Here is a 218126-nt window from a genome sequence, read left to right as displayed (position 1 = left end):
GAGAGCCAGACCTGAAAGGATCAGGGTATTTGTGGACATATACAGAGGATACATGAATTTATATGACCTCATCAACAAAAAAGCCTTATACAGACTTTATCACAACTTTGATAAGAGAGTTTTTCCATTTGTTGGAAGCCAGTCTCCTTTGAGAATTGTACCAGTCAAGCCCACTGTCTCAGTACCACCACACATCTACTGAAACAGTGGTGAACAGTATGTCACTGTCAGACTGTTCACATGTAGCTGTTCTGTCTGAACAAGGGGGGTGTGGGAGGGGGGTTGTCCAAAAGCTCAATAGATTACTTTTGAATTTTATCGATGCTCAGTTCATGTTAGCAATCAACAAAAAATATACACAAACTATCATGCCTTTATAGTTTCTTTATTCAGCTCTGGTAGAATGATAGGGAAATTTTTTTTAGTCTTCTTTAGAGATAATTTTTACCTCCTTTGTGTATGTAATACAGTACCGAATGAACATATGAAGTTAAGACAATAGACAATACTACTTTTGTTAACACCATAAACACACATTTTATTTGAACAACATAGCTCATGCTAAGTGGCCTAGGCTCTGCTGTTAAAATAACCTCGAGTGAAGTGGCTTGATATGTTTTTTTTCAGGAATTGGGCTTTTTATGACTTGATAAATACATGTATTTTTCTTTGTCAATCTTCTTTTTAGGCCTCTCCTGCTCTGCTCTGTGTTGTTTAATATTGAGGGCGTTCGTTTAAACTAAAGGAGAGAAGTGCTCACTGGATGGAGACATTAAGGAGGATTTTCATTTGGAAGAAATAAAGTTTGTTTACTGGCATCTTTTTATGTAATGGTTTACACACTTTTACTATTTGGAAGAAAGTAATGCCATGAGTTTTTCATTCATTTTGCAAAAAATGGCTTTAATAATATGCATTCGGAAAGTATTCAGACCCCTTCACGTCTTCCACATTTTGTTACGTTACAGCCTTATTCTAAAATTGAACCAATAAATGTTTTCCTCAATTTTTGCTAATTTATTAAAAATAAAAAACAGAAATACCTTATTTACATAAGTATTTAGACCCTTTGCTATGAGACTCGAAATTGAGCTCAGGCCCATCCTGTTTCCATTGATCATCCTTGAGATGTTTCTACAACTTGATTGGAGACCACCTGTGGTAAATTCAATTGATTGAACATGATTTGGAAAGGCACACACCTGTCTATATAAGGTCCCACAGTTGACAGTGCATGTCAGAGCAAAAACCAAGCCTTGAGGTCAAAGAAATTGTCCGTAGAGCTCTGAGACAGGATTGTGACGAGGCACAGATCTGAGGAAGGGTGCCAAAAAATGTCTGCAGCATTGAAGGACCCCAAGAACACAGTGGCCTCCATCATACTTAAATGGAAGAAGTTTGAAACCACCAAGACTCTTCCTAGAGCTGGCCGCCCGGCCAAACTGAACAATCGGGGGAGAAGGGCCTTGGTCAGGGAGGTGCCCAAGAACCCGGTGGTCACTCTGACAGAGCTCCAGAGTTCCTCTGTGGAGATGGGAGAAACTTCCAGAAGGACAGCCATCTCTGCAGCACTCCACCAATCAGGCCTTTATGGTAGAGTGGCCAGACGGAAGCCACTCCTCAGTAAATGGCACATGGCAGCCCGCTTGGAGTTTGCCAAAAGGCATCTAAAGACTCTCAGACCATGAGAAACAAGATTCTCTGGTCTGATGAAACCAAGATTGAACTCTTTGGCATGAATGCCAAGCGTCACGTCTGGAGGAAACATGGCACCATCCCTACGGCGAAGCATGGTGGTGGCAGCATCATGCTGTGGGGATATTTTTCAGCTGCAGGGAATGGGAGACTAGTCAGGATCGAGGGAAAGGTGAACGGAGCAAAGTACAGAGAGATCCTTGATGAAAACCTGCTCCAGAGCACTCAGGACCTCAGACTGTGTGCTCAGAATGTTCATGACCCTAAGCACACAGACAAGACAACGCAGGAGTGGGTTCATGACAAGTCTCTGAAAGTCCTTGAGTGGCCCAGCCAGAGCCCAGACTTGAACCCAATCGAATATCTCTGGAGACCTGAAAATAGCTGTACAGCGATAATCCCCATCCAACCTGACAGAGCTTGAGAGGATATGCAGAGAAGAATGGGAGAAACTCCCCAAATACAGGTGTGCCAAGCTTATAACATCATATCCAAGAAGAATCTATGCTGTAATCGGTGCCAAAGGTGCTTCAACAAAGTACTGAGTAAAGGGTCTGAATACTTATGTAAATGTTATATTTCAGCTTTTTATTGTCTAAAATGTCTAAAAACCTGTTTTTGTTTTGTCATTATGGGGTATTGTGTGTAGATCGATGAGGGGAAAAAAGCTATTTAATCCATTTTAGAATAAGGCTGTAAGGTAACAAAATGTGGAAAAAGTCAAGGGGTCTGAATGAGTGCACTTACATTTACAAGAATACTATGCATACAATAACAGAGATGGTAAAACAACCTAGAAATAAGCTTTATTTTCATACAGGGCCATAGGCCTACCAACCATTCTTATGTACTGTATGCCTGTATTGCTCAACACCACAATGCTATCATACCGTAGGATTCAACACTGTACATCGTCACTGTAATATTAAATAGTCATTGACTCACTGCAAGCATACACTTTTTCAAGTCTCAGAGCAGGAGGAGAACAGTTTTGCCTTTTTGTTTTAGATCATAATAATGAATAAGATTATGGACAGGGGGGACCTGATCCTAGATCTCCCCTGTCTCTACAGTACAGCTGAAGCAGTATACTCTGATAAGTCCTTGCCAGAAAGAAATACATAATAGGATCCAACACTCCACTCACACAGGTTAGTGCGGAAGTGACTCGATTGGCTAGTGCCAGAGCCTTAATGGACGCAGTTTCATTTTACATTTACATTTTAGTCATTTAGCAGACGCTCTTATCCAGAGCGACTTACAGTTAGTGAGTGCATACATTATTTTTTTTCATACCCCCGTGGGAATCGAACCCGCAACCCTGGCGTTGCAAACGCCATGCTCTACCAACTGAGCTACATCCATGCCGGCCATTCCCTCCCCTACCCTAGACGACGCTGGGCCAATTGTGCGCCGCCCCATGGGTCTCCCGGTCACGGCCGGCTACGACAGAGCCTGGATTCGAACCAGGATCTCTAGTGGCACAGTTAGCACTGCGATGCAGTGCCTTAGACCACTGCGCCACTCACTGTGGCTATGAATGTATCTCTCAATGTAGATGGAACGGTTCACAATGTAGATGGAACGGTTCCGTGCTGCTGTGCTGTTTGTTGCTACTTGGCTACCTGCCAAACTATTCACGTTTTACTTTTAATAAACGTTTAATCAATCTCTGTGTTCAACAAATTTACCAACTTTTTAGTTTTGTCCTCACTCATCTTTTTTCGTTAAACTTTTTCACCCCGGACGTTTTATCCCGAGACAGAAGAGTCATTTTCCTGTGCGTTTTAGCTGCCAACTTTACCTTATTTTCCTTTTTTCCATCGCAACTTTTTTCCCTTATTCAACTTTTTCACTCCGGACGCTTTATCTGGACATGGTTCGTCAACATCTTCAACAGCCGAAGCTAAGTAGTAACATTAACATGATGTCTTCTAATTGCAGTCGCTGTACTCATAATATACAGGAGAACGATCGCCTTACGGCGAGAATAGCTGTGCTACAAGCCCAGCTTCAGACGCAATCGTTAGGCAAGGGTAATTTCAGTGTAGGAAAGGAAGAAACAGCGTCTGTGCCACCAGTAAGTACAGACAGTAACGTTAGTATAAATCCCCCCGCACAGTCCCCGCAGCCGGACAACTTTCTCATGGCTTCTGGAGGGAAATACTGTTGGAATGCTCAACCGGTGTCGCTCATTCAGCCGACAGAAACCTTCAACCGGTTTTCCCCATTATGTAGCGAGTCGGAGTCTGAGTCTGAGTCTTCTCTTGTCTCTACTCCTCCCGTTACGGGGTCTGAGACGCCGAAGGCTCCCACCATTAGCTCTGACAAATTGAAAACCCTAGTCATTGGCGACTCCATTACCCGCAGTATTAGACTTAAAACGAATCACCCAGCGATCATACACTGTTTACCAGGGGGCAGGGCTACCGACGTTAAGGCTAATCTAAAGATGGTGCTGGCTAAAGCTAAAACTGGCGAGTGTAGAGAGTATAGAGATATTGTTATCCACGTCGGCACCAACGATGTTAGGATGAAACAGTCAGAGGTCACCAAGTGCAACATAGCTTCAGCGTGTAAATCAGCTAGAAAGATGTGTCGGCATCGAGTAATTGTCTCTGGCCCCCTCCCAGTTAGGGGAAGTGACGAGCTCTACAGCAGAGTCTCAGCACTCAATCGCTGGTTGAAAACTGTTTTCTGCCCCTCCCAAAAGATAACATTTGTGGATAATTGGCCCTCTTTCTGGGACTCACCCACAAACAGGACCAAGCCTGACCTGCTGAGGAGTGACGGACTCCATCCTAGCTGGAGGGGTGCTCTCCTCTTATCTACCAACATAGATAGGGCTCTAACTCCTCTAGCCCCACAGTGAAATAGGGTGCAGGCCAGGCAGCAGGCTGTTAGCCAACCTGCCAGCTTAGTGGAGTCTGCCAATAGCACAGTCAGTGTAGTCAGCTCAGCCATACCCATTGAGACTGTGTCTGTGCCTCGACCTAGGTTGGGCAAAACTAAACATGGCGGTGTTCACCCTAGCAATCTTATTAGGATAAAGACCTCCTCCATTCCTGCCATTATTGAAAGAGATCGTGATACCTCACATCTCAAAATAGGGTTACTTAATGTTAGATCCCTCACTTCAAAGGCAGTCATAGTCAATGAACTAATCACTGATCATAATCTTGATGTGATTGGCCTGACTGAAACATGGCTTAAGCCTGATGAATTTGCTGTGTTAAATGAGGCCTCACCTCCTGGTTACACTAGTGACCATATTCCCCGTGCATCCCGCAAAGGCGGAGGTGTTGCTAACATTTACGATAGCAAATTTCAATTTACAAAAAAAAAATGGCGTTTTCATCTTTTGAGCTTCTAGTCATGAAATCTATGCAGCCTACTCAATCACTTTTTATAGCTACTGTTTACAGGCCTCCTGGGCCATATACAGCGTTCCTCTCTGAGTTTCCTGAATTCCTATCAGACCTTGTAGTCATAGCAGATCATATTCTAATTTTTGGTGATTTTAATATTCACATGGAGAAGTCCACAGACCCACTCCAAAAGTCTTTCGGAGCCATCATCGACTCAGTGGGTTTTGTCCAACATGTCTCTGGACCTACTCACTGCCACAGTCATACTCTGGACCTAGTTTTGTCCCATGGAATAAATGTTGTAGATCTTAATGTTTTTCCACAAAATCCTGGACTATCGGACCACCATTTTATTACGTTTGCAATCGCAACAAATAATCTGCTCAGACCCCAACCAAGGAGCATCAAAAGTCGTGCTATAAATTCTCAGACAACACAAAAATTCCTTGATGCCCTTCCAGACTCCTTCTGCCTACCCAAGGACGTCAGAGGACAAAAATCAGTTAACCACTTAACTGAGGAACTCAATTTAACCTTGCGCAATATCCTAGATGCAGTTGCACCCCTAAAAACGAAAAACATTTGTCATAAGAAACTAGCTCCCTGGTATACAGAAAATACCCGAGCTTTGAAGCAAGCTTCCAGGAAATTGGAACGGAAATGGCGCCACACCAAACTGGAAGTCTTCCGACTAGCTTGGAAAGACAGTACCGTGCAGTACCGAAGAGCCCTCACTGCTGCTCGATCATCCTACTTTTCCAACTTAATCGAGGAAAATAAGAATAATCCAAAATTTCTTTTTGATACTGTTGCAAAGCTAACTAAAAAGCAGCATTCCCCAAGAGAGGATGGCTTTCACTTCAGCAGTAATAAATTCATGAACTTCTTTGAGGAAAAGATCATGACCATTAGAAAGCAAATTACGGACTCCTCTTTGAATCTGCGTATTCCTCCAGGGCTTAGCTGTCCTGGATCTGCACAGCTCTGCGAGGGCCTGGGATCGGGAGAGACACTTAAGTGTTTTAGTACTATATCTCTTGACACAATGATGAAAATAATCATGGCCTCTAAACCTTCAAGCTGCATACTGGATCCTATTCCTACTAAACTGCTGAAGGAGCTGCTTCCTGTGCTTGGCCCTCCTATGTTGAACATAATAAACAGCTCTCTATCCACCGGATGTGTACCAAACTCACTAAAAGTGGCAGTGATAAAGCCTCTCTTGAAAAAGCCAAACCTTGACCCGGAAAATATAAAAAACTATCGGCCTATATCGAATCTTCCATTCCTCTCAAAAATTTTAGAAAAAGCTGTTGCGCAGCAACTCACTGCCTTTCTGAAGACAAACAATGTATACGAAATGCTTCAGTCTGGTTTTAGACCCCATCATAGCACTGAGACTGCACTTGTGAAGGTGGTAAATGACCTTTTAATGGCGTCAGACCGAGGCTCTGCATCTGTCCTCGTGCTACTAGACCTTAGTGCTGCCTTTGACACCATCGATCACCACATTCTTTTGGAGAGACTGGAAACCCAAATTGGTCTACACGGACAAGTTCTGGCCTGGTTTAGATCTTACCTGTCGGAAAGATATCAGTTTGTCTCTGTGAATGGTCTGTCCTCCGACAAATCAACTGTACATTTCGGTGTTCCTCAAGGTTCCGTTTTAGGACCACTATTGTTTTCACTATATATTTTACCTCTTGGGGATGTTATTCGAAAACATAATGTTAACTTTCACTGCTATGCGGATGACACACAGCTGTACATTTCAATGAAACATGGTGAAGCCCCAAAATTGCCCTCGCTAGAAGCCTGTGTTTCAGACATAAGGAAGTGGATGGCTGAAAACTTTTTACTTTTAAACTCGGACAAAACAGAGATGCTTGTTCTAGGTCCCAAGAAACAAAGAGATCTTCTGTTAAATCTGACAATTCATCTTGATGGTTGTAAAGTCGTCTCAAATAAAACTGTGAAGGACCTCGGCGTTACTCTTGACCCTGATCTCTCTTTTGACGAACATATCAAGACTGTTTCAAGGACAGCTTTTTTCCATCTACGTAACATTGCAAAAATCAGAAATTTTCTGTCCAAAAATGATGCAGAAAAATTAATCCATGCATTTGTTACTTCTAGGTTAGACTACTGCAATGCTCTATTTTCCGGCTACCCGGATAAAGCACTAAATAAACTTCAGTTAGTGCTAAATACGGCTGCTAGAATCCTGACTAGAACCAAGAAATTTGATCATATTACTCCAGTGCTAGCTTCCCTACACTGGCTTCCTGTTAAGGCAAGGGCTGATTTCAAGGTTTTACTGTTAACCTATAAAGCGTTACATGGGCTTGCTCCTACCTATCTTTCCGAGTTGGTCCTGCCGTACATACCAATACGTACGCTACGGTCACAAGACGCAGGCCTCCTAATTGTCCCTAGAATTTCTAAGCAAACAGCGGGAGGCAGGGCTTTCTCCTATAGATCTCCATTTTTATGGAACAGTCTGCCTACCCATGTGAGAGACGCAGACTCGGTCTCAACCTTTAAGTCTTTACTGAAGACTTATCTCTTCAGTAGGTCATATGATTGAGTGTAGTCTGGCCCAGGAGTGTGAAGGTGAACGGAAAGGCTCTGGAGCAACGAACAGCCCTTGCTGTCTCTGCCGGGCCGGTTCCCCTCTCCACTGGGGTTCTCTGCCTCTAACCCTGTTGCAGGGGCTGAGTCACTGGCTTGCTGGTGCTCTTTCATGCCGTCCCTGGGAGGGGTGCGTCACTTGAGTGGGTTGAGTTACTGACGTGATCTTCCTGTCTGGGTTGGCGCCCCCCCTTGGTTTGTGCTGTGGTGGAGACCTCTGTGGGCTATACTCGGCCTTGTCTCAGGATTGTAAGTTGGTGGTTGAGGATATCCCTCTAGTGGTGCGGGGGCTGTGCTTTGGCAGAGTGGGTGGGGTTATATCCTTCCTGTTTGGCCCTGTCCGGGGGTTTCTTCGGATGGGGCCACAGTGTCTCCGGACCGCTCCTGTCTCAGCCTCCAGTATTTATGCTGCAGTAGTTTATGTGTCGGGGGGCTGGGGTTAGTTGGTTATACCTGGAGTACTTCTCCTGTCTTATCCAGTGTCCTGTGTGAATTTAAGTATGCTCTCTCTAATTCTCTCGTTCTCTCTTTCTCTCTGAGAACCTGAGCCCTAGGACCCTACGTCAGGACTACCGGGCATGATGACACCTTGCTGTCCCCAGTCCGCCTGGCCTTGCTGCTATTCCAGTTTCAACTGTTCTGCCTGCGGTTACGAAACCCCTACCTGTCCCAGACCTGCTGTTTTCAACTCTTAATGATCGGCTATGAAAAGCCAACTGAGAGACCTGAGCCCTAGGACCATACGTCGGGACTACCGGCCGTGGTGACTCCTTGCTGTCCCCAGTCCGCCTGGCCTTGCTGCTATTCCAGTTTCAACTGTTCTGCCTGCGGTTATGGAACCCCTACCTGTCCCAGACCTGCTGTTTTCAACTCTTAATGATCGGCTATGAAAAGTCAACTGAGATTTATTCCTGATTATTATTTGACCATGCTTGTCACTTATGAACATTTTTGAACATCTTGGCATGGTTCTGTTATAATCTTCACCCGGCACAGCCAGAAGAGGACTGGCCACCCCTCATAGCCTGGTTCCTCTCTAGGTTTCTTCCTAGGTTTTCGCCTTTCTAGGGAGTTTTTCCTAGCCACCGTGCTTCTACACCTGCATTACTAGCTGTTTGGGGTTTTAGGCTGGGTTTCTGTACAGCACTTCGAGATATTAGCTGATGTAAGAAGGGCTATATAAAATAAAATTGATTGAAAATTGATTGATAGGGCACAAAAGCAACCAGGAAGTTCACCATGATGAGTATGATCATCCTGATAGCCTTGTCTCCAACTGGTCCCTCCTGTTGCTTGACGCCCCTCAGTTTCAATAGAGTATATAGGAAATCACCATGGTGACCAGAGGAATAGTAAACGCCACCACGGTTGACACCAATGCTTTGGGAGAAGTATTTTCCAAGTACAGCTGGTTACACATGACCACAGTCGTGTTGTCGACCTGAATGGTCATCGTTTGGTCTTTGGAGAATAGCAAGGGAGTCATAGACACAGTCACTGTGACCCACAGGATGACCACGACTGCTCTGGCGTGTGTGATCTTCCTCATTGACTTTGACTTAAGCGGTAGGACCAGGGCCAAGAGGCGGTCCAGGCTGATGCAGGTCATGAAGTAGAGACTGCAGTACATGTTGAGGTAGAATAGAAATCCCACCAGGCGACAGGGGACCTCTCCAAAGGGCCAGTGGCTGTCAGAGAAGTGGTAGACCATCCGCATGGGCAGGATCAGCACATAGGAGACGTCTGCTATGGCCAGGTGCCTCAGGAAGAGTTTGGAGGGCGAGGTGACAGCCTGACGACAGAACACTCACAATGCCAAGGTGTTGCCAGGCACAGCAACCACGAATACCAGTATGTAAAAGCTAGCAAGCAGGACGTTCTCATGGTGGGAACCTTTGGCGTGAAAGCCATGTCTCTCCTCGTCAGTGTAGTTCATAATCATGCAGTGGATTCTTAGCCTATAGGACATAACAAAGACAAGACACTGTAGTCTACAGAGATGTGAGATTGAGAGAGGGCTACTAGTGAGTTGTGAATGGCTCTGTTGTTACACATCACTGTGGTTTTATTTGTGGAGTCTACATCATTTCAGCACACATACCTACGGTCTGGAGGATTTGAACAGAATAACCCAAGGCTGTTTCCCAAATGGCATCCTATTCCCTATGTAGTGCACTACTTCTGACCAGAGCCCTATTGGGAATAGGGTGCCATTTGGGAATCACGCTAAGTGATTTCTACAGCATCAGTAAGATGACCTCAGAGGTAGATGTGGTGGTTCTTAGGAACAAGGAAATGCCAAATATTGTTTTCCTGTAGCCTACACAGATCAGGGGGGTTTCTGCAAAGAACTAAGTGAGAAGGAACTGATCCAAATGATGGCTATTGTTAGTAATGGTAGCCCATAAATGAAAGTGAACAGTCATTTATCAAGTATTGTACTCTATAAATACCTCTACACAAAAAATAAAGGTGCAAGTTGGAACCAAATAAGGTTATTGAGAGCAATGCCATAAGGGAACTATTTTAGGGATGCTGAAGAACCATAAATGGGTTGGTTCTTTGAAGAACCATACAATTCAAAACCCGGAATGTTTCAGCCATCCAGGACCGGAATTGAATAGCCCTGCTGTAGAGTTTTAAAGCTTATTTGCATCTTTCCCAAGGTGCCGTTTGAGTAAATTTTTGAGTTACCAGTACCACCAATGTCTGTTTGCTAGTGACAGTGACATGGTTGTTGCATTCATACATTATCAATCCTGTGGATTTCACCAAGTGAGATCCTATGTGGAAATGTTGCCATTAAAATTAAATTATTTAAGACAATACATCATTCAATTACCTGAAACCCATAGTTATGAGGCTACATCAGGGCTGCAAGTCACTTTATGCTGGCTTGCAAAGTGATGTGTAATGCCTATTGAAATCCACCCGCAAACTGCATTCAGAATGACTGCCAGGGTTGGGAAGACTAAGATATGAGAATACCTTAAACATCTAAACTTGAACAAGCATTTCAGTAATGGGTGCAATAAGTCCTCAATAAAATATTGGAATAGTTTAGAAAAATGTATGTTACTTATAGTTGAGTAGCATAAGATTAATTAATCAACATAAATATTGAAACAAACAATTCTAAACCTTCAATAGAGCATGCTGGGAAAAATGATAATGATGGGCGTGGTTTTGGTTCAACTCTGGTTATTAACACTGGGTTTCTTTTACACCACTGAGGGGTAGTTTAAACCTTTACAGTGTTAATTTAATTCCTGAATCAACACAAGAAATGTTACACTGATTTCCCAGTTAATTTAAATCAATTGAACTGCAATCTGCAGTTCCAACAATAACAAAGTGTGAACCCCGTCACTAATTTGGTAAACAGCTGAGGGCTGGAGAAATGTAACCACTCTCAAATTCATAGACAGAGCTATGGATGCAAGGATTGACCATCCATGAGATCAAAATGATAATTTTAACAATGTTTTGAGGCTATACAGTGTTGGTTTACAATTACATTGTTTACAAAACGTATATTGTGGGTTCTTGATAGGTTAAGACAGTTGAACTAAGCTCCTGAGGTATTTATAAGTTATATTCTTCAAGAATCACTGGGTATATAATTAATTTAAAAGTCCAAAACATGTATGCATCAACTGCAGACTGTCCCTTTAAATTTGAAATTTAAATCAAATTAACTTAAACTTTCATTTAATAAATTATCTGAGTGAGAGTAAAGAATCAACTTGAATAGTAAATAACCACTTCTAATACAGTACTTACCAGTAGGCCCTTAGCCTTCAAGGAGTAATTCTGGAAATTTATTTTCAATTAATTACAGACACGTTACAGTGGTGGTGGTTGCAGACTGGGATAAGAGTAGTTCTGTTGTTCCTACTCTTAGAGATGTATTCTCACAGGTTAACTTCCTCTTACACCGTTTTCACACCCTCAAAGCAATGGTCACTTTCCAGACAGACCACATTGCATTGCATCAACCAATGGTTGCGTGCCACTTCATTGACTGTGTAGTCAAGCATCCGATTGCTATATCATATGACGTGGTTAACTGATATGATAAACACCTTTCCAGGGGTTTTGAGATCTGCAACTTAGTCAGCCTGGAATGCAGCCATTATGTGGCCTGGACACTCACTGACATCTCCTGGTTAGTAAATGTAATGAACCAGTTAATACAGAGTGACATGCTGCTTGGTATGTGGTTGGAACTTTGTACAGAGTTGAGAGCAGAACAGGAGAGGAACTAAACGTGACTAGAACTTAAATGCATTACAAGCATGCAGACCTTTATTGTTTTTATTCCAACACAATTCTTTCTTTACCACATTGTTTTTATGTAGTATGGTTTAAAGCTTTACAAAAATGAGAGCGAACAAAATATTTACAAAATCTATCTGCGCAAACATAATTATTCTTTAACATGATCACTCTCCTAAAGTATCTTAAAGGCATGCATACAAATAAACTTTGGTATGTTAACAAAACTACTAAAGTTCTTATTAGAAGCAGTTATGTACACTTGGTAGAACAGTTGGTGAATTTCTTTTGTTTTTAGTAATGTATACATTTAGACATCGATAAACATTAACTTAAGAAACATAGACCTCCAGTCAAGCTATTGAAGGTAAAGACTTCAGCCATCACACCTTGAGTGTATGTGTAGAGTTTCCACTTGGTATGTCATGATTACAGTAATACAGTCAGGAGATTACATTACAACAACTTTGGCAAATAGGCACAATACCTACAGAAATAACTGTTATTCCTCATAAACCTCCTAAAATCAGTTATCTCCTAAAAATACATTGGCAGTGCATGGATAACTATATGAGAAAATGTTCTTAGCAAAATAGAAGTCAATGCAATTCCACTTTAAACGTCTGTATACTTACAGTATACATTCATAAACGGCATTTACAAGGGCTATGCTGAATGGGAGCATAAGAAATAGTGTAAGATGAAGATATACTATGATTCTCCAGTCTCTGGTTTTCAAAAATAAAACACCTTTCTTACATGGTAATAGTGATTGTACATCAACTCAATTTTCTTAGATAGTCAGAAAAATATCTTTTTTTCATCTCTTTAAAATCATTTACTCAGTACTCTAATATACCTTTTTAAAAATCCAGGATCCAAGTTCAAAGCATCAGCCAAGGGAAAATGCAACTTAAAACGAAGTCAAAGCATCAGTGTGAGAATGCCAGTGCCAAATCAAATTGAAATATGAATGGTTGGGGAAGTGCATCCATTACCCTTTTTACAACAAAATACAAACCAATAAACAACAGAACAAATCTAGCACCTAAAAGAGAGAGAGAGAGAAAGAGAGTAGTAACCCAAATGGGGCAACTGTACGGGGGCTAAGTGGAGTCCTTGGCTGCTGTGGTGGTTGGGATGCAGGATTTGCCGCTGCTGCCGTTCTGGGGCCTGTAGCTGGTGAAGCTGGGGGTGTGTATGGTGCGGATGCTCTTCACACCCGGGCCCAACGGGGTGGGCGACAGAGGGGAGGGGGAGGAGGAAGAGAAGGAAGAGGAGGAGGAGGGTGCTCGGCCGTTTTGAGTCTGCGAGGAGAACGAGAGAGTTTTACCTGTGTGAGAGGGCGTGGGGAGTTTGAGGGAGGAACCGTTAGAGAGGGAGGGGATGTGGGAGGAGGTGGGGAGGGCCGAGCCAGGGTGGCGGGGGGCGTAAGGGGATGGGATGGAGGACTTGGTGGTGTGGAGGGGGGGAGAGGAGGAGTTGGAAGAGGAGGAAAGGTTAATAGGGTTAGTAGCATCTGAGTTTGTAGCAGACTGGGAGGAGCTGCCTTTACCAGAGCTAGGATAAAAAGCAGGAATTTTAGAGGCAGGTATAGTAGGGGAAGTAGTTTTATGATCCCCTCCCGCTCTTTTAGCACTTCCATTAGCCTGCAAACAGAGATGCCAAAACAAAGACTGGTTGTCAAAATGGGAACTGGTTATTAAAGTAACAAAAAAAAACAAAAAAAAGGCAAGACAACATTGACTTAACTAAAGTTCTAGACAAGAAACAATCACAGAAACAAACATATTGCTACTAAGAGAACTAAAAGACACACAAAAAGGCTCAAACTAGCTACAGTGTCTATTTTGACTGGGTTACTTGAGGTAACTGAGAAACACACTGTTAATAAAAAAGGAGAAAGAAAAGATTGAAAGGAGGGATGAAGGAAGGAGGTTTGAGATGTGGGAGGGGGCACTGCTTGGTGATGCCTGTGTGTTAAGATTGATTGTCAAGCTTTCTGAGAGGAGGGAAAAACCAGAGATGCATATTGGTTGGGGAGGAAGGTGGAGTATGTTAGATAAAAGAGGGGATCTTTTTGAGGGTGGGAAAGATAAAAGTGGATATCTGGAAAAGTAGGGGTGAATATTCCACTGACTGGTACAGCAAGTGCAAGGGGGAGAGATGGGTGGTAGAAGAGCATCCTTCAGAGAAGGGCCGGAGGTAGCCTGGTGGAACCAGCCTGATTCCTGCATTCACCATTCTGTTGAAGTGAAATATATTGGTGAACGCAGCGATCAGGCTAGCTCCAGCAGGCTAGGAGGGAGGGGTATTAAAGTGTGGTTTAGTAGCTGTGCATTGTGAAAATAAAGGAGCGTATCAGGTAGGCTTTTTGGGTTTAGTAGAGGTGCATTGTGGGTAGGAGGGAGTGTGGCTAATCAGAAATATCGGTTTAGTAAAGCCTCCTGAGGTTGTTTGGCATCACTGTTTAGGAACTCAGCTGTGATGGAAACTGGGGATGTGATGGAGAACTCAGTCGATGACAGGATGCATGTGGACTTTTTTTCTTTCTCTTTTCTTTTCTTTTCTCTTTTTTATTTTTTCTCGTCACCAACATAGCAAAAGCTGCCATGAGCAGTGTGGACCATGCAGAAGCATTCGGTGATGTTATAAGGGTAACAGGCAAGAGTCAAACATGCCTTTCAGTCAGAGCAGATTGAGAGAAAACAGAAACAGAAACCAAAATGGCCACCTCAATCCCATTTAAACAAAACACGAACTCTCACAGCTTTGGTTGTTTTGATATTTTTTTCCCTTAACACAGGCCTCTTGTTTTCTATACCCTATGTTTACTATACAAGTTTGTTCCCTCTAGTCCCTTTGGTCCCTGGTAAGGCCCTATAGTAAAACTACCTGTCGGAACTGCCTCTGAGCGCTGTCCTGTAGCTTTTGCTGTTTTCCTGCTTTGTCAGTAGGAGTCCCTGGCGACTGCCTGGACTTCGCAGACATGGGCACTGGCATCCGACTAGTAGGGGAAGCGACACTGGTTGCGTTCTGCAAGAGGATCCAAACGAAACAAAACAAGAAAGAAAATAAAAGAAAGAAAAAAACAACACCATATTGGAGGTATGACAAACTGATAGAAGCAAGGCAATGACAGGTCAAAAACCTGTTCGTTCAAGATTACCACTAACCGTTAACACCAGTAAGAGCACATGCACCGCCTGTACTGTAGTAGCCTATACCAAAACGTACAACCCTACAGTAAATGCAGTCCAAGAACAACCGATTCAAGAAACCAAAAGTGTAATCAACATTGAGTATCATTGTGTGAATAAAAGTCTGCCACTTGCTGAAACCCCGGTTAGAGTTTGAGCAGCCAATTGAAGGAGAGATACGAGAGACAGAGGACGGGACCCATTGAAAATGCCACTCCCCAATCATGTTGGACCATGATTACTTAGAGGGAGAAAGCAACAGAGAAGGGCTCCGTCATTTCCAAAACACCTGGGAAGTGATTAATGAGTGGTTGGTTGGTAAACCCAGTGGTTAGGATGGAGTTAAGGGAGGGAGGGAGGAGTAAAAAGGGACCCAAAGCCTCCAGAGGGACAAGAGCTTAGAAAGAGACCTGTTGGCTGGGGGTGATTGTGGCGGTGGGGATGGCGGCTGGCCTGGGGAGGAGCTGAGGTTTGGTCTTCTTCCTCAGAGAGGAGGCCTTAATGGGCTGGGGGACCTTGGGGAGTGAACTCTTAGAAGGGAGTGATGAGGACCTCTTCAGGCCTCCACTCTCCCCACTCGAGACACACCCAGCCTGGGGATCCACGCTGGTTGCACTCCTCACTGGTTCCTCCTGGTGGGGCCTTGTGGGGCCCATCTCACTGATGGTGGTCTCTAGCTGCTTGATGGTCTGCTCCAGGCTGTCCAGGGTCTTGTAGGTGCTCTTCCGGATCTCGTCCGTCCTGCCTTGGGAATCTGAATGCTCCCGCCTTACTACAGCTGGAGCCTGGGCCTTGGGTGACGTGTCTGTTGGAGGAGCAGATGGTTTGGAGTGGCTTTTGATCTCAAACCTCTTGGCCTCCTTGTGCTGTCGGACCGTGCCGTCCGACTCCTCCTCGTCCTCGTACACGACCACCTGCAGCGTCTTCTTGCCTGTCTTGGTGCCTGTGCGGATGGCCTGCGACAGAGCGGCCAGCTGCTTCTTGGGAAACTTTAACTTGAACTTCTTCTTCCCGTCTGGCTTGCTGTCGCAGGACGACTCGGCGAGCTCCAAAGACGAGGAGGAAGAGTGCGACAAGCTACTACTGGAAGAGCTAAGAGCGCCGCTGGGGGCCTTGACGGCCGTGGGACCAGCCGCCCTCTCTCCTACCTGCAGTCCGCCGCTGCTCCACCATGTCTCCTCCGTCTCCTCATCCTCCTCCTCGATGCGCTCTGCGGCCAGCATGCGCTCCAGCTCCTCCTCGCACTCGAACACCGTGGACAGGCGCTTGTAGGCCGAGCGGATGTCCATTGGCTCGTCAAAGATGATGATGACCGGCTTCTTGTTGTTGAAGCTGTCGTCCTGCGACCCCACCAAGCTGCTGCCGTCGCCGCCCGGAGTGGTGTGGGTCATCTCCCGGTTCCCAGGTCCCCCGCCCACGGTCACGGTCTGGATGCCCCGTTTGGCATTGACCAGCTCCTGGTATTCCCCACAGGACAGGGCCTGGACCTTAGTGTTGGTGATCATGAAGGCGATGTTGTCTGGGGGCGGAGGGGCTTCCTCAGCAGGGAGGTCAGGGCTCAGAAAGGCCTCCTCTTCCACCTCTTCATACTTGGGTCTGGGCTGATCTCTGGGCTGATCGGTGGCCTCACTAAGGGCCTTCTCTGGGGGAGACACCACTGCCTTAGGAGCCTCTCTTATGGTGATTGGTGGAGGGATTTTAGGCAATGCAGCAGGCAACACAACACTCTTACTAAGTGAAATGCTGGACTCCTGGACGACTGAGGAGACTGAGGACTCAAGCCTCTTGACTGTGCTTATCTGAGGCTTATCTACAGTGTTGGCCGATGGGCTTTCCAGAACCCCTTTTACCACTCCTGGGCTGGTCTTCAATGACTCTGAGCTCACCACCTGTTTCTGAGGCAGAGGGCTGGGACAATTCAAGAAAAGAGGCTTGGGAGATATTGGTGGCCCTAACTGCTGGGGTTTCGGTTGTGGCCGCTGTGGCTGCTGGCTTGGGGAATTGTCATTAGCATTCACATTTGACACCTGTGAGGGGGACAGTGTTGGGTTGTCTCTGCATTCAGGAGCCTCCTCCACTGGGTCCAGGGGTGGCGGCTGGTCTTTGGACATCTGCCCAGTTACATAGTATATGACCTGCAAATGGCAAAGGAAGGACGAGAGAGTCCATGTTAAAAACTACAAAACTACAAAACTACAACACATAACAAGCCTATCAATAAGGGAAAAGATACCATGACATGTAAGGCATGCGTTTGGCCCATATAACCATACAACATGACTTCGTAAGGCCCATATAACCATACAACATGCCTTCATAAGGCCCATATAACCATACAACAAGACATTTGTAAACATTTAAAGGCATGTTTGGAACTTTGGATGTGAAGATTAATGTTAGCGTAGTAGTAGTAAATGCCCTGAGTAGCGTAGTAAATGCCCTGAGATTTTGACTATGAAGTTTTAGGGGTGAAAATATGGTATTCGTACCCCTGGGCTCTGACGAAGAGAGGTGGTGTTCCCGTTTTCATCCACGTTGGGATCTTTGTCCTCATGAGTGTTCTCCGAGCTCTGCTAGGACAGTTTGTGAAGGCACAGCATTATTGTGCAATTGCACTCTATGGGTGCACTCTAACATGGATTCTCTCTACTATGCAACTGCACTCTGTTGCCCAACAAAGCATTGGGCAAAAACCCTCCTATAAGGCATCTTTTGATTGCGTTTCAAGATACGTGCTTATAACATATTAGATACCTTATAGGATAATACATGCAGGCACAAGTGAATTGTTATGGAACGTAGTTGATAAGGTATTGGATTATGTAAAAACCTTTAAGGGGACAATCTGGGATTCAAACAACAACAAAGCAGTCTATATATCATTGATTTAAAAGTCCAAAAATTGATGTACCAATCCCAAATTGCCCCTTTTACTAAGGAATTAGTTACCAAACTAATATTCTAATCTGGGGTATAGATTGACACCCATTATACTCACAGACTAGCTAATGTTCAGTGCATCACGTTTTTATATATTCTCAACTTTCTTGTTGGTGTTCCAAGAATGTTTTATCAATCATTCCCATGTGGTGAGTGGAATGCAATGTTATATGACTGAAAATGTGTATGTAGGAATAACATGACAAATGCATTGCTGATGTGTGAGCTGAACATTGGGTTTTCCAGGAAAATATTATATCTGACCCACAGAATAACTGGATCTCTCATACAATGTACAATATCTTGTGTGACATGGTTTCTGAGCGAGTTAGAGAGGAGCATGAGATAAAGCGTGCATCCCAATTGGCACCCTATTCCCTTTGTAGTGCACTACATACACTCCCGATAGGAGAACCCTTTTTGGTTCCAGGTAGAACCCTTTTTGGTTCCAGGTAGAACTCTTTTGGGTTCCATGTAGAACCCTCCGGGAAAAGGGTTCTACAGTACATGGAACCAAATAGGGTTCTACCTGGAACCAAAAATAGTTATTTAAATGGTTCTCCTAACGGGACAGCCGAAGAACCCTTTTAGGTTCTAGAAAGCACCTTATTTTCTAAGAGTGTACTTTTCAACAGGGCCAACAGGGCTCTGGTCAAAGTAGTTCACTATATAGGTAATAGGGTGTCATTTGGGACGCAACCACTGTAGTGCCCTGTGTGACTGTGATCATAGAAAAACAAATGTTCTCCTGTGGACAACAACCACATTAGGCATATGTTTGGGTATTCAATTGAATTAGAAGATAGAGTTAAAGTTATATAGAGATTCAGAGAAATAGTAAGGTATCATTCCCAAGAAATAAGTCAAGTAAAGAAAGTGGTCACAGTGACCTAAAGTAAACCAAGTCTGCAAAAACAAGTCTGTGACCTAGGTAACAAGTAATACAACCTTGTTCCCCTCAATAGCCAATCAAAGTACTTTCTTATAGTAATAATAATAATATAATATGCCATTTAGCAGACGCTTTTATCCAAAGCGACTTACAGTCATGCGTGCATACATTTTTGTGTGTGGGTGGTCCCGGGGATCGAACCCACTACCTTGGCGTTACAAGCGCCGTGCTCTACCAGCTGAGCTACAGAGCAAAGTCTATAAGCAAATGACTATTTGAATAAAGGGCAGTTATTCCAAAGAAACAGACAAGACCATTCGATTAGGTCTGGATTCAAGATAAAGGATTAGTTTATTGATTGGTTCAATCAAGACAAACATAATGCAATCAAATATCAGTAGCAACAAGACACCATTAATTTGTTGGATACACACAATACACTTTTCCAGACATTTTCTGCAGACTTAATCAGAGAAAAACAAGTCCAAGCCATGAGTTCCATTGAAATCAAAAAGGGAAAAAGAGAATAAGTCAGAATCAGAAGGGATTTTGGGTAGTGGAGTTGTTACAGTACAGATCTCTTCACTGAGGCAGAAGCAGGGAGGTGTGAAAGGCACAGAGGAGGTTAAGGTACAGCCATCGATCGTTAGCTGGCGTCACGCAGTTGGCAGAAGCAGGCAGTTAGGCGGACGGCTAAACGGCTAAACGGCACCACGTCCTTTACCTTTTTCTCTTTGAAGGGCAATAAGGCCCCGGGTCTTAGCTCTCTGATCTGGGGCTCAACTCGAGTAGGGTGTGTCTCTAGCACACTACTTCTCACCTCTACATCCTTAACTGTGCACTTCTGGAACACCTGGGGAGTGAAGATATGTAAGGGGATTAGGGTTTAGGGCCCTGAGGGTTAGAGCCTACCTATACTGTACCTACCATATGTGAGGTGATAGTTTATTAGAAACACCTACAGTAGTTGATACTACTCGTATACTATCAACCTAGTGCTGTGGTGGCCGAATGGTTCAACTTTCTAGGGGTAAGAGCATGGCTAATTCTGGTTTTGTAAAGGACTGCGTCCATCCTCTGCCAAGTGACGGTAGCCCAACCACCAGGAAAGGAAGGGATAGAGGACCCACTCCCACAGTGAAGGAGAGATACAACCGTCATTAGTCTGGATGTGGATGTGTTTCCCGGTGGCTCTATGTGATCGATATATTATGGTATAGTATAGTATAGTATGAAGTATGTGTGTGGTGGTAAATGTACAGCAGCTGTTGGATGTATGCGTCTCACCTGGAGCTCTGCCATGATTTTGTCTCCCTCCTCCTCCTCCTCTTCGTGGATGGCTGAGGCAGCAACGGGGGGAGGGGTGGAGGGCTTGGTCTCTGGGGGGACCTTGGTGGGTTTGCGCTGGGCAGCTGGGACTGGGACCTCAGCCTCCTCTCCCTCCTGGTTTAGATGGGAATGGAAGAGCAGGTTAATGCATTTAATATGACTCAAATACTAGCATCACTATTTTTTACCACAAGAGTCAGATCAACAGATCAACATGGCCATTCCAAGGTATATAAATGATATTGCCTTCAAATTGCTTGATAAACTGGCCTTAAACTTCATCCCCTCTCCCCATGTCGTTTATAGATCAGGTCTGGACCACACAACTAGAAGCCATGTCTGTGGTTTACAACTAGCTCTGGTCCAGAACGTTACGTGTGGCTTGCTGATGCTGAAGGCTCAGTGTTAGCAAGCCGCACGTAATGCCCTGGACCAGAGCTAGTTGACCGCTGACTAGCCTATAGCTAGACTACATTGCAGACTGACCTGTTCTGAGGCAGACTCCTTCCTGCAGGTGTAGACCACCTCTCCAGACCGAGTGGTGGTCATTCCAGAGCTGGAGGTGGGAAAGATCTTTCTGGGCGGGGGAGGGGGAGGTGACTTGTTGGCCTTCTCCAAGCTGACTTTGCCCACTTTGTCTGAAGGGGTGGTGGGCTTGGTGGTGGTGGTGGTAGGCTTCTCTAGCACCGGCTTGGGGAGTTTCTCAGGACCAGCAGGCTTGGCTATGGCTGGTTTCTCTGAGCTGGGCTCAGGCTGAGCCTCTTCTGTAATAGACAAACACACACATAAGGTCAAAAATAAGTGCTGAAATTATGTTCTTGCTTACAAAAAGATGTCCAAAAGTAGTTTTATATTAGTGGAATATGTTGAGTGTGTCAGGTAGCTTTATAAAAGACCCATTCCTACCTAGGGTTGGCTCCACAGGCTTGGGGGAATCCACTTGGTCCTCCAGGGCAGCAGGGGCCACTGTAGAGGCCTCCCCCTCGCTCGACACCTCCAGACAGGGGATGCCCTTCATCATGTTGGCCTGGGCCTCATTCAGGATCCTCTCAAACTTCCTCCCATCATAGTGGCCCATGTTCTGCCTCCGCTCCTCCCACTCCTTCTCTGCCGCCTGTGGAGGGCGAGAGAGAGAGAGGATTGAGAGAGAGGGTGACAGAGAGAGAGAGAGAGAGAGAGAGAGAGAGAGAGAGAGAGAGAGAGAGAGAGAGAGAGAGAGAGAGAGAGAGAGAGAGAGAGAGAGAGAGAGAGAGAGAGAGAGAGAGAGCAGTGGAGGGAAGAGAAACAGACAGTGCCTTCAATAACCCTTAGGGGAAATCTGATATGAGATGTCATAGATCATAGACTGAGGACTGGAGAGCACTATGACTTCCATAGGGCTTACCTCTATAGACATGGCCCTGTTTTTGCTCTTTCTGCTCATCTCCTCGATGAAGTGGTCCCCTGTCCCATTGCTGCCGTTATTGACCAGAGCCTGGGTTGGCAGCTCTTGGTTGACAGCAGCAGTAGCAGCAGCAGGGGTCTTCTTCTGCTGAGCAGGGCTTCCCCCCTGGCTGGAGGGGTTGGAGTTGGAGGCCGAGGCAGTGCCTGTGGAGCCCTTGGCTGAGCTGGGGGAGTCCCGGCCCTGGCTGTGGGTGGGGGTTGTCGGGGAACTGGGCTGGACCAGCAGGGCTGCAGACTGCTGGGACTGCTGAATGTGGACCGGAGCGCTCTGGACATGGTGGATGACCATGAGGGAGGAGGGCATGACGACCTCGGACCTGAGGGAGGAGCTCTGGGGCTCGGGCAGGGCCGAGGGGGAGGCTGGAGGCTCCGCTGGGGGGTCGGTGGTGGCTGGGCTGCTCTCTACTGGGGTTGTAGCACATCTTTAGGGCAGAGAGGGCAGGATAAACGTAATATTAGGGTTGCAAAATTCAGGTTAATTTACCAAAATTCTCAGGATTTTGTGTCCCCTCCTAGAATATTCCAACCAGGATTTTAGAAAAATTCCAAGTGGATTTTTTCTCCAGAATTTGGGGAAAGTTTGGGAAAGTATACTGAACACAAACAGCCAAACACCAGTTAATCCAAACTGCAACAATTGGTATCCCACTAAGGTAAAACTTACCTATGATGACAAATGCCATGCTGCCATGAATGAACGCTTAAAATCTCCTAACCTCATTACACAGAACAGTACATATAGAACTTTGGAGTTTGATAGAACTATTCTACTGCCATGGCTTGTGTAGCCTGAAAATACTATAAACTTGTGTAGCCTGAAAATACAAATAAATATTTGGCCCAAATCCAACACCAACGGGAGCGTAATCATCTCTGACGTGCGGGGAGAGAAGCGCACTGAGGGGACGAGGTAATGTAGATGAGTTTGGCCGCGTGGTGCAGTGTGGTGCGCCCTGGGTAAAAGTGATGATGACCCATCACTCCATGGCTTCCGGCCACCGAGTATTTATTTATTTTCACTTGAATTCACTTTATTTACTTTTATCTTTATTTGATTGTTCTGTTTTCATCCAAAGTCTCTGGCTACATTCAGATTCTCTACCCTTCTTTTCGAAGTGTACACTCCTCCTCATGGATTTAAAAAGAATGGACTGGTGTGACGAATATGATGAAGAAAACTCCCCCCAGCCATGCTTGCACCAGTACAATGCTTTTAAATGCATGAGCGGGAGTGAACAAGTGCACACTTCAGGTGAAGGGTAGAGAATCGGAACGCCCCCCTACCTCCCTCCCTCCCTCCGTCCCTCCCTGGTTCCTGTACCTCCTCAGGCCGCTGAGTGTCTCTGTGAGGCTTTTGACTCTCTTCAGCATGCTGTCCAGTTTGTGGGGCTCCTCCTTGAGGAACTTAACCGCCTCCACCTCCACCCTCAGCACTGAACGCATCCTGGTCTGCAGTGCCGGGAACTCCCCTGAGAAAACATGTTAAAAAATATATACTTGAAAAATCATTTAAAAACATTATCCACCACCCTTCATTGGAGGGCAACTTTATTAATCTGCTGCATTAGCAGAACACAACTGCTATTCAACATCATTTTTTAAGCATATTTTTTCAGAGGACATAAAACCTTTTTCTAGTTGTAGCATTGTTATTCAGTTAAAAATTATATTATCTTACTTATTACTTTACCTGTAACTGAAAACCATAGCACATGGAAACCTATGGAATCCATGTCAATGCACATAATCTAAGATATTGTATGTGTATTTTTAAAGTAGGCTACACTGTACTGCAGTATTACCTTTGAGTCCTGCCAGAGATTCTCCCACTCTCCTGAGGCTAACAGCCCCCTCCTCCACATGCTTCAGTGTCACAGCTCTGTGAGCTCCCGCTGAGCTGGTCTCCCTCTTCAGAGTGTCCACATAATGCTCCAGTTCCCTACACACACACACAGAGAGAGAGAGAGAGAGAGAGAGAGAGAGAGAGAGAGAGAGAGAGAGAGAGAGAGAGAGAGAGAGGACATTCAAAACACCACTCCTAATTGGTATATCACTCCTCACCTCTCCACTATGCTAGCTGATGTGTGGTGAGGTTTGTGGCACAACTGGTTGCAGTGCATCACCCAAGTGGGTGCCACACATTGGTAGTCTCCCGAGTGGCGCAGTGGTCTAAGGCACTGCATCGCAGTGCTAGCTGTGCCACTAGAGATCCTGGTTTGAATCCAGGCTCTGCTGTAGCTGGCCGCAACCGGGAGACCAATGGGGCGGCGCCCAATTGGCCCAGCGTTGTCCAGGGTAGGGGAGGGAATGGCCAGCAGGGAGGTAGCTTAGTTGGTAGAGCATGGTGTTTGCAACGCCAGGGTTGTGGGTTCGATTCCCACGGGGGGCCAGTATGAAAATAAAAAAGAATAATGTATGCACTAACTGTAAGTCGCTCTGGATAAGAGCGTCTGCTAAATGACGGAAATGTAAATGGATGAGCCGAGTTTCCCTCTTACTATGTAAGCGCTTTGAGCATCTGGAAAAGCCAGATCAATCATTATCCTAATTTCATCTCCACAGCTACCAAATGAAATATGATGGCACCATCAAATACCTGACACACTGGTGATGCTAACAGATCACTATAATAGACTTGAGATTGTGTGCTTGAAGTGTCACCTGAAACATTGACTACACACCAACACTAGAGGGCAGACTATACTCATTTAACCTTATTGGCACACAGCAAGCTCTAGCCTGAGCTAACTGAATGACAACTGAAAGGTGACAGGGCATGAATCTAAAAAACAGATAAAATCAAACAATGTTCATATTCTAAAAACCATCTGGGCTGTAGGGTAGTCGGCCCTTCAACCTTAATGACCAAAGTTGCCTTTCTCAGTCAGACCACACTGCACTTCCTCTATGTGAGTCCGCTCTGACTGGATTGGGTTACTTCCCAAAACCTCAACTGTGTACACATGGAATCTGGGCTTATTTGTGTGACCACTTCCTTACATAGGATCCCTATAGTTTTGATAACACTGTACTCTGTATTCTGAGCAGTCAACTCCAAGGGGAAATGTGCTGGGTAGATGATAGCATTGTGTGCCGTTCTGAACTTCATGAGGACAAAACATTTAGATTCTTTGGGACTAGATTCCCTTGAGAAGAGTACGTTTTTTTGTACAGCTGCTCTCAAAAGGGAGTTCCTCTTATGTGAAGGCCTCTTGATGATGACTATGTGAAAATTCAACAGAAGAGCCGGCGGGTAAAAAGCATCTCTTTCTTCTTAAAAGAACTATACAGGACTTTAGAAAGTAATGTCTATAATGTGAGTCTATGAAATGTTGCTGCATTAAATCCACTTCTAAAGATGGCTAGACAAACATGCAAGATATCCCAGGGATCATCTATTTGAGGAGGCTTAATGGGCACTCAACTCTCTCTCATCTTTCTCTATTGCTCAAGGGTAGTAGGATCACTGGCTGAGTGCTGACAGCTGGTTCAGATCTAGGCTCCTTGGCAGGCTCATGATGACTGGTGATCAGAACTGACTGGAAATAAATAGGAATGACCAGGGACGGACTGGGACCAGAAATACCCCCCCCCCCCCCCCCCCCCTCACACACACACACACACACACACACAATGGGCCACCCAAACAGGACAATTTCCCCCCTTGAGGCCCCCTTTATTAGCCAAACAATGATCATTCTATACAAAATCCCCACTTGAGACCGGCCCAGTGGGCTAAAAATGGACCAGCACATCTGGCTTTTGCCCGAACCGCCCTATGGCGTAGACCTTTGGATTTAAAGGGCCTTGCTACAGTAGTGCTAACAATGATAAACAGTCCTATTTGAACCTTGGTCGTTTGTCGCCTCATTTCTTCCCAAAGTCCCAGACTCACACTCTCCCAGGTCATGTTAAATTGGGTTTTCTCTCCGGAGAAGAAGGCTGTGATTTTTCACGCCACACCCCCCCCTCAGCCAAACAGAGCTCATTACCCAGCCTTATTTAAAACACTACTGCAGGCCTTTGCTGAGTAAGACCTGGCAAAGCACCAAGGAAAACACTGAGCTGAATCCAGCGCCCAACGCCCTGCGCATGTCTCATTCCCCAGAAGACCAATGTTCAGGCAATGCTCCTATTGTGATGTATATCAGGGTATATGTTTACCACTGTCTACCCAGGCAGCATTGTCCTTGCCTGTTAAACATCAACATTAAAAAGGATTAAATGAATGTTCCCAATTGGCAAGCCGTGATGAGTGAATTAAATTAAGAGTATGCTGTGAATAATTGCCTGCCTAGGCTGTCTGGTCTTATTGTTCAGTGACTGCTGGGCTCCAATGAGAGACAGACATGGCATGCCTATTCAAACCTGTTGGCAATTTGGAGGGTGTGTACTTGCAGTTGCCAATAACACCTGGGTCATATTCACTACACTGTAAAACCCGTAACTTGTTTTTACGGTAACTTACTGGCAACTAGTTACCTGTAAGTTACTGTAAAAAAAAAAAAAAAACAGTATGTTACTGTAAATTTCAAAGAAACTTTGCTTTAACATTACATTACTGTAAAGAATAGTCCAAATCTCAAGTAAGGTTGACTCCTAAGTAATCAGAATACAGCAGCATACTGTCCCTTACATCAATAATCCCTTAGTCCAGCTCTAAAAATACAGTCACTTTTGTATATTTACCCGATTTTCACTGCAACCAGTACCCGGGACAATTTTTAAAGTGTAATGGAAAAACCCTCTGATTGGAACAGTGTAATGAAGAACCATACAAATGGTTATACAAAGGGTTATTCAAATAACCGATATAAAAAGGTTCTCCACATCCAAAAAAAGGGTTCCCCTACAGCAGTGGTTCTCATCCTGATCCTGGGGACCCAAAGTGGTGCACATTTTCGTTTTTGCCTTAGCACTACACACCTGATTCAAATCATCAAAGCTTGATGATGAGTTGATACTTTGAATTAGCTGTAAAGTGCTTGGGCAAAACACAAATTCAAACCCCTTTGGGTTCTACAGCGACAACATGAAATGTTTTGTACTAACAAGCACTTTTTTTTGATGACTATACAATCTGCACTACTTAATATAACCCAGGACAAATTCTAAAGCTGTCATGTGGTAGTCAGGAAATGGGGTTCTAGTGGATGGAATGGTTGTTGTGTTGTTGTTGTAGCCCCTCCCTCTCCCTCTTACCCTAGCTGGTTGAACACCCTCTCCTCCAGGCCCAGGTACTTGTGTCTGTCCTCCTCCACCAGGGCTCTCTGTCTCTGAATCGGGTCTTCCAGACGTTTCATGGCCTCCACCAGCTTTACGCTGATCTCCTGCTCAGCCCGCTTCAGCTGCACACGTAGAGCCTCTTGGTTCTGGAGCTAGGTAACACACACACACACACATACACACACACACACACACATGAATATACACACACATGCATGAACACGTACACACACACACACACACACACACACACACACACAAGCATGAATATCTCAAGGAGCGAACACCATTCTTTGATTGTATCTGGTGGCATAATTCCCTTCCATTGATTCATGAGAAAGAAAGAGTTCTGTTTCTTAACCAATCCAGATAGAGGGGGTGGAACGGTAGCTGATAGAAAGTAGTTGAATGGCTGAAAAGCAATGATTTACAGCTGATATCAAATTGATAGCCAATAACAGTAGATAGGGGCTCCGGAGTGAAGTTTCCCCAAGGTACAGATCTAGGATCAGCTTCCCCTATCCCAATCCTAACCTTTTCCATTAGTGGGGAAAATGCAAAACGGATCCAAGATCAGCATCTAGGAGAAACTTAATCCCACTCCTGGATAGGGCATCAGGGGTGTTACCTGCAGCTGTCTCATCTGATGGAGCTGCAGCCGAAGGTCAGAGACATTCTTCTTGAACTGGAACAGGTTGGCCTGAAAGGGGGCAGAGCCTGGTAGTGCAGGGGTGGAGCCAATCTCAGAGGGGGGCGCGGCACTTTTGGGTGCTAGGATAGGGGAACCTCCTGAATGAAATCAAATCAAATAACCACATTTAAAACCCCTACAAGCTAGTCAGTTCTACAACGGTGTAAACAAAACTCCAAAGAAAACAGAGTTGGATAGACAGCTCACTTTCCATAAAGATGAGCCCTCTATCCAACTTTATGAAAACTGATTTAGAACAATGGAATCAAAACAATAACGGGTATGTGAAAATGCATCTAAATCCATATCATTGAATTATTCATAATGTAGGCTATGCTGTATGCATCTACAAGTACACAAATCTCTTCCACAATGTGACGGAAACTTGAGCAACACTGCAGATTTTGGAGGAAGCAGGCAATATACTACTCCCTCATTAACTGCAAAGGAAATACCACACAGTCAAAAGTGCACAGGCACGTAAAAAGTTAACATGTCATTGCTCTCCTCCTCTGCAATTGAATGGAGGGAGTCATGGAGTAATGTTTTCTCTCCTTTTCACCTTCTGCTTTATGTCTGTCTATGTCCTAAAAACCACCCTATTCCCTATGTAGTGCACTACTTTTGACCAGGGCCCATAGGGAAGCAGGTAATACATAGGGGCCCTGGTCAAAGGTAGTGCACTATATAGGGAATAGGGTGTCATTTGAAATGTAGCCTCTGTGATTCATTGGCCTGGCTAGAGCTCGCCTCACACGTCTCCGAACACATTCCCGACGCCCGCGTTGGTTCCTGATTTAATATTTAGAATGTTTAGTAATAAGGGCCTGTGGTGTCTGCCCACAGTTGCCGACCGCCAACCTCACCATGTCTGCATCCCAAATGGCAGCCTATTCCCTATGTAGTGCATTACTTTTGACCAGGAACTATTGGGCTCTGGTAAAAAAAAGAGTGCATTGTATTGGGAATAGAGAGTCATTTGGGACACAGACCATTTCAATCACTGTGAGGAATGGGAGACAGGAGACGGATTCGACCGCCGTCGAAAACAACCGCCAGACGTCATGTCCTCTGACCTTGGAGACTGTCAGACTGACAAGAGAATGACTTTAAACATGCTATGCCCTCTGCAGCCTGCATTGACAGTAACTCAAGTTGAATTAAATTAAGCTGTTCCTCACATTCAAAGTGTAGTAGTATGACCTTTGAACACTGACAGATCAGATGTCGAAGATGTGGGAGTGGCACTTTAAGTTCCATTGCTGCGTTGTAAGCCACTAAAGTCCCTTAGCGAAAGTGAAAAAGTCCCTGTCCAGTGTCAGATCAATGAAAAGAGTGGAATGTTCTGAGTGAATGAGAGAGCGAGAGAGAGCGAGAGAGAGCGAGAGAGCGAGAGAGCGAGAGAGAGAGAGAGCGAGAGAGCGAGAGAGAGAGAGAGAGAGAGAGAGAGAGAGAGAGAGAGAGAGAGAGAGCACTCTAAGCTCCCTCCAAACAGAGTTGATCTGCATCCCAAATGTTACCCTATTCCCTATATAGTGCAGTACTTCTGACATGGCCCATCAAAAGTAGTGCACTATAAAGGGAATAGGGTGCCATTTGGGATACAACCATAGTACAGCCCTGCTTTTGGGCTAAAGAACACACTGCTATTGTCACTGTGTAATCCCCCTCCAACATTCACCACAGTCCTCTCAAAGTGGATGACAGCGGCATAGACCTGAAGTGCAGGTTCGGAAGAGAGCAGTTCCTGTGTTTCACTGTCTGCGTACCAAATGGCACCGTATCCCCTTTATAGTGCACTACTTTTGACCAGGCCTCTGGTCAAAAGTAGGGCACTATATAGGGAATAGGGTGCCATTTAGAATGCATGCACTGTTTGGAGACAGAGCATGTTTTTGTGATGGAGATTATGAAGTAACAACAGGGCCGTCTTTGAAGAATCAAGAGAAATATGTAAATTCTTCATGTATTTGAAGCGGGGGAACGATAAACGAAGGGAAATCCTGTGAGACATGAACAGTCTTTTTGATGTTGTAGAGATTTAAATTCACTCACACACAACGTGACAGCAGATTGTATCAGCGTGGAGTAAGAAGAAAAAGAAGAAGAAGTGTATCGCTAAGATGTGAGGAACTGGTTCAGCAGCCGACACATAAATACCGCTCTGTTTTCGTTCCGCCACCCTCGAGATTGCATTTCTTTTATCGAACCCACATCTGCTGACCGTTAGCTAGACGAGATTGAATCATCTTGGCGGGGATCAAGAAATAATACATCTCTCTTGTTTTTCAGCAGCACATATTAGGTTTGTTGCTTTTGTATGAGAAGAGAGGATTTGAGGGGAATATCAGTTGGCGCAGAATAAAGTAGCCTGACTGACTGACTGACACACATTAACATGAGAGACTTGTCTGTGGAATGCATCATGGGGGAAACATGGATATGCAACAGAAAACTGTATCGTGAAGTAGATCATGGGTACATCCCAAATGGCACCCTATTCCCTATATAGTGCACCATTTTTTACCAGGCCCCATAGGGAAACCCACGGGGGGGGGGGGGGGGCTCTAGTCAAAAGTAGTGCACTATTTAGGGAATAGGGCACCACATAGGGATGCAGATCATGATGTGATACATGCAGAAGGGTAATAGTGGTCCTGACCTGAACTGTGTGCACTATGAACCGGAGACGCTTGTCTTGATGTCTTCATGGGTCGTTCGCTACACACACACACACACACACACACACACACACACACACACACACACACACACACAGAGACAGACACACAGACAGGAAAGGGGAGAAAGAGACATTACGACCCATTAATTACGGTATAAGAGACTGAATACAAAACCTTGGGCACTGTCCTTGAGTTAGGGTTCATACATATTAGTAAAAGCATTATAGACGTACAGACAGCCATACAGTATGGTTGGACAGACTGACATAGACGGACAGGTTAACATGATGGCTGTTAGGAGCAGTCTGTTCCCATAGTAAGTCATTCCCATTTTCATTCCAGTCATCGTGCTTTCATTGATATTGTTAATTGTAAACTCAAGCAAACACAGTTAGCACAAGATCTCCACAGAGTAGGTTGAAATGCAAAGGTAAACTTCAGCCAGATCAACCAATAGAGGCAGCCATTTTGGAGAATAAATTGAGATAATATCAGACCCCTTGTCCACCCTATTTCCCCCTGACAATGTTCCGTTTACCTAAACTGGATCAGATGGCTAAAAGTGAGAGCTAGTTTATCTGCTATTGTCTTTTTCCACTTTGGCTGGGGCAGCCTGGGCTTATCTCGGAGAACTCAATGTCCCAAGCTGCCTCACTTCTTCATCTTCTCGCTTACCTGAGAGCCTCGTTGGTGCCACTAGTGTTTGGGGACTTTAAAAGTGCATGCTGAACAAGACCAGTCAAGCTGGCAATCTGTTGCTCCATAGCCTTCATTCGCTCTCTGCAGGAAACATCAGAAAATCAAGCTTTTAAAAATGGGGCATACTAGGAGGTGGCATTATGACATTTAAGTTAGAAGTACTTTTTAAGTTAGGAGTTACTTCCTAAATACTACCTGCATTGTTTCCATGCTAGATTTTGTTGCTTAGAGATCAAATTAGCGATATAAAATAAAAAACATAAGGAGTAAGTCATGTACTGGATATTGAGAATAGAAGTATAATTTATTTTCTATCTTAGAACATTTTATGAATACTTTTATAAATACTTAATTGATTTGTCAAATAGATGGGTTTCTGCTATATAAACAACAGTTAAATACACATTTAAAGCAATATCTGGCCAAAAGTAAGAGTTCCAAGCTGTCAAACTACCGTGAAGTGGTAGGTAGGAAGGTAGTGAAGGCTCCATTCAGGCAAAAATAAACTTTATATCCCAGCTTACATGGTCTAATAAATTCAACCACTTCAGAATGGCTGTTTTGCCCTCCCGGAGTCTGCCTGGAATAGTCTAGAAAAACAAGAGTGGGCTAGTCTGAATTTCTGAAAACAAGACAGGGCTGTCTAGTAGATTTAGCCCAGAGGTTGAGATGAGTTGAGATGAGTTGGACCTTAGTGGGCACATTGTGGATAAAACAATAGACTGTGTCACTGGTGGCTGGCGCCTGGACGAGAAAGAGGAGACAAACTCATCAATTCTCATATTACTCTGGCCGGACCGGCAATGTGAAGAAAACCAAGCACAGGGGGTGAATAGGGATCCTTAGGCTTGGTGATTGCTTGGTGACCAGTGAGGCTCAGACATAGAGGAGCACTGTCTTTTCACGTCATCACATATCTAATGGCTTGTGAGGGGAGGGGAAGGGAGCTGGATGGGGCTAGATGAGGACAAGAGAAATGACTGTGATCCAGATCGTGCTGTATACTGCGCCCAGACATTGTACTGTAGAGAAACAGACACTTAGCTATGTCTCCCAGGGCACTGAAATGCAAAGCCTAAGATATAAAAGTTTATTGTACCTATATAGCCATTATAGAGCACCGTGCCTATACGGAATGGTCTGTAAGTACAACTCATGCTTGAAGGCCACTCCGTAGTTATAGAGTATAAAGTAAGTGAACGAAACTACCCTGTTTTGGGGTTACGTGCCTTGCTCAAGTGAACATTGACAGATTTTTCACCTAGTCAGCTTGGGGATTCAAACCAGTGACCTTTTGGTTACTGGCCCAACGCTCTTAACCACAAGGCTAGCTGCCTATGCGGGCCCTGGTCAAAAGTAGTGCACTATAAACGGAATAGGGTACCATTTGGGACACAGCCATGGTGTTTGTGCCATGCAGGTGGTCCTAATGATCTGTTCCCCCTGAATCGGCTCTCAGAAAGCCCAGGTCTTATCCAACCAACCTGGTCAATATTTGCTTTGGTTTTCCTGAGCAGTACACACATAGCCCCCTCACCCCCATAGCCATCCGGTCTAACGCATTCCAATCAAAACACATATGACTGTATGGCTGGAGTATGTCCCTCATGCCCTCTCCTGTGTTTGTGTGTTCTGTCCTTCAGTGAAACAGAACAAGCCAAGTTGAAATAGCCGCAGAAATGACTGCCGGAGTGCAGGGCTAATAGTCGATCTACACGGGCATGCAGACAGAGAGTTATTGATATACAGTCTGAATAGGAGGCTTGAAGTGCTATTCCATTACTGCAGTGGCTTGGTTTACAGTGTCAACTATGTAGCACTGAGTAAACCAACTCTCTTCAACTTCTCACTCCAAGGTTTTAGGATTAGGAATAAGCTATTCATATAAATAGAGCTGGTCACACACACAACCCTAATTGATCTAGATAAAAGACAATAAGAATATTCATAACCATAATAGTGTTATAGCCCACTGTGCTAAATGTGATGACCTTGACAGGGCGGACCAGACACGCAGTGTGTGTGTGTGTGTGTGTGTGTGTGACAGGGGAGATGTCTCTGCCCTGCAGTGGTGATGAGGAGAAACAGTCTGAGCTAAGATTAAAACAGAGCAGCCCACGGTTACTGTTAGGGTGGTGCAAGGATGCAGTGTTAGTTAATCTATGCCCTCATGCAGTATCATACCCTTTCACTGAGCCCCCACCCCACCAGTCCCACCTCAGGTCCCCCGGGTTGGCTTACCGTGTCTGGGGATCGTTGGCTGGCGGGATAGGGCCATGACCCTGGATGTCCGGGACAACTGGAGACGCCACGTTGCTTCTGCTTTTCACCACTTCATCCTTCCTGAAGGAATGGCGAACGGGCGAGGAGCACTCCAGGGGAATGCCGCTGGGAGGGGGCGGCGCCCCGTGGATGTCAATCATCCTCACCTCTGCCATCCTGTGGGGTGAGGGGGGTGGGGTCTTGGAGCCCAGCGTAGGCAGCTGGCTGTCTCCGTACTTCCTGGACTTCTGGCGGTAGAGTGAAGGCTGCTCCATGGCCTCGGTGGGGCTGTGCCCGCTGTAGGCACTCGTGGAGCGGATGGAGGCGCGGTGGTATCCGGCCAGGCTGCCGTGGTCCACCATGTCCCCAGGAGGAGGGTGCCCTCCATGGGCAGGACCGTGGCCCATCCTACCCTCGTTGAGGAGCAAGTATGGGTCAGTGTACAGCCCCTCTCCGCCCCTCACCAGGCTGGGACTCATAGCACCCAGGTCCTCGTCGGGCTTGACGTCCCGCCTCTCCAGGATGGCGCTGGGGCAGGGGGACACGGATCGCGCGGGAGGGGTGGCGTTGGCGATGCGCTCCCGGGGCATGGTGGCATTGCCGGGCATGGATCCCAGGCGCGGGCCGTAGGGGATCCGTGAGGGTGAGGGGGGCATGGAATGGGCCGTGGGTGGGGACAGGGAGCCCTGCATGGGGTGGTGTGGAGGGGGGCCCATGGAGAGCTGTCGCATTGGGGGGTGCTGGCCATCTCTGCTGGCGTACATCACCTCTCTGTGCATCTGGAGGAAGAGTGAAACAAAAAACACCAAATCATGTTATTACTACGTTACACTTACGTTAGTTGACCATGTTTACCAAACATAGTCGAGTGTCACAGCCCTCAGGCAGTCAGCCATGACACCTCCCTCTGCGCGTCTAGGAGCTAGAGCTCTGGTTTGTTGTATACCCTGCATCTCTGGAGAGAGGTCACCCCCAAACACACCATGGCTGCATCCCAAATGGCAATCTATTCCCTATGTAGTTCACTAGGGCTCTGGTCAAAAGTAGTGGAATAAATAGAGAATAGGTTGCCATTTGGGATGCAAACCATTACGCTCTAACCCAGCCAGGACGGTTGGTTTTCAACCACGTTTAGAGAAAAATAATGTCACATTAGCACATTCTCAGAGTGAGAAATCAGTTGACCTTAAGTTCTGTTAAGGCCACAGGGATTTTTTCCCCCCTATCAATATTTTACTAACATTTCACAGCCTATACCCTCAGGCTTCTAAAATAAGATTTGACATGAAAACCAGTTTTTTGGATACGATTTTTTGATATTTAAAAAAATCCCTTGAATAAGCAGGATATTCGCATTAACTTTAAAGCTAGGTGCTTACCTTGAGGGTTTATTTTAAGGTTCATGCAAGCTTGTGAGCTCAATTGCCACAGGTTGCTGATAACAGTGTGCCTTTTTAAAACAGCCAACGTAAAAAACACTGAGAGAGAAGGATTTCAACTTTGTGCCTATAGGCAGGAAAGAAGTAGCTGGTGAATTAGCAACAGGTGCCGTCGTCGTCTGGCACAACCTTTTTAAACAGGCAGCTGGGACTGCATTGAACCACCCATGAAGGACCCCAGAGTACCTGTGGACTGAAACTATGAAATTCACTTCATTCAACTACAGCTGGGTTAAAGGAGAGGCATGACTGGAGCAGATATATGGATTTAAAAGTCAAACGTGGAGGGCAGAGAGTATGCAGAGATATTTATACGCAGGAATGCATGGTTAACTCACTGTCAGGTTGTGAGAGTGAGTTCATTTCTTCCGGATGCACTACTACTGCTGTGGTTCAGTGGTTTTTGTGGCCAGCCACCTGCTTTGGTGGAAGCTAACGTCAATGTAATTATCTAATCTGACTCAACAAAATGCTTCTTCATAATTTACGTGACTCCTTAATCTGCTACAGTAGCCTGGGGTTACTGTAGCTTGAAAGCAGTCTCCCACTGTACTGTACATACTATTTGTCAACGGCGCAACTTTCACTGGGGACGGGGGGGGGGGGGACCTGTCCCCCCACATTCTGAAATTGCATTTTTGTCCCCCCCAGTTTTATCATAGGAATGTGATACAAAACGAGGCAACGGTGTGCTTTAGGACCATGCAGACGCCTACGAGCGGTCGGGTAGGCTGTTTGGACTGTATGTCCCCCCCACTTCTAAAACCAAAGTTGCGCCCCCGCTATTTGTATACAGGCATCCAAGTGTTCACAACTACCTGTTGAGTGTGTCAATACTGGCAATCCCAATATTATGCTCTCAGAAGTCATGTTTTTTTACACATGGCCGAAATGGTGGCTATTGGAGCTGTTTTGTATACAGTGCTTTCTTCGACTTGGCTACTATTGTGATCTCTGTCGACGTGTTTTGTTGTTCGTACTTGAATAATTCACTTTCATCCCCCTGTTCTCGTTGATTAAATATGAATCCCATCATTTAGATGATTTCATATGGTGACTGTTTGATTCCCCACTTATGACTACAAAGAAGTCTCTGAAGTCAGACAGTTCAAATTTGCCCCTGCCAAGGTGGTAGTCATTGTATAAGAGAGAGATATTGCCCATAAACCGTCATCATAACAATGAAAATCCCTATTAGCTCATCCAAGGACTGCAGTGGAGACCAATACAGATACAATAAGTCTCACTACTTCTCAATCAGAACTCCTGATTCATGTGGGTGTGTATCTGGCCTGGTGCAGGACTCTAATAGCCTGATGTAGTACTCATATGAAACTGGATTGAGCAGACTTTATGAGACCCTCCTAGACATACTGTCCTTCTAATGAGAACCTTAAGGAGGCAGTGGAAAGAGAGAGGTCTCTGAGCCAAAAGTCCACATGAGCCAAACTCAAACCAAATGTTCCCCATTTCACTGCATGTTCTCCTCACATCTTCAGATGTATTTATTTATTTATTAAAAGGCAATGTTTTATATGTCTGCGGACAAACCTGGACCTCCTGCCTTATAACGTCATGATATTGAAAATGCAATGTGGTCTTTCAAGAGGATGAAAGGAATGCATAGATCAGGTACACCATCTGTTTATGATTCACAAACAGCATAGAACAGCTGTGCTTGACTTCATACAACTACTTGGTGCTTTTCCTTTGTCAGGATGTGTATGCAGTACTATTTCCACCTTGCAATTATCCTATCAAACCAAAACAGTTTTAACATTGAGCATTCCATAAGAGACGTGTGAAAATATTTGACTTCGACAGTGAGTGTTTGAACTCAGTCGCTTGTGCTTTCCAATTTTCTCTATTACATGTTGTTCAATAGCCTTTGAATAGAAGATTCATATTTATAGAAAGTGTGTTTTCACTTATCAACCAATGAGTGAGTTTGTCTTTGTTGGCTGTGGATCCAGCCCAGTCTGAGTTTTTGTTCAGCGATACAGGCTTTTCACCTCTCACACACATCAGCTGTCACACCCTCCCCATTGCTGTTCACTTTTAGAAAGAACCATTCAGCAAACACTTAATCATTTCTGAAAGATAAAAACATGATGGTATTTTATAGAGTATATATTACTTAATGCATGCTCATTGACACTCTTTAGAATACCCCCTTCTAGATTTAGATTTGTTTTTTTCACAAGGCCTTCTTTTGAGGGGCCTAGTTTTACTCTAATACAATGGCCTGCAAGTCAAATTATGCTGGTTTGCAAAGTGATGTGTAATTCCTAATGGAATCCAGCCAGAGTGGGGATATTCAACATTTGGAATTTTTATTCACACGCAACCTGCATTCAGAATGACTGCCAGGGTTGGGAACACTAAGATATGAGACTACATTAAACATCTAAACTGGAACAACCATTTCAGTAACGGGTGCAATAAGTCCAAGTAACAGCAATAGTTTAGAAAAATGTATATTATTTATATTTGAGAAGCATAAGATTAATTAATGAATCAATGTACATGCAAAAACATAGATATTGAAACAAACAATTCTAAAAATCAACCTCCAATAGAGCCTGCTGGGAAATATGATAATGATGGGCGTGGTTTTGTTTCAACTCTGGTTATTAACACCAACACTGGGGTTCTTTTACACCATTGAGTGTTAATTTAACTCTTTACTGAGCAATCGGGGGAGAAGGGCCTTGGTCAGGGAGGTGACCAAGAACCCGATGGTCACTCTGACAGAGCTCTAGAGTTCCTCTGTGGAGATTGGAGAACCTTCCAGAAGGACAAACATCTCTGCAGCACTCCACCAATCAGGCCTTTATGGTAGAGTGGCCAGATGGAAGCCACTCCTCAGTCACAGGCACATGACAGCCCGCTTGGAGTTTGCCAAAAGGCACCTAAAGGACTCTCAGACCATGAGAAAGAAGATTCTCTGGTCTGATGAAACCAAGATTGAACTATTTCGCCTGAATGCCAAGCGTCACGTCTGGAGGAAACCTGGCACCATCCCTACGGTGAAGCATGGTGGTGGAAGCATCATGCTGTGGGGATGTTTTTCAGCGGCAGGGACTGGGAGACTAGTCAGGATCGAGGCAAAGATGAACGGAGCAAAGTACAGAGAGATCCTTGATGAAAACCTGCTCCAGAACGCTCAAGACCTCAGACTGGGGTGAAGGTTCACCTTCCAACAGGACAACGACTCTAAGCACACAGCCAAGACAACGCAGGGATGACTTCAGGACAAGTCTCTGAATGTCCTTGAGTGGCCCAGCCAGAGCCCAGACTTGAACCCGATCGAACATCTCTGGAGAGACCTGAAAATAGCTGTGCAGCGACGCTCCCCATCCAACCTGACAGAGCTTGAGAGGATCTGCAGAGAGGAATGGGAGAAAGTCCCCAAATACAGGTGTGCCAAGCTTGTAGCGTCAAGCTTCTACCCAAGAAGACTTGATGCTGTAATCGCTGCCAAAGGTGCTTTAACAAAGTACTAAGCAAAGGGTCTGAATACTTATGTCAATGTGATATTTTTGTTTTTTAGCAAATTAGCAAAATTATCTAAAAAACTGTTTTTGCTTTTTTATTATGGGGTATTGTGTGTAGATTGATGAGGGGAAAAAACAATTTTAGAATAAGGCTGTATCATAACAAAATGTGGAAAAAGTCAAGGTGTCTGAATACTTTCCTGTATATTAAGTAATTTTAATTTTAATTATTTTAATTTTTTATCCAACCACAGCAGCCTGCTCTCAATGTTCAAAAATAATTTAGCCACAGATGATCAATTGTTAAAAAAAAATTACTGTGGATTAAGTTTTATCACAAGCACATACAGGTATCAGGTATATGCCAAAATAACACCAACATAAAGTGTCTTAATAGGGCATTGGGCCACCACGAGGTACCAGAACAGCTTCAATGCTCATTGGCATATATTCTACAAGTGGACTTAAACCATGCCAGGAAAATGCACACCACACCATAACATATACAGTTGAAGTCGGAAGTTTACATACACCTTAGCCAAATACATTTAAACTTTTTCACAATTCCTGACATTTAATCCCAGTAAAAATACCCTGTCTTAGGTCAGTTAGGATCACCACTTTATTTTAAGAATGTGAAATGTCAGAATAATAGTGGAGATAATTATTTATTTCAGCTTTTATTTCTTTCATCACATTCCCAGTGGGTCAGAAGTGTACATACACTCAATTAGTATTTGCTAGCATTGCCTTTAAATTGTTTAACTTGGGTCAAACGTTTCGGGTAGCCTTCCACAAGCTTCCCACAATAAGTTGGGTACATTTTGGCCCATTCCTCCTGACAGAGCTGGTGTAACTGAGTCAGGTTTGTAGGCCTCCTTGCTCGCACACGCTTTTTCAGTTCTGCCCACAAATGTTCTATATGATTGAGGTCAGGGCTTTGTGATGGCCACTCCAATACCTTGACTTTGTTGTCCTTAAGCCATTTTGCCACAACTTTGGAAGTATGCTTGGGGTCATTCTCCATTTGGAAGACCCATTTGCAACCAAGCTTTAACTTCCTGACTGATGTCTTGAGATGTTGCTTCAATATATCCACATAATTTTCCTTCCTCATGATGCCATCTATTTTGTGAAGTGCACCAGTCCCTCCTGCAGCAAAGCACCCCCACAGCATGATGCTGCCACCCCCGTGCTTCACGGTTGGGATGGTGTTCTTTGGCTTGCAAGCTACCCCCTTTTTCCTCCAAACATAATGATGGTCATTATGGCCAAACAGTTCTATTTTTGTTTCATCAGACCAGAGGACATTTCTCCAAAAAGTACGATCTTTGTCCCCATGTGCAGTTGCAAACTGTAGTCTGGCTTTTTTATGGCGGTTTTGGAGCAGTGGCTTCTTCCTTGCTGAGCGGCCTTTCAGGTTATGTCGATATGGAACTCGTTTTACTGTGGATATAGATACTTTTGTACCTGTTTCCTCCAGCATCTATACAAGGTCCTTTGCTGTTGTTCTGGGATTGATTACATACATCTCTAGGAGACAGAACGCGTCTCCCTCCTGAGCGGTATGATGGCTGCGTGGTCCCATGGTGTTTATACTTGCGTACTATTGTTTGTACAGATGAACGTGGTACCTTCAGGCGTTTGGAAATTGCTCCCAAGGATGAACCAGACTTGTGGAGGTCTACAATTGTTTTCTGAGGTCTTGGCTGATTTCTTTTGATTTTCCCATGAAGTCAAGCAAAGAGGCACTGAGTTTGAAGGTAGGCCTTGAAATACATCCACAGGTACACCTCCAATTGACTCAAATTATGTCAATTAGCCTATCAGAAGCTTCTAAAGCCATGACATAATTTTCTGGAATTTTCCAAGCTGTTTAAAGGCACAGTCAACTTAGTGTATGTAAACTTCTGACCCACAGTGAATTATAAGTGAAATAATCTGTCTGTAAACAATTGTTGGAAAAATTACTTGTGTCATGCACAAAGTAGATGTCCTAACTGACTTGCCAAAACTATAGTTTGTTAACAAGAAATTTGTGGAGTGGTTGAAAAACGAGTTTGACTCCAACCTAAGTGTATGTAAACTTCCGACTTCAACTGTACTTTGTATCCCTCATTTACTCAAGTGTTTCCTTTATTTTGGCAGTTACTGGTATGCCTACAGTCGGGAAGGCCGCAGTTTGGGAAGCATGCGTTCCATATATACAACTTGTTGCGTTGTGGCCATAGACATATAATCCATAGAAGGGTTTGTATAACCGCTTACCATGGCAATTTGACTGTTAAACTCATGGGTACACTAGCAATGGATGCCAGTCCTGACTTGAATGGGAACTGCCATCTATGGATTATATTTATTTGGTTGGTTGCGGCTGTCGGTTTGCATTTTACAGATTTCAAAATACAATCACGGGAAAACCGTACAGTTTGGAAAGCAAACGCCTACTGCTGAAAAGAGAAGACTAATCTGTCTGTAGAACCGATATACATTTTTTTTCCCTCAACAACTCCCAATTCTTTGCTAACAACATCTCTATTTTTCAAAGTACCTCATCTTGAGATAAGCTATTGGCACGACGAGCGCATCAGCCATCACCGTGAGTAGCCTATGGCTTAATCTTCATCAGAGTGCCACTGGAAATAGTATTTTGTAGCCTACTTTAGCCTATGAAATACTGCATATTTCCTCCTAATATTGTACAATCTGTGTGTCGCGTCATTGGCCTGAGCTACTGTTTGAATTCAAGACCAGATTGATCTCAGTTTGTCAGTCAGAGTAGCCAATAATTTTGGTCATTTGTGTAGTATAAAAAAAATATTCAGATGTCTTCTGTCATGTAAATAACGTAGAATTGCATGAAATTCGTTTTTTTAAAGGATGATTTTTTTCTGGACCTATAAAAAATAAAATAACCCCGGGCCTATGATTTCTTAATCGGCCATGTTTACAGTGGTCATTTAACTCTTGAACCAACACTAGAAATGTTACACAGAAAAATCAACACTAGTTAACACTGGCCAATTTGCTGTGTGCTATGAAAGGGACACATCAGCAGGTTTCCATACATTTCAAGAACCTGTTAGAATTCTGAAGAACCGTAGATGCCACGTCAAGAACCCCACACTTAACTCAAAGGTTCTTTATCGGGCGAGAGTTCTCCAAGGAACCTTAAGAGCTGAGGAAGAACCATTTAAGAACCTTTATTTTTTCAGTGTAGATAGATGACCCTACGCAGTGTTTTGCTGCTTTCGGACTCCGAACATTACAAACAACACCGAGTATTTTTAGCCTAGAATAAAACAGTGATGCATAAATAGGCTACTTGACTGTCAGGCATATGTGGCTTATGTTTACTGCAAATTATGTGTTTTATTCCATCACCTCTGTTACAATTCCCTGATGTAAATGAAACAGCCTGACTGGATGCAAGCCTACTGATTAACTGTTGTACACACACACTGCGGAAACTGTCACCGTATGAGCATGGCTACCGCTAACTTATTTAACCCCACTCATATATTTAACCCCCAAAACATTGGGAAACAATCTGTTAGAGGGAAATAAAACTAATGGAGACCAATAGCATACATTATTATTCACTGACTTTACTGTGGATAGACAGCATCAATGCAGTGTGTGTGTGTATGTGTCTGATACTTTATTTAGAGAAGACAGTACACTGCTTAGCCCTACTGAGACGTGCAGCAATGTTCTTCCACTCCCATCAAACACTGTGTTTGAACAGGTGCAGCACTTATTTGATCATCGTTCTGTATTTGCCCTTTTCCTAGTATGCCAGGGTTTGCTTTCACAATGAAGAGAAACTGCTAACGAGTGGAGGCATCAGAAAGGCTCTTCTGTCTCGAACATGTTCTAGAAAAACATCTGTACTCTCAGCTTCACATCTGTCAGGAATAAAGCCACTGTTTACCTTGCCTGTGTGTGTGTGTTTGTATGTGTATGTGTGTGTGCGCTTCAGTATTAAAATGTATGACTTTGCCCAGTCTGTATTTAAAGGGCACCCTGCCATAAGCTAATGGCTCAACGGCATTGAAACAACAGATCATTCATACAGGTTTACAGTCATTATATTGTATATAATGGTAAAAAATTGGCATGGATCAATGTTGAATGAATTTGATTAATTTGTCAAATTCAACCAGAAAGTATTTGCACACCAGCCACTACAAATATCCACTTTAGTTTTCAGAATACTACAGTGCATTCGGAAAGTATTCAGACCCCTTGACTCTTTCCACATGTTGTTACGTTACAGCCTTATTCTAAAATTGATTAAATCGTTTTTTTCCCTCATCAATCTACAGACAATACTCGATAATGACATAGCAAAAACAGGTTGCAAATTTATCAAAAAAATAAAACGAAAATAATATATTTACATAAGTATTCAGACCCTTTAAAATCAAATCACATTTTATTGGCCACATGCGCCGAATACAACAGGTGCAGACATTACAGTGAAATGCTTACTTACAGCCCTTAACCAACAGTGCATTTTTTTTTTGTTGAAAAAAGTAAAATAAAACAACAACAAAAAAGTGTTGAGAAAAAAAGAGCAGAAGTAAAATAAAATAACAGTAGGGAGGCTATATATACAGGGGGGTACCGGTGCAGAGTCAATGTGCGGGGGCACCGGCTAGTTGAGGTAGTTGAAGTAATATGCACATGTGGGTAGAGTTAAAGTGACTATGCATAAATAATTAACAGAATAGCAGCAGCGTAAAAATATGGGGTGGGGGTGGGGAGGCAGTGCAAATAGTACGGGTAGCCATGATTAGCTGTTCAGGAGTCTTATGGCTTGGGGGTAGAAGCTGTTGAGAAGTCTTTTGGACCTAGACTTGGCACTCAGGTACCGCTTGCCGTGTGGTAGCAGAGAGAACAGTCTATGACTAGGGTGGCTGGAGTCTTTGACAATTTTGAGGACCTTCCTCTGACACCGCCTGGTATAGAGGTCCTGGATGGCAGGATGCTTGGCCCCAGTGATGTACTGGGCCGTACGCACTACCCTCTGTAGTGCCTTGCGGTCGGAGGCCGAGCAGTTGCCATACCAGGCGGTGATGCAACCAGTCAAGATGCTCTCAATGGTGCAGCTGTAGAATATTTGGAGGATCTGAGGACCCATGCCAAATCTTTTCAGTCTCCTGAGGGGGAATAGGCTTTGTTGTGACCTCTTCACGACGACTTGGTGTGTTTGGACCATGATAGATTGTTGGTGATGTGGACTCCAAGGAACTTGAAGCTCTCAACCTGTTCCACTACAGCCCCGTCGATGAGAATGGGGGCGTGCTCAGTCCTCTTTTTTTCCCTGTAGTCCACAATCATCTCCTTTGTCTTGGTCATGTTGAGGGAGAGGTTGTTATCCTGGCACCACACGGCCAGGTCTCTGACCTCCTCCCTATAGGCTGTCTCATTGTTGTCGGTGATCAGGCCTACCACTGTTGTGTCGTCGGCAAACTTAATGATGGTGTTGGAGTCGTGCCTGGCCATGCAGTCATGGGTGAACAGGGAGTACAGGAGGGGACTGAGCACGCACCCCTGAGGGGCCCCTGTGTTGAGGATCAGTGTGGCAGATGTGTTGTTACCTACCCTTACCACCTGGGGGCGGCCCGTCAGGAAGTCCAGGATCCAGTTGCAGAGGGAGGTGTTTAGTCCCAGGATCCTTAGCTTAGTGATGAGCTTTGAGGGCACTATGGTGTTGAATTCTGAGCTGTAGGCAATGAATAGCATTCTGTTGGGGCGGTATGCAAATTGGAGTGGGTCTAGGGTTTCTGGGATAATGGTGTTGATGTGGGGCGGCAGGTAGCTTAGTGGTTAAGAGCGTTGTGCCAGTAACCGAAAGGTCGCTGGTTCTAATCCCCGAGCCAACTAGGTGAAAAATCTGTCGATGTGCCCTTGAGCAAGGCACTTAACCCTAATTGCTCCTGTAAGTCGCTCTGGATAAGAGCGTCTGCTAAATAATGTAAATGTGAACCATGACCAGCCTTTCAAAGTACTTCATGGCTACAGACGTCAGTGCTACGGGTCGGTAGTCATTTAGGCAGGTTATCTTAGAGTCCTTGGGCACGGGGACTATGGTGGTCTGCTTGAAACATGTTGGTATTACAGACTCAGTCAGGGACATGTTGAAAATGTCAGTGAAGACACTTGCCAGTTGGTCAGCACATGCTCGGAGTACACGTCCTGGTAATCCGTCTGGCCCTGCGGCCTTGTGAATGTTGACCTGCTTAAAAGTCTTACAAACATTGGCTACGGAGAGCGTGATCACATAGTCATCCGGAACAGCTGGTGCTCTCATGCATGCTTCAGTGTTGCTTGCCTCGTAGCGAGCATAGAAGTGGTTTAGCTCGTCTGGAAGTCTTGTGTCACTGGGCAGCTCGCGGCTGTGCTTCCCTTTGTAGTCTGTAAAAGTTTTCAAGCCCTGCCACATCCAACGAGCGTCAGAGCCGGTGTAGTACGATTCAATCTTAGTCCTGTATTGACTCTTTGCCTGTTTGATGGTTTATCTGAGGGCATAGCGGGATTTCTTATAAGTGTCCGGGTAAGAGTCCCGCTCCTTGAAAGTGGCAGCTCTACCCTTTAGCTCAGTGCGGATGTTGCCTGTAATCCATGGCTTCTGGTTGGGGTATGTACGTACGGTCACTGTGGGGATGACATCATCGATGCACTTATTGATGAAGCCAGTGACGGATGTGGTGTACTCCTCAATGCTATCTGAAGAATCCCGGAACATGTTCTAGTCTGTGCTAGCAAAACAGTCCTGTAGCTTAGCATCTGCGTCTTCTGACCACTTTTTTATTAACCGTGTCACTGGTGCTTCCTGCTTTAGTTTTTGCTTATAAGCAGGAATCAGGAGGATAGAGTTATGGTCAGATTTGCCAAATGGAGGGCGAGGGAGAGCTTTGTATGCGGCTCTGTGTGTGGAGTAAAGGTGGTCTTGTCACGCTCTGGCTCCGGGACTCTGTATGTTGAGCCAGGGTGTGTTCGTTCTGTGTGGGTTGTTTCTAGGTTGGGTGTTCTAGGTTGTTGTTTTCTGTGTTGGCCTAAGTGACTCCCAATCAGAGGCAACGAGTGTCAGCTGTTTGCTGGTTGTCTCTGATTGGGAGCCATACTTAACTGTCTGTGTTTCACTTTGTGTTTGTGGGTTTTTGTTCCGTGTCGGTATGTTTAACCGTGGACTTCACGAATCGTGTTTTGTTTGTTACTTTAATTTAATAAAGTCATGTTTGGTTCACACGCTGCGCCTTGGTCTACTTCGCTACAAGACGATCGTGACAGAAAAACCCACCATACAACGACCAAGCAGCGTGTCCAGGAACACACGCAGGAGGTGACTCTGGTGGATGTCCTCCTCGGTTGGGGGCAGATTACCGAGGAGGAGGCCGTCCGGTACCGGAGGGCAATGAAGGGGGAGACCCAGGCAGGAGAGGAGCAGCGGCGTCAGCAGTGCCATCGTCGGACGGACGAGAGGCACCCCCAATAATTTTTTAGGGGGGGGCACACGGCATGGGCGACTGGGCAGCAGGAGGCTGCCACAGGGCGAAATAGGAGAAGAGGAGAGAAGGCCACCGGGTTTTGGGGGCCAGAAGGCAGGTTGGCGGAGCCTGGATGGAGAGCAGAGCCAACTCCCCGTACTCAGGCATGGCAGCATGAGACTGGGCAGGTTCCGCGGTATGCGGAGCTGCGCACTGTGCCACGAGTGTGCCGGCTCAGCGCTCGGGGCCTCCAGTGCCTCTCCTCGGTCCCGGATATCCTGCGCCAGTATCACGTGCTGTTATGCCAGTACGGGTACACAGCCCTGTACGTCCTGTGCGGATGCCTCACACAGAGTGTGTGAAGGTAGGCATTCAGCCAGGACGGGTTGTGGCAGCTCTTCACTCCAGGTCTCCTATCCGTCTCCATAGCCCAGTCCGGCCTGTTCCTGCTCCACGCACCAAGCCTACGGTGTGCGTCGCCAGCCCTGCCCGGCCTGTCCCTGCTCCACGCACCAAGCCTACGGTGTGCGTCGACAGCCCTGCCCGGCCTGTTCCTGCTCCACGCACCAAGCCTACGGTGTGCGTCGCCAGCCCTGTCCGGCCTGTCCCTGCTCCACGCACCAAGCCTACGGTGTGCGTCGACAGCCCTGCCCGGCCTGTTCCTGCTCCACGCACCAAGCCTACGGTGTGTGTCGCCAGCCCTGCCCGGCCTGTCCCTGCTCCACGCACCAAGCCTACGGTGTGCGTCGACAGCCCTGCCCGGCCTGTTCCTGCTCCACGCACCAAGCCTACGGTGTGCGTCGCCAGCCCTGTCCGGCCTGTCCCTGCTCCACGCACCAAGCCTACGGTGTGCGTCGACAGCCCTGCCCGGCCTGTTCCTGCTCCACGCACCAAGCCTACGGTGTGCGTCGCCAGCCCTGTCCGGCCTGTCCCTGCTCCACGCACCAAGCCTACGGTGTGCGTCGTCAGCCTGGTCCAGCCCGTTCCTGCCACTCGCACCAAGCCAGGGGTGCGAGTCGTCAGCCTGGTCCAGCCCGTTCCTGCCACTCACACCAAGCCAGGGGTGCGAGTCGTCAGCCTGGTTCAGCCCGTTCCTGCTACTCGCACCAAGCCCGGGGTGCGAGTCGTCAGCCTGGTAAGACCGGTCAGCTGCTCCACAACGGAGCGTAAGCAATCCGCTCCGTCAATGTCCAGTCCAGATCCAGCCGGCGGGGTCAGACCGGACCAGGGGCGCTATGGGGGGTTGATTGGAGGGTGGTGGGCAAGGCCGGAGCCAGAACCGCCGCCGAGGAGGTATGCCCACCCAGCCCTCCCTTGTTTAGCCCTTATTGAGGCGCGGTCGCAGTCCGCGCCTTTAGGGGGGGGTACTGTCACGCTCTGGCTCCGGGACTCTGTATGTTGAGCCAGGGTGTGTTCGTTCTGTGTGGGTTGTTTCTAGGTTGGGTGTTCTAGGTTGTTGTTTTCTGTGTTGGCCTAAGTGACTCCCAATCAGAGGCAACGAGTGTCAGCTGTTTGCTGGTTGTCTCTGATTGGGAGCCATACTTAACTGTCTGTGTTTCACTTTGTGTTTGTGGGTTTTTGTTCCGTGTCGGTATGTTTAACCGTGGACTTCACGAATCGTGTTTTGTTTGTTACTTTAATTTAATAAAGTCATGTTTGGTTCACACGCTGCGCCTTGGTCTACTTCGCTACAAGACGATCGTGACAGGTCTAGAGTTTTTTTTCCTCTGGTTGCACATTTAACATGCTTGTAGAAATTAGGTAGAATGGATTTAAGTTTCCCTGCATTAAAGTCCCCGGCCACTAGGAGCGCTGCCTCTGGATTTGCGTTTTCCTGTTCAGTTATGGCCTTATACAGCTCATTCAGTGCAATCTTAATGCCAGTATTGGTTTGTGGTGGTAAATAGACAGCTATGAAAAATATAGATGAAAACTCTCTTGGTAAATAGTGTGGTCTACAGCTTATCATAAGATATTCTACCTCAGGCGAGCAAAACCTAGAGACTTCCTTAGTATTTGATTTTGTGCACCAGCTGTTGTCTTGCCGGAGTCAGCCGTTCTATCCTGCCGATGTAGCGTATAGCCCGCTAGCTGTATGTTGTCCATGTCGGCGTTCAGCCACGACTCGGTGAAACATAAGATATTACAGTTTTTAATGTCCCGTTTGTAGGATAACCGTAATCTTAGGTCATCCAATTTATTCTCAAATGATTGAACATTGGCTAATAGGATTGATGGAAGAGGCAGTTTACTCGCTCGCCGTCGGATCCTTACAAGGCACCCCGACCTACGTCCACGATATCTCCATCTCTTTCTCATGTGAATGACGGGGATTTGGGCCTTGTCGGGTGTCTGTAGGATATCCTTCGCGTCCGACTTGTTGAAAAAAAAATCTTTGTCCAATACGAGGTGAGTAATCGCTGTCCTGATATCCAGAAGCTCTTTTTGGTTATAAGAGACGATGGCAGAAACATTATGTACAGAATAAATTACAAATAACGCAGAAAAACACACATAATAGTACAATTGGGTAGAGGGCTGTAAAACGGCAGCCATCTTCTCCGGCGCAGTACTTTGTTGAAGCACCTTTGGCAGCGATTACAGCCTCGAGTCTTCTTGGGTATGACGCTACAAGCTTGGCACACCTGTATTTTGGGAGTTTCTCCCATTCTTCTCTGCAGATCCTCTCAAGCTCTGTCAGGTTGGATGGGGAGCGTCGCTGCACAGCTATTTTCAGGTCTCTCCAGAGATGTTCGATCGGGTTCAAGTCCGGGCTCTGGCTGGGCCACTCAAGGACATTCAGAGACTTGTGCTTAGGGTCGCTTAGGGTCGTTGTCCTTTTGGAAGGTGAACCTTCGCCCCAGTGGGAGGTCCTGAGCGCTCTGGAGCAAGTTTTCATCAAGGATCTCTCTGTACTTTGCTCTGTTCATCTTTCCCTCGATCCTGACTAGTCTCCCAGTCCCTGCCACTGAAAAACATCCCCACAGCATGATGCTGCCACGACCATGCTTCACCATAGGGATGGTGCCAGGTTTCCTCCGGATGTGACGCAGGCCAAAGAGTTCAATCTTGGTTTTATCAGACCAGAGAATCTTGTTTCTCAAGGTCTGAGAGTCCTTTAGGTGCCTTTTGGCAAACTCCAAGCGGGCTGTCATGTGCCTTTGACTGAGGAGTGGCTTCCGTCTGGCCACTCTACCATAAAGGCCTGATTGGTGGAGTGCCGCAGAGATGGTTGTCCTTCTGGAAGGTTCTCCCATCTCCACAGAGGAACTCTGGAGCTCTGTCAGAGTGACCATCGGGTTCTTGGTTACCTCCCTGACCAAGGCCCTTCTCCCCGGATGCTTAGTATGGCCGGGCAGCAAGCTCTAGGAAGAGTCTTGGGGGTTCCAAACTTCTTCCATTTAGGAAAGATGGAGGCCTCCGTGTTCTAGGGGACCTTCAATGCTGCAGACATTTTTTGGTACCCTTCCCCAGATCTGTGCCTCAACACAATCCTGTCTCAGAGCTCTATCGACAATTCCTTCGACCTCATGGCTTGGTTTTTGCTCTGACATGCACTGTCAACTGTGGGATCTTATATAGACAGGTGTGTGCCTTTCCAAATCACGTCCAATCAATTGAATTTACCACAGGTGGACTCCAATCAAGTTGTAGAAACATCTCAAGGATGATCAATGGAAACAGGATGCACCTGAGCTCAATTTAGAACCTCATAGCAAAGGGTCTGAATACTTATGTAAATAAGGTTGTTTTTTATTTGTAATACATTTGCAAAAAGTATGGGGTATTATGTGTAGATTGATGAGGGAAAACATTTATTTAATCCATTTTAGAATAAAGCTGTAACGTAACAAAATCGTCACACCCTGATTTTGTAGTTTATTTTGATACATTGATCTTTATGGCATTTTGTAATTGTATTTTGTAATTTTTGCCCATCCCTGGATGAGATCAAAGTCCATAGCCTAACTCATATGTTCTGTGTTAAAGGGACAATCTAGGATTCAAACAACATCACAGTGGTCACCGCCTTTTAAAGAGACAGGCGACTTCAACTCAATCGCACACCAGTGCCTAGGCCAGAACAAATATACTCAAACCTGTGCGCATGTGTGTGTGCAACCTGTGTGTGAGTGTGTGTGTGTGAGTGTGTGTGTGTGTAAGACAATGTCCATAGGTCTCTTGGAGTAGTCCAGTAGTCTAGTAGTCTAGAGAGACAGACAGTGTGTGAATTGCTCCTGAGGGTTAAACAATGACAGAACTGATAAGACAGTTCATGAGAACTGGGTTGCGTAATGTTACGTATTCATGCAGTGTGTGTGTTCACTTTTTATAACACTGCTCATAAAATATGTCTACTCCCTGTTAAACAGTCAACAGTAGTGCGATCAATAGTTATTTCTTGAGTTTTCTGCAGTAGTTGTTTTAGAAATAGTGGCTTCTCCTTTGTGTCCTATATGTTCCAGTCATTTCAGTAAAATACTTTACAGTGTATGCATACATAGGTAATAGAGGCAGACTGAAGCACAGTTTCATAAATAAGAATCAATCAAAAGTAGTCCCTAGACCTAACACTCAATGCTACTTTACTCTACTACTAAAGAAAAACACTACAGAATCTGACAACACACTCCACCTCCCATAAAGCAAAGCTGCCGTCTCCCAACAAAGACGCAATGCATTATGCTGGGGCTCATTGAAAGGGTTATTGTGATTGTAATAACTGCAATAATACTCCTGTCTGTGTCCCAAATGGCACCCTATTCCCTATATAGTGCACTTCTTTCAACCAGGACCCGATAGGGGTCTTGGCAAAAGTAGTGCACTACACAGGGAATGCGGGCCATATTCTGCATGGCAATCCACATGGACACTCCTCTTGGCTAGATAGATAAAGCATCCAAGAGGATTAAGGAGGACAGGGGTCAGTTGATCAGAAAGGATTTGGGGAAGAACACACGAGGAATGAGGTCTTTGCGCGTTAGTTCCGTTACATCAGCAGGAAACCAACATGCGGAGAGCAGGCGACAGCCTTGTGGGAGATTAGCAGGAGATTGGAGAAGAATGGACAAGGAAAAGCCCCGTGAATGTAGTTCAATTCTTTTCGGAGAGCTGCGCTAAAGCACACACAAGGCTCCCTCGATCCCCCCGAAATTAGGCACAGAGAACAGAAGACCCCCCATAAACAGATTACGGAAGACGGGGGGAGGTTGGGGGTCATTCCTCTACCCAGATGCTGAGAAGGAGGGATGATAGGTAGGGTAGGAGAGAAGAGGGTAGAGGAGGATAGGAGGAGAGGAAGAGGTAGGGCCCCCATAGACTGTGTTATTTATACATTAGACTGACTAGACTGGCCTATACTGGAGCTGTCTCCGTGGGAATGGCTGGCATGTTGCCCATAATAATACCCATCATAAATACTGTACCTTTTTTACAAAAGCACCACAGCAGGTATGGACTTAGAATTAGACTCTTTATCTTCCTTTGCTCAGACAGGAATTAAAGATGTACTATGCAGAAATCGCTCCGCCATTTCCTGGTTGCCAAAATTCTAATAGTTGGCCTAATTTCAGTTTATGTGACAAAACAAGCAAGTACAGTGTAGAGAATCATTGTGCCATCTAAACCGCTGTGAAATATATTTTCCATTAAAAAAAGATTGTATTTTCAGCTGTTTGAAGCTGGTGTCAAAAAAAACGAAAGTAAAGTACTCACCCTGGCATCCCCGTTGGTGGGTCTTGGGCCGTGACTGAAGGCTTGTGCGGGGTCCTTGTGGTACACCTTCAGGCAGGAGTGATCCACGATATTCCTGTAGTGAAAAACATCCAAAGTTTGATGAGGAGCCCAGATTATATCACTATCGGACAGCGGTCTGTCTCCACTAGCCCTGGGACTCCTATACCGAGACATTGGTGTGTAATCTGACAAGGCTATGTCATACACAGTACGTGGTCTGGTGTACTGACTGTACACTGGCTGAGACATCACGGTGCTGTGTCAAAAAGTCTCCAATAAGCCCAAAAGTTGTCCAGTAGTGTTAGGGTGAATAGTTTTCCTCTTTTAAATAAATTTCCTTTATAAAGCCCCTAAGTAAAGATCTCTCTGTCTAGATGTGTTCTGAGTCAGCTAGTACTCCTGTGCTATACTGTACCAGTCTGCGAGGAACGAACATGTGACAACTTTTACAGCCCTGATAAAAAAGATGACGGCTAGTCACAAAGTCAACATCCCACCACCACAAGAACAATACAGAAAGAGAACACTTGCTTTTTCCATTAGAGCCTTCAAAATGGAGTATAATTGCCCAGTGTGCTGAAAGCTTGTGCTCTACCGAAATTCAAATATACTATAATCCAATATAGTCACTAAACAGCTTCTGTATGCATTGTCAAATCATTCCCTGGGTAATCCATATACAGTGCATTCGGAAAGTATTCAGACCCCTTGACTTTTCCCACATTTTGTTACGTTACAGCCTTATTCTAAAATTGATTAAAATGTTTTTTTCCCCTCATCAATCTACACACGATACCCCATAATGACATAGCAAAAACAGGTTTTTACACATTTTAGCAAATTTATTTAAAAAAGAAAGAAACTGAAATATTACATTTATTTAAGTATTCAGACCCTTTACTCAGTACTTTGTTGAAGCACCTTTGGCAGCGATTACAGCCTCTTCTTGGGTATGATGCTACAAGCTTGGCACACCTGTATTTGGGGAGTTTCTCCCATTCTTCTTTGCAGATCCTCTCAAGCTCTGTCAAGTTGGATGGGGAGTGTCGCTGCAGAGCTATTTTCAGGTCTCTCCAGAGATGTTCGATCGGGTTCAAGTCCATGCTCTGGCTGGGCCACACAAGGACATGCAGAGACTTGTCCCGAAGCCACTCCTGCGTTGTCTTGGCTGTGTGCTTAGGGTTGTTGTCCTGTTGGAAGGTGAACTTTCGCCTCAGTCTGAGGTCCTGAGCACTCTGGAGCAGGTTTTCATCAAGGATCTCTCTGTACTAGGCTCCGTTCATCTTTCCCTTACATTTTACATTTACATTTTAGTCATTTAGCAGACGCTCTTATCCAGAGCGACTTACAGGAGCAATTAGGGTTAAGTGCCTTGCTCAAGGGCACATCGACAGATTTTTCAACTAGTCAGCTCGGGGATTAGAACCAGCGACCTTTCGGTTACTGGCACAATGCTCTTAACCACTAAGCTACTTGCCGCCCCTTGATCCTGACTAGTCTCCCTGTAGCTGAAAAACATCCCCACAGCATGATGCTTCCACCACCATGCTTCATTTTAGGGATGGTGCCAGGTTTCCTCCAGACGTGATGCTTGGCATTCAGGCCAAATATTTCAATCTTGGTTTCATCAGACCAGAGAATCTTGTTTCTCATGGTCTGAGAGTCCTTTAGGTGGATTTTGGCAAACTCCAAGCTGGCTGTCATGTGCCTTTTACTGAGGAGTGGCTTCTTTCTGGCCACTCTACCTTAAAGGCCTGATTGGTGGAGTGCTGCAGAGATGGAACCTTCTGGAAGGTTCTCCCATCTCCACAGAGGAACCCTGGAGCTTTGTCAGTGTGACCATCGGGTTCTTGGTCACCTCCCTGACCAAGGGCCTTCTCCCCCGGTTGCTCAGTTTGGCCGGGCAGCCAGTTCTAGAAAGAGTCATGGTGGTTCCAAACTTCTTCCATTTAAGAATGATGGAGGCCTCTGTGTTCTTGGGGACCTTCAATGCTGCAGAAATTTGTTGGCACCCTTCCCCAGATCTGTGCCTCGACACAATCCTGTCTCGGAGCTCTACGGACAATTCCTTCGACCTCATGGCTTGGTTTTTGCTCTGACATGCACTGTCAACTGTGGGACCTTATATAGACAGGTGTGTGCCTTTCCAAATCATGTCCAATCAATTGAATTTACCACAGGTGGACTCCAATCAAGTTGTAGAAACATCTCAAGGAAGATCAATGGAAACAGGATGCACCTGAGCTCAATTTCGAGTCTCATAGCAAAGGGTCTGAATACTTATGTAAATAAGGTATTTCTGTTTTTAATTTTTTAATACATTTGCAAAAGTTTTTCAAAAACAGTTTTTGCTTTGTCATTATGGGGTATTGTGTGTAGATTGATGAGGAAACATTTTTATTTAATCAATTTTAGAATAAGGCTGTAATGTAACAAAATGTGGAAAAAGTCAAGGGGTCTGAATACTTTCCCAATGCACTGTATGTATGGTTGGATTTTATGAAGTGTTGTCTCCCATAAACACACCCATAGTACCAGGAAGTGGGTGATTGGTGACATGACTGTGTGTGGGGATGACTGTGAGGACAAGAAACCCTGGTCAGTGTTGTCTTATTAGTCATACCCCGGTGAACAACTGAAAAGAGCAGAGACAGTGGGGACAACTTACGCAACAGAACCTCACTGGTGTTTGTTTTTCTCTGTGTGTTAAAAGAAAGGCAGGCTAATGCTAATGCTACATGTGCCTGTGCAAATAGACACTTATAATGCGTCCCAAATGGCACCCTTATTCCCTATTTAGTGCAGTACTTTTGACCAGTGTTCCCTTGTGCCCTGGTCAAATGTAGTGCACCAAATAGAGAATATGGACCATTTGGAACGCAGACCAAGTGTCTCTTTGCACAGGCACATGTTTCTGCACAGAGAAGACAGCCATACTGTGGCCACCATTGCTACAGCTCTCTCGCACACTTTAAATCTGTGGCTCTGGAAGAAACAAGACTGTTTATGGGTTCTTGTCCAATCCTTTTGTCCTGTCAACTGAGCAGGAAGGAAACGTTTAAAAACACATGAAGTCACCCACAATAGAACCTTCCACTTTCCGTCACGTGGGACAACATTTGAGAAAGTAGAGATTCTGATACTGTGCTTACGACCCAAATGGCACCCTATTTTCTATGTAGTGCATTTTATGTAGTGCACTAGATAAGGATTAGTGTGTCATTTGGGACTCAGACACTGTGTTGTTTGGGTTTGTTTTGGTGTTGGTGGAACTAAAGCTTCCACGACAGTAGGGCTCCACATCCTGAGGCCTTTCATCCACACAGCTATTGGGTTGACTGGGAAGTTCAGAGGGTCACTTCCTGTGTTGAGTAAGTTGAGCTCATTAGACAGGAAGAGCCTAAGGAGGGGAGAGAGGAAGGCTGCTGGGTAACCCTGAGGACCTTACAGGGGTGAGACTGAGACATAAGGAAGCAAACCCCAAATGACCTTCTCTAGCTAACCCAGTGTGGGAAAATAGAGACGAAACACACACACGCAGTGTACACACACACACACACCTGACGTCAGTAAGCTCGTAGTACATGTTCCTCATGTCATCTTTGACGTAGACGGCCACACTGGGAGACTCCAGCATCTTCATGGTGAGCTGCTGGGGGAAGGCACTCACAAACAGAGCCCTGATGGTGTCTCCACTGGTGATCTCATTGGGCATCCGGATCTGCTTGGTCTCGTCTCCATACTGCAGGTACAGCACACCTGGGAAGCAGGGAGGGAGGAGAGAGGGTTACCAAAAAGATAATGATTGGTTGATGATGATCGGGTGGCTGTTAACCATGTACAGGAACACGACATTAGTGTTATGGGCCATGATCAAAAGTAGTGGACTATATAGTGAATAGGGTGCCATTTGGGACGCATACTTTGTGTACTGTGGGCCACATGAGTTGTATGCAGTCTGACATACAGCACTATCTTTAGTGTATTTACATTGAGTAAAATACCAGATGTTTCCAGTAGCATAATACAAGATCCTACAGACTCCTTTAAAGAGAGAGACGATTAATCCAGGAATTAAGTGCTGAGCCACTCTATGGTAAATACATCTATGGCTCTATAACTAATACTAGGGCTTCCTTGTAACAACTTAACAAAGTCAGTTTGTGAACTAACACGCTCTTTCCCTGGTGTACTGTTACAGTGGCTTGCGAAAGTATTCACCCCCCTTGGCATTTTTCCTATTTTGTTGCCTTACAAGCTGGAATTAAAATTGATTTTTTGGGGGTTTGTATAATTTGATTTACACAACTTGCCTACCACTTTGAAGATGCAAAATATTTTTTCTTGTGAAACAAACAAGAAATAAGAAAAAAAAAAAAAAACTTGAGCATGCATAACTATTCACCCCCCCAAAGTCAATACTTTGTAGAGCCACCTTTTGCAGCAATTACAGCTGCAAGTCTCTTGTGGTATGTCTCTATAAGCTTGGCACATCTAGCCTCTGGGATTTTTTCCCATTCTTCAAGGCAAAACTGCTCTAGCTCCTTCAAGTTGGATGGGTTCCGCTGGTGTACAGCAATCTTTAAGTCATACCACAGATTCTCAATTGGATTGAGGTCTGGGCTTAGACTAGGCCATTCCAAGACATTTAAATGTCCCCTTAAACCACTCGAGTGTTGCTTTAGCAGTATGCTTAGGGTCATTGTCCTGCTGGAAGGTGAACCTCTGTCACAGTCTCAAATCTCTGGAAGACTGAAACAGGTTTCCCTCAAGAATTTCCCTGTATTTTGAGCATTCCATCATTCCTTCAATTCTGACCAGTTTCCCAGTCCCGTCCGATGAAAAACATCCCCACAGCATGATGCTGCCACCACCATGCTTCACTGTGGGGATGGTGTTCTCGGGGTGATGAGAGGCCTTGGGTTTGCGCCAGACATAGCATTTTTTTTGCGGCCAAAAAGCTCAATTTTAGTCTCATCTGACCAGAGTACCTTATTCCATATGTTTGGGGAGTGTCCAACATGCCTTTTGGCAAACACCAAACGTGTTTGCTTATTTTTTTTCTTTAAGCAATGGCTTTTTTCTGGCCACTCTTCTGTAAAGCCCAGCTCTGTGGAGTGTACGGCTTAAAGTGGTCCTATGGACAGATACTGCAGATGATCCTAATACGACGTGCGTTATTTGATGACTGGTCGTGCGTCGCAAATGGAACACTATTATTCCCTTTATAGTGCACTACTTTTGGGCCTATAGGGAATAGGTTGCCATTTGGGACACACATTGGGCTTCATATTCTATTTCACATGCAGTATTTGTAACATTCCCTAAAAACCAAACTTTATTAGCTCCGGAGACTTTGGACAGCTCAATTCTAAGATGGAGTCGGATTGCAGGACTGTATGTGGTTGTTGATTGTCTGGTTTCACTCACTAAATCAGAACCAAATGGCGTGGCTGCACAGCAAATGGACAGAGCAGTTCAGACTTTGGCTGCATCACAAATGGCACCCTAGTAACTAAATTTGAGCTAGGTTGCTATAGCAGGAAAGTAATCCTGCAGCAACAGGAAATGTACATTATTGTGTGGATTATAATTAATTGACATTTCTGTAGGGGTTGATACATTTTCCGTAAGGGAAAATCAACTATGGAATTTCAAAGGGGAAATTACAAACTGACATTTTCTGCATTGCAGGAAAGTTCTCCTGCAACAGGGTGATCAAATTAAGATCATACATCTGTATTCCCAATATAGGGCACTACTCTTGAGCAGAGCCCTATGGACTCTGGTGAAAAGTAGTGCACTACATAGGGAATGAGGTGCCATTTGGGACGTATACTTAGTTTCTAGAGCTTGCAAGGCTTTACGACAGTCAGATCCTATTCAACACTCTACTCTAATGTTTTTCCAAATGGAACCAAATCACCTTAAATTACGATAATTTCAAATGCAGAATAATAAAGAGAGTTATTTAAATTTCCTCGTTTCTACAATCTAAAATGCAGTACAGCAATAAATAAATATCAAAAAGTTCTCCCAAAACAACTACTACAATACTGTAGTATAAGCATAATGTAGCACTACTATACATTTACATTTTTTTACATTTACATTTTTTGTCATTTAGCAGACACTCTTATCCAGAGCAATTAGGGTTAAGTGCCTTGCTTAAGGGCACATAGACAGATTTTTTCACCTAGTCGGCTCGGGGATTAGAACCAGCGACCTTTCGGTTACTGGCACAATGCTCTTACCCACTAAGCTACCTGCCGCCATACATAACACTATGCTGTAAGTAACATCGAGAGAATACAGAAACTCACTTGAATTAGTAAATCCTACTGTAGATGTCAGCTGCTGTAGCTCCAATGTTGTGTTAAGAAATCCTCTGACTACTTCCACTGGTACAGGGCTCTTACGGAAGACCAGACGTCTCTGGGGACACGACTGTGTGTATGTGTGTGTGGGAGGCTACGGGGTGAAGTTTTCCCTAGGTTCAGATCTAGGATCAGTTTACCCTCGCCCAATTCTACATTTAACCATTAATGGGGAAAAAGCCTACCTTGCCCAAGATCAGTGTTTAGGGGCAACTTTCACCCTACTCCGTATGGGAGGGCCACCAGTGGAATGCTGGGTAATGTGCCCTCTTTTCTCCACCCCTTCATCACCCAATAACCCCCGCTGCTAGCATAACGCTTTCTCCTGCTGTGTCTGCAAATGTCTGCATTTCAACCTAAGCAAGAGGCCTCTTTTGGCACAGAGCAGCATGCGAAATGACTTGTAAATGTAAACTACACATTCAGAGGCACTCAAAATAAATGAAATTACAATTACTCAACCTAAAGTCACTTCAAACTAAGATATGTGCTTACATTTTTAAATACCATTTTAAGAAGCAAAATCCTGAGAGGCTCAGAGGTTGACTACATGTTGTGATTGTGAGAGTTCTAGCGCTCTCTCGGTTTAGGTCAGCAACGTTAAATGACTGGTTCTTAGAAGAACCAGCGTAACATTACTACAGCTATGCGGCAGTGTATTAATGCAACTATTTCCACACAACTGAAGGCTTTGTCATACTGAAGTGCCCTCTGCCTTGATAGCAAACACCATTTCTAATCCTGTCAATACCCATACGAAAAAAAATACATTTCAATATATTTAACGTCACGTAAAAGGATTTGCTAAAATGCATGTATTGCCTTAAAATGTATTCCAGAGATGCATGTACATACATTTGCATCTTTGCTCAAGTGCATATGTAATGCCTGACAATATTCCAGAAATGCATGGCTATGACATCTACAGGGGGGCCAAAGTGATTCTTCATTCGGCTAATACTCTTTACGTATTGATCAATGGAGATAATTTTGGGGGACATCGGCCCTCCAACTGGTAATTACTAGTTAAATCAGCCATGAATCTCCTTGTGACAGGGAATGGAAGCTTGTCATGTGCAACAGGGAGGGGCAATTGAATGCAAGATTCACAAAACATTGTTACTTGTTAAAACATTTCTAGCCTGTCTATCTATTGGTAACAGGGTTGATGTGTTATGCTTGACCAGAAAATGGCCAAAAAGAGTAGAACCAGCTCATGCTTTTACACTATGATTTGACTATTAGATGTTCAATGTTTCTTTTCAAATAAGTATTTAAAAAGGAATAGCTTCACCATATTAAAAACGAGAGTTCAGTTCACGTAACAGGGTTGACCTTAAAATGAGGGACAGACGTAAATGAATCACTAATCACATGAAATAAATCATAATCTTAAAAAATAACTTTGTCAATGCAACGAAATAACAAGGGCTTTGCAAGGATGGTGAAAACTTTGAGTATTTGTTGGGGTTAGTGGGTTAAAATCTTCCTAGAAGTCACAGAGGATGCACGGAGGGACAAAATGCAGAATATTTCCACTTTAGCAAGTCTTTATTCATATTGAAAGTCAGATGTATTGAATTCTCCATGTGGTCTACATTAAAGGGCACATCATTTCATATAACAGGCTTTTAAAATTCAAAACTGGTGCATAATTTCTACTTAACATATCAAAGGGACGCAAAAGGCACTCATTTCCTGGAACGACCCAGTACACGTTAAGTTCTGCCCGTTGGACGTTGGTTGCAACGCTCTTGTCAAGTTTGTTTGTTTATTTGTCATACGCACATGAAAGACATGGAGTCACTACATGAACGATAATGTATCATGTTTGTAGTCATTTTTGTAGTCATTTAAATGCATGTTAGTGCTTTTGGTATGCTTTGGTATGTGTCAAGTACAATAAAAATGCATTTTGACCAAATATATTGTAGCGGCGGCAGCGTTTTAGAAGACTTGGAGACTACTTGTTGGGGTGTGGCTTTGTCGTAGTGCTTTTTGGCCTCCCATGAGACAGATTGTCATGCCAGTTAATGTGTTATGTTGTGTTCTGGGATGAAAGGTTAGCCTTGTATACTGCCAGTGCTGCAGTCTTAATTGGACTGACGTAAGTGAATGTGATACAAAAGAGCCTACTGAAGTGTAATTGTTAAGACAGTCACTATTATGTTACAATATGATTTGGTGAATTATTTTTATTTTCTTATAAATACATTTAAATGCAGTTTGTAATATATTTACAAACATTTCTGAATATATTGATAAATACATGTGAAAATATGTTCTAAAATACATTCTTTAAATGTATTTCAGAATGTATTTTGAAATACATTAAATTTCAGCCATGGGTGGGCCTAGGAGGGCCCACTTGAGACCAAGGCCCACCCACTGGGGAGCCAGACCAAGCCAATCAGAATGAGTTTTTCCACACAAAAGGGCTTTATTACAGACAGAAATACTCCTCAGTTTCATCAGCTGTCCAGGTGGCTAGTTTCAGACGATCCCGTGGGTGAAGAAGCCAGATGTTGAGGTCCTGGGTTTGCATGGTTACACGTGGTCTGCAGTTGTGAGGCCGGTTGGACGTACTACCAAATTCTCTAAAACGACGTTGGAGGCAGCTTATTGTAGAGAAATGAACATTAAATTCTCTGGCAACAGCTCTGGTGGACATTCCTGCAGTCAGCATCCCAATTGCATGCTCCTTCAAAACTTGAGACATCTGTGGCATTGTGTTGTGTGACAAAACTGCACATTTTAGAGTGGCCTTTTATTGTCCCCAGCACAAGGTCCACCTGTGTAATGATCATGCTGTTTAATTAGCTTCTTGACATGCCACACCTGTCAGGTGGATGGATTATCTTGGCAAAAGAGAAATGCTCACTAACAGGGATGTAAACAAATTTGTGCACAAACTTAGAGAGAAATACGCTTTTTGTGCTTATGGAACATTTCTGGAATCTTTTATTTTACCTCATGAAACCAACACTTTACATGTTGCATTTATATTTTTATTCAGTATAGAACCATACATAATATTTCCCAGCATGCTCTATTGCAGGGAGATTTTCTGAATAGTTTATTTTACTGTAATATGTGTTTTTACATGATTGGTTGATTAATTTGATGCTACGCAAAGATAAATAACATTCAGTTTGCTAAACTAATCCAATCTATTAGTAATTGGATTTATTGTACCCAGATGGTGGTTCCAGTTTAGAGGATTGAGGTAGTCTCAATATTCCATATTCCCTACCCTGGCTGAATGCAGGTTGTGGGTGATTAAGAATTCCACTTGTTGGCTATCCTGACGCTGGCTGGATTCCAAAATAAATTAAACATTACTTTGCAAGCCAGCATAATCTGACTGGCAGGCCTGACTTGGCCTGTAAACCAGGAGATTCCTAACACCACTATGTTAGGGTATAATTATGCACTCAAATATATGTAATGAATTGTCATAAATAATTTAATTTTAAAGGCTAATAAGGCTGGTGGAACTGTTCATATAGATTTCTAGGAAGAACCGTCCAAAGATAAAAGGTTTCTCGTAGACGGTTCTATGAAGAACCTTTTGATGATAAACTGGTTCTTGGTAGAACCCTACATAGAGTTCTAGGTAGAACCATATACAGGGGGCTCTTTGAAGAACCCTACATAGAAGGTTCTAGATAGAACCTAGCAACAAAAAGGGTTCCCCTATGGGCAGAAACTGAAGAACCCTGTTATGGTTCTATTTAGCACCTTTTTTTCTAAGAGTGTAGCAAGGGGGGAAGAGCCTCCATAGCAACCATTTTTGTTTGCCATAACAACCTGCAACGCTCTGGAGCTATCAACCAGAACTTTGGTAGTTTTGCTTTAAATGGTAGATAATACGAATAGAACTAATGACCAGAGAACGCCTAAAATTGCACTTGACAACCAGTGTTAGTGAATGTAGCATCACCTTTTGATTAAAAATTGATGGTTTGGGAAAGAATCTTGCTTTTTAATGCTGGTAACCTGTTGTATAAAAGCAATAATATACTCGAGTCTATGTGTTTTGAAATTTTTATCATGGCTGTGATGGTCTATGCCACTGGGTTTCGCCTCGTGGCTATGACCACAGCTCCTGTTGCTGCTGGAGTGAAACATGTGCTTTTATAAGCCCAATCATTACACAACAATTCAAGTGGATAGGCAACAGTAGGCAGGCTTCAGCGTGTCACACTTTACAATTTGAGCTGGAGGCAGTAACCAATGCATTTTGAAAACATTCTTAATTGCGTGAAACCTGAATATTTTACTTCATATTATGAAGTACTCTAGCCAAAAGCCTTTTCTTTAAACGTGGAGGCAATCATTTTATTTCTGTCACATGAAACCGCTCACATGTGAGGTGCGCTTTTGACAATGGTGTTTTCCTGCTAATTGCATTATGGAACGAACATTTGCGCGTAGTCTACTGCCGTGTGCGCATTGCTCCACTTATAATGTGAAGAAATTATAGTTTATTAACATTTTAAGCTAAACGTACTGGGCCTGGTTCCCCAAAAACAACTTTAAGGCTAAGTTCATTGTTAGAACCTTCATAGCAGCATCGTTAAATCTCAGAGCTGTTTCGCAAAACCATCGTTATTAACGTTGCACTTGAAAATTCTCGTAATCTAACGCCTGCCTCAGACCACCTGTAGAACAGCTAAGTGTGTCATGAGATGCTTTTTTGGCCATTTCATACACAGAAGATCACCACTAAACATAGAATCACATGGTTTATCCGTCTCTCTGTGACCACCAAATTGACTACAAATACAATGTTGTCAATGTCTTTGTAATTGATACAAACAAACAACGTATATTCAAATGAAAACCGAGATGACTGCATTAAAATATAAACAGTAGGCTATAGGCCTATTTCAATCATATTGAATATTTAATGTTCAATCAATTGAGTTGTATTTTGCTACTTGTAGGCTGCTGTCTGTAATTTGTCTCAATATATTTAATGATGTGTAGCCTAACATGTGCTCAATGATGTGCCAAATCTGTGATTTTGTGCATTTTTATTGGGTAAGCATTAGAAGAATAAGCCGCCTCAATATTTTCAGCCGTAGGTGGTAATATCTCTCTAGGAGCTGATCCGTCGTCAGTATTGTGAAATAATTTAAATTTTAAGGAACTATTTTAATGGAGAAAGCTGATCCGAGAGCAGCGCTCCCTTTCTTTTCGATCAGCATCGACACATGCTGCAACGACCCGCTTATCTGAGTGGTGTTTTGGGAAATGCATGTTACATCTTCGGCCGCTGTTAGAAAGATGCATCGTTAAAACCCTTGTAAGCCTAAATTCCATCGCTATCGGGAAACCGGGCCCTGATCTGTGGCATCAGCCTCATTGCTTTTGAACGTTTTTTATTAAGTACTTGTATGAATTTGTGATCTATCTTCCCACAACTGTCCCAGAGTCTGTTTGGAATAGGCAATTTCTTTCTAGCACTGAATGACAAGCTGACCAATAGAATAGGTAAACTTTCGTACTATGGGGGATAGTAGATTGACATAGGCTAGTGATTTTGCTGTTCGTTACTCGTCTTGTCTACTGAGGAAAATATAAAATAATCTTCAAAGTGCACATCGGAATTCGGCAAGAAGGACGCACCCTGTTGCATCCTCGGGTTGTATGTTCTGTTAAAATGAGTTACCATAATCTAAATGTGAATTCTGTCATTCTGAGCACCGTGGGTGGACACCCTAATCAGGTTAAGCACCCTATACATATGGGTCTGGTAAATTTCTCAAATGTCTGGTAAATTAAAATGCTGCCGGTCAAATGTCCGGAAACCCTGGTGTATGTGTAGTAAGTGTGTGTGTGTATTTTTTTAGCCAGGCTGGGTTGTGCAAGCTGTGTCTGTCCGTGTGTGTGTGAGAAGCAGTCCTTGGTGTAGTTGTGGTTAATTGCATCATAAGAGCATCAAACACAGTGTGGTTATGTTGTGGTCCCCTACCTAGCGAGCGGTCCCTGGTCTGGTTGGTGGAACGCACTACGGGCAGGCTGGCGCGGGAGCGGCTGCCTCTGGTGAAGGTGGTGGGGGCATCAGCCTCTGACATGGTGTCCAGAGACTCCAGGGAGGCCAGGGAGAGGTGCTCAGCCTGCTCCCCTACACTGGAGCTGCTGAGGCCGTGTTTAGGGCTTCTGCTCTGGAGAGGAGAAGAGGAGAAAGAGGTTCAGCAAGAGGGGTCACGATACACAGGGAAAGTTCCAGTAACTTTCCCAAAATGTCCCCCCAAAAATGAATTCTGGGAATTTTGAGAAGGTTACTGGAATTTTGCAACCCTACATAGAAAACGTACACAAACTGAAACACAATTTCCCTAAGCTATGTGCCAGTGTCACGTGCAGGGATCAAACCCACCACAACAAAGCCATCTGAACCACACACTAGTGTTAATGCTTTTAAGTGTTTTTTAAGAGAAAGAGACGATTTTTAACTACAATGTTAACACAGTGAAAAACCCAGTGCCATTGTGTGACTTAACATTCTAGTCATGCATTCCAGTGTATTTGGGTGTCAATTGTTTGCGTCAATGCAGATTGCAGACACACAGACAGACACTGCCTGTTATAGGTTATGTCACACAAGCACACACACACAGCATGATTTTCCATGTCGCAGTTGCTAAAAAAGGAAGAGGGGGGCAGTCATTTGGTTGTGCTGGGTATCCCCCTCGGCCCATTGACTAATGTGGAGCGGGCAGTGATTTTGGCAGGAGTATACAGATAAGGTGAGGTGAGGCAGACAAGACACACCCTGCTATATTTCACACAAGCACACACACTATGATTTTCCATGTCGCAGTTGCAGAAAAAATGGTCCCTAGGCCTTATCACATAATATAATGTGTTTCTCTTTTGACAAGCTTCACACAACTTGAGAAGTGAAGGGTTAACACACACACACTACCATGCTTTTCTCGCTTGTGGTGTAGGTAGTTGCAGCCCCAAAATCGACATAGTAGAAAAAATACAAATAATAATATTTTTTCGTTAGGTCAGACATATTTTTCAAGCTTTGCACAACAACCAGTGGAAAAGGTGCAGTGAGGCTGATTAAAGCCACTAATGAGTTCACCAGGCAGGCAGTCCTGTGGGCCTGGCAGAGTGTTAAAGGCTGTGGAGCCCATTGAGAAGCCTGGTGGTACTGTAAGGTTATCTGTGCCAGGGTGACAGCGTGACTAACATGGAGAGGTCAGCACACAGAGAGCCCTTTATCAAGCTAATGGCTCTGAGGACACACCCAGGTGCACACACAATGACCATTTTGACATAAATAGCTTCTCCTTTTCAGTTTATTGAGAAGTCATTGAAAATAGATGCCCTTTTTTCAATCATTGAATTGGAATTTCAGTTTACTCCCTGAATTGACTGCCTTCAATTCGAATTGAGCCCAACCCTGACAGACAGGTTAGTTGGGATGCAGACAGAGTCACACGCCCAGGCATGATGCAGATAAGATAAAAGGCAGACTAACTGTGTGGGGAAATTGGATTTTCAGCAAGTACCTCTGAATGTCAAGCTCAGAACGGAGAGAAGACAACATGCCCTGTAAGGACTGATGAGAGAGAGAGAGAGAGAGAGAGAGAGAGAGAGAGAGAGAGGACGCAGGGAAGTGGGGAAAGGGAGAGGTGTGACAGTTGGTCATCAAACATATCAAGAAACACAGCAGCAATGTGAACAGAACTGTGTGAGATCATGTTTCGGAGTGAGATTATACTGTACTGTACCACATCTGCTTTCCAATAGATCCAACATACACTATAGTCTACTAATCCTTTGCTATAAATAGCTGTATGATTGTTTCTACAGTCATCACCATCCACACAATTGCCCTCATTATTATCCAGACTAGCTCTGTGCTGAGTCATCTCGTATGACATCGTTGAGTGGATGAGACACGTCACCTTCAGTGTCACCACCACAGGAGTGACCTGTCACCTGATATAGCAGCAGCATCCTCTGGGCATACCTGGGATGCATCCCAAATGGCAGCCTATTCCCATAGGGCCCTGGTCAAAAGTAGTGCACTATATAGGGAATAGGCTGCCATTTGGGACGCAGACCTGATGACCGAGCACTACAACTCTATTAGAATATGCTTACTCAATGTGTAGTAAGTAAAAAAGGTACGGTCCTTTATATGCATGGCCCATGATGAGACAGTCACATGGAGGGTCAAGTTCAGTTGATGTGTCATCCGAAACCAAGGAGCATGCTCAGTAATTTGAACGGAATTTGAATGATTTATGAGTGAAAAGTAATTATTTATGAGTGTGCCCAATTATGTTGAGGTAGATACAGTACCAGGCTACTCTGAAAACCTGGCAGTGTTACATACATTTTGTCACGTGGTAGAATACATACTGAGCAAGGTGGAGAGAGATGCTTGAGACCATTGAGTTATTCAGTGTGATTGTATTACGTGGACAAAATGTCAGATAGACCTACCACCTCCCTGCGGATAGTGGTAATAAAGTTTACCCATCAACACCAAATGATGAGGTGTCTCTCGGATGAGCTTAGCAAGTTATCCCTTTTCTCTTTCACACACATACAGACACACACACACCCTCCCTCTCTCTGGCAGGCACTCCATTTGGCACCCCTCTATCACAGAAAAGCCACTTCCTGTCCCAGCTGAAACCTCTTCCTGTCGTGGCCTAGACGTGAAAACCACAGTTTAACCTCTGATTACAACCGCCAACCTGCTGTTAGACACATCGACCACACGTCGATCCGGCCACGGCTGGGAGGAGAGACCTAAATTCCACATCTCACCCTGTGTGGTTTAGTTAGCTATGACAGTCAATGGAAACCATAGAGCACCTACTATTTCTGCACGGAGTAGTCTATCATATCATTCTTTGTAGGTCACCTACAACAGACGTGATGAGTGTTAACATGTGGTACTGAGAAGTGAACCAGTTTCATACAGTTACAGCAAAAGTGATTACAAAATAGCTTGAAGGACTTCAATACAAAATATGATAATGATTATGACCTTCGGGAACAAATTAATCAAACACCTTCAGTCTGAATATTATGACTTTATCAAGGTCATTCAATATCATTCTTTAACATTATACTATGTACTATTCCATGAGAACATGTTCTGTTTTCACCTGACTTCAAAGTCTTTACAGATGACTGAATTCTGAGTCATATGGTATAATAAAAGCTCTGGTGTGCCTTTCAGTTGCAGTTTCTCCATTGTTCTCGTTTTATTTCCAAAATGATTTCCAGAGGCGGTGTCCATTGGGTGTTTGATGTCTGATGTTTTGTTATACTCAATGACATCGAATACGTCCCTTCAAATTCCTTTATTACTCTAGTTTTTATTTAGCAAACGTAATATTAGAGTCGCATTTTACTCTGTGTGTGTCTGTGTAACAGTGTTGCTTCCGTCCCTCTCCTCGCTCTGACCTGGGCTTGAACCAGGGACCCTCTCAACAACTGCCTCCCATGAAGCGTCGTTACCTATCGCTCCGCAAAAGCTGCAGCCCTTGCAAAGGAAACGACTACTTCAAGATCTCAGAGCGAGTGACGTCGCCGACTGAAGCGCTACTAGCACACACCGCTAACTACCTAGCCATTTCACACCGGTTACATGTGCATGTGTGTGTTTGTGTGTTTACTGTCTTTCGTACCTTGAAAGATTTTCACAACTGTCAAATCAGGTTACTTTTGCATACAATTTAGGTACATTTTCTGGATTCACAAACGATCAGATATTCCACAAAAATGGATGGATGAAAAGCAAAGAAATACGAAAAGATTCCATAACATTGTCTAAACATCATTATGATTGTGGTGTCTTGGTTTCAGACAGACGATCAGAGGTATAGTACAGCGCTGAGACGTGGTGATTAAATTGAATTATGATAGTTAGAAATAATCACTGCTTCTATCAAAGACCTGCTGTGGTAGACATAGAACACTTTATGGAAAATATAGCCATGGCTGCCAGGAGGATGGGCTGATTTCTGCAAAACAGAAGCAACTTCACAAGTAATCTTTTCTAGTCTTTGTTTAAGACCGCTTCAAGCTTCAGGTTGTGTAGAGCACAACAGAAATATAAATATGTTTGTCTATCTTGTCAAGGAATTGTTCCCTATTCCTCATTTAAGAGTTAAATAAGAATCAAAGACTATTTACTCTGTCTAGTCAGCATCTAGGTCTTTCTCTCGCCAAACTTCTCCTCTCTTTTCAGACATTGAAGAGTGTGGACTTCAGACAGGAAGCAAAAGCTCAACATGGTTTAGCCCCACACTGGTGATGTCAGCAAGCCTTTAAACTTAAGATGCTAATTGTGTTGGCTCCCTGAGGAGAGGAGGCGAGAGAGAGAGAGAGAGAGAGAGAGAGAGAGAGAGAGAGAGAGAGAGAGAGAGAGAGAGATAGGACCATCCCTCAGCCCAATGTAATTAACTGGCCTGATCTGTATGAGTATCACACATCTGGAGTCCCTTAACCATGTACACTCTGTCTGTGTACTGTACTTCTACATGCTGCTAACCCTGTACATCATGGGAAGACAGCAAGACACACTGTCTAACCCCTCTCTCTTACTCTAACCCTACCTGTACATCTGTGTGTTAACCCTGTCCAATCTGAGGTGCCACTCTGTTAACAGGACGTCTACGTAGCCCAGCAACAAAACAATAGACGTTCAGCTGGATATGGTAAGCCACTTTATGGTCCAAAATTGGGGTCCTGAGTTTTTGCTGAATACCTGACGAGGAAGAATGCAAGATCTGTTAGACACTGTATGGTTCACAACCAAACACACATGGCATTGGTTTACTACTCTAAAGACTGTGGTTTGAATTCCCAGATCATCTCAGCGATGGCTCCATTGTGCTCAGTGCATTCAGTATCCTTGTGTCTGTCTGTGGGTCTCCAACTCTTTACGGTCTTTTGTATCATCCAGGCTATGTGTGCACTACTTTTGACCAGAGCCCAATAGGCACTATGTTGGGAATAGGGTGCCATTTGGGACACATCCCCAGTGTTAATGACATTATACACTAGTATCCCCTTGTCGTCCATTCCCATTCATTACGGCTGTGTCCCCCTCCCTAACCCCTCCCCTACTACATTCCACCTCTAATCCCCCTCCCTCCAAATCCTCACATGACCTTCTACAGACAGACTGCCTGGCCTGGCTAATTGGTTCGTTAAAAAGGGGTCGACTTTACAGTATCAACAATCAAAGCTAATCACGCGTTCTATGGAGAAGGGCTATAGTCTGTGGATTCTAGGCGGTTTGCACTGTGGTTGCACATTACGGCATATCAAACTAATATTACATATGCTTTTATTAGGTAATAACTGTAGGTAATAACTGTAGTCAAAAGAGACATATCAGACTGATACTGTAACATACACATGACGGTATATCAGACACATTACGGTATATCAGACACATTACGGTATATCAGACACATGACGGTATTTCAGACACATTACGGTATATCAGACACATTACGGTATATCAACCACATTACGGTATATCAACCACATTACGGTATATCAGACATATTATGGTATATCAACCACATTACGGTATATCAGACACATTACGGTATATCAGACACATTACGGTATATCAGACACATTACGGTATATCAGACACATTACGGTATATCAGACACATTACGGTATATCAACCACATTACGGTATATCAACCACATTACGGTATATCAGACACATTACGGTATATCAACCACATTACGGTATATCAGACACATTACGGTATATCAACCACATTATGGTATATCAACCACATTACGGTATATCAACCACATTACGGTATATCAACCACATTACGGTATATCAAATTCATATGCGCTGTCGTCAATAAATGTATTATTGTTATGTGATTGCTGTATATAAAAGTACCATGTATGTAAAATGTATATGTAGCAGAAAAGCTATAAAAACATCAGAGGGAGGGGTGGGGGTTGTGGATGGGTTAATAAAAAATACAAAAAAATAATATATATATTTTTTAATGACATAATAACTGTAGCAGGAGTTGCAGTCAAAGCAGATATAGCACACACAGTAGACACATTCAGAGGTAGGGTAGCTACTTTGTTTAGCCTATCATTGTACAGTCATATAAGATCCAGAGTCTGGAAAGAGATAGTGGCAACATTCAAAGGGGGTTAGCTGTGAAATCCCTCTAACCAGAGATGGACTGCGTCCCACATGGCATCCTATTCCCTAAGTAGTGCACTACTTTTGGGCAAAAGGGAATAGGGTGCCAGTTGGGACGCAGCGATAGGCCATATGAGACCACATGACAACAGGTCCATTGACCTTCCCACAACCTACGTTAATCTGTTTCAGCAACTTTGACATATGCATAACTGATTTGGCCCAGCCATTCGATTACATTCACTCAGGCAGACCTAAATCAGACTCACACACAGACCTCTGTGTGCCTGCACTGAGAGAGCCTATACAAAACATATTAGCCTGAGCACACAAACATAGACGGTTCGCCGACAACAAACTCAGACTACTGTACTTTCGCTAGCCAAACATGCTCCGAGCGATACAAATGGAAGGTTGGAGATTTACAGAATGTTGACATTCTGAAAGTCCACATATTACAATGCCCTATGTGGCAATCCATACAATGTCGCTCAGAGGCTACTGTTCATCCAACCAACTTACTACAAATACTGAATCCATATTTTCTCAATCTCAACCTATGCATAAGAGACATATGTGACTAAACATCATAGCCACAATCCTGATCATAAGCAGAATTAAATACATTTTAAATATTTCCCTTCTAGTTTGAAGACATTTAATAGAATATAAGATATTTACAGTGAATTACCAGCACAGCGAGTATCTCCCTCCTGCAGAGCTTCCCATATCCTAGTCTAGTGGAAACTCCCCTGGTCTTCTGAACACACACACACACACACACACACACACACACACACACACACACACACACACACACACACACACACACACACACACACACACACACACACACACTCTCACACACACACATCCTGCTGTTATTCCAGCCCCACTGTTCTCCCCCAGAGTGGATGGAAGGATGGTGGTGACTTCCACCCCAGGCTGCCCAGGATAAACTCACATGGAAGTTCTATCACCATCACAGTGTCAGGGGAGAGCAGTCAAGGGAAGTGGTTGTGTGTAGAACCAGGACACACAGTGGATCACACACACAAGGGTGCGCAACCACATACGCATGTGCACGCACACACACACACACACTAATCAAAATCAACACACATTTTCTTCAATCTCTAAGTCATCCAGTGAAAAAAATAACTCTTTGTGCACTGACACAAGATTTATCTGGGAGCAGTAATCGATTTACAAGTTTGACAGTGTGTGTCAGATAAAATGAACACCTCTGAAATGTCCCCAATCCCCTTTGGTATTTACAGCCTTCCATCTCACAAGGGCCGGAAGAAGACAGAAAGATGACAACGGTCCCCAGAACAGATAAGACCTAAGCCTGCTAGGCTAACCCTCACTGGTAATACTGACAACTTAATCAGTGTCACCGAGAAACAGACTAGCCATAGGGCAGTTCGAGAAAATGCCAGATGGGCCAGTCCATCTTTAGCCAAGTGGGACAGTCAAAATAGTTTTTTTTTTGTTGCACAGAATAATTATTATTTGGGTAATAATGGGGGCCTCAAGGAAGAAATGGCCTGGCCGATTTCTGGTCCCAGTCCGCCCCTGGTCTCTCCTCTGGCAGCATGGGACAGAGACCCTAAAAACCACTCAAACTGTCTCTCTCTTCACCATAGTTGTACAACTAAATTGCTAGTATGTCTCTAAATAGCAAGTAAAGTTGCATTACCTTAAGGAAAAAGAAATCACATGAAGTTTCACATGTGAAAACATATGGTTTTGGAACACTTCACATGTGATTATATTTCACATGAAGTTTCACATGTGGATATTTTTCACGGGATCTCACAGGCGATGCCCTGCAAACAAAAATGAGTCCTTAGGATATCATCAACTTACATATTTGACATACATGATTACATTGTGTAGGTTTATTAATACAGTCATTATTATTCAACCCGTCCTCACATGGGATTTGAACTCACAACCTCTTGGTTCACAGCATTCCAATATTCCTGCTACACCACCATTTATGTGTCAATAACTGACTTCACCTGTATCCCTACACTTTGGACTTCAAAGTAAATCTCTTAAAAAATACACTCAAGAAAAACTATTATATTTATCATATTAATTCAGGAGTAACATTAAAACAGAATAATATGTCCCACCAACATTAGACAACTATACAGAAAATCCCTCAAATTGCTGATAATTGTATTAATGATGCAACAATAGTCAGATTAACTGATAACTAAAATAGAAGTGCAGATGGAAGTATTTTGCTAAGTGCAGAGATGTACTATAGGCAATGAATCTGTAGGGGACTTCTGAGAATTCTACAGACTTTGTGGCCCAAGGTTGCAAGATCAAATCCCAGGTGGGGTCATACTGAAAAATCTGCTGATCATGTCAAATGTAATCATATTGGTTAAAGATGTTTACAATATTTTAGCTGAACAGCATACCATTTATCTTCAAACCCCCATACCATTTCATTACTTCCCATAAATTAAAAAAACACGGGAAATGTGCAGTTTCACATGTGAAAATCGCACGTTGAGCTGACATTTTCACATGTGAAAACATAAGAGACATGTGAGGTCAGTTGTTCGCATGTTAAATTTAGAGTTCACATATCACCACCTTTTCACATGTGAGGAGAATAACATGTTTTCACCTCAAATGTGAATTGCACATGAAAATCTAATTTGCATTTTCACATGTGAAAAACATTCACATGTGAAAATAAAATGTGCAGTTTCATGGTATCACATGTTGAAATGTTGCATCGCCATGTTGTCACATTTATTTCACATGAGATCATATTATCACATGTTGCTTTAACTTCACATGAGATCACATGTGAAACACGTGTGATCACGTGAAATTCATGTGGTTTTTCCGTAAGGGTTATATTGCACGGCATTTAAGTTACAGGTGATTACGTTGGAAAGGCTGGAAAAAGGTTGGAAATAATATGAGGTTGTTAGTCATGGAATACGGTGCACGCTGCAGGGTGATTTTACTGGTTCTGTTTTGTACTGGTGCCAGTAACTGTCGTGCAACTTTGGGATTGAGCAAGCTAGAGTTTAACAGGTCTGGGCTACCCAGATCTTAGCAGATCATTTACGCATTACTGTACTTTCCACGCACCCATGCACGCATGCACACACACGCACACACACACACACTCACAGACAAACACACACGCACACACACGCACACACAGACGAACACACCTACACACTGCCACTTGAACGCACACACAGACAAAGTATTTGTTGACAGCGCTCTGGCATCACGTCCTGTCCAGACTTGCTCTTTAATGTCATAACATTAGTACTCAGAGTATGATTTATTCCTTCTGACGCTTCCGGCTTTCCCGTAATAACAGCTCTGCTGGGTTTCATTCTAAGGGGATCCACACCCACACACCCACACACCCAGACACACAGAGAACACACTCTCCTCCAGATAGTTTGTCCTGGCCAGTATAACCGTCAGGTCTGATTTGCGCCTCTCTGGGTGTATCTGATAAATGTGAAGATGGGAATATGGCTCAGAGCCTGTGGTCAGAAGTTCTAAAATAAAATAAAAAATAGGTCTGTTTGTTCTCTCAGGTCACACACGCACACACAGACACACACAAACTTTGTCCATATTATCTACATGTAGAGATGGGCAGTATTTCTGTTACATGTATTTGAAATATGTATTTAAATACTTATTTAATGTAATATGGACCCTGTGTGCTTTGTAATTGTTAATTTTTACATTTTGGTCATTTAGAAGACCCTCGTATCGAGAGTGACTTACAGTCAGTGAATTCAACTAAAGTATATAAACAACAACATATCAGTCATAGCAAGTACACCGTTTTTCTGTTACTAAGAATGTTGTTGTTGTGAAGGCGTGTAATTGCAAATGTATTTCGAACAATGAAAAAAATATATGTTTATACATTGGTCTTTAGAGTATTTTGTAATTGTAACAAGATAGTATCTTTGCCCATCTCATCAACAAGATAGTATCTTTGCCCATCTCTGTCTACATACATGAAAGACAGCAGAGCAAAGAAAGGGGAGACGGTGACAAGAAATGTGAGATACCACCTGGTTACTTAAGTAATATCTGATTAAATACTAACTTGCCAGCCATGCCTAATATGACAAGTCTTCTTGGCACCACATTCTCTCATACTTAAGTTAACGCCTTATCTGAGAATAAGTCACACAGCCGCAAATGGCACCCTATTCCCTATATAGTGCACTACTTTTGACCAGGGCCCAAAGGTCAAAAGTAGTGCACTATAAAGGGAATAGGGTGCCATTTGGGTCAGAGGCGAGGTGTAGTTTCTTCAGACTGAGGAAGCGTTGCAGGTCCCTGATCCCCATTATAAAAGTGCTATACGTGTCTAATAAATGCTCACTGGGGACCACTCACACCCCTTTACTCTAACCACACCAAATTATCCTCTATCTCCCAGAGGAGAGGTAGAGGGAGGGGTGGGCGGGCGGGCGGGCAACACAGCGGCACGAACACACACAAACACACACACGCGGCAGTACGAACACACACACACATTCGCACAAACACACCCTTAGTCACAGACTGAACTTTTAATTAGATCTGACATTACATAAGCAAATGTTCATCACTCTTTCATGTGAGCTTGTATCTGCTGTAATCCCAGCATGCACACACACGCACACACACTCGGACGCACTTCCCAGACCCATGCACACACACTCACATCAACACATACACGTACATCAACACACAAGGTTCAGCCAATCTTATCGGAGCTGGATTTGTTTGATTGACCCATGCAAATAGGGAAAACATTGCTCCTTTCAACTCTACATTTGCCTTTCATCATCCATCCCTTCCTATCGCTCTCCTCCATCTGTTCCTGTCTTGTTTGACCTTTACGTGTATGCTGTCCTCCTCACGCACCATTGACCCCAGCATTGGCTTCTCTTTGACATCTTGGATGTGCACTAAGTTATATCAGATACTACACCACACTACACTCACCACTCCAGCCCACACACACACACACACACACACAACTGCTGATTTTACAGTACACTAAACTCATGACTCTAGCTCGTTCACACATACACGTCTGCTGAGACAGAACCTGTTATCGACAGACAGATCCTCTCCAGTGACAACTGATACTGATTCTGGTGCTCAGTCAGTATCCAAAACATGACTCATTCATCCATATGAGATTGGGAAAGAAATATGAACTCAAACACAGTGTAAACAAATAACACTGTTGCGCAATAGGCTACGATTCCTGAAAATAAGTTATGGATTACGTTAAAAAAGACCAAGCTGCTGGGTCAAACAATGAGTTTCAGGCCACTGTGTTAGGATAAAACTAGGCCTCAAAATAAGGCCTTATGAGATATATTTGACATAGTTTTTTGTAACTTTCATGAAAGAAAAAATAATAATCGAAAACCAGATGTTTTAGGCTTAGTTATAGTGAAACGCGTCAATTTTGGTCTTCATTTTGACAGTTAGTTGCAAAGGTGATATATTTGGGTATTTTAGTAGTAAATCTAGCTCTTTTGCCACTAGTGGTTCAACTCTACCATTGAAAGTGCGATGTAGAGGCACCTTAAGAAGGTGTCTCTACCAGTGGAGGCTCCTCAGAGTAGGAAGGGGAGGACCATCCTCCTCAGTGAATTTCATAAAATTATCCTTTTTAGATAAAACTATACTAAATATATTCACATCAACAAATAATTGATTAAACACACAGTTTTGCAATAAAGGTCTACAGTAGCCTCAATAGGGTAGCACCATGGTGTAGCCGGAGGACAGCTCGTTAACTTCCTCCTCTGGGTACATTGACTTCAATACAAAACCTAGGAGGCTGGTGGTTCTCACCCCCTTCCATAGACTTACACAGTAATTATGACAACTTCTGGAGGACGTCCCCCAACCTATCAGAGCTCTTGCAGCATGAACTGACATGTTGTCCACCCAATCAAAGGATCAGAGAATGAATCTAGTACTGAAAGTGCATAAAATGTGGTGAGTAGTTGACTCAAAGAGAGAGAAAGACAATAGTTGAACAGTTTTGAACAAATTCATTTCTTCAAAAATGAAGGTGAAGCAAGAGAGCGAGAGAGATAACTATATTTCGTATTTTTTACACTTTCACTTTCACTTACTTAGCTAGCAAATGCAGCTAGCTAGTTTAGCCTACTCAAAACATCCGGCTCAAACAGAGAGGGTTGCTATGTTAGCTAGCTGGCTATGGCTATCCAATACTGGAACTCTTCCAAGTCAAGGTAAGCTTTTGGTTTTATTAATTTATTGTCACCGGGGCCCGCCTGTGTAACTACTAAACTGCTTGCAGTAACACTGTACTGCATTATTGTACCTGGTTCACTAATGCGTTAGTTCTAGTAGCTATGTTGACTATGACATTAGCTAATATAGTGACAACGATCTAGGCTGTGTGTAGCGGTTAGCAGTTATGATATGAAGGTTTGGCTTGGAAAGGTTTTTTCTCCTGGTCACAGACAGCTGATGTGTTGTGTACTGAAGTCCACAAGTGAAGGGAAAGGGTAAGAGGGGGATGTAGATGCGAGAAGGAATTATACAACAAGCAAAGTGATCATTATGTTTGTATATGGCTGCTATGAACGTGAACTGTGTTTTCTTGTGATCAGGGGTGTATTCTTTTTGCCGATACTGTTGAAAAACGTTTCTTAAACGGAAACAAACGGAATGAAACGGGGACAAATATACCTGAATTTGTCCAAAAGAAACTCTCGTTTGCAACTGTTGGACTAATGATTACACCCTAGATCAGCTGGATGCAGGCAAGAGTGTGCAAGGCAGTATTGAATGTGACAATGTCTGGCACCTTGATTACTCTAATTTCTCTCGACCTGTGCACCTGTGACAAAGTGAAAATGTAGAGTTTCCATCAACCTCGCTCGCAATGTAGATATCAAAGAATACCACAGTTCGCGGGCAGAGCAGTGGGTGAAACCATTCACCTCAGAAAAAGGTGTGATATAAATAAAGTTTCCTTTCATTATGTGTTGTCGAATTCATACAAATATTTGCTGCCATTGTAGTAAGGTTGGCAATACAAGAGGTCTTCAGACTTATCATTTTTGTATTATCTTCCTTGAAAGAAGAACTAGTGGGTTTTGAGTGCTTTTCCCCTATTTGGAAAGTTGGTCTGCCTGCTCTTCAGTCTGAGAGAGATATTCTGAGAGCAGGTTCGTGTCTCCTTCCTCTGTACATAAAAAAATGGTTTAAAACTGTACAACACAATAGTGTCTTTGGAAAACTGGTTCATATATCCCAAAGTCAATAGCGAATGTGACTATGTATATATTTATGTTGCTGTTATGTATTTAAAGCCTATTTTGGCAAGTTAACCACGTTTTTGCTGGCTTAGCTAGCCATGTTAATGACGAGCTAACTAGCACCTTCAGTCAGTGCACTTTAATGTCACGCTAGCTATTGCTAGCAGGTGATTTATTGAAATATTAAATGAATGTTTATTTTCATACTACCTTAAAAGGTTTGTATAAAAAGGGTTGTACTTGTGCTCTGTATTTATGGATTGATGTCACTTCACATTGAGGGCATGTATTATTACTGTTGCTCCTATCTAAAATATATCTTGTGTCCTACCTAACCAGTGAACGTGTGGCTGTGCCCGTCCTGTCAATGCCTGTCATCACTGTTTGATATATTTTACTGCAGATAAAAACCAAGTCAACCTGAAGTGTGGATGTCCGTGTGCCTTTCTTCTGGGTGGCTACAGTGGCTTGCGAAAGTATTCACCCCCCCCTTGGTATTCTTCCTATTTTGTTGCCTTACAACCAGGAATTTAAAAAAATGTGGGGTTTGTATCATTTGACTTACACAACATGCCTACCACTTTGAAGATGAAAAATATTTTTTCTTGTGAAACAAACAAGAAATAAGACAAGAAAACAGAAAACTTGAGCCTGCATAACTATTCACCACCCCAAAGTCAATACTTTGTAGAGCCACCTTTTGCAGCAATTACAGCTACAAGTCTCTTGGGGTGTCTCTATAAGCTTGGCACATCTAGCCTCTGGGATTTTTTCCCATTCTTCAAGGCAAAACTGCTCCAGCTCCTTCAAGTTGGATGGGTTCCGCTGGTGTACAGCAATCTTTAAGTCATACCACAGATTCTCAATTGGATTGAGGTCTGGGCTTTGACTAGGCCATTCCAAGACATTTAAATGTTTCCCCTTAAACCACTCGAGTGTTGCTCTAGCAGTATCCTTAGGGTCATTGTCCTGCTGGAAGGTGAACCTCTGTCCCAGTCTCAAATCTCTGGAAGACTGAAACAGTTTTCCCTCAAGAATATCCCTGTATTTAGCGCCATCCATCATTCCTTCAATTCTGACCAGTTTCCCAGTCCCTGCCGACGAAAAACATCCCCACAGCATGATGCTGCCACCACCATCCTTCACTGTGGGGATGGTGTGCTCGGAGTGATGAGAGGTCTTGGGTTTGCGTCAGACATAGCATTTTCCTTGATGGCTAAAAAGCTCAATTTTAGTCTCATCTGACCAGAGTACCTTCTTCCATATGTTTGGGGAGTCTCCCACATGCCTTTTGGCGAACACCAAATGTGTTTGCTTATTTCTTTCTTTAAGCAATGGCTTTTTTCTGGCCATATTCCATAAAGCCCAGCTCTGTGAGTGTACGGCTTAAAGTGGTCCTATGGACAGATACTCCAATCTCCGCTGTGGAGCTTTGCAGCTCCTTCAGGGTTATCTTTGGTCTCTTTGTTGCCTCTCTGATTAATGCCCTCCTTGCCCTCCTTGCCTGGTCCGTGAGTTTTGGTGGGCAGGTGTCACGAATGTCAGTGAAATGCGGTGGAAGAAGTCAGGCGCAGGACACAGAACTCTAAGAAACATACTTTACTAAGTAAGTAAAGAACACGACACAGAATACCTCCACACAGGGAGGAACTAACCCGCTCACCAACGACACACGTAACAAAGAAACAATCACACACAAATCGCAAATGAGAGACAGGGGTAAATATAGGGCATACAATCAAACATAATGGGGAACAGGTGTAAACAATACAGACTAAACTAGACAAACACCGAAACATCGATCGGCAGCAGCTAGTACTCCGGGGACGACGAACGCCGAAGCCTGCCAGAGCAAGGAGGAGGAGCAGCCTCGGCTGAATCCGTGACAGTAGGTATGTTGTGGTGCCATATTTTAATAATGGATTTAATGGTGCTCCGTGGGATGTTCAAAGTTTTGGATATTTTTTTATAACTCAACCCTGATCTGTACTTCTCCACAACTTTGTCCCTGACCTGTTTGGAGAGCTCCTTGGTCTTCATGGTGCCGCTTGCTTGGTGGTGCCCCTAGCTTAGTGGTGATGCAGACTCTGGGGCCTTTCAGAACAGGTGTATATATACTGAGTTCATGTGACAGATCATGTGACACTTAGATTGCACACAGGTGGACTTTATTTACATTTACATTTAAGTCATTTAGCAGACGCTCTTATCTAGAGCGACTTACAAAATTGGTGCATTCAACTTATTTAACTAATTATGTGATTTCTGAAGGTAATTGGTTGCACCAGATCTTATTTAGGGGCTTCATAGCAAAGGGGGTGAATATATACGCACGCACCACTTTTTCGTTATTTATTTTTTAGAATTTTCTGAAACAAGTTATTTTTTTCATTTCACTTCACCAATTTGGACTATTTTGTGTATGTCCATTACATGAAATCCAAATAAAAATCCATTTAAATTACAGGTTGTAATGCATCAAAATAGGAAAAACGCCAAGGGGGATGAATACTTTTGCAAGGCACTGTATATGAAGTTGGTTACACACCTATGTTGTAAACTTTCATTCATAGGCTAGGTTGTAGCAACCTCATGATGGGTATAGGGAAAATGAGAGTATCACGAGGTAGCCTAAACCTATCGATTTCTCTGGTCTGATGAAACCAAGATTGAACTCTTTGGTCTGAATGCCAAGCGTCACGTCCGGAGGAAACGCATGGTGGTGGCAGCATCATGCTGTGGGGATGCTTTTCAGCGGCAGGGACTGGGGGACCAGTCAGTATCGAGGGAAAGATGAACGGAGCAAAGTACAGAGAGATCCTTGATGAAAACCTGCTCCAGAGCGCTCAGGACCTCAGACAGGGGTGAAGGTTCACCTTCCAACAGGACAACGACCCTAAGCACAGAGCCAAGACAACGCAGGAGTGGCTTCGGGGACAATTCTCTGAATGTCTTTGAGTGGCCCAGCCAGAGCCCGGACTTGAACCCGATCAAACATCTCTGGAGAGACCTGAAAATATCTGTGCAGCGACGCTCCCCATCCAACTTGACAGAGCTTGAGAGGATCTGCAGAGAAGAATGGGAGAAACTCCCCAAATACAGGTGTGCCAAGCTTGTAGCGTCATACCCAAGAAGACTCAAGGCTGTAATCACTGCCAAAGGTGCTTCAACAAGGTACTGAGTAAAGGGTCTGAATACTTATGTAAATGTGAAAATTTTGTTTTTTATTTTGTCAACATAAAAAAAAAAAAATGTTGCTTCATCTTTATGGGTTATTGTGTGTAGATTGAGGAGGACAAAAATTAATGTAATCCATTTTAGAATAAGGCTGTAACGTAACAAAATGTGGGAAAAGTCAAGGGGTCCGAATACTTTCCGAATGCCCTGTATTTACACTTCCTAGTGTTAAACAAACGTTGAGGTGTTATTGCATAACACTAAAACGGTTCATTCCCTAACACTGACAAAGTACAACAGCGTCAGCACTAAGCACACTGTTCATTTAATAATGTCAGTGTTGATTCAACGCTGGAGAATTGATGTGTACTTTTAAATACACACACATCAAGACCATGGCAGGGAATTAGGAGGAGCACAGCCATCCTGTCACTCTGTAACGTTTAAGACCTAACAAATCATGTCACATCAAAACCACTGTCTAATCAAATACAGTAGTACAGTATATCACCAATGATATCATCCATAAAGCAGTTTAAAAAACGAACTTCCCTTATAATACTTTCTCTGAGTTTCCAGGTGTAGCCCCTTTCTCTTTCAGTGAGAAACGCTTGCTGAAGCGGGCACACACGTGGGGGTCAAGGGGGGGTTCAACGGGACCGGCTGCTCAGAGTTGGAGCTCTGAGTTTGTCGGTGGTGAAATCATCCTGCGTGCTTTGAAGTTAGTCAGCCACGTACCTTTGGGCCAAGGTGGAGTCCAGATGTTGGGCTTGCTGCATGCAACGGCATGCAGGGAGAGGGTGGAGGGTGGTGATTGGTGAACAACCCCCTACTGCTCACTGTACGGATAGAGGTCAGGTAGTTGAGAGCTGGGAAACTCATAAGCTCTACATTGACAACACTGTTCCAAGTGGCACCCTATTCCCTATACCTGGTCGAAAGTAGTGCACTATATAGGGAATAGGGTGCCAGTTGAGACACAGCCCAGGACAAGGACAGCCTTTGGGGGTCTATCAGGACAGGTTAAAGGGGAAATACTGTTGATTTGGTCATTGACCCTCTTATCTACAGGCTGTTTAATTTTTGTAACTCTTGCCAACAAGACAGATTGGCAGCTTAGATGTAATATTACTACTGTATCTTAATATTATTAATCATCACTACAGTAAATAGCATCAATTAAAAATAGAGTAAAATATCTCATTATAAACCGTAACCTGTCTCCCCACAGATGTATTGTTGAGTGACGATGCAATTATTTCATATCCAAACCCATTTGATAATTTCTGGCTGTGAATATCGATTGCCCTCTTACACAGTCCACATAGAGAAATACTGCAGGAACCTGACCTGAGGTAAAACGCTGAAAACATTTCCTCTGGGGAAGGTTTTGCAGGTTGCGCCTGGCCTGCCACTTTGACGAATAGCCTAATTGTACCCACTGGAATGTACAGCTGAAGTTGGTTGTTTACATACACTTAGGTTGGAGTCATTAAAACTCGTTTTTCAACCACTCCACAAAAGTTTTGGCAAGTTGGTTAGGACATCTACTTTGTGCACGACACAAGTAATTTTTCCAACAATTGTTTACAGACAGATTATTTCACTTATAATTCACTGTATTACAATTCCAGTGGGTCAGAAGTTTACGTATACTAAGTTGACTGTGCCTTTAAACAGCTTGGAAAATTCCAGAAAATTATGTCATGGCTTTAGAAGCTTCTGATAGGCTAATTGACATAATTTGAGTCAATTGGAGGTGTACCTGTGGATGTATTTCAAGGCCTACCTTCAAACGCAGTGCCTCTTTGCTTGACATCATGGGAAAATCAAAAGAAATCAGCCAAGACCTCAGAAAAATAATTGTAGACCTCCACAAGTCTGGTTCATCCTTGGGAGCAATTTCCAAACGCCTGAAGGTACCACGTTCATCTGTACAAACAATAGTACGCAAGTATAAACACCATGGGACCACAAAGCCGTCATACCGCTCAGGAAGGAGACGCATTCTGTCTCCTAGAGATGAACGTACTTTGGTGCGAAAAGTGCAAATCAATCCCAGAACAACAGCAAAGGACCTTGTGAAGATGCTGGAGGAAACAGATACAAAAGTATCTATATCCACAGTAAAACAAGTCCTATATCGACATAACCTGAAAGGCCGCTCAGTAAGGAAGAAGCCACTGCTCCAAAAACCGCCATAAAAAAAGCCAGACTACGGTTTGCAACTGCACATTGGGACAAAGAACATATTTTTTGGGAGAAATGTCCACTGGTCTGATGAAACAACAATATAACTGTTTGGCCATAATGACCATCGTTATGTTTGGAGGAAAAAGGGGGTTGCTTGCAAGCCGCAGAACACCATCCCAACCGTGAAGCATGGGGGTGGCGGCATCATGCTGTGGGGGTGCTTTGCTGCAGGAGGGACTGGTGCACTTCACAAAATACATGGCATCATGAGGAAGGAAAATGATGTGGATATATTGAAGCAACATCTCAAGACATCAGTCAGGAAGTTAAAGCTTGGTCGCAAATGGGTCTTCCAAATGGACGATGACCCCAAGCATACTTCCAAAGTTGTGGCAAAATGGCTTAAGGACAACAAAGTCAAGGTATTGGAGTGGCCATCACAAAGCCCTGACCTCAATCATATAGAACATGTGTGGGCAGAATTGAAAAAGTTCAAGCAAGGAGACCTACGCACCTGACTCAGTTACACCAGCTCTGTCAGGAGTAATGGGCCAAAATTCACCCAACTTATTGTGGGAAGCTTGTGGAAGGCTACCCGAAACGTTTGACCCAACTTAAACAATTTAAAGGCAATGCTACCAAATACTAATTGAGTGTATGTAAACTTCTGACCCACTGGGAATGTGATGAAATAAATAAAAGCTGAAATAAATCATTCTCTTGTCACGCCCTGGCTCTGGGGACTCTTATATGTTGAGCCAGGGTGTGGATTTTCTATGTTTTGGTTTTCTATGTTTTTGGTTCTAGTTCGTTTTGATCTATGTTGGCCAGGGTGGTTCCCAATCAGAGGCAGCGGTAGCTCGTTGTCTCTGATTGGGGACCATACTTAGGCAGCCCGTTTGGACTAGTTATTGTGGGATCTTGTTCCGTTAAGGTTTTGTGTATAACCTAGGACTTCACGTATCGTTTGGTTTATTGTTTTGGTTCGTGTGTGTACTAAATAAAGAATGTACGCTTATCACGCTGCGCCTTGGTCCGCTTCATCTGTCAACGGTCGTGACATCTCTCTACTATTATTCTGACATTTCACATTCTTAAAATAAAGTGGTGATTCTAACTGACCTGAAACAGGGAATTTGTACTAGGATTAAATGTCAGGAATTGTGAAAACCTGAGTTTAAATGTATTTGGCTAAGGTGTATGTAAACTTCCGACTTCAACGGCATATGTGTTTAAGGTTAAAGATGGTCTAAAAACAGTCTCCTATTTCATCATCATCTCATTCAGTTATGGTGAATCAGCGATTCTGACAGGGAGGAACAAATAATCAAAAAATCTGAACAAAAACCTCTGTAATAACAACAATGACCTGTTGATCCTGGGACTCAATGGAAGCAACAAATAACTTTGACTTCCAGTGTGACTCAGACTTGTGTTGTAAGTAAACTATGCCTCTGCAAACAACAGTGTTGTGTATCATACCGGAGAATCCTGCTACATTAGAAGATTAGCTGGCCAGATTAGCTGAACCAGTCTGATTTCCACGTGTGCATTGTGAGACTTGTGTAAAGACTGTCTGTTGTCTCCCTAGGGCTGTTATCAGGTCTGATCAGGTCTGGTTCTGTCAAAGAGGCTTAACCCCCAGGCCTCGTCCTGTCCCCCCTGTCACCCCCCTTTTCCTCAGGATTAAGCCCCAGGCACGGCGCCAATCTATGGGTCACTTGTCCCCTCAGCACCCCATCAACCCCCAACCTCCAGCCCCCACTTTAACCACCTCCACCCCCTTGGATGGCAGGTCTGCGTGTGCCTGTCGTTAACTCCCCAAGCCCTGCGGCTGTCGTTTGTTTCAGTCCAAGGAGTTGTTCTGATCTGAAAGCGGCACTTGTGGAGGAGTGGCTGGGGTGGACCTGAGCAGAGAACATTAAATAGCCTTAGCTCCTGCCTTCTGTTCTGACAGCCGTTGAGACTGCTGAGAGGGGCTGATTGAAAACAGATGTCTGGACGGACACCTGCTACACTGACGTGATTGTGTGAATCCAGACACACAGGAATTAGAGCCAAGACAAAGTGGCGCTTTATGAAAATACCTCAGTATCTCCGTTAGAGGGTTTAGAGGGATAAGAATGTGTTACCTTGACTCATTTGAAACACAAGCTTTGGAGAGAAAGTCTAAATATATATCCAATATGGTTGGTTTTAACCAGTCCGTTGACATAATCATCTATGCTCACTTAACCCCTTCTAATAATAATTTCAGTGTCATAATGAACTTAGCATTACGGCATAGTAGACTTGCAATCGTGTAAGACATCTGTAAGTGACCTAGATTCCAAACTATTACATAATCTCTGTTGACTGTACATTCACGTTATTAAATATGTAATACAGCAATAAAACATCTGAAGAACATAGTACACACTCCATCAACTCTGAAAAACACTGAGTGAATCAATCACATTAATCACATTTCAACTTTTTCCTCCATGTGTTCGGGTTAGAGTTAAAGTAAGAAACGCAGAGCCAGCATTTCTTTCGCATTCAGTGGATGATCTCAAATTCCAGCCAGAGAGAGTTGCTTCTCCCTGTGCCACTGTTATCTAGCTGACCTTGGAGTTAAGGAATAACAGTGTAGCTGGGCCAGAAACCTGGGGAGAGAGGAATGCAAGGGATCGGCCAAATGTTGCATACTTGCAAACATTGAATAAAGTATTTCACTAGTCTCTGAGGGAAGGGAGAAGATATATTCACTGGTATGAGTCACTCAATGAGTTTTAAGGATTGTGATTCTGAATGCGACAGGTGGTAAACCATGGAGCTTCCAAAGACAATGTACAGACTCTGGCATGTGTGGTCTAGTGGTTAGTGCTGCAGACCATGGCACACAAGTCGGCATGGGTTTGAATCCGACCCGTGCCCTTTATCAAATACTTTTGTATTATATTATGGTAATAATATGTCATGGACTACTCCAGTAGGCCTACCTGTTGATTACCAAGAGGCTGTCCACGGTGTTCATTTTGCCGCTAAAACAATCCGTAAGGAATAGAGAGGGTTACTACCACAATGTGTCCACCATGCAACTGTGTCCAAGTCATTTTGTGTCCACCTGTAATGTGTCCCTCCGCAACTGCGACTGTGTCGGAACCATCCAGTGTATCACGTAAAGTAGAGTGGCCTGGCTGTGCACACAGCTGCAGACAGCTGACCTAACACGGCGGCTGTATCCCTCACACTGAGGACCAGGCCAGCCGTGGCCAGCCATGTCACAGCTCAGCTCCCTCATGGGGAGGAGGGTGTGTGTGCGTTTCTCTGCGTGTGTGTGTCCATGTGTGTGTTTGCATGAGAGTGTGTGGGAGGGGAGAGGAGTGCTTAAGCGTGCTCCTCCAACACCCAGAGGAGAGGATGGGGCCGTGGGCAGCTATCTCATCTCCCTTGGATCCAGGTCTTTAAAGGCCGGATGAGTAGAGGAGGAAATTAAACCTCTCTGGTTTTGTTAGGAATCAGAGAGAGAGAAAGAGAGAGAGAGAGACGGAAATTGAGTGTGAGTCATTCGGTACCACTTCCACTGTGCACAGAGAGATATCATCTTACCGACCTCTGTTTAACCTTGAAAAAAGCCCTCCTGTGAAATCTCAACCCAAAGTGAGATTACAAAGTATCTGCTTGTCGCTTCGCTATCAAGCACCGTTGCCACAGTTGTTGCTCTTGTTTTGATAGCGCCAGCGACTCAGGACGACGATGTGACAACAGTAGTGGAGAGAATGGCCTTGGTGGCTTTTCCCTCTATGGCCTTGTGTTAATTGAGAATGGTTGATTAAGTCAGTCATTCTCAATTTTCTCCTCTGGGACCCCCAGCTGTTCCACACCTGATTTGATTTGTTAATAAACACAATAATAAGACCTATGGAATTGTAACAATATCATATGGCTATTAAACCAGAAATCAAAACCCTGTAAGGTTCTACAAAGAACCTTTGAGATTGAGCAAGGTTCTTTATAGAACTGTTCTCCATACACGTTCTATAAGACCCATAAAAAAGGGTTCTATATAGCCCCAAAAAGGGTTGTAACAATATCAGAACAATTTTGTGATATATAGAAAAAAAACGTAATGGTTCTTTATAGAACCATACAGCTTCCATTTAGAACCTTATGAACATGGCTCTTAATAGAAACTAAATTTTAAAAAAGGTTCCATATAGCACCAAAAAGGAATCAGCTATGGTTGCAAGCCAAAAAAACCCTTTCTGGCACTATATAGAACCATTTGATTTTAGAGTGCACTAGTAAGTAGAAACAAACGCACCACACACATTTGTTGACTTGTCAAAGCTGTACTGAATCAGTTTGACAGTTGCACAACCACAAGATTGTAGTCCCACAAGTGCAGAATAAATATCTCAATGGTGTGACAGACAAATTTAACAAGAGTGCGCCAAGCTATGCAGCCTGGTCTCATAGACTAGACATAACATAGTTAAAGTAAATCCGGGATAACATAAAACAGATGGTTACTTAAGGCAAAAACGAAAGTAGGGTGGTTAGTCGTGGTGGATGGGTGGGTGTATAACGTGAATGTCTAGCAACCCAAAGGTTGTGAGTTTGAATCTCATCACAGACAACTTTAGAATTTTAGCTCTTTAGCAACTTTTCAACTACTTACTACTTTTTAGCTACTTTGCACCTACTTAGCATGTTAGCTAACCCTAATCTTAAGGTTAGGGGAAGGGTTAGCTAACATTCTAAGTAGTTGCAAAGTAGCTAAAAAGTAGTAAGTAGTAAAAAAAGTTGATAATTGCTAAATATTCTAAATAAAATTCAAACTCAACCTGTGGGTTGCTAGACGTTCACGTTATATGTCTACACATCCACCCCGACCAACCACAGTACTTTAGTTTTTCCCTTAAGTAACCATCTGTCTTATGTAACCATACCAAACGTTACATATCATACTAATTTAGAGTTCCGGATTTACTTTACTATGTTACGTCTAGTCTATGAGACCAGGCTGGGCACCTACCACCATACCCAGTTCAAAAGCACTTCTGAATGGCACGCATACACAATCCAAAGTCTCAAGGCTTAAAAATCCTTCTTTAACCTGTCTCCTCCCCTTCATCTACACTGATTTAAGTGGTTTTAACAGATTACATCAATAACGGATCATAGCTTTCACCTGGTCATTCTGTAAAGGAAAGAGCAGGTGTTCCTAATGTTTTGTACACTCAGTGTATAGCACTTCAATATCAGCCCGCGTAATGAGGATCTCACTTTTGTTACGGTTATGAAGGTATTGAGAAACTCCAGTGCACCACAATATGCATAGCCTAGCCTACAGTAGCATGAACAAGATTAATAAAAAACCAATAGAGAACGTCAGAAAATTGCTTGTTCTTGCTTTATTGTTAAACTCATGTGCCAACTTTTTCAGCATCCAATTCTGCCACCGTGGGAGCACCTGATAACCCACCATTCCTTGTCTTGATTCAAGTATGCACAGCGGTTCAGATCAAATAACATTAGAATGTTACAAACTATTGCTAAATAAGCGCATGCATCTATTCTATCATTTTCGCATAACATGCGAGTTTCAAGAAGTGCAGTGCACGGCCACGTTAGACCTGTTCTAAGAATGCGAAAAAGGCGCACAAAACATATGAAAGAGAATGAATAGCCTACCTTTGTTCAAACTGCAAAGGCGAACGTTTATTCGTGCCTTAGTCAGAAGGTGTTATTTGTATTTCCATGAAGAATTCAGATAGGTTGGAAAGAGCCATGCCTTCGGACAATCCTCTTCTATATAACTTCAGTGAGTTCTTACGTTGCATTTACATAAGAGCACCATTCTCTCGACTCCAACAGGCACCTACATGAAAACTGAGCCTCTCAAGCGGTAACATCATGACATGAGTCTTCATACAAACTTTAACTCCACCCATTTCAAAGCCTAATTTACCTGTATCACTGCAATATCTGAACATTTGTTTGCTTTCCTATTTTAAGTTAAGATATAGGCTATGTATGATCTTAATTTGATCACCCTGTTAAATGTAAAACTTGTAGAGTATTTGAAGTAAAAAAAATAAAAAGCTTCTGAAGTTTGTAATTTCCACTTTGAAATTTCTGACTTGATTTTCCCTTATGAAAATGTATCAACCCCTACAAAAATGTCAATTAATTATAATCCACATAATAATTAACCTTTCCTGTTGCTGCAGGATTCTTTTAATGCTGTAGTTAACTGGCTCAAATTAAGATCCTACATCTGTAGATATAGGCAACTAGCCTAATGTTACAGAAATATACAGTGCATTCGGAAAGTATTCAGACCCCTTAACTTTTTCCACATTTTGTTATGTTACAGCCTTATTCTAAAATGGATTAAATTGTTCTTTCCCCTCATCAATCTACATACAATATCCCATAATGACAAAACAGAAACAGGTTTTTAGACTGTTTTGCAAATTTATAAAAAAAAAAAAAAACTGAAATATGACATTTACATAAGTATTCAGACCCTTTACTCAGTACATTGTTGAAGCACCTTTTGGCAGCGATTACAGCCTCAAGTCTTCTTGGGTATGACGCTACAAGCTTGGCACACAAGCTTGGCACACCTGTATTTGGGGAGTTTCTCCCATTCTTTTCTACAGATCCTCTCAAGCTCTGTCAGGTTGGATGGGGAGCATCGCTGCACAGCTATTTTCAGGTCTCTCCAGAGATGTTAGATCGGGTTCAAGTCCGAGCTCTGGCTGGGCCACTCAAGGACATTCAGAGACTTGTCCCGAAGCCACTTCTGCGTTGTCTTGGCTGTGTGCTTAGGGTCATTGTCCTGTTCGAAGATGAATCTTCGCCCCAGTCTGAGATCCTGAGCACTCTGGAGCAGGTTTTCATCAAGGATCTCTCTGTACTTTGCTCCTTTCATCTTTCCCTCAATCCTGAGTAGTCTCCCAGTCGCTGCCGCTGAAAACCATCCCCACAGCATGATGCTGCCACCACCATGCTTCACCGTAGGGATGGTGCCAGGTTTCCTCCAGACGTGACGCTTGGCATTCAGGCCAAAGAGTTCAATCTTGGTTTCATTGTTTCTCATGGTCTGAGAGTCTGGAGGAGTGGCTTCCGTCTGGCCAACCTACCATAAAGGCCTGATTGGTGGAATGCTGCAGAGATGGTTGTCCTTCTTGAAGTTTCTCCCATCTCCACAGAAGATCTCTGGAGCTCTGTCAGAGTGACCATCGGGTTCTTGGTCACCTCCCTGACCAAGGCCCCTCTCCCCCGATTGCTCAGTTTGGCTGGGCGGCCAGCTCTAGGAAGAGTCTTGGTGGTTCCAAACTTCTTCCATTAAAGAATGATGGAGGCCACTGTGTTCTTGGGGACCTTCAATGCTGCAGACATTTTCTGGTACCCATCCACATATCTGTGCTTCAACACAATCCTGTCTCAGAACTCTACAGACAATTCCTTCGACCTCATGGCTTGGTTTTTGCTCTGACAAATGTGGGGCCTTATACAGTGCCTTGCAAAAGTATTCATCCCCCTTGGCGTTTTTCCTATTTGGTTGCATTACAACCTGTAATTTAAAGGCATTTTAATTTGTATTTCAATTAATGGACATACACAAAATAGTCCAAATTGGTGAAGTGAAATTAAAAAAATAACCCCTTTGCTATGAAGCCCCTAAATAAGATCTGGTGCAACCAATTACCTTCAGAAGTTACATAATTAGTTAAATAAAGTCCACCTGTATGTAATCTAAGTGTCACATGATCTGTCACATGATCTCAGTATATATACACCTGTTCTGAAAGGCCCGAGTCTGCAACACCACTAAGCAAGGGGCACTACCAAGCAAGCGGCACCATGAAGACCAAGGAGCTCTCCAAACAGGTCAGGGACAAAGTTGTGGAGAAGTACAGATCAGGGTTGGGTTATAAAAAAATATCCAAAACTTTGAACATCCCACGGAGCACCATTAAATCCATTATTAAAAAATTGAAAGAATATGGCACCACAACAAACCTGCCAAGAGAGGGCCGCCCACCAAAACTCACGGAGCAGGCAAGGAGGGCATTAATCAGAGAGGCAACAAAGTGGTGTTCGCCAAAATGAATTTAATCCATTTTAGAATAAGGCTGTAACGTAACAAAATGTGGAAAAAGGGAAGTGGTTTGAATACTTTCCAAATGCTTCTGCTTCTGCTCTCTCTCTCTCTCTCTCTCTCTCTCTCTCTCTCTCTCTCTCTCTCTCTCTCTCTCTCTCTCTCTCTCTCTCTCTCTCTCTCTCTCTCTCTCTCTCTCTCTCTCTCTCTCTCTCTCTCTCTCTCTCTCTCTCTCTCTCTCTCTCTCTCTCTCTCTCTCTCTCTCTCTCTCTCTCTCTCTCTCTCTCTCTCTCTCTCTCTCTCTCTCTCATTAAGAGTCATTATTATTCTATAAACAGTAAAATAATACTGTCCCAGTTTGTCTAAAATATTAACAAAAGCAAGCTACTTCTTCCACTGATTGCTTTAGACTCTGAAGTTCAGACTAGATCTACTAAAACTAAGATCTCAGATGAATTTGATTTCCATTGGATCAACATTGCCGCTCAAATTGTTGAGGTTTGTTGTCTTGAATTGCAATGATTGCTGTCTCATAAAATCAACCGTATTCACGGATTATCAGTCATAATGGGCAGAAAATGCAGAATGCATACCAACACGCATGCACGCACACGCGCACGTACAGCCAGTACACCTTCATGACTTAGTGCCCGGCTCACATTTACCTCTATTGTTTTGACTATAAAGCCAGGTGATCACTCCCTTTTGTCTCCTCTGAACCGATGCAAACACAAACAGAGAGGCCAGGTGAACCAAAGGTCTAAGGTTCTACTGCTCCTTCCCCCATACCTTCTCCTCGGCCAGGTTGCCCCAAGGGTGACACGGCAACAAACATTCTTCATTGTCTAAAGCAGGGATGTCAAACTCATTTTGCGCCACGGGCTGCATTCGGTCTTCACCAAGTCCGGAGGGCCGCACTTATAATGTTTTATATTTCCTCACCGTGAAAATGTGCAAAAATTGTCCTCTATCCACCGCTTTTGGAATTTCCGATCCTATACAGTGCCTTGCAAAAGTATTCACATTTTATTGTGTTACAAAGTGGGATTAAAATGGATTTAATTGTCTTTTTTTTATCTACCCAAAATACTCTGTAATGTCAAAGTGGAAGAAATATTCTAACTGTTTTTAAAGATCAATAAAAATGTAATAAATAAAATATAGTCGTTGCATAAGTATTCAGCTCCCTGAGTCCATACGTGTTAGAAACACCTTTGGCAGCAATTATTACAGGTGAGTCTTCTTGGGTAATTCTCTTAGAGCTTTGCACACCTGGATTGCAATATTTGCCTATTATTCTTTTGAAAAATCTTCAAGCTCTGTCCAGATGTTGGGGATCATGGCTAGACAGCAATTTTCGAGTCCTGCCATAATATTTCAAGCAGATTTAAGTCAAAACTATAACCTGGCCAACATTCACTGTCTTCTTGGTAAGCAACTCCAGTGTAGATGTGGCCTTGTGTTGTAGGTTATTGTCCGGCTGAAAGGTGAATTCCTCTGCCAGTGTCTGGTGTAAAGCAGACTGATTTTGGTTTTGCTCTAGGATTTTAATTGTGCTTAGCCCTTTCCCGTTAATTTTTATCCTGAAAAACTCCCCAGTTTTTACCGATGTCAAGCAAACCCATACCACGATGCAGCCACCACCATGCTTGAAAATAAGGAGGCATTTACTCAGTTATGTGTTGTGTTGGTAGAGCATGGCGCTTGCAACACCAGGGTTGTGGGTTCGATTCCCACGGGGGGCCAAGGGGGCCAGTATGAAAATGTATGCACTCACTAACTGTAAGTCGCTCTGGATAAGAGCGTCTGCTAAATGACTAAAATGTAAATGTAAAAGGTTTTGCTCCAAATATAGGGCTTTGCATTTAGGCCAAAAAGTGTATTCCTTTGCCATAATTTTTTTAAATTATTACTTTAGTGTTTTGTTGCATACAAGATGCATGTTTTGTATATTTATGTTTTTCTTTTCATTCATTTAGGTCATTATTGTGGAGTCACTATAATGTTGTTGATCCATCCTCAGTTCTCTCCCATCACATCCATTGAACTCTGTAGCTGTTTTAAAATCACCAATGGCCTCATGTTAACGTTCATTCCTGTCCTGCAGCTCAGTTCAGAAGGATGATTGTATCTTTGAGGTGTCTGGTTGGTTTAATACATAATGCACAGCATAATTATTACTAACTAGGCAATACTTAAAGAGATATTCAATGTCTGATGTGTTATTCTTACCCATCTACCAATCACTTCCCTTCTTTATGAGGCTTTCGAAAAGCTCCCTGGTTTTTGTAGTTGAATCTGTGCTTGAAATGAACGTTAACCCCTATTATTTCACACAGAGTGAGTCCATGTACTGTACTTTTTATGTGATTTGTTAAGCCAAATTTTACTCCTGAACTAATTTAGGCTTGCCTAAACAAAGGGGCAGAATACTTATGCAACAACTATATTTTAGTTAAAACAAACAAACAACAAAAAATCTTCCACTTCTGCATTACAGAGTATTTAGTGTATATTGTTGACAAAAAATGACAATTAAATCAATTTTAATCCCACTTTGTAATACATTAAAATCAGAATACTTTTGCGAGGCTGGGAATTGCCAGCGACCTCACGAAACAAAATGATCACGATACTTAGGCGCTGATACGATATGTATTGCGATTCTCACGATTCTCCAGAGTATATATGTATTGTGATTCAATACTGTGATTTTATTGAGATTCCATGGTCCAAACATATTGCTCACCAGTATGTCTGCTGCAGAGGGACAAGAGAGAGCCATGAGAAAACGAGTCATGGAAATATAAGTGCTGAAAACAAATCGGCTCCCTATTTAAAAAGAAGCTGGAGAACAAGTTATGAAGGAAATATACTGGAGTTCTGGTGCTGGTACAGCCAACTAGTGCAAAAATAATATTGTGATATTGTCTAAACGATACATTTTACATTTACATTTTAGTCATTTAGCAGACGCTCTTATCCAGAGCGACTTACAGGAGCAATTAGGGTTAAGTGCCTTGCTCAAGGGCACATCGACAGATTTTTCACCTAGTCGGCTCGGGGATTAGACGATACAATAGATCATCAAGAATAATATTCTGATATGTAACTGTATCGATTTTTCCCCCATCACTAACATATATATATATATATATACTGTATACAATTTTTTTTACTCAAACCCCCGGCAAGCCGGATTGTATGAGCTTGCGGGCCGAATGTTTAACCTTTTACTGCAGTGGGCTGAATCAGGGTCACACAGAGTGTTTCTTGGTAGTCTTAAACAAATCTACTTTGAAACAAAAGTATACACCTCACACACATGGTTATGGGCTTAAAAAAAGAAGACACCTGTACCATGTCAGATATAGAATTGAAATGTATTCAATTTTGAGTTTGCATCCCAATATTACACTTATACATCACAGAAGACTGAAATATAACAAAACTGTTTGACATAGAAACACCTGATTTTCGTCGTAAAAAAAAGAAAAAGAAAATGAATTATGAAATTAACATTCCACCCATGAGGCCAAAGAGGGCGCTTTTGGTCAATGACTGCAGGAAAGGGCTACCACACCTTGGTCTAAAGACTCTCAGTGTGTGTCCCAAATTGTACCTTATTCCTTTTATAGTGCACTATTTTGACCAGGGCCCATTTGGCATCACTTTAACTCTATACCTAAATCACTCTGTTTTTACTGAGTGTGTGAACAGAGGATTCTGATGATGAATCTATGGTTATTTAGCGGTCATTATTAATGAATGACCAACATGCAATAAGCAGCTAGTGGTAGATGTTAAGTTTGCAGAGTTTGTAAAATAATGAATGTGAACACCGGGGGCCAGTTTCCCGGATACAGAATAGTTTTTGTCCTGTACTAAAAAGCTAGATTCTCCATTGACCATGTTTCTTAGTCCAAGACTAGCTTTAATCTGTGTCTGGGAAACTGATCCAGTATGAGTCCAGCTCTAATTCACCTCACTGAAAAGGAGCCAAATGTTTACCACTTCTGCACCAGACAAACAATTATAATCTTGGAGCAGTCTAAGGATAAAAAGATGTGACAACATGATTTATGGAATGGACTTCCCATTTTAACCTGTGGCAAAACCGGGAGAAATAGTGTTGCTATTGGACTGTCACCTGACCCAAACAAGACAAATACAAATGACTTGTAACACCCCAGGTGTAAAAGAGTAGTCTAACGTTCATTTATAATTTGGACCAAAGAAGTTGATTAACTAGGAAAAGTGTCACAATAAAGCCCAGGTGAAAGACTTACAGGAAAGATAGGAGGAGATGGGAGACCCACGCTTTCACTGGTACATGTATTCTGGTGGCAGTGGCTTAGACCGCCAGTAGGACACGCAAGTAAAAATATGTAATGAAATATCTCCACTGTCACTAACCTGTTCGTCACTAACCTGTTCCCTGAGCCTCTCCTGGTGGCCCATGATGGCCGAGGCATGGTGAGGGTACTTCTGCTTCAGGTGCTCCAGGAAGGCCTCCCTCTTCTTGTCCATGTCCGAGGGCTGCATGGCCAGGATCTCTCGGGAGCTGCGTGCCCCCCCTAACGTGTGCCTGCGGGGGACGGTGCGACTGCCGTTACCTTTGGGGTCCTGGGTCCGGGTGGGGGTCCCATTCGTGGGGCCCTGCCTCCTGCTCAGGTGCTCGGAGTCCTCCAGGGAGGTTACCTTTAGGTTGCTTTTGGTTTGCTCTGGAGAGAGAGCGAGAGAGGCTTGGTCAACATACAGGTACTGTGGCACTATTCTATTGGTGTGTGTGGGTGCATGGTTTCTCCTGGGCCAAAACGGGGCTTGGGTGTGGCAGTGGGCAGGGTAGTGGGCGCCCAAGAATGTACTACGCAGGAAAAAACAAGTGTGTGAGTGTGTGTGTGTGAGTGTGCGTGTCCTTAGGTGCATTCACAAACCCTTATGGTTATACACATGACTATAAAATTATAGTCTAAGTCAGAGACCTAACCCTAAACGCCAGTGGACCAGCCAGATTGGGAAAGATCCAGGCTCCGTGCTCTAACTGAATTACATAATGACATTTTCAAATGTGGCTGAAGATGGCTGAAGATACACACAACCTGTAAAATCCATTATCAGCAGACTGATGCATGATCCCATTGTAGACATTGAGACATTATGGATGTTATGAAAACGCAGTCTAGACATAAAATACTGCATCTACAGATCAGACCTGGGTTCAAATACTATTTGAAATGATGCCAAATGCTTTATCTGGGTTTGATTGAGCTTGCCTGGGGCAATGGAACAAAATATTTGCAGAATATCGCGAACAGACATAGCCAACTGCTCTTGTTTAGTATACACAGTTTCATCTGGGGCTAAGCTGAAAACAGCATAATGTCTCAACGACAGCATCAGTAGAGAACTAAGCATCCAATAAAATAATGAGAGGCATTGTTCTGTTATATAATCATTTATCTGAGGGAATTCTCAATAAATCTAGCCATAGGAAACAACCTTCAAGCTTCATTGCATGAAGTATCATCAAATCATAAAGTGGGATATTGATATCTTCCAGGATAGGAAGCATCCAGTACTGCAGACTAGTCCCCATATGTGTCCCAAATTACATGCTATTCCCTATATAGTGGCCAACCCTGGTCAAAGAGTAGTGCACTATAAAGGGAATAGGGTGCTATTTAGGATGCAGGCCTCCACCTCATCACATATTCATGTTGTTGCTTATTTCAGTGATCGGAACTCCAGATTTCATGTGACAGAAACAATATCAGTGATGAAAACATTAAACTGAAGCAGCTGTTCACTTTAAACTCTCCCCGACATTCAAAAGCCTGGGCAAACATTCAAAATCTGTCTAGGAGAGAGACAAAACGTTATCCAGAGAATCTGTTTATATACAGACACTTGGGAAATGGAATCCTCATAGTGAACAGAAGTCGCTGACTACATACATTCGTACGTCAAAGTCAATATTTTCAGGAGGAAATGTTATTCCTTCCAGTAGCACATTAGGATGTTTGAATAACGGCGGCGATCTTGACTTGGAATAACTCCATTCTCTAAAGGGATGTCCTGTCTTCCTCTCAACTGTGAACATTGATACATCATGAACTTCTAGGAAAAACAGAAACCATATGTCAAATTAAAAACATAAATATTGAAAACCATTCAACTCCATTATAACACATCAACATACTGTTAACTACCCAATATATCAACATGATATTCAATCTTAAAGAGGCAGTCCGGGATCTTAACCACTTACAAATTCGTAACATATTGTACGAATTTAATTTTTAAAAATAAATTACAAGGATGTTGTAGTATACAATTGTGCACAATTTCCGGGGTCCATTTTTGGCTCGTGAGGACTACTTTCAAAACTACTGGCTGAAATTATACAAAAGCTCTGGAGCATCACTTTAAGATACTAAAGAGATAATGAGAAACATTTCCTTCAGTTCAAGCTCTAAACACTCTATTATCTTGTTATAAATCAATCCATTCCTTGGGGCTGGGCATTAACACTACAAATCAATGAGGGAACCATTTTGGCTCAGGCTGGGCAGTGGATGTGTCCCAAATGGCACCGTATTCCCTTTATAGTGCACTACTTTTGACGACTATTTCACTACTTTATACAGTGTGCTATATAGGGAATATGCTATTTGGGATGTATCCAGCGTGTTTGTGACAGTGAGGGGCTTGCTGTGAGACTGAGAGCTATCCCATGGTGCCGTGTGCTGACACAGACTCTTTTTCCCCGCGCTGTAATTCTTCCAGGCTTTTGGTTCCCAATAGGGCTGGGGCGTGGAGGATAAGAGAGGAGGAGGAGAGGAAGAGAGGAGCGGTGGAGTGTGAAAACACAAGGAGAGAGTAATAAAGCATGCTGATCTGTTGGCTTGTTTCTCTAGACTGCAGGTACAGCCATAATGTGTACTTGTCCAAGGTTAATGGGGAAAAATAAGGGTCTGGCTATATAATTATTGCTGTCTTATGTTTCCTCACCAAACAAAAGCACATGGGTGTAACATGACTTTCAGTTTCAGCATTGTATTTCAGTCGCTCCGCTTTGCTCCCACACAGTAGTGTTTCCTATCACATGGTGTTTTGGTCACCCAGTGTGAACACATACTCCATAATTTGCTAACACACACATAATATGCACAGACATTTACTGACTCTACACACACCCACTCACATACAATCATCATATATGCTGCTGCTACTCTGTTTATCATCCTGATGTCTAGTCACCTTACCCCTACACATATCTACCTCTATCGATCCAGTATCCCTGCACATTGTAAATGTGGTACTGGAATTGACCCTGTATATAGTACGTGTGTTTTTGTTCTACCTTGTTATTTTTAGTATTACATTGTTATTGATTGTTGGGGTTAGAGCTTGCAAGAAAGGCATTCCACTGTACTTGTGCATGTGACATTAAATCTTGAAACTTGAACACCAACAGAACTGATAACGTGCATTCACATGGATATTTCCACCCACACAACTCACAGTAAACTTTGTCTGGATCAGTTAAGCACTGTAAATGGGGGTGTGATGTAGCTAGGAACATACCAGAAAAGCACTGCACTGCCGATGGATGGCTAATGAAAGATATCCCGCTGCCCTTACTCTTCTAGTTGAGTGTTGCAGCATGGCTGACGTACTTACAGGCCTATTTTTAACTCCTGAAAACAGTTTCTAAATCACTTAGCTATTGTATCTACACCGAACGCTACAGAAACGTTAAATCAGCCAATTCTCTTTCAGTTTCAAGTGCCTTACCTTCAACAAGACTTGAACATTCTAGAATAGAATAGAATACATCCTCCTCTCCTATCTCTTCAATTCCTCCACTGCCTTTTTCCATTTTATCCCACGAGTAACAAACTGGGACCGAAGAAATAGAAAAACAACACAGGCAACTGTTGACTTCCAAATTCCAGACAGGACTCACGTGAAAAAGGGCCTTGAGATCCGCCCAGAACCACAGGGGTGACCAGTAGGGATTTAGAAAACAAACTCAATTCCAGGACACAGGAGGGACAGCAAGCACCTCTTCTCTGCCTCAGGCCAACCACTATTTGTGTAAGGTTGGGTATGTGCGCATGTGTATGTGAGAGGGAGAGAGAGTGTGCGTGTAAGTTGCCTCCTCTCTATAGCTATCTAAAATAGGTTACTGGCATCGTTCAGTTAGAGAGTGGGCCCCAGACCAACAGGTGTCTGACCCACTCTGTCTAACACACACACGGTCCTCTCTGGTCTTTGCCACTACACTATGTCTTATATGAGCTGACTCCTACTAAGCCATTCCCTCTGATCTCATAGGGAACCTGACAAAGACAGGCATCTGTCCAAATGGCACCCTAATCCCTTTATAGTACACTACTTTTGTCAAACGTAGTGCACTATAAAGAGAATAGGGTGTCATTTGAGATGTAACCAGGCATGTGCCATACTTCTGGTTTACAGCCAGTTTAAATTCATCGCACAAGGCTCTTAACTTATCTTTGCTCAGCTGCTTTTTAAGTGATCAGCTGCCATCATAAGTACAGCCATGAAAATGGTTTTGTAACATATGCCAAACATATACATAACCTAACAAAGCTGACCTGCTCAACCAGTATCATAAGGGTTATGGAAATCAAAAATAATCGTCACATGAATGTTTATTTGTCTAAACGTGTGACTGTACTGTTGACTTGAAACATATCCTGTATGTTTGCTATACATGACTGCAAACATATGCCCAACATTTTGGGACTCGTGTGTGTGTGTGTGCATGTGAGTGTGTGCATGTAAGAGTGTGTGTGTGTGTGTGTGTGTGTGTGTGTGTGTGTGTGTGTGTGTGTGCGTGCGTGTCTCTGTGTGTCAAACAGGAACCGATTACATGTTTATCATCTAACATTTTGTATTTCCACAGCAGTTTCAATATTTTTACAGTAAACGTGAGGAGATCAATGTGTAGTTTGTGGGCCATGTAATTGAAAGTGGAGGGGTCAGCACATGAACAAACAAAGTTGAGCCAGATGAAAGATAATGTCAAACACATGGAGAGAAGTGGTACTCCCACCCACTTACTCCCAGACAGCCATCAAACCGTTGACCCAGAATCCCTATAGCATAGTATATACACTGAGTGTACAAAACATTAAGGACACCTTCCTAATATTGAGTTGCATCCCCCCCTTTTGCCTCAATTCGTCGGAGCATGGACTCTACAAGGTGTCGAAAGCATTCCACAGGGATGCTGGCCCATGTTGACTCCAATGCTTTCCACAGTTGTCCAGTTGGCTGGATGTCCTTTGGGTGGTGGACCATTCTTGACACACACAGGAAACTGTTGAGCATGAAAAACACAGCAGCGTTGCAGTTCTTGACACAAACCGGTGTGCCTGGCACCTACTAACGTATCCCGTTCAAAGGCACTAAAATCTTTTGTCTTGCCCATTCACCCTCTGAATGGCACACATACACAATCCATGTCTCAATTGTCTCTACACTCATTGAAGTGGATTTAATAAGTGACATCAATAATGGATCATATCTTTCACCTGGATTCACCTGGTCAGTCTATGTCATGGAAAGAGCAGGTGTTCCTAATGTTTCGTACACTCAGTGTATATGGTATGTCGGTACCTGAACCAGTCAGTTTCTGCTACTCAAATTCCAAACACTCAACCAACCTGCCCTTCTATCCTCTGAACAAATAGCCAGATAGAAAATGACCCAGCAAGAGGAGGCGAAATATACAGACCAGTTAGCCAGAATCCCCATAGTATACATGTACGGTAAGTTGGTACCTATTACCTAAACCACCCAACCAGTCAGTTTCTGCCACTCAAATTTCAAACAAGAAAACCTACCATACAACCCTACACTATAATCACTCACTCACTTACTCATTCACTCACTCACTCACTCAACCGAATAGACCCTATTGTGAACACCCAGACGGAAAATGACCATGTACTCTGAGAAGTCTTGAGAGGTGGCGGAAAGTGAAATGTGTCTACAGGCTAGTATCTAAAGAATGTCCTCTCTCCCATTTGCCAGTGTTAAGTAAATAATAGTCTCGGTCAAAAGAAGACATGCAACACTTGCGGCGTGACAGTGTGGGGCTGGTTAAGTGTAAGGTCCCGTGCTTTGTCGTCTCCAGTTACTCCATGTAAATATGGTCCCAAAAGGCACCATATCCTCCCTATATAGTTAGAAATAGTGCACTATATAGTGAACAGGTTGCCATTTGGGACGCATCCTTAGTCATTTATGGAGGAATGTATCAGGCACGACTCCCACTCTTCTGGTAAGACTTACCCATTAACATGAAACAAAGAGCTGCAGTGTGCTACAACAGAAAAGCCCACATAGGGCACTACTATGACCACGACAATCTGTACTCCCCTGTTGATATGGGATACACAATGTCCATTCTTACGCATTGAAAATGTTGGGCATAAGATCTGGACTATCACAGTTGTCGAAACCCAATCCAAAGGTATATGGATGTTTTTGTCTGTACCTTTTGGAAGAGAATTCTGTTCAAGACCTCCGTCTGATGGACACATGCACGCTAGCTTGTACACACGAATCTCACTCCCCTGCCTGTTACAATGGACTCACTAACTTAGCACATAAAAGTGATTTGTATTCTCGCCAGTCGCCTAATTTTAGACCATCTGATTCCTTCCATGTCCTTCACTAGAACTCATTACCTACCTCCTTCCCATGAGCAGCCTGTAAAAGGGGCACTGCCACCCCGCCAGGACTCTGCCATGAACAGGATCGGTAGTAGGCTACGGGTGCGTCCCAAATCCCAAAACCCGTATAATGCACTACTTTTGATCAGAGCTATGGGCCCTGGTCAAAAGTAGTGCACTTTATAGGAAATACAGGGTGCCATTTGAGACAGACACTGTGGAGGTCTCCTGCCACGTCTGACAGCTTACAAAGAGGCTGATTTCTACATTGAGAGGAAGCTGATTGCTGATCTAACGGATAAGGTCTTTTCCATGCTGGTCCTCCTAGCTCAGTGAAAAGCACCTATTAATGCTCTCACAATGCAGCCCGGTCACATTGTTCACACGCAACCTGACACACACACACACACACACACACACACACACACACACACACACACACACACACACACACACACACACAGGAAACGTTTGGGCCCTCAACGTTTGGCCCCTGAGTATCTGTTTCACTTTGTGCATTCTCCTGTCGTAAAAACATTTCTGTACATGTCGACACTTCCAACTTTCACACACATTACAGTAACTAGGTCATTTTTGTTACTCTTGAGTATTTGTAGTAGGGCAATAACAAGGGTAAAGTCAAACAAATCTATAGGGGGGATAGGATATGTAAACATGTAGAATTGTCATCTCTAGTTTCTGCTCTTTGACATAAGATAATAAATACTTTATTAATCCCCATTGCAGCATATACACATAGTCATTTAAAAAGACAATGAAGTAGTAGAATAACATCATAATAGAGAACATGCTCGCTCACATAATATTTTTCCAAAATAGGTGCTGGAACCTCGTTAGTAAACTTGCCATCCAATCACGTGGGAGCTGACTTTAACTTCTAGTGCCAGACAGACTAACTCATCACTTCTCTGTTTTGATTCGAGAGCGTCCAGGGGTTGACACCTCCTACTGAGCTCAATAGAACTGCTATGATTCATTCACAGACCAACATCCTCCTTGCCCTCCTCACTCTTAAGACTGAAATGAAAGAACACTCCTAACTTTAAGACTGAAGTTAAAACCCATCCAAACTGTTAAGACTGAAGTTAAAACCCCTCTTAAGACTGAACTTATGCTATTACAGCACTGATACAACGTTATATGAGGCTATAATGCTCAAGAGCTCATATCGTCCCATGGGGCCTCCATATGCAATCTACTAAGACATCTTAATCAATGGTGCAAGTTTCCAGAACTGTTTGGTTTGACATGAATACTATTTATGCAGATGGCTGTTTCTCCCTGTCCTTAAATACCACTTAACTTGAGTTGCCTCTATCCCCCCTGACCCCTCTCTACCTCCCACTTCCTCCCTCCCTCAATTGCTCTTCCTCTGGCCCCAGTGAGTGTTTATGTGATCCATATCTTTGGCAAGCCAATGGACAGTCTGTGCTCTGCACTAAACAGTGGTGGAGGTCTGTATGAAGCCATGGCTGTGCCATCTTCCTCTCACTAGCTGTATAATCCCAAACCTCCACCACACAGATAAACACATCTCATCTCCTCTCTGACTGCATCTGCCTCCTCTAGGGCTTTTCATTAAATAATAGTCTCCACCGCCACAACTCAAACTCCATTTACTCTACAAGACACTCTCAGCATCCCGAATGGCACCCTATTCCCTAATTAGTGCACTACTTTTGACCAGGGCCTATTGGGCTCTGGTCAAAATTAGTGCACTAAATACACTGAGTGTACAAAACAAAAAGGACACCAGTTCTTCCATGACATTGACTGACCAGGTGAATCCAGGTGAAAGCTATGATCCCTTACTGATGTCACTTGTTAAATCCACTTCAATCAGTGTAGATGAAGAGGAGGAGACAGGTTAAAGAAGGATGTTGAAGCCTTGAGACAATTGAGACATGGATTGTGTATGTGTGTTATTCAGAAGGGTGAATGGGCAAAACAAAATATTTAAGTGGATATGGTTGTAGGTGCCAGGCTCGCCGGTTTGTGTCAAGAACTGCAACGCTGCCGGGTTTTTCACGCTCAACAGTTTCCTGTGTGTATCAAGAATGGTCCACCGCCCAAAGGAAATCCAGCCAATTTGACACAACTGTGGGAAGCAACATGTGCCAGCATTCCTGTGGAAAACTTTTGACACCTTGTAGAGTCCATGCCCTGACGAATTGAGGCTGTTCTGAGGGCAAAAGTGGGTGTGCAACTCAATATTAGGAAGGTGTCCTTAATGTTTTGTACACTCAGTGTATATGTACACTCTCAGCCCTTCAGTCGAAACAGAAGGCTAATTATGCAATTCTACAATAAGATGCCTGAGAATCAGAGAGAGAACACAGCCCTGACTGACCAGAGTTTCCTGTCTTCAATAAACAGACAGAGACATGTCTGCCAACCTGGATGGGCCGGGTACCAAAAGAGAGGAGCTAGATATGATATGAACCACTATGATAGCCAGACTGCGTGTGTGTGTGTGTGTGTGTGTGTGTGTGTGTTTGTGAGTGCGTGCATGCGTGTGAGAAATAGATAGAGAGAGGGAGACAGAGAGATAAAAAAAGACAGAAAGAGATAGATACAAGAGTAGTTGAGGAAAAGTATATAACTAATTTGCCTCTCTGTAACTCTGTAAGTGAAAATACTTTTTAACACAAAGCCGTCATATTCCAGTGAGTACTTCAACTAAACAAATTATACATTTTACTTGATTTTATTGCTGCTCGATGGAATGGAATTGCTCATTTTGAGTTGGTACACCTGTGTGTCTTTAACTCGACCGCAAACTCAATATCCTCCCAATGGAACAGGCGGTGAGCTCCAATAAAGTCGCACAAACCAGTTTTATTTCCTCTGTGACAGAGGCCCTGCTAGCCAATAAGCCTGATCCTCTGTGTGTGGCAGAGGCCCTACTGGCCAATAAGCCTGATTCTCTGTCATTATGAAAACAGATTCTACTTTAGATCTGACTCAAAAGAAGGTGATTCAGCTAAAAAGAAACAGTCCAGATCTCAACAAATCGCTTAGTAGATTTAATTTGTCCTCTCATGCATCTCTCTCTCTCTCTCTCTCTCTCTCTCTCTCTCTCTCTCTCTCTCTCTCTCTCTCTCTCTCTCTCTCTCTCTCTCTCTCTCTCTCTCTCTCTCTCTCTCTCTCTCTCTCTCTCTCTCTCTCTCTCTCTCTCTCTCTCTCTCTCTCTCTCTCTCTTTCCTTCTCCCCCTCCTTCCTTTTCCTGCAATTCAAGTTTGGAGACAAACAGAGGGTCCAAACAGCTCTGATGTTGGCTCTGTCAGTACTAATGAATGCTTCCCGATGGCTTTGTAGATTAATAGAACCACCGGTACAGCTCTCTCTGTTATTGCCTAGCTCCACTGAACATCATCAACCCACATTGTTTGTCTGCTGAACGCTGACACAATGTGCTGCTGGAGTACCCTGAGACATCAGTCAACTCCCCTTCTACCCTCCTTCAGTAAACATCCATCCATCATTCCGTTTGTGTGTATGTGAGGTTGACTAACAGGTGACAAATGCACACTCCGGGGTGAAGCTTCCCCACCCTCACTCCTAACTTTTACCATTAGTGGGGGGAAATGCAAAACTGACCCAAGATCAGCATCTAGAGGCACTTCACCCTACTCCTGCACATTTGAAGTTGACATACACTCCCTTGAACACTTGGCTAGTCCATTCTCATGTCCATGTTCTACAGCAGGGGGCGCTGTTTGCTACAATCAAATATACAGGCCCACAGCATCCTGAGGGGAGGAGAGAAGGAGGGGACGAGAGGAAGAGAGGAGGAGAGAGGCACCACCTGACATCAGATGTGTCTGGGACTTCCTGCCAGGAGCGAGAGAGTGGGGAGCACCTCTCACTCTCTTCCCCGGATTTCCTCCCCTCTCTGTCCCTCTCCTTCCCTGGCTAGGAGAGTCGTTCCTGGGGCTGTGAGTCACTCAAGGCTCGGCCCTGGCCTACAGACGTCCAGAACAACCACTAACATAGCAAAGAAGCTGCCTCTCTGAGTATTACTGCATATGAAATTGATATTATCCCCTCCTCTGCATGTACAGTTGAAGTCGGAAGTTTACATACACCTTAGCCAAATACATTTAAACTCAGTTTTTCACAATTCCTGACATTTAATCCTAGTAAAAAATCCCTGTTTTAGGTCAGTTAGGATCACCACTTTATTTTAAGAATGTGAAATGTCAGAATAATAGTAGAGAGAATGATTTATTTCAGCTTTTATTTCTTTCATCACATTCCCAGTGAGTCAGAAGTTTACATACACTCAATTAGTATTTGGTAGCATTGCCTTTAAATTGTTTAAGTTGGGTCAAATGTTTCGGGTAGCCTTCCACAAGCTTCCCACAATAAGTTGGGTGAATTTTGGCCCATTCCTCCTGACAGAGCTGGTGTAACTGAGTCAGGTTTGTAGGCCTCCTTTTTCAGTTCTGCCCACACATTTTCAATAGGATTGAGGTCAGGGCTTTGTGATGGCCACTCCAGTACCTTTACTTTATTGTCCTTAAGCCATTTTGCCACAACTTTGGAAGTATAATTGGGGTCATTGTCGATTTGGAAGGCCCATTTGCGACCAAGCTTTAACTTCCTGACTGATGTCTTGAGATGTTGCTTCAATATATCCACATAATTTTCCTTCCTCATGATGCCATCTATTTTGTGAAGTGCACCAGTCCCTCCTGCAGCAAAGCACCCCCACAGCATGATGCTGCCACCCCCGTGCTTCACGGTTGGGATGGTGTTCTTCGGCTTGCAACCGTTCCCCTTTTTCCTTCAAACATAACAATGGTCATTATGGCCAAACAGTTCTATTTTTGTTTTATCAGACCAGAGGACATTCCTCCAAAAAGTACGATCTTTGTCCCCATGTGCAGTTGTAAACCGTAGTCTGGCTTTTTTATGGCGGTTTTGGAGCAGTGGCTTCTTCCTTGCTGAGCGGCCTTTCAGGTTATGTCGATATAGGACTAGTTTTACTGTGGATATAGATACTTTTGAACCTGTTTCCTCCAGCATTTTCACAAGGTCCTTTGCTGTTGTTCTGGGATTGATTTGCACTTTTTGCACCAAAGTATGTTCATCTCTTGGAGACAGAACACGTCTCCTTCCTGAGCGGTATGACGGCTGCATGGTCCCATGGTGTTTATACTTGCGTACTATTGTTTGTACAGATGAACATGGTACCTTCAGGCGTTTGGAAATTGCTCCCAAGGATGAAACAGACTTGTGGAGGTCTACACATTTTTTTCTGAGGTCTTGGCTGATTTCTTTTGATTTTCCCATGATGTCAAGCAAAGAGGTACTGAGTTTATGCCTTGAAATACATCCACAGGTACACCTCCAATTGACTCAAATTATGTCAATTAGCCTATCAGAAGATTCTAAAGCCATGACATCATTTTCTGGAATTTTCTAAGCTGTTTAAAGGCACAGTCAACTTAGTGTATGTAAACCTCTGACCCACTAGAATTGTGATACAGTGAATTATAAGTGAAATAATCTGTCTGTAAACAATTGTTGGAAAAATTACTTGTGTCATGCACAAAGTAGACTATAGTAACCGACTTGCCAAAACGATAGTTTGTTAACAAGAAATTTGTGGAGTGGTTGAAAAACGAGTTTTAATGACTCCAACCTAAGTGTATGTAAACTTCCGACTTCAACTGTATCGCTGAGACTGAGCACTATATATGAAGTATCAGAGGAGTGGGATTTCATACCCACTAAATGGACAGATTTCAAGATCATGTCCATGACTTGGGTCATTGTAGTTAAACATCATGGTGGGAGGCTTAAAGGTCTAATGCAGCCGTTTTTATCTCAATATCAAATCATTTTAAGTACCTTACTGTGATTGTTTTCAATTAAAATCGTAAAAAAAGAAACAAAAATAGCTTCATAGCAAAGAGCAATTTCTCAAGCAAGACTTTTGCTAGGACTGTCTGGGAGTGGTCTGATTGGGGAGGGGAAAACGGAAAACTAGCTGTTATTGGCAGAGAGGTTTGGAACTCTCTTTCTTATTGGTCTATTAACTAATTTAATGCCTGGTGATGTCACCAGCCAGGCCAAAACTCCATCCCACCAAAACAACATTTCAAAGAGCTCTTACACTAAAAACCTAATAGTGTGGAAATATATATAAAACACAGGAAAATTACATTTTTGACTGAACTGGGCCTTTAACTGGGCTTTTAAGACTGTAATAATTAATTACAAACTAATCAATAACTGCTTACATTACAGGGAACTGCATGCTCACATACTGTATACAGCTCTAGAGAACAAACAGAGCGAGAGTGTAAGTCATTGATCTGTCTATCAGTCCATCTGAGTGATAAGGAGAACAGTCAGAACCTTAGACAGTTGAGGAACCTCAGTAACTGCCTATGATGTCTTCAAATTTAAAATTGAATCCACTGTACTGTATTCCTTGTCCCTGCTGATGCCTGACAAGTAATGCTAGCCTAATATCCCCAGAGAAGCCAATCATTTAGTGAGATCTTGGACTTAAAACACTTCACTACCAAGCCATGTGTCACAGCCAAGTAGTCCACAGAGGTCCACTGAGGCTGAGCCAGAAGTATTAAGTCAACAATCATAACATTATAAAAAGGTTTCCTATTGCAGACGTGTTTGTTCTTGGTGATAACATACCCCCCCCACTCTCTCTCTCTTTCAATTCAATTCAATTGAAGGGCTTTATTGGCGTGGGAAACATATGTTTACATTGCCAAAGCAAGTGAAATAGATAATAAACTAAAGTGAAATAAACAACAAAAAAACGTACAGTAAACATTACAGTAAAGAATAAAGACATTTCAAATGTCATATTATGTGCAAATAGTTAAAGTACAAAAGGGAAAATAAATAAACATGGGTTTTATTTACAATAGTGTTTGTTCTTCACTGGTTGCCCTTTTCTTGAGGCAACAGGTCACAAATCTTGCTGCTGTGACGGCACACTGTGCTATTTCACCCAATAGATATGGGAGTTTATGAAAATTGGGTTTGTTTTCAAATTCTTTGTGGGTCTGTGTAATCTGAGGGAAATATGTGTCTCTAATATGGTCATACAGTTGGCAGGCTCAGTTTACACCTCATTTTGTGGGCAGTGTGCACATAACCTGTCCTCTCTTGAGAGCCAGGTCTGCCTATGGCGGCCTTTCTCAATAGCAGGGCTATGCTCAATGAGTCTGTACATTTTCAAATCAAAATCAAATCAAATATTAATTGTCACATGCGCCAAATACAACAGGTGCAGACCTTACAGTGAAATGCTTAACCAACAATGCAGTTTTAAGAAAAATAAGTGTAGCAAGGCTACATACAGGGGTTACCGGTACAGAGTCAATGTGCGGGGGCACCGGTTACATTTACATTTACATTTACGTCATTTAGCAGACGCTCTTATCCAGAGCGACTTACAAATTGGTGCATTCACCTTATAGCCAGTGGGATAACCACTTTACAATTATTTTTATTTACATTTTGGGGGGTGGGGTAAGGGGGGGTAGAAGGATTACTTTATCCCATCCCAGGTATTCCTTAAAGAGGTGGGGTTTCAAGTGTCTCCGGAAGGTGGTGAGTGACTCCGCTGTCCTGGCGTCGTGAGGGAGCTTGTTCCACCATTGGGGTGCCAGAGCAGCGAACAGTTTTGACTGGGCTGAGCGGGAACTGTGCTTCCGCAGAGGTAGGGGGGCCAGCAGGCCAGAGGTGGATGAACGCAATGCCCTCGTTTGGGTGTAGGGACTGATCAGAGCCTGAAGGTACGGAGGTGCCGTTCCCCTCACAGCTCCGTAGGCAAGCACCATGGTCTTGTAGCAGATGCGAGCTTCAACTGGAAGTCAGTGGAGTGTGCGGAGGAGCGGGATGACGTGAGAGAACTTGGGAAGGTTGAACACCAGACGGGCTGCGGCATTCTGGATGAGTTGTAGGGGTTTAATGGCACAGGCAGGGAGCCCAGCCAACAGCGAGTTGCAGTAATCCAGACGGGAGATGACAAGTGCCTGGATTAGGACCTGTGCCGCTTCCTGTGTAAGGCAGGGTCGTACTCTCCGAATGTTGTAAAGCATGAACCTACAGGATCGGGTCACCGCCTTGATGTTAGCGGAGAACGACAGGGTGTTGTCCAGGGTCACGCCAAGGCTCTTTGCACTCTGGGAGGAGGACACAACGAAGTTGTCAACCGTGATGGCAAGATCATGGAACGGGCAGTCCTTCCCCGGGAGGAAGAGCAGCTCCGTCTAGTCGAGGTAATTGAGGTAATATGTACATGTACAGTGGGGAAAAAAAGTATTTAGTCAGCCACCAATTGTGCAAGTTCTCCCACTTAAAAAGATGAGAGAGGCCTGTAATTTTCATCATAGGTACAAGTCAACTATGACAGACAAATTGAGAAAAAATAATCCAGAAAATCACATTGTAGGATTTTTAATGAATTTATTTGCAAATTATGGTGGAAAATAAGTATTTGGTCACCTACAAACAAGCAAGATTTCTGGCTCTCACAGACCTGTAACTTCTTCTTTAAGAGGCTCCTCTGTCCTCCACTCGTTACCTGTATTAATGGCACCTGTTTGAACTTGTTATCAGTATAAAAGACACCTGTCCACAACCTCAAACAGTCACACTCCAAACTCCACTATGGCCAAGACCAAAGAGCTGTCAAAGGACACCAGAAACAAAATTGTAGACCTGCACCAGGCTGGGAAGACTGAATCTGCAATAGGTAAGCAGCTTGGTTTAAAGAAATCAACTGTGGGAGCAATTATTAGTAAATGGAAGACATACAAGACCACTGATAATCTCCCTCGATCTGGGGCTCCACGCAAGATCTCACCCCGTGGGGTCAAAATGATCACAAGAATGGTGAGCAAAAATCCCAGAACCACACGGGGGGACCTAGTGAATGACCTGCAGAGAGCTGGGACCAAAGTAACAAAGCCTACCATCAGTAACAAACTACGCCGCCAGGGACTCAAATCCTGCAGTGAAAGATGTGTCCCCCTGCTTAAGCCAGTACATGTCCAGGCCTGTCTGAAGTTTGCCAGACTGCATTTGGATGATCCAGAAGAGGATTGGGAGAATGTCATATGGTCAGATGAAACCAAAATATAACTTTTTGGTAAAAACTCAACTCATCGTGTTTGGAGGACAAAGAATGCTGAGTTGCATCCAAAGAACACCATACCTACTTTGAAGCATGGGGGTGGAAACATCATGCTTTGGGGCTGTTTTTCTGCAAAGGGACCAGGACGACTGATCCGTGTAAAGGAAAGAATGAATGGGGCCATGTATTGTGAGATTTTGAGTGAAAACCTCCTTCCATCAGCAAGGGCATTGAAGATGAAACGTGGCTGGGTCTTTCAGCGTGACAATGATCCCAAACACACCGCCCGGGCAACGAAGGAGTGGCTTCGTAAGAAGCATTTCAAGGTCCTGGAGTGGCCTAGCCAGTCTCCAGATCTCAACCCCATAGCAAATCTTTGGAGGGAGTTGAAAGTCTGTGTTGCCCAGCGACAGCCCCAAAACATCACTGCCCTAGAGGAGATCTGCATGGAGGAATGGGCCAAAATACCTGCAACAGTGTGTGAAAACCTTGTGAAGACTTACAGAAAACGTTTGACCTGTGTCATTACCAACAAAGGGTATATAACAAAGTATTGAGAAACTTTTGTTATTGCCCAAATACTTATTTTCCACCATAATATGCAAATAAATTCATTAAAAATCCTACAATGTGATTTTCTGGATTATTTTTTCTCATTTTGTCTGTCATAGTTGACGTGTACCTATGATGAAAATTACAGGCCTCTCTCATCTTTTTAAGTGGGAGAACTTGCACAATTGGTGGCTGACTAAATACTTTTTTCCCCCACTGTAGGTAGAGTTAAAGTGAATATGCATAGATAATAAACCGATGCAAATAGTCCGGGTAGCCATTTGATTAGCTGTTCAGGAGTCCTATGGCTTGGGGGTAGAAGCTGTTAAGAAGCTTTTTGGACCTAGACTTGGCGCTCCGGTACCGCGCATTAGCAGAGAGAACAGTCTATGACTAGGGTGGCTGAAGTCTTTGACAATTTTTAGGGCCTGCCTCTGACACCGCCTGGTATAGAGGTCCTGGATGGCAGGAAGCTTGGTCCCAGTGATGCACTGGGCCGTAAGTACTACCCTCTGTAGTGCCTTGCGGTAGGAGGCTGAGCAGTTGCCATATCAGGCAGTGATGCAACCAGTCAGGATGCTCTCGATGGTGCAGCTGTATAACTTTTTGACGATCTGAGGACCCATGATGTGTTGTTACCTACCCTTATCACCTGGGGGCGGCCCATCAGGAAGTCCAGGATCCAGTTGCAGAGGGAGGTATTTAGTCCCAGGGTCCTTAGCTTAGTGATGAGCTTTGAGGGCACTGTGGTGTTGAACACTGAGCTGTAGTCAATGAATAGCATTCTCATGTAGGTGTTCCTTTTGTCCAGGTGGGAAAGGGCAGTGTGGAGTGCAATAGAGATTGCATCATCTGTGGATCTGTTGGGGCGGTATGCAAATTGAGTGGGTTTAGGGTTTCTGGGATAATGGTGTTGATGTGAGCCATGACCAGCCTTTCAAAGCACTTGATGGCTACAGAGGTGAGTGCTACGGGTCGGTAGTCATTTAGGCAGGTTACCTTAGTGTTCTTGGGCACAGGGACTATGGCGGTCTGCTTGAAACATGTTGGTATCACAGACTCAGTCAGGGACAGGTTGAAAATGTCAGTGAAGACACTTGCCAGTCGGTCAGCGCATGCTCGCAGTACCCATCCTGGTAATCCGTCTGGCCCTGCGTCCTTGTGAATGTTGAACTGTTTAAAGGTGGGGGGAGAGCGTGACCACACAGTCATCCGGAACAGCTGATGCTCTCATGCTGCTTCAGTGTTGCTTGCCTCGAAGCAAGCATAGAAGTAATTTAGCTCGTCTGATAGGCTCGTGTCAATTGGCAGCTCACGGCTGTGCTTCCCTTAAGCTTTCCTTATGTTTGGGGCAGTCACAGTGGTGAGGTATTCTGCCACTGTGTACTCTCTGTTTAGGGCCAAATAGCATTCTAGTTTGCTCTGTTTTTTTGTTAATTCTTTCCAATGTGTCAAGTAATTATCTTTATGTTTTCTCATGATTTGGTTGGGTCTAATTGTGTTGCTGTTCTGGGGCTCTGTGGGGTCTGTTTTTGTTTGTGACAGAGCCCCAGGACCAGCTTGCTTAGGGGACTCTTCTCCAGGTTCATCTCTCTGTAGGTGATGGCTTTGTTATGGAAGGTTTGGGAATTACTTCCTTTTAGGTGGTTGTAGAATTTAATGGCTCTTTTCTGGATTTTGATCATTAGTGGGTATCAGCCTAATTCTGCTCTGCATGCATTATTTGGTGTTTTACGTTGTACACTGGGGATATTTTTGCAGAATTCTGCATGTCTCAATTTGGTGTTTGTGAATTCTTGGTTGGTGAGCGGACCCCAGACCTCACAACCATAAAGGCAATGGGTTCTATAACTGATTCAAGTATTTTTTGCCAGATCCTAATTGGTATGTCGAATTTTATGTTTCTTTTGATGGCATAGAAGGTCCTTCTTGCCTTGTCTCCCAGATCGTTCACAGCTTTGTGGAAGTTACCTGTGGTGCTGATGTTTAGGCCGAGGTACGTATATTTTTTCGTGTGCTCTAGGGCAACGGTGTCTAGATGGAATTTGTATTTGTGGTGCTGGCAACTGGACCTTTTTGGAACTCCATTATTTTTGGCTTACTGAGATTTACTGTCAGGGCCCAGGTCTGACAGAATCTGTGCAGAAGATCTAGGTGCTGCTGTAGGCCCTCCTTGGTTGGGGACAGAAGCACCAAGTCATCAACAAACAGTAGAAATTAGTAGGGTGAGGCCGGGTGCTGCAGACTGTTCATATCCCTTGCCAATTTGTTGATATATATGTTGAAGAGGGTGGGGCTTAAGCTGCATCCCTGTCTCACCCCACGGCCCTGTGGAAAGAAATGTGTTTGTTTTTTGCCAATTTTAACCGCACACTGTTTGTGTACATGGATTTTACAATGTTGTATGTTTTTCCACCAACACCACTTTCCATCCATTTTTATAGCAGACCCTCATGCCAAATTGAGTCAAAAGCTTCAACAAAGCATGAGAAGACTTTGCCTTTGTTTTGGTTTGTTTCTTTGTCAATTAGGGTGTGCAGGGTGAATACATGGTTTGTCGTACGGTAAGTTGGTAAAAAGCCAATTTGATATTTGTTCAAATGTACGAGTCTGCTAATAATGATAATGCAGAGGATTTTCCCAAGGTTGCTGTTGACGCATATCCCACGGTAGTTATTGGGGTCAAATTTGTCTACACTTTTGTGGATTGGGGTGATCAGTCCTTGGTTCCAAATATTGGGGAGATGCCAGAGCTAAGGATGATGTTAAAGAGTTTAAGTATAGCCAATTGGAATTTGTGGTCTTTTCATTTAGGATATCATCAACCCCACAGGCCTTTTTCGGTTGGAGGGTTTGTATTTTGTCCTGTAGTTCATTCAATGTAATTGGAGAATCCAGTGGGTTCTGGTAGTCTTTAATAGTTGATTCTAAGATTTGTATTTGATCATGTATATGTTTTTGCTGTTTGTTCTTTGTTATAGGGCCAAAAAGATTGGAGAAGTGGTTTACCCATACATCTCCGTTTTGGATAGATAACTCTTCGTGATGTTGTTTCTTTAGTGTTTTCCAATTGTGGTTAGAGTCTATGGATTCTTCAAATACATTGAGCTGATTTCTGACGTGCTGTTCCTTCTTTTTCCGTAGTGTATTTCTGTATTGTTTTAGTGATTCACCATAGTGAAGGCGTAGGCTCAGGTTTTCTGGGTCTCTAAGTTTTTGGTTGGATAGGTTTCTCAATTTCTTTCTTAGGTTTTTGCATTCTTCATCAAACCATTTGTCAATGTTGTTAATTTTCTTAGGTTTTCTGCTTTACATTTTTAGATTTAATAGGGAAGCTGAGAGGTCAAATATACTGTTACACCTTCACTATTTAAGTGAAACATTTTGTCCAGGAAAAAGTGATTGAATTTGTTGTTTCCAGACTACTTTCCTTCCCTCTATAGCACTTCTTAATATTATTCAGTTCCTTTGGCTTTGATGCCTCATGATTGAGTATTTCTCTGTTAAAGTAGACTGTGATTTTGCTGTGATCTGATAGGGGTGTCAATGGGCTGACTGTGAACACTCTGAGAGACTCTGGGTTGAGGTCAGTGATAAACTAGTCTACAGTACTACTGCCAAGAGATGAGCTATAGGTGTACAGTGCCGTGCAAAATTATTCATCCCCCTTGCCATTTTTCCCATTTGGTTGCAATACAAACTGTAATTTAAATTGATTTTTATTTGGATTTCATGTAATGGACATACACAAAATAGTCCAAATTGGTGAAGTGAAATGAAAACAATAACTTGTTTCAAGAAATTCTAAAATATGAATAACGGAAAAGTGGTGTGTGCATATGTATTCACCCCCTTTGCTATGAAGCCTCTAAATAAGATCTGGTGGAACCATTTACCTTCAGAAGTCACATAATCAGTTAAATTAAGTCCACCTGTGTGCAATCTAAGTGTCACATGATCTCAGTATATATACACCTGTTCTGAAAGGCCCCAGAGTCTGCAACACAACTAAGCAAGGGGCACCACCAAGCAAGTGGCACCATGAAGACCAAGGAGCTCTCCAAACAGGTCAGGAACAAAGTTGTGGAGAAATATAGATCAGGGTTGGATTATAAAAAAATATCCAAAACTTTGAACATCCCATGGAGCACCATTAAATCCATTATTAAAAAATGAAAGAATATGGCACCACAACAAACCTGCCAAGAGAGGGCCGCCCACCAAAACGCATGGACCAGGCAAGGAGGGCATTAATCAGAGAGGCAACAAAGAGACCAAAGATAACCCTGGAGGAGCTGCAAAGCTCCACAGCGGAGATTGGAGTATCTGTCCATAGGACCACTTTAAGCCGTACACTCCTCAGAGCTGGGCTTTACGGAAGAGTGGCCAGAAAAAAGCCATTGCTTAAAGAAAGAAATAAGCAAACACGTTTTGTGTTCGCCAAAACCCATGTGGGAGACTCCCCAAACATATGGAAGAAGGTACTCTGGTCAGATGAGACTAAAATTGAGCTTTTTGGCCATCAAGGAAAACGCTATGTCTGGCGCAAACCCAACTCCTCTCATCACCCCGAGAACATCCCCACAGTGAAGCATGGTGGTGGCAGCATCATGCTGTGGGGATGTTTTTCATCGGCAGGGACTGGGAAACTGATCAGAATTGAAGGAATGATGGATGGCGCTAAATACAGGGAAATTCTTGAGGGAAACCTGTTTCAGTCTTCCAGACATTTGAGACTGGGACGGAGGTTCACCTTCCAGCAGGACAATGACCCTAAGCGTACTGCTAAAGCAACACTGGGTTAAGGGGAAACATTTAAATGTCTTGGAATGGCCTAGTCAAAGCCCAGACCTCAATCCAATTAAGAATCTGTGGTATGACTTAAAGATTGCTGTACACCAGCGGAACCCATCCAACTTGAAGGAGCTGGAGCAGTTTTGCCTTGAAGAATGGGCAAAAATCCCAGTGGCTAGATGTGCCAAGCTTATAGAGACATACCCTAAGAGACTTGCAGCTGTAATTGCTGCCAAAGGTGGCTCTACAAAGTATTGACTTTGGGGGGGGGGTGAATAGTTATGCACACTCAAGTTTTCTTTTTTTTGGTGTTATTTCTTGTTTGTTTCACAATAAAAAATATTTTGCATCTTCAAAGTGGTAGGCATGTTGTGTAAATCAAATGATACAAACCCCCCCAAAAAAGTATTTTAATTCCAGGTTGTAAGGCAACAAAATAGGAAAAATGCCAAGGGAGGTGAATACTTACGCAAGCCACTGTACCTACCGTAGGTCTTCCCTCGAAGCCTACCATTGACTATGTACATACCCAGCGTGATACAGAGCTGCAGGAGTTGTGACCCGTTTTTGTTGGTTATGTTGTCGTAGTTGTGCCTAGGGGGGCGTATGGGGGAGGGTATGCTGTCACCTCTAGGTAGGTGTTTGTCCCCCTGTGTGCTGAAGGTGTCAGGTTCTTGTCCAGCTCTGGCATTTAGGTCGCCACAGACTAATACATGTCCCTGGGCATGGCAATGATTGATTTCCCACTCCAGGATGGAGAAGCTGTCTTCATTAAAGTATGGGGATTCTAGTGGGGGGATATACAGTGGGGAGAACAAGTATTTGATACACTACCGATTTTGCAGGTTTTCCTACTTACAAAGCATGTAGAGGTCTGTAATTTGTCCACCTGGACAAATTAATTACATAAAAATCATACAATGTGATTTTCTGGATTTTTGTTTTAGATTCCGTCTCTCACAGTTGAAGTGTACCTATGATAAAAATTACAGACCTCTACATGCTTTGTAAGTAGGAAAACCTGTTCTCCCCACTGTAGGTAGCACACAGGAGGACATTTTTCTCTGTTGAGATCATTTCCTTTTGAATTTCTAGCCAAATGTAAAATGTTCCTGTTTTGTTTAATTTAATAGAGTGAGTTAGGTCTGCTCTACAGTCGTGGTCAAAAGATTTGAGAATGACACAAGTATTGGTCTTCACAAAGTTCGATGCTTCAGTGTCATGAGATATTTTTGTCAGATGTTACTATGGTATACTGAAGTATAATTACAAGCATTCCATAAGTGTCAAAGGCTTTTATTGACAATTACATTTAGTTTATGCAAAGAGTCAATATTTGCAGTGTTGACCCTTCTTTTTCAAGACATCTGCTATCCGCCCTGGCATGCTGTCAATTAACTTCTGGGCCACATCCTGACTGATGGCAGCCCATTCTTGCATAATCAATGCTTGGAGTTTGTCAGAATTTGTGGGTTTTTGTTTGTCCACCCGCCTCTTGAGGATCGACCACAAGTTCTCAATGGGATTAAGGTCTGGGGAGTTTCCTGGCCATGGACCCAAAATGTTGATGTTTTGTTCCCCGAGCCACTTAGTTATACATTTACATTTTCGTCATTTAGCAGACGCTCTTATCCAGAGCGACTTACAAATTGGTGCATTCACCTTATGATAGCCAGTGGGACAACCACTTTACAATATTTTTTTTTTTATAATTTTTTTGGGGGTGGGGTGACGGGGGGTAGAAGTATTACTTTATCCTATCCCAGGTATTCCTTAAAGAGGTGGGGTTTCAAGTGTCTCCGGAAGGTGGTGAGTGACTCCGCTGTCCTGGCGTCGTGAAGGAGCTTGTTCCACCATTGGGGTGCCAGAGCAGCGAACAGTTTTGACTGGGCTGAGCAGGAACTGTTCTTCCGCAGAGGTAGGGCCTTATGGCAAGGTGCTCCATCATGCTGGAAAAGGCATTGGTCATCACCAAACTGTTCTTGGATGGTTGGGAGAAGTTGCTCTCGGAGGATATGTTGGTACCATTCTTTATTCATGGCTGTGTTCTTAGGAAAAATTGTGAGTGAGCCCACTCCCTTGGCTGAGAAGCAACCCCACACATGAATGGTCTCAGGATGCTTTACTGTTGGCATGACACAGGACTGATGGTAGCGCTCACCTTGTCTTCTCCGGACAAGGTGTTTTCCGGATTCCCCAAACAATCAGAAAGGGGATTTATCAGAGAAAATGTTATTTTGGGATTAAGTTCATTTTCATGGCAAAGAGGGACTTTGCAATTAATTGCAATTCATTTGATCACTCTTCATTACATTTTGGAGTATATGCAAATTGCCATCATCAAAACTGAGGCAGCAGACTTTGTGAAAATTATTATTTGTGTCATTCTCAAAACTTTTGACCACGACTGTATATCAAATTAGCATACCCCCTTAGTCCCTTCCCTGTTTCACACCTGGTAGTTTGGTGGATGGGACTACCAGCTCTCTGTAACCTAGAGGGCAACCAGTGGGTCCATCTCCTCTATACCATGTTTTTTGTAGGATGACAATGTCTGTATTTCTGATTTCTTTGGTGAAGTCCAGGTTCCTGCTCATTAGGCCAAAAGCAGATGACCTCAGGCCTTGAATATTCCAGGATACTCTCTCCTTCTGTCATACCTATGAGGGTCGTAGAGACAGGAGGCACATCAGAGGGATAAGTTGATTTTCAGGAGTGGGCCCAATGCACATGAGACTGGATCAGCTGTCCATATAAGAATCAACTCATGACAAAGAGAGAAAAAGAGAAAGGTAGAGAGAGAGAGACTAACAAAAAGAAAATAACTTTTGCTGCCTCCTTTTCTAATCTATGCAGCTGTTGTAGGCGGTGCAGATTGTTTATGCAGCTTCCATATTTGTTCTGTTTTAGTTTGTCTTTTAATATGACTGTCCTTGCAGTCAAGTTTATTTAAAAGTGATTGTGCTGCAATTGGCTCTCTCAATAGTGATAAGCAGCTTAAGGGCCCTGACTTGCCAGCCAGTCAATCACACATTCATTACTCATTTTTCTTTCCTGCACCGCCTGCCTCTCTCCTCTCTGACTCTCTCTCCATATTTCTTTGTCTCTCTCTCTCCCTCCCTCCCACCTCCAATATCTCCCTCCATCTCTCTCTTGCCTCTGGACATGCCAGGCTAGACTTCGCTGGCCACAGACCTCATTTGCAACCTCAGGTTCATTTGTAACCTAACAGGTCCAGCAGTGCAGTGCAAATATGAAATAAATGATACAAATCGATATGGAACTTCCTACGGTTAACTGAGCTTCCTCCAGTAGCTCTCTCAAGGATATCATAGTACTGTCTGTCTGTCTGTCTGCCTGTCTGTCTCTTTCGCAATATGTATCCCAGTTTATCTTCTGGGAAAGTCCATGATATATACACAGAGGATTGTTGGCATTGTTACCTAGCTTGGTCTGTTGACATGAGGACTACTTGAGTTGATAAATGATGCAGGTGGCAGAGCATTGTGAAATACCCTGTGGTGGAGCAACACACAATGAAAACACTGGAGCTTCTGTCTCAATGTTTATCTGTGAAACTTGCTGTGTGTTTGTGTGTGTGTGTGTGTGTGTGTGTGTGTGTAAATGTGTGCACGTACGTGCGCAGCATGTGTGTTTGTGTGGACTTCAGGGTCTGGGACTAGGGGTGTCGGGGGTGGCAGGCAGCCCAGCTCCATTGGGAGGGATGGGGGGATGGAGGGAAGGATGGAAGGAGGGATTCCTGAGCACCGGCAAGACTATTCAAACATGGAGGGAGGCAGGTCTGTAAATGCACCCCAGTTAACACATTAGACTTCCTGGACAAGTAAAAGTAAATAATTCCCCAACTACCAAAGAAATTATTAGAAATGGGATTCAGAATTGTGTAGCATGGGAGTTAGTAAGTTGAAGGTTCTGCATATGTGTGGCCAGTGGTGTAAAGCACTTAACTAAAAATACTTAAGTCGTTTTTGGGGGTATCTGTATTTTACTTTACTATTTATATTTTTGCCAACTTTTACTTGACCTCATTCCTAAAGAATTGTATGTACTATTTACTCCATACATTTTCCCTTACACCCAAAAGTACTCGTTACATTTTGACTGGAAAATGGTCCAATTCACACACTTATCAAGAGAACATCCCTGGTAATCCCTACTGCCTCTGATCAGGCAGACTCACTAAACATAAATGCTTGGTTTGTAAATGATGTCTGAGTGTTGGAGCGCGCCCCTGGTTATCCGTCAATAAAAAGACAAAAATAATATTGTGCATAAATTAAAATAAATTAAGACAATTGTGCCATCTGGTTTGCTTAATATAAGGAATTTGAAATGATTTATTCTTTTACTTTTCTATTCCGGTATCTTTACTTTTACTCAAGTATGCCAATTGAGTACTTTTTCCACTACTGTGTGTGGGCATGTATCCTGAATAAATCTCCCTCCTGCAGAGACATTGTTCTGTAGCTTGGGGGTGAAGTCTCCACCAACAACAGTCTGAGGTCAGAGAAACTAACCAGGTGGCAGAGCACACTAAGAACCCTAGGTTCTGTCTCACTGTTTACTTGTGACACCTGCTGTGTGTGTGTGACTGCGTGGACTGTACCCAGGCATGGGCTGTATTTACATTTACATTTTAGTCATTTAGCGGACGCTCTTATCCAGAGCGACTTACAGTTAGTGAATGAATACTTTAAAAAAATATATATATATATATATATATATACTGGCCCTCCGTGGGAATCTAACCCACAACCCTGGCGTTGCAAGCGCCATGCTCTACCAACTGAGCTACACAGGGCCCGTATTGAAGAGTAAGGGGTTGGGAGTGTGTGTGGTGGCAGGCTGCCCATCTCTAGTGGGAGGGATTGAGTGAAGAAGGGATTGAGGGATTCCTGAGCACCGGCCAGACTGTTCAAACGTGTTAGTACATTACGTTCTCCAACTATCAATGCAATGATTAGAAATGGGCTTCAGAATTGTGAAACTGAAAAACAAGGGCGTTAGTAGGTTGAAGGTTCTGCATATGTATGGGCATGTATCCTGAATAAATCCCTCTCCTGCAGAGACATTGTTCTGTAGCTTGGGGGTGAAAGTCTCTACCAACAACAGCCTGAGGTTAGAAAACCAACCACACCTTGAATAGCTTCCCAAGTTTACACAGCACGCGTGGGTGAGTTACAATCACAAAACTGGTGTCACTTCTAAAACCCAAAGGTGGTCCATGCAATAACAGTTTACCAACACGAAACAGATACAAGTCCCACTCCCATATAAAACCTCTATGTAAGTGATAGAGCGTGTACTCCAAGCATGCGCTGACCAACTGGCAAGTGGCTTCATTGACATTTTCAACCTCTCACTGTCTGAGTCTGTAATATCAACATGTTTCAAGCAGAACACCATAGTCCCTGTGCCCAAGAACACTAAGGTAACCTGCCTAAATGACTACCGACCCGTAGCACTCACGTCTGTAGCCATGAAGTGCTTTGAAAGGCTGGTAATGGCTCATATCAACACCATTATCCCAGAAACCCTAGACCCACTCCAATTTGCATATCGCCCCAACAGATTCACAGATGATGCAATCTCTATTGCGCTCCACACTGCCCTTTCACACCTGGACAAAAGGAACACCTATGTGAGAATGCTATTCATTGACTACAGCTCAGCGTTCAACACCATAGTGCCCTCAAAGCTCATCACTAAGCTAAGATCCCTGGGACTAAACACCTCCCTCTGCAACTGGATCCTGGACTTCCTGACGGGCCGCCCTCAGGTGGTAAGGGTAGGTAACAACACATCCGCCACGCTGATCCTCAACACGGGGGCCCCTCAGGGGTACGTGCTCAGTCCCCTCCTGTACTCCCTGTTCACTCATGACTGCATGACCAGGCACGATTCCAACACCATCATCAAGTTTGCCGATGACACAACAGTGGTAGGCCTGATCACAGACAATGACGAGACAGCCTATAGGGAGGTCAGAGACCTGGCCGTGTGGTGCCAGGACAACAACCTCTCCCTCAACGTGACCAAGACAAAGGAGATGATTGTTACTACAGGAAAAAGAAGAGGACTGAGCACGCCCCCATTCTCATCAACGGGGCTGTAGTGGAGCAGGTTGAGAGCTTCAAGTTCCTTGGTGTCCACATCACCAACAAACTTACATGGGCCAAGCACACCAATACAGTCGTGAAGAGGGCTCGACAAAACCTATTCCCCCTAAGGAGACTGAAAAGATTTGGCATTGGTCCTCAGATCGTCAAAAGGTTCTACAGCTGCACCATCGAGAGCACCCTGACTGGTTGCATCACTGCCTGGTATGGCAACTGCTCGGCCTCTGACCGCAAGCCACTACAGAGGGTAGTGCGTACGGCCCAGTACATCACTGGGGCCAAGCTTCCTGCCATCCAGGACCTCTATACCAGGCGGTGTCAGAGGAAGGCCCTAAAAATTGTCAAAGACTCCAGCCACCCTAGTCATAGACTGTTCTCTCTGCTACCGCACGGCAAGCGGTACCGGAGCGCAAAGTTTAGGTCCAAGAGGCTTCTAAACAGCTTCTCCCCCCAAGCCATAAGACTCCTGAACATCTAATCAAATGGCTACCAATACTATTTGTATTTCCCCCCCACCCCTCTTTTACGCTGCTGCTAATCTCTGTTTATTATCTATGCATAGTCACTTTAATAACTCTACCTACATGTACATATTACCCCATTTACCTTGACTAACCGGTTCGCCCGCACATTGACTCGGTACCGGTACCCCCTGTATATAGCCTCGCTATTGTTATTTTTACTGCTGCTCTTTAATTATTTGTAACTTTTATTTCGTATTATTTTATATAGTATTTTTTTGTGATTTTTTTTGGTATTCTTTCTTAAAACTGCATTGTTGGTTAAGGGCTTGTAAGTAAGCATTTCACTGTATTCGGCGCATGTGACAAATACAATTTGATTTGATTTGAGAAGAGGCCTAATGGTGAAGGGAATACGTCGCTTTGTTCCTACCAGAGAGGGAAAGAGGCACCACAGACTTTAACTGGCTCACCACAGCGAAGCCAGAGGCTTTGTCCCAAATGGCACCCTAATCCCTATATAGTGGACTACCTTTATTCTACTAAATAGGGAATATGGTGCCATTTGGGACGTAGACAGAAACCAAGCAGGAATGAGATCATGTGATGTATGGAGAGGGAGGAGAGGGAGAGGGAGTGAATGGCTCAGTGGGCTGGCTCTGTCAAACCAAACTGCTGCAGTGTCAATTATTGATGTTACTCTGCTCTGCTGTAATAGTTACTCCTGTGGGGGTAGCGCCCCCCAGTGTTAGGGACATAGGAATGTCAGAGAGAGACTTTACAGTGCATTTGAAAAGTATTCAGACCCCTTGACTTTTTCCACATTTTGTTACATTACAGCCTTATTCTAAAATGGAATGGCACACACCTGTCTATATAAGGTCCCACAGCTGACCGTGCATGTCAGAGCAAAAACCAAGCCATGAGGTCGAAGGAATTGTCCGTAGAGCGCTGAGACAGGATTGTGTCGAGGCACAGATCTGGGGAAGGGTACCAAAACATTTCTGCAGCATTGAAGGTCCCCCAAGAACACAGTGGCCTCCATCATTCTTAAATGGAAGAAGTTTGGAACCACCAAGACTCTTCCTAGAGCTGGCCGCCCTGCCAAACTGAGCAATTGGGGGAGAAGGGCCTTGGACAGGGAAGTGACCATGAACCTGATGGTCACTCTGACAGAGCTCTAGAGTTCCTCTGTGGAGATGGGCGAACCTTCCAGAAGGACAACCATCTCTGCATCACTCCACCAATCAGGCCTTTATGGTAGAGTGGCCAGATGGAAGCCTGTTCTCAGTAAAAGAAACATGACAGCCCGCTTGGAGTTTGCCAAAAGACACCTAAAGTCTCTCAGACCATGAGAAACAAGATTCTCTGGTCTGATGAAACCAAGATTGAACTCTTTGGCCTGAATGCCAAGCGTCAGGTCTGGAGGAAACCTGGCACCATCCCTACGGCATCATGCTGTGGGGATGTTTTTCAGCGGCAGGGACTGGAAGGCTAGTCAAGATCGAGGCAAAGATGAATGGAGCAAAGTACAGAGAGATCCTTGATGAAAACCTGCTCCAGAGTGCTCAGGACCTCAGTCTGGGGCAAAAGTTCACCTTCCAACAGGACAATGACCCTAAGCACACAGCCAAGACAACCCAGGAGTGGCTTCGGGATAAGTCTCTGAATGTCCTTGAGTGGCCCAGCCAGAGCCCGGACTTGAACCCGATCAGACATCTCTGGAGAGACCTGAAAATAGCTTTGCAGCCACGCTCCCCATCCAACCTGACAGAGCTTGAGAGGATTTGCAGAGAAGAATGGGAGAAACTCCTCAAATACAGGTGTGCCAAACTTGTAGCGTCATACCAAAGAAGACTCAATGCTGTAATCGCTGCCAAAGGTGCTTCAAGAAAGTACTGAGTAAAGGGACTGATATATTTCATTTTTGTATTTTTAATAAATTAGCAACATTCAAAAAACCTGTTTTTGCTTTGTCATTATGGGGTATTGTGTGTAGATTGATGAGGGGGAAAAAAAACAATTTAATCAATTTTATAATACGGCTGTAATGTAACACAATGTGGAGAAAGTCAAGGGGTCTGAATACTTTCCGAAGGCACTGTATATAAACGTTGATAACAATTTACAATAAAGGCTACCTTATTGTAAAGTGTTACATAAACGTTTAATATTGTGACACATCGAAAGCCTTCCAATTTTTCTTGTGATCCACAATGTTGTCTAGGACCCAAGCTCAAGCTTCAAGCCTCATGCCACCATTAGGGAAATGCTGCTTTAAAACATAGTTATAAGACTACTTCAGCTCTTCGTGAAGTTGGTCTGTTTAAATGACACTGCCACCCTTGAACGCAGCTTAGTTCAGTTCATTAGGACATTAGGCAGGGTCTCAATAGGCAGGCCTCTCCATACACTGTAAATTGACAGCAATTTACAGTCAGTTCGTGACAAGTAAAATTCTGTATTTCATATTACAGTACACCTACTGTAATATAAATACGGTATCAACGCAAGTACTGTGTAATGACACACAGAACAATACCGTAAAATTGACTCTTTTATACTGTAAAAAAATTTATGCTACCGTAATCAGAAAGAAAGAATAGATGAATTAATGAAATTTATTGAGGGGAAGGGTTTGTATTTCACAGTATTTTACTTAAATTACAAGGGATTGGTGCAGGCAGGTTGGCTAACAGTATATGAATGAATATTTTGTGTTTTGTATCACTTGCACTTGCAGAGGTCTTAACAAAGACTTCCAATCTGTCAGCAACTATGGAGCAAAACAGACCAAAAGGACATTGCTCAACCGTTTAATGTTTAAGACTAGCTGCCACTTCAATATATCCTACACATTTTAAGTTGATGGGGTCTATAACAACATAGGAGTTAAATTGGTAGAGCATTCTCACTCACGGGTGCAACAAATATAGCCTCTTACAAGGCACGCCTCAAAATATGTTAATGAGCAATACCATGCACCCACTAATGGTCAAAAGGTTTTTGTGTTTTTCCTCTCCTTCTGCCCTAATCACAGGTGTCCTTTGTGTTCCTGATTGGTGGTCGTTGGGGTGTCCCACCTGTCCGACATCCGTTTGTCTGCTGATTGCTGAGGTGGACCAATCAGTGGACATTCCTCTGTATTGCACCACCATTTTCTGTTTTTTCACTCACACCTCTCATTGTTTTAAAAGCCAGTCAGTTGTGTTTGTTGAAAGAGACTATTTTCGTATGTGAGTATGGGTACTGTGGTGTCCTGTTTTTTGTGTACTCACTCATTTGCTGGTTACTCTGTATGGTAACTATGTTGTGTGTTTCTGGGAAAAGGGGGATTTAGCAAGTTGCCCTTGGGCATACATTACCCGTAGGAAGAACATTGTCTAAAAACACTAGTTAGACCTGAGCGGACCACCCACTGTAATTGTTGTATGGTTAGCAGTAGCTTAGCGGTTCTTGAGGCAGGCAAGATCAGTTTAGTTTTTTTTTACATTATTGTTTCATTCCTTGGGTCCTGCTCAGCCCCTTTTTCCCAAACCTTTACTGTGTGTTCAAAATAAACATTTTGTGTTTGACGGTAGCTTATGGTTGTCGGTGTATTTTTTGTTCTCACTGTTTCCATGTCATGATTTGCATTTCTAATTTGCATGAATTATGTTACGGGTCTCTTTTCCATCCACCCTAGACTTTTAAAGCCACGGGGTTCGTAACAGTGCTCCAAAGATACGGTAGGGTACTGTATTCTGTGGGGTGGAAATACAGTACCCTTTGAAAAACAGCAATTTTCCCACAATGCATCATCATTTTCAGTATGCTGTAGTTGTCATGAGCCTCTCACTCCACCGGGTTACCACCTTAATTTTCTTCCACTCTGCTCACCACTCTCTCTACTCAGCCTAACTAGCTCCACCTGTCCCTGCTCTGCTCTGCTCTAATTACTCTGCCAGCTGCGCTGCATTACCCACTACCTCTCCCAGTATTTAAGGCCCTGTCTTTCAGCTCTCCGGTGTCAGATCGTCTGCAAAGCTCACACCCGGAACCTGTTTGCTCGCGCTTCTGGCTCACCCTGGTTTTGTGACCCCGGACCTGCCTGATTTTTGGATACTCTTCTGCCCCAGGAGATCCAGACCTGCTTCTGCCATAACGACTCCTGACTACTCTTCAATCCCGGTAACTCTGACCAGCCTTCTGCCTTGCTACTACGTATTTTGGATTTCCCTTGAACTGTACTGCTGCCTTGTTTCATTCCGCCCTGTTGTGTCTGTGTCTCCCCCCCCCAGGACTTCTGGACCACCCACCACCGGCTTCATAGGACGCATCGCTGCCACTGGGGGGGGCACAGACCCAGCACATTGGACGGGATCCCTGTTACCCCTGGAGCCTTCATTCACTCCCTACTTCCCTTTTCCCTTAAGTTTTAATAAACTTTCTGGTGTGACGCAATTGTGGTCCTCTGGTCGTCTGTCTGAACCGTGACAGTACGATCTGACCATTATGGACTCAGCGCACACTTTCCCCGACATGGAAACCGATGAGCATGAGCAGCAGTTCCAGCAGCAGCAACAACAACTCGCCATGATCATTCAACTCCTCACCAACCTTACCCCAGCCAGTCTGCCCACCAGCCCTGCCCCCGAGTTACCTGCCCCGGTCATTGCAGCCGCTGCTCCGGAACCCAAGATTGGAAACCCCGAGCGGTTCAACGGCGATTCAACCCAGGTCCGGCCATTCCTGACTAGCTGCCGACTTCAGTTCTCCTTGCAGCCAAGGACCTTCGCCACGGAGGGGGCTAAAGTTGGGTATGCCATCACTCACCTGACGGGCCGAGCTCGACTCTGGGGAACAGCAGAGTTCGAACGTCAAACCCCCGCATGTGCAACCTTCGACCTGTTTGCTGAGGAGATGCTGAAGGTGTTTGACCTGGATTCACCAACCGCAGAGGCGTCTCGTGAACTGTTCAGTATTCGACAAGGCAGACGTACAGTCGCAGACCATTCCATCGACTTCCGAACCCTGGCTAGACGTAGTTCTTGGAACACACCATCGTTGGTGGACGCGTTCTTCCATAGTTTGGCTGACTATATCAAGGACGAGTTGGTCTCCCATGAACTGCCTTCCACTCTTGATGAAGCCATCGCACTGACTGTCAGGATCGACAGAAGGATACAGACCCGTCGTCGTGAGAGGGGGCGCCAAGGTCCACCTACTACCGGCATTCGGAGAGATCCGACTGGGCTCCTGTCATCTACTGCCACTCACCCAGGTCAGCTTGATCAGTCTGAGCCTATGGAGATTGGGCGAGCCTCTCTCACTCCTGCAGAGCGCCAGCGCCGCTTCACCTCAAACCTCTGCCTCTATTGTGGAGGTGATGGACATCGTGTGGTAACCTGCCCTTTAAAGGGCCGAAGCTCACCGGGCATAGGGGGAGTCCGGTTGAGTTCAATGACCATCCAGTCCTCCGACCGCAAACCCCTGCTGCAAGTTCACCTCCGCCTCTCTGACTCAACTCACACCCTGGCTGCTCTGGTGGATTCTGGCGCCGAAGCCAACATAATGGACATCAAGCTGGCACGCCAACTGGGACTGGAGAACCTCCGTTTGACACCTCCTATTCCTGCCCGGGCACTGGACGGACACTTACTCGGATCAGTCACTCATGTCACGGCCCCGGTCTCGATGGGTCTGTCCGGAAACCATCAAGAGACTATCCAGTTTCACCTGCTCCCCTCTCCAGGCCAACCCCTCATCCTGGGTTACCCATGGCTCCGCCGGCACAACCCTCAGCTCGACTGGGTGACCGGGGTGATCAGGGAGTGGGGAGAGGACTGCCACCGAACCTGCCTGCTTGCTGCCGCACTACCCCCTCGGCCAGTACCTACTAACTCCGCTCCTGACCTCTCCAATGTCCCAGAATGCTACCATGGTCTCAGAGAGGTGTTTAACAAAGCAAGAGCCACATCTCTGCCCCCTCACCGACCGTACGACTGTGCCATCGACCTCCTCCCTGGAACAGCCCCTCCAAAGGGTCGTCTTTATTCGTTGTCTGCTCCTGAAAGAAAGTCCATGGAAGACTACATCAATGGCTCTCTGTCCGCAGGATTAATCCGTTCATCTTCATCTCCTGCTGGTGCTGGCTTCTTCTTTGTGGGGAAGAAGGACGGATCTCTTCGCCCCTGCATCGACTACAGGGGACTCAACGACATCACAGTGAAAAACCGTTACCCTCTGCCTCTGCTCACCTCTGCTTTTGAGTTGCTCCAGGGAGCCACTGTTTTTACCAAGTTGGATCTCAGAAACGCTTACCACCTAGTGCGGATCCGGGAGGGAGATGAATGGAAAACCGCATTCAATACACCAACAGGCCACTACGAGTATCTGGTTATGCCTTTTGGCCTCACCAATGCTCCTGCTGTGTTCCAGGCTCTAGTGAATGATGTACTGCGGGACATGTTAAACAAGTTTGTCTTCGTTTACCTGGATGACATCTTAATCTACTCCAGAAACCTGTCTGAACACACCCGCCATGTCCAGCAAGTCCTTCATCGTCTTCTGGAGAATTCCCTCTACGCCAAGGCAGAGAAATGTGAGTTTCACGTCAAGACAGTGGCCTTCCTGGGGTACATAGTGGCAGAGGGAAGTATCCAAATGGATCCTGCCAAAGTATCAGCAGTCACTTCATGGCCAGTTCCGGAGAACAGAAAGAAGCTGCAACAGTTTCTGGGGTTTGCTAACTTCTATAGAAAGTTTATCCGGAACTACAGTACCGTTGCTGCCCCTCTCACTGCTCTAACCAGCACCAAGCAACCCTTCACCTGGACCCCAGCAGCCGACAAAGCCTTCAGTACCCTCAAGGTGAGGTTCACCTCCGCTCCCATCCTCCAGATGCCTGATGTGGACCGGCAATTCATTGTGGAGGTGGACGCCTCGGATGTGGGAGTTGGGGCTGTGATTTCTCAGTGGGCTGCGGAGGATAGGAAGCTCCATCCCTGTGCCTTTTTCTCACGTCGGTTGTCCCCCTCTGAGTGCAATTACGACATAGGGAACCGTGAGCTGCTGGCTGTGAAGCTTGCCTTGGAGGAGTGGCGTCACTGGCTGGAGGGGTCCACCATTCCATTTCTCGTTTGGACCGATCATAAGAACTTGGAGTACATCCGCACGGCCAAACGGTTGAACTCCAGGCAGTCCCGCTGGGCCCTGTTCTTCACCAGGTTTAATTTCACTCTGTCATACCGGCCTGGATCACGCAACACCAAGCCAGACGCCCTCTCCCGTCAATTCCAGAAGGATGACACCCCCTCCAAGGACCCTGTGTCGATTCTGCCAAGTCCCTGTATCGTTGCAGCTCTGACCTGGGCTGTTGAGGAACAGGTGCTGGAGGCTCTCCGTAACCAGCCAGGTCCCAGCACTTGCCCAGCTGACCGCCTTTTTGTCCCCGAAGACCTGAGGTCCCAGGTCGTTCAGTGGGGACATGACTCCCGCCTAGCTTGTCACCCTGGCTCCACCCGCACTTACAACCTGCTCGCCCAGAGGTTCTGGTGGCCCTCTCTGAGAAAGGATGTACGGGAATTCGTCCAAGCCTGCCCCATCTGCAACCAACACAAGTCGTCCTGCCAGCCCCCAGCCGGATTGCTGCAGCCCCTGCCTGTGCCCAGACGTCCCTGGTCTCACATCGCCCTTGACTTTGTCACGGGGCTGCCCCCTTCAAGTGGCATGACCGTCATTCTCACCATAGTTGACCGTTTCAGCAAGATGGCACACTTCATTCCCCTCCCCAAGCTCCCAACCGCCAAGGAGACCGCCCAGGTGGTCCTGGAACACGTCTTCCGGATCCACGGACTGCCAAAGGATGTAGTTTCTGACCGTGGTCCACAATTCTCCTCCGCTTTTTGGAAGGAGTTCTGTCACCTGCTGGGAGCCACAGTCAGTCTGACTTCCGGATTCCATCCCCAATCCAATGGGCAGTCAGAGCGGGCTAATCAGGAGCTCGAGAAGGCACTGCGATGCATGACTTCACGCAACCCCCACTCCTGGTCGCAGCAATTGACATGGGTGGAGTACGCGCACAATTCTCTGACCTGCTCTGCCATCGGTATGTCCCCTTTCCAATGTGTTTATGGATACCAGCCTCCTCTATTTGCCAGCCAGGAAGAGGAGGTTACTTGCCCATCTGCACTTGCTTTTGCCCGTCGATGTCGCCGCACCTGGTCACAAGCCCGAGCCACACTCCTCAGATCCGTTGCCAGCTACACTACCGGGGCCAACCGTCGGAGAATTCCTGCTCCCACCTACCATGTTGGTCAAAGGGTGTGGTTGTCATCGAAGAACCTGCCACTCAGGGTGGAGTCGCAGAAGCTGGCACCTCGGTTCATTGGCCCATTCCCTATCATAAGAGTGATTAGCCCAACTGCTGTCCGGCTCCAACTGCCTAATTCCCTGAGGGTGCACCCCACTTTCCATGTGTCTAAGATTAAGCCCATCCATGAGAGTCCGCTGGTCCCTGCTGCGCCTTGTCCTCCTCCTCCACGGCTCGTCGATGGTGGTCTGGTTTACACCGTCCGCCGCCTGCTTCGGTCCAGACGGAGGGGTAGGGGTCTCCAGTACCTCATTGACTGGGAGGGCTATGGACCTGAGGAAAGGACCTGGGTGCCAGCTAGTCGGATTGTGGATAGGACTCTCATCACCGCTTTCCACCAACGGCATCCTGATCAACCTGCAATTCGTAGGGGCCGCCCCAGAGGGGTCCCTAACCGTCCTGCCCGCTCGGCTTCCTGTCCTGTGCCTGATCCTGTCTCGGGACCTGTCCCATCTCCCGACCACGGCCCTCCGGCTTCCTCCGAGGATGAGGACGTTCACTCGGACCGTTCGGAGGAGTTCTAGCCCTCCTCCGGCTCCCCTCCTCCCGCCCGGCGTGGTGTTGCTCTTGGGACTTCTGGGGCCGTCCCTTGGGGGGGGGGTTCTGTCATGAGCCTCTCACTCCACCGGGTTACCACCTTAATTTTCTTCCACTCTGCTCACCACTCTCTCTACTCAGCCTAACTAGCTCCACCTGTCCCTGCTCTGCTCTGCTCTAATTACTCTGCCAGCTGCGCTGCATTACCCACTACCTCTCCCAGTATTTAAGGCCCTGTCTTTCAGCTCTCCGGTGTCAGATCGTCTGCAAAGCTCACACCCGGAACCTGTTTGCTCGCGCTTCTGGCTCACCCTGGTTTTGTGACCCCGGACCTGCCTGATTTTTGGATACTCTTCTGCCCCAGGAGATCCAGACCTGCTTCTGCCATAACGACTCCTGACTACTCTTCAATCCCGGTAACTCTGACCAGCCTTCTGCCTTGCTACTACGTATTTTGGATTTCCCTTGAACTGTACTGCTGCCTTGTTTCATTCCGCCCTGTTGTGTCTGTGTCTCCCCCCCCCAGGACTTCTGGACCACCCACCACCGGCTTCATAGGACGCATCGCTGCCACTGGGGGGGGCACAGACCCAGCACATTGGACGGGATCCCTGTTACCCCTGGAGCCTTCATTCACTCCCTACTTCCCTTTTCCCTTAAGTTTTAATAAACTTTCTGGTGTGACGCAATTGTGGTCCTCTGGTCGTCTGTCTGAACCGTGACAGTAGTAAAGCTTTCAGATTTCTTTTTTTTTAAACTGTTGATAATACCTAAAATGACCATATAAATTACAGTTTTTAGTCACAGTGTAGGAATAGAATGACTCATTGAAATTATTTGGGCTTCTCAGCCTTGAACTTATAGGTATAGAAAGACCCAAACCAAACAAGGTAAAGTCGAAACCTGTTCGGTTGCACAGAACAACAGATTCTTGCTTTGTGTTATTAAGTTAGCTAAATGCTAATTTTCTTAGCGAACTAGCGGGTAGCGACATATTTACAGCATTACTCTGGTGGAGAGAGGAGGCTACAGTTATACTCTTGGCAACGAGCTAGAGGCAGCTAGGGGGTCTAAAATAAGCCTACTTGTTTAAAAGAGCGACTAAAGAGGAAAAATATAGCAAAGGCAACAAAAAAAAGACAAAAGGCTGTAATTTTGGAGAAGCTTGAGACAGAGAGAGAGAGAGATGGGTGATTCTAACTATTTCAGAACTCTGGACACAGTGGCTAGCAGACCTCACCGGATAGGAGCAATCTGATTTGCTCCTGATGACATCATTGAATCACAGGACCCCTCCCAGTTGGGGCGATGTCATCAGTGCTGAGGTATGTCAGTGATGTAATGCTGGGAGGGCCGTCACACTCACAGACACTGGGGCTGAGCAGAAGCACCCCTCTTGCCCTCTCCTCTTTCATTTTCTCTTCTCCTCCTCCTCTCCTCCTCTCTCTCTCTCATTTCTCTTCCACTATTCTCCTTCAAATCTTTTCCCAGCTTATTGGGTGTTTATTAGTCCTTAAAAATGCTGGACCCAAACCGTACCATTTATCCTCCAGCATATCTCATCTCATGCCCAAAAAACGGTGACACAGCAGGGGTGTCAAATCGGTTAAGCCCCCTGCCTGTCCATCGCTTATGGAGGTTTCATTAAAATATGGTTCACAGATCATAAGTCTCTTCCGCAGGCTGAGGCAGGGAAGAGGAAACCATGGCAACCACAACGACTATGCTGCTGATTACAGTGAGGGAAAAAAGTATTTGATCCCCTGCTGACGTTTGCCCACTGACAAAGACATGATCAGTCTATAATTTTAATGGTAGGTTTATTTGAACAGTGAGAGACAGAATAACAACAACAAAATCCAGAAAAACGCATGTCAAAAATGTTTTAAATTGATTTGCATTTTATTGAGGGAAATAAGTATTTGACCCCTCTGCAAAACATGACATAGTACTTGGTGGCAAAAGCCTTGTTGGCAATCACAGAGGTCAGACGTTTCTTGTAGTTGGCCACCAGGTTTGCACACATCTCAGGAGGGATTTTGTTCCACTCCTCTTTGCAGATCTTCTCTAAGTCATTAAGGTTTCGAGGCTGACGTTTGGCAACTCGAACCTTCAGCTCCCTCCACAGATTTTCTATGGGATTAAGGTCTGGAGACTTGCTAGGCCACTCCAGGACCTTAATGTGCTTCTTCTTGAGCCACTCCTTTGTTGCCTTGGCCGTGTGTTTTGGGTCATTGTCATGCTGGAATACCCATCCACGACCCATTTTCAATGCTCTGGCTGAGGGAAGGAGGTTCTAACCCAAGATTTGACGGTCCATGGCCCTGTCCATCGTCCCTTTGATGCGGTGAAGTTGTCCTGTCCCCTTAGCAGAAAAACACCCCCAAAGCATAATGTTTCCACCTCCATGTTTGACGGTAGGGATGGTGTTCTTAGGGTCATAGGCAGCATTCCTCCTCCTCCAAACACGGCGAGTTGAGTTGATGCCAAAGAGCTAAATTTTGGTCTCATCTGACCACAACACTTTCACCCAGTTCTCCTCTGAATCATTCAGATGTTCATTGGCAAACAGACGGCCCTGTATATGTGCTTTCTTGAGCAGGGGGACCTTGCGGGCGTTGCAGGATTTCGGTCCTTCACGGCGTAGTGTGTTACCAATTGTTTTCTTGGTGACAATGGTCCCAGCTGCCTTGAGATCATTGACAAGATCTGGGCTGATTCCTCACCGTTCTCATGATCATTGCAACTCCACGAGGTGAGATCTTGCATGGAGCCCCAGGCCAAGGGAGATTGACAGTTATTTTGTGTTTCTTCCATTTGTGAATAATCGCACCAACTGTTGTCACCTTCTCACCAAGCTGCTTGGCGATGGTCTTGTAGCCCATTCCAGCCTTGTGTAGGTCTACAATCTTGTCCCTGACATCCTTGGAGAGCTCTTTGGTCTTGGCCATGGTGGAGAGTTTGGAATCTGATTGATTGGTTGCTTCTGTGGACAGGTGTCTTTTATACAGGTAACAAGCTGAGATTAGGAGCACTCCCTTTAAGAGTGTGCTCCTAATCTCAGCTCGTTACCTGTATAAAAGACACCTGGGAGCCAGAAATCTTTCTGATTGAGAGGGGGGGGATGGATCAGCTTAATATTGCAGATAGATTGTATCTTCTATCAATGTAATTGTCTGCATCACTTCCAATCCCCCATGTTTTTTATATATCTACTCCCCTTTATTACTTTTCAACCCCGCCATCCTTTCCCTACTTGGAGTAAATTAGTGAACAACAATACCCAGGCCTCTACTTCCGGTCTATACTTACTATCTACACCTTATGGACACAGTTAATTTTACAATAATTATATTATATATATATATTTAATTTTTTTTGCTCCTGAACTTCTTCTACTCTCAACCTCTCCAATCATTTTCATGATGTCCATCCGGTTTGCTTCTATATGCCATATCTTTCTAACTGTGCTCTTTCCCAAAAGCTCCCAACATTCAACCTATATACTTATTATGGACACAGTATGCTTACATTATTAGACCGATCATTTCTTTGTCAGTGGGCAAACGTACAAAATCAGCAGGGGATCAAATACTTTTTTCCCCTCACTGTATGTCCCAAGATCAGCTCTCTGGCCTCTACCTCACAGGACTACAGCAAACAGACACTAAGCGTTTCACGCACGCACACATGTACACACACACACACACACACACACATAATGTGGCCTTCTGCGTAGAGACTCTGGGCAGTGGACACCAAGCACTTGTATCCCCTTGCCGTTTCATTAAATTTATTTATAAACATTTTGGAGGACGGACAGCCATATCTGATTTTTAATCACATACTTAGTGTGTGTGTGCAAATGTGGGCAACACGTGCAGGCATGTGTATGCACCCGGTATGTGTGTGTGTGTATGTGTGCACGTGTGTATTTGGTGTGATTGTGTGTGTGTGCGTGTGTATGTATGTGCGCGCCCAGGGAGGACAGCCAAAGCTCAAGCGGATTAGTGTAGAAACTCTGGCCCTAATCAACGAGCGCCACAGCAGCACTGAGTCCAGATTACTGGCACATAGATAATACTAAATTACCACATACAGTGAGCTCCAAAAGTGTTGGGACAGTGACCAATTTTTTGTTGTTTTGGCTCTGTACTCCAGCACTGAAATGATACAATGATGATGAGGTTAAAGTGCAGACTGTCAGCTTTAATTTGAGGGTATTTTCATCCATATCGGTTGAAACGTTTAGAAGTTACAGCACTTTCTGTACATAGTCCCCCCATTTTAGGGGACCAAAAGTATTGGGACAAATTCACTTATATGTGCATTAAAGTAGGCAAAGGTGTAGTATTTGGTCCCATATTCCATAGCGTGCAATGATTACATCAAGCTTGTGACTCTACAAACCTGTTGGATGCATTTGCTGTTTGTTTTGGTTGCGTTTCAGATTATTTTGTTCCCAATAGCAATTAATGGTAAATAATGTATTGTGTCATTTTGGAGTCACTTTTATTGTAAATAAGAATATAATATGTTTCTAAACACTTCTACATTAACCTGGATGCTATCATAATTACGGATAGTCCTGAATTAATCTTGAATAATGATGAGTGAGAAAGTTACAGACACACAACTATCATACCCTCAAGACATGCTAACCTTTCACCATTACAATAACAGGGGAGGTTAGCATTTTTGTGGCGGTATGATATTTATGCCTATACACTATAGACATGGTTTGAACAGTATTTATTATATACATAGCCAAGCTTTTCTCAACTCCACCATGTCCTGTACATCACATCAATGGAGTTGAGCGGAGACGACTGTGGGTGGATTGAACCTCCGACTATCGATCGATAGTCACTGTCAATCGAACCCTTACCTATGTTTGTCCTCTGTAGCTACGTGCCTTTCTATGTTTGCTGAAATCCATACTTTTTAATAAAACTTTCGTCAAATACAACCATCGACTGTTTCCTCGTATCGACTGACAGCGACTCAATGTAGTCAGAGGTACACTCAGTGTCACGCCCTGGCTCGGGGGACTCTCGTATGTTGAGCCAGGGTGTTAGTTTCTATGTTTTGTTGTGGGTCTAGGTTATTGTATTTCTTTGTTTGAGTGACTCCCAATCAGAGGTAACGAGTGTCAGCTGTTGGCTCGTTGTCTCTGATTGGGAGCCATATTTAACTATCTGTCTTTCACGTTGTGTTTGTGGTTTCTTGTTCTCGTTGGGTTGTGTTCAACTGTAGACGTCACATTTCGTTTGTTATTTTGATCGTGTGATCATTTATCTAATAAAAGATGTTCACCTTCAACGCTGCGCATTGGTCCTCATTAGACGATCGTGACAGAAGAAACCACCAAGATGGGACCAAGCAGCGTGTCCAGGAGCCATCGCCAGGGAGATCCCTCACAGATCTCCTTCGCCTCCTGGACTGGGTCAAGCCGAGGGAGGAAGACAAGGGCTTGACATTATGGCAGAAGGGCGAGAGGCTGGCGAGGGATATGGAGACCTGGTCCACGGGTAGGAGAGACGCCCCGAAAATTTTTAGGGGGGGGCTCACGACGTCGGACCAGCAGGAGGCCGCGATAGAGCGGCCCAGTGGGTTGCCGGAGAAGGCCGCCGGGTTACGGGGGCCACTGGTCGAAGAGGGGATGGAGGAAGTAGAGGCACGGCGAGAGGTACTGGCGTGTGTTGCCAGTCCGGTCCGGCCCGTTCCAGATCCCAGTGTAGAGCCAGTGGTGTGTGTCCCCAGTACGGTCCGGTCTATTCCTGCTCCCCGCACCGAACCTGCGGTGCGCGTCGCCAGCCCAGTCCGGCCCATTCCTGCTCCCCGCATCAAGTCTGTGGTGCGTCTCGTCAGCCCGGCTCTGCCTGTTCCTGCTCCCCGCACCAGGTCTGTGGTGCGCGTCGCCAGCCCAGTCCGGCCCATTCCTGCTCCCCGCATCAAGCCTGTGGTGCGTCTCGTCAGCCCGGCTCTGCCCGTTCCTGCTCCCCGCACCAGGTCTGTGGTGCGCGTCGCCGGCCCAGTCCGGCCCATTCCTGCTCCCCGCATCAAGCCTGTGGTGCGTCTCGTCAGCCCGGCTCTGCCCGTTCCTGCTCTCCGCGCCAGGTCGGTGGTGCGCGTCGCCAGCCCGGTCCGGCCCATTCCTGCTCCCCGCGTCAAGTCTGTGGTGCGTCTCGTCAGCCCGGCTCTGCCCGTTCCTGCTCTCCGCACCAGGTCTGTGGTGCGCGTCGCCAGCCCGGTCCGGCCCATTCCTGCTCCCAGCACCAAGTCTGTGGGGCGTTTCGTCAGCCCTGTCCGGCCCGCTCCTGCTCCCCACACCAAGCCAGTGGTGTGCGTCGTCAGTGCAGCACGGCCCGTGCCTGTTCCCCACACCAAGCCAGTGGTGTGCGTCGTCGGTCCGGCACGGCACGTGCCTGTTCCACTGGAGCCGGATCCGCCGCCTAGGCGGAGTGCCCACCCAGTCCCTCCCCTGTTGTGTTTCGTTGGCGCGGTCGGAGTCCGCGCCTTTAGGGGGGGGTACTGTCACGCCCTGGCTCGGGGGACTCTCGTATGTTGAGCCAGGGTGTTAGTTTCTATGTTTTGTTGTGGGTCTAGGTTATTGTATTTCTTTGTTTGAGTGACTCCCAATCAGAGGTAACGAGTGTCAGCTGTTGGCTCGTTGTCTCTGATTGGGAGCCATATTTAACTATCTGTCTTTCACGTTGTGTTTGTGGTTTCTTGTTCTCGTTGGGTTGTGTTCAACTGTAGACGTCACATTTCGTTTGTTATTTTGATCGTGTGATCATTTATCTAATAAAAGATGTTCACCTTCAACGCTGCGCATTGGTCCTCATTAGACGATCGTGACACTCAGCAGTCAGTCGTCGCAACACAACTCCACCGAGATGTACATATCGTGGAGTTGAGAAACCCAGCTAACATGGACACTGCCAAACAAAACACACCATGTTATGCAATACTATCTCACACACACACCAGCTATAGTTTGAATGGTACACTGAATGTACAAAACGTTAAGAGCACCTTCCTGATATTATGAAAACATAAAAATATAACAAATATAATGTATGCACTCACTAACTGTAAGTCGCTCTGGATAAGAGTGTCTGCTAAATGACTCAAATGTAAATGTAATTTGCACCCCCTTTTGACCACAGAACAGCCTCAAATCGTCGGGGCATGGACTCTACAAGGTGTCGAAAGCGTTCCACAGTGATGCTGGCCCATGTTGACTCCAATGCTTACCACAGTTGTGTCAAGTTGGCTGGATGTCCCCGAAACACCTCTCAGCCCATACAACACTACTTACAGTAGTGCATGCATACATTTTCATATAGCTGGCCCCAGCAGGAATTGAACCCACAGTCCTGGCATTGCATTCACCATGCTCTACCAACCGAGCCACACAGGACCATTTTGACTATAGTGAATGATATGCAGTTATATTGAGTCCTTCTAACTGGGGCTCATCAATACTTGGAGGAAGACACCCATCCATTATGGATGCAGACAGTCTCTATAAATGTAGATCGAGAAAGTGGCCATAATTAAACTCATTAAGAGCCCTCCATCATGATCACCATGCTGACAGTGGTTTTCGTCCCAATTGGCACCCTATTCCCTATATGTACGGAATAGGGTGCCATACAGTGTCTAAGTCCATCAAAGCAGAGACGCTGGCCCATGACTGCCATCCATATGTCAGGGGCTAATAGATATTGAGTGGCCACTGGTTAAAGCAAGAGTTCATTTCAAACTGACCCCGGTTAATATTGATTCATAACTTCATTTATGTTAGAATCGAATGTTAAAATAAGAGTCAGCTCGTCTCTGCTTTACATTAAAGCGGTCATCAAAACTGGTCCAGTAGATTGGGTTGGTGTCTAGTGAATGGATAGACAATGACAAACTCAGGCCCTAGAGAGTGAGGTTGAGGTTTCATCAGTGCAACTGCCAAAACAGTCCCCAACCCCGGGTGGGTCCATAGTTCCATAGTTCTGATTCAGTGAGGCCATATACTCAGTGAGGTGTCTGGGATCTCAGTGTCAGACGCACGCACGCACGTACTCACCCCCCTCCCCTTCCCCCCCTTTACAGGAGTCTCCCTAGGGAAGTCGTCTCTCTCCTGATGCAATCAGCTGATACAGTCCTACAGTTCCCTAGGGTTGAACCTGAGAGAAGTGAGATGATTATTTGTGGTCCTTTTGTGGTTGAGCCGCAGTCATCCACCTCCTAATGGCTCTAGCATGTGCTCTAGCCCAGTGGCTCCAGTGGTCTAGGACCATGACCGCAGTGGGGAAATTAAGCAGGGTATTGTTGTTGTGCTTCTGGTGGGAAGGACATAGATATCCTGGGAGGAAATCCAGATGGAAAGGGGAAGAAACGTTGAGAGAAGCAAGAGAAAAGACTAGGAGGGCAGTGGACCTGAGAGACCTCTCTCTCAAATCAAATAATATCTCAATTGATTTAAAGTGCATTTTACAAAGTCACAACACACCTCTCTCTCTCTCTCTCTCTCTTCTCTCTCTCTCTCTCTCTCTCTCTCTCTCTCTCTCTCTCTCTCTCTCATCTCTCTCTCTCTCTCTCTCTCTCTCTCTCTCTCTCTCTCTCTCTCTCTCTCTCTCTCTCTCTCTCTCTCTCTCTCTCTCTCTCTCTCTCTCTCTCTCTCTCTCTCTCTCTCTCCTCTCATCTCTCTCTCTCTCTCTCTCTCTCTCTCTCTCTCTCTCGGATGGATTGTTGAAGTTTTTTGGACAACTTCCTCTCTTCCTGCCATTATACAAACCAATGGAAAGGTTTGGAATTCTCAGGATTGTTCTGTGGCCATGACTTTCAAGGTGCAAGCTGATAGGAATATCTTAGGGAGATGGAAAAAAGGAGAATGAAGCAGCAGCCTATAGTCACATCTCTCAGCAGTCTTTTACCAGGGGAGGTGAGCTCACAAATGTAAGGATAAATCTAGCCAAGATTTACAGTTTCAGATTTTTGTCAAATGCGTTTAAGTCTGAAAGATACTTTTATTTATTAAATATCTACAGATGTGCAGACTCTCCGTTTGATATCAAATAAATGGATTTCATTCAAACCACCTTTTATTATTCTGGAGCCTCAGTGGATATGCTGCGATCCTAAAGGCAACAACATTAGATATTCAATATGAGAAACAAAATGTTCCCAAATTCAATTCACACAGTGAGCAGAAAGCAGCAGATCCCATCTTACTTTGCAATGTCTCCTTAAAGGGTTTTACCACAACTGAACATCGACAATACAATGGAAAACCTTTTGAAATGACGAGGGGAAAAAGAGGAAGAAAGTACTTTAAATGTCAAGTTTTTCTAGATGGGGTTTTGTAACTCAGGAGGGAGCCCTGGGTAGAGGAGTACTCTGGGTAGAGGAGTACTCTGGGTAGAGGAGTACTCTGGGTGAAGTGCATTGTGGTTATCATCATCACCTCTTCAAAGGGGGATAAGTAAAAACGTCAACTCTTCCAATCAGATTCTGCAACAGACTAGCGTCCTGTCCAGGGGGTGTACTTGTACATCATGCTGACTCACACTACAGAAAAAGGAGATAGGCTCCTGCCCTATGGGACGTTCTGGCTCAGACAAGGCTTATAGTACTTTCCTATCACTTTCTCCCTGCTGCTACATCTTTCACCTCTAAATTATCCCAATATGAAGAAACCATCGTAAAAAGTGATATCCAAACAGGACCTTTAAAAATATACCTTAATCACCCTCAAAGTGTGCAGCAATTACTCAGACAAGGATGGATTAAAGGCATTTACTGTATGTGTAGATTACCACCTGTAGTCTGGCTTCATAATAATAATAATAATAATAATAATAATAATAGATGTATTTAATATAGCACTTTTTTATTATACAGATAATATCAAAGTCGCTTAAAACAAAACATAAAAGTAAATAAATGTGGTTCTAGGGCTGGACAATGGTCTTCAACAACGGTCTTCATGTTCATAATTTTGAGCATACCCCTCTAACTTTTCATATTAAATCGTCATATGGCAGAACCGATGTCTTCAGCACAGTTGTGGATTCAGAGTTGGGAATTCTGTCACACTCCAACCCAATCCCATGTTACAGGATTGATGAAGTGCCTTCACTGATCCACACAGTACAACATAAATAAAGCTTTTAACATACCACTCTCACTCAAAGTCATCATCTGAAACTATATTTAGGTTTATATGGATGAGACTCAATTTCAAATTTTCAGGGAGAGACAGTATTTATTTTATCATGTCTGTTTTTGCTCAAGTTAAGAAGTAGTGTACATCCCAAATGGTACCCTATACCCTATGTGGTTCACTACTTTTAACCAAGGCCCATAGGGCTCTGGTTAAAAGTAGTGCACTGTATAGGGAATAGGGTGCCATTTGTGACACAAACGCAGAGCGTTATCATAACAGGTTAACCACCCTAAAGAGAGACAGTGGGCCAGTTTCCTCCAACTCTATATCTGTGTAACTCAGGTAGCTGAATAGCCCCAGAATAACCCAGCATTACACAAACATCCTGTGTATTTCATGCAACGGCAACCACAATCTAAACAGTAAACCCAGGACACGCTTTCGAGAATATGTCCAATGCAGGGACTTCAAAATATTGCATCCCAGATGGCACTCTATTCCCTAAATAGCGCACTACTTTTGACCAGAGCCCATAGGGTTCCATTTAGGATGTAGCCATGGAGTCTGTCAGGCTGGCAAAGGGTAATTATAAATCCCATTGTGATAATGAGCCATTAGCTTATGGTCACTGACAAGGATGGAGAAAAACATGAAAAGAAAACATCTGAGGACAAGGGCCAAAGCTTTCTCGTCTTTTTCAGAAAAACGACTTACTGAGGCGGAATTTCATCCATATATCAAATATCGAACTAATATCTTAATTAACAACTCTTCATAAGGACGGAGACAGCTTCCCACTTCTTACCAACACAATATTTATGTCCTAAATGGTACCCTATTCCCTATATAGTGCACTACTTTTGACCAGGGCTCATAGGGCTCTGGTCTAAAGTAGTGTACTATAAAGGGAAAATTTGAGATGGAGGCAAATACTCAAAAAAAGGATTGAGAGAAGCGAAGGCAAATGGATGTCCAATTAAACCATCCTGATAGGAAGGGCACATCAAAGGCTTATCACAATGTTTCACCCGCTCATCAATTAGCCACTAATTCTATTTATCAGGGTGCTCCTCAGGTTGTTTCATCTCTCCATCCTCCTCCCTCGCTCCTGACTCATTCTTGCTGTTTCATACTGATATCTTGTTGCTTAACTCCTTACATAACACTATGGAAGCAAGGAGTCAGGAGACACTCTCGGCAGAGTGTGATAAAGCTGATCTGAGGTTCAGTTTTCCCATAGCGATTTGTCTATGAGCATATAGAAACAAACAAAAGGACGTTACATACAGTATTGTGTTCAGAAAGTGTGATCTTCTACATACCCGACCAAACCAGACCGGTCTTGTATCTTTAAAGATGCCGTTTGAGCCTGTTTGGACGGGAATGTAAACAGTGAGTGGTTGAGTACATAAAAGAAGCTGAGAGTGTCAGCGGAGGCTGGTGTGTGTTCTCTATGGGAGGGGAGCGGAACGTGTCTTACCCCTGCTGGAGGGGAGGAGATGAGAGGGGAGGCGAGGGGGGTCAACAAATGACTTTGCAAGTGATGAGATGGAGTTCATGAAAGTCTTTGGTTAAAAAGATGGGGGAATAAGGTTGAGTGATGTGTGTGAGTAGGACATGTGTGTGTGTGTGTGCGTGTGTGCATGTGTGTGCTTGACAAGCGTGTATTCAAAGACATTGACAATGATGATTCATTATTTTTACACAAAAAATAAAATAAAAAACTATTAAAGAATTAAAGTCAAATGGTTGATGCTAGTTCAGTATGACACAACTCCAACCCATTCTCTGGATAAGCCACATTTACCTTCCCTTTAATAGAGGCTTGCTCTTCACAGCGCAGCCTCCTAAAAAACAAATTTCATGTCTTGGCAGATTTTCCATAAGCTCAGTGCCTAGCCCACGTCACCATAGGATAGGAAGCACAACTTTCCTCTATGGATAATCCCTGTCACATCCAGCATATAGTGCATTCGGAAAGTATTCAGACCCCTTTACTTTTTCCACATTTTGTAACATTACAGCCTTATTCTAAAATGGATTAAATTGAATTTCCCCCCTCATCAATCTACGCACAATACCCCATAATGACAAAGCTAAAAGGTTTTTAGAAATTGTATTTTGTTGAAGCACATTTGGCAGCAATTACGGCCTCGAGTCTTCTTGGGTATGACACTACAAGCTTAGCACCTGTATTTGGGGAGTTTCTCCCATTCTTCTCTGCAGATCCTCTAAAGCTCTGTCAGGTTGGATGGGGAGCGTCGCTGCACAGCTATTTTCAGGTCTCTTCGAGATGTTCGATCAGGTTCAAGTCCGGGCTCTGGCTGGGCCACTCAAGGACATTCAGGGACTTGTCCCGAAGCCACTCCTGGGTTGTCTTGGCTGTGTTCTTAGGGTCGTTGTCCTGTTAGAAGGTGAACCTTTGCCCCAGTCTGAGGTCCTGAGCACTCTGGAGCAGGTTTTCATCAAGGATCTCTCTGTACTTTGCTCCGTTCATCTTTCCCTCGATCCTGACTAGTCTCCCAGTCCCTGCCGCTGAAAAACATCCCCACAGCATGATGCTGCCACCACCATGCTTCACCTTAGGGATGGTGCCAGATTTCTTCCAGACGTGACGCTTGGCATTCAGACCAAAGAGTTCAATCTTGGTTTCAGACCAGAAAATATTGTTTCTCATGGTCTGAGAGTCCTTTAGGTGCCTTTTGGCAAACTCCAAGCGGGCTGTCATGTGCCTTTTACTGAGGACAGGCTTCTCTCTGGCCACTCTACCATAAAGGCCTGATTGGTGAAGTGCTGCAGAGATGGTTGTTCTTCCGGAAGGATCTCCCATCTCCACAGAGGAACTCTGGAGCTCTGCCAGAGTGACCATCGGGTTCTTGGTCACCTCACTGACCAAGGCCCTTCTCCCCCGATTGCTCAGTTTGACAGCCAGCTCTCGGAAGAGTCTTGGTGGTTCCAAACTTTTTCCATTTAAGAATGATGGAGGCCACTGTGTTCTTGGGGACCTTCAATGCTGCAGAAATGTGTTGGTACCCTTCAACAGATCTGTGCCTCGACTCAATCCTGTCTCAGAACTCTACGGACAATTCCTTCGACCTCATGGCTTGGATTTTGCTCTGACATGCACTGTCAACTGTGGGACCTTATATAGACAGGTGTGTGCCTTTCCAAATCATGTCCAATCAATAGAATTTACCACAGGTGGACTCCAATGAAGTTGTAGAAACATCTCAAGGATGATTAATGGAAACAGGATGCACCTGAACTCAATTTCGAGTCTCATCGCAAAGGGTCTGAATACATATGTAAATAAGGTATTTCAGTTTTTTATTTTTAATACATTTGGAAAATTTCCAAAAACCTGTTGTTATGGGGCATTGTGTGTAGATTGATGAGGGGAAATGTTTTTCCAATCAAATTTTTTTTAATAAGGCTGTAACAAAATGTGGAAAAAGTCAAGGAGTGTGAAAACTTTCAGAATGCACTGTATAGGCTCCTATGAACTCCTTTAAATGCTGATGTCTTATGTCATTCTTTATAGAGGCGAAAGAAACGCACACCTATTTAGACGAGGTGCTGGCTAACGGAGTAGAACACTTGAAAAAGAAAAGGAGAGCCGCACACTCTAGGAGCTCAAATGCAATAATTTAATATCCTAATAACCAACGTTTCGACAGACAAGCTGTCTTCATCAGGGTATAATGACAAACACTGCGGGTCACTAGTTTATATAGTGTCAAAGGACACACGCAGGTGTCTGTAATCATTGCCGGGTGTGGCCTAATAGCATTGGTTAATTCACAGATAAACAGAACATACAAAAAACAACGATAGCATACGATCATAGATACAACTTGGCTACATAGGCCCACAAACATTTACAATGAATAGCAAAATCACAATAATCACAAGAATGGTTTCAAATCAAAGTCTACGTTGAGACCGAAGGGAGCAAGGGTCTTTAAATTAAAGATCCAGGTAGCCTCTCGTTTTAACAATAAGTTGTCGAGGTCACCCCCTCTCCTAGGGAGGGTGACATGTTCGATGGCGATATAACGTAGCGACGAAATCGAGTGGTTCGCTTCCAAAAAGTGGGCAGCGACTGGGTATGTCGAGTTTTTGCACCTAATGGTGCTACGATTCTCCGAGATTCGTACTTTTAATTTGCGCTTTGTTTTACCCACATAACGTTTACCACAAGTACAAGTTATAAGATAAATAACTGCCTTAGTAGAGCATGTAATAACACCTGTGATTGGGATCTGTTTCCCTGTTTGGGGGTGTTTAAAGGATCTACATTTGTAAGTGCCATTGCATTGAGCGCAGCCGTTACACTTGTAGTTTCCATCCGGTAGAGGCGCAAATAGACGTTGTCATTCTCTACCATAACCTAACAACAGAATGACAAAGAGTACGGAAGACTAAAGACGTCAAAAAAAATAAATAATTAAATAAATAAATGAATGAAATGTTGAAATATAAAAGAGACCACAGCATCAGTGAAAGAAAGATGGCTGTCTTTATTACATTTACATTTTTAAATGTTTAGTCATTTAGCAGACGCTCTTATCCAGAGCGAATTACAGTTAGTGAGTGCATACATTTTTCATACTGGCCCCCCGTGGGAAACGAGTCCTGTTTCCTTCATGTGCCTCCCTCCCATCCCATTAAAACTGTTTTGTAACCACAGTACATTACCATTAGAAAACCCCATTCTGTATCTCATCATGTTTATGTAAGCTATGGACAACATTTCATGTAACAGCTTCAGTCAAACACATTTTATTTCCAGCATTCGAAGGATTATTGTATTTGGCAGGATGTTGAATTACTAATATAGGGTTACGATATAGAGGGAAAATGCTAGAACTATTATAAATAATTATTAGTTGAATAACTTTGAGATTCGCCACCCTATTACACTATTTTCTGCTAGCCTGTCACTTTTCCTGGCACAAGTATTTAAAATGCGGCCATTACGAGCTGACCGAAAGCTATTTCAACTGCAACCAAGAGCAATGCAAACCCCTGGTCTATTTGTGAAATGGGAATAGGCTTATCTTGGGTTTGTTTAAAGTGTCAACCGATAAGGTGTTCAATCACATCGTGAAGATTTTTCAAAATTCACTCATCCCGCGGCCAAAGAAAGTGTTTTACCTCCATTTGAGCCTATCCTCCACCTTCTTCAAGGAAATGATTTGGTTCATGATGAGGTCACTAAGCAGTAGAGAGAGGTTGATTCATGTAATATGAGATTTAGAAGGAGATAATCCCTTGTTATCGTATCCACCTCAATTATATAAACTCTGTTTTTGCCAAAAGGACACCTCCCAGTCTTAACCCCAGATGATGTGTTGGTTGGTTGATTGATGGGATGCTTCTCTGATATCGAGTTCAGGATGAAAGCCCTAACAACGAAAATGTGGTGTGGCTCACATGACTGCAATGATGGTAACTAAGATAATCGACTATGATCTCTATCTGATTCCAAGTTCTTCTTTGTCACAAAAGAAGCATTGTGTATAAAGTCAGAATACCCCCCCAGTCTTAATCCCAGATGATGTGTTGAAGAAACCCAACTCCAAAATCTTCTCCTTACAAGATATGAATCAGCGACTTACAGTATATGTAATTTGGCAGTGGTTGGCTACTGCCTCTACTAGAAGTGCTTAGCATTTGGGGCATCATCTTAAGTCTTTGGTGGCAATTAAATTGACAGATGAATTGGTTGTTTGATGGTAAACTACCTTGGGATGCTTTGCTGATATCGAGTTCAGGATGAAAGCCCCCCCCCCCCCCCCCCCACACACTCCACCAAAAACCACACACACACTGCCAAGAACCACACACTAACTTCCAATAACTTTATCCAGGGCAGCGTTTCATCTTATTCAATGCTCCGACTCAAAATATGACCTGATATGAGAAGTCCTTTAACAGGGTTTGATCAAGCCACAAACCCCAATGAGAGCTGACATTATTGACTATGTTGGCTCAGGGCCCAATTAGGCCAGACATTGCTGATAGCGTTTGGTGGATAAACACCTGGTCAGATCCTACTGGTCCACATGCCGCTGGGCCAGGTGTGTTTACATAGAGTGTAATCCCTCTAGACAGCCATCCAAATCCATAGCCACAGACACTCATCAGCTGCTAGCTATGACCCAGTTTGGTGTTTGATCCCAGGCATGGATGTGGAGTGAGGGCCCACTGGGACTTTCTCTTGATGGAGTGTAGTCACGTGGTCAAGAACTTATTCAGTCTGGAAGGACACTCGCATCATAATATCATAAAGGGGCAGACATCTGGTGTGAGGCGACAATGATTGTGCTTCTGCTTGTTGATGTAGGTTACTGCCAAAATCACTGCCCTTCCATATGCTAGCGCTTCAACAGACAGCAACGCCTTGTATTACACTTAATAACAGTTTTCCCTGCAGTTTTCTTTTCAGTAAATTGGTGTCAATCGGCAGCATCAGCAAAGAGCGGGCAAGAGAAAACTTGTGAGACGGCGGCCGTTTAGCATTGTCAGGCAGCAAGCAGTGGGCGGGATGAGGGATGGGGTTTGGGGCTGGGGACGAGGTGCGAGCTCATGTGAAGAGACGTTCCTCTCCGATGTGCTTACCTACCCTCCCTACGGGGAGCGGGGTTTAATAAACGCACTGCTGAGACGTCTCAGCCTATTCAAAAAGAAAGAGTATGAACTTATTGCTTTTAAGCAGAACTTTAGCCGGTTATTTTGACAAATCTATCAGTATTCTGTCCGAATTCTAAAATCTCAGCTATTGTTTTTATGGTAAGAAGCACCTATTTAGCTAAGCAATTGAATTGATGATCAGAAATACTAGTCTTTAAATCTGAATCTATTGCCTCTAAAGCAGTAATAAGACCATGACTGGAGAGTACTGCAGTAGAAAAACTAGTAGAAAAACGACTGCACTAAAAGAGAAAGGAGTTACCAAATAACCCAGTAGAGTGATGTCTTGCCAATCCGTTATTAGGCTTATTAGACACATTATGCAAACAGTAGGTCCAGCTTCTACATACATTATGGTAATTTACGGAAATAAATAAAAAACAACGTTTACTGTGTAGACTTTGACGTTAAGTGAGATTCATTTCAAACATTTACATGTGAATACCTGTGAAAAACGTTGATATTCCACAAGGGTTCAACTTGGGCAACTGGCCCTACAACTCCAGATGTGAATCTACTTTAACTTGCGGAAAACGCTGAAAATGTCCCGGGGTATCATGAAGCTAGCCTGGAAAATAAGCTTCTGCTTCTCAAACCCACAGCAAAAATACTGAACATACCACTTCAGTTACAGTGGATCTTGATATGGGCCTTCATTTCATTTTCATTTTCTTTAGCCAGGATAGTACACTCAGCCACTGTTATCCAGGGAGTCTTAGTTTCCATTGGCCTAAAATGTACCATTTAAAATAGGCATATCTCACTGACCACAACAAACTGACATTTACTACAGTATATAAAGTATATCAAGCATTACACTGTAGCAGATCAACGTGACGTGCGACTAGGATAACTTATTTTGTACAGTGACACTGATGTTTACTTTTAAAATAATTATGCAACCCATTTCCCCAAAGGGTTTCAAAAGCCTATTTGATCCAGAAAGCGAACAGCATTCCCATACATGGTCAAATCTAAATAAATCTGATACACAAATATCCATATATACCTAATAAGGAATAAGGAATCTCTCTGATGTGATCTTGAAAAGCAAACTAAGACAATACAGAAAGAAGCTGTCCACAACGTTGCCAGATCTGGTTTGATTTCAAAAGAAGGATGAAGGACACCAGAAGTGATAGTGAGTGAGCTTGAGGACAGTGTTGAAAAAGCAACCATGATGCAACATTGTCTAAACTTCTGTCAATGTCAATCTCTCTTGGTGTATGACCCCAAACAACTCATTCCCCATCGATCTCATTAGACACACACAGCTACACACACATGACTCTCCCTTCAACATCCCACCAACTTCACACAGTCTACTTCACACACTGGCTTCATTCCATAGCACCACACAACAGCAACAGACAACAACAACGTCTTGCAAACAGAGTAAAACAAGATGATATTTTGGGTTGTGATGTGGTAAGATAGTTGAACTAAGCTCATGAGGCATTTATAAGTTAAATTTTTCAAGAATTAATGGCTCAATCAATCATTAGGTTAAAAGTCCCTTTTTTAAAGGAATATTTTAAAGTAATCATATCACAATGCACAATCAGGTAAGAAATAAAGTAGAGAAGAGCTTAAGTGAAGTCACACAAGCCCAGACTTGTCATGTTGTCCAGCTCTTACACTGGTTTGTGTGTAAGCGAGTGTGTATGTACAGTATAAGCAAATGTGTGTGTGAGTGTGTGTGTGTGAATATGTATGTGTGCGCTGTGTGCGCATATAGAGATGCAGTTACTCACCTCTCAGGTGCTCTGTCATTCGTCTGAAAGCAAACGGGACAACCGTGTGGGAGCAGCGAGACTCATACAGAGGGACAGACACTCTGCAGTAGAAAACGTTCCTTCTCCCTTTCTGCACACATCCACTGTTCCTCCCTCCTTCTGTCTCTCTCCCCTCCCTCATTCCCTCGCTTCAACACTTCCTGGGCTGTGTGTTAACGCTGGCTCCAATCAGCCCCTCCAAAGAGGCACGCTACCCCCCCTTTTGCCCCCCTCCCCCTTACCCCCTCCCTCAGTAAACAGCCATTGTTCAGCTTGCATATGTTCGGATGTGTGTGGGTGTGTGTGTGTGTGTGACCAAGTGTGTGTGTGTGTGTGTGTGTGTGTGCGTGTGTGTGCTTGCATGCATGCGTGTGTGTGTGTGTGTGTTGGTGTGCGTGCCCTCTTGAATAAGGTTTGTGTAACCTCTCCAGAATTTGGCTCACCTCAATGAAACACTGTAAGTGAGAGGGGGACAGGGCTGGGCAGAACAGGGGGAAGAGAAAGAGAGAGAGTGTGAGAGAGAGATAGATAAAGAGAGAGAGAGAGAGAGAGAGAGAGAGAGAGAGAGAGAGAGAGAGAGAGAGAGAGAGAGAGAGAGAGAGAGAGAGAGAGAGAGATAAGAGAGAGACAGAGAGAGAGAGAGAGAGAGAGAGAGTGAGGAGGCTAAAGGAAAACATGGACTTCCTGCTGGGTTGTCCTACTGAGACACACATGTTTAGAGAGGAGCGAGGGAGCAAGGGATGAAGGGAGGGGGTATCAACCAAGGGGTGGGGGTGTGACTGGAACTTTCTCTCTGAATCCAACAGTTAGCTGTTACAAACCGCAGGCTTGGGCCATGCAAGGCTAACTGAGATCCAGGCTCAGTCGCAATACAAGGCGTCTGCTCCGAGGTCTGGCAAAGATTTTCACCACTAATACCTCCACCCCCCTCTCTCTATCCCTCTACCCAACCCACAGCCATACCCCATCTCCATCCTCGCCCATGACAGGCAGGGGAGGGGGAGAGGCCAGGGGTGAGAGATGACGAGGGAGAGGTGAGAGAACACAGGTTGACAGAAGCACTATCAGAAGACCTAGGCTGCATCCCAAATAGCACCGTATTCCCTGTTAGTTTAAGATTTGGAAGAAAATAAAACAGATCCGATTATATAAAGTGATCTATAACAGCGCTTTGGTCCGCAATGCTTTACAGTGGGGGAAAAAAGTATTTAGTCAGCCACCAATTGTGCAAGTTCTCCCACTTAAAAAGATGAGAGAGGCCTGTAATTTTCATCATAGGTACACGTCAACTATGACAGACAAATTGAGAAAAAAAAATCCAGAAAATCCCATTGTAGGATTTTTAATGAATTTATTTGCAAATTATGGTGGAAAATAAGTATTTGGTCACCTACAAACAAGGAAGATTTCTGGCTCTCACAGACCTGTAACTTCTTCTTTAAGAGGCTCCTCTGTCCTCCACTCGTTACCTGTATTAATGGCACCTGTTTGAACTTGTTATCAGTATAAAAGACACCTGTCCACAACCTCAAACAGTCACACTCCAAACTCCACAATGGCCAAGACCAAAGAGCTGTCAAAGGACACCAAAAACAAAATTGTAGACCTGCACCAGGCTGGGAAGCCTGAATCTGCAATAGGTAAGCAGCTTGGTTTGAAGAAATCAACTGTGGGAGCAATTATTAGGAAATGGAAGACATACAAGACCACTGATAATCTCCCTCGATCTGGGGCTCCACGCAAGATCTCACCCCGTGGGGTCAAAATGATCACAAGAACGGTGAGCAAAAATCCCAGAACCACACGGGGGGACCTAGTGAATGACCTGCAGAGAGCTGGGACCAAAGTAACAAAGCCTACCATCAGTAACACACTACGCCGCCAGGGACTCAAATCCTGCAGTGCCAGACGTGTCCCCCTGCTTAAGCCAGTACATGTCCAGGCCCGTCTGAAGTGCATTTGGATGATCCAGAAGAGGATTGGGAGAATGTCATATGGTCAGATGAAACCAAAATATAACTTTTTGGTAAAAACTCAACTCGTCATGTTTGGAGGACAAAGAATGCTGAGTTGCATCCAAAGAACACCATACCTACTGTGAAGCATGGGGGTGGAAACATCATGCTTTGGGGCTGTTTTTCTGCAAAGGGACCAGGACGACTGATCCGTGTAAAGGAAAGAATGAATGGGGCCATGTATCGTGAGATTTTGAGTGAAAACCTCCTTCCATCAGCAAGGGCATTGAAGATGAAACGTGGCTGGGTCTTTCAGCATGACAATGATCCCAAACACACCGCCCGGGCAACGAAGGAGTGGCTTCGTAAGAAGCATTTCAAGGTCCTGGAGTGGCCTAGCCAGTCTCCAGATCTCAACCCCATAGAAAATCTTTGGAGGGAGTTGAAAGTCTGTGTTGCCCAGCGACAGCCCCAAAACATCACTGCTCTAGAGGAGATCTGCATGGAGGAATGGGCCAAAATACCAGCAACAGTGTGTGAAAACCTTGTGAGAAAACGTTTGACCTGTGTCATTGCCAACAAAGGGTATATAACACAGTATTGAGAAACTTTTGTTATTGACCAAATACTTATTTTCCACCATCATTTGCCAATAAATTCATAAAAAATCCTACAATGTGATTTTCTGGATTATTTTTTCTCATTTTGTCTGTCATAGTTGACGTGTACCTATGATGAAAATTACAGGCCTCTCTCATCTTTTTAAGTGGGAGAACTTGCACAATTGGTGGCTGACTAAATACCTTTTTTCCCCACTGTATGCTAGAAACAAGCTGTAAAATACCCGGGAAAGACGTGACTACAACCTTCTATAGCCGAGGAGACAAAAAATTGACTTTGATCGGGAAGTAATCTAATTCTGTCACTATCAATTGATTAAGCTATTCACTTTCTGTACAATAGAAGATGTTTAAACCCAGACAGCTTTTAGGGAAACACTTATGACCTTCTCTCGTTGGGTTGAGCCATGGAAGTAGAGTAGCCAGCAGTTAAAACTTAAATTATTCTGCGTCGGTAGGCCTACTCTGTCGGGTGGAAAGGTAGGCCTAACTTTTTAAAGTAGGCTACCATGCTCAAATTCCTAATGACGTCTCAGATTTAATTTGCAAACAGGGACAGTTTGGTTGCAAACAAGATACACTGATTTGGCATTGGAGAAATATGATATAATGAACACATAGGGCTATCTCTCTGTCCATTCTTAGGCTGTAATTTTGGTAATTTGTGTGGTATTAAAAAAGATTCTGCTAATATGTAAAATGACATAGAATTGCATTAAATGTTTATAAAAGGCAATTTTTTCTCGGACCTGCAAATACGATGATACATTCATGCAATTCCTTTTACTATAAAGGATATCATTCCACCCCTACTCTTGTTCAAAGTGGTCTGTGAACTCACAACCTTCTGGCCCACAGCCCTGTGTGCTATCAAAACTCCTGCATTGCCATGTAATGCTTATAGGATGAAAAACAGTTTGTAAAAAGGCATATCTTAGGCCCTGGTCTGTCCAAGAAGTGAGGGTAAACGGTAGGCATGTTCTCTGCTCTCCACTTTATGTTTTAATTATTATTTAGGGTATAGGGGAGGGTCACTTTTTTTCAAGCGTTCAGGGAGGGTTTAGGTAAAATATATCTTGCTGAAGGGAGGACCATCCATTTTCATTTCAGAGAGGTCAGATTTTCTCCATCACAGGAGGTTGGTGGAACCTTAATTGGGGAGAACGGGCTCGTGGTAATGGTTGGAGCGGAAAAAGTGGAATGGTATCAAATTAATGGTACCATTCCATTTACATTATTATAAACCCTCAGCAGCCTCCACTGTTCTCCATGTAACCCTTATTATAAATAACGTTCACTCACTTAATTTAATGAATTAACCTAAAATTCTAATTCCCTGGTTTCATGATGGTCCAATGATGTAGCCTAGCACAATATGATACGTTTTAAGATTGTGCTAGAGTTAGGAGTTAGAGTTTTTGCAGATCCCCTGTTCTCAATCTCTTCTCTTCTCTTCTCTTCTCTTCTCTTCTCTTCTCTTCTCTTCTCTTCTCTTCTCTTCTCTTCTCTTCTCTTCTCTTCTCTTCTCTTCTCTTCTCTTCTCCTCTGCTCTCCTCTCCTCAACTCAACCCAGCACCACTACTCTCTCCAGGTCAGTCTCAGAGCCATGCTGGATAACCACACAGTCAGATCAGGTTTCCTTCATCATGCCACAGTGACGGCCGGCTCTGGAAACATTAATCATGTTTAGTCTGAGCACCATGTGTTGGAGCTGAGCAGAGGGGGCTGCATGCTATCCTGATGTCCTGAACCCTCCTACCGTGAGCCCTGTGCTGAACGCATGGTAGCTAGACACGCGCATATTTATTTATCAAGTGACTCAGAGTGCTGATCTAGGATCAGGTTCTCTCTGTCCATGTAATCTAATTCATTATGATCTAACAGGCAAAACTGATCCTAGACCAAGCTTGATAAACACGAGCCCAGGAGGGAGAATGCTAACTTAGATCAGCCCCTGTTGAATAAGTATGGTAACAGAAACAACATTGTATGCGTGAATGCTTTTTACATGGGGAGAGAAATGTGTTTCTGTCAGTCCCACTCTAGCTCAGGTGGGGGGAGATGAGAGGGAGTAGATACCTGGGTGTTTATGTGTCAGTGTTTCCTCCGCAACCCCTGAACATATAAGATGGGGGGGTGAGTTGGGGGCGAGAGTGCATTGAGAAATTGATGGAGCTCAGATGTTGACTCTCAGAGCGAGTGATTTATGGAGCTTTGAGCAGGAAGGAAGTTGGATGAATGAGGATGATGCACAGAGCTGGAAGAGGGGGAGAAGACTGTGGTTACCTCCCAAATGGCATCCAATTCCCTGTATAGTGCCCTACTTTCGACCAGGGCCAATAGATACAGCCCATAGGGCTCTGGGCAAAAGAAGGGCACTAAATAGGGAATAGAGTGCCATTTGGGACACTAAACTCCGATACCTCATCAAGCAGGAAATGCCTTGACCTCACTTGTCTTCTGTACAAACACACAAACAGGCCCCCTCTCCTCTGCCTCCCTCGCCAAAGACTAATCCCCACTGCCAAATCCCTCCTCAGTCTCTGCAGAGCCCAAACAAATGGAAAGGAGTCACATATCAAAGGAGCTGGGTTTTAAGGAATGGAGGGAATGGAGAAAGAAGGTGAAGCTTACACCTGAAGTTATTCAGTCTGTTCTGAAGCTTCTGCCATTCTTCTACATAACTAAGGATTCTGGGATGCTAGTTGATAGTTGAATGAGCCACCTGTTTCACGCCACTGACTGCCTGTGTGTGTATGTATGTATGTGACTACAGCAGCATCATTATCTCATTATAGTTGTGTTTTTAATGACTGTCTGGCTGCCCAGGTTTTTTTTTTTTCTCTCTCTCTCTCTCTCTCTCTCTCTCTCTCTCTCTCTCTCTCTCTCTCTCTCTCTCTCTCTCTCTCTCTCTCTCTCTCTCTCTCTCTCTCTCTCTCTCTCTCTCTCTCTCTCTCTCTCTCTCTCTCTCTCTCTCCTCTCTCTCTCTCTCTCTCTCTCTCTCTCTCTCTCTCTCTCTCTCTCTCTCTCTCTCTCTCCTTTAATATTAGATGTAGGTTGGAGGGCATCATTCCACTTGGTCAACACAGGGCTCGATTCAATCCGTATCGCGGAAATTCAGCGCTATAGCGCAATTGAAATGTAAAGGTAATTTCTGATTGAGCCGACATATGCAGTGTTGACTGTGAATGCAGTCTCCGCGGGAACATTGCCTTTCAATTTCAATCGCACTATAGCGCTGAACTTTCACAATATGGATTGAATCGGGCCCAATGTGTGTAGTAGTGAGCATAGCGATGCACTTCCTGTGCTGGGATAAAGGGCACTGATCACCATAGAAATACAATAACTAGAACAGGTGTCCCCATTCAAGTCGATGGGTCTGTGATGTGTGGACAGGTAGAGAGCGTTGGTCCAGTAACCAAAAGGTTACTGGTTTAAATCCCTGAGCTGACTAGGTGAAAAATCTGTTGATGTGCCCTTGAGCAAGGCACTTAACCTTAATTGCTTCTGTAAGTCGCTCTGGATAAGAGTGTCTGCTAAACTGTGAAGCAGATTCTACTTGTGATTCAGCTCAGATCCACCCAGATCATGCTGACTTTTGCAGTTATTTATTTCAGATCAGCCAAAGCCCCACTGGGCTGCTCTCCTTTTTAAAGCCCATTTCATAATCTGAAATGTGAGGCGGCGGTGGGATAATGCTTCCGGTAGCTCTACTGAAGTAACATGATAATTTCAGAGTGCCCTATGGGTATGAGTCCAATACTGTGGAAGTAAAGGCCACTGTGATAGTTAAAGACCAGCGTTATTGTCTTATTGTTTTTGGAAGAAAGGATTCTTTGATGATTCCTTGGAAGGCAGGAAGGTTTCTTTGGAAGGCAAGAAGGGCTCTACATAGAACCATATATCATATTTCCCAGCATGCTCTATTGCAGTGAGATGTTCAGAATTGTTTGTTTTACTGTAATGTCTGTGTTTTTGCATGTACATTGATTGGTTAATACCTTTTATGCTACACAAAACAAACAAAACCATACAGTTTTGTAAACTAATCCAATCTGTTGGATTTATTGCACCTGTTACTGAGGTTGTTGCTCCAGTTTAGATGATAGAGGTAGCCCCACTGGTTAATTTTCTCTATCTGGGCAGTCATTCTGAATGGAGGTTGGATATCCTAACTCCGGCTGGATTCCAATAGGAATTACACTTTACTTTGCTAGCCAGCATAATGTGACTTGCAGGCCTGATGTGGCGTGTAAACCAGGAGATTCCTGGCATCACTGTGTTAGGATATAACTAGGCCCTCAAAAGAAAGGATTTATGATATACACTATATATACAGAAGTATGTGGACACCACTTCAAATGAGTGGATTCGGCTATATCAGCCACACCTGTTGCTGACAGGTGTATAACATTGAGCACAGAGCCATGCAATCTCCATAGACAAACATTTGCAGTAGAATAGCCTGAACTGAAGAGCTCAGTGACTTTCAACGTGGCACCGTCATAGGATGCCACCTTTCCAACAAGTCATGCTCTGCAAGAACTGCCCCGGTCAACTGTAAGTGCTGTTATTGTGAAGTGGAAACGTCTAGGAGCAACAACGGCTAAGCTGTAGGGCACACAAGCCACACAAGCTCACAGAACGGGATAAGAGGAGTGCTGTAGCGCATAGCGCGTAAGAATTGTCTGTCCTCGGTTGCAACACTCACTACCGAGTTCCAAACTGCCTCTGGAAGCAACGTCAGCACAATAACTGTTCGTCGGGAGCTTCATGAAATGGGTTTCCATGACCAAGCAGCCACACACAAGCCTAAGATCACCATCGGCTGGAGTGGTGGAAAGCTCGCCGCCATTGGACTCTGGAGCAGTAGAAAAGCGTTCTCTGGAGTGATAAATCACGCTTCAACATCTGGCAGTCCGATGGATGAATCTGGGTTTGGCGAATGCCAGGAGAACGCTACCGGCCCCAATGCATAGTACCAACTGTAAAGTTTGGTAAAGGAGGAATAATGGTCTGGGGCTGTTTTTCATGGTTTGGGCTAGGCCCCTTAGTTCCAGTGAAGGGAAATCTTAACGCTACAGCATACAATGACAATCACATTGTGGCAACACTTTGGGGAAGGCCCATTCCTGTTTCAGCATGACAATGCCGCCATGCACAAAACAAGGTTTGTTGAGATCGGTGTGGAAGAACTTAACTGGCCTGCACAGAGCCCTGACCTCAACCCCATCGAACACCTTTCGGATGAATTGGAACGCTGACTGCGAGCCAGGCCTAATCGCCCAACATCAGTGCCCGACCTCACTAATGCTCTTGTGGCTGAATAGAAGCAAGTCCCTGCAGCAATGTTCCAACATCTAGTGATTACTGATCAATTTATTTATATATTTATAATTAGTAGGTTTTAAGAAACCTTTTTTTTTCTGTACTTATGTATTGTATATTGTTTTTATGTGGTGTGGTTTTCATATAAGCCTTTGGGCTTCCAACTACACCTGCACACCGTTGTTTTGTATTTGTTTTTATCTGTATTGTTGTCTATCACTTGTTTTCTTTGGTTCGAATAAATTAAACTTAAACTAAAGTGGAAAGCCTTCCCAGAAGAGTGGAGCTGTTATAGCAGCAAAGAGGGGACCAACTCCATAATTTTGGAATGAGATGTTCGACGAGCAGGTGTCCACATCTAGTGTATGTAATGTATTGTCATAAATAATACAATTTTAAAGGCCAATAAGGCTGGTGAACCATTCATAGAGGGTTCTAGGAAGAACCTTTATATTATGGTTCTTGGTAGAACCCTTCATAGATGGTTTTAGGCAGAACCCATCATAGAGGGTTCTAGGAAGATCCATATTTTACATTTACAGTTATTTAGCAGACGCTCGTATCCAGAGCGACTTACAGTTAGTGAGTGCATACATTTTCATACTGGCCCCCCGTGGGAAATGAACCCACAACCCTGGCGTTGCAAGCGCCATGCTCTACCAACTGAGCTACAGGGGACTACATATACAGGGGGTTCTTTGAAGAACCCTACATTAGGGTTCTAGATAAAACTGAGGCCCTTTATCTACTTCCCCAGAATCAGATGAACTCTTGGACACCATTTTTATGTCTCTGTGTCCAGATGCAGGCACAAAACAAATATTAGACAGCAAGGCTCTTGATCCAGGAGGGGATTATCCGCTGTTACCAAGAGAAGCTTGATTTAGCAAGAAGCTAACCACGATTAGCTAGCTAGATAACTAGCTACTAAATTAGCAAACTAAATGCACAACTGCAGAGCATTAAGAACATTTTAACTGTCATTTAGACAGTTTACATAATAGTTATAAGATATCTAGCTGGCAAATTCCATATTGTAACTACATCACCTGGCGGATTCTGCGAGTGAGGCTCCGGTCTCTCGTCGTTGTGTGACTGGGGACTACTGGTAAGCTTCATAATGAAACATAATGTTACAGATGAAATGAAGAATGCTATCTGCTTCATCTCCTAAAGTATTGCAAAAGTTGACTGCAGGTATTTATTTAAAAAGTAGCTGCAAATATTCTATTTTTTAAAATAATGTCAAATTAATAGTTTCAACGCTATTGACGGTATTGAAAAACCATCCCGTGGCTATTTCCAAATACCCCGGTATACTGTATATCAGTATACCGCCCCAGCCTACATCATAATTTAGTAGCTAATGGCAACCGGCAGTACCCTGGTCAGCCTTCAGCTTGAGAAACTCAATGAGAGTGGGCAGCACTGAGGTAGCCTGCAATGTCACTTCCTGGAGTAGCTCAAACTGTGCATGTTATGTCTACATACAGTGGGGGAAAAAAGTATTTAGTCAGCCACCAATTGTGCAAGTTCTCCCACTTAAAAAGATGAGAGAGGCCTGTAATTTTCATCATAGGTACACGTCAACTATGACAGACAAAATGAGAAAAAAAATCCTGAAAATCACATTGTAGGATTTTTAATGAATTTATTTGCAAATTATGGTGGAAAATAAGTATTTGGTCAATAACAAAAGTTTCTCAATACTTTGTTATATACCCTTTGTTGGCAATGACACAGGTCAAACGTTTTCTGTAAGTCTTCACAAGGTTTTCACACACTGTTGCTGGTATTTTGGCCCATTCCTCCTCTAGAGCAGTGATGTTTTGGGGCTGTCGCTGGGCAACATGGACTTTCAACTCCCTCCAAAGATTTTCTATGGGGTTGAGATCTGGAGACTGGCTAGGCCACTCCAGGACCTTGAAATGCTTCTTACGAAGCCACTCCTTCGTTGCCCGGGCGGTGTGTTTGCGATCATTGTCATGCTGAAAGACCCAGCCACGTTTCATCTTCAATGCCCTTGCTGATGGAAGGAGGTTTTCACTCAAAATCTCACGATACATGGCCCCATTCATTCTTTCCTTTACACGGATCAGTCGTCCTGGTCCCTTTGCAGAAAAACAACCCCAAAGCATGATGTTTCCACCCCCATGCTTCACAGTAGGTATGGTGTTCTTTGGATGCAACTCAGCATTCTTTGTCCTCCAAACACGACGAGTTGAGTTTTTACCAAAAAGTTATATTTCGGTTTCATCTGACCATATGACATTCTCCCAATCCTCTTCTGGATCATCCAAATGCACTCTAGCAAACTTCAGATGGGCCTGGACATGTACTGGCTTAAGCAGGGGGACACGTCTAGCACTGCAGGATTTGAGTCCCTGGCGGCGTAGTGTGTTACTGATGGTAGGCTTTGTTACTTTGGTCCCAGCTCTCTGCAGGTCATTCGCTAGGTCCCCCCGTGTGGTTCTGGGATTTTTGCTCACCGTTCTTGTGATCATTTTGACCCCACGGGGTGAGATCTTGCGTGGAGCCCCAGATCGAGGGAGATTATCAGTGGTCTTGTATGTCTTCCATTTCCTAATAATTGCTCCCACAGTTGATTTCTTCAAACCAAGCTGCTTACCTATTGCAGATTCAGTCTTCCCAGCCTGGTGCAGGTCTACAATTTTGTTTCTGGTGTCCTTTGACAGCTCTTTGGTCTTGGCCATAGTGGAGTTTGGAGTGTGACTGTTTGAGGTTGTGGACAGGTGTCTTTTATACTGATAACAAGTTCAAACAGGTGCCATTAATACCGGTAACAAGTGGAGGACAGAGGAGCCTCTTAAAGAAGAAGTTACAGGTCTGTGAGAGCCAGAAATCTTGCTTGTTTGTAGGTGACCAAATACTTATTTTCCACCATAATTTGCAAATAAATTCATTAAAAATCCTACAATGTGATTTTCTGGAGAAAAAAATTCTCAATTTGTCTGTCATAGTTGACGTGTACCTATGATGAAAATTACAGGCCTCTCTCATCTTTTTAAATGGGAGAACTTGCACAATTGGTGGCTGACTAAATACTTTTTTTCCCCACTGTAAATCTCCCACATGAGACGCCATCTTAGCCAACTTCCTGGGCTTCAAATGTGCTACTGAGTCTTCACATAGGAATGAATGGTGTCACGTGTCGATGGCTTTGTCCATTCATATTCATTGGGAATTACACATCAATTTGCAAGCCAGCATAATGTGACTTGCATAGCTGATGTGGCCTGTAACCAGGAATTTGCTAACACCACTGTGCTAGGGTATAACTAGGCCCTCAAATAAAGGCCTTATGAGATATGTAATGTACATTATTGTCATAAAGAGTTTAATTTTAAAGGCTAAAAAGGCTGGTGGAACCATTCATAGAGGGATCTAGGAAGAACCCTTCAAAGATAAAAAAGTTATCGATAGAACACTTCATAGAGGGTTCTAGGAAGAAACTTTAGATGATAAAATGGTTATTGGTAGAACCCTTCATAGAGGGTTCTAGATAGACCCATATACAGAGGGATCTATGAAGAACCCTACATAGAGGGTTATAGGTAGAACCCTCTGCAAAGGGTTCTACCTAGCACCAAAAAAGGTTCCCCTATGCGGACAAACCGAAGAACCCTATATTATGATTCTACTTAGCACCTTTTTTTTTCGAAGAGTGTAGAGATGGAGATGTGTTGTGAATGGCATCATCAGCAACATTCTTATCTAATGTCAGCCTTACGTAATGGGAATGTTTGATTTCATAAGGCCAGACCGAACATGGAGAAGGACTAACTGGGATAACAGAGCCTGACGAACCACAGGCCCATAGCATAAAGCAGGAGAATCAGGGTCTGCTTTGATTCATCAAATGGTTGGAGGGAAGATAGGGCTCCACCATGGAGGCCTGCATTATATTGTCCCAAATGGCACCCTGTTCCCTACATAGTGCACTACTTTAAACCAGAGCCCTATGGGGCTCATTATACACTGCTCAAAAAAATAAAGGGAACACTTAAACAACACATCCTAGATCTGAATGAATGAAATAATCTTATTAAATACTTTTTTCTTTACATAGTTGAATGTGCTGACAACAAAATTACACAAAAATTATCAATGGAAATCAAATGTATCAACCCATGGAGGTCTGGATTTGGAGTCACCCTCAAAATTAAAGTGGAAAACCACACTACAGGCTGATCCAACTTTGATGTAATGTCCTTAAAACAAGTCAAAATGAGGCTCAGTAGTGTGTGTGGCCTCCACGTGCCTGTATGACCTCCCTACAACGCCTGGGCATGCACCTGATGAGGTGGCGGATGGTCTCCTGAGGGCTCCTCCCAGACCTGGACTAAAGCATCCGCCAACTCCTGGACAGTCTGTGGTGCAACGTGGCGTGGTGGATGGAACGAGACATGATGTCCCAGATGTGCTCAATTGGATTCAGGTCTGGGGAACGGGCGGGCCAGTCCATAGCATCAATGCCTTCCTCTTGCAGGAACTGCTGACACACTCCAGCCACATGAGGTCTAGCATTGTCTTGCATTAGGAGGAACCCAGGGCCAACCGCACCAGCATATGGTCTCACAAGGGGTCTGAGGATCTCATCTCGGTACCTAATGGCAGTCAGGCTACCTCTGGCGAGCACATGGAGGGCTGTGCGGCCCCCCAAAGAAATGCCACCCCACACCATGACTGACCTACCGCCAAACCGGTCATGCTGGAGGATGTTGCAGGCAGCAGAACGTTCTCCACGGCGTCTCCAGACTCTGTCACATCTGTCACATGTGCTCAGTGCGAACCTGCTTTCATCTGTGAAGAGCACAGGGCGCCAGTGGCGAATTTGCCAATCTTGGTGTTCTCTGGCAAATGCCAAACGTCCTGCACGGTGTTGGGCTGTAAGCACAACCCCCACCTGTGGACATCGGGCCCTCATACCACCCTCATGGAGTCTGTTTCTGACCGTTTGAGCAGACACATGCACATTTGTGGCCTGCTGGAGGTCATTTTGCAGGGCTCTGGCAGTGCTCCTCCTGCTCCTCCTTGCACAAAGGCGGAGGTAGCGGTCCTGCTGCTGGGTTGTTGCCCTCCTACGGCCTCCTCCACGTCTCCTGATGTACTGGCCTGTCTCCTGGTAGCGCCTTCATGCTCTGGACACTACGCTGACAGACACAGCAAACCTTCTTGCCTCAGCTCGCATTGATGTGCCATCCTGGATGAGCTGCACTACCTGAGCCACTTGTGTGGGTTGTAGACTCCGTCTCATGCTACCACTAGAGTGAAAGCACCGCCAGCATTCAAAAGTGACCAAAACATCAGCCAGGAAGCATAGGAACTGAGAAGTGGTCTGTGGTCACCACCTGCAGAACCACTTCTTTATTGGGAGTGTCTTGCTAATTGCCTATAATTTCCACCTGTTGTCTATTCCATTTGCACAACAGCATGTGAAATATATTGTCAATCAGTGTTGCTTCCTAAGTGGACAGTTTGATTTCACAGAAGTGTGATTGACTTGGAGTTACATTGTGTTGTTTAAGTGTTCCCTTTATTTTTTTGAGCAGTGTATATACTGAGCCAATAGGCACAGGAAGAGTACAATATCCATTAGACTAAAATGTCTTCTAATAATGTGGTTAAGTGTCTGTGGGTGTGCGTGCGTGTGTTAACGTGAAAGCTCACTTGCTCTGAGGGACGACCACCACACTTCATGCCTGTGTTTGTGTGTGTGTGTGTGTGTGTGTGTGTGTGTTTGTGGTGTGTGTGTGTGTGACTCTGTCCCTTAGGGAAGCTGCAGTCTTGTTATCAGGGGCGTGTAAGACAGCTGCTATGGTGAGTGATAGTGATGACATCTACAGCTCTCTAATGACTTTCTCACCCCTGGTGAGATACAAACCCTTAACACCCTGGGCTGTCTGTCATCACCTTGTTGGTCAGTCAGTCTCTCATTGTCTCTCCTCACTGACCCTCCTCAAGCCCTACAGCCATCTCATGGCCCCTCTCTCTGGAATACTGGGGCTGCGTGATCACCCTATTCCCTATATAGTGCACTACCTTTGACCAGAGCTCAACCCTGGTCAAAAGTATTGCACTATAGGGAATAGGGTGCAATTTGGGATGCAATCTGGACCCTACACTTAAAAAAAAAAAAGGGTTCCAAAAGGGTTATTCGGCTGTCCCCATAGGATAACCCTTTTGGCTTCCATGTAGAACCCTTTCTACAGAGGGTTCTACATGGAACACAAAAGGGTTCTACCTAGAAGCCAAAAGGGTTCTACATGCAACCAAAAAAGGTTATTCAAAGGGTTCTCCTATCGGGACAGCCAACGAACCCTTTAATGTTCTAGATTTCACCTTTTTTCTAAGAGTGTATAGTCCAGCAGTGTCTTCTTGATCATATTGCAGCTCAAAGTGTATCAGCTGAGATGAGTACTCTGGGCACAACATTGTTTTTGAACAGCTACCATAATGTGGCCATGTACACTGAACAGAATGTGATCAATGTAGTTGTTGTGTAATAGAGTAATCTGCAGTACTATTCATATGTAACGGTGAGAGAAACAAATGGACTTTATAGCCTTTCCCCTGGGAACTATATATTGAGCTCGAGGAACTGTGTTTGTTAATGGACAGTTTGATTAACCAGTCAAGAGTTCTAAAAGCTTTGGTGTTAGCCAATAGTATTGTGAGATGGGAGAAGAGGGGCGTAGCACGGGAGGAGAGAAGAAATTGTGGAATACGATGGTGCTGATGTGAATATGCTTGACATAGAAGACAACGAAAAAGTTAAATAATAAGAATGAAACAACCTCCTGATATGAGGGAGGGGTTACTAGGTTGGGTTTATAATCCTGCTAGTACACACACTGTCACCATTATAGTGAAAAATCTTGAAGCCCACCTCTATTAAAGGAGTGGGTCGCAGTTCCGGAGCGACCCACTAGGTGTCATCCTCCGACAACCTTAGGCACTTCCTCACTCACAGTCGGGACTAATTATCTGCCTATTGGTGTCATCTGTGGCTATCTGATTCACCTGTGTATTTACGCCCTCACTTCCCTGTGTTCCCTTGCTCAGTTTTCTCTGCTAGTTCCTTGATGTTAAGCAGTACGTATCAGTGTCGGAGTTACAGGTACTCGAGAAGTGTTGTCACTGTGTTTTTCCAGTCAGAGTTAGTATTTCGTATTGTTTGTTGTCAGCCTGTTTTTTGGAGACCTATGTGCTCCTCATTTGTTTTCGTGAATAGTCCATTATTTTGTATCCTGGCTTTTGGACCACCAGTAAAGATCCTTGTTTCACCATCCCTGCCTACTGTATATCCTGCACCGCACCTGGGTCACACCAACCCTTACACACCTCACTGCATCCAGTCGAGTAATACAGAATAGGAGCAGAGACAAATTGTGTTGCGGACAGAGACCAAGATCTTTCTGTTATCTCAGCCATCCAGGGCAATAGAGTATCGAGTACAACCCCTACCTAGGCGTGCTAGTCTACCCGTCATCGAACATAGAGTTCTACTAAGGAAATGTTATTTTTTGAGTCCACATTGATGTTTTCATTTAGAATTATGGACTTTTTAAGGATTTAGCAACTTTTTAATGATGAGCCTCAAGTCAACTAATTAGCAAGGAAAGGAGATGAAACACTGTGGTGTTTTGATCATTAAATTATCTACAAATCATTTAATTGAGGGAAGGTCACAATGCCCATGAACCCGTTGGCTGTGGCTGAATTAGCATTCCAAATAGCTAGCCCGTTACTCAGCCATAATCAAAGTAATTGATGATATTAGCATGTTTAGACTACTGGGACGCAGAATCATCAACTTTGACCTAATGTCAGTAGTCCAATATAAGTAAATAAAATCACCTTTTGAGGAATCAATCCAAACTTTTAGTTTTTACTCCTTTCTTCTCTCTCTCTTTCTCTCTCCCCCTCTCTCTCTTTGCCAGGAAATTAATTGTCATTGTGCATATAAATGTATTTCATGATAAACGTGTTGGTTTTTGTCTGATTCTTCTAAATGCAGTCCTGACAGCTACATTATTTTATATTCACTTGGCATCTGCAACTACCATCAATTATTCATTGGTTACACCTCTGTAGGAGACTACCTCTGAAATCCTTAAATCACGTGTCAAATTCATTCCATGGAGGGCCGAGTGTCTGCCGGTTTTCACTCCTCCATTGTACATGATTGATGAATTAAGGTCACTAATTAGTAAGGTACTCCCCTCACCTGGTTGTCTAGCTCTTAATTGAAAGGGGGGGGAAAACAGCAGACACTAGGCCCTACATGGAATGAGTTTGACACTCCTGCCTTAAATGATGTTCAGCATCTCTCCAAGGTAAACTTTTTAAAATAAAACTATTTGCTCCTGGAGGAAAACCTAATTACCCCCGCTGGGATTAACAAAGAACATGCATTCATATTTTATAACTAGCTTGTTTCCTGAATATTTAAACAAATTTTGTCCAAGGCCCCATAACATATATTGCCTCAGGAGACAGCCAAATGAATGTAACAACATTGGAGAAGGGTGGGGTAAGTCTACATGGCAAACAGTTAATGTACAACATCTGAACTCCCAACACAATTGAACTCCACTCTCACTGAAAGAGAGACATTGTCTGATTCTCCCCATTTGACCAGGGTCCATAGAGTGCCATGGGCCCTGGGTTTGCCATTTGGGCCTATGACTAGCAGTGTTATTGTTCTCCTGCGTGAAAGCCAGGCAGTTACTGTCGAGAGAGAGAGAGAGAGAGAGAGAGAGAGAGAGAGAGAGAGAGAGAGAGAGAGAGAGAGAGAGAGAGAGAGAGAGAGAGAGAGAGAGAGAGAGAGAGAGAGAGAGAGAGAGAGAGAGAGAGAGAGAGAGAGAGAGAGAGAGAGAGAGAGAGAGAGAGAGAGAAGTGGTGGAGGAGAGAACCCTGTCTCTGCCTTACCTCCAGAGCCATCATGGGAAACCAGGTGGCACCGAAGAGGAGAGGCGTGTGACAGGTTCACCGCCCGAGCCAGCTGCGAGCTAGACTTTTCACCCTCCTCTCATCCCTCATCTTTCTCTTCTTCTTCTTCCTCTCTCCCAGTCTCTCTACCTCACTACTCTCTCTCTCTCTACCTCTCTGCTGTCTCTCGCTTTCCCACTTATTTGCTGTCTCTCTTCTCTCTCTGCAGCTGTCTTCCTCTCTCCCAGTCTCTCTACCCTCTTCTGTTTGCTGTCTCGCTCTCTACAGCTGTCTTCCTCTCTCTCTATCCCTTTCCGTCCCTCTCCATCCTCCCATCTTGACATTGAGCCTTCTGGCAGGTACACAGTCACTGTAATTTAGTTTCTGATGTTCAGTCAGGTAGGAATGACTGTGGCTTTGCTCTCATCCTGTGATCTATCAGAAAGCTACTGTAGACGATGATTGGACTATAGTGTGACACCCAGCGTTTGCATCAACATCACTCTGAATAAAAATGCAATTACCAGACAAAGGCCAATGAGTTCACTAAACCTGAATTCATTCACGACTGAAAACGGGTGATGTATCTCTGAGCTGTGATAGGATAAACACAGAGAATAAGAGGAAGTTATTTGTCAGGGGCTTGTGATGTAGGAACAGTGGCTGTGTCCCAAATGGCACCCTATTCCCTATACAGTACACTACATAGAGAATAGGGTGCCATTTGGGACATAGACAGTGTGAAGCAGAACAATGAGTCGTTGAATCCCCTCCTCAGGCACGGACAACATGAAGCAAATCAATCAGGCCAGCTTTGTATCACTCTGGGACAACTGTCTACAGGGCCTCTTCCTGTACTGCAAACTGGGCCTCAACCAGGGTCTTATTCATTAGGGCACACCGTCGCAAAACATTTTGCAACAAAAAACACAAACAAGCATTTCTAATTGGACAAATTGAGGTAGTCCCTCCATATTTCAGTCTGCTTTCTTCCGTTTGGTGCCTACACAGCAAATTCCACAGTGTTAAATTAACACTGAAAGTGTGGACCCATATTGACACTGAACAGTGTTGAATTAACACACTGCATAGTGTAAAGCTTTATTTGCATACCTATATTTCCCGGAATCCCTTGCCTTTTGAGTGAATTGTAGAGTTACAACCCATGACTGAATTTGTTAGAGACATGATTCTTGCATACATACATTTTCAGTCCTATTGACTTCACCAAGTGAGATCCTAAGTGAATATGTTATCACTACAATTTAACTATTTAACAATAATACAAGGCCTTATTTTGAGGGCTTACACTCCAAAAAATACTATTTTGTTTGGATGACACAACTGTTGGGTTACGATGTAGTGATGTTACATTTGAATACGGAGCTCCTAGTCATGTAAATCATTAAGCAACTTCAATGCACTGTGCCGATGCGTGTATCGCTTTATCAGAAGTACGTTATCAATGACGTAAGAAGCTTTGTTTGATCATGTGCTTTTTCAAACCATGTGTTGCAAAATGCGAGATCTCACTGATTTCAGTGTGGTTCCGGTGCTTTCTTCAATTGTAAAACTGCTTTTAAACACCGACCTCTACTGGACACCGCACTTACAAATATAGTTAGGATTTTGTGCATGTGTCACGAATTTAGCCGAGGCTGCCCCTCCTCCTTGCTCGGGCAGGTTTCGGCGTTCGTCGTCACCGGCTTACTAGCTACTACCGCTCCATTTATCATCACTCCATTTGTCTTGTCTTGTCTTGTCAATCACACACACCTGGTACTCATTCCCTCATTAGTCTGTGTATAAGTGTTCCCTCTGCCCCCTTGTGTTGTGAGAGTGAGTAGCTCGGTTGAGCGAAGGTTGATTTTCCCTTGTGCTAGTTTCGTTCTGTCGTTATATGCGCTACATTATTGTACACTGAATAAACTCTTGATTTCGGTGTTTTACCTCCTGCGCCTGACTCCGTCATTCACACCTCATCACAGAATCACTCACCAGCTATGGAGTCAGCGGGAGAAGAGCGCACACCTGGAATCGTGGCAAGGGTCCAGGAGCATTCTATGATGCTGGCCAGCTTGGGGTAAGCGATGGATCGGGTTCTTCAGGTCGTCCAACGCCTGGAGAGAAGAGGAACCGATCTGTCGAGACCAGCTGGCCAACCGGATCCAGCCACCTACATCACAGCACCCGGAGGGATCCAGATATCCCGATCTCGGGCGTTCGATGGGACGCCGGCTCTATGTCAGGGATTCCTTCTCCAACTGGAGCTGTACTGCTCCAGTGTCAGGCCGGCGCCATCAGATCGAGAGCAGGTGTCCGTCCTCATTTCATGCCTCTCAGGGAAAGCCCTGGAGTGGGCCAACGCGGTTTGGAGAGAAGGAGGAGCCGGGTTGGAGGACTACAGGGAGTTCGCCCGCCTATTTCGGGCGGTGTTCGATCACCCGCCCGAGGGTCGAGAGGCGGGTGAGCAGCTGGTCCACTTGAGGCAGGGGATGAGGACAATACAGGAGTTCGCGCTGGAGTTCTGGATCCTTGAAGCAGGGTCCGGGTGGAACGAGCGGGCCTTGATCAACCAGTTCCGGTGCCATCTACGGGAGGACGTCCGACGGGAGCTAGCCTGCCGTGACACCAGTTTGTCTTTTACCAAACTGGTGGACATGGCCATTCGTCAGCACCAGTGCCACTCGGATGGTACGAAGGGACATTCCACCACACGTTGTCGTCAGCGCTCTTTTGGGTCAGGAGGCGGCCGGCAGGGCACTCTCGCATCACCCCAGGTATTGAGCACCCACTCTTGTTCAGAGCCCTCTGCTGAGCACTGTACTATACCCATATACTTCCCTGATCACATGAGAGTTCCCCAGTGTAAGGCGCTAGTCAATTCAGGCGCAGCTGGGAACTTTATGGACAAAACTTTTGCACGCCGTCAGGGCATTTCATTAGTTCCCCTATCCATTCCACGCCCCATCAGAGCACTTGATAGTCGACCATTAGGGTCCGGGTTGATAAAGGAAGTCACGGTACCAGTCACCATGATCACACAGGAGACGCATTGTGAGCAGGTCACTTTTTCCATCATTGAGTCTCCTGCTTTCCCTGTGGTGTTAGATATTCCAAGGTTAGCACTCCACAACCCCACTTTCTCATGGCCGCAGAGGGTTCTCACGGGGTGGTCGCGAGAGTGTGAGGGTAGGTGTATGGGTGTTTCCATTGGTGCAACCACGGTGGAAAGTCCAGACGGTGCCTCCACCGTGCGCAGTCCCCCCGAATACCATGATCTGGCACAAGTCTTCTCTAAAAATAAAGTGACTAAATTACCACCTCATCGGGCGGGGGATTGCGCAATAAACCTTTGGGTAGACGCTGTACCTCCCAGGAGTCATGTGTATCCCCTGTCGCAGGCGGAGACGGAGGCTATGGAGACATACGTCACCGAGTCCCTGCGCCAGGGGTACATACGTCCCTCCACTTTACCCGCCTCCTCTAGTTTATTTTTTGTGAAGAAGAAAGACGGCGGTCTGCGCCCGTGCATTGACTATCGACCACTGAACAAGGAGACGATTAGATTTAGTTATCCTCTCCCTCTCATTCCGTCAGTGGTTGAGTCATTGCATGGAGCGTGCTTCTTCACTAAATTAGATCACAGGAGTACGTACAACCTGGTGCGTATCCGAGAGGGAGATGAGTGGAAGACAGCATTCAGCACAACCACGGGGCATTATGAATACCTGGTGATGCCCTATGGTTTGATGAATGCTCCCTCAGTCTTCCAGTCCTTTGTGAATGAGGTGTTTCGGGACATGCTTTGTCGCGGTATAGTGGTCTACATCGACGACATCTTGGTGTATTCCGCTACGTGCGCCGAGCATGTGTCCCTGGTTCGCAAAGTACTGGCCTGACTGTTGGAAAATGACCCTTATGCTAAGGCAGAAAAGTGTACGTTTTTCCAGCAGTCCGTCTCCTTCCTCGGATACCGCATTTCTACCACAGGTGTGGAGATGGAGGGAGACCACATTGCAGCCGTACGTAATTGGTCGACTCCAACCACGGTAAAGGAGGTGCAGCGCTTCCTTGGCTTCGCCAACTATTATCGGAGGTTTATCCGGGGCTTTGGCAAGGTCGCAGCTCCCATTACATCTCTGTTGAAGGGTGGGCCGTCCCGGCTCCGCTGGTCTGGTGAGGCTGACAGGGCCTTCAGTAACCTGAGGGAACTGTTCACCTCGGCACCGGTACTGGCCCACCCCGATCCATCACTACCGTTCGTAGTGGAGGTGGATGCGTCCGAGGTTGGGATGGGAGCAGTCCTGTCTCAACGCTCGGGCACGCCACCCAAGCTCTGCCCCTGTGCGTTCTTCTCAAAGAAGCTCAGCCCGGCGGAGCAGAACTACGACGTTGGTGATCGGGAGCTGTTGGCTGTGGTCCGAGCTCTGACAGTGTGGAGACATTGGCTCGAGGGGGCGAAACATCCTTTCCTCGTCTGGATGGACCACCGTAACCTGGAGTACATCTCGGCAGCGAGGAGGCTGAACCCTCGCCAGGCCAGGTGGGCCCTATTCTTCAACCGGTTTGATTTCACACTGTCATACATTCCGGGTACGAAGAACATGAAGGCAGACGCACTGTCCCGTCTGTATGATACAGAGGAGAGGCCCAGAGACAATAACCCCATACTGCCAGACTTCTGCATTGTGGCGCCGGTAGTATGGGCGATGGACGCGGATATAGCGCAGGCATTACGCACAGATCCATCTCCACCGCAGTGTCCAGCTGGGCTGCAGTACGTGCCTGCGCTTATCCGTGATCGTCTGATCTACTGGGCACACACGTCACCCTCCTCTGGTCACCCAGGTATTGGTGGTACAGTGCGCTGCCTGACCGAAAAGTACTGGATGTGAGGGTGTATGTTTCCTCCTGCTCAGTGTGCGCCCAGAGTAAGGCACCTAGGCACCTCCCAGCGGGTAAGTTAAAACCTTTACCAGTTCCACAATGACCATGGTCTCATTTGAGTGTTGATTTTTTAACTGATCTGCCTCTCTCTCAAGGGAACACCACCATCCTGGTAGTTGTGGACCGCTTTTCGAAGGCCTGCCGCCTCCTTCCTCTGCCCGGTCTCTCCACGGCTCTGCAAACTGCGGAGGCCCTGTTTACACACGTCTTCTGGCACTACGGGTTACCAGAGGATATAGTGTCTGACCGAGGTCCCCAGTTCACGTCAAAAGTCTGGAAGGCGTTCATGGAACGTCTGGGAGTCTCGGTCAGCCTGACCTCTGGGTTCCACCCTGAGAGTAATGGGCAGGTGGAACGGGTTAATCTGGATGTGGGTAGGTTCCTGAGGTCCTATTGCCAGGACCGGCCGGGGGAGTGGTTGGTGTTCCTGCCATGGGCAGAATATGCCCAGAACTCTCTCCGCCACTCCTCTACGAACCTAATGCCATTTCAGTGTGATTTAGGTTATCAACCGGTTCTGGCACCGTGGCACCAGAGCCAGCCTGAAGCTCCTGCGGTGGATGACTGGTTTTGGCGCGGAGGAGATGTGGAACGCTGCCCATGTTCACCTCCAACACGCTGTGCGTCGTCAGAAGGCCAACGCTGACCGTCACCGCAGTGAGGCCCCCGTCTTTGTACCGGGGGATCGGGTCTGGCTCTCGACCCGGAATCTGCCCCTCCGCCTACCCTGCCGGAAGCTGAGCCCGCGGTTTGTAGGGCCGTTCAAAGTCCTGAGGAGAATCAACGAGGTCACATATAGGTTATTACTCCCCCCTGATTACCGTATTAACCCCTCGTTTCATGTGTCTCTCCTCAGGCCGGTGGTGGCTGGTCCGCTCCAGGAGTCTGAGGTGCGGGAGGTCCCTCCACCTCCTTTGGACATCGAGGGGGCGCCGGCGTACTCTGTCCGGTCCATCCTGGATTCGAGGCTCCGGGTGGGGGGCCTTCAGTACCTCGTGGAGTGGGAAGGGTACGGTCCGGAAGAACGGTGCTGCATCCTCGATCCCGAACGGTGCTGCATCCTCGATCCCTCTCTGCTGAGGGACTTCCATCGTCGCCATGGGGGGGGGGGGGGGGGGGGGGGTGGGTACTGTCACGAATTCAGCCGTGGCTGCCCCTCCTCCTTGCTCGGGCAGGTTTCGGCGTTCGTCGTCACCGGCTTACTGGCCACTACCGCTCTATTTATCATCACTCCATTTGTCTTGTCTTGTCTTGTCAATCACACACACCTGGTACTCATTCCCTCATTAGTCTGTGTATAAGTGTTCCCTCTGCCCCCTTGTCCTTTGTGAGTGATTGTTCATTGTGAGTGTTAGTAGCTCGGTTGAGCTACTCTTTATTTGTATGCAGCCAAGGTTGATTTTCCCTTGTGCTAGTTTCATTCTGTCATTATATGCGCTACATTATTGTACACTGAATAAACTCTTGATTTCGGTGTTTTACCTCCTGCGCCTGACTCCGTCATTCACACCTCATCACAGCATGTAGTTTCACCTGACTGGTAGCTCAGCAGGTAGAGTAGGAAACTACTTTGAAAATGTTTTATGTGAAACCACACTTTCTGCAATGTTGTTCAAATAATTTGTTGTATTTTATTCTGTCTTAAGCATTCTAAATAATGCCATAGTTTCCTTTCTTTTTTTTATAGCTAACTTGAAGGCAAAAAACTGAAGTATTATGTAAGATGCTAACCTTGCATTTCAACTGATTATAGGCTACTAAAGCCAAGTTTTGATGAAAACAGTGGAGAAAGAAATGTCTATCTGACGAACACATGCTGCTATTTATTGCTGACCAGCAGATATCACTAACGTGTATTGTGAACCGATAATGAAGTTCCGAGTAATGAACAATTTTTCAGCAAAATTCAGAAAAGCCTTGGTTTCCCATCACTAGTTACAGTGGGGAAAAAAAGTATTTAGTCAGCCACCAATTGTGCAAGTTCTCCCACTTAAAAAGATGAGAGAGGCCTGTAATTTTCATCATAGGTACACGTCAACTATGACAGACAAATTGAGAAAAAAAAATCCAGAAAATCAAATTGTATAATTTTTTATGAATTTATTTGCAAATTATGGTGGAAAATAAGTATTTGGTCACCTACAAACAAGCAAGATTTCTGGCTCTCACAGGCCTGTAACTTCTTCTTTAAGAGGCTCCTCTGTCCTCCACTCGTTACCTGTATTAATGGCACCTGTTTGAACTTGTTATCAGTATAAAAGACACCTGTGTCCACAACCTCAAACAGTCACAATCCAAACTCCACTATGGCCAAGACCAAAGAGCTGTCAAAGGACACCAGAAACAAAATTGTAGACCTGCACCAGGCTGGGAAGTCTGAATCTGCAATAGGTAAGCAGCTTGGTTTGAAGAAATCAACTGTGGGAGCAATTATTAGGAAATGGAAGACATACAAGACCAATGATAATCTCCCTCGATCTGGGGCTCCAAGCAAGATCTCACCCCGTGGGGTCAAAATGATCACAAGAACGGTGAGCAAAAATCCCAGAACCACACGGGGGGACCTAGTGAATGACCTGCAGAGAGCTGGGACCAAAGTAACAAAGCCTACCATCAGTAACACACTACGCCGCCAGGGACTCAAATCCTGCAGTGCCAGACGTGTCCCCCTGCTTAAGCCAGTACATGTCCAGGCCCGTCTGAAGTTTGCTAGAGTGCATTTGGATGATCCAGAAGAGGATTGGGAGAATGTAATATGGTCAGATGAAACCAAAATATAACTTTTTGGTAAAAACTCAACTCGTCATGTTTGGAGGACAAAGAATGCTGAGTTGCATCCAAAGAACACCATACCTACTGTGAAGCATGGGGGTGGAAACATAATGCTTTGGGGCTGTTTTTCTGCAAAGGGACCAGGACGACTGATCCGTGTAAAGGAAAGAATGAATGGGGCCATGTATCGTGAGATTTTGAGTGAAAACCTCCTTCCATCAGCAAGGGCATTGAAGATGAAACGTGGCTGGGTCTTTCAGCATGACAATGATCCCAAACACACCGCCCGGGCAACGAAGGAGTGGCTTCGTAAGAAGCATTTCAAGGTCCTGGAGTGGCCTAGCCAGTCTCCAGATCTCAACCCCATAGAAAATCTTTGGAGGGAGTTGAAAGTCCGTGTTGCCCAGCGACAGCCCCAAAACATCACTGCTCTAGAGGAGATCTGCATGGAGGAATGGGCCAAAATACCAGCAACAGTGTGTGAAAACCTTGTGAAGACTTACAGAAAACGTTTGACCTGTGTTATTGCCAACAAAGGGTATATAACAAAGTATTGAGAAACTTTTGTTATTGACCAAATACTTATTTTCCACCATAATATGCAAATAAATTAATTAAAAATCCTACAATGTGATTTTCTGGAGAAAAAAATTCTCATTTTGTCTGTCATAGTTGACGTGTACCTATGATGAAAATTACAGGCCTCTCTCATCTTTTTAAGTGGGAGAACTTGCACAATTGGTGGCTGACTAAATACTTTTTTTTCCCCACTGTACATAGTGTCACTCTTATCTTTTTTTCTTTTTTTTTAAAGAGCAAGGTTGTTTGTTGATGCTGGGTTATTGAGATATGCTCCAGCGTGTCAGATCAGAAGACTGGAAGCTTGGCTTAGTAGGGACGTGGCTTTCAGGAAGTTAGTTTTGGCCACCTGTGAGAGTAAATGTCATTAGGGTTAATCTGTTCTGTTGAATTGTTATCACATATTATGGTTGAACACTGATACTTTAATAGAGCTAATGAAGCTTACATAAGTGTATGAGTTATTTAAGGGGATAGGGTGACATCACCCTAACCCTCTCATTTTAATACACCAATGGTAATGTGATGTTCTCTTACCTAATTTAAATAAGTACTGTCTTGTAACCAACATTGGAGAAGGCACGTTTGCAGAGGGGCATGGTTTATATAGCTAGATAGCTACTCTACTGGTGCCAAAGTTTGACTCTAGGGTGTCAGCAAATATAATTAAAAGTTTACCCTATTCATCTATGGTAAAGATACTTATATGTTACCCTTTTAATCTGTGTCTGGTGTTAGCTAGTGATGGGAAACCGAGGCTTTCTGACGGCTTCGGCGCTTTCACCAAATTGTGCCGGAAAATCTTTCATTACTCTGAGCTTCATTATCTATTCACAATCCACGTTAGTGACATCAGCTGGTCAGCAATAAATAGCAGGATTAAATAGCAGGATGCTTAAGACAGAAAGTGTATACTAAATAAAACAAAATATTTGAACAACAGTGCAGAAAGTGCGGTTTCACAAAAAAACAATTGTGAAAATAGTGTGTCTTCAACAGGATTCGACCTCATACCCTCACGTCCATGAATGTTCCATATTTCCCTCCTCTACCTGCTAAGATACCAGTCAGGCAAAACTTTTTGTACAAAATCCTAAATATATTTATAAGCCTAATGAATAGTTCTAAAACCCTGGACTTTTGGATTCTCTCCCATGTCTCTGATGCTCCTGAAATAATATTTCCCCCTGCTCTGTGCTGTGGGTGAACTACATACCCAGGGTTTCCCAAACTTGGTCCTCATGACCCCAAGGGGTGCACGTTTTGTTTTTTGCTCTAGCACTACACAGCTGATTCAACTAATCATCAAGCAAAAAACAAAACGTGCACCCCTTGGAGTTTGGGAAACGCTGTATTAACCCCACGCACATTCATTTATTACATCAATATTCATTTTTATTATCATCCTCACACACACACACACACACACACCTTCAAATAAAATGGTTTTGTGTGTAGTCATAGAGAGAACAACATGTGCCCATTTACTGTAAAACAAAACAAACACTGAGGGCTTTTGAAAAACAGACTTCAGTTATCCTATATGTCTTAACTCCCAATGAAGTGTTAAACCCAGGGTGCTTACATGAGTTGAGCTGAAATCCCCTTATTTTCTCAGGATCTGTCCCAAATGGCACCCTATTCTCTTAATAGCAGGGGTTGGAAACGATTCAGGGAACAGAACCGTCATTTTTCAAGGAACGGAACCAGAACTGGGAACGAAAGTGATCTCTAGTGTTCCGGAACAGAACCGTTATTTTCTTTTTAGTTCCAAAAATATTAATCTGGTGAAGTTATAATGCTAGAAGTAGCCTAAACACATTCCAATTCACGTCAGGTCATGATGTTCAGCGCTTCAAGCCAAGCCCCCTCCATGTCCACCCCTCACTCTTGGTCTCTGGCACCTGTGAAATATCAGTCGCCAATCAAACATGTAAACAACTATCCTACCGTATCAGCAAGCTGCTCTAATGAGCTAAATGTAAAGACAATGTTGATTCCACTGGTTAAAAAAGGAACAAAAAGGAACTATATGAACCGTTACTTTTTGGGGGTTTCGCACCGGTTCAGAACTTCATTTTCTGGTCGGGAACATTGTAACAGAATGAAAAAAAAAATAGGGGGCATGGGGTACCATTTTGGACGTATTCTCTCTCTCCTCAGTGAGAGCCCTGGCGAAACGCTGCGTCAGTTGCATGATGGCTTTAGCCTCACCGCCTGGCTTCAAACATACATCTCTGAGGGATGACTTCACATTGCTATAAAACCATATTATTGCTCCTTTCCAAAATCCCCTGAATTATGAGGCGGCGGAGTTTGATCCTGTATTCCAGGTTCCCTGGTGTGTGTGTGTGTGTGTGTGTGTATTATATTATTCTGGGTTTCCCACAGTCCCAGTTTGAGAGGACCAAACGCTTCTCTCCAGAATATTTAAGGAGATGAGCTGACAGTGAGCTGGGTTTTAGCTGAGTCTTAGTTAAACCGGTAGGTCTCCCTAGAGGATAAAGTTAAGCACATCAGACACTTAAACAATGGGCAGGCCATAGGGGAACCATTTTAGGGTCTCTGAAGACCCATAAATGGGATGGTTCTTTGAAGAAATGTTTTGACCCTCCAGGACCGGAATTGAATAGCCCTGCTGTAGGGTTTTAAGCTTTATTTGCATATTTCCCAGGATGCCTTTCAAGTGAATTTTAGAGTTACCAGTACCACCCATGACTGTGTTTGCTAGTGACAAAGACATGTTTGTTGCATTCATTCATTTTCAGCCCTTTGGCATTCACCAAATAAGATCCTAAATGAATATGTTGTCAATGAAGTATTATTTAAGACAATACATATGTCTTTAGGCCTTCTTTTGAGCACCTAGTTTTACCAAAATACAGTGGCCTTAAACACATCTGGCCTGCAAGTCAATGTATGTTATTTATATTTCAGTAGCATAAGATGATTAATCAATTCATCAATGTACACGCAAAACATAGACAGTGAAAGAAACAATTCTAAAAATCAACCTGCAATAGAGCATGCTGGGAAATATGATAATGATGGGAGTGGTTTTGGTTCAACTCTGGTTATTAACCCCAACACTGGGGTTATTTTACACCACTGAGTGTTAATTTAACTATTCACAGCGTTAATTTAACTCTTGAATCAACACTATAAATGTTACACTGAAAAAGCAAACCTAGTTAACACTGGGCAATATGCTGTGTGCTATGAAAGGGACACATCTGCAGGTTTCCATACATTTCAAGAACCTTTTAGAATTCTGAAGAACCGTAGATGCCACGTCAAGAACCCCACACTTAACTCAGGTTCTTTATCGGGCAAGAGTTCTCCAAGGAACCGTAAGAGCTGAGGAATAACCATTTAAGAACTTGTATTCTTTTCAGTGTACAGTTTGAGTGAGGTGTATTTTCCTGTAGTTTCTCTACCTGGCCTGCTGGGGACACTCTAACTCACCTATAGCGATATACACTATGAGCCTATAGAGAACTGATAAACATACAGTATATATCCACCGTGAGTATGTAAATGCAACAGGCATAACCAATACAGTTACAGACAATGGTATGCACTACAACATCAAATAAGGCCTTCTTAAGTCGGTTATACAATGTTATGTCATGATTATAACAGTGTTATGTAACCCTTTTGTATCCCTTAAGTTATAAGGTGTCTTTTATACAGTATCTAGATAGAAAGAATGTGGCAGGGAGGGAGGAGAGACTTTAGGTATGGAAAGAAAGAGAAAAGGGAAGCTTATGTTAGAGACTGAAATTACAGAGGCAGCAGTTTTGTCAGCTATTATAACCATTTCCTCTCAATTTTCTTATAAGTAGTAGGTTAACAGCACAGGGGCACTGTGATAATAATGGTTTAAAACTAAAGTATGGGGACATTTACTGAATTTGACTGACAGTGTTTTGATTATGACAGACTCATTTTAAAGGGATATTTCACTCAAACTACAAAATGACATATTGGTTTCCTTACCCTGTAAGCAGTCTATGGACAAGGTAAGATGGCAATCCATGCTTTGGATTAGACTGCTTACAGTGTAAGAAAACCAATGTCATTTAGTCATTTGGGTGGACAATCCCTTTAAGCAAATGTCCATTTCATACTGTAGCTTAAAGTATGTGCTTTAGAACTATTCTTCTTGCAAAAGGGAAATACTGTATTAAAGATTGACCCTATTATCTTTGTTTCACCTTTCCTATTTCTCATTTAGACTAATGAAGGTTTCTAATCTTTACCCACATTCTCTTTATTCAGCTGCATCTGTATTCATCATGCGCGTTTAGCAGATGACCACGTTTAATGTGATGTAGATTCATGTAGATTCATGTAATTAGTTTGGTATTGACAGGCCTCAGGTTGGATCCCAAATGGCACCCTATGCCATATAACGTGCACTACTTTTCACCAGAGCCCTATGGGCCCAGGTCAAAAGTAATACACTATAATGGAGAATAGGGTGCCATTTGGGACACACATTGAGAGAAGATTAGAACTCACTGTCAAAGATTAGGTTAAAACTCACTGTCAACATGGATAAATACATTATTCCAGGTTTAACATTGATTGCATATATACTTACTGTAGATCACATACAGTAGGTTACATATTGCCCTTCCAATGTAAATGCGCCTTGTTCACTGTTTTACTTCACATGAGCCACTGTGCAAATGGCCCTGCGGCTATTCAACACATACACATTTAGAGGATAGAAAAAGATATACGTTTGGCATCCGCCACTACAAGCTGCATAGTATTCACTACCCAATTCTGTAGAGCTTTGTGCAACAGTTTGGCTGGCAATGTAAAAACATTGTGATGCCAGAGTGCTTGATGATGAATACACACTGTGTGTGTGTCTGTGTTTGTGTGTGTGTGTGTGTTTGTGTGCGTCCGTGCGTGTCTGTCAAAAATATTTAACTGAGCTGCACTGAGGTGGACGGCGCGGGACAATTATCTCTGGGAAAAAAACCTGCCAATGTCTGGGTAGTCAGGATAGTTTTTTTCTGTTACGTTTTCCACGAGGCAAGAATCTAAGTGAGAAAAGGCTCATTCATCACAGAGACGTGGCTCTAAGGGCCACAGTGACTAGCAGGAAGGAACCCAATGTAGCAGGGATCTAATTGGCTGATCCATTACACCAGCGGTCACCGAATGGTCGATCTCTAAGGCATTCCTAGTCGATCACCAAACATTTCACCGATAAAGCCTTGGGTTCCTATTTTTAAACATTTGTTTAGCCCTGTTGGTGGTAGGTGCACTAGTGACTTACTCGGTCTTCCTTTGCAGCCTAGCTGTAGTGGGCCGTTTTGGGCTAAAAATGGCAGGGAGGCAGGCTGAGGGAGAGCGAGGGAGAGAGAGAGGGAGACATAGAGAGAAAGAGACAGAGCAGACCATTGTGGCGTGATTTATGTAGCCCTGCGTTCTCCACGTCACATGGCATTCATCACCATTGTTTTTACGAGCAGGAACCACAGCAAAACAGTAGTGTAATATGTTGCTAGTTTTTGTAACTTCACCTTCAGGCATCTTACACTCTCAGAAATAAAGGTTTAGATTTGTTCCTAAAGTGGTACAAGTGCTTGTCACTGGGGTGGTACTCTGTAAGGTCCTCCTTCGTACTTTTAGTTATAGGTAGATAATTGTACCTCAGTTTATACCTCAGACAGTACCTTCCTCCGCAAGTACAAAAGCATGCTTTTTGCCTTTAAATAGTACCACCACAGTGACAAAGCCAACTACCTGAAAGCCATGCCCCCAATATAATTTCCCAGTGTGTCTTGCCTTTTTGAGTGAATTGTAGAGTTCCCACCCATGACTGTATTTGTTAGTGACAGAGACATGATGGTTGAATTCGTTAATTTTCAGTCCTGTGTTGAGTCTCTAGGTGTATATTATCATTAAAATTAAGCTCTTTATGACAATACATATTTCATAAGGCCTTATTTTGAGGCCTAGTTTTACCCTAATACAGCGGCCTGAAACTCATGGATTACAGGCTACATCAGGCCAGTAACTTTCTAAAAATCCTTGTTTATTGATTTCCTGCTTATTCCCTCCTGTTTCCAGGAATCCTCCAACCGGGATTTCTGAAAAACCTGGGCAATTTAGGAAAGTTAGCAGAATATTGCAACCCTACCTGCAAGTCTCAATATGATGGTTTGCAAAGTGATTTGTTGGAATCCAGACAGAATTAGGATATCAAACAGTTGGAATTTTTACTCACCCGCGACCTGCATTCAGAATGAATGTCAGGGTTAGGAACATTGCGAAGAGACTACCTAAGCCATTTAAACTGGAACAACCATTTCAGAAAAAAATCAAACTAACTGATTGGATTAGTTTATTTGTGTAGCATAATATTAATCAATAAATCAATGTACATGCAAAAACACAGATATTAAAAACAATTCTAAAAAAAATCTACCTGCAGTAAAGCATGCTGGGAAATAAGATGATGACAATAATTATGGTACAAATTTGGCATTTTAGGGTACAACCTATGGCTGACCCCATTTAGTCGACTAAATGGGGTCAGCCTCCGCACACTCCACTGGCTTCCAGTTGAAGCTCGCATCCGCTACAAGACCATGGTGCTTGCCTATGGAGCAGTGAGGGGAACGGCACCTCTTTACCTTCAGGCTCTGATCAGTCCCTACACCCAAACGAGGGCATTGCGTTCATCCACCTCTGGCCTGCTGGCTCCCCTTCCTCTGCGGAAGCATAGCTCCCGCTCAGCCCAGTCAAAACTGTTCGCTGCTCTGGCACCCCAATGGTGGAACAAGCTCCCTCACGACGCCAGGACAGCGGAGTCACTCACCACCTTCCGGAGACATTTGAAACCCCACCTCTTTAAGGAATACCTGGGATAGGATAAAGTATTCCTTCTAACCCCCCCCCCCCCCCCCCCAAATTGTAAAGTGGTTATCCCACTGGCTATAGGGTGAACGCACCAATTTGTGAGTCGCTCTGGCTAAGAGCGTCTGATAAATGACGTTAATGTGCCCTTGAGCAAGGCACTTAACCCTAATTGCTCCTGTAAGTCGCTCTGGATAAGAGCGTCTGCTAAATGACTAAAATGTAAATGTAAATGTAAACATAATCCAGGTAGAATCAGGAATTCCACAGGGCAGCTGTCTAGGCCTCTTACTTTTTTCAATCTTTACTAATGACATGCCACTGGCCTTGAGTAAAGCCAGAGTGTCTATGCGGATGACTCAACACTATACACATCAGCTACTACAGCGAGTGAAATCACTGCAACACTTAACAAAGAGCTGCAGTTGGTTTCAGAATGGGTGGCAAGGAATAAGTTAGTCCTAAATATTTCAAAAACAAAAAGCATTTGGGACAAATCATTCACTAAACCCTAAACCTCAACTAAATTGTGTAATAAATAATGTGGAAATTGAGCAAGTTAAGGTGACTAAACTGCTTGGAGTAACCCTGGATTGTAACTGTCATGGTCAAAACATGTTGATACAACAGTAGCTAAGATGGGGAGAAGTTTGTCCATAATAAAGCGCTGCTCTGCCTTTTTAACAGCACTTTCAACAAGGCAGGTCCTACATGCTCTAGTTTTGTCGCACCTGGACTACTGTTCAGTCGTGTGGTCAGGTGCCACAAAGAGGGACCTCGGAAAATTACAATTGGCTCAGAACAGGGCAGCACGGCTGACCCTTAAATGTACCCAGAGAGCTAACATTAATAATATGCATGTAAATCTCTCATGGCTCAAAGTGGAGGAAAGATTGACTTCATCGCTACTTGTTTTTGTAAGAAGTGTTGACATGCTGAAAGCACCGAGGTGTCTGTTTAAACTACTAGCACACAGCTCGGACACACATACACCACAAGACATGCCACCAAAGGTCTCTTCACAATCCCCAAGTCAAGAACAGACTATGGGAGGCGCACAGTACTACATAGAGCCATGGCTACATGGAACTCTATTCCACATCAGGTAACTGATGCAAGCAATAGAATCAGATTTAAAAAACAGATAAAAATACACCTTATGGAACAGTGGGGACCGTGACGAGACACACACACACAGGCATAGACACATGATAAGACAATCACTCTACACACACGTACACATGGAAGAGTAGCTACTGCCTTGGCAGCAGCTAATGGGGCTCCTTAATAAATACAAATACAAATACAAATATAATACAAATGACCCCCCAAATAACTTTGAAAAATCTTTCTTTGGAGACAAATATGGGAGTCTGAGTCGGGACAGATTATATATTGAACTAATTACCTTTAAAGAACTTGATCTTCCACGTTTATAGCCTATCCTGCTCGTCCGTTACTGGCTCATTGTGACAGGGGGTGCACCCCAAATGGCACCCTATTCCCTATATAGTGCACTACTTTTGACTAAAGACATATGCGCTATAAACCTCAGGGTTTCCACTACGACTGGCTCGGACAGGAAGTGATTGTCACACAGGATTGTCAGCTCTCCCAAGATCACACGCCAATGTCATCATGATAACCTTGCACTGTTTGTCTGAGGTTGCTCATTCAACAAAATATGATTTTGTAAAAAATGCAGGAGGGGCAGAAATGTTCACCTAGGCATACCATAGCCACAGCATCACACATGTTTTTGATTGGCCTTATATTTCAAATGTGGTGTCAGAGTTCAGACTGGCTCGCTCCCCTCCCAACGTCCCCAACGTGTTTCTGGGCTCTCCTGGAGCACGCACCCCCGCTCAGTGTGCTTCCTGTGTCATACGTCCCTCTCAGTCACCTCCACCAACCCCACCCCCCTCTGGCCCCTCTCACCCCCCCCTCTGCCCCCTTTCCCAAAGTTGCTTGCAAAAACGTCAGACTTCAGAGAGAGTCGTCCTTCACAAGGCTGATTCATCTGGGCTAAGGCCTCCCCTTAATGAACTGATGAACTCACCAGGGAGGAGGAGGGGTGTAGAGGCTGTGATTAAAGAGGAGTGGGAGAAGAGAGGGAGGAAGGGTGAGAGAGAGGTAGAGAGGAGAGGGATAAAATCTAAAAATCATTTTATGGTGGCTGATGGGACCCCCTACCCCTCTGCTGCCCCCCTGCCATCCCCGTAGCGGGGTTCGGCTAAACACCCCTGAGTCTGATCCTTATTAAAAGCCACAGGGAACATCAAAGAGCAGACAGCCCAAAACGTTTTATCATGAAGCAGCACCCGGAATCCTCCTGATATTAAAAGTCTAAAGCGTTGCAATTCACCGTGGAGCTCTGGGGCTAACTCAGTAACTCAGGGAGAGGCGGGACTTAAGGTCCTGAAGGTCGTGCAAAGTTTGACGAAATTTCTCTTCACTTAGTTATACGTAGGTGGGCTGGGAAGACAGAAATTTGGAAGAGGGGGGCACCCATGTTTCTGTTCCCTTTATTACCAATGAGTGAGTAACAGAGAAAGGTCCAGACCTGCAGCCACCAGACCACTGACTCACACAATTATCCTGCATTTGAATGGAACAAGGAGATATGAACCAGGAAGAAACAGAGCACAGCAAAGCATCCACGCACGCACCACGCCCACACACACACACACACACACACACAAACACACACACACACACACACAGCCAACAATGCTGTTCAGGCTAGATGACTCAGGTCACCGTAACAGAGCGAGATAGAGCCTCTATCATAGAGGGAGCCATTTGCATTACTAGACACCGTAAGCAAGAAGCACACACACACACTCTCTTGGCATTGTAGAGACATGACCCCAAAGAGAGCTCCAAACCTCCAAGGGCACAGAGACCTCCTTCCATCTGGTAATCATTGTCTCCGTCTGAGAGGCACGTCAACCCAAGTCACTCAGTCCATGATTAAGAAACACACAATAGGCCATTAAAAGAGAGCATCTACACTGGCGTGAGAAAAAACAAATAAAAGAAGGGACTGCTGACTGAGAATGTCAAACAACTCATAGATAGACAGTTAGTGCTGACAAAAACAATACGCTGACAACACATTTTAAATACAATGTGACTCAAAACAGATTCCAAATCCATATAAATGTCAATACATGAAGCATATCTTACAAAGGCTCATGAAATATATCACTACGAAGGCTTTGACACCACTATGTTCACTGATCAACAGTGACTAGGGTTGCAAAGGGAGGGCTGTACTGTAAACTTTACATACACTTAGGTTGGAGTAATTAAAACTTGTTTTTCAACCACTCCACAAATTCCTTGTAAACAAACTATAGTTTTGGCAAGTCGGTTAGGACCTCTACTTTCTGCATGACAAGTAATTTTTCCAACAATTGTTTACAGACAGATTATTTCATTTATAATTCACTGTATCACAATTCCAGTGGGTCAGAAGTTTACATACACTAAGTTGACTGTGCTTTTAAACAGTTGGAAAATTCCAGGAAATGATGTCATGGCTTCTGATAGGCTATTTGACATCATTTGAGTCAATTGGAGGTGTACCTGTGGATATATTTCAAGGCCTACCTTCAAACTCAGTGCCTCTTTGCTTGACATCATGGGAAAATCAAAATTGTAGACCTCCACAAGTCTGGTTCATCCTTTGGAGCAATTTCCAAACGCCTGAAGGTACCACGTTCATCTGTACAAACAATAGTATGCAAGTATAAACACCATGGAACCACGCAGCCGTCATACCGCTCAGGAAGGAGACGCGTTCTGTCTCCTAGAGATGAACGTACAAATCAATCCCAGAACAACAGCATTGGACCTTGTGCAGATTCTGGAGGAAACCGGTACAAAAGTATCTATATCCACAGTAAAACGAGTCCTATATCGACATAACTAGAAAGGCCGCTCAGCAAGGAAGAAGCCACTGCTCCAAAACCGCCATAAAAAAGCCAGACTACGGTTTGCAACTGTACATGGGGACAAAGATCGTACTTTTTGGAGAAATGTCCTCTGGTCTGATGAAACAAAAATAGAACTGTTTGGCCATAATGACCATTGTTATGTTTGGAGGAAAAAGGGGGTTGCTTGCAAGCCGAAGAACACCATCCCAACCGTGAAGCACGGGGGTGGCAGCATCATGCTGTGGGGGTGCTTTGCTGCAGGAGGGACTGGTGCACTTCACAAAATAGATGACATCATGAGGAAGGAAAATTATGTGGATATATTGAAGCAACATCTCAAGACATCAGTCAGGAAGTTAAAGCTTTGTCGCAAATGGGTCTTCCAAATGGACCATGACCCCAAGCATACTTCCAAAGTTGTGGCAAAATGGCTTAAGGACAACAAAGTCAAGGTATTGGAGCGGCCATCACAAAGCCCTGACCTCAATCCTATAGAAAATATGTGGGCAGAACTGAAAAAGCGTGTGCGAGCAAGGAGGCCTACAAACCTGACTCAGTTACACCAGCTCTGTCAGGAGGAATGGGCCAAAATTCACCCAACTTATTGTGGGAAGCTTGTGGAAGGTTACCCGAAACGTTTGACCCAAGTTAAACAATTTAGAGGCAATGCTACCAAATACTAATTGAGTGTATGTAGGTCTACTTCCGACTTTAACTGTAAGGTTTTTATGCAAATACCAGTGGAAATGGAAATAACGTCTTGAAATAACGCTTAGTGCGTAAGTGTGGGTGACAGGATTTGTTTGTGTGGGAGAAAGTTTAAAAGTTTGGAACTATACTTTCAAATGTGCTTCTCAGCTGATCCTGAAAATCCTTCCCTCTATCTCCACCCTTAAACTACTGTCATAATGACCCCAACCAATCAGTGGTCTCCATTCCTGCAGTGCAAGCCCACTTGTATCCCATCTCCAAACCTCAAATTAATTACTCTGACATGAACAACTTGTGGTTATTGACTGGGAGTGGATTCCTCTCCATCCATGCTACAATATATAAAACAGAACACACCCTAAACATTCCTCAGCTAGGGCTTCTACAGAGCAACATTTGCTTTGTCATTTAGTTAGATGTTTAGTAATTGTTAATGTTTAGTAAAGTTAAGTAATTGCCCCTTGGGGATGAATAAAGTTTATTTTATTGTTTGTCCAGTGGTCGTAAGTGTAATTTCATTTGTTTTTTTGTGATAAACATTTGTATTTATTTTCATCAACATACAACACACACATATTGGAGGATCAAGTCACAGATATTAGCAGTGATGACATTACAGTCAAAACTAAAACAAAATTGTATACAACCAAACAATAGAACTAATTACATACTGTCAGGAGTCATAATTACTAGAGTATTAACCTAGGATCTCACTTAGTGAGACCACAGGACTGAAATTAATGAATGCAACAACCATGTCTCTGTCACTAGCAAACACAGTCATGGGTGGTATTGGTAACTCTAAAATTCACTCGATAGGCACCCTGGGAAATATGCAAATAAGGCTTAAAACCCTACAGCAGGGCTATTGAATTCTGGTCCTGGAGGGCTGAAACATTTCTGGTTTTGGATTTTTGTATGGCTCTCAAGAACCTTATTTGGCTCCAACTTCCACATTTATTTTTAAGATTACAGGGTCAAAAGTTGTTAAAGGGAAATGTAAAAAATGTTCAACTTCATATTCATAATCTCCGGCACCACCCCATCACACCATTTTCAAGTATGTTGATGTTGGGGTGGTGCTGGAGATGATGAATATTAAGCTCTGTTAGAGTTTTATATATTACATCCCAATGAATAGTGTAATTCTTGACTGAGGGGACTGGTGTGTCATTCAACAAAGCTTAACAATACTGTGTGTGTGTACATATCGATAACACCAATCAGGTACAGCCAGTTTATTCATGACCACACACACACTATCATGCATACATACACACATACACCTTAACACTTTCCCATTTCAAAAATATAAACGCAACACACAACAATTTCAAAGATTTTACTGAGTTACAGTTCATATAAGGAAATCAGTCAATTGAAATAAATTAATTAGACCCTAATCTATGGATTTCCCATGACTGGGAATACAGATATGCATCTGTTGGTGGATCAGAAAACCAGTCAGTATCTGGTGTGACCACCATTTGCCTCATGCAGTGCGATACATCTCCTTCACATAGAGTTGATCAGGCTGTTGATTGTGGCCTGTGGGATGTTGTCCCACTCCTCTTCAATGGCTGTGCGAAGTTGCTGGATATTGGCAGGAACTGGAACACGCTGTTGTAAACATCGAACCAGAGCATCCCAAACATGCTCAATGGGTGACTTGTCTGGTGAGTATGCAGGACATGGAAAAACTGGGACATTTTCAGCTTCCAGGAATTGTGTACAGATCCTTGCAACATGAGGCTGTGCATTATCATGCTGAAACATGAGGTGATGGCGGCGGATGAATGGCACGACAATGGGCCTCAGGATCTCGTCACGGTATCTCTGTGCATTCAAATTGCCATCGATAAAATGCAATTGTGTTTCGCAGACCAAGCAGTAATTTATTTACATTGTAAATTCATGGCTCTTGCAGTTCACAAGCGACTATCGGCAGGAACTAATTGCAGAGCACACATTTATAGATGTAAACTTAAACGCCCACAGCAGTAGAAATCCACTTTTTCGAGCTGAAAGACAATGGCCAGAGCTTACCCATGATGTTGCACAACAATGTAAGTCATTAAGTCAAAGTATGATATATTAATATGCCATTTAGCAGACGCTTTTATCCAAAGCGACTTAGAGTCATGCGTGCATACATTTTTTTGTGTATGGGTGGTCCCGGGGATCGAACCCACTACCTTGGCGTTACAAGCGCCGTGCTCTACCAGCTGAGCTACAGAGGACCACATATCTGGGCTTGAAGTGACAAAACCGAACAGACCGCTTTGTGCAAATTCGTGCCAATGACGTGTCTTTTCCTATGAAATGACACGTCAATTATTTTTAGCCTACGTTTTGTTTCAGGGCTGGGTTTTATTTGAATAGTACTGTACCACCCACCAGCATTGCACTGTTCATTAATCAGAAACACCTGTAAAGTTCGCAAGTGGCGACTGAGCTGAGCAACATAATAGATCATCTTTGGCTACAGCAAACATGGTGGATAAATGAAGATAGTTCACTCAGGCCGTTTACCATATCAAAAATGGTCAGTTCCGGTCTACTTAACAGGGTGTGTCTCCCATAGACACCAACGCAATAGCAGCTAGGTCTGGTCTACTTAGTTCATTGACTTTCATTGAACCAGAAAAAAACTGAGAGTGGGGTGTCTAGCTTCCTCTTCCGTCTCTGGCTACAGCTTTTCGTCGTAACCTACACTTGGCTGCCTGAGCCATGAAGCAAACTTTTTTATCAGAAAATGATCATAATCCATTGGATAATTTGTCAAGTTTCAATTATTTATGTGGTAGTCTGTAATAAAACAATATATGACCATTTCCCTACATGCTTATGTCGATTCCAGCTCGAGAACCAGCTATAGCTTTTGGATAAGGTGTAGCAACAACAGATAATATGAATTAGCTAGATAAGGTTAGCATGCTAGCTAGCTACACTGACAGCTGTCAGTGCCCTACTTGTTGTCATTTCTCCACTCCATGTGGAAATCACCCACAACGTTTCCACCCCCAGTTCCTGAATAAGTATTAGCAGCCTGCATTATTCTTCGGAGGTGGAACCTAAAGGACAAGTTATGCTATAGGACAGGAGGTACGTCGAAATAGGGGCGGCATTGCCCTCTGGTGGGGGCCTTTAAAGACAAGATTCAATTAAGAGTAGTCTCATGCGTGACAATATTATTAATAGACTATATTCATTGTCAAATTATGTATGAAGAGACTAACCCTTACGAAAAAGAATTGCACTCAGAGTGCAGTATAACTGCAGTACACTGTAGTATAACTGTAGTTAGACTGCAGTATACAGTGCCTTGCAAAAGCATTCATCCCGCTTGGCGTTTTTTCCTATTTTGTTGCATTACAAACTGTAATTTAAATGGATTTTTATTTGGATTTCATGTAATGGACATACACAAAATAGTCCAAATTGGTGAAGTGAAATAAAATAAAAAAATTCTAAACAACAAATAACGGAAAAGTGGTGCGTGCATATGTATTCACCCCCTTTGCTATGAAGCCCCTAAATAAGATCTGGTGCAACCAATTACCTTCAGAAGTCACATAATTAGTAAAGTAAAGTCCACCTGTGTGCAATCTAAGTGTCACATGATCTGTCACATGATCTCATTTCTGTTTTTTTTTTATATATTTGCTAACATTTCTAAAAACCTGTTTTCCCTTTGTCATTATGCGGTATTGTGTGTAGATTGATGAGGAAAACAATTTATTTAATCAATTTTAGAATAAGGCTGTAACGTAACAAAATGTGGAAAAAGGGAAAGAGTCTGAATACTTTCTGAATGCACTGTAACTGCAGTTCAAATAAAATTGTCTAATCAAATTAAATAAAATGTTATTTGTCACATGCGCCGAATACAACAGGTGTAGACCTTACTGTGAAATGCTTACTTACAAGCCCTTAACCAACAATGCAGTTCAAGAAATAGTTAAGAAAATATTTACTAAATAAACTAAGGTAAACATTTCTAAAAAGTTACACAATAAAATAATGATAACGAGGGTATATACAGGGGGTACCGGTACAGAGTCAATGTGCGGGGGTATAGGTTAGTCGAGGTAGGGGTAAAGTGACTATGCATAGATAATAAACAGCAAGTAGCAGCAGTGTAAAAACAAATGGGGGGAGGGTTGTCAATGTAAATAGTCCGGGTGGCCATTTGATTAATTATTCAGCAGTCTTATGGCTTGGGGGTAGAAGCTGTGAAGGAGCCTTTTGGTCCTAGACTTTGCGCTCCAGTACCACTTGCCGTGCGGTAGCAGACAGAACAGTCTATGACTTGGGTGACTGGAGTCTTTGACTATTTTTTGGGCCTTCCTCTGACACCGCCTAGCATATAGATCTTGAATGGCAGGAAGCTTGGCCCCAGTGATGTACTGGGCCGTACGCACTACCCTCTGTAGCGCCTTATGGTCAGATGCCGAGCAGTTGCCATACCAGGCGGTGATGCAACCGGTCAGGATGCTCTCGATAGTGCAGCTGTAGAACTTTTTGAGTATCTTGGGACCCGTGCCAGTTATTCTGCAATTACTGCGTCCAAAATACCACAGTCGACTGCAGTTACTGCACTTTCACTGCAGTTTCATAACTGCAATCTTTTTTTGTAAGGGGATGAACAGCATGTGAGTCTGAGGCAGTGAATGGAGCCATGCTTATTTTTTATATATTTGTTAATTATTTTTTTTATCTTCATATAAATCCTTTTGAATTATATACTAATAGAAGAGTCTCTCAGCTGCCTAACAATTTTTTAAAAAATCACAAGGACATTTACCATTTTTGATCATGGTTCCACAGGTGCAATCAATTTGGGGAAAATAAATGTTCTATTTCATTCTGTTATATTCCACTATAAACTGGGTTGTTTGAGCCCTGAATGCTGATTGGCTGACAGCTGTGGTGTATCAGACCGTATAACACAGGTATGACAAAACATTTATTTTTACTGCTATAATTACATTGGTAACCAGTTCATAATAGCAATAAGGCACCTTGGGGATTTGTGATATATGGCCAATATACTACGGCTAAGGGTTGTGTCCAGGCATTCCGCGTTGCGTCGTGCGTAAGAACAGCTCTTAGCCGTGGTATATTGGCCATGTACCACACCCTCTGGGGCCTCATTGCTTACTTATATCACTACACTGTAAAGGATTTGCCATAAATTTGACAGTATCTTACAGGCAGCTCGGTGGCGAGTAGAATTTGTATTTCATATTACAGTACTGTAATATAAATACGGTACCAAAGCAAGTACTGGGTGGTCCTCTGTAGCTCAGCTGGTAGAGCACAGCGCTTGTAATAGCCAGGGTAGTGGGTTCGATCCCCGGGACCACCCATACACAAAAAAAAAAATAATGTATGCACGCATGACCGTAAGTCGCTTTGGATAAAAGCGTCAGCTAAATGGCATATTCAATTATTAAATAAAAATTAATATTATAGTACTGTGTAAAGACACACAGTACAATACCATAACATGGACTGTATTATACTGTAAAAAAAACTAAACGCTACCATAATCGGAATGAATTAATTAATGGATGAATGAAATTCATTGCGGGGAGGGATTTGTATTTCACAGTATTTTAGTGTAATTACAAGGGATTGGTGCAAGCAGGTTGGCTGCTAGGTAAAGGGTTTACACATTACAACATATTAACAAATATTTGGTGTTTACATCACTTGCCCTTCTAGAGGCGTTTCAAAATGCTAAAACATTTAAGACTTGAGCAGGAAACAACAATACCATGTCGTCAAATACTAGTGGTCAAAATCTAACATATTCAAAAAATTATTGACATATTGACATTCTGAACATTGAGACAGTATCTTAATTTATGTGTAATGTTTTGTTTAATTGGAAAACACATTGAATATCTTTATTTGGATTATTCATAAAAGTGCATTGTTTAAAACGTGCATTTATCTATAGGTGCATTATTTAAATAAGTGCATTCATCAAGAGGCATATGCACATCATTCTAGAGCAGAGTGCATTGTTCAAAGAGGTCACCATGGAGATGAAGACGGATGCATTCTCTAAGGATTGTTTCAGAGACCTTGCCATTACTTATCCTGAAAATTTTACAAGTGAGTCAGGAAAAAAGAAATTCAAAAAGAAATTGCTAAGAGAATTCCTAGACTTTGAGGGCAGACTTCATCCTAAAAGTGAACAAGGAAATCAAAGGAGACCTTCTGTTCTACACAGATTATCCTAATGCTTGGCACATAACTCTCCACAAGGCCAACAATTAACTTAAAATGTCCGAAAACAGAACAATGAGGCAATTGTACATTGATTCCACCCCCAAATTAAACATTAATATTTATAATAACGGCACTGTGATTGTTCAAGGTTCGGAGGCCAGTCTGGATACATTTGTACAGTACTTTAATCAAATTAAATCTTGTTGCCAAACTCAAAACCTCTCCACCAAAACTGCATACAACAGCCTCCACTTCCTTTGGGTCCCAGGATGTAGTCCCCAGTGCCCCTCTCCTTCCCACACCTGCATCAGACATAGCCCTCAGCATGCCACTCTCACATGTGACACCTGCAGTATCACAGCATCTCAGAGAGGAGGAGATCAGCCTGGTGCATAAGCATAGGGAGGAGATCCGGGAGTTACAGTATGCTATCAGGTGCGTTGAGGAGAACAACCAGTACACCAGAAGTGTGCAGAGTACGAGAGGAACTGTCTACCACAGTCAATATAAGCCATCTCCAGGGCCTGCAGAAGGAGCTACTAGTTCTAAGGCAGGAATTGGTCAGCCCACACCAGCCAGTAAAAACCTAGGACCCAGCAAACTGTTGAACAAGGACCCATCATCCAACCCAACCATCCAACCAACCCAATCAACCAATCCACCAACCCAGCTGACCCCTCCACCCCAGTTGCTCCCACTCTTGCCATCCTCCACAGGCCTGAGAAGAAGCCTGACATTGTTTTGATGATGGACCCCCCCTGGAAAATGTATTAATGACCATGAAAATAGAGTAGTGGCAAAATGTTGGTGCCCCACATCTGAGAGAGCCATGGAGCTCCTGATCGTGGCCCAGTTTGGCTCACTGAGCCTCATCATTGTACATACTGGAACCAATGACCTGCGTGCTCACCAGGAAAAGGTGGCCACATCACTTGGGAGGGTGATGCAGAGGGCCTCTACCACCTCCCCAGATGCCAGGATTGTATTGTACACCCTGCTCCGGAGGAGAGATTTTCACCTGCCACCATCGAGAGAATAAATGCCAGCCTCCCCTGGAACTGTGCTAAATGGCCCAATGTAAAATTGACCCACCATCCCACCCTTAGTCTGGATTGTCTGTATGATAATGTACACTTGTTCAAAGAGGCTGTCCCCACCTTCGCCAGGACGTTAAAGGATGTTGCTCTGGGTGGCCAGGAGCAGCAGACCAGCCACCAACTCCCTGAGACTAATCAGACACTCCTTTAGACCTGCATCTGATGGCGCCTCACAGAGACTGGAGAACAGCCAGCAACACTGCCCCCCACATCACCCGCCACCACTTCTCTCCCAGGAACTGCATGCAGATACACTGAGCTATGCCCAAGCCAGTCACAGTGGCCCCACACAGTTTGTAGCATCGCCAGCGACACTGCCTTCCACACTACCCTCTTCAATTCACCCCACAACCTCTCTCCCATGTTACCAAACCAGGCCCGCATCAACTCAGCCCAGCTCTACACTGCACCGACCACTACCCTAGAGTCTGGCAAAACACTGTTGATGGTAGTGCACCACATGATGCAGTCCACACCATGTATCATTCACATCATCAGCCCTCATATGCTGAGAGTTAGGAGCTTTGCCAGCTACACTGCCCTCCGCACCACCCTCCTCAATTCCCCCACAACCTCCCTCCCAGGCTAATTTTGGTTACCTCCCTACTCCCATCCCCAGGACAGGTCTGGGACACTACTGCCCCCCATGGCAGCCCCAACCCTGCAACAGGAGCCACACCAAGGCTTCCTGTGCACACCCAGAATGGAGCATTGGCAGCCACTCCGGTCCCCTGCAGCAGCTCCACTCCTTTGGCGGGAGCTTCATCCGGCCGGAACTGATCTCTGCCATCACTGCTCACCCAGTTCCCGCGAGCCCCTGCATCCAGCGACTTTAGGGAGGTCTGTTGAATGCCATGATGATGGCTCGAAGAAGCCTGTTCATGTTCTGAAAAACGTATTTGGGACAGGTGTCAAGCACCTTGAAGAGTGATGGATAAGTCCCGACCCTCTTGTACCTTTTGTTTAAGATGCTGTACAAAAACAGTTCTGTGTCCTCCATAATGGGTACTGGGTGGCTGTATCATTTGACCAAATGAGTCCGATCGGGGCAGGCAGGCTGACGTTTGGCAACTCGAACCTTCAGCTCCCTCCACAGATTTTCTATGGGATTAAGGTCTGGAGACTGGCTAGGCCACTCCAGGACCTTAATGTGCTTCTTCTTGAGCCACTCCTTTGTTGCCTTGGCTGTGTGTTTTGGGTCATTGTCATGCTGGAATACCCATCCACGACCCATTTTCAATGCCCTGGCTGAGGGAAGGAGGTTCTCACCCAAGATTTGACGGTACATGGCCCCGTCCATCGTCCCTTTGATGCGGTGAAGTTGTCCTGTCCCCTTAGCAGAAAAACACCCCCAAAGCATAATGTTTTCACTTCCATGTTTGACGGTGGGGATGGTGTTCTTGGGGTCATAGGCAGCATTCCTCCTCCTTCAAACACGGCAAGTTGAGTTGATGCCAAAGAGCTCGATTTTGGTCTCATCTGACCACAACACTTTCACCCAGTTCTCCTCTGAATCATTCAGATGTTCATTGGCAAACTTCAGACGGCCCTGTATATGTGCTTTATTGAGCAGGGGGACCTTGCGGGCGCTGCAGGATTTCAGTCCTTCACGGCGTAGTGTGTTACTGGTGACTATGGTCCCAGCTGCCTTGAGATCATTGACAAGATCCTCCCGTGTAGTTCTGGGCTGATTCCTCACCGTTCTCATGATCATTGCAACTCCACGAGGTGAGAACTTGCATGGAGCCCCAGGCCAAGGGAGATTGACAGTTCTTTTTGTGTTTCTTCCATTTGCGAATAATCGCACCAACTGTTGTCACCTTCTCACCAAGCTGCTTGGCGATGGTCTTGTAGCCCATTCCAGCCTTGTGTAGGTCTACAATCTTGTCCCTGACATCCTTGGAGAGCTCTTTGGTCTTGGCCATGGTGGAGAGTTTGGAATCTGATTGATTGATTGCTTCTGTGGACAGATGTATTTTATACAGGTAACAAACTGAAATTAGGAGCACTCCCTTTAAGAGTGTGCTCCTAATCTCAGCTCGTTACCTGTATAAAAGACACCCGGGAGCCAGAAATCTTTCTGATTGAGAGGGGGTCAAATACTTATTTCCCTCATTAAAATGCAAATCAATTTATAACATTTTTGACATGCATTTTTCTGGATTTTTTTGTTGTTATTCTGTCTCTCACTGTTCAAATAAACCTACCATTAAAATTATAGACTGATCATGTCTTTGTCAGTGGGCAAACGTACAAAATCAGCATGGGATCAAATACTTTTTTCCCTCACTGTACATAGTGTAGCCTAGCCTACACAGCGATAGCTGTTTACTGCATTATGGTATTAGTGCGGAGTGACAGAACCCGTCCATTATTTTGAGATTGACAAGCTGATAGTTTAAATTTTTTTCCTGGTAAATAATCAAGCCTAATTCAATTTCATTACATAGGCCTACATGAAATTGATTTGATGTACAGCACTAGATTTTATGTAGGCCTACCTTTAATTAATGCAAGATTTCCTTGAGTGTCCTGAAAGGCATCTGCCAAATACAATGTATTATTATTATTATTATTATTATTATTATTATTATTATTATTGTCAATATACTGTATATCACTTTTCCCTTCCCATCCCTCCCTACTGCTATGAATTCTATATGATGTATTCATGTTCAGGCCAGTACATGACTTGGACTGAAATAGGTGCCGGTACTCATTTTGGGAGCCGGTACCGTTTAGGTGCAGGAACTCCTCAATACTTTTGTGCTAATATTCTACAGGAGGTTCCGGTGAGCTCCTGCCCAAGTCAAGCACTGTCTTCAGGCAAAAACACTGTTTGGAACACTGACAACTAATTACTCAATCCGATTGGGTTGGCCTGTTTCCCCAGTGGGTGCCCCACCCGTGCACCTGCTTTACACTCATCTGTGTCAGAAAGCAATTTCCATTCCCAGAGCCCTCTTCAAAAACAGTGTCATCATCAGGACTGGCATATCATGGATATTAGAGCATTGGGGCGACACACAGAGAATGGTATTACACATAGCACATCCTAGAGAACGCTCCAAATAAGGCAGATCAGCACTAATCACCAAAAGAGCAAATGGGGACATTTTCAAAACACAGCTCAGAGAGGGTAAGGAACACAACAAATGGGGTGGCCAATTGAGACCTCCATGGGAGTTAAGGGGTGCGTACCAAATACCACATGGGCCCTGGTCAAAAGCAGTGCACTATATAGGGAATAGGGTTCCATTTGGAACACAGCCTAGCTCTTTATACTGTTTTACAGAGGAACAGTTTAGATCATGTTCTCTAATCACTACAATGATGGGGAAGATGTTTGTTTAATCACCCAGTTGTATCCACAGGCTAAACAGGGCCCATGGTCTATAGGAGCACTGTGTGTTCTTGCCTGGCGACACAGCCAGTAGGAGTCATTAAGTGCCCAGTGTTGAGTGTTGACTGATACACGTGTCATCTGTTTCCGAGCAGATGGCCAGAATTACTTCCAAGACCTCAATCTGCTTCTTAATTTGTGCATTTGACGCTGATTAAAGTCAAAGCACATCTCGACCTCATCAACTCTATGTAAACAGACCAGGGATCACATGTTTCAAGAGTCTCAGAGTAGGAGTGCTGACGTAGGATCAGTGTTGCCTTTTAGAGCACAATGAAAAAGGTTACATGGGCTGACCTGAGCCTGTATGCACAAAGCATCTCAGAAAAGGTCCTAGGAATCCTGTTAAAACCTGTTTTAAGACAAACAAACAAATCCCAGCTCAGAGTAGGTTTTAGGATGATGTTAAGACACTGTCCATACAAACTCTGAGCCAGGAGTAAAATCAACTCATAAAAGTTTATCTCAGCTGGTAATCACGACAGTTTGAGGTACCACAAACGAAAGATAGTGATGACGCTCATTGCCATTGTTGCAAATTATGGGGAATAACCAATCGCGATGAGGCATCGCCAGCTGTGAACTCTATAGCACGCTTCAGACAACCACGGTGAATGTGACTGTACATCAAATGTTGCAATGGTAAAACGTTTCATATAATTTTCGCCAGACACGATCACTTTGCCTACTCCTAATTATTGCCTAATATGTTGGCATGGCATTTTTTAACAAATTCTGATATTTTGGATAATGTGATGTGTGCATATTGCAATCATTCAGTATGATGGTTGTTAAACGCAACATTTTGAAAGCCTAATATTACTGTTATATCAACACACTTCAATAACTCTAAATCGCTTTCGGCACAGTATAGGCATCAAGTCACTTGCTGATAATGTTGCATAGTTCTATCATTATTCACGAACACATAGGCCATAGATGCTGTCAATTGCCAAAGTTATAGGCATGCCCAATTTTCAGCATTTTTTTTTAACAACGTGATATTTTGCACATTTACATTTTAGTCATTTAGCAGACGCTCTTATCCAGAGCGACTTACATTAGCAATTAGGGTTAAGTGCCTTGCTTAAGGGCACATCGACAGATTTTTCACCTAGTCGGCTCGGGGATTAGAACCAGCGCCATTTCGGTTACTGGCACAACGCTCTTACCCACTAAGCTACCTCCACCAAAGGGATCAACTTGAAATAACCAGTTGGGTTGGGTTGGGTTGGAAATAACATGATGTAGGTTAATGAAATAATCGAACAAAATGATTTATTAGCCTAGTAGTTATAATTATTTTAGGCATATCATGTGAATTAGGCCTCATGTAAAATCATTGTCAAAAGTGCAAGTAGGTCTAGATTATTTATGGGTTGATCATAGAAATATCCAAATATTCTTTCAACTCCAAAGCACTTGCTGTCTATGGCGCAGGAACCACTGACTCGCTGCCTTTTTTCTGTAATCAAGAAACCTGCTGGTAGCCTAACTCTTAACTGGTTAGGACAGCTCACGATGTCTCCTAAATATGTGTTGAATAGGTGGGACTCTTACAGTGAGGGAAAAAAGTATTTGATCCCCTGCTGATTTTGTACGTTTGCCCACTGACAAAGAAATGATCAGTCTATAATTGTAATGGTAGGTTTATTTGAACAGTGAGAGACAGAATAACAACAACAAAATCCAGAAAAACGCATGTCAAAAATGTTATAAATTGATTTGCATTTTAATGAGGGAAATACGTATTTGACCCCCTCTCAATCAGAAAGATTTCTGGCTCCCAGGTGTCTTTTATACAGGTAACGAGCTGAGATTAGGAGCACACTCTTAAAGGGAGTGCTCCTAATCTCAGTTTGTTACCTGTATAAAAGACACCTGTCCACAGAAGCAATCAATAAATCAAATTCCAAACTCTCCACCATGGCCAAGGCCAAGGCCAAAGAGCTCTCCAAGGATGTCAGGGACAAGATTGTAGACCTACACAAGGCTGGAATGGGCTACAAGACCATCGCCAAGCAGCTTGGTGAGAAGGTGACAACAGTTGGTGCAATTATTAGCAAATGGAAGAAACACAAAAGAACTGTCAATCCTACACGGGAAGATCTTGTCAATGATCTCAAGGCAGCTGGGACCATAGTCACCAAGAAAACAATTGGTAACACACTACGCCGTGAAGGACTGAAATCCTGCAGCGCCCGCAAGGTCCCCCTGCTCAAGAAAGCACATATACAGGGCCGTCTGAAGTTTGCCAATGAACATCTGAATGATTCAGAGGAGAACTGGGTGAAAGTGTTGTGGTCAGATGAGACCAAAATCGAGCTCTTTGGCATCAACTCAACTCGCCGTGTTTGGAGGAGGAGGAATGCTGCCTATGACCCCAAGAACACCATCCCCACCATCAAACATGGAGGTGGAAACATTATGCTTTGGGGGTGTTTTTCTGCTAAGGGGACAGGACAACTTCACCGCATCAAAGTGATGATGGACGGGGCCATGTACCGTCAAATCTTGGGTGAGAACCTCCTTCCCTCAGCCAGGGCATTGAAAATGGGTCGTGGATGGGTATTCCAGCATGACAATGACCCAAAACACACGGCCAAGGCAACAAAGGAGTGGCTCAAGAAGAAGCACATTAAGGTCCTGGAGTGGCCTAGCCAGTCTCCAGACCTTAATCCCATAGAAAATCTGTGGAGGGAGCTGAAGGTTCGAGTTGGCAAACTCGAAACCTTAATGACTTGGAGAAGATCTGCAAAGAGGAGTGGAACAAAATCCCTCCTGAGATGTGTGCAAACCTGGTGGCCAACTTCAAGAAACGTCTGACCTCTGTGATTGCCAACAAGGGTTTTGCCACCAAGTACTAAGTCATGTTTTGCAGAGGGGTCAAATACTTATTTCCCCTCATTAAAATGCAAATAAATTTATATATTTTTTTACATGTGTTTTTTTGGATTTTTTTGTTGTTATTCTGTCTCTCACTGTTCAAATAAACCTACCATTAAAATTATAGACTGATCATGTCTTTGTCAGTGGGCAAACTTACAAAATCAGCAGGGGATCAAATACTTTTTTCCCTCACTGTAGGACTAAAGAGGCTGAATTCATTCATAGCTTTTATCTTTACACATAAGAGTAGGAGTAAAATGCATCTACCCCTGATCCTAGATCAGCAATCCTAATCTGAGACACTTTCAGAATATAGGCCATGGTGCAGACCTGAGAAACCACCCTTAGAGAAAAAACACACGAATATCACGTGATAACATTTGTTTCACATTTGATCACGTAATCTCATGTGATCTTATGTGAAGTTAATGTGATAACATGTGACAACATGAAACTATACATGTGAAAACATGATCTAATGTGAAATAAATGTGACAATATTGGGATGCAAAATGTCAACATGAAAATTTCAACATGAAACTATAAATTTGAACACATGTGAGAGTTCGATTTTCAGATGTGAACGTTTTTCGCATGTGAATGTGCAAATTCGACTGAAAATGCAATTCCACATGTGAGGTGAAAACATGTTATTCTCCTCACATGTGAAAAGGTGGTGTTAATATGTGAACACTAAATGTAATACATGTGAACATATGGTTTCACATGTGAACCACTGACCTCAGCTCAACATGTGAAAACAGCTATTTCACATGTGAAAATGCGATTTTCACATGTGAAACTGTAAATTGCACATTTGAAATGACTGGAGATTTTGGTAACTTTGGTAAATTCCCAGTAGCTTTGCAACCATACCCAGAACACAGCAGAAGAAAGAATGGAGAACACAGGAGAGAGTGGATGGAGAATTTATCAGACACGCAAAGCAGTCTGATCCAATAAGATTCACCCAGACATGAGTGGCGTGTCAAAGATCCAATTCGATTCCTCCAGACATGATTGGCGTTTCATAGAGGGAACACCAGTGGTGTAAAGTACTTAAGAAAAATACTTTAAAGTACTACTCAAGTAGTTTTTTGGGGTATTAGTACTTTACATTACTATTAATCTTTTTGACAACTTTTACTTTTACTTCACTACTTTCCTAAAGTAAATAATGTACTTTTTACCCCATACATTTTCCCTGACACCCAAAAGTACTCGTTACATTTTGAATGCTTAGCAGGACAAGAAAATTGTCCAATTCACGCACTTATCAAGAGAACATCGCTGGTCATCCCTACTGCCTCTGATCTGGTGGACTCGCTAAACACAAATACTTCGTTTGTAAATTATTTCTGAGTGATGGAGTGTGCCTCTGGCTATCTGTAAATAAAAAATTAAAACAAGAAATGGTGCCGTCTGGTTTTCTTAATATAAGGAACTTGAAATTATTTATACTTTTCTTTTGATACTTAAGTATATTTAAAACCAAATACTTTTAGACTTTTAATAAAGTAGTATTTTACTGGGTGACTTTCACTTTTACTTGAGTAATTTTCTATTAAGGTCTCTTTACTTTTACTCAAGTATGACAATTGGGTACTTTTTCCACCACTGGGGAACACCCCTGATCCACCAGACATTCCCTCCTGATATTCCAGACACACCTATACCAGACACACCTCTGTGTGTGTGTGTATGGGTGATTGTATACTGTCTGTGTGTGTATGTACAGTTGAAGACGGAAGTTTACATTCACTTAGGTTGGAGTCATTAAAACACGTTTTTCAACCACTCCACAAATTGCTTGTTAACAAACTATAGTTTTGGCAAGTCGGTTAGGACATCTACTTTGTGCATGACACAAGTAATTTTTCCAACAATTGTTTACAGACAGATTATTTAACTTATAATTCACTGTATCACAATTCTAGTGGGTCAGAAGTTTACATACACTAAGTTGACTGTGCTTTTAAACAGCTTGGAAAATTCCAGAAAATGATGTCATGGCTTTAGAAGCTTCTGATAGGCTAATTGACATAATTTGAGTCAATTGGAGGTGTACCTGTGGATGTATTTCAAGGCTTACCTTCAAACTCAGTGCCTCTTTGCTTGACATCATGGGAAAATCAAAAGAAATCAGCCAAGACCTCAGAAAAAAAATTGTAGACCTCCACAAGTCTGGTTCATCCTTGGGAGCAATTTCCAAATGCCTGAATGAACCACGTTCATCTGTACAAACAATAGTACGCAAGTATAAACACCATGGGACCACGCAGCCGTCATACCGCTCAGGAAGGAGATGAACGTACTTTGGTGCGAAAAGTGCAAATCAATCCCAGAACAACAGCAAAGGACCTTGTGAAGATGCTGGAGGAAACAGGTACAAAAGTATCTATATCCACAGTAAAACAAGTCCTATATCAACATAACCTGAAAGGCCGCTCCGCAAGGAAGAAGCCACTGCTCCAAAACCGCCATAAAAAAGCCAGACTACGGTTTGCAACTGCACATGGGGACAACGATCGTACTTTTTGGAAAAATGTCCTCTGGTCTGATTAAACAAAAATAGAACTGTTTGGCCATAATTACCATTGTTATGTTTGGAGGAAAAAGGGGGTTGCTTGCAAGCCAAAGAACACCATCCCAACTGTGAAGCATGGGGGTGGCAGCATCATGCTGTGGGGGTGCTTTGCTGCAGGAGGGACTGGTGCACTTCACAAAATAGATGGCATCATGAGGAAGGCAAATTAAGTGGATATATTGAAGCAACATCTCAAGACATCAGTCAGGAAGTTAAAGCTTGGTCGCAAATGGGTCTTCCAAATGGACCATGACCCCAAGCATACTTCCAAAGTTGTGGCAAAATGGCTTAAGGACAACAAAGTCAAGGTATTGGAGTGGCCATCACAAAGCCCTGACCTCAATCCTATAGAACAATTGTGGGCATAACTGAAAAAGCATGTGCGAGCAAGGAGGCCTACAAACCTGACTCAGTTACACCATCTCTGTCAGGAGGAATGGACCAAAATTCACCCAACTTCTTGTGGGAAGCTTGTGGAAGGCAACCCGAAACGTTTGACCCAAGTTAAAAAATGTAAAGGCAATGCTACCAAATACTAATTGAGTGTATGTAACCTTCTGACCCACTGGGAATGTGATGAAATAAATAAAAGCTTAAATAAATCATTCTCTCTACTATTATTTTGACATTTCACACTCTTACAATAAAGTGGTGATCCTAACTGACCTAAGACAGGGAATTTTTACTACGATTAAATGTCAGGAATTGTAAAAAACTGAGTTTAAATGTATTTGGCTAAGGTGTATATAAACTTCAGACTAAAACTGTATGTGCGTGTGTTTCAAGCACTCTCAATCAGACTTGATTTTGTAAGAATGGCCTGAATGTTTAGTCTGTCCTTTTATGTGGCCTGAATGTTTAGTCTCACTTTTAAAAGTTCATATTCTGTTAACTCATATCCAAATAATATTGTTGACTCGTCCTATACTCGTATGTTGCCAAAGCATAAGTTGGAGAAAACCCCACCTGAAACATGATGTCATGTTGGGTCATTGGCTGAGCTGACCAATCAGCAGTGTACTCGCATGAATATTGTTAATGACCGGTATTCACCCACACCATTCTATTGTTGGGGTACGCCCACACCATTCATGCTTGTTTAAAACATTTTGGAAGGAAAACTATTTCACTCACATTGTCATTAACTATAGGTCATATTTCATAAAAATCTGGAAACAATGAACATTTACATTTTTGTCATTTAGCAGACGCTCTTATCCAGAGCGACTTACAGTTAGTGAGTGCATACATTTTTTCATACTGGTCCACCGTGGGAATCGAACCCACAACCATGGCTTTTCAAGTGCCATGCTCTATCCACTGAGCTACACAGGACTATATGAACAGTTAGTTTAATACTTCAAATTGGACTGAAATGTCATGAGGCAAGAAAAACACAACATAGTGCATTTGCCAGCGGCCAGTAAAAGGCAAAGCCTGGGAGGATAGATGTCCTTTGTTGAAGGGGTAACTGAAGAGGTTGATGTCAGTAAATCAGGAAGCACATATGGAGAGTTCAGCAGAAACATGAGAAATTCGATAGACCAGAAGAGAGTGAACATGGAACCATTGATTTTCTCAGAAGCCCTTAAAGGGCATAGTTCAAACAAATTACAAAATGACACATTGGTTTCCTTACCCCATAGGCAGTCTATGGACAAGGTATGACAGCAATTCATGCTTTGGATTAGTTTCCCTGGCACTGTTTCCACATGCTAACGTTTTAGCATTTGTGGCACAAATCCCATTCAAATCATGGGACCAATTTTAGCGTTTTTCACACAACATGTCCAAATCATCCAAAAGTATCTAAAATCAATTGTGAAGCTCCACAAAGTCACTTAAAGATGATCTTAACATGATGTGCAAAAAATGCTAATATCGGTTTCATGACTTTAATGGGATTTGTGCCACAAATGCTAAAACACTAGCATATGGAAACAGTGCCAGGTAAACTAAACCAAAGCATGGATTGCTGTCATACCTTGTCCATGGACTGTACAGGGTAAGGAAACCAATGGGTCATTTTGTAATTTGGGTGAACTATCTCTGCGTGCACAGCAGGTGGTTCAATAAAAAAAATCAGTGAGTGGAAAAACGATGCATCTGTCTACAGCAGTTTGTTCGGAACATCTTTTTAAACTAATACATTAGAGTCGTTTTTTTTACAACTTAAAATGGAAAAAACATAGGTAAACAGGTGCTTGCAGGTCCTTGTGCTTCAGCACTAAAAACACACTTGACATCAACTCAAGGGTACATTAGCTTTTATCTGAAAGCCGTGGCCCTAGTTGAAATTAACAAAATGTGACTCTTAGGGTGAGGCTATGGACTGCTCCTTAAATCTTACTGCTCTAGACACTGTCACTGAAGAGCCCTTGAAGGACTGGTTGTAAATCCAACTTGAAAACAGCTGTTTAGCATTTTTTTAACCAGGCAAGTCAGTTAAGAACAAATTCTTATTTACAATGACAGCCTACCCTGGCCAAACCCTTCCCTAACCCGGACAACGCTGGGCCAATTGCACACCACCCTATGGGACTCACGATCACAGCCAGGTGTGAATACAGCCTGGAATTGAACCCGGGTCTTCAGCAACACCTCTACCACTGCGATGCAGTGCCTTAGACCCCTGCGCCACTCAGCGAAGTGTGGATCAGTCCAAGTGCCCGTCTGATGTGATCAGCCTCCTTCCCAGACAGACAGACAGGCAGACGGATGGGCGGGCGAAAGGACGGCAAGCAGACATATAGACAGACAGGCGGACGGACATACAGATGGACAGACGGAAGGACAGACAAACAAACAGACAGAAGGACGGACGGATGGACAGCTGGCCGATGAAGTCAGGGCATTTGACACCTCCCTTCGCACCACTAGGAGAGAGGGATCGCAGTGACTAGCACTGGTTGTATTTAATGGAATTAAATATTTAGAGAAGGAACACCTGGGGGATCTCTGTGAGGTCACTGCGTATTTAAGATGTCCTACTGTACCTACCGTAACCTTCACGCCCATGAGTTGTGTTTTTTCACTGGTGCATTCCTGTGCATGAGAAGAAGCACATAGTGTGATTCTCATGCCAGCACTGCACTTATCAACTCCCTTGAGTAGAGGCATCATTAAGATAGCATGCTACAATGTCTAATGTTAACACTGGACATTGTGACAAATGAAAAGGGATAAGTTATTATGTTGAACAGATTTGACCTGGCAGTCCACAAATGAACCACAAATATAGAATGTGTGTTTGTGTTGTATTTGACCTCGCCACAAGGAGAATATATGCGTAAACCAACACCCAAGCCCACACTATCCCCTGGCGATAGAGCCCTGTTCCGGTTATGCCTCCCCTCGGCCCTAGCTTTCGTTCTATAACCGTTTAAAACAAACACTTGTGGGATTCTGACTAACCCCTATAATCAACAATAACATTCTCTCAATGGCATTGGGAACATAAGGTATTAACTGCACTGAGAAAACTGGGGGATTTCGGGTGAATTATCAGAATTTCCAATTCCAATGCAGGACTTTCCTCTCCATTATCCCTTACAAAGTGTTGAGGCCACAACTTATAGTTTTGTCAGTTCAATTAATCATGACGTTCAGTCATGCCAGTGTAACAGTGTTGCTTCCGTGCCTCTCCTCGCCCCTACCTGGGCTTTCAGTCATGCCAGTATCATTAGTTAACATATCAGTTTATACCTGGATTAAAGTAATGGATTAATTTTGGGGTCCTGCTGCAATCCAGGTGCCATTTGTTCCTTGTCTAAATAAACAACATGATCCTCCTGTATGTGTCTGGTGAAATGAGATGAGATCCCACACACAGCCCTGTGGTAAACCCAGCAGCTGTCTTTTAATCCTGAGAGAGAGAGAGAGAGAGAGAGAGAGAGAGAGAGAGAGAGAGAGAGAGAGAGAGAGAGAGAGAGAGAGAGAGAGAGAGAGAGAGAGAGAGAGAGAGAGAGAGAGAGAGAGAGAGAGAGAGAGAGAGAGAGAGAGAGAGAGAGAGAGAGAATGGATGGATGTTTGGGAGGGAAACCTGACACTCCCGTCACCTGGCTCTGGACCACAGGATGGGGGGATGGGGGTGGTGGAGGGGGACTGCTGCTGAAGAGGCCATTTTGTGTTTCCCTCCCAAGCCATTCTGCATACAATCTGAGCCCTGCCCTACACACAACCTCCTGAGGACTTTTCAACCCTGGCTCTGCCCTGATGCACATCCCTCTCTCTCCGCACATGAATCACACACACACACCGGTTCAATGACCTGACATTGCTGTGTGTAGCAGCCTACTCTCTAGAGGGGATTTGCAGAGACTGGCAGTATTTCATTGTGTCTGTGCTAACGTGGCCTGTCAAACACCCTGTCACTGTGGAGATGATGTCCCAGAGTGGGTGCATGCACTGCACTAGCGAAAGGAGAGATGAGACTATCATATGCCTCACATGCAATAAGCATCCTCACATTATTGCATTCACCACATTAAACCACATTGGCCCGTATTCATAAAAGCATTTTCATAAAGCATTTCAGAGTAGGAGTGCTGATCTAGGATCAGGTCCTCCCTGTCTATGTATCCTTATTAATCCTAGACCTACTCTGAGACGCTTTATGAATATTGTACGTTTTACATTTTAGTCATTTAGCAGACACCCTTATCCAGAGCGACTTACAGTTAGTGAGTGCATACATTATTATTTTTTATTTTTTTCATACTGGCCCCCTGTGGGAATCGAACCCACAACCCTGGCGTTGCAAACACCATGCACTATAACTGAGCTACATCCCTGCCGGCCATTCCCTCCCCTACCCTGGGCCAATTGTGCGCCACCCCATGGGTTGTTGGTGCCATGATGAGAGACGGAGGCAGGATAGGACCCCCCAGATCCTTCCTTTCTTCGGTATGGTGCATCCTGGAGAGTCCGTCGGCTTTCACATTCTGGGATCCTGGGCGGTAGGACAGAATAAACTGAAAGTGAGTAAGAAATTGGGCCCACCTGGCTTGACGAGAGTTCATCCGTTTCGCTGCCCGTATGTGCTCCAAATTCCGGTGGTCAGTGAGAATCCGGAATGGATGGACTGCACCCTCCAGCCAGTGTCTCCATTCCTCCAGAGCGAGGACCACCGCCAACAGCTCCCTGTCTCCAACTCCATAGTTCCTCTCTGCGGGGGTACGTTTTTTAAAGAAAAAGGCACAGGGATACATTTTCTCTGGCTTATCTTGCCGCTGGGAGAGGACCCCACCCACACCCTCCTCAGATGCATCCAACTCCAGGATGAAAGGACGAGCTGGATCTGGGTGTTTTAGGAGGGGCGCTGTGGTGAACCTCTCCTTCAGCCTCTTGAAGGCAGCATCAGCCTCAGGGTTCCAGGCCAGCTTCTGAGGCCCACCCTTAAGGAGAGAGCTGAGCGGGGTGGCTATGGAGCTGAAGGACCTAATGAAACACCGGTAGAAATGTGCGAAGCCCAGGAAGCTCTGTAGGCCCTTGATGGTGGTGGGGACTGGCCATGACCTTACGCCGTCCGTCTTCGCTCTTTCCATGAACACCCCCTGAGGACTGATCCTGTATCCCAGGAAGGAGATGGCCTGTTGGTGGAATTCGCATTTCTCCCCCTTCACCAACAGGCTGTGTTCCCGGAGGCGGAGTCAGACCGCTCGGACGTCCCTGACGTGCTCCTCGAACGTAGCCGAGTAGATCAGGATATCTTTGATGTACACCACCACCTGTCTACTCAGCATGTCTCGAAACACGTCATTGACGAAGGACTGGAACACGGAGTGTGCGTTGGCGAGGTCGTAGGGCATTACGCAGTATTCATAATGGCCTGAGGTAGTGCTGAATGCCGTCTTCCACTCGTCTCCTTCCCGGATTCGGATCAGGTTGTAGGCACTCCTCAGGTCCAACTTGGTAAAGTACCGGCCCCTCGCAGCTGCTCAATGGCCGACGGAACCAGAGGGATGGGGTCCCGGTACATGATGGTGACTGCGTTCAGAGATGAGCGTTTTCCTGTTGACTTATGGCCTTATACAGCTCATTCAGTGCAATCTTAATGCCAGCATTGGTTTGTGGTGGTAAATAGACAGCTATGAAAAATATAGATGAAAACTCTCTTGGTAAATAGTGTGGTCTACAGCTTATCATAAGATACTCTACCTCAGGCGAGCAAAACCTTGAGACTTCCTTAGTATTTGATTTTGTGCACCAGCTGTTGTTTACAAATATACACAGACCGCCACCCCTTGTCTTACCGGAGTCAGCCGTTCTATCCTGCCGATGTAGCGTATATCCCGCCAGCTGTATGTTATCCATGTCGTCGTTCAGCCACGACTCGGTGAAACATAAGATATTACAGTTTTTAATGTCCCGTTGGTAGGATAACCGTAATCTTAGGTCATCCAATTTATTCTCCAATGATTGAAGATTGGCTAATAGGATTGATGGAAGAGGCAGTTTACTCGCTCGCCGTCGGATCCTTACAAGGCACCCCGACCTACGTCCACGATATCTCCGTCTCTTCCTCATGCGAATGACGGGGATTTGGGCCTTGTCGGGTGTCTGTAGGATATCCTTCGTGGCCGCCTCGTTTAAGAAAAAATATTTGTCCAATACGAGGTGAGTAATCGCTGTCCTGATATCCATAAGCTCTTTTTGGTTATAAGAGACAATGGCAGAAACATTATGTACAAAATAAATTACAAATAACGCGGAAAAACACACATAATAATACAATTGGTTAGAGGGCTGTAAAACGGCAGCCATCTTCTCCGGCGCCATTCTTGCAAATAGGGTTAAGTGCCTTGTTCAAGGGCACATCGACAGATTTTTCACCTAGTCGGCTCGGGGATTAGTACCAGCGACCTTTCGGTTAATGGCACAACGCTCTTAACCATTAAGCTACCTGCAGCATGAGTGGGACCAGGCTGTGATCCTCTTGGTGATCAAATTGATGGTGGGGTTGTGTAGTCTGAGCAAGGGCAATCCCAAGACGATCCGGTGAAGTGGTGATGTGACGATGTGGAAAGACAGCTCCTCGTGGTGCTCCGGTAGTGTGGGAATGGTGATGGTGATGGGGAGAGTGAGGTGCGTAATGGTGCCTAAACCAAGGGGTTTATTGTCCACCGAGGTGACGTGTAGCGGAGAAGGCAGGGGCATGGTGGGCAACCCCCCTTTAGAGACCAGCTCCCTATCGATAAGGTTCCCCGCTGATCCGGAATCTATCATTGCCGTGGAAAGCGAACAGATGGAAGAACCATTCACCGTTAAGGGAACTAAAAACAATGGTTTGGTGACAGGTGATGACGGAACACTCACGGAGCAGCGACAGGAGTCATACCGCCTAGATAGGGACCCGCCAGGAGATCTGTGGTCCACGGTGGTGTAGGGGGTGCTGCCCACCTCCATGGGTGAGGACTCGGAGGCAGGGCGGCTTCCATAGCTCAGATGGGAAATCTGCTGCTGGTGCTGGTCGAGGCGCTGGGAAACTCCAGGAGGATTACCTGCTGCATCCATCTTCGTGAAGGGTGTGTGATTCTGTGACGAGTACTGAGGATACGAAGAGGCAGGACGCAGACGCAGGAATCAACAATGTAAAGGTTTACTTAACACTGAGCAAGAAAACAACAAAGAGCGAGTACACGACATGACACTAACAATCACACACAACACTGAACAGTCCAGGGCTATATAGGGGTGGTGATGAGATGATGAGGTGCAGGTGCGCTGGAGGTGATTAGGGTGCGTTGGGTTTCCATTCCGGTGTTGCTGAGGTGGTGCTCTCAGACCGGTGGCACAGTAGACCGGCGAATCAGAACGCCGGAGGGGAGCAATGGGAGGAGACGTGACAATACCCAAGAAGACTTGAGGCTGAAATCGCTGCCAAAGGTGCTACAACAAAGTACTGAGTAAAGGGTCTGAATACTTATGTAAATGTAATATTTCCGGTTTTTATACATTTGCAAACATTTCTAAAAACCTGTTTTTGCTATGTCATTATGGGGTATTGTGTGTAGATAGATAAGGGGGGAAAAAACAATTTCATCAATTTTAGAATAAGGCTGTAACGTAACAAAATGTGGAAAAAAACAAGGGGTCTGAATACTTTCAGAATGCACTGTAGGTGTGCCATTCAGAGGGTGAATGGGCAAGACAAAAAAATGAAGTGCCTTTGAACGGATTATGGTAGTAGGTGCCAGGTGCACCGGTTTCTGTCGAGAATTATAACGCTGCTGGGCTTTTCACACTCAACAGTTTCCTGTGTGTATCAAGAATGGTCCACCACCCAAAAGACATCCAGCCAACTTGACACAACTGTGTCAACATGGGCCAGCATCTCTGTGGAACGCTTTCGACACCTTATAGAGTCCATGCCCCGACGAATTGTTCCTAATGTTTGGTATACTCAGTGTCTACTGCAAGGGCAATTGCCACCTAAAGTAAGATATATCAGAAGACATTCACTGTGTGAGTATAGAATAAGAGTGACCCTTGACATTGACGTCTGTGTTTGGTTGGTGTCCCATTGATGTGCCCTACAGTGTACAGTCGTGGTCAAAAGTTTTGAGAATGACATAATACAAATTTTCACACAGTCTGCTGCCTCAGTTTTGATGATGGCAATTTGCATATACTCCAGAATGTCATGAAGAGTGATCAGATGAATTGCAATTAATTGCAAAGTCCCTCTTTGCCATGAAAATGAACTTAATCCCAAAAATAAATTTCCAGTGCATTTCAGCCCTGCCACAAGAGGACCAGCTGCCATCATGTCAGTGATTCTCTCGTTAACACAGGTGAGAGTGTTGACAAAGGACAAGGCTGGAGATCACTCTGTCATGCTGATTGAGTTAGAATAACAGACTGGAAGCTTTAAAAGGAGGGTGGTGCTTGAAATCATTGTTCTTCCTCTGTTAACCATGGTTACCTGCAAGGAAACACATGCCTTCATCATTGCTTTGCACAAAAAGGGCTTCACAGGCAAGGATATTGCTGCTAGTAAGATTGCACCTAAATCAACCATTTATTGGATCATCAAGAACTTCAAGGAGAGAGGTTTAATTGTTGTGAGGAAGGCGTCAGGGCGCCCAAGAAAGTCCAGCAAGCGCCAGGACCATCTCCTAAAGTTGATTCAGCTGCGTGCAGGATCGGGGCACCACCAGTGCAGAGCTTGCTCAGGAATGGCAGCAGGCAGGTGTGAGTGCATCTGCACGCACAGTGAGGCGAAGACTTTTGGGGGATGGCCTGGTGTCAAGAAGGGCAACAAAGAAGCCACTTCTCTCCAGGAAAAACATCAAGGAAAGACTGATATTCTGCAAAAGGTACAGGGGTTGGACTGCTGAGGACTGGGGTAAAGTCATTTTCTCGGATGAATCTCCTTTCCGATTGTTTGGGGCATCCGGAAAACACCTTGTCCGGAGAAGACAAGGTGAGCGCTACCATCAGTCCTGTGTCATGCCAACAGTAAAGCATCCTGAGACCATTCATGTGTGGGGTTGCTTCTCAGCCAAGGGAGTGGGCTCACTCACAATTTTGCCTAAGAACACAGCCATGAATAAAGAATGGTACCAACACATCCTCCGAGAGCAACTTCTCCCAACCATCCAAGAACAGTTTGGTGATGAACAATGCCTTTTCCAGCATGATGGAGCACTTTGCCATAAGGCAAAAGTAATAACTAAGTGGCTCGGGGAACAAAACATCTACATTTTGGGTCCATGGCCAGGAACCTCCCCAGACCTTAATCCCATTGAGAACTTGTGGTCGATCCTCAAGGGGCGGGTGGACAAACAAAAACCCACAAATTCTGACAAACTCCATGCATTGATTATGCAAGAATGGGCTGCCATCAGTCAGGATGTGGCCCAGAAGTTAATTGATAACATGCCAGGGCGGATTGCAGAGGTCTTGAAAAAGAAGGGTCAACACTGCAAATATTGATTATTTGCATAAACTTAATGTAATGGTCAATAAAAGCCTTTGACACTTATGGAATGCTTGTAATTATACTTCAGTATACCATATTAACATCTGACAAAAATATCTCATAACACTGAAGCAGCAAACTTTGTGAAGACCAATACTTGGGTCATTCTCAATACTTTTGACCACGACTGTAGATCACAGGTTAGGGGCAATACAAAACCTCCTACTAATCTAGCTTCAGTTATGTCATGCATATGGATGATGGTATTCAGTACATGTGCTGTTGCGTTGCAGGCATAATATATCTCTCTCTTCTGAGTTAGGGCAGATCAGGCCTGGGTTCAAATATTATGTGAAATAATTTAAAATACTTTATCTTTGTTTGATTGAGCTTGCCTGGCGAAATGTAACCAATAGAATAGTCCAAACAGTCTTAACTCCATCCATCTGGCACTCCAGGCAGGTTAAAGCAAATGCTGAAAGTATTTGAACGATTTCAAATAGTATTTGAACCCAGGTCTGGGGCATTCTGGGGTATTCTGTTGCTTTCACGAGACATATTTCTCGAAGAGAAGAGTAAAAAAAAAAAGCACTTTCTATTCTCTTCATGGGCATGAAGAGGACAAAAGGAAACAGAGATAAACTCCAAGGACAGAATGTTACGTCTCCCCAAAGAAACGAAAACATAGCATTTGCTCCAGAGTTTCTGCTATTGCAAATAAATCGCTCACTTGGTGGTCTATGTGGTCCATTACAAGTATTAACTTGAAGTAAACCGATGAGTACTATCTTGCATTCTCTCAAGACCCCCTGTCCATGTAATCTTATTAATTGTGATTTAAAAGGCAAAACTGATCCTAAATCAGCACCCTATGAGATGCTTGGTACATAAGGCCCCTGGTCCCTGACATCCAAATAGACAGGGACATATGTATACTGAGGTTGTCTATGGCTTGGCAGTGAGCCTGATGTGGTCTACAAACTGAAAACAAATGGTTCTATATAGTACCAAATAAGGGTTATTTGGCTTGTAACCATAGTGCTCCTGTAAGTCGCTCTGGATAAGAGCGTCTGCTAAATGACTAAAATGTAAATGTAAATAGCGGGACCCTTTTTGGTGCTAAATGGAGAAAAAAATGTTACGGTTCTGTAAAGAACCATGCACATAAGGTTATAGTTGGAACCTGTATGGTGCTATAAAGAACCCTTTCCTAAGGTTCTATAAAGAACCATTAAAAAAAGGTTACCTACAGCACCAAAAAAAGGTTATGCTATGGTTACAACCCTTTTTGTGGCTACATAGGACCATTTTAATGGTTATTTATAGAAGCTTTATGGAGAATGACTCTACAAAGAACCTTTCTCAACCTCAAAGGTACTTTGTAGAACCATACCATAGAACCATATAGCCATATTATATTTATACAATTCCATAGGTTTTATTATTGTATTTATTGACAAGTTGAATTAGGTGTGCTAGCTCTGGAACAGCTCGGGGGCTCTAACAAGAGAATTGAGAACTACTGACTTTGTCAACCATTATTAATTGAAAAAAAGGCCACACAAACATCACAACACACTGTCACTGTCCATAGTCATAGAGTAACACAACAGGTTAGATAAACTGGAATGACACTCTCACTCATGGTTGCAAAACAGAGCTGTGTACAAACCACGCCCCGAAATATTCTAATGAGCCACTGTCCCCACATTTTAATTATCACTAAAAGATGAAATAACCCTTTTCTGAACTGCAAAGAACCATTGAAGGGCTCAAAGGGTTCCTTGGATCAGTATGGTTCTACATAGAACTATCATCACCTTTCCCTAAGAACCCTTGAGGAACCCTCATTATTTGGTGTGTAGCCAGCTTTGATGACCATACCATCCCAGAGAGCAGGCACCCTGCCAGGATGAGTGCCATAGGGCATCAGGCATCAGTGTGGCCCTTATCACTGTCAGGGGCCCCTGTCAGTGGCCCTATCATTGACTCCAGGTGACAAATAAGCATTATGACAGGTGATGATACTTGCGGTGACACACAGCAACTAAACCACACTCCCATGGCAATCCCATAAAATCGTAAGAAATTAATGGTCCTTGACTTGATTAAATGGAGTTAATGACTTTGAATCCATGAGTGAACGCATGAATATCCTAACTGCTTGAAATGCATTTGTAACATAACATACCGGTATGTAAAGGAAAAGGAAGATAATATTACAATCCCAAAATAGAGGGCTAGATAGCTCACTTTATGTAAAAATGTTATTGAGGAGGTTTGGAGCTTAGCCAATTTAATTAGCACATGGGGGAAATATGGGTGCATGGACTGTGGCTATTAAGAAAATATTGTAAATGTATAAATGTAGCTATAGCCTTACTATAGTTTCACATACGTCTAAACAAGATAGATAATTTGAAGCCTGTCATTTGCCAAATATATAGACTGCCATATCAGCATTAGTTTTCCAAATATGACTTATCCAAGCCAAGGTCAGTATGGACATAAACTCGAAACTTGAAAGCAACAAACCAAGAAGCAATCAAGAGTAGTGCTTACTGTGTAATTTGGGTCTGGCTTTGCGGTCACTGGGATGAAGCTGGTCCGCGAACTGCACCCGATGTCCCGACATGTTCGATAGGCTGCCTCAAGTCAAGGGGCACGTTGCACCACCACCGTCGCTCAGTCGCAGTTTGTTTCAAAGTATTCTACAACTTCCACCGATATGGTTATTTCGCATTGGTGACCGTATCTTGCAACTCTTGCTCGTAGGACGCGCATACAGCTCAAATATAAGATATAGTTCAGATTGTCTGTCATTCAGTTTTGCCTTTCGTCACTCTATTCCATTTGCAGGCAGCAGATGCCAATACTGCAGCAGTAGCGGTCGAGGCAGCCTGTGCTCCGGAAACAGCGTCTCTGCTTTTAGTAGCGCGCTCACCTGACTGACTAACTAACTGCCCGCTGGTCCATTATAGCAAATAGAGCGGGAGATTCACCAGTATTTAACCTTTATTTAACTTGGCAAGTCAGTTAAGAACAAATTCTTATTTACGGCCTACACCGGCCAAACCCGGACGACGCTGGGCCAATTGTGCGCTGACCTATGGGACTCCCAATCACGGCCGGTTGTGTTACAGCCTGGACTCGAACCAGGGGATCTGTAGTGACGCCTCAAGCACTGAGATGCAGTGGCCTTAGACCGCTGCGCCACTCCGGAGCAGCGGTTTAAAAGTATGTAGGCAGAGAGGAAGAGCTTTTGTGCATTAAAAAACGTTGGTATCCACATGACTGCAGAATTACATCATAACAGTTTACAGCCCCTGTTCTTATTCTTTTAGAGTCAGGGGAAATAAAACATGTGGCCATAAAATAGACAAATATATATACAAAGTCAAACCAGACTGTATATGTTTATAGAAAAACGTAGGCTAAAATAAATGTATTACAATAGCAAAAATAGCCTACAGACATTGTAGGCAGACGTGGGGAAAAGTAGGCACAAGGTAACTTAACCAAGACGTTCATAATGGGGACGACTGTGACCGTTATCTGCAGGGGGTTTCCTGACTTTGGGGGTTAAGGCTACCTAAAGCAAACGCTCCTTTGGACATAACAGTTAGGCCTACTGTTTGTGTATTGATGCTATGTGTAGGCTACTGTATCTAAGGATAATTCGATTTTATACTGTGCAATGTTTCAATCAACCCTGTGAAACAAATCAATTGAGGGGTCTAATACGCCATCTAATGGTTGTGCGTGGGAATAAAGCAAACTATAAAACCAGCCACTTTTATTGTCACTTCTGGAGGTAGAAACAGCCGAGGTCACCCCTATTCCATGTCTAGATAGTGTGTGTGTGTGTGTGTGTGTGTGTGTGTGTGTGTGTGTGTGTGTGTGCACGCCCATGCACATGCACTGGGATTAAAATAATGTAAATAAAACAGAGTAAAATTAGTCAATAGAACACCAAATGTGTTATTTCAAAACAATTTTTTATGTTTGCACTCCAACACATTACAAAGGCCTAAAGCTGAACAACACAGTAACTTAACACTTATAACTTAAAACCAAATAAATATTTTCCAGAGGAGTAGACCTAAGTGCACACTGTAAAAAGTGGAACGACATTGTTGTTAATCCAAAGTGCTTTTTCTGATTGGTATGATCCAAAATTATGCTTTGGTTCATTCAACCTATTCTAATAAACTTATCTGAAATCAAGTAACGAATTTGACAGATCAATATGATTTTTTAAATTGAATGAAAGCTTCTAAATTGCTTTCAACACCTCATGTGCATAGCAGTTGGTGCAATGTAGTGGTGGCTGCCTATCAGAAGAGATGGAGTCGTGGCTTTCAGTTGTTGTTTTTTGGCCACCTGTGAGAGTGAATGTCATTCCAGGTAATGTGTTATTTTATTTGTAATTATATTTACACTGCAATACTAAAGAGGCTGGCACAGTTTCCATTGATTCGATTTTTTATACCTTTATTTAACTAGGCAAGTCAGTTAAGAACAAATTCTTATTTACAATGACGGCCTACACCAGCCAAACCTGGGCAAATTATGCGCCACCCTATGGGACTCCTAATCACGGCCGGTTGTGATACAGCCTGGAATCAAACCAGGGGGTCTGTAGTGACGCCTCAAGCACTGAGATGCAGTGCCTTAGACCGCTGAGCCGATCGGGAGCCCATGGTCACCATTTGGTTACAATATTGTAACCAGTTAATGTGAAAGTCTTCTTTAAAGAAAGTGTTTGGAGTCATTATTTTATGCCATGGAACCAACTTAATAGCTTGATTAAGAGGATTTTATTTATTTATTGTTTGTATCCAATTGAAGACATTTGGATAGGTAAGTCCAATGTGAAAATTCAACTTGGTACAATATGAAAAATGGGTTGTATATAGTTTGTATTTATAGTATTGATTATGTTTAACTAAAGGGGAAAAGTAAGTTGAGTGTTGAAAGAAATAGGTTACAACTTGAAATATTGGTTTGTTAATAATCAAATATAACTGTTGGCATTGAATCATAAAAAAAATATAAACTCAACATGCAACAATTTCAAAGATTTT

At 44.1% G+C, this 218126-nt stretch overlaps 1 protein-coding gene and 1 pseudogene across 2 annotated transcripts; both read right to left on the bottom strand.

Annotated features, from left to right (window-relative positions):
• Positions 1-8869: 8869 nt before the first annotated feature.
• LOC311108915 (uracil nucleotide/cysteinyl leukotriene receptor-like) lies at positions 8870-9630 on the bottom strand (annotated as a pseudogene). The gene has a single exon. The product of its transcript is annotated as a uracil nucleotide/cysteinyl leukotriene receptor-like (transcript).
• Positions 9631-11969: 2339 nt separating this feature from the next.
• kiaa1217 (KIAA1217 ortholog) lies at positions 11970-150244 on the bottom strand. Its single transcript, XM_084151864.1, has 21 exons — positions 150179-150244; positions 95295-95587; positions 63864-64056; positions 55067-55265; positions 51486-51579; positions 33318-34117; positions 31053-31157; positions 30356-30414; positions 27631-27791; positions 26979-27154; positions 23579-23715; positions 23098-23245; positions 21718-22198; positions 21240-21447; positions 20820-21097; positions 20292-20447; positions 19729-19857; positions 17662-17745; positions 15583-17307; positions 14868-15008; positions 11970-13621 (listed from the first exon to the last, which is right to left on the bottom strand). Exons 1-21 carry the CDS (start codon positions 150195-150197, stop codon positions 13079-13081), a joined length of 6129 nt encoding a protein of 2042 aa, XP_084007990.1. The 5' UTR covers positions 150198-150244; the 3' UTR covers positions 11970-13078.
• Positions 150245-218126: the final 67882 nt, after the last annotated feature.

Source organism: Coregonus lavaretus (genome assembly GCF_964263955.1).
Source record: "Coregonus lavaretus genome assembly, chromosome: 34".
Classification (NCBI taxonomy): Eukaryota; Metazoa; Chordata; class Actinopteri; order Salmoniformes; family Salmonidae; genus Coregonus; species Coregonus lavaretus.
This window is presented reverse-complemented; position numbering and strand designations above follow the sequence as displayed.

Excerpts from the sequence above, each read along its gene's own strand:
- kiaa1217 (XM_084151864.1), bottom strand. Across the intron at positions 64,057-95,294 it reads AGGAGAGGCTCAGGGAACAG|AGCAGAAGCCCTAAACACGG; the intron begins GTTAGTGACGAA and ends TCTCCTCTCCAG. Across the intron at positions 17,746-19,728 it reads TGCCCTTCAAAGAGAAAAAG|CAGAGCTCGGAGAACACTCA; the intron begins GTAAAGGACGTG and ends AAACTGTCCTAG.